Source organism: Carcharodon carcharias, chromosome 19 (assembly GCF_017639515.1).
Source record: "Carcharodon carcharias isolate sCarCar2 chromosome 19, sCarCar2.pri, whole genome shotgun sequence".
Classification (NCBI taxonomy): Eukaryota; Metazoa; Chordata; class Chondrichthyes; order Lamniformes; family Lamnidae; genus Carcharodon; species Carcharodon carcharias.
Window position 1 is genome coordinate 97504378 of NC_054485.1, and position 288358 is coordinate 97792735.

General features: G+C 42.5%; 1 protein-coding gene across 1 annotated transcript; it reads left to right on the top strand.

Moving 5' to 3' along the window:
* Nucleotides 1–159276: 159276 nt before the first annotated feature.
* LOC121291601 lies at nucleotides 159277–166300 on the top strand. Its single transcript, XM_041213032.1, has 2 exons — nucleotides 159277–159479; nucleotides 163892–166300. The coding sequence occupies exon 2, from the start codon at nucleotides 163901–163903 to the stop codon at nucleotides 165797–165799; it is 1899 nt and encodes a 632-aa protein (XP_041068966.1). The 5' UTR covers nucleotides 159277–159479; nucleotides 163892–163900; the 3' UTR covers nucleotides 165800–166300.
* The last annotated feature ends 122058 nt before the right edge of the window (nucleotides 166301–288358 follow it).

The window sequence follows — 288358 nt, forward strand, 5'->3', positions numbered from 1 at the left end:
TTTTGATACTGAACCAATTCCCCATTGAATGCCTCGTTTGAGCCTGCCTCCACCACACTCACAGGAATCACACTCTAGATCCTAACCACTTGCTGGGTGAAAAAGCATCTCTTCATGTCCCCATTGGTTCTTTAGCCAATTGCCTTCATTCTGTGCTCGATTGTTCCTAATTCTTCCACCGATGCGAACATTTCCCCCTATCTGCTCTGCCCAGACTCCTCATGATTTTTTATTCCTCTCTCAAATCTCCATTCAAACTTTTATTCTCCAAGAAAAACCCTCCCAACCTCTGCAATTAATTTACGTAACTGAAGTCCCTGGCCGTTAGAACCACGCTTGGGAATCTTCATTGCACTACCTCTAATGCCTTCACATCATTCCTAAAATGTGCCATTTGAGGACGAACCCAAAATTTATACAAGTTTAACATAACCTGCCTGTTCTTGCACTCTATGCCCCTATTATGTCTATCTCGGATAATGCTTTATATATTGACTGCTCTCTTAACCTGTCCTGCTACTTTCAATGACGTGCATATATGCAGTCAGGCCCCTCTGCTCTTGCAGCTACTTTGGAATGGTACCTTTTATTTTGAATTTTCGCTCCGTGTTCTTCCTCCCAAAATGAGTCACTTCACACTTCTCTATGTTGAATCTCAGCTGCCATTTTTCCGTCCATTCCACCAACCTCTTCGTGTCATTCTGAAATTTTACACTATCCCCCTCACAGTTCACAACGCTTCCAATTATCGTATCAATGTTAATTTTGAACATGTATCCTGTACATCAAGGTATATGTCATTAATATTTATTAGGAAAAGCATGAGGAGAAACACCCACCCCTGGGGAACCCCTCTACAAACCTCACACTGGTACAAAGAACATCCATTAACTACTCCTCTCTATTTCCCGTCATTTAATCTATTTCGTACTCATATTCCTAATGTTCTTTTGATACCATGAGCTGTTTGATTTCTCAGACGGCTATTGGGCGGCACTGTATCAAATGCTTTGTTGAAGTGCATGTAAACAACATCAAGAGCATTACCTTCATAACCCTCCCTCTTACCTCTTTAAAGGAATCCAGCAATTTAGCTGAACACAATTTGCCCCTATCAAATTCGTCCTGAATTCCTTTAATGAATCGGTGATTACCCGTTTAACTATTAATTTTGCCCCAAATTACCGTTTCTAGAAGCGTCCCCATCACTGAACTAAAACGTATTGCCCTGTAGTTGCTGGGCTTAACCTTATCTTGTTTTTTGAACGAGTGTGTAGCAATTGCAATTCTCCAAACCTGAGCCTAGTTAATACTGGAAAATTATGGTGGGTGCCAAATGCACAGATCACAGTGCCCTATGAGTGCACAATGAACTTGCACAAACAGTAAATGGTGATAAAGGAATACTAACTTTTATAACACCAACTCGCATTTATGTACTTATTCTAATATAGTAAAACATTCCAAAGCCCTTCAGAGGTGCGCCCTCAAATGAAATTTGTCACTCAGCTATGTAAGTGGATGTTGGGGCAGTTATCCAAACTCTAGTTCATAGACATAACTGTCAGAACGATATATAATGTTGATGGAATTCGTTGTAAAATTGACGTATCGGAGTCTATATGTGTGTGTGTGTGTGTGGGTGTGAGGCTTAATTGGATTAACTATAGCTGGTCTGTAGGCTTTGATGTAAATATGGGAATCATGGGGGAAGTTTCGAATGAAAGACGTAAAAGGTCATTTGCATTTCTTTAAAAAAATTTAGAATAGATTGTTCACAAAAGAGGGAGAAAAATATTACACCTAGCCTGGTGAAGTTAAGAAAGAGTGTTTTTATTTTTTCCACAAAGATTACTGGTAAAAATAGAATTAGGACAGTTATTTTATGAGGTAAAGTCTGAAGATGTAGTGATACAATTTGGTATTGGCATTCAAAGGAGGAAATACGTATAAAGGAACAAAGGCTGTGGTTCAGGGTAGGCATTTTAATGAGCTAACTGGTGTTCAACATATATGCCTCAAGCTTCTGTTTTCAAAGAGGTGAATTTAAGAAACTCATTTTGAATTAGCATGATGCAGGGCATTGTGTCTCACTTTGCCTCGGGCTTTTAACATATATGTGTCTCACTGTTTCCTTAACAAAATCATAACTGGGAGTTAGATTGATTTGGGGATTTAGAAGATTTTATAGTACTAATTTGTAGATATATATATGCGCTTAAAATCACTTTATTATTAATAAATGTTTAAGCTAGTTTGTGAAAAAAACTATAAAACTTAGATTTTTACTACTTTATTCAAGACATCCATCTCGAAGTTTGTACAATTGTAAAACAAGTACTGGCAGCTGTTTCAAATTTCCATTTGTAATTTCAACAACTCCACATTGACCATCGATTGTGCCATAACAATAGGTTTAAGGGAGTGTGCTAAAGGAGGGAAGGGAGGAAGAGAAGCACTGAGATTTAGGCGACTGAAGGCATGGCCACCAACAGTTCAACCATGAAAATTAGGAATGTAGAAGAGGCTAGAATTAGAGGAGCACAGGTATCTTGGAAGGTTGTATTGTGGCAGGAGGGTTAAAAATAGGGATGAGCGAGAGCAAGGTAGGAGTTGAAAGTAGTGAAGGGGATTTTAAAATTTTTAAACTAAGTGCTGTCTCACCAGGAGAAGATATATGATTGAAAGCAACAGAGTGTTGGGCAAATGCAACTTGGTGAGAGTTAAGGCAAGAGCAGCAAACTTACAGAGGGTAGCATGTGACAGGCCATCCAGGAGGTCATTGGAACAATCAAGTGTAGAAGTTCCAAGGCATGGATGAGGCTTTTCATAGCTGAAAAGCTGAGCCAGAAGTGGAGTCAGGGATTTTACAGCGGCACATACAAGTGGTCATAATGATATTAGACGTATATCACTGGAAGTCGATCACAGAGTGGAGCGGGACACCAACTTCACAAACAATCTGACTCAAATTCAGGCATTTGCCAAGAAAAAGATGTCGTCAGGAGCTATGATTCGTTGGATGTTGTTTGAAGGGTAAATATTGCTGATCAAATCCCCTGCCATAATCTCCACATCCCCAAAAAACCCTTGAGCACTCTATGCCTACAGACTACTAACCATCTCCAGCATCTCGACCTTTTCCAATATCGTTGAAGTGTTGCCACCTCCAAAATGAGTGCTCATCTCCCCTGCAGTTTCATGTTTGAATCCCTCCAAACAGAGCGCCCCCTTCTGGCACAAGACTACAACGTCCCATTTCAAAGACACAAATAATATTTTGTGCAAATATGACCGTGGTAAGCAGTTCCTCTTCACAATTCGAAACCTGTTAGTAATCTCTGACATAGTGAAACAAAACCTCCTTCTCCACTGGGCAGCTTTATTGGGAGGACCTCATCTAGATCTTTTCTGACCTGTCCAGCCTTCGGTGGAACATCACTTGCAATGGCTTCTCTTTTCATTCATACATGGTTGAGTCCCCTAGGTATATGTACATTCCCTCCTCTTAGTTCGAAATTCTCCTCAGTGACATTAACGGCTACAGCAGCTTCCAGTCCCAAAAGTATGCCGATGGCAGCTAACCTCTGCCTCACCACTCCCTCTCTAATCCCCGCTACTGCTGTTGCTTTACCACACTTCAGTCCAACATTGCATCAGTTGATATTTCCCCCTGCGAATATTTGGAAGTTGCACGCCAGTGTCTATCCTCAACACTCCAATTACTTTCTCTGTCCACTGCCTCTGTCACTTTCCTTGTTTACTGTCTGTGGCCAAATCAAAGCAATTGTACACTTGTTTTTTAGTGAGTACGACCTCCGCTTCAAAATCCATATCCACTTAACTCCAAAGGCCACCATGTTCTACTTGGAATCGTAGAATGGTTATAACACAGAAACGGCTACTTGGCCCATTGTGCCTTCGGCAGATCCCTTCAAAAGCCACTCAGCTAGTTCCAATGCCCATTGCTTTCCTATCATTCTATAACGTAATTTTCTAGAGAGGTTTATCCAACACTCTCTTGAAAAACTCAATATTATTGATCTCTGACAGTCTCTCAAGTAGCGCACTACAGAGCCTAACCATTCTGTTCATTAACAGTTTCTCTTCAAGTCACATCAGTTTGGTATCTTCTCATAACTCTCTCAAGATAACACATTCAAGGTAGTGAAAAATGATCAATCTTTAATAAATCCCTGTTAGTTATCCCTAATTAACCGATGCTTGGTTAATTATTGCATTTATGATTGCTAACTTGAACTTAATTTCTTTGCTCTGAATGTTGCTGGTCCACTGAAGTGAAAGTGACTAGCTTGTAGTTGCCAGTTTCATTCGTACGATCCTTTGTCATTTAATCTGTAGCATTTAGAATTCCCCAGTCCTCGGCACCAACCCCGTATATATGGAGAATTAGGAGATTATGGCCAGTACCCCAGTAATTCCCAATCTTACATCCCTCAGCATCCTTGAATGAAAATGGCCCAGTCCTGGTGGATTATTAGTTTTAAGAACAGCCAGTCTTCCAATATCTCCTTCAGATGGATTTTTAGCCCATTCCAGCTGAGCACTTTTAGTTTAGATCGCTACTTGTTTTTTTTCAACATGAACTAAACCTTATACTACTGTGATCATTATTTCCTCAAATCTGGCTGACATTTGATTGAGTTACTCAATGATTTTCTCAGCCGCAAATGCAATGATTCTTCAGAAACTTTTTCAACTCTATCCTTTTTCTGTATTATCCAAAAATGTATTGGCATACCTGAGGTGCCCTATTATCACTATTTTATACAAATGCACCTCATTTTAACTATATTGCAGGTTTCTTCATTTAGATCCTCTAGTTGGTGGCCAATAGAATAAACCCAAACATATGATGATACATCTATATTTTATTCAATTTAACCAAATATATTATGTCCTTAACTCTTCAAGGACATCATCTCCCACTCAAGCACTCTCCTATACTGCTTACTGTTCACTGTCATCTCGTCTCATTTGCTTCGTTCCCTGTCTTGGCCTGTACTCACGAAGATTCACAGGCAGTCCTTCCCCTTACTGTGCAAGTTCTCCATCTTCCCCATAACAGCATCTTACCATCTCGTTACTTGAACCTGATCAACATCCTGATTTCCCACACTTTCTAATTCACAAGCTTGCATTGTAAATCTTGCCTAGACATTATTTCTTTACCTCTTCGCCTGACTCTAGGCAATAGTTACTATTTCCTGCTAGAGGCATCTGCTTCTCCCAATTGTTCGAGAACTTTATAACCCTACCTGATAATCCTGAAATCGATCCAAAGCCAAGTTAGTTTTTTATTTCCCTAGTCGCATGAACAAGCTGCACCTCGAGGGTAATGCCTCCACCTCTGTTTCGGTGCAATTCATGTGGCCTGTATCAATCCTGCTTATCGCAGGAAAGCTCCTATCGTGCAAGGAATGTAAATAACGCCACACAGCATCATCTTCCCAGCCATGCATTCACCTGCTCTATCCTCAGATTTCTAGACTTACTTATGTGGCACAAGGAGTTATGCAGGGCGAGACGCAGTTGAAGCTTGTCTACTAGTCTCTTTCCTAATTTTCTAAATTGTGCCCACAGGAGAACATATCTCTTTTTTCCTATGTTGTTGCTGCTGATGAGAAGCACAACTTTTGGTTATTCATGGTTCCTCCGTCAGAGTGTGCTGTGATAACTCATAGATAAGCCTAACCCTGGGTTCCAGGGTGTAAGACAATAACCTGGATTCATGTCAGTTGGCACAGAACCATGTATCCATTCCACTAAGTATTGAATACCCTTCACCTGCTGCTTTTCGAATCTGTCTCCTACCCACGCACGACCACTCCTCTTCTCTGCCGTACAGCTAAACCAGCTGTAGTGCCCTGGACTAGGCTCTGGCGGCTCACCTCAAATCAACCATCTCTTTCACCAGTGTTTATAACTGCCATCCTATATTACCTTTAAACTAAGCACATTCAATCTGAAGTGTTCTGCAGAATATAAAAGGGAAATAGAGAGGAAAACTGGAATTTTATGACAACTGAAACCCCACGGCATTGGGGTAACGTCAATTTGCACCTGCCCAATATTACCCTCCACTGACGTTAAAAGAAAGTAATAAGGGACAGGGTGTGTATAGAACCTTGCACATCATTCCATCAGATTCCCATTGGAAGAGGGTAATGGGTGTTCCAGGTTCATCAGTCAGGTGGTGCAGGAATTTTATGAACGCAAATTGCTCTCCAGCCAATATTGTGCTCTGCACATTCATCTGCAAAACTATATTAACGTGTCAGATCATCAGGATCATCAGATGGGTGGATCAGGACAAATTTACCCCAACATGTTACCATTCTATTGTTATTGGCCACCAACCAATTTCAGGAAGGCATGAATAAACTGGCAGGATGATTGACATATGAAGCTGAACACAGATACCTTGGAGTTAGTACATTTGGAGAAAGAATCGGGAAGGTCAGTTGTTATCCGTTGGGAGTCTTGTTGGGGTAGAGGAACAAAGTGGTATCGGAATACAAATATATCAATGGCGGCACTTTTTGCCACGGGTTAGCAAGGCCATGAATAATAACAACTTAAGCATGAATCTTTTTTGCTAAAGGGGATGAATTGAAAAGATGGGGTGTCACAATAAACGTGTACGTAACCACGCTTGGCACTGCATGAGATTCCAGTCACCTCATGAAGCATTTTAAGGGAAGCAAGGCAAGCATATAAACGTGGTGGAAATAGGTGCTTTCGGTGAAAGGTATAGATGGGGAAAGATAGGATGAGGTTTGAGTGGAGCATGAACGAAACATGATTGGTCAGAAACCATACATCCTATGTAACACTTTAGTTGAGGGTGTAGTTGTTACATAATGTATCCATTATGATTCATGCAAACATTAAATCAACAATAAGCTTGGACAACTGTAGGTCTCAGCATTCCTCTATTGGAGTGCCATTTCAGAACAAACATTTCTCTTCGCATAGAAAACATTTTTGAGTTTAGTAAATTGCTCAGTCCGCTCATGGATTAAGAAAGAAGAGCACACTGGTGAAGGGATGGGAATGGAGGGAGGGAATGGTCCAGTTAAATTTAGACATGAAGTTTAGCCTGAGTGTGGCTTTAATTTCATTAATTTAGGAATCCGTGTTATCAGATAGTTGATGGCATTCTTCACTTCGTTTCTGAACTTGCTTTGTGTCAATCCATAAATACAGGTATTCATGCAGGAGCTCAAGTACATGAGAAAGAGCCCGACCTCATCGGCGGTGTACGTGGGGCTTGTGTGATTCTGGTCCAAGGGGGTGGCTGTTATCCGGGTGCACAAAAAAGTTACCGTTTATGTCATCCACAATAATATATAAGTGCCGGACACAGTGAAGAGTAAGGCAATGGATTTTTGCCGATTCTCCATCTCACTATCGCTCTGGTTCTGTCCACTGCCCAGTCCTTTCAGGGCCTTGCGGACCTTACTGGCCACTAGGACGTGCCTGACGGTAAGACCATTGAGCAGCAGGATGAGGAAAAATGGGAGCAGTGAGAAGGAGATACTGCAAATCCAGGAGAAAGTCACCCACGCTGCAGAAATAAAAAAGATTGCTTTAGTACGGCAGCCCCAATGTACGTTGTCGATAATAAAGCTGGGCTCACACATGAAGTGGAAGGGGATGTATTTTAAACAGCTCAACAAACACATGGGCATAATAACCACAGCTGCAATTTTCTCTGTGCGGAACCTGAGTCTCAATTTCTGACAGCAGATGTTGATGAATCGGTCAAAGGTAAATGTCACTGTTAACCAGACCGAGTAATCCAGAGTAACGATCCTGAGGTAGGCATAAGAAGGGCAGATTGCAGTTTGGGACAGGAATGAATAGGGGAAGTAGTAAGTAAAAATGTGGTTCAGCAGCACGTGAAAGATGAGGACAAGGAGATCTGAGATTGCCATCGCCACCATATAACAGGTGATTCCCCCGGAGAGACCACACTTTCCGTGGGATAGGATCACAGCCGTCATCAAGTTTGCTGTAGGACACAAACAACAGGAAAAGTATCCATTAAATCGAGCCAACAAAAAATATTGTAGACAAATTACTAAGTAAATGAAAAGAATCAGGTAAAGAGATATGCTATGTAACACGGGTCACCTTTAATTCGTTAACTACTATATTAAATGTATCAGCAAAGCCACATTGACTGCCAACTGTGCACTGAAAGGTAAACTCGGGTCATTAAATCCTGAAAATGAATTGAAATGCAGAAAAAACAAAAGCAAGGAAGACTGCAAAAGATTGAAATACAAAGGATAGTAACCTGCATTTACATAGTGCCTTCCATTAAGTTAGGATGCCCCATGTCGTCTGAGAGGTCGTTTTTTTAAGCTAGTAGCTGTTTGAATATAGAAAAAAATTGGACAGTCTGTGCAAGGCAAACACACACAACCACTAAAAAATGTTCAGCAAATAATCACAACAACTCATTTATTTAATCAAAACAAAATATGCTGCAAATACTGAGCAGGTCCATCAGCATCTGTAGAGTTGCAGCGGCACTGTTTCAGGTGGCGGTGGTGTAGTGGTATTGTTACTAGACAATTACTCTACATGCTCAGGGTAATTCTCTGGGGAACAAGGTTTTGAATCACACGAAGTCAAAAGGTTCAATTATATCTCGAGTTAAAAATCTAATGAAGCCCATAAAGCAACTGCCATTTTTTGTAAAAGCTTATCTGTTTCACTCATGTATGCTATCCTTGCATGGTCTGGTCTGGATGTGGTTCCACGACAATGTGATTGACTCTTAAATCCTCTCTGAAACAGCATCACAAACCATTCAGTTCTTAAGGACTAATAGAGATGGGCAATAAACGTTGGTCCAGCCACTGACGCTCATTTCCATGAATGAAATTTATAAAGGTTGATGACTTTTCATTAGAAAGATCTGTTCTGATGCTGATGAAGTGGGTGGATAGGACTGTTAGGTTGTTGAGGGCCATATATTGTAATTCTTCGGTCGTTCAATGAATTGTGCCATGTGAACGTTTTCATCCAGCCTTGATGGTAGGCAAGGCCTTGGATTGTCATTTCATCTAAAAGGACGAACATGTTCACAAAGCAGCACTCCCTCTCTACTTCATTGAAGAGTCAGCCTAGGTTATTTCACAAAATATAGAAGAGTAAGCTTGGGTTATATCTCAAAGTATTGAAGAATCAGCCTGGCTTGCACCTCAAAAATTTAAAGAGTCAGCCTGTGTTCTATCCCAAACAGGTGTACCACCTGCCGATATTATATTTCAAAGTATTGAAGAGTCAGCCTAGGTTATGTCTCAAAGTATTGAAATTTCAAAGTAGGTTATATATCAAAGTATTGAAGCGTTGGCCTAGTTTATGTCACAAAGTATAGAAGAGTCAGCCTGGGCTACATGCTCAAAGTCTCGGGACAGAAGACCCAAACCTACAAACTTCTGACTAAATTAGGGTATTATCACTAAACCAAGGTTTTTAGATTCACTTCTCAATAAAGAATACACGATGTACATCACTGCTAAGATTCGGGCGATGTACATCTTCAGAATACCTCTTAGATGGATTAAAACCAAATCTAAAGGGCTACAAATTCCTTTCACATGTTGGGTGGAGGGTGCCGTGGGGGCAGGGGTTGAGACATCCATAACCACCCGTATCAAATATCCACGCTGGATTCAGATCACTTCTTGTGGTCACCAGTTGTTCTGCAACCTGAAGTGAGACTCCAAGCTGATCTTTCTTACTCAGTGCATTATATCCGGACACGAGACTCTGCCTGGATGCCGACGCAGTAGTTGTGGATCATATTCTAGACTCCAAAACAAAAACAGAATTACCTGGAAAAACTCAGCAGGTCTGGCAGCATCAGCGGAGAAGAAAAGAGTTGACGTTTCGAGTCCTCATGACCCTTCGACAGAACTTGAGTTTGAGTCCAAGAAAGAGTTGAAATATAAGCTGGCTTAAGGTGTGTGTGTGGGGGGCAGAGAGAGAGAGAGAGGTGGAGGGGGGGTGGTGTGGTTGTAGGGACAAACAAGCAGTGATAAAAGCAGATCATCAAAAGATGTCAACGACAATAGTACAATAGAACACATAGGTGTTAAAGTTAAAGTTGGTGATATTATCTAAACGAATGTGCTAATTAAGAATGGATGGTAGGGCACTCAAGGTATAGCTCTAGTGGGTTTTTTTTATATTGGAAATAGGTGGGAAAAGGAAAATCTTTATAATTTATTGGAAAAAAAAGGAATGGGGAAACAGAAAAGGGGTGGGGATGGGGGAGGGAGCTCACGACCTAAAGTTGTTGAATTCAATATTCAGTCCAGAAGGCTGTAAATTTCCTAGTCGGAAGATGAGGTGTTGTTCCTCCAGTTTGCGTTGGGCTTCACTGGAACAATGCAGCAAGCCAAGGACAGACATGTGGGCAAGAGAGTAGGGTTAAAATGGCAAGCGACAAGGAGGTTTGGGTCATTCTTGCGGACAGACCACAGGTGTTCTGCAAAGCGGTCGCCCAGTTTACGTTTGGTCTCTCCAATGTAGAGGAGACCACATTGGGAGCAACGAATGCAGTAGACTAAGTTGGGGAAAATGCAAGTGAAATGCTGCTTCACTTGAAAGGAGTGTTTGGGTCCTTGGATGGTGAGGAGAGAGGAAGTGAAGGGGCAGGTGGTGCATCTTTTGCGTGGGCATGGGGTGGTGCCATAGGAGGGGGTTGAGGAGTAGGGGGTGATGGAGGAGTGGACCAGGGTGTCGCGGAGGGAGCGATCCCTACAGAATGCCGATAAGGGGGTTGAAGGGAAGATGTGTTTGGTGGTGGCATCATGCTGGAGTTGGCGGAAATGGCAGAGGATGATCCTTTGAATGCGGAGGCTGGTGGGGTGATAAGTGAGGACAAGGGGGACCCTACCATGTTTCTGGGAGGGAGGAGAAGGCGTGAGGGCGGATGCGCGGGAGATGGGCCGGACACGGTTGAGGGCCCTGTCAACGACCGTGGGTGGAAAACCTCGGTTAAGGAAGAAGGAGGACATGTCAGAGGAACAGTTTTTGAATGTAGCATCATCGGAACAGATGCGACGGAGGTGAAGGAACTGAGAGAATGGGATGGAGTCCTTACAGGAAGCGGGGTGTGAGGAGCTGTAGTCGAGATAGCTGTGGGAGTCAGTGGGTTTGTAATGGATATTGGTGGACAGTCTATCACCAGATATTGAGACAGAGAGGTAAAGGAAGGGAAGGGAAGTGTCAGAGATGGACCACGTGAAAATGATGGAGGGGTGGAGATTGGAAGCAAAATTAATAAATTTTTCCAAGTCCTGACGAGAGCATGAAGCGGCACCGAAGTAATCATCGATGTACCGGAGAAAGAGTTGTGGAAGGGGGCCGGAGTAGGACTGCAACAAGGAATGTTCCACATACCCCATAAAGAGACAGGCATAGCTGGGGCCCATGCGGGTATCCATAGCCACACCTTTTATTTGGAGGAAGTGAGAGGAGTTGAAGGAGAAATTGTTCAGCGTGAGAACAAGTTCAGCCAGACGGAGGAGAGTAGTGGTGGATGGGATTGTTCGGGCCTCTGTTCGAGGAAGAAGCTAAGGGCCCTCAGACCATCCTGGTGGGGGATGGAGGTGTAGAGGGATTGGACGTCCATGGTGAAGAGGAAGTGGTTGGGGCCAGGGAACTGGAAATTGTTGATGTGACGTAAGGTGTCAGAGGAATCACGGATGTAGGTGGGAAGGGACTGGACAAGGGGAGACAGAAGGGAGTCAAGATAACGAGAAATGAGTTCTGTGGGGCAGGAGCAAGCTGAGACGATCGGTCTACCGGGGCAGTTCTGTTTGTGGATTTTGGGTAGGAGATAGAAGCGGGCTGTCCGAGGTTGGGCGACTATCAGGTTGGAAGCTGTGGGAGGGAGATCCCCAGAGGAGATGAGGTCAGTGACAGTCCTGGAAACAATGGCTTGATGTTCAGTGGTGGGGTCATGGTCCAGGGAGATGTAGGAGGAAGTGTCTGTGAGTTGACCCTCAACCTCCGCGTGGTAGAGGTCAGTGCGCCAGAGAACTACAGCACCACCCTTGTCAGCGGGTTTGATGACACTGTCAGGGTTGGACCTGAGAGAATGGAGTGCAGTAAGTTCAGAGAGAGACAGGTTAGAATGGGTGAGAGGAGCAGAGAAATTGAGACGACTAATGTCGCGCCGACAGTTCTCAATGAAAAGATCGAGAGAAGGTAAGAATCCAGAGGGAGGGGTCCAGGTGGAGGGAGAATATTGGAGATGGGTAAAAGGATCCATTGAACTGGGAGACGACTCCTGCGCAAAGAAGTGAGCCCGGAGACGAAGACGGTGGAAAAAGAGTTCAGTATCATGCCGAGCCCGAAATTCATTGAGGTGAGGGCGTAACGGTATGAAACTAAGTCCTTTGCTGAGCACTGAACGTTCAGCATCGGAGGGGGAAGGTCAGGGGGTATAGTGAATACACGGCTGGGGTTAGGATTGGAAGAAAGGATGGGGACGGAGGGACAGGCAGGGGTGGAGGGTCCTAGATGGGTGTTGGTGTCGATGTCGATATTCTAGACTCCGTTTGCCTGGGTGGTGTGAGACGCTGATTATTTAACCACTGTTCCGCAGGTGGATCTGACCCTGCTTCACGGAAGGCTTGTTATTCAATAGAGGTGGGAGAACACCAAATGAAACATTGTTAAGAGAAGATAGCGCAATACAAGGGGCACAGATCGCGATTAAGTCGTTCATGAAACCGATATCAGAAAACATGCAGCAGGGCACGCAATGTACCCTGATAAACCCGCTTCATTTCAACACACTGGGCAAAAACACTAACGCAAATAAATACAAATAACCTAATTAATAAGGAATTAAAAGTGATTCACCAGGCACGCCGAAAATTGTCATAATCGGGTAGCCGATTTCTTTCAGGTAGAGAATTGCAGCCCGTCCCATTTTCGGAGAGAGGCAATACCTATATGAACATCATGCCCAGTGCTCCGACTGGCAAACACTAAGGTTAGAAGTGTATCTCTAATCCTTATAAACACCTGAGGACAATCCTCCCAATGTGGCAGGAGGAGTTATATCACTACTGATGTTAGTTACAGGCTTTTAAACAAACACATTTCAACGTTGTTTTCTGCCCCTGCCTGCCGAACTCAGCGGTGGACTGCACTATGCAGTGGATAGGAGAATTGTCAGGCTCGTTGAAGTTGCCACCCCTCAATCGGTTGCCATATTCCGGCTGCATGCAAAACAGTTCTGGCTGGATTCCTCCCCTTGCCAAGCCCTCTTGATAGTGCAAACAAGAAGTGGATGCGGGGGAATAATGTGTCACTTGAGGCCAGTTCTGCTGCAGGGGGCATTGGTTCAAAATAGAATTATTGCATCCTAACAGGCCTAGGGCCATTGTCCTCGGATGGAGGTTAACTCCTGTGGCTTTGTAGAATTTGCATTTAATTGCAAGCGAGATGGGAATAAACATACCAGTAGAATAGTGGAATAGTGTAGACAAAGTGATTTTATGATGATATTGGGGGTTGAACTGCTGCCAGGTTAGATAGGAGGAGACTAAAAAGGGCCACGGGAAATATAAAGACAGATTTACAATACACGTATATTTACACACCATGTGTGCTGAATAAGGTTGGTGAAGTGCCAGCAAATATAGCCGGGACAGGGGAGGGGAGGGGGAGGATGGTAGTAATATGATGCAGTGACCCTAGTTGAAATGTTGTTTTGAAAAAGGGTGAAAAAAGAGATTAGGAGACATTGTCGTGTCAGAAAGGGAGAATGCCTTGGAGGGACAAAGACAGAACCCATTTAGTTGCAGCTGAGAAGCTAAAATGGAATGATTTCACTACTGGAGTTTTTCTGTAGTCTTCCAAATTGTGTGTCAGAGAGAGAGGGGGGAAGAAGGAGATGGGTGTTGGGTGGGGGTGGGTTGTGGGTGGGGAGGGGCGGGGTTGGTGTTGGTGTGTAGGGGCGGGGAGCATATCTGCACAGATAGCACTCAGCTGTGCAAGAACAATCGAGCAGTAATATCGAGGGAATTTACTGACCCAAATTGCAATTGGGATGGTGTTTGAATAAAGGTAAAGACGGGGAGGAATTCCCAACATATGTTCAAGAGTCATGGATGTTCTTGGTCTATCTCGGAAGAAGGCGTTGCTGAAACTTTTGTTCGGAACGAAGTGGGCCAAGTGGACTTAGTGCCTTTGGGAACTACTTAGGTAGAATGATCATTGTATAACGAAGATGGGGTTGCAAAGGAGAAGAGCGAGGAACAATCTGCAATAGAACTTCTAACCTGGGAGATGGTTAACTTCAAGGAGATAAGAGTGGATCTGACCTGGATAAAACAGAAGCAAAGATTGACTGTTAAAATGGTCATAGAAAAACAGATGATTTTTTAAGGAAGCAATGATTCAAGTACAGGCCCGGTGCATTTCAACAAGAATGAAAGGTGCGGGAACCAGAGCCAGGGCTTCTCAGATGACAAGGGGGATAAGAGAATATGTGAAACATGAGACAGAAACTGAGAGAGTATGATGCATGTCAGTTAAATCCTTCCATCAGGAGCCGTTTAAATACAATATCTTGAGTGGGGAAGTGATGAGGCAACCACAACTGAAAAAGAGACAATATGATTACAAAAAGGCAGTTAATACAAAAGGGAATCCGAGATCTTCCATCAGGAGGTAAATAGTAAGCAGATATTAACGAGCAATGTGGGGCATATTTAGGGCAAAGTTGGCCATATGTGCTTAGAGGCAGGGAACAAAGGTTAAATATTTAACAAGTACTTTCTATTGATGTTTCCTTTGGAAGAGGCTTCTGACAAAATATCATTAGGTTGGAGATGGTAGACAATGGATGGGGAGAAAATTGGATCGGGTAGGCTGCACCGGAAGTAGTGGCAATGCATAAAGTGGCTTAGCTGCCTGGTCTGGATGACTTGCATTAAAAATAGAAAGTGCTTGGAAAAATCAGCAGGTCCGGCGCTGACCACGGAAAGAGAAACAAAGTTAAAGTTACAAGTCCAATATGACCCTCTTTCAGAACTTCCATCCCAGTTTGTTAAAGAAAGTAGGAGTGCACATAACAGAAGGGATGCCATAATCTTCCAATCTTCCCTTGACATAGGGCAGGTGCCAGAGGATTGGAGATCGGCAAACATAACACCTTTATTCAAGATAGCGCGTATGATCATTTGGAGTAACAGCAGGCCATGAGTTCAACATCAGTGGTCAGTACTGTTTTAGAACAATAATCAGATAAAAGATTAACAGGCACTTGTAGGGCTTTGAGTTAGTTCAGGAAAGTCAGTATGGATATGTAAAAGGAAGATCGTGCTTGGCTAACCTATCGATTTTTAAGAGCAACAGAAAAGGTTGATGAAGGAAATGTAATTGAAGTTGTCTATTATGATTTCAAAAATGCCTTTAACAAAGCACCATGGAAAAGGCTGCATAACAAAGTTGAGGCTCATGGAAAAGGAGGGCCACCATCCGCATGGATGCAACTTGACTTAAAGACAGACACGAGTGATTTGTGGCTGTTTGTCAGGCTGCAGGATGCCAGTGTTAACAAAGGTCAATGCTCAGAATGGTGCCTTGTCGGATGGATATATAGATCATTGGTATTGAAATAGAGCGATAAGCTGAAACTGTCTAAAGCTCTGTTTAGGCCCCAACTTTAGTTTTGAGACCAGTCCTGTTCAACACACTTTAGGAAGGATGTGCGCGTCTTAGCAAGGGTGCAATGGAGATTTAGAAAAATGGTTCCCGGAATGAGGGATGTTAGCTAGAAGGTTAGTTTGGAGGAAATGGGTTTGTTCTGTTCGTAACAAAAGCGTTTAAGTGGACTTTCAATAGAAGTGTGCAAGATTACGGAAGCTCAATTTAAGTTAGATTTTAAAAATTTCTTCCCATTAGTTGACAATGTTTGGAGTAGGGGAATAGATTTAGGGTCTTGGGAAATGTGCAGGGTGGGATGGGGTGGTGGAATGTGAGGAACAACGATTTTACACAGTGAGTGCTAATGACCTGGACCTTGCTTCCTAACAGAGTGGTGGAAGTGGAGGCAGTGAATGATTTCAAAAGGAAATTGTATGGCCACTTGAGCAAAATGTACTCATAAGACTATGGGGAAAGAGTGGGGGAATGGGACTGGTAGCATTGTTCATAGAGAGCTGGCATGAATTCGATGGGAGAATGGCCTCCTTCTGTGTCGTGATAATCCTATGACAAACTCCTGAAGGTACAGAACTTTCATTTAAACCTGCTCAATGGAAATCCTTAACTGCATTTTTTCCTAATAGTCAGCAATGCCATATAAAGGATCTACATTAATCCTTTTCATTCCCCTTAAGTATTGGCGCGGATTTCACAGTCAGCCACGAAGCGACGATAATCTCTGTGGCGTGGATTTCCCATTTCCCAATGTCACTTTGAATCAGTTGCCAAATCTGGGGATCTTCCGGCTTCCAACAATAATGATGCCATAAAGCAGGGGAAGCAGGTAATCGCTTTTAAGTATTCTCATAGAGAGCAAAGCTGGAAGTGAAATGCACGGAATTGTACACTTTTCATTAAACTATTGCGGAGCATAATAAATGCCTGGGACATACATATGGGATTAAGCTAACACCTGAAATACCACAAAAAAAAACCTTACCAAGCATTATTTTAGAACATGTGGATTTTTGTCATGACGAAGAAATCTCAAGCTCCTCAATTATGTATTTAGTTTTGCGGAAGTAACGTGGCTGTTCAGCAGCAACTGTGAAATTAGAAAACAATTAAAAGCACAGCTGCAACTTGTTCAACCAGCAGTATGTATTTTTCAAAGAGTTTACGGTGAGAATAATCACGGGAGTTCTTGACAGTTTGGCAGTTGGGGAACAGAAAGTCACTGGAAGCAACTTCTGGAAGTCCATGTTAAACTGTACGTGCGTGACAACAAATTGACATGAAGTTGTCAAAGGTCAAGTACCTTGTGATCCAAACAGGGTGTTGATACCTATCCCTTGTATGAGGGCACTTATACCACATGAAAAAGTGAGTGCAAGAATGAATCTGGGAGAAAATATTTAATGATTTGGCCCACAATAACGCTTAGTATGTGGACCATTATGTCTCCCAACTCCTTGGCTGTCTACAGTGAGGGATCCCATTGCAAAGTCCATGTTTTCCTTGGAAAAGAAACAGAACTGACATTAGGCTCACTGGAAGAATTGCAAGAACTTGAAATATAACAAAAATTCAGCAGAGCAGTGCAAAGAGAGCTCCCTGGAATTCAGGGGTTAGGATGCACGAGACAGACAGGCTCTTGTTTGGTAAGGGGATCAAAGGTTACGGGGAGAAGGCGGGAGAATTGGGTTGAAAAACTTATCAGGCATGACTGAATGGCGGAGCAGAGTCGATGGGCCGAATGGCCTAGTTTCTGTTCCTCTGCCTTAAGGTCTCTTATGATAGGGATTTTGATAAGGAGGCAGATTTCAACCTTGGTCGACGTTTAAGTGCATGTTCCGGGAGCCAAACACTTATCATCTGACACATCCAATTTCCTTTTCCACCGAAATGAATAGAAGGGGACAGCTGGTGCTGTGTATAATGAATGGTCAATTCGATATCAGCCATTTTACACCTGAACAATTGGTTAACACATTAACGTGGGATTTCCAGTTCACTCCCAATGTCACTGCATCAAGCAAATTGGGAAAGTGTTTAACTTATTGGGGGTAATGTTAACTTTCGATGGTAGTGTAATTTGCGTGATGTCTGACCACCATGATTTTCCATTCCATTGGCTTCAGGGTGAGTTGATTTCAGCAGAATTGAATAATCAGAGGTTAAGTTAATATCCAATGTTACATGGACCCAATTGTAACTTATTCAAATCCTTTTCACTTCCACAGGGTTAACATCAGCCCCAGTCTGTCGCCAAATGATAAAATTGCCATTATTTCCAGGAAGGTTATTGTTTTGCAGGGCCATGAACGTGAGTTAACTAATCGGTCCCCACATCTACAGCTCTCCCCATTAATGCCATCGTAAAGTTTAAACTTACCTCCGCCATGCGAAAACAACTTGATTTATTTCAAATAAAATCTGTGACAATTGCAAATGTCAGATGGACTCAGTTATACATTTGAATTGAGACATTGGCATCCATTAAATATGTTAACGTCCCATTCAAAACATACGCCTCATGCCCCCCAAACGCCAACCCCACTACACCCAATCCTGCGGTACCTCCTCAGCCCTGCCTCTAAGTTTCAGCTCCCTGAAGTGGGACATGTAACCAACGTTTTCTGACTCAATGGTGTCAGTCAATGGAGAACCACTGAATACAACTATGTAAAAATAAAATATAAAAATAAAGTATTCCATCACACTTCTGACTTGTTCCTCATAGGTGATGAATAGGTTTCGGAGAGTTCGAAGGTGAGTTACTCGTCGCAGAATTCCCAGCCTCACCTACACTTTTAGTTACAGAGTACAGTATAAAATGGCTGATATCTGGTGTTAAGCTTGTCGAAGTGAAAAGGATTTGAATGATTTAAAATTGGGCCCAAATAACATTGGATATTAAATTAATCTCTGCTTATTCAACTCTCTCTGAACTTAACCCCTCCTGAAGCCAATGGAACGGAAATCAGGGCGGTCAGATATCGCCCATTTTGAACGTCACTCTGTCACAAAAAGAACAGGTGAGACCGGGAAATCTGCGACGAGTAACTCACCTTCTAACTCTCCGTGCTATATTTATCATCTATTAGGAACAGGTCAGGAGTGATCACTCAGTTTTATTTCCTTGCCAGTTTCGATGTTCTGCCTCGAGTGGTCAATGCGACTTATTCGAACACTCTTAGAGTTTTTGCTGATATCTTGGACAATTTGTGCTGCACTAACGGATGGATTCAGGTTTCATTCACCCCATTTCCCCCCTGGATTACATGTTTCGATATAATAGCTGAAGTGCTGGGTCCTTCGCATAACTAAGGCCAAGACCAAACACAAGCTGCCTCAGGAGCGTAATGACAGAATCAGGGCGGGGAATCTGTTGGATACAAAGAAAATACCGCGGATGCTGGAAATCTGAAACAAAAAGAGTAAATGCTGTAAAAACTCAGCAGGTCTAACAGCATCTGTGGAGAGAGAAACAGAGTTAACGTTTTGAGACCGAACGGCCCTTCTTCTGAGTCTGTTGGTCCGAGTGCCCAATGCCGCTGTGGTTTCTGCATTGCTCTATCAGGTAATCGTGCAACATATTTTCAAAAGTATTTTGCAAAAGAAAAGGGTTCTAATTTGTTTGTTTGAAGACTCATAGCTATTGCACGCCCTTGTGAAAGAGCTCAGCCTCCCCAGGGATGCGTTTGTGTGTGAAAGAGCAACTGTTACGAAGTGTCTTGGTATCAAAGCCTGACTGAGTTCGGCCTCACCAACACCTTGCACAGTTGTAACAAGACTTCCGTATTTTTGAATCCCCTAACTCCCTAGCAACACCGGTCATCATTCCATTCACCTTCTCCATTAACTGCTGTATCTGCATGCTTTTTTGTGTTTTATACACAAGAAAATCAAAATCCCTCTGTTCTGCCCTTTCTTGAAGTTTCTCTCTATTTAAATAATAGCCTGTCTTTTGGTTCTTCCTATCAAAGTGCTTGACCTCACAGTTTACTACATGAAACTCCATCTGCCAAATTCCTGTGCACTCACTCAAGCTGCCTGTATCCCCTTGCAGATTCCTTCTGTCCTCAGCACCTCATGGCCTCCCGCCTGATTTTGTATCATCAGCAAATGTGGATACATTACACCCTGGCCCCTCCTCAGTCATTAATAGAGATGGTAAATATTTGAAGACCTAAGAAAGTGATCCTTGTGGCACTCCACTAATTGAGTCTTTGCAACCCGAAAATGACCCATTAATCCCGACGTTCTGTCTTCTCTGTGTTAACCAACTCTCAATCAATTATGATACATTAGACCCCATACCGTGATCTATTCGATCCAAAGTTTGAAATGACAGCATTTGAGACAGAATTTGAAAGAAAGGTGTGGTCAACTGACTGCTCTCGCTCACTGTGTCCCTGACCTTAACAGAATGTGAAAGCTTCTCAGCAGTAAAGCGTCCCTCAAATGCTTGTTAAACAATCTTTAATTTGTCACAGTAATTTACACTCATTAAACTAGAGGACAACCTCCAGTAATTTTAATCACACATATAGTTTACTTTTCTCGGTTGGGGTTAGCAAAGTCATCAGCAAAGAGGGTGCGAGCTTGGCACCATCTTGCGTATGCTGACTATCTACATCACCCAAGGACAGATGAGGGAAAGAGTCTCAATAACAGTTCTCCGGTCTCCTAATTCAGAACTATGCTATTTCAAGCAGGTGTGATTTTGGATTGCTGAACTATTTCTTCGTATTTCTCCTGTTATTCATGTGCGTTTATTTACATTGAATTTGATGTAATTTGTGCTCTTGACCCAGGGAAATTGTGGTCGCTCTGAAGGAATCACGTGTGAAATGGTGGCCATGGCATTTGCAGATCGAATGGTGTTTACCCTTAATGTAGCTGTTGAAGGCATTTTAAGTATCATTTCCACCAAAAATTACTGAGTTACCCACACGCATGTCATTTCACTGCCTTTCTGTAGGTAGTTAGAGCCCAACTCTCTGTCTGGTTCACAATATTATTTGCCTATGACAGTTTCATAGCCATTTGTTGCCAGGATCTGAAAAGAAATGCTGCACAGAAAGCATTGTCATTGTGATCATCGTTGCAGAGTGTGTACTCAGGTTTTTCATTAATATACCGGTTTATTTCCACTAATAGACACACATTATTGCTGACGGTAGGCAGTTTGGCTGCTGCACAGTAACATGATATTCAGCTTCACCGGAATGGACAGCTTACAAATAAATTTGAAATTTCTTCACTCCAATAATTCCATTCCCATTGACGTTGCTGTTGAATTAACTCACACTCAGGCATATCATAATGGCCAGTTCAGCTTGCAAAGCCCTGAAGAGCTGCAGAACTGGGGAGGCCAGGCGTGATCCCGAGATGAAGGACAGAATAACATTCTTCATTCTGCTCTTCACCATCTCTTGAAGTTGCACTGTGTTGTCGGCACCCATCACAATACTACACATCTGCACCGGTGTCGCGAAGATAAATGTATTGCAAGGCTCGAATTCACTTTATCTGGTGATTAGAATCACACTTCCATTGAATTATTTGAGCTCCTGCACAAACAAACGCATTTACGCATTGACCCAGTGAAGATTTCAGGAGGGATGACGAATATTGTGAAATGTCCACTTGTTCTCATCCTTAGATTATTTACTCAATGAACATAAGTAAATTTAAAATAAACCTATGTTCGGGTTGTCTAGCATGGTGCCATTTGACTGGCTTGACTGAGGCAGGGGCTTGTATTCTTTCATACCCTTGCATAACACCAGATCTTCCACTTTCCTGTTTGTCATGACGTTGTAATAATGCTGTTGTAGGGCACACCATGTTGACTTCAAAACATATTTTAATTCCCCATTTAGATGCAAATGGGTAGCGGATCAAGATCCCCATTGGTGCTTGACATAATAGAGAAACATATATTTTGGTGCATGTAGGTACAGGTATCAGAAGTACAATGCAAAGTTTCCATCTCGTTGTTGTAGAGAAGTCATTGGGAATAATTCATCTGCAGTCTGTAAGGAATTCAGGGTGGCATCTTTATGGTTTTGGTTATTAATTCAGGGAATGTGGACTTCTCTGGCTAGGCCATCATCTATTTCATATCCCTCCGTGTCGTTGGGAAGGCTATGGTGAGCTGCCTTCTTCAACCATTGGATTCCATGTGGTGTAGGCATTTCCACAGTGCCATTAGGAAGGGGGTTCCAGGGATTTGGCCCAATGACAGTGAAGGAACGGCAACATATTTCCAAGTCAGGATGGTGACTGATGTGCAGGAAACTTCCTGGTGGTGATGTTCCCACGTATCTGCTGCCCTTGTCCATCTAGTCGGTAATGGTGGTGGACTTGGAAGGTGCTGTCGAAGGAGCCTTGGTGAATTCCTGCATTGCATCCTGTAGATGTTATGCATTGCTGTTATTGTCAGTCGATGGTGGAGAGAGTGAATGTTTGTGGGTTTGCTGCCAATCAAGCGGTCTGCTTTGTGCTGGGCGGTGTCAGGCTGATTCAATGCTGTGGGAGCTGCACTCACCCAGGCATGTGAGCAGTATTACATCAAACTCCTGACTTGGTCCTTGTAGATGGTGGACACTTTTTTTCGGGAGTCCGGAGGCGGATTTCTCATTGCAGGTTCTCGGGCCTCTGACCTGCTCTTTTAGCGACAGTATTTATATGTATAGTCCAGCTCAGCTTCTGGTCAATGTAACCCACAGGATGTTGATAATGGGTGATTTGATGATGGTAATGCCATTGAATATCAAGGAGTGATGGTTGGATTCTCTCTTTTTGGAGATCGTCATTGCCTGGCAATTGTGTGGTGCAAATGTCATTTGCCAGTCAAATCTTGGATATTGTCCAGGTCTTGCTGAATTTGAACATGGACTGATTGATTATCTGAGGAGTCGTGAATGGTGCTGAACATCTTGCAATCATCCGTGAGCATTCCCACTTCTGACGATATGATGGAAAGAATGTCATTGTTGAAGGAGCTAAAGAGTAGTTGGGCCTGGGCACTACCCTGAAGAGCATCTGCAATGATGTCCTGGAGCTGAGGTGACTGATCTCCAACTGAGCTGCAACAACCATGCCAATTTGCTTTTTCCAAGGTACGACTCCAACCAGGGAGTGTCTATCCCCATCAGATGCAGTGAGCTATTTAAATCTCCCATTTAGTTCGGTGGAACCGTAACATCTTGCTGGGTGGGACGTTCCATAAAATCCTGCCCTCTACTTTTTTATAACAAACTTTAGTGTCATCTACAAATTTAGCTGCCATGCCTTCACTCCCCTCATCTAACTCATTGATATCAGATGTAAAAATTATGGCTGGAGCACAGACCTCTGTGGTGCTCCACGAGACACATACTGCCATGGAAACAAAGACCCATTTTAAAAAATGCACTATCAGGATGTGAGCATCTTTGGCCAGGGAAGCATTTATCTCACATCCCCAATTGTCTTTTGAGGTGGTGGCGATGAGCTGCTTTCTTGAACCACGGCAGCCCATGTGCAGTTAGGGAGGGAGTTCTAGGATTTTGACCCATTAACAGTGAATGAATAACAATATATTGACCAGTCAGGGTGATGAGTGGCTTGGAGGAGAACTTGGGGAGAGAATATTCTTCTGCATCATCTCTGTTTTCTGACAGCCAGCTAACATACTATCCAGGCTAATGTGTTACCCCTACACCATGAACATTTATTTTGCACCATACTTTTTCATATGCCAACTTATCTAACGCCTTCTCGAAATCCAAGTACACTACCTCTACACGCTCCCCTTGATCTACAGCGCATGTTAATCATTCAAAGATCAATAAATTTGTTAAACATGAGTTCTCTTTCACAAAACCATACTGACTCTTCCCAATTATTTTGAGTTTTTCTAAGTGTCCAGCTATAACCTCATGAATAAACAACTCCAGCACGTTCCCCACGACAAACACCAAGCTAGCTGGCCTATAGTTTCCTGCTTTCTCCCTCCTTCCCTTCTTGAATAGAGGGGCCATATGTGCTACTTCCCAGTCTGATGGAACCGTCCAGAATCTTGGTGATGTTTGAAAATTAGCACCAACGGATCTACTACCTCATTAGCCACCTCTTTTAAGAGCCTAGGATGAGGTCCGTCTGGGCACATAGACTTGTCAGCCAGCACCTCCATCAGTTTGCTCATTGCTGCTTCGTGAGCAACTGTAATTTCATTAAGTTCCTCTCTCCTCTCGACATCCTGATTTACAGCTATTACTGGAAGTATTTTTCTATCATCTATAGTGAAGGCAGAAGCAAAATACTTGTTCACTCCATCCACCATTTCTTTATTATCTGCTATTAACTCCCCATTCTCACCCTTTCAGGGAACAACAATCATTTTACCTGCTGTTTTCATTTAAATACCTTAACAATTGTTTTCTGTTTTTATCTTTCTTGCTAGATTCCTCTCATACTCTAATTTATTTCTCCTGATTAATATTTCACCCTTTCTCTGCAATTAATTATATTCTGGACAATCATCTGACCTGCCACTCATTTTTGTGCATTTACAGTATTTCCTTAAGTTTGATGCTTTCCCGAACTTCTGTAGTTAACCACGGATGCGGGGTTCTCCCTGTACATTTTTTTCTTCATAGCAGGAGTATAATTATTCTGATTAATCTCAGATATACACTGAAATAAATGCCACTGCTCCTTTCTTGAACTATCCCCAGCCTAGTACCCTGGTTCACTTCAGCTAGCTCAGCTTTCACGTCCACATAGTGGCCCTTAATTGAATTAAAATTACTCGTCTTCGACTCACTTCTCCCTTTCAAACTGGATGTAAAATTCAATCATATTGTGGTCGCTGCTACCTAGGGGTGCCGTAACTCTGAGGCCATTAATTAAGGCTGTCACTTTGCACAATGTCAAATGTATTACAACGTGCTCTCTGGTTGATTCCAGAATGTGTTGTTCGAAGAAACTATCTCAAAAACATTTTATGAAATCCTCATTTGGGCTCCTACCACAAATTTGATTTTTACAGTTTATGACTAGATGAAAATCAGCCATGATATTGCAGCTCCATTATCATAATCACACGATATTTTCTCTTGAATACTTTTTCCTACACTGTGGCTGCTGTTAAGAGGCCTGTAGGCCACCCTCGCTCATGATTTTTCCCTCTACTATTTCTCAGCTCCACCCAAAGCGATTTTCCATTTTGATGTCCTGAACCAAGATCATATCTAACTATTGCACCATTGCCACCGTTGATTAACAGTGATATTCCTCCACTTTTACTTTGCTTCCTATTCTTCTTGAATGTCATTTACCCTTCAATATCCTGGACCAAATTATTCTCCTCCTGCAGCCACGTCTCGGTAATGGCTATCAGATCATATTTATTTACTTTAATGTGTGCTATCAATTTGTTTACTTTGTTATGATTGCTACACAAAATCAGATTCAGTGCCTTTACTTTTGACTTTTTGTTTCCTGTGTTATTTCTAGGCCTGAATTTCCTGGCCCCATTGGCACTAGGCATCATATCAGGCAGTGGCAGTGGGGTGGTGGGGGAAGGGGAAACAATGTTTTGTGGAGTTAAAAAATCATTTTCAAGTTGTTGTGAGGACAGTTTGCGATCGTGCACCTGACCTGTCGATGGCGCTGGGCAGTGATTCCCACCACCGCACGGCGGAAGCCTTGGGCTGTGTCCTAACATAGTTGGGGATTCTTTGCGGGATATATTTGAAATTGTTTGATTTACTTTTTGAAGTTGATGAATCTTAACGCTACGGGTACGAGAAGCACTATGAATTCGTGAGTTGGTGTGAGGCTTTTTGTAGTGGCGAGACTGCAATATGGTTCTGCCAGTTGTTCAGACTTGTTTGGGAGTTGAAGTTATAACTTTGGCCATTTTACAAACGTAACTAAAGTTAAGTCGCTGTAATTGTCCAATAGTTTACATTTGGGGTTCCCTGCAGCGGCTAAGAAAGCAGACATAATTGAAGTTGTAGCACAGCACTTAAAGTTGGACATGACAGCTGACACGGGTGAGAGAACTGGAGGTGGCGAGACTTCAGTTAGAAATGAAGGACCTTGAATTTGAACAGGCAATTGAACTCAAAAAAAGATTGAGACAGAGACAGGAGGAAAGGAAAGGGCATTTCAAGGGGAGAAAGTTGAATTCAGGAGAAAGAAAGGGAGGTGGACAGGAATTGCAGGAAAGAGCAAAAGATGTAGAAAGAGAGGCAATGGACAGAGAGAAGGACTGAGAAAGGGCACACCAGATTAAAAGGCTGGAAGTTAAAAAAGGGATCTCAGATTCTGAGAATAGTTCTGATGATGGAAAAACCTTTGACTTAAAACCCAGTGGGAGATGTTTAACTTTGTACGAACTTTTCCATTATTTGAGGAAAAAGATGTTGAAGCATTCTCTACTTCCTTTGAGAAGATATCTAAACAGATGAAATGACCACAGGAAAAATGGAGGCTGTTGTTACAATCCAGTTTGTTGGGTGCAGCACATGAGGTTTATGCTTCACTGTCAGAAGAAATGTTAGTGAATTATGATGTAGCTAAAATAAGGATATTTTGACTGCCTAAATTTGGTTCCTGAGGCAGGAATTTAGGAGTATAAGGAAACAGCCTGGGCAAACTTTCATTACGTTTGAAAGAGTAAAAGAAAGTAATTTTGACTGGTGGTATGGACATTAAAATTTGAGACAGCAACTGCTGTACTTACAGAAGTATCTCACTTGGAAGAATTTAAAGATTAAATTCCATCAGTAGTGAGAGCTCATGTGGTGGAAAAGCGGCTTCAAACGGTAAGACAAGCAGCAGAGATAAATGATGATTACGAGTTAGTACATTGAGCTAAACCTCTTTCTTGTCATCCTTTTACATTAGAAAAAGATAAAAGTCGGGAGGCGAAATGAAGGTCGATAGTCAGGGAAGAGAAGGTGTAAGTGGAAATTCACTGGAACTTTTTCTCAGAGTAAAAAGGAAGGTGCTGATGGTAGCTGTGACCTTTGAAAATTGGAGGCGTTTTCATTGTAATAAAGTTGGTCACATAATGTCAGTGTGCTGGGCATTGCAGTGAAAATCTGATATCATTGTCGTGGTTCAGGAAAATACACACAGTAAGATTATTCTGGGCCCTGAGGTTCAGGCACAGGGGTAAAAAAAACTGTTCTTTGCGTTAAGGTAAAAGTGCAGGAATCAGTGACAGGGAGAGAACTGGAAATGTGCTCACAATTTACCCAAGAGAATTTGGAGAAACACGTTGCAGAATTGTTTAGAGATTTTGTGTGTGATGTGTTACTCTTTTCATGTGTATAGGGTGATGTAGGTAAACACGTTAATATTTGAAGAGACACGGGGCTCCTCAATCTTCAATCATGGGATGGAGATATCTAATATTCAGAGAGAACATTGTAGGAACACGTGATGGGAAATTATTTGGGCTTATGGAAATGCTAAACTTATTCCATTGATGGAAGTAGATTTAAAGTGGGGAATAGGAGAAGTAAGTGTTGGAACAGCGGAATAATTGTCCTTTGCAAGGGTTAAATTTATCCTGGGTAACAATATAGCTGGTTCACAAATGTGGGTAATGCCTATGACAGTTGAGCAGCCTGGATTTCAAAATCTTGTTCCTGTCGTTGTGTTGCCTGCACTTCCTAATTTTCTTGTTTCAAGCTATGACCATCTGATCTCATTATTACAAAATTTGGAAACAATCCAGGACCCTCATACTGTAACACTTCTATTGAAGACACCTTTGGAAAGATGAGATCAGAGTCTAAAAACTATGATCAGGGCATGCATTTCGGATTATCCATAGGGTTGTGTTGGAGGTATTCCATTCTTGCTCTTTGTTATTAAGTACTCTTTTAGTGCATCAACTTTTTTTTTTAGCTCTTTCGATCTAGTTTGTGGTCATGGGGTAAGGGGACCACTGAAATTGTTTTATGAGACATTGCTGCCTCAAAATTCAGAAACTACTCACAGAGTGACACGACAGAGCATGTGATTTTTCTACTTAGTTCTGTCGAAGTGTCATGAGGACTCGAAATGTCAACTCTTTTCTTCTCCGCCGAGGCTGCCAGACCTGCTGAGTTTTTCCAGGTAATTTTGTTTTTGTTTTGGATATCCAGCATCCACAGTTTTTTGTTTTTATCAAGAGCATGTGATTTGTTTAGGAAGCGTTTAAAAGTATTACAGCAAGTGATGCAAATGAAAGAAGGTAGGAAATCTACAGCTTGGAATTTTGTTGCTGCAGTGAAAGTGCTAATTCTGTTACTAGTACTGGATGCCTCATTAATGGCAAGATTTAATGGGTCTTACAGGATTGAAAAGAAACTGAATGAGGTCAATTATTGATTAAATACTCCAGATCAAGTAAAGAAGCAGGGGGTGTGTCATGTAAACATGCTTAATGTCATGTTGTCAGGGAAGAGGACCCAAATGAGGTGTTAGTGGTTGCGGATAAAAGGAAAGAAGTAGAAATTAAGAGTTCAGAAATTGATTTTCCTCCAATCAAGTTGGATAATGAGAGAGTGCTTGAAAACTTAAATATAACATCGAGTTACCTTTCAGACAACTGTCAAAGTGATTTGGAAAAGCTATTGCAGTCACACAAAGGAATTTGTGGAAATTAGTTGTGTTTGGACAGATTTAGCGATGGATGATAGGTCCGTAGATGTTGCTTCTTCAGTGTGGCAACCTCAGTGTAGATTAACTCTAGCAAATTCATCACAATTACAGAAATAAATTGAATTCATGCCTCACAATGATATCATTTATTCTCTTTGCGGTAACTGGCTTCGGCCTTTGGTGCTGATGCTGAAACCGGATTGGAAACAACGATTGCGTGTAATTTGCCAGAAAGTAAATCCGCATCATTCGAACCAATATTGTAGGTCTTGTCTCAGGTTGTAAGAAGACTTATTTATTCTTATATTTCAATTCCCTTGCAATGAATGCCAACGTACCACTGTACCTGATCACCATCTTTTTTGTGTTCCTTGTCCAATTACACCCAGGTTTTTCTGAATATCATCATTTACAATTTTAATGTCTTTTTTTGGCTGAGTTCGAGTGCTTCAGTTAGAGCTTGGTGACTGAGGGAGTTTATGGGGTAAATTAAGGCTTAAATTCTATCTAAAGTCTAGTCTCTCTTTTATTTCGCAATTAACTAAAATTTGCTGTTAGTGTTGGAAGAGGAATTTTAGGCCAGGCTTAAAACAGTACTCATGTAGGCTCTGCTTGCAGTTGCAACTGACTAATGAGATCATTGGATAATCAGGTTTTAAGCACTGAGGTTGAGATTTTATCAAAGTCGGCCACCTTTTAGTGCTGACTTCGTCTGCACTGCATTGCTGTTTGGGTCTGCAGTTGGGTGCTTCGTTTGGAGCATGGTGACTGAGGGAGTGAGGTGAGGTGGTGCTGCTATCTTTTTATACCATTCCTCAGAAAGAAGAGCCGTGGTCTTAGTAAGTAGGAGCTGGTGAGTAAATTAGATCAGTGTACTATTTTTTAACCAAATGGATATACGCATGCTTAATTGAGAAGCATCATGAATAGGATAAACTTATGGCAATTAAAATAAATTAATATCAATTATCCAAATTGGAATAAAGTTAACGTAAGGAAAGTAGATTTCAGACTTGGCAGGGAAGTTCAGTTGTGTGGAATGCATGTCCTGTAACTTGTGCAAAGTCATGGATGCTACCAATGTTCTAGATGGCCACATGTGCTGGAAAAGCAGCCAGCTGTCAGAATTGGACCTCTGGGTTTCAGAGCTCAAGTGACAGCATCGCATCCATGAGGCAGAGAGCTACACAGTTAGCACGCTTAGAGATGTGGTCATACCACAGTTTATTACCTGGAGACAGAGGGGGAATGTGAGACCAGCAGCAGTTAAAGAGAAGTAGGTAGGTAGTACAGGAGTCCCATGTGGCACCCCTCACAAAAGGGTATTCCGTTTTGTAAGCTAGTGAGATTATTGGTTCTTCAGAGCCAAGTGTGTGGCACCAAAATGGCTCGGCTGTACAGGAGGGGAAGAAGATGAAAGGAAGATATAGTGAAAGGGGATTCATTGATTAGGGGAATGGACAGGCGCAAATATGACCATAGACATCCCTCCGGGACGGTATGTTGCCTCCCTTGTGCCAGGGTCAAGGATGTCACAGAACGGCTGCAGGACATTCTCCCAGGGGTGGGTGATAAGCCAGACGTATTTGTCCAAATTGGCACCAAGTACTGCGGAACAGGGATGTAGTCCTGCGCTTAGAAGTTAGGGAGCTCTTTCGAAAATAAGCAAGCAGGACAGAAAATGTAATTACCTCCAGTTTACCCCCAGTAACATGTGCCATGAGTACAGAAGTAAGAGGATAAGGCACGTGAATGTGTGGATGGAAAGATGATGGAATTATCATTGATTTCTACTCCAGTAATTTAAAAACATACGCGACAGCAACTGTTTAATATGCTGCTAGCTCTACGGTCGGAGTATTCACCATTATGCAAAATGGAAAATCAGATAACGAGTGCAATTGACTCGCAGACTTCTGCACTACCTGCACTGGTTCTCTTAGACTGCCTGGCAGTCACCCATTCCCTGCTTGCCCGCACCCTTCTAACCTACAGTGTGCCCACCTCCCTAAATGTGCAAGCAATATAGATCTCTGCATCGTGGATGCACCACAGTGAATCCAGGAGTGGATTGGAGACAGACTGAATTTGTCCTGTGTACGAATGTTTGAATTGTCCTAATACGGCTGTAGCTTTAATTGTATTGATGCCACATACCAGAGAATGGTGACAGATATAAACGAAGTTCTGTCTGCCCGACCACAAAAATGGAACTTCTCTCAGTTAAGCAACTGGTGACTCCTGTTGTGTCGCGACTCTTCATTTGCTTCTCACCGACAGAAGTTTGGCTGATTTGTTATTACTATAGAAACTTGGCTGAGACAGTCATAGAGAAAATAAATTCCGTGAGGTGTAATATAGATTATCCATTTTCAATCACCGATTCTTCACCTAGCCCAGAACGTAAATTTACAGCAATATCAACCTGATATGTTCCTGTGTAAACAAAGTTCGGGTGCTTTTGCTGAGGCCTTTTCAGTGTAATGAAAAAACTTGTATTTGTTTTATAGATCTGACTTGCAGACCAAACCTATACTAAAGACTCCCAAACTGAATCTAGGGGAGTTCAAATTGCCTCTGCAGTGCCTCATTGCAGTTAGTGCAAGTCTGCTGCTTGCAAACTGGCTGCCATAATTTCTACATTACAACAGCGAGCGTTCTTCAGAACTACGTCATTGGCTATAAAGTGTTTCTAACGCGCTTTAGGACATCCTATGCTAATGAAAGCTGCTATATGAATGCAGCTCCTCCTTCTTCTTTACAAGTCGCCATGCTCTGCGTGTGGGACTGGTAACAAAATCCAATCCCTGGGGAATCTGTCTTGCTCAACCTTCTCGGTCTAGCAATCCCTAACTTTCCACGGGCAGCATTTTCTATTTGGGTTCAGCACTGCAACATTAAATCCATGACCCAGGCCCACATCGTGCCACGAACAGCAAACTGGCAGTGATTGTTTTTAATAGTTGTGCCAATGAGTGCCAAAAGTTGCTCTCCTCATTTGATTAATTAAATAAATTATTGTTTCACGTGGTGTTGGCGTTTCTGGCTCGGCCAGCATGTATTGCCCATCCTTAAATACGTTTGTTTCGAGGGTATTTAAGTGTCAACCAGATTATTGTGAATATGGAGTCACATATCGGCCAGACGAGGTAGTGATCGTGAGCGGGTTCACAAAGCCGAAGAGCCAATAGCAGTCTTTGCATCGCTGAAGGAGCTGTAGCCTGCAGTTGCAGGTAAGGGCGAGAGGGGGCCTTTACATCTTGCAGCGCCCTCTCAGCCATTCCAAAATAGTAGAAATTAAATATGGTCCTGCCTTCTCGGGAGGGAATTGGCTATAAATATGGCCTCGTAGGTTGTGGGGTTTGCAGAGTAATCCTGAACAGCTGCCTCCCGCTTCCTCCCAGCCTGTTTGCATGGCCAGAGTGCATCTCCGGCCATCTTTCTTGTACCCAGTCAACGCTCCCAAAGCATAATTCATAACTTTATTTAATCTTTTGCTTGACAGCAACAAACTAAAAGAGGCTTGTAAAGAGTTGACATTTGTTGCCCAACTTGACCTCAAGGAAACTGCCTGGGAGTCAGGACTGAGGCAGGGAACCAGCATTCTGGCCAGCATCGAGAAATTCCATGCCTTTCCGCCTCTGTTCCTGCCCAAATACTTGGGGGCAAAGTCCAGCCCTCCGGCTAAACCACTGATAGTGCGTGTAGGACTGCTGACCTTTGAGGTTGGTCAGTTGGCTAAATGGCTCGAGAGGGCCAACAGTGAGGGTTAAACCCCTATACTGGCTCAGCTGGCTCTTGGAACCATGCCCCGTAGTGACACCCCACAGACAATGAAGAGGCTACCTGCAGATTGATGCTTACAGCATCCAGCACACTAACAGGCAGTTCAAGTCAATGGTATTGCTGTCAGCATTGGGGGCGCAGTTTCATTTTAACTTTAGTCAATATCGGAGCACTATGGCGCCTAATTGTCCCTTCTATTGACTGTAGAGGTAAGTGGGGTCAGTGCTCCAACATGGCCAGCTTCATGACGCATTTTAAAATTAGCACTCGGCCCCGCAGTACCTGCACAACAATCGAATTGGATGGGCTGATGCTCCTTCACATAGCCTGATACCACGTTCCTAAAAAGCCTTCAGATTTCGTTCTAAATATCCTGATGAAATCTGGACATCTTATTCAGTTAACCAGTGCAATGATCAGTGTAAAGGGGTATTTCGCCAAGCTCAGAATGTCCTCTCGGAATCTCCTCTGGGTCAATGCATAAATATACGATTTTGTCCAGGAGCCTGAATGCATTAACACAGGTGTGAACTAATTGCCAATTAAAAGTCGTTTGAACTTTTGAAAGCACATTTTCCGCGACCTCAAAGTAGATGTGAAGTATGTGGATTGTGGGAGCTTGGATTTTAGTAAAATAAGGCAGGATCTGACCAAGGTAGACTGGGATCGGTTACTTGCGGGGAAATACAGAGGGACAGTGGGGGGTGTTCAAAAACGAAATCGGGAGGGTACAAGTTCAACAAGTTCGCTCTAGGGTGATCGGAAGGAGAAACAAGCCCAGAGAACCATGGATGACCATAGATTTTCAGGTTACAATGAGAAGGAAAATAAATGTTTTTAACAGTTGCAAGGGAAGCAAATTAGCAGAGGCATTAGTGGAGCACAGAAAGTGCAGGGTGGAGCTTAAGAAAGCAATTAGGAGAGGAAGGAGGGGATATGAGAAGGGTCTGACTGGTAAGTGTAGGGAAAATCCGAAGATATTCTGTAAGTATATCAATGAAAAGAGGTTAACCATGGAAAAAGTGAAGTCCATAAGGGACAAAGGGGGAATCTATGGCTGGAGCCAGAGTACATTGTTAGATTGTTGAATGAATACTTCACATTGTCTTCACACAAGAGAATAAGGATAAAGTTAACAAACTTAGGGAGGGAGACTGCGAGATTCTTAAGCAAATGGATATAGGGAGTGACAAGTTATTGGAGGTGTTGGCAGGTTTAAAAGTGGACAGATCCCCAGGTCCAGATGATTTGTGACTCAGGCTGCTGAGGGAGGCTAGGGAGGAGATTGTAGCGGCTCCAGACCCAAATTTTTAATTCCTCTCTGGCCATGGGAGAGGACTGGAGAAGAGCTAATGTGGTTCCACTATTTAAGAAAGGTTGTAGAGATAAGCCAGAGAACTACAGACCAGTGAGTCTCACGTCAGTGGTAGGGAAAATATGACAGAAATTTCTGAAGGAGAGGATCTATCTCCACTTGGAGATGCAAGGTTTTATCAGGAATGGGCAGCTTTGGCTTTGTCAAAGGGAGGTCATGCCTACCAAATTTGATTGAATGTTTTGAAGAGATGACCAGCTGTGTAGATGGGGGTAGTGCAGTTCATGTAGTTTATATGGATTTCAGCAAAGCCTTTGTCAAGGGTCCCATGGGAGAATTATAATGAGGGCAAATGCAAATGGGATGCAGGGTAATTTGATGAGGTGAATTAAAAATTGGCTAAGTTGTACAAGGCAGAGTGTGATGACTGAATGATGCTTTAGTGACTGGAAGCCAGTGTCCAGTGGCGTACAATAGGGATCTGTGCTTGGTCCCTTATTATTTGTCATTAATATAAATGACATAGATGACTATATGGGGGTTAGGATTAGAAAGTTTGTGGATGACACCAAGATTGGACGGATGGTTAACAGTGATGTTGAGTGTCCTGAGCTACAGGAAGATATAGATGGGATGGTCAAATGGGCAGATAAGTGGCAGATGGAATTTAACCCTGAAAAGTGTGAGGTGATACACTTTGAAAGGAGTAATCTGGCAAGGATGTATTCATTGAACGGCACTATGAATTTCTGAGGAACATAGGGACCTTGGTGTGTATGTCCATAGATCTCTGAAGGCAGAGGGCATGTTAGTGGGGTGGCAACTAGGATATATGGGACACATGAATTTTCAATCGAGGCATAGATTACAAAAGTAGGGTGGTCATGTTGAAATTGAATAGAGCCTTAGTGAGGCCACAACTGTAGTACTGTGTGCAGTTGTGGTCGCCACATTATAGGAAGGATGTGATTGGACTGGACGGGGTGCAGAGGAGAATCACCAGGGTGTTGCCTGGAATGAAACATTTAAGTTATGAACAGAGGTAGGATAGATTTATTTTTTTCGTTGGAGCAGAGAAGACTGTGGGTCGACCTGATCGAGGTGTACAAGATTACGAGTGGCATGGACAGGGTGGATAGAGAGCAGCTGTTTCCTGTATTTGAAGGCTCAGTCACAAGCGGACATATGTTCAAGGTGAGAGGCAGGTGATTTAAGGGGGATGTGATGAAAAACCTTTTTTACCGAGAGGGTGGTGACCATCTGGAATGCACTGCCTGGGAGGGCGGTGGAGGCGGGTTTCCTCACATCCTTCAAAAAGAACCTGGATGAGTACTTTACAAGTCATAACTTTTTAGGCTATGGGCCAAGTGCTGGTAAAGGATATTCGGTAGGTAGGTCATTTGTTTCACAGGTGTCAGTGCAGAGTCAATGGGCCAAAGTGCCCCTTCTGCAATGTGACTCTGTGATTCTTTTGAGGCCCATCTTTCACCTGAGATCAGACTGACAGTCTGACAAAAGTAAATTGCTGTGGGAGTCAATGAGGCAGTGGTGGGGAGGCAAAATTGGGCATTGTCAAAAAAACAGTTGGAAAACCAACCCAGTCCTACTACTATTATTAATTCAATTACTTCACTTGGAATGAAGTTACATGCAATTTCTGGAGCAGCAAGCCAAATAATGGAATTACGACTCCTGTTCCGGTTTCCTTATGTTCTGCTTTTCCTTAACATGGATAGAAAATAAAGTTCAGTTCATGATATACGTATTAATACACCTGATAGAACTGAAATGGGCCTGTTGAGAGTAAGCGTGATAAGTTATCAACTGTGCGGAAATCCCCATAAGTGCGCTTGGGCAGGTTGGAAAGTGTTATAAAAGTCATAGTTCTCTGCACAACTGCAGGCAGCAAAACAAACAACACAACTCAATTTGAAGCACAGTTTCAACCCAAAAGTTATGTTGTAGTTTTGGAGACCTGGCAGATGTTCGACATGACCTTAACATGCCACCATATGGTCTTGGACAGGACATGGCAAGAGGAAAAGGAGGCAGAGAAGTCAAGTTCCCAAAAGCCAATATTACCGTAGTTGAAGGGGATGATGTCACTAAAGAATGAACAAACAGTGCAAGAACAGGCAAAAGGAATGCAGTTAGAAAGGGAGACAAAGAGTTAGGAGAAAGAGTGTGTGCCCAAATTGGTGGGTTATGATAAGTATCGTTGTTTAGGGACATGCTCTGGGAATTCTACTTTTTACAGTGTTTATTAATGACTTGGTAGAAGGAATAGGGTTGAATTCCCAAAGTTGCAGGTTACAGTAGGTTATGAGGGGCTGTAAATAATACAGAGGGAAAAAGGTATTTGCAAAGGGACAGAGACAAATTAAATGAGTGAGCATACTTATGGACATAGGCGTTCACTGGAGGCGAGTACAAAGTGATCAAATTGGGCCCAACTAAGAAAAATTAGAGATAAAAACAAAAAACTGCAGATGATGGAAATCCAAAACAAAACGGAATTACCTGGAAAAACTCAGCAGGCCTGGCTGCATCGGCGGGGAAGATAAAATTCATGTTTCGATGACTCATGACCCTTCAACAGAACTGAGTGCATATTAGGAGAGGGGTGAAATATAAGCTGGTTTAAGGTGTGTGGGGGAGGGGGGAGAGAACTGGGGGGTGGGTGGTTGTAGGGACAAGCAAGCAGTGATAGGAAAAGATAATCAAAATATGTCACAGACAGAACAACAAAGGGGTGTTGAAGGTGCTGATGTTATCTAAATGAATGCGCTAATTAAGAATGGATGGCAGGGCACTCAAGTACAACTCTAGTGGGGGTGACGTGGAAAGGCTAATAGGGCATAAAAGATATAGATTTTAAAATAATGGAAATAGGTGGGAAAAAAAATCTATATAAATTATTGGAAAAAACAAAAGGAAGGGAGAAGAAACAGAAAGAGGATAGGGATGGAGGAGTGTATTCAAGATTTAAAGTTGTTGATTTTAATATACAGTCCAGAAGGCTGTAAAGTGCCTAGTTGGAAGAGGAGGTGCTGTTCCTCCAGTTTGCGTTGGGTTTCACTGGGACAACGCAGCAAGCCAAGGACAAACATGTGGGCAAGACAGCAGGGTGGAGTGTTAAAATTGCAAGCAACAGGGAGGTTTGGGTCTTTCTTGTGGACAGACCGCAGTTATTCTGCAAAGCGGTCGCCCAGTTTATGTTTGGTCTCTCCAATGTAGAGGACACTGCATTGGGAGCAAGAAATGCAGTAGACTAAGTTAGGGGAAATGCAAGTGAAATGCCGCTTCACTTGAAAGGAGTATTTGGGCCATTGGACGGTGAGGAGAGAGGAAGTGAAGGGGCAGGTGTTGCATCTTTTGCGCGGTAATGGGCAGGTGCCATAGGTGGGGGTTGAGGAGTATGGGGTGATGAAGGAGTGAACCCGGGTGTCCCGGAGGGAACAATCCTTATGGAATGGCGCCGGGGTGAGGGAGGGAGCGGTGAAGGGAAGATGTGTTTGGTGATGGCATCATGCTGGGGTTGGCATAAATGGTGGAGGATGATCGTTTGAATGCGGAGGCTGGTGGGATGATAAGTGAGGACAAGAAAAATTAGAGCTTATCCCAATGTTGAGAGAGTAGGAGCAGTAATAGAGCAATTGCATTTGAGAAGGCACAACGCACCAATCCTCCTTAGGTGCGGATGTGGTGCCAGCGCAATAGAGGATTGCAAATGTCACACATTTGTTGGTAAAAGGGGAGAATGATAAGTCTGGTAATAACATGCCAGTCACTTTAATGACAGTGCTGGGGAAACGTTCAAAAGCAATAATCTGGGAGAAAGTGGGCTAGGCATGGACTATTAAAAAGGGCAGGTACGATTTATTAAGGGAAGTAACATTTAATTAACTTGATTGAGTTTTGTGATGTGGTAACTGAGGGCATGGAAATAGCGTGCAATGAATATTTAAAGTTTGGTAAACTGCCACATATAAGCTTTGCAAGTAAAATTGAAGCCCAGGGGGTAAGCGGGCAGTAATAGTATGGATGTAAAGTTAGCTAAGGGACGGAAAACATAGAGCTGAGAAAAACAGCTGCTTTTGATTGGAAAGGGTTAGACAGTGGCGATCCCCCAAGGAGCAGCACTGTTATCACTGCTGTTTCTCATACACATTAATGCCTTGGACTGGGGGATATGCTGTCCAATTTTGAAATAAGCAGATGACATGAAACTCGGAAGTCTAGTATGTTGTGAGGAAAACAGTAATGCATTTCCAAAGGGAATAATAAGGCTGGTAAAATGGGTGTACACTACAGATGAAAATCAACATAGAAATGTGCCTGGTGATACATTTTTGTACAACGAATGATGAAAGACAACAAAGAGAATGACAAGCAAATACAAGTTAAATGGAACAATGTTCAGGGCTTTGAAAGAGCAGGGAGGCCTGGGTATGCTTATCCACAAAGTTTTGAAGGTGTCAGGACCGGTTGGTAGATTTGGGCAAATGGTGGCATAATTGTAATGTTGTTGTACTGGTAATCCAGGGGCAAAGCTAATCATTTGGGAACATGGGCTCAAATCCCATTCCGTTGTGGAATTTGAATCTATCATTGATTGCCATAAAATAACGCATCTGGTTCACTAATGTTCTTCAGGAAGGAAATCTGCCATCCTTACTTGGTCTGGCCTGTATGTGGCTGCCATGAACATGTAATAATTCTATTGTGATTTATGTAAAGGTAGGTTAATAGTAGGGTTGGGCTTATTTTATCTGTGCTGATGGGAGTGTGTTCGAGGGCGGGGGGGGGGGGGGCGCGGTCTTAATTGAATTAGAGACAGCTAGCCCTGGGCTTTTAAGTGACCAAAAGGGAACCTAGGCTTGATGCTAAATACGCAAACATGGCTGAATTTTAGACCATGAGGTGTGAAGAACATTTTCACTTTAGATAGACTACAGTAGTTGGAATTTCCAAGACATATTGAGATGTTACAACGAGCCATATGAATCTAAGTCAAACAGTGTGTTTATTTTTCCCAATGGCTACTGATAAAATGATTACCATGAAAGATTCATAGTGACCATGCTCACATCAGCCTTAGTGATTGAGGAGAAGATGATATCTCCCCGCAGCATATGTTGGTATATGTTTAGTAGGCATTTGAGTAGTGTGGAGGCAAAATACAGTAGAGGCAGCTAGGCACATACTCAGAACGCTAACACATGTCTTATTGATGGTGATGAGATGGTGGAAGGGGAGACACAAGGTCTCCTGACCAAGAGCCATCTGCTGGCCTCGGCGCTGCACCTAGTTGTGCCTCCTTGCCATGGGCGCTAAGACACGCGTGTTATTCAAAGGGATGAACGCAGAATGTGTCCAAGGTGGCCGTTAGAGGAGGGGTGTTGAAGCATCTGTTCTATCTTCTGGTGACTGATCAGCAGTAGTGTGGACAGGAGCTGCTGGAGACCTCTGATGTGCCACTCTGGTTGGGGTGCAGCGTGCGTGTGCAGAGTACATGAGCAATCAGCCCCATTAAATGCTCTTCTCTGCCCTGCAGGCAAATAAAGAGAACAATAGCTGGGAGTGTGTGCGGACTGGTGGTGTGCACGCCATGCTGCAGCACCTCACCACTTATGAGGAGCAGGCCATGGAGCTGGGGAGGAGGCATACGGCCAGATTGGCAGCTGTTGACGAGGCTGGAGTGCAGCAGCCAGGTACTTGAGGGCCACAAATCCATCCACTCTGTCTTCCCATCATCCAAAGCACTGATGATTACTGCAATCGTTCATGCAGCAACACTGCTCATTGACAGACTGATACAGTCAGAGGTGTGGGTCATACGCAAAGGTCTCTTGGCTCCTTGAGGATGTGCCTCTCTAGCATCTTCCAAAGTCACCTTATCCCATTTGTGACCACTATCCCAATGGCCTAACATGCCATGGCATTGCTGCTGCACATCCAAAGACTTAGATCATCTTAGGAGGTTTGGTACCTCCACCACCCTTCCAGCCAGCGTGCTCCACATTACTCTGTCCAAAAGGTCCTCAGCACCTCACCTGTCAACATCATGGCACTCAACTTAAATAAATGCCACCACGTTGGTCAGCCCTGCACCAAGGGGAAATGTTGCCTTCTGTCCTTCTGTCGCATAACAGTATGAAGGTGTTTAAGGTGATCTGTGAATCTACTGTCCTTGTTTATTTCAGCATCACCACTGCATGGCGGCCACCAACAAGTCCAGAGTCACCAATGTCCCACACCTGAAGGCCAACACTTGTAACTTGTGTCACATCATTTCAGTAAGCCAGGCACCAGCGCAGTGACAAACACATCAGTGGGGATTATGACATCGGCTAGTCTCCCATGGCACAGTGGAGAGAGCACTTCACAATCACTGGAGGAGATCGAATGGACAGAGATTGCCAATGGTGCCAGCAGCCAGAGGACATAACATGAACAACAGTGCCGCCTATTCCGCTACAGGTACAGGGAACGAGGCCTATGCGGAACACACGCTGCACTCTGCTTATTAGCCAAAAGGTGAGTGAGACACATCTGGGCCCTTTAAACATTGATATAAATCGGCTGCACTTTCTGCAGTCTTGCATTGGAATTGTAATTGGGTGGCTTTTTGATTCCATGAATTGGTTCTTCCTTTTCTTCTTCGTAAGGTTCCAGCTCCGAGAGGTGGTGGTGCCATGCTTCTGAGCGAGTTCTTGGATCGCTGTTCCTGTTTGTGCGCGCATGCTTTTTTTTTATTTTCCTTGTTCCTGAACTGCTTCTGTTGCTCAGAATCGTAGCTTGCGCAGTGTTGGTGCCTGCTTTCTCATCCTCAGGTCCTCTCCATGCACAAATGGGTCTTTTCCTTCCACTGCCTACCTGTCTAGGAGGGAGAGGAGAGGGCAAGCAGGAATTGTATGTTTCACAGACATATCATGAGGGTTGAATGGAGCTTGATGTGTCCGTACTAAGCCCTTAGTTGCAGCTGATGAGTTGGAGGATGTAGCACATAAGTGCTACGTGTGGAAGTGCCAGTCAATGCTGGTCCTGCAGATCCATGTGTGTGGAGCTAGCTGAACGTTCATTGGATTAAAGTGTCCCAGATTTCCCTGCCTGGTGTAGTAGCGGGTCAACTGCAGCCCCACTTTCCACTGCAAGATTGTGCAGAGTGCAGCATGCTACCACTATCACAGAGAAGTGGTCTGGGATGGGGGTGGGGGCGGTGTTGGTGGGGGGCAGGTTCGGGGGGGGTGGTGGATGGGGGCGGGGGTTGATGGTACAGGAGTGCACTCCCTCAGCGGTCCAGGCAATGGAAGTGCATCTTGAGAAGACCAATGGCTCTCTCCACAGCCCTTGTGGTGCCATGGCTCATATTATAGCTTCTTTACTTGAATGGCGGAAAGGCGTCATGAACCACCTTCTAAGGGGATAGCCCTCGTCACCCACCAGCCAACCATCCAGGCGAGCAGGAGCACTGAAGAGCGCTGGCACCAGGGACTGTCTGAGGATATATGTGTCGTGGCAGCTGCCTGGGTACCTTGCACAAACTTGCAGAAACTGCATCCTGTGATCATACACTATCAGCATTTTCATGGAGTGGAAGCACTTCCTGTTGATGATGGCTCACTTGCCAGTGCCATGATGGCCACATGTGTGCAGTCGATTGCACCCAGGACACGGAGGAAGCCAGCAATGGCCGCGAAGCCTCTGGCTCGCTGTGCCTGACTTGCCTGGGCGCATCAGAAAGTGGATGAAGGTCAATGCCCTTGTCAACAGAGCGTCTGTAAGCTGCTTGACACAAGTGTCGACAGCTGATTGGGAGACACCAGAAAGATCAGCCACCGAGCCCTGGAAATAGCCAAGTGCATAGAAGTGCAGGGCATCTGTGACCTTCAAAGCCTCTGGCACGGGGTGTCCACCCACATAGGAGAGATCTCAGGGCCAATCATCTGACAGATATAGTTCACTGTCCCACATGACAGTCAGAGCCTCCTTCGGCACTGCACCTCAGTCATATTAAGGTGGCTGTGTTGCTGCCTGTATACCCTGGCAGAAGTATTGTGGTGTCTTCTGCAGCCCCTTGGACCTTGGGCAACCACTTTTCCCTGCGCACCTTGTGCCTGTGCCCGGCCTCCCAAATGTGACTCTCCTGGAGGCTAATAGTCCACCCGTGGCCTCCACCTTATTCTATCCCTCCCTTCCTCCACAGAGGAGCTGCCTCCAGTGGAGATGCCAGAACCCAAACCCAGGGTAAATGGAAGCCTCCGGAAAGCTGCAGGCCCCATAAAGTTTACTATCTGCAGACTGGTGAGCTGAAGCTTCAAAGCACAGAGAAAGCTATTGGAAATCTATCTAAACTGCTAACAATCAGACAGGAAAATTTAAAACAATTCCTGCATTAAAAATTGAAGTTAAAACATGAACAAACCCTCTGAACGCACATAACCCGCCGGTGGATGAGGTTTGTTAAAAAAGCAGTTACCCGCCTGCTCATTGGGCCCGCCACCAAGTCGAAGATTGCACAGACTGCTCAAAATCAGCTTGAGTTGCCGAGTTAACGGCCGTAACAATGTCTTTTATTAAAGGTGTACGTGCGTTGGCTGGACGTCAGCGCGCGACATTTTAAGCGCTGACATGCGGGCTCCTCCACGCGCGTCATACATAAAATTCGTCTGAGTGTGAGCACCAATGGTGTTTCCAAGACTGAGAATAATGGATTTTTGTTATAAAAGGTTATCAAGGGACATGGGACAAAGCAGGGGTATATGCAAATTAGGTATAGATCATTCAACATCTAACAATTGGCAGAACAGACTCGAGGGACTGAATGGCCTACTCTTGTTCGTAAGGGTGCCCTACTCTTAGAATCATTGTGCGTGTCATTCGCTAATGTTCATCAGCTGCTGCGACATATGAGGAATTTTGAAAGAGACGAGGTGAGCGTTATTACAGAATCATAGGACTGTGTTTTATTTAGAAAGTCGAATCTTGGCAGTCACTTTGGAAATATTGAAGAACAGGAAAACTACTTATCAAAGAGCGACGGGTAGGATTGTGCATGGCCCGAACCAAATCATTGGGCCCATTAGTACAACAGCAGCACCGGTACCGAGAATCATGATCAGGGTTTGAAGGAGGCATTCCCTTTGGCTGAATAATTTAAGTTAAAAAAAAAACGTTGCACGGGGAAAAAACAGATACGGTGTACTGGATTATGGCATTTAACTAATGAGGCAGCAACTGCCACTGCCAAAGGGATCACGTCGTTCACGCTCTTTTTTCTCAGTAGGAGACAAGTAAGAGCAACAGAGGTTTCAGAACCATTGAAGAAGAAGCCTATGCTTAAAGGAATTAATTATCAAAACCATGAGTTACAAAAGTTAGTATGCAGGTGCAGCAAATAAGTAAGAAAGCTAATGGGATGCTACCCTTTTTTTCAAGAGGGATTAACATTCAAGTCAGGATGTTATGCTTCAGTTATAAATGGCATTGGTGGGACCGTACTTGGAATATTGTGTGCAGTTTTGGTCTCCTTATTTAAGAAAGGGTGTAAATATGGTGGAGGTGGTTCAGAGGAGGTTTACTAGATTGATACCTGGAATGAGCGGGTTGTTTTATGAGGAAGAGTTGGACAAACTGGGTTTGATTCCACTGGAGTTTAGAAGAGTAAGGGGTGATTTGACTGAAATATACAATTCTCTCAATGGCCTTGACAATGTGGACATCGAAAGGATAATTCGCCTTGTGGGTGAGTCCAGAACTAGGGGACACTTTTAAAATTAGGAGTCGCCATTTTAGGAGAGGGATGAGGAGAATTATTCTCTCTCAGAGGGTTGTGCAAACTCTCTGCCTCAGAAGGTGATGGAGGCGAGGTTATTGAATAGTTTTAAGGCAGAGTAAGACAGATTCTTGTTAGGCATGTGAATCAAAGTTATCGAGGGTAGATGGGAATGTGGAAATCAAAACACAAGGAGATCAGCCATGATCTTATTGAATGGTGGAGCAGGCTCGAAGGGCCAAAGAGTCGTCTCCTGTTGCTATTTCTTATGTTCTTATGTTTATAGTATAGGTAGTAGCAATTCAGAGCCAATGCACTCTCCATTATGATCTTGGCAATATTGTATGTAGCAATGGGGCAAATCTGTCAGGCACATTGTGGAGCTTAACGAAGTGGTTGAAGTTTTTATATTTGAAATCTATGAAAGGAGGTTTCTTCTGTTGAACCGGATTTAAAAGCAGTGAACGATGCATTGTATTTCTCCACGTTTGCCCCTTCACAACTTAGGCCTGTTCAATGGATTAGCTCATGTTTTTGATGCTAGCACTAGAATGAAAGGCTCCTTATTTTTCCCCCTTAGTTTATCGTTAAAACATCATTAAATGTTGAGTGATACTATTTGCACTTCTTACCCTTTGAATTTTACCCATTTTATTTCAGAGTTCCATTTAACTGGGCAATTTCTTTTTATCATATAAGATCCAATAAGGATACAATGATTACTTTCCATTCGCTCAGCAAATCACAAAATAAGCCATAAAAGCAGCATGTGGTTGGATTTGATTTATATTTCTAGTTTGAGTTTGAGAAAATCTTTTGATATGGATCGTCAAGTTTATTTTGAAATAATCGTTTGGTAGTACAGAACTTGAGCGTTGCTTGAAAAAGACATTTTGTCAAAGCTTTTAATCTTGAACTGATCAGGACTATCGCAAGATAGCTCCACCCAAATGCGTCAGCCTTCCACCTGACTACATCGTTAAAATTAGCCTAAACACAGGCCACAAACACAGCTTAATGAAGAGTAAATTCAAAATCAACATTGTGCCGAAATCCATCAGATCCCGAACCCGTGTATTACATTAAAATTGGCCCAAAATGGAATGAGATTACGGAAGGATTGCAGCGCACAATTCAGCTGTTTCAATATGGCAGACTGTCAAGTCCAGCCATGTTGCACGTTCCGCCTTGTGCTTTAGTCCCAATAATGGACGATCATGAAAAGTGTTGATACTCCTTTTATTAGAAGACAAACCGTCGGTAACGTGGTTAATTTATCAAGCTGGTATGGTGACGTTCAGAACAGCAGTATGAGTACAACCTCCTCCGGTTAACGTGAAAAAAACGGAGGCTAATTATGTGAAAAGTTGAGAGGCGCTTCACAGAAAGACTTGCCTTATTCTACGGGCCGGTTGGTGAGGGCCAGAGACGGTACTGACCAATAACTAAGACTTATTTTTTCATTATTTAAGCAATTTATACAAGAGAGTAAATGGATATTTCACCATTTTCTGAATCTCCTTACGGAATCGCCTTTGGGTCAATGCATAAATGCACGTGTTTGTACAGGCGGTGGAATACATCAACAGAAGCGTGATTCTCATTGTCAAATAAAATGTTATTTTATCTTTCACGATCGTCGTCTCAGTAAGGTTAAAACAGATGTGAAGTATCAAAATTGGTGTCCACAGCACAATACAACTCCCTGAGATAGCGAAGAGCAGAATGATGGATGTTCTTCGGTTCTTCAGCTCCAGGTCATTATTGGTCTCTCCTGTGAGGCGATTCCTCAGAGCCCTGCGAGATCTACTGGCCACTAAGATGTGCCTGACAGTGAGAGAATTCAACAGCAACAACGTAGGAAATGGTAATAATGGGACCGAGAGGTTAGCGACCCACTTGTAAGCTATCCATGCCGGTGAAGAAGCATATCCTGTTACTGTGCGGCATCCCCACTGTACTTCGGCAACAGTATAGAAGGGCTCGTAACGGAAATAAACTGGAATATTTATTAAAAAGCTGAGTGCAGACGCAATCATTAGAACAAAATTGGCATTTCTTTTGGTGCAATATTTTAATTTGAGTTTCGGACAACAAATGGCTACGAAACGATCGAAAGTGAATAGTGTTGTCGACCAGACAGATAATTGGATGAAGGATACTTGTATAAAGGCAATGAGACGGCACACATTGGTGTAGGACAAAAATGAATCCCGGAAATGGTAGATAAATATGCTTCCCAATGTTACATTGAAAATGCAAACCATGAGATCTGCTATTGCCATGGTTATCATATAACGAGTGATTCCTTTGGAGAGACTGCACTTTCCTCGGGATAGGATCACAACTGTGATCAGGTTTGCTGTAAGAAATTGGAAAGTATTACAAAAGAAATAGATCAGCCATATGAAATGACACCTATTGCTGATACTCTCAGGTTAAATGAGTTTGGTCCGAGGTAAAGTAAAATGGGAAGCCATTCATTGTGCACTGAATTAGCTGATCGCAGTCGAGTGAATCCATGCAGCACTCGAACTGAGGAAGTTTCCCCCTGTCCTTGCCATATTTTATTCACTCGAACATTACTGTGTGACATTTTTCTCTTTCAATTCTGACCACTCGTGCGCCCCTGAATTTGATTACTCTACCATTTTTGGCTGCTCCTTAAGTTGCTGAGGTCTTAACCTCTGGAAATAACCCATCCCTACGGAACTGTTTCTCCACCTTTAATTCTCATTTTATAAGCAACATAAAACCAAAGTATGTGATCAAGCTTTTTGGTCAGCTGATCTAATGTCTCCTCGTATGACTTAGTGACTAATTTTGTGTGATAACCATCCTGGAAGTTTCATCATTGCTAAGGGGCTTTATGAATGGAAGATTTGTTTTTGAGCAGATCTCATAAATATTCTTTTGGGAGCACCATTGCTAATAAGAATGACTCCCCTCCCATTTAACCCTTGGTTAAATAGATTTCATTCAAAGTTTGGTTAGGGGATGTTAATGTTGCCAGCATTTCCAGCATTTATGGACCATCCCGAATCTCTCCTGAGAGGGTGTTTCTCAGTACTTTCTTCAACGACTGCAGGCAGTGTGGTGTGGTGATGGCGCTCACACTGTGCTATTCGCAAGGGAGTTCCAGGATTTTGACCCAGTGATGGTGAAGTGTTGACCAGAGTGTTCCAAATCAGGAAGGTAATGAGTTGGAAGGAAATTTAAGGCAGTGGTGTTCCATGCACTTGTTAACATTGCTTTTGCAGGCACTAGATGTTGAAACTGTGAATGCCTCACTGACTTTCTAATGTGTATCTTTAACTAGTTCACATTGAGCTACAATGTTATGATGATGACGGAAATTAATGTTTATGTTTCTAAAGGGGTTACCGATGCAGCAGCGATCTTCAGCAAAAAATAGCATCAATTCTCATTTCTGAAACATCTTTTAATACACATTGTGCTTGGATGTGTTTCTTAATTTCTCTCCTGAAAGATCTCCTCTATTTTTGGACTCTGCCCCATTGACGTAGACTCCCCAACCAGCAGAAATAGTTTATTTCTTTCCACCCTTTCTTTCACACTCAATGACTTGAAAAACATCAATCAATTCGCCTCATTACCTTGTAATTTCTACAGAATACCTGCACAGTTTGTGTCATCTTTCCTTTTTCTTCAATCTACAGAGTTCAGGTATCTTTCCTGCAAACCAATGCTGCATTCCTCCAAGGCCAATATATCCTTCTTAAAGTTTGGTGCCCAGAGCTGAACACCTTATTCCAAGTTTGGTTTAAGCTGGATTTTGTACAGCTGAATTCTGACTAACACTCCCTTGTATTCTAGCCCTTTAAATATTAAGGCCAACATTCTATTAGCCTTTGTGTTATTTATTGCAATTTTCCATGCCATTTTAATGATCTATGTACCTGGACACTGAAGTCTTGTTGGAAAACCACTGTTTCCAGATTTTCATCATTTTGAAAGTGTCCTGTTCTACCCTTTTATTGCACAAAGGATCTCAGATTTGCCCAATTTTTAATCTATTTGCCACTAGCTTTGCCTATTCAACCAATCTAGCAATAACTTAACTATTGCTCAAAAAAGAGACATGCTTTCAATGCTTTTCATTTTGCACTCATCAAGTTAGCTGGCAAGACACCAACAACCGATGGGGGAACAACAATTTATACTGCATGACAAGAGACTGCTGATTGGTTGGAAAATGGACTCTGATTGGTAGAGATGCTGCCACACAGAATGCACCATAAAACATATAACTGCCCAACTGTTCTAACACCACTTTCCTGCCTATGAACCCCTTCCCCTCTTCCCGCAGAAATGTCAAGAATCTAAGATTTAAGACTCCTTGACTTTCACAACATCAGACTCTTGCCCGCCATGGGGCATCTCTCCCAGTTTTGGTACAAGTCCCCAAGTGTTAGTGAGCAGCATTCGGTTATGAATCTTGATGCAAACACTGCTTCCTTTTTGGAATATAGCCCAAGCCAAGGTCACAGCACCATGAGAGGCTCAGCCCTGCATGGCTAAGTGAGGGGGTTCAGGAATAAAATCAAGAAAGCAGCAATGTTAGGTGATTGAAAAGTTAGGTCAATGGATAGGCATTTCTGCAAATACAAACAGATGGTATGTTGCTTCAATGGTGACAGGGTCAAAGATTTTACTGAGCAGGTTCAAAACACTCTGAGGTCAAGCCGGCGGGGGCGGCGATTGGAGGTGGTTGGGGTGGAGGGCAGAGTGGTGAGTTAATAGTCAGAATTCATGGCCCGTATCGGTAGAAAGGGATGGGGTCTTGCAGGCAGATTTCAGGGAGTTAGGAAATAAATTTATAAGTAGGACCTCAAAGAAAACAATCACCAGATTACCCCAGCTGCGATCAGCAAATTGAGTACAGAATTGAAGGACAGTGCAAGTGAACGCGTGGCTGGAAAGATGGGTCAAGAGAGAAAGAGATGGCCTAAGGCTATTGAGGCAGATGGGTTGCACCTCAGCAAGGCCATGACCCAGGGTGAGACCAGGATATGCCGGGGAGGTTGGCTGCTGCTTTTGGGGAGGGTTTACGTGAACATGGCAAGAGGATGGAAACCTGAACATCGATACAGAAGGGCAAATTCAAAGCTGTAAATAGACAGCGGCAAAATAATAAGTGAGTCGAGAAGGCCGGTGTAGTAAAGGCAAGAAAATAGACAGCAAAGAACCATTCAGTTATTGGAACAGAATAAACAGCAGCTGGGCCATTGGGTCCTCCGAGCCTACTTCAACATTTTAAAAGATCATAGTAGATCTTCTACCTCAACTCCCCACTTGTTACATTAACTCCTTATCCCTTCATTCCCACGGAACCCAAAAAGCTATCAACCCTCTGCCGCCTGTGCTGCAGAATTCAAAAGACTCACAACCTTTTGGGGGAAGATAACTCTTCTCATCTCAGCACTAACTGTCCGACCCCCTAGTCTGAGTCCATGAGACGGTGTTCCAAATTCAATAGGCTGGGGAAAGCATTTCTTAGCAGCTGCACTGTCAAATGCCTTAATAATATTCCATGTTTCAATTGGGCAATGCCTCATTCTTCTAAATTCAAGGGAATGTAGGCCTCATCAACTCAGTGTCTCCTCATAGGACAATGCCCTCATTAGTTAAACTACTCCAGTGCGACTCCTGTGGGTTTCCTCTAGGGCAAATGAGTCCTTTCTTAGTTAATAAACACAGACATTACACACAGTACTCCAGGTGCCACCTCAGCAATGGCCTGTATTATTGTAGAAAACTTCTTTATTCATGTAGTCAGATCCCTTTGCAACAGAAACCATCATAAGACATTCTTTCCAAATTACAAGTTGCCATTCTGTGACTCAAGTACAAGGGCCCAAATTCCCTCTGAACACAAATATTTTCTAATGTCACAGCACTGAAAATGTTCTGCTTTTGTTTTTGATTCATTCTTCCTTCCAAAGAGGACAAGTTCGAAATGTTACACACCATAATTCATCTGAATTGTTCATGCCCACTCACCCAATCACTCCTTTCTCCTCTGCAACCTCTTTGCTCCACAACAAATATTTTATCATCGGCCAACTTGGATGCATTATAATTAGTTCAGCCATTTATGTCACTAATGTGGATCACAAGTAAATGAGGCCCAAGAACTCATCCTTCCACTACCACACAGGTTACAGCCTGCTTCCGCAAAAATGACCCATTTATTCGTGTGATAATTTTGTATCTTTTAACCATTCCTCAATCCATGCTAATGTATTATTGCCAATCCCATGATTCAGAATTTAGTGTAATAGGCTGTGAGGCACCTTATCCAATTTTTTTAAAAATTCACATAGCCTATGTGAATACATATATATCCTAATGATCCCTTTAGTTACATCCTCAAAAAATGTAACATGATCCCGTTTCATAAATCCATGTGGACTCTGCTCAATCATATTATTGTGCTTTTCTAATAGCTGTGCTTTCACATGCCAACATTTTGCTTACTAATTTTGTTAGGTTAACTGGCCAACTTACCCATATTTTCACTTCCCTTTTCCCTAAATAATGGTATTATGTTTGCTACCTTCTTACCATTGGCGACTGCCTTATTACCAAAGGAACATTGAATGATCAAAACTTATTGCTAAAAAAAATGACTTTCTGTTGACAGGGTTCATCTTGCACTCATCAGGACAGATTCACAGGGACACCAATTTTAAAGGGAACAACGATTCATACTGCACGAGAAGATAGTGTTGATTGTTTTGCAAGTGGATTCTAATTGTTAGAAACATTTCCATGGAGAGTGAGCCAGGGAATGGTTAAATGTCAAGCTTTTGTTTAAATTCAAACCAGGGCGGTCAATTCTGATTGGTCAAGGCACATCATGGGGAATTAACCAGGCAACGGCTGTCCCCCAAGCTCTTGTTTAGTAGAAAGATGCACAATGCATGGACAGGCACCATCTATTCAAAAGGGTAGGGGTTCCTTTGTGTGAATATATGTAGCTTCTAGCATGCATATGTGAGCCACACCGCGATCCTGACTGATAATCTTAAATTGGATGTCGGTGTAATTCTGTGCACAATCAGGATTGTATAGCAAGTGATGTCCAATCATTGAATCACAGCTAATGTTGTACGCTATGTTTTCAGTAAATTGACACCACCCTGTGCTCAAATTCACCTTAAAAATGGAGAAGTCAAATTAGTTCCCTTTCCTTGATGAGCTGGTTGAAAATCTCTGAAAGTTTTCTCTCCAACTGTCTACTGCAAGCCCCCCTTCAATGGTCAATATATGCATTGAGATTCCTACATTGCATGCACTATAAGATTGGTAATATTTTCAATCTCAGAAATAGGGCCTGAGCCATTTGCTTCATGCAAGCTTGATGCTGAAATATGGCTATTCTGACCGGATCAATGCTCTCTGTATATCACCAAACTAAAGGTAGGCCTAAGGCCTTTTGCCAAAACAAAAGGAGAGGTATTCTCCAAAACAAAATGCTATCATCAAGCCAAAATGACATCCTGCCAGTCACGCAAATGATTAACGTAGAATATCAATTTCAGTGTTGTACTTATGCTAGGATCTAGGCTGTCCATCACAATGCCAGCAGATTGTATCAAACAGTAAGTCCCTGCAATACAGGAAATATATTGACCATACCCATCAGGCCTATATTTGCAAAACTCAAAACAAAGTGGCTAGTATTAGCTGTGATTCCATGATCTGACAGCACTTGTTAAACAATCCTGATTATGCTAAGAATTACACTGGCTACCAATTTAAGATCATCAGGAAGGCTTGCAGTGTGGCTCATTTACACATGATAGAAACTACATATCTTCAGACACAGGACCCTGTCTTCTGCAAACAGAAAGAGCATGTCCATGCATTATGCCTTTTTGACCTAAACAAAATCTTGGGCGCAGTTTTTCCTTGGTTCATTCCCCATGGCAGTGCCCTGACCAATCTGAGCCCCTACAGGTTTTGAAATTAAACAAAAGTTTGGAATTAATTCTTCCTTGGTGGAATCTCCATGACAACTCCTCTACCAATCTGAATCCAATTGTGAATCAGCAGTCTTTTCTAATGCAGTATAAACTTTTATTCTTGCCAAGCTCTCCTGGTGAGTGCAATGTTCAAGTTCTGTTGAACCAAATGACCATCAAAACTAATGCATCCACTGTCTCTGCAGGTCCCTGTTTCAAACGCCGAGCATGAAAGCCATTACCTCCAGAGGATATGTCGCCACATAGTACCATTGATTTTTCCAGGGTGATTTCTTTAGCTATACAAATTGCTAACTACATTATTGGCTCCTCAGTAGTGTTAAACACATCAATGCAAGGAGTCAGGTGAATTAAACAAACGAACTGAGGGCACGGACAAAGGATTGGTAATATGGTATCGTAGCTATTACTAAAACATGGCTTAAAGAAGGGCAAAAATGGCAGATCAACATTCCTGGTTAAAGTTCTTTTATATAAGATAGAGAGGTACATAAAATATAGGGTGGATGGTCGCAATACTGGTGATAGAAGAATTTCAAGCTGTGAGAAGAGATGATAATGCCACAAAGGACTCTAATGAGTTCATATAGATTCAACTGAGCAACAACATGAAAGAATGACTTTGCTGTGAGTGTACTATGAAAACTGATAGAATCCCTGGTTACAAAGCCTGTTTTTCTTTCGTCTGAGACTCTAATTGAAAGGGGAAGCAAACATTCCAGTTTCTAGGAAACTAAAATTAAAGCTAAAAGTGAAACACAAATCAGATACAAAACAGAGCGCAGATGACCAAGTGTTGCAGCGCAATGAGACTGAAGAAAATGAAGGCTGGATCCAAGAGCTAGCGATAGATAAATACCGGGGTTTTTGCTGCTCTTTTTGTTGCTTAAACACAATTATTGACCGGACTCATCCATACAATGCATCGGGTGTTCCCACGCCATTGAGACTGTTGTGATCAGAGCAGAGGAGGTTCTGCAGAAGTATTTCATTTTGTTCAAGACCGTGGAACTCGGGTTGACTAGGAAAAGCTGTCAGGTGAAAATCAATGGATGCATCCTTGAGGAAAAGGAGCTACAATCTTAGGAGAAAGTTCACAGCTTTGAAGGGCTTTGGAGCCAAAATTGGTGCCGTAAGTGGACTGCTTCAGTAAACCCATGAGATCTATATTTGTTGTACCAGTTATTTAAAATGTAATTATAGTTTATATCCACTGCAATCTATCTAATACGTTATGATTAGTTTATATTGATTTTTGTTTCATTGTTAAAATTAAAGCTATAAAAGTGAAATCTTGTCCACTTGTTTTCTCACAGGGGCTGGTTCAGAAAACTTGGTTCTTTTGGTGTGTTGGTCTCCATGAGGATTTTAACAGTTCCCAAACAGTCAGATGAAAAGAAAAGAGATAGAATGGACAGGCTGCTGAAAGTTGCCGAGACAATCAGAAATAAATAGTAAGGGGTTTAACCGCTTTCAATGTTTTGGCCGGAGGCAGAAGATTGGCAAAATGGTTAAAAATCAGGAGAAGTGTGAGGTGATGCATGTGGAGAGGATGAACAAGACAAAGAAACAAACAGGAAATTGTATTATTCTGTGAAACCGATGGACCTTGGATTGTATATCCCTGAATGCAGCAGGACGGGTGGATAGCTATTAAAACAATATTTATACATGACAGTCCCCTTTGTTAGCCAAGGCATGTAGAGTAAGTACAGGGATGTTATGCCACTAGTTAGATTACATCGTGCATCCTGCTTACAGTTCAGGTCAGCACATCAGGAAGATGCGATCACACCAGAGAGGATAGAAAGGAGATTTCAAAAATGGAGATTTATTGTTTTAAGAAATTATTGAATACACAGTATTTCTTTACCTTAGAACAATGGAAGCTGAGATGGGATTTAATTGAGGGATATCAGCTTAAGTGGAAATTCAGTAGAATGGATAGGAAGGACCTGTTTCCTTTAGCATAGAGACCAATAACCAGTGAACCAAAAGAAACTATTACTATAGTACTTTCAATGTCACTGAAGGGATTTTTCCCAACGGACACTAATTAATAACTACAAGAAAGCAGTTGAATGGATTGAAGGATTAGAGGGGAGTTTCTGAGTTATATTTTATTCCAGAAGGTGGTGGGTGGTACAGAACCTCCTGACTAAATGGCGCTAGAGGCAAAAACCCTCATCTTATTTGAAAAGGAACTTGGATATGATCTACAAATGGGGTAGAATTGACCTGGGTAACTCTTTGTCTGCCAGGACGGGCACGATGGGTTGAATGGACTTTTTCCTGTGCCATAAATATTGCTAACTTTCTGGGAATTTGAAGGGTGTAATGAGCTGTGTCTGCCGTTGACCTCTCCGTTGTCCAGTTTGAAGCCAGGTACATCCAGTTTTCATGCTAAGTATAGCTTATTCTTGCTTCATACATCTGAAAGGTTCCCTACGTCTTTTCAGTAGGCAGCCAAGAATAACTCACATCGCTGTGCGTCTGGAGCCACATGCAGCCAAGACCAGGTTAAGTTCGCAGATTTTCTTCCCTGAAGGATATTAATGAATCAATTGTATTTTTTTAAGAAGCTGATCGTATCGTAACCATTACTGGTGGTTGATTTTGTTTTTAAATTGCAAGATTTGATTAATGTAATGAATTATTTGATTTCCACAGCGTTCAAGTGGGGATTTGAATTTAAATCTCTGTATTCGAGCAATATGACCACTCCACAACCGTTTCTATGCACTTCCTCAAAAGATTGAAATCAACAAATCAGGGAAATTCAGTGGCAAATTGCATCAGAAAAAGATCTGCTATCGCCAAGAAGGGGAAAAGTGGCTGACCCGCAGGTTAACGTCAATAAGGAGAAGTGCGATACGCCTATTGACCAAACTGTCAGCAGAAACCGGAGAAGCAATGGCCAAAGTGGAATCAACAGCAAACAACAGCGAAAAAAAAAAACACATTGAGAGAACGGCTTTCAAAAATCAATAGTTGTTATTACTTACCAGGAATACCGATAATTGCAAGAATCGGATAACCAATCACTGTGCCGTCTATCAATTCTGTTCGTCCCATTTTACGCAGGAATGTGCAAGACTTGTTGGAAGTAAACCTCCATCTGGCACACTGTAAACATGCATTGAAAGCTGCATAGATTTATATATGAACCAATTCTCCGAGGACTTAGCGAAGCTTCATAACAACTGTTAGTAACAACACAGAGAATCCAACAGCCATTATTCATTAAATTCTTTTCAGATTAACGATGAATTTCATCACCGAGGACTCTAACGAGGGCACGTCCAGTTTCACTATTCCCCAAGCTTTGAGCTTGCTGCTCGTCAAAACCTCTTGACCTCATCAGTGTGTTCCTGCGAATTATGGACGAATTGAATGCGTTTTTCCACCTACTCAATGGATTTTGTCTAGGACAGATATTGACCTTACTCCCTCGGTAGGCACGGTCTGTCTTTCTAGGCCCGGTCAGTCACTGGACAACTCATTCATGCCTTATCTACGTCCAGACTCATTTGTCTTATGATCCCAGTTAGGCTCCAGTAACCTTTTATTTAAAGTAGACAAAGTTTGAAATCCCAGTTACCCACTGGGAGAATAACACCACAAGATTCCACAGGTTCTAAGGAAACAAACAAAAAAAAAAAATCCTTACTATACAAAGCCTGCAAAGTAAAATTATCTACAATTTCTATCTTACACTGCTGGGAATTATCAAGAGGTAAAGCTGAATTAACAGGCAAACTGTGGTCAACCGCATCACACAGTACATTAAATGGCAGATGCGACCAACACAGATTACATGGATTTCTCAGCAATTCTCCCAGATGTCAGTGACCTCTGTGAGTCACCAAATCTCTTTAAAGTCTGTCTCTCCCAGGAGCGATTTCCATTCTTTACTTTTGATGACCTAGCCTATGAATTCCCGCAAAAGCCACTTTCATTCAGGCTGTCTCAGCCTCCCAATCGTTCAATTGCTTCTCCTGAGACTCTGTTCAAAGGGATCCACAAATCTCTCACCTCTCATTACAGGCAAAATTCCAGCTCTAACACAAGTCACTGCATTCATTCTACTGGCACTCTGAAATCCAGTCTCCCGGCTGTACTAAGCGCTAGATGGCACCCAGGGCTTTCCTCTGGGCTGCAAACGACATGAATTACAAACTGTAGCCAACCACTTTCCCAGCAAACGCATAGGTAAAATAAATCAGAAAAGCTTCTTACACTCCACCCATCTCCATGACTGCATAAATTTCATTGATTGCTTTTAAAGTAGTTTAGCTCTAACAACAAAAATGAACATCTCTCTGGATTGCATTTCTTTTCAAACAGTGTAGACACCATGTCTCCAATTCTCCAGTTAAGTGAGCCCACCTGCTGTTTTAGGGTCTTAACTTTAAAGCTGTTAACGCCTTAATTCAACATGATCCAACTTTCAAAGTGTGATAGACGTGAAGGTAGTTTTATTTACGCTACTTACTACAGTTAAACTTTAATCTTCACAGAACTTAAACATTACCAATGAAACATTAAAATGAAACATGAACTTGATAGTCTTAACAATTTCCCCAATACTTTCAGGGCTAGCCTTACATCCAGAATGTTCCATAAATGTCGTATCATCAAAAACAGCTCCTTGCTTATTCCACATCAAGTCTCTGCTGCCATTATTCTGCTCTTCAACAACCTACATTTGGTCATGGTGCCTCAATACATCAAGCCTTATATTCATATGGAATTCCTTCTGTGCTTTCAAGCCCGCCCACCCCAGTAACCTCCCCTTGGCTTACAACCTCCAACCCCCAAAATTTAGGTTTCTCTGACTCTGCTCTCTTGACTGTCCCCTCTTATTTCTCATCTTTGCCAGCCATACCTTCACTCATGTGAAATCCCTTTCTAAATCACTCTGCCTTTTATCTTTGCTTCCTCTTTAAGGTCATGTTGAAGCCCATGTTTTTCTATGCAGATTTTGCTATACTAATGATGGGTATTGTAATGAATCCACAAGTGGTCTAGTTCAAAGTTAGTCGGGGGAGATGGCAAATGTTCTAACTGTGTTTGTGGCAATAGATGGATTTTGGCTAAAGTGCTGCCTCTGAGTCAACATCTCAAATTTCTCATTGTTCCTCTTTTTTCTATTATTGTTTAAGCCCCTCATTTGCAGAAGTGAACATTTTACTGTTAGATAATCACTATTTCAGTTTTACCATTGGTTTTAATGGGCTTCAGTAGTGGCAGATTTTGCAGAGCAAGGGGCTCAATACATTACTGCAAATCTCCCAATGCCTTGCTCAAAGGAGATTGAATAATATTTTTATTTCTTGAGTGTAATAGGAGCGTGCAAATATATAAGACCATAAGAGATATGAGTAAGAATAGTAATGTTGGCCCATCCAACCTGTTCTGACATTTAACATGATCATGGCTCATTCTCTACCTCAAACCCACTTCCTAACTCATTCCCCATATCCTTTGGTTCCATGAAATACCGGTTATCTGTCTGTTGCCTTCTTGAATACACTGAATGATGGAACATCCTGAACTTAATTGACCTGGGCACAGTGGTACAGGAAATTATTCAAGCAGGGGGAGATAATCGGAATGTAGCGGTAGCAGAAAGCCATATAGTCAGAGGGATAGACACAGCTCTGTGCAATCAAAAACAAGAGTCCAAAGGGCTGTTTTGCCTGCCCAATACCTGGATTCGGGACATCTGCTCTGGGCTGGAGGGAAACTTGCAGGGGGAGGAGGAGGATCTATACTGAAGGCAGTTAGAACCAAGGACATTAGTAGGACTAGGAAAGACATTCTTCATTGGGAGTATGGGCAGCTCTGGGCTAAATTAAAAAGCAGAACCTCAAAGGTAATAATCTCAGGATTATTACCTGAGCATGGAGCAAAAAAGAGTGTTTACTGTATGGCTCAAAGCCTGGTGTTGGAGAAATGGATTTTGATTCATTGGGCATTGGCAGCATTGAAAGTGAAAACTGTTGCATTGGGATGGTCTTCACCTATACCGTGATGGGAGCAGAGCTCTGGTGAGTCATATAAATTGGGTGGCAGAGAAGGCTGTAATCTAAATGGTGGGATGTGCAATCATGCAAGGAAATGCATGATATATTGAAGAGGGAAGGCAAGGCAATACCCCTAGGTAGCAGTTAGGGGAATGATAATCAGAGCATAGCCAGAAGAGGCTGAGCATGCAAATTAAAGAGTGCAACAGCAAATAAGGCTAGAGGTTGTGAAACTAGTAGAAAGACAGATCTGAATGCATGTAGCCTTCAGAACAAAATGCACAAATTGAGATCTGAATTAGAAATAAATATGTATAATCTGATATTCATTACAGAGACATGACAATAGCTGTGGCCTGAATATTCAAGGGTACATTGACATTTCAGAAGGACATCAAACTAGGAAAATGTGGAGAGGTTGCTTGGTTAATTAAGGATGGCATTGGTACATTAGCGAATATGACCTTAGTTCTAAACATAAAATGTAGAAGCAATTTGAATAGAAATAAGAAGTGGTAATGGTAGGAAGTCACTTGTAGGAGCACCTTATAGGCCCCCTAACAGTAACCACACTGTAGGACAAGCTAACAGGAAAAAATAATAAAAACAAAAATAGAATTACCTGGAAAAACTCAGCAGGTCTGGCAGCATTGGCGGAGAAGAAAAGAGTTGACGTTTCAAGTCCTCATGACCCTTCCACAGAACCCAGCTTGTGACAATGGTATGGTGATAGTCATGGGTGATTTTGATTGACATTTCAATTGGATGCATCAGACTTGTAAATGTAGCCTGGAAGATGAGCTCATTGATTGTTTTTCTTGATTTTCAGAAAGTGTTAGAAATAGTGTTTGCAATGGAAAACGCTGTAAGGAATTAAAATGTGATTCAAGCTGTGTAAAATGGCACTGTTTTCCTGTTTGAGAAAGAAATGTCAGCTGAAAGGGGCATGATAAACCATGATTCCACTGCGAAGCAGGAAACAGACCGTGCTAACTGAAAGTTTGGAGGAAAAAGCTTAGCAGCAAAATCGAATTCTAATTTTTATAGGCCTGGAAACAATCATACTCCTAACAATTGGCAATTTGAAAATGTGGAGCATTATTTTTGTTGACAAAAGTGGGCACATATTGAAACATTGTAAAGTGAGATTAAAACATACATCCAGGCAAAAAACACAGTCCAATGAAGTATATAGTGTGGAAAAGCCAGAAACAATCAATTCTGACATTTATTCCTTATTCACCATGAAAGGTCAGAAGACAGAGCCAATTAAAGTCACATTGGAAGTGAACGGTAAACCCTTAAAAATGGAAGTAGACACTGGTGCTTCTATCAATGTAGTCAATGAATGCACTTTCAGATTTTTAAACAAAATTGTTCAACAGTTAAATTTGGAACAAATCTCTGCAAATTTGAAAACATATACAGGTGAAGAAATGCAGGTTAAAGACATCACCTGTGTAACAGTTCATTATAGACACCACCAACCGTGATGGTATTAGAAGGCAGAGGACCAAGCTACTTAGGTCGAAATTGATTGAGGGAAATTAATCTTGATTGGCTCTTGAGATTTCAGAAGGAAGCAGGTAGAGCTCCTGAGTTGGAAATGGAACAAGGCAATGTACTTCAGAAAGAGCCAGGAGGTCACATGGACCACATGTGGATGAAAAATGGGTGTTTAGCCATTCAGCAACATGAAGAACTGAAGACTGTCTTAAACAACGATATTGGAAGAACAGCAGAAGCAACCCAAGAGGACTCTGATGAATTACAGAATTCAAGATGAAGTGAGCGGGTTTGGCAAAGAAAAGGAAAACCTATTGAAAGATCTTCACACCTAAAAAGGATCCCTCAAGTCAAAGTTTGTACCTCAGGAAAATTATGAAGAGAAATAAAAATAATTTAATGCCATTCTGGACAAGCTGAAGAACCAGTTGGCTGGAAAGATAAAATAATGTTCAAGGTTCCAGGAGGAAGTCAACAGATACAAGAAGGGGACAGAAGAGCTGAATATTAAGCTGAATGACACTAAAGAGGCTTTGAAAGCAAAAGTCATGAAAGATACCAAGATGTGAGTAGATAATTAAGTCATGGGTAATTCAACTACTGAACTAGGTCAAGTTGAGGTTTCACCTGAGAGAAGTGTGGCCGAGAGTGAAGTCAAAAATAATGTTGAGGCTAAGCTCTGTGGTAGAAAGAAGAAGACATGTAGGAAGAGGATGCAGAGCTACTGATGAGGTGCCATCTTCAAACAACTCTAAGCCGGATACTTGCCAATTTGGAGCGGAAGGTGGAGAAAACTTAAGGGAACCAAAAAGCGAATCATGGTTTGCATTGTTGTGAGTGGCAATTTACTGTTGGAGAAGCAGTATGTATAAGATTTTCAGTGGAGGACTGAAGTGGTCAACTGGTAAAGTGAAATCTGTGACCAGTCCATTGTCATTCACATGGAAGTGGAGGGCTGGATCACCCGTAAGCATGTGGATCATTTAGGGAGAAGGGAGATGCACCAGAAAAGTTATATTTCCCCTGTAATGATTGCTGAACTTGTGGCTCCTCTTGAAGTTGCGCAATGTAGGATAGACATTTCTGATGTTCTTCTTGAACCTCCTGAAAGACTGAACAACTGAACGTGTACTTTCATGAGCTGTATACATATTGTAATGTCATGAGAGAAATATCCTTGTAAATACACAACGTACAGAAAAGTTAAAGCTGTGGTGGGGGTTGGGGGGTTGGGGGGTAGTGGTGGTGCGGGGTGTAGGCTGTGGGTAGGTTGGGATGGTGGGGGCTCAGATATGGTAAATATAGTTTTGATCAATGTAAGAGTGTAGCGTTAAAAATAATCATGTGTTGTAACGTCGCATGATCTGTGTAAATCAAGCAGTTATCAGTACAGAGACCTCGAGGAGAGAGTTCTTCTTTCGTTGTAGTGTTAGATGCACACAGTTAGTTGCTGCTGCTGTCTTGTCAATTAAGTTCAATGTTTCCACCAAGATACATTACCTGGAAACCTAATGCAATAACTATACCAAATTGAAAGAAAAAACATAAAATTTGGACAAGATTAGTCGCAGGCCATGAGATTTGAAAAATTATAAAGACAACAGCAAAGGATAACTAAAATAATAACAGGGAGGGATTAATTGAAGCATGAGTTAATGCGAGGTAGAAATATAAAAATAGATAGTAAGAGTAAAAGGTATTTTAAAGGGAAACGAGTATCTAAGGTGAAAGTTGGTCCTTTAGAGACTGAGTGATACAAATGAATCCCGGAAATAAGCAAATGTTGGATAAATTTATCTTTTTGTTTGCATTTGCCTTCAGTATTGAGGATACAAATAACATCCCAAAATAATTCTGAGGAAAGAGATGAAAGGGAGGGAGCAACTTACAGCAATTACAATCTCCAGTGAAAGGTTACTGAAAAAATGATTAGAATCAAAAGCTGACAAGTCCACAAGTGCTGCTGGGTTTCATTCTCACATCTTAAAATAAGTGGCTGCTGAAAGAGCAGATGCATTTGTTTTGATTTTGCAAAATTCCCCAGATTCTGGAAAGGACCTTTTAGATTGGAAAGTAGCAAATGTAATTCCTCTAATCAAGTAAGGAGGGAGACAAAAAAGCAAGAAACTACATGCCAATTAGCTTAACATCTGTCCCAACATCTTACCATCTGAAAAATGCTGGAATCTATTATCAAAGAGGTTATAGTGGGGCAATTAGAAAATCTCAAATACAATCCAGCCTAGCAAACACACTTTTGTGAAAGGAGAATCAGGTTTGATTGATTTATGAGAGTACTTTGTGGAATTAACATGTAATGCCGATACAGGGGAACATGTGGATACTGTGTACTAAGAGCTCCAGAAGGCATTTAACAAGGTGACACATCAAAGGTCACTGCACAAAATAGGAGCTCGAGTTGTAGAGTGTAGGATATTAGCGTGGATGGAGGACTGGCTAGTCAACAGAAAACAGAGAGTAGAGATAAATGGATAATTTTTGCATTGGCAAAATGTAGCAAGTGGAGTGCCACAGGGATCAGTTCTGAGACATCTACTATTTACCAACTGTATCAATGGTTCGAATGAAGCGACCTTATATCTGTTTGCTATATTTGCTGATGACAAGAAGATTGATAGGGAGGTAAGCTGTAAAGAGGCATCAGAAATCTAATAAGGGAAATAGACTGGTTCAGTGAGGAGGTGAAACTTTGTTAGGTGGAGTATAATGTGGGAAAATGTAAACTTGTGCACTTTGGCAGCAAGTATGGAGCAGCAGCACAGTATCTAAATGGAGAGAGATTGGCAGAACTGTGAGGTACAGAGGGATCTGCGTGTCCTGGTTCATGAATCACAAAATGTGAGTATCCAGCTATACCACTGATCAGGAAGACAAAATGAATATAGTTGTTTACTGCAAAGTGAATAGAGGTGTTCAAAATCATGATGGGCCTGGAAACTCTAGGTAGAGAGAAACAGTTCCCTTTGCTGGAAAGATCCAGGACAGAGATGCAGAGATTTTAGAAAAAGCAATTGGAAAATAAGATTTGAGGAAGAAGCTCTTTTACACAGCGAGTGGTCAGGATCTAGAGTGCAATACCTGAGAATGCGATTGAGACTGGCTCAATTGAGGCAATCGAAAGGGAATTAAGTTATGATCTGAAAGGGGATATTCTTAACAACTTCAGGAAGAAGAAGGGGAAATATACTAGGGAATTGCTCCTTTAGGGAATGACAATACACACGAAAAGCTGAATGGCCTCCATCTCTGCTGTAGGCATTTGGAGATTCCAATGTTCTATGAAATTCCATCAAATTATTCCTTGGCCTTAAAGATTCCAGGGAAAACAACCATAGTTTGTGTAATCACTTATCTTAATTCAATAGATAGAATTAAAGAATGGCTGCATCACCAAAGGGTGTCATTCAGCCCACTGTGTCTTTGCTAGTACTCTTCCAGCACAAGTCACTCTCTCTTTTCTTTCCCATATTCCTGAATTCTCTTCCCCCAAACAGAGCAGAGGCTGCATTGTTTAATTTATTTAAGGCTGATTTAGACAGAAGTTTCATTGGCAATGGAGTTCAGGGTTATGGGGCTTAGAGAGAAAAGTGGAGTTGAGACCACAATTGGATCAGCCATGATCTTATTGAGTGGAAGAGCAGGTTTGAAGGGCTGATGGCCTACTTCTGCTCCAAAGCCCTATGTTCCTAGCTCTCTAGCACAGCAAGCCGCGCTCTCTGCTCTTTCTCATAATCCTGTCAATTCTTTCTCTCCATGTGTTCATCCAGTTCCTCTTTGAAAGCCGTGATTTAATCTGTTTTCATCACACAACCAGGGAGCATCTTGTACATTCCAGCACTTGTTGCACAAACAAAAATTTCCTCAAATCCTGTTTGGTTCTTTTCAGTTCACCTTAATTAGACTTCCCTTATAAGTTGAAGATATTGAGTTTTTTTTTCCAGACAGAAGGTGGCCAGTTAATGGAATTCCCTTCTGGAGAGATGACTGGAGAATGGGTCATTGAATTTATAACAGGCTAAGTTAGATTTTTCATTGACAAATGAGTCAAGGGTCATGGGGTTTAGATGGCGAAATGGACTCAAAACCACAATCAGGTTAATCATGATCTTATTGAATGCCAGAGAACGAGTGTAGGGCCGAATGGCCTATTCCTGTTCCGAAGTTCTATGTACCTATGTTCTCTGTCATTCAAGTCTTCGACCAATGGGAATTGTCTTTCCCCATCTACTCGATAGTCCCCGTCATGAATTTGAACATTTCTATCAAATCTCCTTTCAACCTTCTCTTCTCTAAGGCAAACAGACCCCGCTTCTCCAATCTATCCTCATCCCTGGATCCATTCTCATGCTTCCTAAAATGTGGTGCCCAGAGCTGTAATCCTAAACTGTAGTTGAGCCCGAATTAATGCTTTTAGAAATATTCACAATAACCTCTAAAATAAATAAATAAAATAAAAATAAAAATAATGCGGATGATGGAAAAACTCAGCAGGTCTGGGCGCATCTGTGGAGAGAGAAAAAGTGTTAACGTTTCGAGTCCGTATGACCGTTAGGAGCTGGTTAATTATAGAAGAACTGCAATAGGGATAGATACGTCATATCTGGTATACATATCAACAAATGGCAGATTTGTTTAGAATTCAAAAAAATAAACAATTTCCTTTTGTAACCTATGCCTCAATTTATAAAGCACCCAGAGCCTGCAAGCCTTATTACCCGCTTTCTCATCCTGCCTCGTCAGCTTCATGAGTTGTGAACATATGCTCGCAGTTCCCTCTGATACCGCACCGCTTTTAGAAATAACTGCTTCATTTTTTATGTCATCTTCTTCCTCTCCCTCCCAAGATGCATCACTCTGCACGTTCCAGCATTATCTCTCATCTACACAAGTTAGTCCATCTCACCAGCTTGTTCTGTGTGCCTGAAGTACCCTCCTCACACTTCTTAAGACTTCCAAGCCATCTGCAAATTTTTGAAGAAAATCAGGCCACAACACCAACCCCCTGGGGAAATCTCACTCGACATTGTCCTCCAGTCTGAAAAATCACCATTCAACATGACAATCTGTCTCCAGTCACCCGGACAGCTTCGTATTCACGCTGCCAATGCTCATTTCATTGGCTCAGCTCTCACTTTCCTGACAAGCCTGTTCCGGGGCACAAAGAAGTACAAATTGTGAGTGGACTCGCCGTGCGGATCCAGATCAGTCACCCTCGCCAGCATTCAGGTCCAGTTCTCTGACCGCCTCTTAGGACGAGCAGTCCAGCTTTGGACCCACATCCGAACACTCTGACTCAAAAGGTGCATGTACTTACAGCCCATTCAGCCATGGTTCATCCGCTGGATGCCAATGTTAAAATGGATGCCACCACTTAGTCACGACTTGCCTGGATAGCCCAAGTGCGAAAGCGACCCACTTACTTACTGGCTCAAAGTTGCGCTTCAACGAAGGCACGCCCCTTATTAGAACATCAACACAAATGTCACAGAGACAGAGAAAAGCCATGAGCAAATGTCCCTGGCCCTAATTACAAATTTGCCGGTAAGACCAATCTTATCGTGTGTGGAACTTTACCAATCCACACGCCTATATTGACCAGTGAAGGTGGGCTTATGGTAGACCGTGGTAGATTTCTCAACGAGTGCATCAAGGAAGTCGAATTCATTTGACTGCTACATTTCCAAGGTGAATTTGAGTGCAGGATGGAGCAAATTATGGCTTGTAAGGAAATTATTACATTAAGCTGTGGATTTAAATATAACAAACGTATCATCCACATATTGGATCCACATTTCTTGTGAAGTATCCTGATGAGTGCAAGACGAGAAGCTTCGACAAGCCTCTTTTCTGATCAATACTCATTTAGATCATGGCTGGACAGTATCCTACCATCTACCTATCTTGGTTTCTTGACCCTTGATACCATTGTTCTACAAAAAACTATCAATTTCAGTTTTCAGTTTTGAATTCACATCTTTTCGAGCGAGAGAGTTCCCGACTTACACCCTGTTGTTTGAAGAAGTGGTTTCCAACATTGCCACTTCAGGGCTTAGCTCCATTCTAAATTTAGCACCCTACACAATATCTAAGGAAATGGTGACCATGGGGCCTATCACACTGCTTTTGACCAGAGAATAATTCAGTCTTTTCGGAACGTTGGTGTCATACTTGATCCTGAGGTAATCTAGCCTTCTCATGTTCGTATACTCAGTGTTTGCCCTACCCTGCACATGACCTGCAGTGGTTCAAGGGGGCAACTCACCACCACCTCGGGCAACAAGTGATGGTCAATAAATGCTGCATTAGCCAACAATGGCACAAGGTGACGGCTTTCCGAACTGATTAAACTTGACTTCCACCCCCACCCCCGCTTTTTATTCCAGTCCTCTTGTGATAAAGACCAACACTTTATTAGTTTTTAAATACGTTTCTGTATATGCCCAGTTGCTTTTAGTGACTTCTGAACGTAGGCCCTAAATGTCCCGGCCCATCCACATTTTTTGGTTTCCCATCATTTAGAAAATACATTGACCTACATTTGTAATATCCAAACTGATGAGCTCACAGTTTTGCTATCTGTGCCACAGTTCTGCCCACCAATTTATTCTATTATTGCCTGTTTCCCTCTTACAGCATTAACCTATACTCTTTACTTTGCCATCTAACTTAGTTTCATGAGCATTCTTACACACACAGCTCCCTATTGCTTCATTCAATTTCCTTGTAACTTGTGACCCTAGCACAGATCCACAACAAATCATGAACTGCCACTGTCATTATGATATTTTCATTTCCCGGTTACTATCTCCTTCTCTGCTGTTTATTCGGTCCCAAGACAGCTGCTTCAATTTAAACCTGTCGCTGACAGTGTTTTGTGGTAATTGAAACTTTACAATGCTTCACAATTGTTCCTTTTTCAGACTATAACACAGCGCATGAAGATTCCTGAAAGTGCTTGAGAAAGCACGAATTTCTGCTTTCCCTACCAGTGAAGCTGTCAGGTCCACAACGAGAAGACATTCTTTCATTCCCAAGAATGAAGTTACCAGACAAAACTGGAAACGCTCCTTGTAAGTCCCTATGTCTGGAGACTACGACACATTTTAAGATTCCCCTTTTCTTGGCGAGTGACGAGATTGTTCACAGAGTCACAGGGTAGTTACAGCCCAGAAAGAGGCCTTCCGGTTCCATATGTCAGCAATGGCTTACCAAATGAGCAATGCAACTAGTGTCCTTCTTGCACCTTCTCTCGGAACCCTACAATTCTTCCTTTTAAGATACTGACCCAATTCCCCATTGAATGCCTCGTTTGAGCCTGCCTCCAACACACTCACAGATAGTACACTCTAGATCCTAACCACTTGCTGGGTGAAAAAGCTTCTCCTCATGTCCCCATTGGTTCTTTAGCCAATTACCTTCATTCTGTGCTCTATTGTTCCTGATTCTTCCACCGATGCGAACAGTTCCCCCTATCAGCTCTGCCCAGATGCCTCATGTTTTTTTATTCCTCTCTCAAATCTCCATTCAAACTTTTATTCTCCAGGAAAAACCCTCCCACCCTCTCCAATTAATTTACATAACTGAAGTTCCTGACCATTAGAGCCACTCTTGGTAGTGTTCATTGCAATCCCTCTAATGCCTTCACATCATTCCTAAAATGTGGTGCCCGGAACTGGACGCAATATGCCATTTGAGGACAAACCAGAAATTTATACAAGTTTAACATAACCTGCCTGTTCTTTCATTCTGTGCCCCCTTTATATCTATCTCAGATAATGCTTTATATATTGATTGCTCTCTCAACCTGGCCTGCTACTTTCAATGACGTGTGCATATGCAGTCAGGCCCCTCTGCTCTTGCAGCTACTTTGGAATGGTCCCTTTTATTTTGAATTTTCTCTCTTTGTTCTTCCTCCCAAAATGAATCACGTCACACTTCACTGTGTTGAATCTCAGCTGCCATTTTTCCGTCCATTCCACCAACTTCTTCATGTCATTCTGAAATTTTACACTATCCCCCTCACAGTTCACAATGCTTCCAATTATTGTATCAATGCTAATTTTGAACATGTGTCCTGTACATCAAGGATTATGTCATTAATATTTATTAGGAAAAGCATGAGGACAAACACCCACCCCTGGGGAACCCCTCTACAACCCTCACACTGGTCCAAAGAATGTCCATTAACCTCTCCTCTCTATTTCCCGTCATTCAATCTATTTCCTACTCATATTCCTAATGTCCTTTTGATACCATGAGCTGGATGTTTTCTCAGAAGGCTGTTGGGCGGCACTGTATCAAATGCTTTGTTGAAGTGCATAGAAAAAACATCAAGAGCATTACCTTCATAACCTCTCTCTTATCTTTTTAAAGGAATCCAGCAATTTAGCTGAACACAATTTGTCCCTATCAAATTCGTCTTGAATTCCATTAATGAATTGGTGATTACCCGTTTAACTATTAATTTTGCCCCAAATTACCTTTTCTAGATGCATCTTCAGCACTGAAGGTAAACGTATTGCCCTGTATTTGCTGGGCCTATCCTTATCTTGTTTTTTGAACTAGTGTGTAGCAATTGTAATTCTCCAAACCTGAGTCTAGGTAACAATGGAAAATTATACTGGGTGCCAAAAGCACGGATCACAGTGCCCTATGAGTGCACAGTGAACTCACATGAAGAGTAAATGGTGATAAAGAAATATTAACTTTTATAACCACAACTCGCATTTATGTCCTTATTTTAATATTGTAAAACATTTCAAAGACCTTCAAGAGGTGCGTCCTCAAATAAAATTTGTCACACAACTATGTAAGTGGATGTTGGGGCAGTTATCCAAACTCTAGTTCATAGACGTAACTGTCAGAACGATATAATAATGTTGATGGAATTCATTGTAAAATAGATGTATCGGTGTGTGTGTGTGTGTGTGTGTGTGTGTGTGTGTGTGTGTGTGTGTGTGTGTGTGTGTGTGTGTGTGTGTGTGTGAGGCTTAATTTGATTATCTGTAGCTGGTCTGAAGACTTTGATGTAAATAAGAGAATCATGGTGGAAGTTTAGATTGGAAGCTATAAAAGGTCATATGCATTTCTTTAAAAAAAATAGAATATATTGTTCACAAAAGAGAGAGAAAAATATTAAACCATTGCCTGGTGAAGCTAAGAAAGTGTGCTTTTATTTTTTCCCAAAGATTACTGGTAAAAATAGCTTTAGGACAGTTATTTTATGAGGTAATGTCCGAAGATGCAGTGATGCAATTTGGCATTGACATTCAAAGGAGGAAATAGGTATAAAGGAGCAAAGGCTTTGTTTAAGGTTAGGTATTTTAATGGCCTAACTGGTGTTCAACATCTCTGCCTCAAGCTTCAGTTTTCAAAGAGGTGAATTTAAGAAACTCATTTTGAATTAGCATGATGCAGGGCATTGTGTCTCACTTTGCCTCAGGCTTTTAACATATATGTGACTCACTGTTGCCTTAACAAAATCGTAACTGGGAGTTAGATTGATTTGGGGATTTAGAAGATTTTATATTACTAATTTGTAGGTATATATGTGCGCTTAAAATCACTTTATTATTGATAAATGTTTAATCTAGTTTGTGAAAAAATCTATAAAACTTGGTCTTTTTACTACTGAATTCAAGACATGCATCTCGAAGTTTGTACAATTGTAAAACAAGTTGTGACAGCTGTTTCAAACTTCTCTCTGGGATTTCAACAACTCCACATTGATCATCGATTGTGCAATAACAGTAGGTTTAAGGGAGTGTCCTAAAGGCGAGAGGGGAGGAAGAGAAGCTCTGAGATTTGGGCAACTGAAGGCATGGCCACCAACAGTTCAACATGAAAATTGGGAATGTAGGAGAGGCTAGAATTAGAGGAGCACAGGTACCTTGGAAGGTTGTATAGTTGCAGGAGGGTTAAAAGATAGGTATGGGCGAGAGCAAGGTAGGAGTTGAAAGTAGTGAAGGGGATTTTAAAATTTTTAAACTAAGTGCTGCCTCACCAGGAGAAGATATATGATTGAAAGCAACAGAGTGTTGGGCAAATGCAACTTGATGGGAGTTAAGACATGAGCAGCAAACTTACAGAGGGTAGCATGTGACAGGCCATCCAGGAGGTCATTGGAACAATCAAGTGTAGAAGTTCCAAGGCATGGATGAGGCTTTCCACAGCTGACAAGCTGAGCCAGAAGTGGAGTCAGGGATTTTACAGCGGCACATGCAAATGGTCATAGTGATCTTAGACGTATATCACTGGAAGTTCATGACAGAGTGGCGCAGGACACCAAGTTCACAAACAATCTGACTCAAAATCAAGCATTTGCCAAGAAAAGAGATTTTGTCAGGAGCTATGATTCGTTGGATGTTGTTTGAAGGGTAAATATTGCTGATCAACTCCCCTGCCATAATCACCACATCCCCAAAAAACACTTGAGCACTCTATGCCTACAGAGCACTAACCATCTCCAGCTTCTCGATCTTTTCCAATATCACTGGAAGTGTTGCCACCTCCAAAATGAGTGCTCATCTCCCCTGCAGTTTCATGTTTGAACCCCTCCAAACAGAGTTCCCCTTTCTGGCACAAGACTACAATGTCCCATTTCAAAGACACACATATGATTTTGTGCAAATATGACCGTGGTAAGCAGTTCCTCTTCACAATTCGTAACCTGTTAGTAATCTCTGACATAGTGAAACAAAATCTCCTTCTTCACTGGGCAGCTTTATTGGGAGGACCTCATCTAGATCTTTTCCGACCTGTCCAACCTTCGGTGGAGGATCACTTGCAATGATTTCTCTTTTCATTCATACATGGTTGAGTCCTCTAGGTATCTGTACATTCCCTCCTCTTAGTTCAAAATTCTCCTCAGTAACATTAATGGCTAAAGCTGCCATCACTCCCAAAAGTATGCCGATGGCAGCTAACCTCTGCCTCACCACTCCCTCTCTAATCCCCGCTACTGCTGTTGCTTTAACACTTCAGTCCAACATTACATCAGTTGTTATTTCCCCCTGCGAATACTTGGAAGTTGAACGCCAGTATCTATTGTCAACACTCCAATTACTTTCTCTGTCCACTGCCTCTGTCACTTTCCTTGTTTACTGTCAGTGGCCAAATCAAAGCAATTGTACACTTGTTTTTTAGCGAGTACGACCTCCGCTTCAAAATCCATATCCACTTAACTCCAAAGGCCACCATGTTCTACTTGGAATTGTAAAACGGTTAAAACACAGAAGCGGCTACTTGGCCCATTGTGCCTTTGGCAGATCCCTTCAAAAGCCACTCAGCTAGTTCCAATGCCCCTTGCTTTCCCATCATCCTGCAATGTAATTCTCTAGAGAGGTTTATCCAACACACTCTTGAAAACCTCAATATTATTGATCTCTGACAGTCTCTCAAGTAGTGCACTACAGAGCCTAACCATTCTGTTCATTAACAGTTTCTCTTCAAGTCACATCAGTTTGGTATCTTCTCATAACTCTCTCAAGATAACACATTCAAGGTAGTGAAACACGATTAATCTTTAATGAATCTCTGGTAGTTATCCCTAATTAACCGATGCCTGGTTAATTATTACATTTATGATTGCTAAACTGAACATCATTTCTTAGCTCTGAAAGTTGTTGGCCCGCTGAGGTGACCGTGACTAGCTTGTAGTTGCCAGTTTCACTCATACTCTCCTTTGTTATTAAATCTGTAGCAATTAGAATTGCCCAGTCCTTTGGCACCAACCCCGTATCTATGAAAAATTGGGAGATTATGGCCAGTATCCCAGTAATTACCAATCATACATCCCTCAGCATCCTTGAATGCATATGACCCAGTCCTAGTGGATTATTAGTTTTAAGAAGAGCCAGTCTTCCAATACCTCCATCAGATGGATTTTTAGCCCATTCCAATTGAGCACTTTTAGTTTAGATTGCCACTTGTTTTTTTTCAACATGAACCAAACCTTATAATACTATGATCACTATTTCCTCAAATCTGACTGACATTTGATTGAGTTACTCAATGATTTTCTCAGCCTCAAATGCAATGATTCTTCAGAAACTTTTTCAACTCTCTATCCTTTTGCTGTATTTTCCAAAAATGTATTAGTATACCTGAGGTGCCCTATTATCACTATTTTACACAATTGCACTTCAAATTAACTATATTGCAGGTTTCTTCATTTAGATCCACTAGTTGGTGGCCGATGGAGTAAACCCAAACATATGATGATACATCTATATTTTATTCAATTTATCCAAATATATTATGTCCTTAACCCTTCAAGGACATCATCTCCCTCTCAAGCACTCTCCTATACTGCTTACTGTTCACTGTCATCTCTTCTCCTTTGCTTCGTTCCCTGTCTTGGCCTGTACTCACGAATATTCACAGGCAGTCCTTCCCCTTACTGTGCAAGTTCTGCAGCATCCCCATAATAGCATCTTACCATCTCGTTATTTGAACCTGATCAACATCCTGATTTCCCACACTTTCAATTTCACAAGCTTGCATTGTAAATCTTGCCTAGACATTATTGCTTTACCTCTTCGTCTGACTCTAGGCAATGCTTACTATTTCCTGCTAGAGGCATCTGCTTCTCCCAATCATTTGAGAACTTTATAACCCTTCGTGATACTCCTGAAACCGATCCGAACCCAAGTTAGTTTTTCATTTCCCTAGTCGCACGAACAAACTGCACCTCGAGGATATTGCCTCCACCTCTGTTTCAGTGCAATTGATGCGGCCTGTATCAGTCCTGCTTATCGCAGGAAAGTTCCTAGCATGCAGGGAATGTAAATAAAGCCACACTGCATCATCTTCCCAGCCATGCATTCATCTGCTCTATCCTCAGATTTCTAGACTTACTTATGAGGCACAATGAGTTAGGCAGGGTGAGAAGCAATTGAAGCTTGTCTACTAGCCCCTTTACCAGTTTTCAAAATTGTGCCCACAGGAGTACATACCTCTTATTTCCTATTTTGTTGCTGCTGATGAGGAGCACAACTTTTGGTTATTCATGGTTCCCCCGTCAGAGTGTGCTGTGATAACTCATTGATAAGCCTAACCCTGGGATCCAAGGTGTAAGAAAATAACCTGGATTCACGTCAGTTGGCACAGAATCATGTATCCATTCCACTAAGTATTGAATCCACTTCACATGCTGCTTTTCGAATCTGTCTCCTACCTACGCATGAACCCTCCTCTTCTCTGCCGTACAGCTAAACCAGCTGTATTGCCCTGGGCTAGGCTCTGGTGGCTCACCTCAAATCAACCATCTCTTTCAGCAGTGTTTATAACTGCAATCCAATATTATCTTTAAAGTAAGCACATTGAATCTGAAGCGTTCTGCAGAATATAAATGGGAAATAGAGAGGAAAACTGGAACTTTATGGCTACTGCAACCCCAGGGGATTGGGGTAATGTCACTTTGCACTTGCCCAATATTAACCTCCACTGATGTTAAAAGAAAGTAATAAGGGAAGGGGTTTTTAAAGAACCTTGCACATAATTCCATCAGATTCCCATTTGAAGAGGGTAAAGGGTGTTCCAGGATCAGCAGTCAGATGGTTCAGGAATTTTATGACCACAAATGGCTCTCCAGCCCATATTGTGCTCTGAATATTCATCTGCAAAATTGTACTAACGTGTCAGATCATCAGGATAATCAGATTCCCGATGGAAAGATCTGGATAAATTTACCACCAACATGTTACCATTCTATTGTTATTGGCCACCAACCAATTTCAGGAGGGCATGAATAAACTGGAAGGATGATTGACATATGAAGCTGAACGCAGATACCTTGGAGTTAGTATATTTGAAGGATGAATCGGGAGGTCAGTTGTTATCCGTTGGAAGTCTTGTTGGGGTAGAGGAACAAAGTGGTATCGGAATACAAATACACCAAAGGTGGCACTTTTTGCCACGGGTTTGCAAGGCCATGAATAATAATAACTTAAGCGTGAAGCTTTATTGCTAAAGGGGATGAATTGAAAAGATGGGGTGTCACAATAAACGTGTACGTAACCACGTTTGGCACTGCACGAGATTCCAGTCACCGCATGAAGCATTTTAAGGGAAGCAAGACAAGCATATAAACGTGGTGGAAAGAGGTGCTTTCGCTGAAAGGTATAGATGGGGAAAGATAGGATGAGGCTTGAGGTGAGCATGAACGAAACATGATTGGTCAGAATGACCTGTTTCTGTACCATACATCCTATGTAACACTTTAATTGAGGGTGTAGTTGTTGCATAATGTATCCATTATGATTCATGCAAACAATAAATCAGCAGTAAGCTTGGACAACTGTCGGTCTCAGCATTCCTCTATAGGAGTGTCATTTCAGCACAAACTTTGCTCTTCGCATAGAAAACATGTTTGAGTTTAGTAAATTGTTCAGTCCGCTCTTGGATTAAGAAAGAAGATCCCACTGGTGAAGAGAGGGGAATGGAGGGAGGGAATGGTCCAGTTAAATTTAGACATGAAGTTTAGCCTGAGTGTGGCTTTAATTCCATTAATTTAGCAATCCGGGTTATCAGATAGTTGATGGCATTCTTCACTTCGTTTCTGAACTTGCTTTGGGTCAATCCATAAATACAAGTGTTCATGCAGGAGCTCAAGTACATGAGAAAGAGTCCAACCTCATTGGCGATGTACGTGGGGCTTGTGTGATTCTGGTCTAAGGGGGTGTCGGTTATGCGGATGCACATAAAAGTTACCGTTTCTGTCATCCATAATAATATATAAGTGGCGGACACAGCGAAGGGTAAGGCAATGGATTTTTGCCAATTCTCCATCTCACTATCACTCTGGTTCTGCCCACTGCCCAGTCCATTCAGGGCCTTGTGGACCCTACTGGCCACTAGGATGTGCCTGACCGTAAGACCATTGAGCAGCAGGATGAGGAAAAATGGGAGCAGTGAGAGAGAGAAACTGCAAATCCAGGAGAAAGTCAACCACGCTGCAAAAATTAAAAACGGTTGCTTTAGTACGGCAGCCCCAATGTACATTGTCGATAATAAAGCTGGGCTCATACATGAAGTGGAAGGGGATTTATTTTACATAGCTCAACACACACATGGACATAATAACCACAGCTGCAATTTTCTCTGTGCAGAACCTGAGTCTCAATTTCTGACAGCAGTTGTTGCTAAATCGGTTAAAGGGAAATGCCACTGTTAGCCAGACTGAGTAATTCAGTGTAACAATGCTCAGGTAGGCATAAGAAGGGCAGATTGCAGTTTGGGACAGGAATGAACAGGGGAAGTAGTAAGTAAAGATTTGGTTCAGCAGCACGGGAAAGATGAGGACAAGGAGATCTGAGATTGCCATCGCCAGCATATAACGAGTGATTCCCCTGGAGAGACCACACTTTCCCTGGGATAGGATCACAGCCGTCATCAAGTTTGCTGTAGGACACAAACAACAGGCAAAGTATCCATTAAATCGAGCCAGCAAAAAATATTGGAGACAAATTACTGAAGTAAATGAAAAGAATCAGGTAAAGAGATAAGCTATGTTTTACGGGTCACCTTTAATTCGTTAGCTACTATATTAAATGTATCAGCAAAGCCACATTGACTGCCAACTGTGCACTGAAAGGTAAACTCGGGTCATTAAATCCTGAAAATGAATTGAGATGCAGAAAAAAAACAAAAGAAAGGAAGACTGCAAAAGATTGAATTACAAAGGATAGTAACCTGCATTTACATAGTGCCTTCCATTAAGTTAGGATGCCCCATGTCGTCTGTGAGGTAGTTTTTTTAAGCTAGTAGCTGTTTGAATATAGAAAAAAATTGGACGGTCTGTGCAAGGCAAACACACACAACCACTAAAAAACGTTGAGCAAATAATCACAACAACTCATTTATTTAATCAAAACAGAATATGCTGCAAATACTGAGCAGGTACATCAGCACCTGTAGAGATGCAGTGGCACTGTTTCAGGTGGTGGTGGTGTAGTGGTATCATTACTAGAACAGTACTCTAGATGCTCAGGGTAATTCTCTAGGGAACGAGGTTTTGAATCGCACAAAGTCAAAAGGTGAAGTTATATCTCGATTTTAAAATCTAATGAAGCCCATAAATCAACTGCAATTTTTTGTAAAAACTTAACTATTTCACTCATGTATGCTATCCGTGCATGTCTGGTCTAGATATGGTTCCACGGCAATGTGGTTGACTCTTAAATCCTCTCTGAAACGGCCTCACAAACCATTCAGTTCTCAAGGACTAATAGAGATGGGCAATATATGTTAGTCCAGCCACTGACGGTCACTTCCATGAATGAAATTTATAAGGGTTGATGAATTTTCATTAGAAAGATCTGTTCTGATGCAGATGAAGTGTGTGGTTAGGACTGTTAGGTTGTTGAGGGCCATATATTGTAATTCTTCGGTCGTTCAATGAATTGGGCAATGGGAACTTTTTGATCCAGCCTTGATGGTAGGCAAGGCCTTGGATTATTATTTCATCTGAAAGGCCGCACATGTTCACAAAGCAGCACTCCCTCTCTACTTCATTGAAGAGTCAGCCTAGGTTATTTCACAAAATATAGAAGAGTAAGCCTGGGTTATATCTCAAAGTATTGAAGAATCAGCCTGGCTTGTACTTCAAATATTTAAAGAGTTAGCCTAGGTTCTATCCCAAACTGGTGTACTACCTGCCGATATTATATCTCAAAGTATTGAAGAGTCTGCCTAGGTTATGTCTCAAAGTGTTGCAATTTCAAAGTAGGTTATATATCAAAGTATCGAAGCGTTGGCCTAGTTTATATCACAATGTATAGAAGAGTCAGCCTGGGCTACATGCTCAAAGTCTCGGGACAGAAGCCCAAACCTACAAACTTCTGACTGAATTAGGGTATTATCACTAAACCAAGGTTTTTAGATTCACTTCTCAATGAAGAATACACGATGTACATTACTGCTAAGATTCGGGCGATGTACATCTTCGGAATACCTCTTAGATTGATTAAAACCAAATCTAAAGAGCTACAAATTCCCTTCACATATTGGGTGGAGGATGCCGTGGGGGCAGGGGTTGAGACATCCATAACCACCCGTATCAAATATCCACGCTGGATTCAGATCACTTCCTGTGGTCACCACTTGTTATGCAACCTGGAGTGAGACTCCAAGCTGATCTTTCTTACTCAGTGCACTATATCCGAACACGAGACTCTGCCTGGATGCCAATGCAGTAGTTACGGATGATATTCTACACTCCCTTTGCCTGGGCAGTGTGAGACTCTGACTATTTAATTACTGTTTCGCTGATGGATCAGCCCCTGCTTCACGGAAGGCTTGTTCTTCAATAGAGGTAGGAGAACACTAAATGAAACATTGTTAAGAGAAGATAGCGCAATACGAGGGGCACAGATCTCGATTAAGTCGTTCATGAAACCGATATCAGAAAACATGCAGCAGGGCACACAATGTACCCTGATAAACCCGCTTCATTTCAACACATTGGGCAAAAACACTAAAGCAAATAATTACAAATAAACTAAGTAATAAGGAATTAAAAGTGATTTAACAGGCACGCTGAATATTGTCATAATCGGGTAGCCGATTTCTTTCAGGTACAGAATTGCAGTCCGTCCCAATTTCTGGGAGAGGCAATGCCTATACGAATAGCATGCCCAGGGCTCCGCCTGGGCAACACTAAGGTAAGAAGCGGATCTCTGATCCTTATAAACACCTGAGGGCAATCCTCCCAATGGGGCAGGAGGAGTTACAATACTAGTGATGTTAGTTACAGACTTTTAATCAAACAGATTTCAACCTTGTTTTCTACACCTGCCGGCTGAACTCAGCGGTGGACTGCACTATGCAGTGGATAGGAGAATTGTCAGGCTTGTTGAAGTCTCCACCCCTCAGTCGGTTGCCATATTCCGGCTGCGTGCGAAACAGTACTGGCTGGATTCCTCCCCTTGCCAAGCACTATTGTGAGTGCAAATAGGAAGTGGGTGTGGGGGAATAACGTGTTGCTTGGGGCCAGTTTTGCTGCAGGGGGCAATGGTTCAAAATGGAATTATTGCATCCTAACAGGCCGAGGGCCATTGTCCTGGCATGGAGATTAACTCCTGTGGTTTTGTAGAATTTGCATTTAATTGCAAGCGAGACGGGAATGAACATACCAGTAGAATAGTGGAATAGTGTAGACAAAGTGTGTTTATGATATTGGGGTTGAACTGCTGCCAGGTTAAATCGGAGGAGACTAAAAATGGCCACGAGAAATATAAAGACAGATTTACAATACATGTATATTTACACACCATGTGTGCTGAATAAGGATGGTGAAGTGCCATCAAAAATAGCCTGGCCAGGGGTGGGGAGGGGAAGGTGGTGTTGATATGATGTAGTGACCCTAGTTGAAATGTTGTTTTGAAAAAGGATGGAAAAAGAGATTAGGAGACCTTGTCGTGTCAGAAAGGGTGAATGCCCTGCAGGGACAAAGACAGAACCCGTTTAGTTGCAGCTGAAAAGCTAAAATGGAATGATTTCACTACTGGAGGTTTTCTGTAGTCTTCCAAATTGTGTGCCAGAGAGTGAGGGGGGAAGAAGGAGATGGGTGAGGTAGGGGGAGGGGGGGGGTGGTGGGGTGGATTGCGGGTGGGGAGGGGCGGGGTTGGTGTTGGTGGGTAGGAACCAGAAGCATATCTGCACAGATATCACTCAGCTGCGCAAGAACAATCGAGCAGTAATATGGAGGAAATTTACTGACCCAAATTGCAATTGGGATGGTGTTTGATAAAGATAAAGATGTGGAGGAATTCCCAACATATCTTCAAGAGACATGTATGTTCTTGGTCTAGCTCGGATGAAGGCGTTGCTGAAATGTTTGTTGGGTACGTAGTGGGCCAAGTGGACTTAGTGCCTTTGGGAACTACTTAGGTAAGAATTATCATTGTATATCGAGGATAGTGTTGCAAAGGAGAAGAACTAGGAACAATCTGCAATAGAACTTCTAAACTGGGAGATGGCTAACTTCAAGGAGATAAGATTGGATCTGACCAGGATAAAATAGAAGCAAAGATTGACTGTTAAAATGGTCATAGAAAAACATATTATTTTAAGGAAGCAATGATTCAGGTACAGGCCTGGTGTATTTCAATACGAACAAGAGGTGCGGGAACCAGAGCCAGGGCTTCTCAGATGACAAGGGGGATAAGAGAATATGTGAAACATGAGACAGAAACTGAGAGAGTATGATGCATGTCAGTTGAATCCTTCCATCAGGAGCAAGTCAAATACAATATCTTGAGTGTGGAAGTGATGAGGAAACTCCAACTGATAAAGAGAGAATGTGATAACAAAATGGGAGTTAATACAAAAGAGAACCCGAGATCTTCCACCAGGAGGTAAATAGTAAGCAGATATTAACGAGCAATGTAGGGCTTATTTGGGGCAAAGATGGCCATATATGCTTAAAGGCGGGAAACGAAGGTTAAATAATTAACAAGTACTTTCTATTGGTAATTCCGTTGGTAGAGGCTTCTGATAAAATATCATTCGGTTGGAGATGGTAGAGACAAAGGATGGGGAGAAAATTGGATCGGGTAGGCTGCATCGGAAGTACTGGCAATGCATAGAGTGGCTTAGCCACTTGGTCTGGATGGCTTGCATTAAAACAAAAAGTGCTGGGAAAGATCAGCAGGTCCGGCGGTATCCACGGAAAGAGAAACAGAGTTAATGTTTCAAGTCCAGTTAAACCCTCTTTCAGAACTTTCATCCCAGTTTGTTAAAGAGAGTAGGAGTTCACATAACAGAAGAGCTTGCCGTACTCTTCCAATCTTCCCTTGACATAGGGCAGGTGCCGGAGGATTGGAGATCGGCAAACAAAGCACCATTATTCAAGTTGGCATGTACGATCATTCGGAGTAACGGCAGGCCATGAGTTCAACATCAGTGGTCAGTAGTTTTTTAGAACAATAATCAGATAAAAGATTAACAGGCACTTGTAGGGCTTTGAGTTAGTTCAGGAAAGTCAGTATGTATATGCAAAAAGGAAGATCATGCTTGGCTATCCTATCGATTTTTAAGAGCAACAGAAAAGTTTGATGAAGGAAATGTAATTTGCGTTGTCTATTAGGATTTCAAAGATGTCTTTAACAAAGCACCACGGAAAAGGCTGACTAACAAAGTTGATGCTCATGGAAAAGGAGGACCACCATCCGCATGGATGCAAATTGGCTTAAAGACAGACACGAGTGAATTGTGGCTGTTTATCAGGCTGCAGGATGCCAGTGTTAACAAAGGTCAATGCTCAGAACGGTGCCTTGTCTGATAGACATAAATCATTGATATTGAAATAGAGCGATAAGCTGAAACTGTCTAAAGCTCTGGTTAGGCCCCAACTTTAGTTTTGAGACCAGTCCTGTTCACGACACTTTAGGAAGGATGTGAGTATCTTTGCAAGGGTGCAATGCAGATTTAGAAGAATGGTTCCCAGAATGAGGGATGTTAGCTAGAAGATTAGTTTGGAGGAGATGGGTTTGTTTTGTTTGCAACAAAGGCGTTTAAGTGGACATTCAATAGAAGTGTGCAAGATAACGGAAGCTCTAGTTAAGTTACAGTTCAAAAATTTTTTCCCATTAGTTGACAATATTTGGAGTAGGGGCTTAGATTTAGGGTCTTGGGAAACGTGCAGGGTGGGATGGGGTAGTGGTAGAATGTGAGGAACAACGATTTTACACAGTGAGTGCTAATGACCTGGACCTTGCTTCCTAACAGAGTGTTGGAAGTGGAGGCAGTGAATGATTTCAAAAGGAAATTGTATGGGCACTTGAGCAAAATGAACTCATAGGACTATGGGGAAAGAGTGGGGGAATGGGACTGGTAGCATTGCTTATAGAGAGCTGGCATGAATTCGATGGGGGAATGGCCTCCTTCTGTGTCGTAATGATCCTATGACGAATTCCTGAAGGTACAGAACTGTCATTTAAACCAGCTCAATGGAAATCCTTAACTGTTTTGCTTTCTATTAGTCAGCAATGCCATATAAAGCATCTACATTAACCCTTTTCATTCCCCTTAAATATTGCCGCGGATTTCACAGTCCGCCACGAAGCGACTGTGGCGTGGATTTCCCATCAGTTTGAATCAGCTGCGAAATCTGGGGATCTCCCGGCTTCAAACAATAATGATGCCATAAAGCAGGGGAAGCAGGCAATCGCATAGAAGTTTTCTCATAGAGAGCAAAACTGGAAGTGAAATGCACGGAATTGTTCACTTTTCATTAAACTATTGCGGAGCATAATAAATGCCTGGGATATACATATGGGATTAAGCAAACACCTGAAATACCATAAAAAACCTTACAAAGCATTATTTTAGAACATGTGGATTTTTGTCATGACGAAGAAATCTCAAGCTCCTCAATTATGTATTTAGTTTTGCTGAAGTAACGTGGCTGTTCAGCAGCAACTGTGAAATTAGAAAACAATTAAAAGCCCAGTTGCAGCTTATTCAACAAGCGGTATGGATTTTTCAAACGGTTTACGGTGAGAGTAATCACGGGAGCTCTTGACAGTTTGGCAATTGGGGAACAGAAAGTCACTGGAAGCAACTTCTGGATGTCCATGTTAAACTGCACGTGCGTGACAACAAATTGACATGAAGTTGTCAAAGGTCAAGTACATTGTGATCCAAACAGGGTGTTGATGCCTATCCCTTGCATGAGGTCACTAAAACCACGTGAAAAAGTGAGTGCAAGAATGAATCTGAGAGAAAATATTTAAAGATTTGTCCCACAATAACGCTAAGTATGTGGACCATTATGTCTCCCACCTCCTTGGCTGTATATAGTGAGCGATCCCTTTGCAAAGTTTATGTTTTCCTTGGTAAAGAAACAGAATTGACATTAGTTTCACGGGAAGAATTGCAAGAACTTGAAATGTAACAAAAATTCAGCAGAGCAGTGCAAAGAGAGCTCCCTGGAATACAGGGGTTAGGATGCACGAGGCAGACAGGCTCTTGTTTGGTAAGGGGATCAAAGGTTACGGGGAGAAGGCGGGAGAATTGGTTGAAAAACTTATCAGGCATGACTGAATGGCGGAGCAGACTCGATGGGCCGAATGGCCTAATTTCTGATCCTCTGTCTTAAGGTCTCTTATGATAGGGATTTTGATAGGGAGGCAGATTTCAACCTTGGTCGACAGTTTAAGTGCACGTTCCGGGAGCCATCATCTTATCATCTGCCACACCCAATTTCCTTTTCCATCGAAATGAATGGAAGGGGACAGCTGGTGCTGTGTATAATGAATGGTCAATTCGATATCAGCCATTTTACACCTGAACAATTGGTTATCACATTAACGTGGGATTTCCAGTTCACCTGCAATGTCACTGTATCAAGCAAATTGGGAAAGTGTTTAACTTTTTGGTGGTAATGTTAACTTTCGGTGGTAGTGTAATTTGCGTGATGTCTCACCACCATGATTTTCCATTCCATGGGCTTCAGGGTGAGTTGATTTCAGCAGAATTGAATAATCAGAGGTTAATTTAATATCCAATGTTACATGGTCCCAATTGTAACTCATCCAAATCCATTTCACTTCGACAGGGTTAACATCCGCCCCAGTCTGTCGCCAAATGATAAAATTGCCATTATTTCCAGGAAGGTTATTTTTTTGCAGGTCAACGAACGAGGGTTAACGAATCGGTCCCCACATCTACAGCTCTCCCCATTAATGTCATCGTAAAGTTTAAACTTTCCTCCACGATGTGAAAACAACTTGATTTATTTCAAAATCTAATCTGTGACAATTGCAAATGTCAGATGGACTCAGTAAAACATTGAATTGAGACATTGTCATCCATTATATATGTTAACGTCCCATTCAAAACAGACGCCTCCTGTCCCCCAAATGTCAACCCCGCCAAACCCAATCCTGCAATACTTCCTCAGCCCTGCATAAGTTTCAGCTCCCTGAAGTGGGACATGTAACGAACGTCTTCTGTCTCAATGGTGTCAGTCAATAGAGAATCACCGCATACAACTATGTAAAAATAAAATATAAAAATAAAGTATTCCATCACACCTCTGACTTGTTCCTCATTGGTGATAAATAGGTTTCGGAGAGTTCGAAGGCGAGTTACTCGTCACAGAATTCCCAGCCTCACCTACACTTTTAGATGCAGAGTAAAGTATAAAGTGGGTGATATCTGGTGTTAACCTTGTCGAAGTGAAAAGGATTTGAATGAGTTAACATTGGGCCCATATAACATTGTATATTAAATTAATCTCTGACTTTCGATTCTGATGAACTCAACTCCTCCTGAAGCCAATTGAAGGGGAAATCAGGGCGGTCAGATATCGCCCATTTTCAACTTCACTCTGTCACTAAAAGAGCAGGTTAGACTGCGAAATCTGCGAAGAGTAACTCAGCTTCCAACTCTCTGTGGTATATTTATCATCTATGAGGAACAAGTCAGGAGTGATCACTCAGTTTTATTTCGCTACCAGTGTCGATGTTCTGCCTCGCGTGGTCAATGCGACTTATTGGAACACTCCTACAGTTTTTGCTGATATCTCGGACAATTTGTGCTGCACTAACGAATGGATTCAGGTTTTATTCACCCCCTTTTCCCCCTGGATTACACGTTTCGATATTATAGCTGAAGTGATAGTTCCTTCGCAGAACTAAGGGCAAGACCAAACACAAGCTGCCTCAGGAGCGTAATGACAGAATCAGGGCAGGGAATCTATTGGATAGAAACAAAATTCCGAGGATGCTGGAAATCTGAAACAAAAACAGAAAATGCTGGAAAACTCAGCAGGTTTAACCACATCTGTGGAGAGAGAAACAAAGTTAACGTTTCGAGGCCCTTCTTCTGAGTCTGTTGGCCTGGGTGCCCAATGCCGCTGTGGTTTCTGCATTGTTCCATCAGGTAATTGTGCAACATATTTTCAAAATTTCTTTGCAAAATAAAAGCTTTTTAACTTGTTTGTATGAAGACCCTTTTTGCTAATGTAAGCCCGTGTGAAACACCTCAGCCTCCCCAGGGATGCGTTTATTAGTCAAACAGCAACTCTTACTAAGAGTCTTTGTATCAAAGCCTGACTGAGTGCGGCCTCACCAACACCTTGCACAGTTGTAACAACAGTTCCCTAGTTTTGAATCCTGAAGCTCCCTACCACACAGGTCAATATTTCATTCCCTTCTTCATTAGTTGTTGTATCTGCATGCTTTTTTTGTGTGTTTTATGCACAAGAAAAGCAAAATTCCTCTGTTCTGCCCTTTTTTGAAGTTTCTTTCTATTTAATTAATAGCCTGTCTTTTGGTTCTTCCTATCAAAGTGCTTGACCTCACAGTTTACTACATTAAACTCCGTCTACGATCTTTTTGCCCACTCACTTAACATATCCCCTGGCACATTCCTTCTGTCCTCAGCACCTCATGGCCTCCCGCCTGTTTGTGTATCATCAGCGAATTTGGAAGCATTACACCCTGCCCCCTCCTCGGTCATTAGTATAGATAATAAATATTTGAAGCGCTAGGGGTGATCCTTGTGTCACTCCACTAGTTGCGCCTTTGCAACCTAAAAATGTCCCATTAATCCCGACGCTCTGTCTTCTGTGTGTTAACCAACCCTCAATCAATGACGATACATTACACGCAATACCGTGATCTATTCGATCCTAAGGTTGAAACGACACCTTTTGAGACAGAATTTGAATCAAAGGTGTGGTCATCTAACTGCTGTCGCTCACTGTGTCCTTTACCTTAAAAGAACGAAAAAGTTTCTCAGCAGTAATGTGTCCCGCAAATGCTTGCTAACAAATGCTTGAACTTGTCACAGTAGCATACACCTATGAAACTAGAGGACAATCTCCAGTAATTTTAATCACACATGTAGTTTACTTTTCTCGGTTGGGGTTAGCTGAATCATCAGACTAGAGGGCGCGAGCTTGGCAACATCTTGCGCATGCTGACTATGTACATCACCCAAGGGGATATCAGGGAAACAGTCTCAACAACAGTTCTCATGTGTCACAATTAAGAACTATGCTATTTCAAACAGGTGTGATTTTGGATTGCTGAACTATTTCCTCGGTACTTTTCCGGATTTGTGATCTTGACCCAGGCAAATTGTGGTCGCTCGGAAGGAATCACGTGTTACACGGTGGCCATGGCAGTTGCAGATCTAATGGTTTTTATCCTTTATGTAGCTGTGGAAGGCATTTTAAGTATCATTTCCACGATTGAGTTCCCCATACGCATGTCCTTTCACTGCCTTTCTGTAAGTAGTTGGAGCCCAACTCTCTGTCTAGTTCACAATATTATTTGCCTATGACAGTTTCATCGCCATTAGTTGCCAGGATCAGAAAAGAAATGCTGAACAGTAAGAATCGCCATTGTTATCGTCAATGCAGAGTGTGTACTCAGTTTTTTAATTAATATACCGGTTTATTTTCTTTACGAGACACACTTTATTGCTGACGGTAGACTGTTCAGCTGCTGCACGGTAACATGATATTCAGCTTGACCGGAATGGATAGCTTACAAATAGTTTTGAACTTTCTCCACTCCAGGAATTCCATTCCCATTGACGTTGCTGTTGAATTCACTCACAGGCAGGCATATCTTAATGGCCAGTACAGCTCGCAAAGCCCTGAAGAGCTGCAAAACTGGGGAGACCAGGAGTCATACCGAGATGAAGGACCGAAAAGCATCCTTCATTCTGCTCTTCACCATCTCTGGCATTTACACTGTGTTGTCGGCACCCATCACAATAGTACACTTCTGCACCGGCATCGCGAAAAAAATATATTGCAAGGCTCGAATTCGCTTTATTTGGTGATTAGAATCACACTTCTGTTGAATTATTTGAGCTCCTGCACAAACAAATGCATTTATGCGTTGACCCAGTGAAGATTCCGGGAAGAGATGATGAATATTGCAACACGTCCACTTGTTCTCATTCTCAGATTATTTAAGAATGAACATAAGCAAATTTAAAATAAACTTGTGTTCGAGTTGTCTAGCATGGTGCCATTTGACTGGCTTGACTGAGGCAGGGGCTTGTATTCTTTCTTCTCCTTCCACAACACAAGTTCTTCCACTTTCCTATTTGTCATGACATTGTAGTAATGCTATTGTAGGTCACACCATGGTGACTTCAAAACATATTTTAATTCCCCGTTTAGACGCAAATTTATAGCGGACCATATCCCCATTGGTGCTTAACATTATAGAAAAACATATATTTTGGTGCATGTAGGTACAGATTCCATAAATACAATGGAAAGCTTCCATCTCGTTGTTGTAAGAAAGTCATTGGGAATAGTTCTTCTGCAGTCTGTAAGGAATTCAGCGTGGTATCTTAATGTTTTTGTTTATTCATTCAGAGGATGTCGCCTTCTCTGGCTAGGCCAGCATCTATTTCCCATTCCTCGTTGTCATTGGGAAGGTGCTGGTGAGCTGCCTTCTTCAACCGCTGGATTACATGTGGTGTAGTCACATCCACAGTGCTGTTAGTAAGGGGATTCCAGAGTTTGGACCAACGACAGTGAAGGAACGGCAACATATTTCCAAGTCAGGATGGTGAGTGACATGCAGGAGACCTTCCAGGTGGTGAAGTTCCCATACATCTGCTGCCCTTGTCCCTCTAGTTGGTAATTGTCGTGGGTTTGGAAGGTGCTGTTGAAGGAGGCTTGGTGAATTCCTGCATTGCGTCCTGCTGATGTTATGCTTTTCTGCTACTGTCCGTCGATGGTGGAAAGAGTGAATGTTTGTGGGTGTGGTGCCAATAAAAAGTGCTGCTTTGTCTTGGGCGGTGTCAGGCTGATTAAGTGCTGTGGGAACTGCAGTCACCCAGGCTAGTGAGGAGTATTCCATCACATTCCTGACTTGGCCCTTGTAGATGCTGGACACACCTTTTGGAGACAAGAGGCGGATTTCCCATTGAGGTCCTCTGGCCTCTGACATGCTCTTGTAGCGACAGTATTTATATGTCTAGTCCAGCTCTCTTTCTGGTCAGTGTAATCCCCAGGATGTTGATAATGGGTGACTCGGTGATGGTTTTGCCATTGAACATCAAGGAGTGATGCTTGGATTTTCTCTTCTTGGCGACGTACTTGCCTGGCAATTGTGTGGTGCAAATGTCATTTGCCACTTCGCAGTCAAAGCCTGGATATTGTCCAGCTCTTGCTGAATTTCAACATGGACTGATTGATTATCTGAGTAATCGTGATTGCTGCTGAACGTCTTGCAACCATCAGCAAACATCCACACTTCTGGCCTAATGATGGAAGGAAAGTCATTGTTGAAGCAGCTGAAGAGTAGTTGGGCCTAGGGCAGTACCCTGAGGAGCTCCTGAAATGATCTCCTGGAGCTGAGGTGACTGATTTCCTATTGAACAGCAACAACCACATCAACGTCCTTTGTGCTAGGTACGACTCCAACCAGGGTGTGTCTATCCCCAACAGATGCAGTGAGCTATTTAAATCTCCATTCAATTCGGTGGAACCATAACATCTTGCCATGCAGGAGGTTCCATAAAATCCTGCCTTCTATTTTTTTTATAACAAATTTTAGTGTCAACCGCAAATTTAGCTGCCATATCCTCACTCCCATCATCTAAGTCATTGATATCAATTGTAGAAAAATAAGGCTGGAGCATAGAAACACTGTGGTGCTCCACGCGACATATACTGCCATGAGGGCAAAGAACCATTTTAAAAATTCACCTACAGGATGTGAGCAACTTTGGCCAGCCAAGCATTTATTCCCATTCCTAGTTGCCTTTGAGGTGGTGGCAGTGAGCTGCCTTCTTGAAACACGGCAACCCATGTGCTGTTAGGGAGGGAGTTCAAGGATTTTCACCCATCAAAAGTCACTCATTTCCTGCCTGCCCGCACCCTTCTAACCTACAGTGTGCCCTCCTCCCTAAATGTGCAACCGACGTAGATCTCCACATCGCGGATGCACCACAGTAAATCCAGGAGTGGATTGGAGACAGACTGAATTTGTCCTGTGTACGAATGTTCGAATGGTACAAATATGGCTGTAACTTTAATTGTATCGATGCCACAAGCCAGAGAATGGTGATAGGTATAAGCGAAGTTCTGTCTGCCCGAGAGCAAGAATGGAACTGCTCTCAGTAAACAACTCATGACTCCAGTTGTGTCACGACTCTTTACATTTGTTTCTCACTGACTGAAGTTTGGCTGATTTGTTATTACCATAGAAACTTGGCTGAGACAGTCATAGAGAAACTAAATTCAGTGAGGTGTAATATTGATTATCCGTTTTCAATCACCGATTCTACATCTGGCCCAGAAGGTAAATTTATCGCAATATCAATCTGCTATGTTCCTGTGTAACAATGTTTGACTGTTTTTGCTGAAGTGTGTTCAGTTTAATGAAACAACTTGTGCTTGCTTCACAGAACTGACTTGCAGACTAAACCTGTACTAAAAACTCCCAAACTGAATCTAGGGCAGTTCAAATTACCTCTGCACTACCTCATTGCAGCTAGTGCAAGTTTGATGTTTGTAAATTGGCTGCCAGATTTCCTACATTACAACAGCGAGCATTCTTCAGAACTACTTCATTGGCTATAAAGTGTTTCTAATGCGCTTTAGGGCATCTGGTGGTAACAAAAGATGCTATATGAATGCAGCTCCTCGTTCTTCTTTACAAGTCGCTGTGCTCTGCGTGTGGGGCTGGTATCAAAATGTAATCCCTGGGGAAAATTTCTTCCTTGCCCTTCTGGGTCTAGCAATCCCTAACTTTCCATGGGCAGCATTTTCTGTTTGGGTTCGGCACCCCAACGTTAAATCCATGACCCAGGCCCACATCGTGTCACAGGAAGTAAATCGCTAATGTTTTTTTTTTAATGGTTGTGTCAATGAGTGGCCAAAATGCGCTCCCATCATTTGATTTATTAAGTAAAATATTGTTTCACGTGTTGTAGGCGTTGTTGGCTCGGCCAGCATTTATTGCCCATTCTTAATTACCTTTGTTCAGAGGGTATTTAAGAGTCAAGCACATTATTGTGGATATGGAGTCACATGTAGGCCAGACCAGGTAATGATCGTAGGTGGGATCTCAAAGCCGAAGAGCCAATAGCAGTCTCTCGAGCTCTGAAGGAGCTAAAGCTTGCAGTTGGAGTTAAGGGTGAGAGGGGTCCTTAATTTTTGCAGGCCCCTCTCAGCCATTCCAAAATATTAGAAATTAAATATGGTCATGGCTTCTCGGGAGGGGATTGGCTATAGGTATGGCCTGGTAGGTTATAGGGTTGCGGCATGGATGGTGGGATCGGGGTGGTGTGTTGTGGGGTTTGCAGAGTAATCCTGAACAGCTGCCTTCCGCTTCCTCCCAGACGCTGTTCACTGACGGAGAGCATCTCCGGCCATCTTTCGTGTACCCAGTCATCGGCCTCAAATCATAATTCATAACTTCATTTAGTCTTTAGCTTGACAGCACCAAGCTAAAAGCGGCTTGTGGAGAGTTGATGTTTGTTGCCCAACTTGACCTCAAGGAAACAGTCTGGCAGTCAGTAATGAAACAGGGAACCAACATTCTGGCCAGCATCGAGAAATTCCATGCTTTACCACCTCCATTCCTGCCCAAATACTGGGGGCCAAAGTCCGTCCCTCAGGCCAAACCCCTGACAGTGCGTGTAGGATTGCTGATCTTTGGGGTTGGTCAGTTGGCTAGATGGCTCGAGAGTGCCAACAGTGTGGGTTAAACCCCTATACTGGCTCAGCTGGCTCTTGGGCCCATGCCCCATAGTGATATCCCACAGACAAAGAAGAGTCCACCTGCAGAGCGATGCTTACACCATCCAGCACCCTAACAGGCAGTTCAAGTCAATGATATTGGATTCAGCATTGGTGGCACAGTTTCATTTTAACTTTAGTCAATGGCGGAGCATTGTATATGGATTTGTCACCTATGGCGCCTACTCCTCCCTTCCATTGACTGTAGAGGTAAGTGGCGTCTGCGCTCCGTCATTGCCAGCTTCATGCCACATGTTAAAATTAGCACTCGACCCCGCAGTACCTGCACAGCAGCTGAAATGGATGGGCTGATACTCCTACACATGGCCTGATTACACGTTCCAAAAAAGCCTTTAGATTTTTTTCTATATATCCTGATGAAATCTGGACATCTTATTCAGTTAAACATTGCAATTAGGAGCTTAAAAGTATATTTTGCCAAGTTCAGAATGTCGTCCCGGAATCTTCTCAGGGTCAATGCATAAATAAACGTTTTTTGTCCAGGAGCCTGAATGCATTAATACAAGTATGATTCTAATTAAAAGTCGTTTGAACTTTTGAAAGCAGTACTTTCCGCGACCTCGAAGCAGGTGTGAAGTATGTTGATTGTGGGAGAGTGGATTCTAGTAAAATAAGGCAGGATCTGACCAAGGTAGGCTGGGAATGGTTACATATGCGGAACTACAGAGGGACAGTGTGCGTGTTCAAAAACGAAATGGGGAGGGTACAGGCTCAACATGTTTGCTCCATGGTGATAGGAAGGGTAAAAGCCTAGAGAACAATGGATGACCATAGATTTTCAGGTTACAATGAGAAGGAAAAGAGAGGCTTTTAGCAGGTACAAGGGAAGCAAATCAGCAGAGGCATTAGTGGAGCACAGAAAGTGCAGGGTGGAGCTTAAGAAAACACTTAGGAGAGCAAAGAGGGGATATGAGGAAGCTCAGGCTGGTAAAAGTGGGGAAAATCCCAAGATATTCTTTAAGTATATTATTGGAACAAGGATAACCAGGGAAACAATGGGGTCCATAAGGGACCTAGGAGGCAATCGATTGGTGGAGCCAGAGGACATCGCTAGACTGTTGAATGAATAGTTCACATCCGTCTTCACACAAGAAAATGAGGATAAGGTAACAAACTTGGGAAGAGAGACGGCGAGGTTCTTCAGCAAATTGATAGACGGACTTAAAAGGTATTGGACGTATTGGCAGGTTTAAAAGTGGACAAATCCTCAGGTCCAGATGAATGGTGACAAAGGCTGTTGAGGGAGGCAAGGGAGGAGATCGCAGCGGCTCTGACCCAAATTTTAATTCCTCTCTGGCCATGGGCGAGGTGCTAGAGGACTGGAGAAGAGCTAACGTAGTTCCACTATTTAAGAAGGGTTGTAGAGATAAGCAAGGGAACTACAATCATTGAGTCTCACATCAGTGGTATGGAAATTATTGGAGAAATTTACTGTAGGAGAGTATCTATCTCCAATTGGAGAGGGAAGGTTTGATCAGGGATTGACAGCATGGCTTTGTCAGAGTGAGGTCATGCCTAACAAATTTGATGAAGTTTTTGAAGAGTAGACCAGGTGTGTAGATGAGGGTAGTACAGTTGATGCAGTTTATATTGATTTCAGCAAAGCCTTTGACAAGTTTCCACATGGGAGACTGATAAAGTAGGCAAACGCAAATGGGATACAGGGTAATTTGGTGAGGTGGATTCAAAATTGGCTTAGTTGTAGGTGACAGAGGGTGATGACAGAAGGATGCTTTAGTGACTGTAAGCCAGTGTCCAATGGCATACAACATGGATCTGAGATCGGACGCCTATTATTTGTCATTAATGTAAACGACATAGATGACTATATGGGGGCTAGGATTAGAACGTTTTTGCATGAAACAAAAATTGGCTGGCTGGTTAAAAGTGATTTTGAGTGTCTTGAGCTACAGGAAGATACAGGTCAAATGGGCATATAAGTGGAAGATGGAATTTAACCCTGAAAAGTGTGAGGTGATACACTTTGGAAGGAATAATTTGACAAGGATGTATTCGATGAACAGCATTACACTAGGAATTTCTGAGGAACATACAAACTTTGGTGTGTGTGTCCTTAGATCTCTGAAGACAGAGGGGCATGTGAGGGGGCTGGGAAATACGATATATTGGACTCTTGACTTAATCAATCGAGGCATAGTTTACAAAAGTAGGGAGGTCATGTTGGAGTTGTATAGAGCCTTAGTGAGTCCACAGCTGGAGTACTGTGTTCAGTTCTGCTTGCCACATTATATGAAGGATGTGGTTGCACTGGAGGGGTTGCAGAGGAGAATCACCAGGGTGTTGCCTGGGATGAAACATTTGAGTTATGAAGAGGGGATTGATAGACTTGGGTTAATTTTGTTGGAGCAAAGAAGACTGAGGGGCAACCTGATCGAGGTGTATAAGATTCTGAGTGGCATGGACAGGGTGGATAGGGAGCAGCTGTTTCCTTTATTTGAAGGGTCATTCACAAGTGGGCATATGTTCAATGTGAGGGGCACGTGGTTTAGGGGGGATGTGAGGAAAAGATTTTTTCCCAGTGGGTGCTGACCATCTGGAATAAACTGCCTGGGAGGGTGATGTAGGCGGGTTCCCTCACATCCTTCAAAAAGTACCTTGATGAGCACTTGACACGTCATAACTTTTAAGGCTATGGGCCAAGTGCTGTAAAGGGGATTAGATAGGTAGGTCAGTTGTTTCACATGTGTCAGTGCAGTTTCAATGGGCCGGATGGACCCTTCTGCAATGTGAGTCTGTGATTCTGTTCTTTGGTTGTTCAGCTCAGGTTCACTGCTGTTCTCTCCAGTGCTTTGCTCCTTCAGGGCCCTGCGAAATCTGTTGGCCACTAAGATGTGACCGACAGTGATAGAATTCAACAGCAAAAACAATGTATATGGCAATAACGGGACTGAGATTTTAGTGACCCACTTGTAATCCATCCATGCCAGTTAACAAGCATATGCAGTGACTGTGCGGCAGACCTAATGTACATCAGCGCTAATATCATCTGGTTCACAACGGAAATAAGCTGCAATATTCATGAATAAGGTTAGTACACACACAATCATTAGAATCCCAGTGGCAGTTCTTCTAGCGCAATATTTTAAATTTATTTTCTGACAAGAAATTACTATGAATGGGTTAAAGATCAATAATATTGTGGACCAGAGAGAGAATTGAATGCTGGATACTTGTATAAAAGCCGAGACGTGGCACACATTGGTGTCGATCAAGAATGAATCTCGGAAATGATGGTTAAAGATGCTTCCCAAAATTACATTACAAATACAAGGAATTAGATCTGCCATTGCCATGGCTATCATGTACTGAGAGATGCCTTTGGAGAGACCACGTCTTTACTGGAACAAAGTCACAACTGCAGTCATGTTCGCTGCATGAAATTGGAATCCAACAAATTGCTATCCTAACTGGTCAACAGTATGAAGTGACACTTGACTGTAAATAAATGATTCGGAATTGCTTGCCAGGGGAGATTTGTGGCATGGTGCAATCAATGCAGCAGATCGTTCTCAGTCTTAATGGGTAGAGAACTAAGTAACTTTAGCAGAGCGCCCGGGACAGTGGCCACTGATGCGAATGAGCTCAGTGGGACTGGGAACTTTCAAACACAAGGAGTAACACTCAGTCCTTGCCATGTTTGATTCATGCTAACGACTTTTAGAACTGTTTTCGGAGGAAGTTGTTTGGAACAATACCAAAAACAACAAGATATCATGAGTTTAATACAATAAAAAGTCCCAATCGGCTTCACAGCAGCATTATAAGACAAAGTAGGACAGTGAGCCACAAAAGGAGACATGTGGTTAGATGACCAAAAGCTTGGTCAAAGAAGCATGTTTTAGGAAGTCATTTAAAAAGATGAAAGTGTGTCAGCGAAGTGGAAATGTAAATGTAATATTGCAGAGATTGAGGTCTAGTAACTGAAGGTATGGCTACTAATGGTGGAATAATTATGGGGATGCTCAAGAGGGATAAATTAGAGGATTGCAGATACATTGCACGGTTGTGGGCTGGAGGAAATTACAGAGATGGGGAGAGGCGAGGACTAGCAGAGGTTTGAAATCGAGCATGAGAATCTCAAAATCAAGTGGTTGCTATGACAGGAGCTGATGATGGGCAGCAAACACAGATGATGAATGTGCTGAGGAATTCCTGCAGTGAGGTCCTGGGACTGAGGTGATTGGAGTCCAATGCATAGAATCATCATACTGTGTGCTCGGTATGACTGCAACCAGTGGAGTCTTTCCCCCGTGATTGTTATGAATTTTAGTTTTACCTGATCTCCTTAATGCCACATAAAATCAAATGCTGCCTTGATGTCCAGGGCAGTCACTCTCACCTCACTGCTGGAATTCAGCTCTTTTGTCCATGCATGGATAAAGGATTGAAGTCTGTAGCTGAGTAGGCCTTAGGCCTGGCAGAACCCAAGTTAAGCATTGGTGAGCAGGGTGCTTGTGATTAAGCGCTGCTTGATAGAAGTGCCACTGATACCTTTCATTACTTTTCTGATAGTTGAGAGTAGATTGATGGACTGTGAACAGGTTAGACCAGAATTGTCCTGCTTTTTGTGGACAGGTCTATAATTTTACCCTTTGTTGGGTAGATGGTCTTGTTGTAGCTGTAATGAAGCATAGCTTGTTCTGGAGCACAAGTCTTTTGCAGACTAGTTGGTGCGGCCCATATTCTTTGCTGTCGACCATATGATCAGTTTCTGTTTCTTGATGTCACATGACATGAATCAAATAGGCTTAATATTTGTGACTTCAGAGAAGGGCCGATATGGATCACCAATATGAGCTTCTTGATGAAAGTGTTAGCAAACTTTCAGCTTTATCTGTTGTTTGATCCACTGGCTGTGCATTCATGATGGATTATCATTCTTTTTGTATCACTATGTTAGGCTGTTGTCTGACTTGTCTGTGGGTAAATTCTCTCAATTTTGGCTCAAGTCCCAAATAGTTAATAAGTGTCAACAGATCAGGAGGCTGAAGACGGATTGGGCACCCTAGGCACATTCGTATAGCCTGTCATTTAGGAGTTTGATAATCGTCTTATTGAGGCTCTGACCGACTCAAATGCATAAGGCTCTAGAAATTGGACAGTTCAGTTTGAAAGTCACTACTGGGGCAACATCATCTTCTGAGGTTATTTGTAAAAGTCTCAGGGTTCCAAGGAGTCGTAAGGGTATGTTTTCCACAAGAGTAAACAGCATGGATGTGTTTGTCAGCGGTTCACTGGCTACATTTGAGGCCCATCTTCACCTGAGATCAGGTTGATAGTCTGACAGAAGAGAATTGCTGTGGGAATCAATGAGGCAGTGGTAGAGAGGCAAAATTTGGCAGTGTCAACAAACAGATGGATAACCAAAAGAGGCCTGCTACTAATATCAATTCAATTACTTCATTTGGAGTGGAGTAACATGCAATCTCTGGTGAAGCTAGCCCAATAAAAGGAATTGTGACTCCTGTTCCGGTGTCCTTAAGTTCTGTTTTTCCTTAACACGGATCGAAAAAGCAAAATTCAGTTAATGGTATACGAATTAATACACCTGATAGAAATGAAATCAGCCTGATGAAAGCAAGTATTATAAGTTATCAACTGTGTGAAAATCCCCATAAGTGCACATGGGCAGGTTGGAAACTGTCATAAAAGTAAGACAAATAAGACTACACAACCGCAGGCAGCGAAACAAACAACACAACTCAATTTGAAGCACAAGTTCAACCCAAAAGGTATGTTGTAGTCATGCAGAAATGGCAGAAGTTGCAAATGAAGCAGGCCTTATGATGCCACCATATAGTCTTTAGACAGGACATGGCAAGAGGAAAAGGAGGAAGTGAAGCAAATTCCCAAAAGCCAGTTTTAACGTAGTTGAAGGGGAGGATGTCACTAAAGAATGAACAAACGGTGCAAGAACAGGCAAATGGAATGCAGTTAGAAAGGGAGACAAAGAGATAGGAGAAAGTGTGTGTGTCCAAATTGAAGGTATATGATAAGTAGCGTTGTTTAGGGACATGCTCTGGGTCTTCTACATTTTACAGTGTTTATTAATGACTTGGTGGAATGAATAGGGTTGCATTCCCAAAGAATCAGACAAAAAGTAGGTTGTGAGGGGCTGTAAGTAATGCAAAGGGAACCAGGTATTGCAAAGGGACAGAGACAAATGAAATCAGTGAACAAACTTATGGCCATAGGCATTCACTCGATGTGAATGCGAAATTATTCACACTGGATCCAACTAAGAAATATCAGAGCTTTTCGAAGAGTTGAGAGAAATAGAGCAGTAATGAAGCAATGGCATTTGATAAGGCACAATGCTCCAATCTTCCTGAGGTATGGACGTGGTGCCAACGTAACGGAGGATTGCAAATGTCATACATTTGTAGGTAAAAGGGGAGATGATAAATCTGTTAATAACATGCAAGTCACTTTAATGTCGGTGGTAAGGAAACGTTCAAAAGCAATACTCGGGGAGAAAGTGGGCCAGGAATGGACTATTAAAAAATGGCAGGTAGGATTTATTAAGGGAAATAGCATTTAATTAACTTGATTGAGTTTTGTGATGCGGTAACCGAGAGCGTGGAAATTGTGCGCAATGAATATTTAAAGTTTGATAAACTGCCACATATAAGGTTTAGTAGTAAGATTGAAACCCACGGGGTAAGTGGGCAGTAATAGTATGGATGTAAAGTTAGCTAAGGGATGGAAAACAGAGAGCTGTGAAAAATAGGTTTTTTTAGATTGGAAAGGGTTAGACAGTGGCGTTCCCCCAAGGAGCAGCACTGTTATCATTGCTGTTTCTCATACACATTAACGCCTTGGACCAGGAAATGCAGTCCAATTTTGAAATAAATGGATGACATGAAACTTGGAAGTCTAGTAGGCTGTGAGGAAAACAGTAATGAATTTCCAAAGGGAATAGAAAGGCTGATAAAATAGATGTACACAGCAGATGAAAATCAACATAGAAATGTGCCTGGTGATACATTTTGGTACAAGAATGACGAAAGGCAACAAAGAGAACGACAAGCAAATTGAAGTTAAATGGAAGAATGTTCGGGAACTTGTAAGAACAGGGAGGCCTGCAATGCTTATCATACAACGTTTGAAGATGTCAGGACTGGTTGGTAACTTTGGGCAGATGGTGACGTGCTGGTAATGTTGTTGGACCGGTAATCCTGGTGCTAATTCTTTGGGAGCATGGGCTCAAATCCAGTTCCATAGTGGAAGTTGAAGCCATCATTGATTGTCATAAAATAACCCATCTTGTTCACTAATATTCTTCAGGAAGGAAATCTGCCATCCTTAGCTGGTCTGGCCTATATGTGACTGCATGAAACTGTAATAATATTATTGTGATTTATTGTAAAGGTTGGTTAATAGTGGGCTTGGGATTAGTTTATCTATGTTGATGGGAGTGTGTTGGGGGGTGTGTTAATTGAGTTAGAGACAGCTAGCCTGGGGCTTTTAAGTGATCAAAAGAGAAGCTAGGCTTGGAATGCTAAATAGGTTATCATGGATGAAGCTTTAGACTGTGAGGTGTGCGGAACATTTGCATTTTAGATAAACTATAGTAGTTGGAATTTCAAAGAGATGGTGAGTTGTTACACCGAGCCATATGAATCTAAGTCAAACCGTGTTTTTATTTTTCCCAAGAGCTACTGATAAAATGAGTATCATGAAAGTTTTATAGTGACCATGCTTACATCAGCCTTAGTGGTTGTGGAGAAGATGGATTCTCCATGCAGCATGTGTTAGTATATGAGTAGTAGGCATTTGAGTAGTGTGAGGGCAAACTGCAGGAGAGGCAGCTAGGCACATAGTCAGAATTCCAACACATGTAGTATTGATGGTGATGAGATGGTGGAAGGGGGGGCTCAAGGTGTCGTGGCCAAGAGCCATCTGCTGGCCTCGTCGCCACTCCTAGTTGTGCCTGCTTGCCATGGGCACTAAGATCCGTGTGTTATTCAAAGGGATAAATGCAGAATGTGTCCAAGGTGACGGTTCGGGGAGGAATTTGGAAGCAGCTGTACCATCTTCTGGTGACTAATCACCAGTAGTGAGGACAGCAGTCTCTGGAGGCCTCAGATGTGCCACTGTGGTTGGGGTGCAGCGTGCGTGTGCAGAGTACATGACTTTTATGCCCTGCAGGCAAATACAGAGAACAATAGAGGGGATGCGTGTGCGGACTTGTGGTGGTCACACCATTCTGCAGCACCTCACTACTTATGAGGAGCAGGCCATGGAGCTGGGGATGAGGCATGTGGCCAGAACAGCAGTTGTTGCATGAGGCAGGGGTCTAGCAGCCAGGTACTTGAGGGCCACAGTTCCATCCACTCTCTCTTCTCACCATCATAAGCACTGATGATTACTGTAATCGTTAATGCAGCAACAGTGCTCATTCTTAGATTGATACAGTCAGATGTATGTGTGTCATACGCAAAGCTTTCTTGGCCCTTTGAGGATGCACATCTCTAGCATCTTCCAAAGTCACCTTAACCCATTTGTGACCACTGTCCCAATGGCTTAACATGCCATGGCATCACTGCTGCACATCCAAAGACTTATGTCATCTTAAGAGGTTTTGTGCCTCCACCAACTTTTCAGCCACTGCGTCCCACATTACTCAGTCCAAAAGGTCCTCAGCACCTTACCTGTGAATGTCATGGCACTCAACTTAAATAAATGCCACTTCGTTAGTCAGCCCTGCACCAAGGGGAAATGTTGCCTTCTGTCCTTCTGTCTCATAACGGTATGAAGGTCTTTAATGTGACCTGTCAATCTCCTGTCCTCCATGGCAAATGTTGCAAGTGTATTCAATGTTTCATCATAAGGCCAGCTGTTCAAACCAGCACGTATGCAGGTCAGGAACCTCTGCAGTCTCCCCATTCCAATGCCAATCCCGGCCATGAAGCAAAGGTAACAATTAAATGCAGAAGTGTAGATGTGGCCTCGAAAGCATTTTCTGCTTTCTTCACATGCAATACGTCCTCCCGTTTCCTACATTCTGTTCCTCATCTAATGAAGGCACGTCTAGCTTTGACATTATTAAACGCCTTATAGTCCCGTTCTGCTACATTAATGGGTCTGCTCAGCAAGGTCCCTGTAATTGACATGACTAGCTATGGCCCTACCATTGCTCATGTATTCCCGTACCTTGTTTGTCTTGCCCAATTGCTAAACTGCAGACTTATCAACATTGCAGTCCACGTAGCATTCCTAAGCCCATCTGACCAGCCTGTCTGTATGCACATGGAATGTTAGGCCTCCTTTTGACTATTTATGACCCCACCAATGTTCATCTCCTTAGGTTCTTGAAGGCTGAGTGCATTATGAGGCTCGGGGGAGGGAAAGGGATAAAAGGTATTACTGGCTGAATGATAACTGATGCGCTGACCTTGTTGTTAATTTCAGCATCACCACCACATGGCCACCACCAACAAGTCCAGAGTTACACCCCCCCACTCCCCCCACCCCTCACACCTGAGGGCCAACACTTGTAAATTGTGTCACATCTTTTCAGTGAGCCAGGCACCAGCGCAGCGACAAACACATCAGTGGGGATTATGATGTCGGCTAGTCTCCAGGCGCACAGTGGAAAGGTTACTTCATAATCACTGAAGGAGATGGAATGGACAGAGATTGCCGATGGTGCCAGGAGCTGGAGGACTGCAGGGGCCCAGGCACATGCTGAGTCGGGCAGTGATGATGTGCCTCCGGAGATGTCAGCCATGCAGCTGCTGCAGGACAAGCTTCAGGGTAACGGGAGCATCTGGCAGGGTTGCATGAGGCTGTGCTTCACTTGGTCTGTGTGGTGGAGGAATCCAGGCAGAGTGTCAGCGATTGCATGAACCTCAGGACAGAGCGTCATGAATCCTCCATTGAGAGATTGGTGACTCTCATGTAGAAGTGCTTCTAGCAGATTGACAATCCTCTGATTGGGTTACACTCTGACCTTCAAGCTCTCACAGCACTAATGGCCACAGGTGGTCATTCACAATGTGGGAGATGTTCTGGGCACGAAGTGTCGCAGCTCGGTGCCCATCCATCTGCGGTGAGTAGGGATGTCCAATGTGACCTCCCATCAACACAGCAGCTGCCTGTTTTTGCTGTGAGCTCCTCTCAGTGAGCTCCAGAAGAGGGCAGCAGCTCCTCCGTCCCTCTGCCAGAGAATGTTGCATCCAATGAGGCTGTGACAATTCGGGAGATGTCCGTTCTGGCAGCTACCTCCCGGGCGGGGCCATCACAGGCTCCACGGGCCAGAGGACACTCGCCAAGGTCATCAAGGCCAACAGGACAGCAGAGTCAGCAGGCTGTCTCACAAGCCACTCCGTGCCATCAGGCGGCACCTAGACATAGCACCAGCAAACGTAAGCAAAAGGCACATTAGGCTCTCCACGGGTTTGTCACTGGTGATTTTGTGTTGGCCCTATATTAGGGAATATACCATTAGGTGCGTCTGAGCCATGTTTGTGCTTTATTTTGGTGGCAATAAAGTCCATTTTTCTTTCCATGGCTGAGGGTGTATCCTTTGTGCTGCATTTGTATGTTTCACCGACATACCATCAGTCTTTGAATGGACATTGATGTTTCTGTACAAAGCCCTTCATTGCAGCTGATGAGGTGGAAGATGTGGCACCTGTCACGTGTGGAAGCGCCAGGCAATGCTGTTCCTGCAGTTCCAAATGTGTGGAGCTAGCTGAAGGTTCGTTGAATTAAAGTGTCCCGGGTGTTCCTACCTCCCTGGTGTAGTAGTGGGTCGGTGTGCTACCCCTCATCATTGCCCTGTGTTTCCTCATCCTCTGAGCCACTGCTGGATTCATCATGTGCAGCCTTATCCGCTGCATCAAGGTCCTCATCGTCAACTGCATCCCCCCTTCCCAGCTCAAGATTGTGCAGAGAGCAGCATGCTACCACTATCACAGAGACGTGGTCTGGGGGATACTGGAGTGCATCCCCTGAGTGGTCCAGGCAATTGAAGTGCATCTTGGGAAGACCAATGGCTCTCTCCACCACAGCTCTTGTGGTACCCTGGCTGCTATTATAGCCCTTCTCAGCTTCTGTACTTGGATGGCGGAAGCATCATGAACAACCTTGTGAGGGGATAGCCCTGTCACCCACCAGCAAACCATCCAGCCAAGCCTGAGCACTGAAGAGCGCCGTTACCTGATAGTGTCTGAGGATGTAGGTTTCGTGGGAGCTGCCTGCATACCTTGCACAAACTTGCAGAATCTGCATCCCGTGATCACACATTATCTGCATGTTAATGGATTGGAAGCCCTTCCTGTTGACGAAGGCACCGGGCTCACTTACTGTCGCCTTGATGGCCACATGTGTACAGTATATTTCACTGTGGACATGGGGGATGCCAGCAATGGCCGCGAAGCCTCTGGCTCGCTGTGCCCGACATGCCAAGTCGCAGCAGAAAGTGGAAGAAGGTCAATTCCCTTGTGAACAGACCATCTGTAAACTGCTTGACACAAGGGTGGGCAGCAGATTGGGAGATTGGGATAAATAATTTAAGTTTAAAAAACAAATTTGCAAGGGGAAACAATGATACGGTGTACTCGATTAGGCATTTAGCTAATGAGGCAGCAAATGCAACTGCCGAAGAGATCGCATTGTCCACACGCTGGCTTCTCAGTAAGAGGAGAAATAAGTGTAACAGAGGTTCCAGAAACACTGAGGCAGAAGCCTAGCTTAGAGGATTGAATCATCAAAACCGTGAGTTACAAAAACTATTATTCAGGTGCAGCAAGTAAGTAAGAAAGCTAATGGGATGCTACCCTTTATTAGAAGACGGATTGAACTTAAAAGACAGGATGTTATGCTTCAGTTATATATGGCATTGCTGAGACCGGATATCGAATACTGTGTGCAGTTTTGGTCTCATTTAAGAAAGGATGTAAATGCAGTGGAGGTGGTTCAGAGGAGGTATACTGGATTGATATCTGGAATAAGCGGGTTGTCTTATGAGGACAGGTTGGACAGACTGTTTTTGATTCCACTGGAGTTTAGAAGAGTGAGGGGTGACTTGATTGAAGTATACAAAACCCTGAATGGCCTTGACAATTTGGACATCGAAAGGATCATCCCCCGTGTGGGTGAGTCCAGAACTCAGGGACACTGTTTTAAAAATAGGAGTCATCCTTTTAGGACAGGGATGATGAGAAATATTCTCTCTCAGAGGGTTGTGCAAACTCTCTGCCTCAGAAGATGGTGGATGCAAGGTTATTGAATATTTTTAAGGCAGAGGTAGATAGATTCTTGTTAGGCAAGGGAATCAAAGTTATCGGGGGTAGATGGGAATGCGGTACTCAAAACACCAAGGATATCATCCATGATCTTATTGAATGGTGGAGCAGGCTCGAGCGGACAAAGAGTCACCTCCTGTTGCTATTCCCTATCTTCTTTTGTTCACAGTATAGGCAGCATCAATCACAGAGCCAAGGCAATCTCCATTTTGATCTTGGCAACATTGTATGTAGCAATGCGGCAAATCTGTCAGCCACTTTGTGGAGCTTCACCAAGTGGTTGAACTTTTCATAGCTGAAATTTATGAATGAGGGCTTCTTAAGTTGAAATGGTATTAAAAGCAGGGCACTTTGCATTGTATTTATCTACGGTTGACCCTTCACAAATCAGGCCTGTTCAATGGATTAGCTCGTGTTTCTGTTGCTAGCACTAGAATGAAAGGCTCCCTTGTTCCTCCAAAGTTTATCGTTAACACATCATTAAATATTGAATAATGCTATTTGCAAATCTGACTCTTTGAGTTTTATCCATTTCCCTTCAGATTACATTGAACTGGGCAATTCTTTGTATCATAAAAGTTCCAGTAAGGTTACAATGATTACATTCCATTCGATCATCAAATCACTAAATAAGCCATAAAAGCAGCATGTGGTTGGATTTGATTTACATTTGTAGTTTGAGTTTGAGAGACACTTTTGAGATGGATCATCAAGTTTATTTTGAAATAATCGTTTGGTAGTACAAATCTTGAGCGTTGTTTGAAAAATACATTTTGTCAAAGCTTTTCATCTTGAACACATCAGGACTATGGCAAGATAACTCCACCCAAATGCGTCAGCCTTCCAGCTGGCTACGTCGTTAAAATTAGCCTAAACACAGGCCACAAACACAGCTAATGAAGAGTAAATTCAAAATCAACATTGCGCCCAAATCCATCAGATCCCGAACCCGTATGTTAGATTATAATTGCCCGACAATGAAAAGAGATAACTGAAGGGTTGTCGGTAAACATTCAGTTGCTTCAATATTGCGGACTGTCCAGTCCAGCCGGATTGCATGTTCCGCCTTGTGTTTTAGTCCCAATAATGAACGATCGTGAAAAGTGGTGATGCTCCTTTTATTAGAAGACAAACGGTCAGCAACGTGGTTAGTTATTAAAGCTGGAACGGTGACGTTCAGACGAGCAGTATCAGTACATCATCCTCCGGTTAACGTGAAAAAAAAAACCCGGAGGCTAATTTTGTAAGCAGTTGAGAGGCGATTCACAGGAAGACGCCTTTATCTACTGGCCGGTTGGTGAGGGCCAGACGAGGTACTGACCAATAAACAGCACTTTTGTTTCATTATTTAAGCAATTTAAACACGAGAATAAATGGATATTTCACCATGTTCTGGATCTCCGTCCGGAAGCTCCTCTGGGTCAATACATAAATGCATGCGTTTGTACAGGCGCTGGAATACATCAGCAGAAGCGTGATTCTCATTGTCAACAAAAGTGAACTGGCACCTTTCAAGGTGGTCGTCTCGGTAACCTCAAAACAGATGTCAAGTATCACAATTGGTGTCCAGAGCACAATAAAACTCGCTGAGATAGCGAAGAGCAGAATGATAGATGTTCTTCGGTTCTTCAGCTCCAGGTCACTACTGGTCTCTGCACTGCTGCGATTCTTCAGAGCCCTGCGAGATCTATTGGCCACTAGAATGTGCCTGACAGTGAGAAAATTCAACAGCAACAACATAGGAAATGGTAATAATGGGACCGAGAGGTTAGCGACCCACTTGTAAGCTATCCATGCCGGTGAAGAAGCATATGCTGTTACCGTGCGGCATCCCCATTGTATGTCAGCAACAGTATAGTAGGGCTCGTAACGGAAATAAACTGGAATATTCATTAAAAAGCTGAGTGCAGACACAGTCATTAGAACCATGTTTGCAGTTCTTTTGGTGCAATATTTTATTTTGAGTTTTTGACAGCAAATGGCTACGAAACGATCGAAAGTGAATAATGTTGTCGACCAGACAGATAATTGAATGCTCGATACTTGTATAAAGATATTGACACGGCACACATTGGTGTAACTCAAGAACGAATCCCGGAAATGGTAGCTAAAGATGCTTCCCAGAGTTACATTGAAAATGCAAACCATGAGATCTGCTATTGCCATGGTTATCATATAACGAGTGGTTCCTTTAGATAGACTGCACTTTCCTCGGGATAAGATCACAATTGTGATCAGGTTTGCTGTAAGAAATTGGAAAGGATTACAAAAGAAATAGATCAGCCACGTGAACTGACACCTACTGTGATCCTCTCAGTTTAACTGAGTTTGGTACTGGGTCCAAACTAATGGGAAGTCCAAAGTTCATTGTATACTGATTTATCTGATCACAGTCCAGTGTATCCATGCAACACTCGAACTGAGGAAAGTTCACACTGTCCTTGCCATCTTTTATTCACTCGAACATTCCCCTGAGACATTTTCCTCTCCTTCAATTCTGAGCACTTGTGCGGCCTGAAATTTAATCACTCTCTCATTGTTGGCTATTCCTTAAGCTTCTGAGGTCATAACCTCTGGAAATAACCCACCCCCACTGAGCATCTCACGTTCTCACCCATTAATTCATCATTTGATAAGCAATGTAAAACTTAAGCATTTGATCAAAATTTTGGTCAGCTGATCCAATGTCTCTTTGTATGGCTTAGTGTCTAATTTTGTGTGATAACGCTCTTGGGAGTTTCATTATTGCTAAGGCGCTATATGAATGGAAGATTTGTTCTTGAGCAGATCTCATAAATATTCTTTTGGGGACAAAATTGCTGGTAAGAGTGACTCCACTGCTATTTAAGCCTTGTTTAAATAGATTTGATTCAGCATTTGGTCAATTGATGTTAATGATGCAAGCAAGACCAGCATTTATGGCCCATCTCGAATTGCTCCTGTGAAGGAGTTTCTCAGCATTTTCTTCAACTACTGCAGGCAGTGCGCTGTGGTGTTGGAACTCACATGGTGCTGTTCACAAGGGAGTTCCAGGCTTTTGACCCAGTGATGGTAAAGGGGTGGCAATAGTGTTCCAATCAGGAAGGTAATTATTTGGAAGGAACCTTAAGGTAGTCGTGTTCCATGCGCTTGTTAATTTTTTTCTTGCAGGCACTGGATGCTGCAGCTGAAGAAACCTCAGTGACGTTGTCCTGTGCATCTTTTGATGGTTCACATTCAGCTACAATGTGCTAATGATGACGGAACTTAGTGTTTATGTTTCTAAAGGGGTTGCCTATGCAGCTGTCTTCTGCTGCACAGATTAGCATCAATTCTCATTTCTGAAACAGACTTCAAATCTTATATTAATATTGTGCTTAGAAGTGTTTCTTAATTTCTCTCCTGAAAGATCTCCTCTAAGATTTGGACTCTGCCCCGTTGTCATAGACTTCCCAACCAACAGAAATAGTTTATTTTTTCCTACCCTTTCTTGCACACTCAATGAATTGAAAAACAGCAATCAATTCGCCTCACTATCTTCTAATTTCTAAGGATATCTGCTTAATCTGAGTTATCTTTCATTGCACTTCAATCTATGGACTTCAGGAATCTTTCTGGCAAACCAACGCTGCATTCCTCTAAGGCCAATACATCCTTCCAAAAGTTTGTTGCCCCGAACTGTACGCCATATTCCAAGTTTGGTTTAAGCAAGATTTTGTACAGCTGAATTATGACTAACACTCCCTTGTATTCTAGCCCTGTAAATATTTAGGCCAACATTCCATTAGCCTTTGGGTTTTTTTTTGCACTGTTCCATGCCATTTTAATGATCTGTGTACCTGAACACCCAAGTCTTGTTGGGCGACTACTGTTTCCAGCTTTTCAACATTTAGAAAGTGTCCTTTTCTATCCTTTCAAGATACAAAGGATCTCACATTTGCCATTGTTGTAACCCATTTGCCACAGCTTTACCTATTCAATTAATCTACCCATATCTTAAGTATTGCTGAAAAAGGAGACATGCTTTCAACGCATTTCATTTTGAACTCATCAGGATAGCTGGCAAGAAATCAGCAACTGATGGGGGAACAACAATTTTTACAGCATGATTGGTAGAATAATGGAATCTAATTGGTAGAGATGCTGCCACAGAGAATGCACCATAAAACAGTTCACTGCTTAGCTGTTCTAATACCACTTTCCTGCCTATGAATACCTTCCGCATAAATGTCAAAGATCTAAGATTTAGGATTCCTTGAGTTTCACAACCTTGAGTTGCTTGTCTAGTCCAGGGGGCATCTCTCCCAGCTTTGGTACAAGTCCACAATTGTTAGTGAGCAGCATTCCGCTATGAATATTGATGAGGACACTGCTTCCTTTGGGGAATACAGCCCTAGCCAATTGCACAGCACCATGTGAGACTCAGCTCTGCATGGGGTGGTGAGGGGTTTCAGGAAAAAGTTCAAAAAAGCAGCACTGTTAGGTGATTGAAAGGTTAGGTCAATGGATTGTCATTTCTGCGACTACAAACAGATGGTATGTTGCTTCTATGGTGACAGGGTCAAAGATGTCACTAAGCAGGTTCAGAACACTCTGAGGGCAAGGCGGTGCGGGACGCGGGTGGAGGTTGTTGGGTGGAGGGCGGAGTGGCGAGTTAACAGTCAGAATTCATGACCCGTATTGGTAGAAAGGGATGGGGTCTTGCAGGCAGATTTCAGGGAGTCAGGAAATAAATTTAAAAGTAGGGCCTCAAAGAAAGCAATAACTAGATTTCCCCAGCTGCTACAAGCAAAGCAAGTACAGAAATGAAGGACCGTGAGATTGGGCAACAGAGAAAGAGAGGGCCTTAGGCTCTTGAGGCAGTGGGGTCTCTATCGGTTGCACCTCAGTAAGGCCATGGCCAAGGAAGAGGCCAGGATACCCAGGGGAGGTTTTCTGCTGCTGTTCGGGAGGGTTTAAGTGAACTTGGCAAGAGGATGGAAACCTGAACATTGATTCAGACGGGACAAATCCAAAGCTAGAAATAGAGAGGAAGAAAACAATCAGTGAGTCGAGAAGTCTGGTGAAACAAAGGCAAGGAAATAGAGAGCAAAGAACGTTTTAGTGATTGGAACAGAAAAAATAGCTGCGGGAGGAGGCCATTTGTTCCTCCGAGCCTACATCACCATTTTAAAAGATCATACTAGATCTTCTACGTCAAATCCCCACTTCTTACATTAACGCCTTATCCCTTCATTCCCCCATAGAACCTAAAAAGCTATTGACCCTCTACCGCCTGTGCTGCAGAATTCAAAAGACTCACAACCTTTTGGGGGAAGGTAACTATTCTCATCTCAGCCCTAACTGTCCGACCCCTTATTCTGAATCCATGAGACGGTGATCCAAATTCAGCAGGCTAGGGAAAACAATTCTCAGCAGCTCCCCTGTCAAATGCCTTAACGATTTTCTATGTTTCAATTGGGCCATTCCTCATTCTTCTAAATTCAAGGGAATGTAGGATGTCCACTCAATTTCTCCTCATAGGAAAATATCCTGATTAGATGAATTAGTCCCGTGCAAATCTTGTGCATTTCCTCTAGGGCAAATGAATCTTTCCTGAGGTAAGAAACACAAATATTACACACAGTACTCCAGGTGCCACGTCAGAAATGGCCTAAATTATTGTGGAAGACTTCTTTATTCATATCGGCGGATCCCTTTGCAACAGCAGGTATCATAACACCTTCCTTCCAACTTACAATTTGGCTTTCTGTGACTCTGCTACAAGGGCCCAAATTACCTCTGAGAACAAATATTTCCCAATGTCACGGCACTGAAAATGTTTTGCTTTTGTTTTTGATACATTCTTCCTTCCAATGAGGGCAACATCACAATTTCATGCAATGTATTCCATCTGCTTTGTTCGTGCCCACGCACCCAATCAGTCCTTTCTACTCTGAAAGCTCTTTGCTCCACACCAAATATTTGATCATTGGACAACTTGGATGCATAACACTAATTTCAGCCATTTAAGTCACTAATGTGGATCACAAGTGTCTGAGGCCCAAGAACTCATCCTTCCACTACCACATGGGTTACAGCCTGCTTCCGCGAAAATGACCAATTTATTCCTGTGATCGTTTTTGTATCATTTAACCATTCCTCAATCCATGCTAATGTATTATTGCCAATCCCATAAGTCGGAATTTTGTGTAATAGGCTGTGAGGCCCCTTATTGAATGCTTTTTAAAATTCGCATGACCTATTTTAATACATACATATCCTAATGAGCCCATTAGTTACATCCTCAAAAAATGGAACATGATTCCCATTTCATAAATCCATGTGGACTCTGCTCAATCATATGATTATGCAATTGTAATAGCTGTGCTTCCACGTGCCAGCATTTTGCTTGCTAATTTTGTTAGGTTAAATGGCCTCCTTACCCATTTTTCTCTTCCTTCTTCCCTAAGTAATGTTGTTACGTTTGCTACCTTCTAACCATGAGTGACTGTCCTATTACCTAAGAAACATTGGAATATCAAAACTTATTGCTGAAAGAAATGACTTGCTGTTGACACATTTCATCTTGCACTCATCAGGACAGATTCACAGGAACACCAATTGTTAAGGGAACAATGATTCATACTGCATGAAAAGATGGTGTTGATTGTTTTGCATGTTGATTCTGATTGGTAGAGAACTTGCCATGGAAAATCCACAAAGGAAGAATTGATTCCAACCTTTTGTTTAATTTCAAAACTGGCAGCTGCTCAGATCGGTTTGGACACTGCCACGGGGAATGAACCAAGGAACAGCTGCTCCCCAATATTTTGTTTAGGTGAAAAAGGCACAATGTTGGACATGCTCTTTCTGTTTGGAAAAGACAGTGTCCTGTGTCTGAGCATGTGTAGCTTCTAGCATGTGTTAATGAGCCACACGGCAAGCCTTCCTGATGATCTTAAATTGGTAGCCAGTGTAACTCTTAGCATAATCAGGATTATGAAACAAGTGCTGTCAAATCATGGAAAAGCATCTAATATTACCAACTTTGTTTTGAGTTTTGCAAACACAGGCCAGTTGAGAATGGTCAGTACATTTCCTGTATTTCAGGGACTTAGATTTTGATACAATCTGCCAGGCATTGGGATGTACAGCCTAGATACCTGGCATAACTACAACACTGAAATTCATATGCCACATTAATTAATTGTGTGACAGGCAGGATGACTTTTTGTCTTGATTTCAGCTTTCTGTTAGTGGAGAATACCACTCATTTTGTTAGGGCAAAAGGTGACGGCCTTAGGTTTATCTTCAGTTGGGTGATATACAGAGAAAATTGATCTGGTCAGGGTAGCCATATTTTAGCATCAAGGTTACATGGAGCAAATGGCTCTGGCCCTATTTCTGAGGTTGAAAGTTTAACCAATCTTATAATGCTTACAATATTGACCATTGAATGTGGGCTTGCAGTAAAACGTTTCAGAGTACACCTTTGCAGATATTTCAATCAGCTTATCAAGGAAAGGGACCTAATTTGACTTCTCCATTTTGAAGGTCAATTTGAGCACAGAGTGGAGTTAACTTAGTGAAAACATAGTGTCCAACTTTAGATTTGATTCCATGATTGGACAGCACTTGCTAAACAATCCTGATTGTGCTGAAAATTACACTGACAACCAATTTAAGATAATCAGTCAGGATCGCAGTGTGGCTCACTAATGCATGCTAGAAGCTATAGATATTCACACACAGGGACACCTACCTTTTTGAACAGAGGGAGCATGTACATGCATAGTGCATTTTTCTACTAAACAAGAGCTTGGGAAACGTCCGTTCGCTGGTTAATCACCCATAAAGTGCCTTGACCAATCAGAGTTGACCTCCTTGGTTTGAATTTAAACAAAACCTTGACATTTTATCATTCCCTGGCTCATTCCCCATGGAGAATGACACTTCATTGCAGTAATTAAACCAGATGGATTTTGATAAACGTGTCTTGTCAGCAGTCCCTTCTAATGCAGTATAAATTTTTGTTCGCCTTGCCACTTGCATTCTTGCCAATCTTTCCTGACGAACAATTGACAGCACATCTCATTTCCCAGCAATACTCAAGTTCTGTGCAAACAAATGACTATCCAAACTAATGCATCCACTGTCTCTGCAGCTCCGCTTTCAAAATCCGAGCGTGAAAGCCATTACCTCCAGGGGATATGTCGCCACTTAGTGCCATTGATTTCTCCAGGATGATGTATTTATTTATCCTGATTTCCAACTACATTTTTGGCTCCCCAGTAGTGTTAAATACATCAATGCAAGGAGTCAAGTGAATAAAAGAAATGAACTGAGGGTACGGACACACGATTGGAAGAATGGTATGCTAGCAATTACTGTAACATGGCTTAAAGAAGGGTAAAATGGCAAATCAACATTCCTGTTTTAAGTTTTTCATGTAGGATAGAGAGGTAGATGAAAGATAGGGTGGACGGTCGCAATATTGGTGAAAGAAAAATGTCAAGCTGTGAGGAGAGATGATTAACCTACAAAGGGCTCTAATGATTTGATATAGATTCAACTGAGCAACAACATGAAACAATCACACTGCTGGGAGTGTGCTATAAAAACTGATAGAATGCCTGGTTCCAAAGACTGTTTTACTTTTCGGTGAAACGCTAATTGACAGGGAAAGCAAACATTCCAGTTTCTAGGGAAACGAAAACTAAAGCTAAAACTGAAACACAAATCAGATACAACGCACAGTACAGATGATCACGTGATACAGTGCAGCGAGACTGAAGAATATGAAGGCTGGAACGAGGAGCTAGCAATGGATAAGTACCGGGGTTTCTGCTGCTCTTTCTGTTGCTTAAACTCATTGATTGACCGGATTCAGCCATAGCGTGCACCGGTTGGTCTCACGCCATTGAGACTGTTGTGAGCAAAACAGAGGCGGTTATGCAGAAGTGTTTCATTTTTTTCAAGACCATCCCCGTGGAACTCTGGTTGACTGGGGAAAGCTGTCAGATGAAAATCAATGGATGCATCCTTGCGGAAAGTGAGTTGCAATCTTAGGAGGATGTTCAGAACTTTGAAGGGCTTTGGAGCCAAAATTGGTGCCGTACATGCAGATTGGACTGCTTAGTCAACCCATGAGATCTATATTTGCTGTATCTGCTATTTAATCTGTAATTTATAGTTTAAATCCACTGCAATATACTCAATAATTCATGTTCAGTTTATATTGATTTTTGTTTGATTCTTAAAATGAAAGCGATATCTTATCCATTTGTTTTCTCACTGGGGCTGGTTCAGGAAACTTGCTTCTTTTGGCCTGTTGGTCTCCATGGGGATTATAACACCTCCCAAACGATCAGATGGAAAGAGAAGAGATAGAGTGGACAGGCTGCTGAAAACTGCCGAGACAATCAGAAAGAAATAGTAAGCCATTTCACCGATATCAATGTTCTGGCCAGGCGGCAGAAGAGTGGTAAATGGGTTATAAACCTGGAGATGTATGAGTTGATGCATGTGGAGAGGATGAAGAAGGTAAAGGAACACACAACAAACGGTAGGATACTGAGAAACCGAGGGACATTGGATTGTACATCCCTGAATGCAGCAGGCTGGGTAGATAGGTATTAAAACAAAATATATACATGACAGTCCCCTTTGTTAGCCGAGGCATAGAGAGAAGGCGCAGGGACGTTATGCCACTAGTTAGATTAGATCTTGCACACTGCTTAGAGTTCTGGTCAGCACATTAGGAAGATCCGATCACATCAGAGAGGATCGAAAGGAGATTTCAAAAATGGAGATTTATTGGCTTAAGAAAATACTGAATACACAGTGTTTCTTTGCCTTAGAACAATGGAAGCTGAGATGGGATTTAACTGAGGGATATAAACTTACATGGAGATTCAATAGAATGGATAGGAAGGACCTAAATCCTTCCGCAGAGAGACCAATAACCAGCGAACCAAAAGAGAACTATTACTATATTCCTTTCCATGTCAATGAAGGGATTTATCTCAGCAAACAATAATTATCGATTACAAAGTAGTTGACTGGATTGACGGATTAATGGGCAGTTTCTGAGTAATATTTTCAGCCAGAGGGTGATGGGTGGTACACAACTTCCTGACTAAAAGGCGCTAGATGTATAAACCCTCACATTATTTGAAAAGAAACTTGGATATGTAGTTAAGGGGCCATGACATACAAGGGAGGTAGAATTGGCCTGGGTAACTCTTTGTCTGCCAGGACGGGGCACGATGGGTTGAATGGACATTTTCTGTGCCGTAAATATTGCTATCTTTCTGAGAATTTGAAGGGTCTACTGAGCTGTGTCTTCTGTTGACCCCTCCGTTGTCTATTTTGAAGCCAGGTTCATCCAGTCCTCATGCTAATTATAGTTTCTTGTTGCTTCTTACATCTGAAAGGTTCCCTGGTTCTTTTCAGTAGGCAGCCAAGAATAAATCACATCGCATGAACCTGGAGCTACATACAGCCAAGGCCATATTAAGTTGACAGATTTGCTTCCCTGAAGGATATTAATAAATCAATTGTTTGTTTTTTTAACAATCCGATGTTTCATGGTTACCATTTTGGTGGTTGATTTTGTTGTTAACTTGCAAGAATTGTTTAATGACGTGAACTATTTGATTTCCACAGCGTTCAAGGGGGGATTTGAATTTAAATCTCTGGATTGGAGTAACATGCCCATTATACAACAGTTTCTATGCACTTCCTCAAACCATTGAAATGAACAAATCAGGGAAATTCGGTGACAAATGGCTTCTGAAACAGATCTGTTATCGCCAAGAGGGGGAAAACAGGCTGACGTCAATAAGGAGAGATGCGATATGGCTATTGACTAAACTGTGAGCGGAAACTGGAGAAGCAATGGACAAAGTGGATTCAACAGCAATCAACAGCAAAAAAAGTGAAAGATCGGCTTTCAAAAATCATTAGTTGTTATTACTTACCAGGAATACCGATAATTGCAAGAATCGGATAACAAATCACTGTGCAGTCTACCAATTCTGTTCGTCCCATTTTACACAGAAATGAACAAGACTTGTCAGAAGTAAGCCTCCAACACTGCAACAATGCGTTGAAAGCAGCACAGATTTATATAAGAGCCAATTCTCCAAGGACTTAGTGAAGTTACATAACAACTGTCAGTAGCAACAGAGACAACCCAACAACCATTATTCATTAAATTCCTTTCAGATTAGCGATGAAACGAGGTCACTAACCAGGGCACTTCCATGTTCACTCTTCCCCGAGCTTTGAGCTTGCTGCTCGTCACAGTCTCTTGACCACATCAGTGTGCTCTTGGGAATTATAGGCGAATCGAATGCCCTTTTCCACCTACTCACTGTATTTCATCTAGGACAGATATTAACCTTACTCCCCCGGTAGGTACGGGCGAGGTACAGATTGATCTCTCATTCTTCACCCGGTCTGTCACTGAACAACTCATTCATCCCTTTTCTACGTACAGACTCATTTTTCTTATGATCCTGGTCTGGCTTCAGTAACCTTTCATTTAAAGTAGACAAAGTTTGAAAGCCCAGTTATCCACTAGGAGAATAAAGCCACAAGATTCCACCGGTTCTAAGCAAACAAAAAAAAATGCTTACAATAGAAAGCCTACAAAGTAAAACTTTCTACAACGTCTACCTTATACTTCAATGCTGGGCACTAACATGAGGTAAAGATGAATTAACAGGCAAACTGTGGTCAGCCGCATGACAGAGCACATTAAATGGCAGATGCGACCAAGATAGATTACATTGATTTCTCAGCAACACATCCAGATATCAGTGGCCGCTGTGAGTCACCACATCCTCTCCCCCGGGCGGGATTTAACATTCTTTACTTTTGATGATCTAGCCTATGAATTCCCTCAAAAGCCACTTTCATTCAGGCTGCCTCAGCTTCCCAATGGTTCAACTGCTTCTCCTGAGACTTCGTTCTGTGGGATCCACAAATCGCCCACCGGCACAATTCCAGCTCATTCACAAATCACTACCTTCATTCTGCTGGCACTCTGAAATCCAGTCTCCCAGCTGTACTGAGCTCTAAGTGACTCCCAGGGCTTTCCTTTGTGCTGCAAATGACATGAAGTCCAAACTTCAGCCAACCACTTTCCAAGCAAATGCATAAGTAAAAGAAATCAGAAAAGCTTTTTACCCTCCACCCTTCTCCATGTCTGCCTACATTTCGTTGATTGCTTTTAAAGTAATTTAGCTCTAACAACAAAAACGAACATCTCTCTGGATTGCATTTACTTTCACACAGTGTAGACACCATGTCTCCAATTCTCCAGCTAAGTAAACCCACCTGCTGTCTTAACGTAAAAGCTGTTAACTCCTTTAATCAACATGGCCCCAACTTTGATAGTGTGATAGAAGTGAAGCTAGTTGTATTTATCCTACTTTCTACAGTTAAACTTTAATCTCCACTGATGTGAAACATTACCAAGTCACGAAAGATTCCAAGATGCGTGTAGATAATGAAATCATGGGTATTTCAACTACTGAACTAAGACAAGATGTGATTTCTCCTGAGGGAAGTCTGGCTGACAGTGAAGTCAAAAAGAAGGCTGAGGCTAAGCTCTGTGTTAGAAAGAAGAAGACATGTAGGAAGAGGATGCAGAGCTACTGATGAGGTGCCATCTTCAAACAACACTAAGCCTGATACTTGCCAATTTGGAGTGGAAGGTGGAGAAAAGTTAAGGGAACCAGAAAGCGAATCATGATTTGCATAGTGGTGAGCAGCAATTTACCTTTGGAGAAGCATATATATAAGGAGTTTCAGTGGAGGGTTGAAGTGGTTACCTGGCAAAGTAAACTCTGTGACTGGTCCATTGTCATACCACATGGAAGTGGAGGGCCGGATCACACTTAAGCATATGGTTCATTTAAGGAGAAGGGAGATGCACCACCAAAATTATGTTTCCCCTGTAATGATTGCTGAACTTTTGGTTCCTCTTGAAGTTTCACAATGAAGCATAGACATTTCTGATGTCTTTGTCGGTGTGGACGACACTGACCTGCCTGTGCCTAATGAGGTTCCTGTCAAAGAGTCATAAATTGTGGAGCTACAACGTTCCAAATGAAAGACTGAACGACTGAATGTGTACTTTCATAACCTGTGTAAATATTGTAATGTCATGAGAGAAATATCCTTGTAAGTACACAACGTACAGAAAAGTTAAAGGTGGGGTGGGGGGGGGGGTTGTGCGGGGTGTGTGGGTGGTGGGTGGGTTGGGGGTGTGCGCAGAAATGGTAATTATAGTTTTGCTAAACGTAAGAGTGTCGCGTTTAAAATAATCCTGTGTTGTAACATCACATGATATGTGTAAACCAATGAGTTATCAGTACAGGGAGCCTCGAGGACAGAGTTCTTCTTTCATTGTAGAGTCATGTGCACACATGCAGTTGCTGCTGCTGTCTTGTAAATTAAATTCAATGTTTCCACCAAGATACGTTACCAGGAAACCTAATGCAATAACTATATCGAATTGGAAGATAAAACATAAAATTTGGACAAGATTAGTGACAGGCCAGGAGATTTGAAAAAAATATTAAAAAACCAGCAAAAGATAATTAAAAGAATAACAGGGAGGGATTAATTGAAGCATGAGTGAATGCGAGGTAGAAATATAAACATAGACAATAAGAGTAACAGGTATATTAAAGGGAAACGAGTATCTAAGGTGAATGTTAGTCCTTTAGAGACTGAGTGATACAAATTAATCACGGAACTAAGCAAATGCTGCATAAATCTATCTTATTGTTTGCATTTGCCTTCACTATTGAGGATACAAATAACATCCCAAAAATAATTCTGAGGAAAGAGTGAAAGGGAGGGAGCAACTTAAAGCAATTACAATCACCAGCGAAAGGTTACTGAAAAAAATGATTAGAATTAGAAGCTGACAAGTCCCCAAGTCCTGCTGGGTTTCATTCTCAGTTCTGTGAGTGGCTGTTGAAGGAGCAGATGCATTGGTTTTGATTTTGCAAAATTCCCTAGATTCTGGAAAGGTCCTTTTAGATTGGAAAGTAGCAAATACAGTTCCTCTCATCAAGTAAGGTGGGAGACAAAAAGCAGGAAACTACAGGCCAATTAGCTTAACATCTGTCCCAACATCTTAACATCTGAAAAATGCTGGAATCTATTATCAAGGAATTTATAGTGGGGCACTTAGAAAATCTCAAATAGAATCAAGCTGATTAAACACAGTTTTATGAAAGGAGAATCATGTTTGATTAATTTATGAGAGTATTTTGTGGCATTAACATGTAATGCCGATAAAGGGGAACATGTGGATACTGTGTACTTAGAGCTCCAGAAGGCATTTAACAAGGTGAGACATCAAAGGTTACTGCACAAAGTAGGAGCTCGAGTTGTAGGGTGTAAAATATTAACATGGATAGAGTACTGGCTATTCAACAGAAAACAGAGAGTATACCTAAATGGATAATTTTTGCATTGGTAAAAGGTAGCAAGTGGAGTGCCACAGGGATCAGTTCTGAGACATCTACTATTTACCATCTTTATCAATGATTCAAATGAAGCGACCTGATATATGTTTGCTACATTTGCTGATGACAAGAAGATTGATAGGGAAGTAAGCTGTAAAGAGGGCATCAGAAATCTAATAAGGGAAATAGACTGGTTCAGTGAGGAGGCAAAACTTTGTTAGGTGGATTGTATTGTGGAAAAATGTAAATTTGTGCACTTTGGTGTGAAGTAGAGAGCAGCAGCATTTTATCTAAATGGAGAGAGATTGGCAGACCTCTGAGGTACAAAGGGATCTGCTTGTCCCGGTTCATGAATCAGGAAATGTGAGTATTATGCTAAAGCAAATGATCAGGAAGACAAATTGAATATGGTTCTTAACTGCAAAGAGAATAGAATATATAATTAGGGATGTTTGACGGCAGCTGTACAAGGCATTTGCGAGACTACGCCTAGAGTACTATGCACCGTTTTGGTCTCCTTATTCATGAAAGGACACAATTGTACTGGAGACTGTTCAGAGAAGATTCACTTGACTGACTCCTGGGACAGGGTGGAGGGTTATCTTATGAGGAAAGGTTGGACAGTTTGGGCCTGTGTCCATTGGAGTTTAGAAGAAGAGAGGTGATTACAGTGAGAAGACTTGACAGAGTGGATGCTGAGTACTTTTCTCTTGTGAGAGAGGCAAGTAGTAAGGGATACAATTTTAAAATAAGGGGTCTCCCAAATAAGATGGAGATGAGGAGAAGTTTTATCACTCAGAGGATTGTGAGTCTGTGGAACACTCTTCCATAGAAAGTGGTAGAGGCCATGTCATTGAATATTTTTAATGCTGTTTTAGGTAGATTCTTGACCAATAAGGGAGTAAAAGAGAATGAGGGTTGGGAAGAACGTGGGGCTGAGGCCAAAAACAGATCACTCATGATTTTATAGAATGGCAGAGTGGGCTTGAGGGCTGAATGGCCTCCTCCTGCTCCTAATTTGTATGATTGGATGATTGTATGTACCTCTTTGGGTAAGACATTTTAGACAATTACAATCCTATGAGGAAAGAAATTTATCTTCCCCCGCGTTCTAAATGATCGACCACTTAATCTGAAATTGTGCTGCTCTGTTCTAGATTCCCCAACCAGAGGAAAAATCTCTCAGTATCTTTCCTGTCAGGCTACTTGTATATTTCCATAAGATCACCTCTCATACTTTTAAACTCCAGAGAGTATAGGCCCTTATGATAGGACAACCCTGTCAACCCAGTAACCAATCTAGTGAAGCTTCGTGACATTGACTCCAAGGCAAGTAAAGCCTCCCATAGGCATGGTGATCAAACATGCACAAAGTACTGTGGGTATAGTTTCACCATCGGCAAACCTCCCTCGAAGCCACACACCTGGTAGTATGTGACTCTTCCTTCACTATTGCTAGCTCACAATGCTGGAACTCCCTCCCAAGCAGCACTGTGGGTGCATCTACACCGAATGGATTGCAGCGGTTTTAAAAGGAGGCTCACAACCACTTATTGAAGTGCAATTATGGATGGGCAATAAATGTTGGCCTAGACAACAATACCCACATTCCATGATTGAAAGAAGAAACATAAGGTACCTTTGTCCTTTATACATACTCATAAGTGCTCGAATCATCTGTTTATCTGCTTCAAACAAATCTCTTAAATGTTTTGCCATGGAATGAACATTTTGAATTGCCTCCTTAAATGATTCAACTGGTTATCAACCATACCAATTAGTATCTTTACCAAATTAACTTTAGCCAGCTGCCCCATCATATCTATGCCATTGGCTTTGTGTAAATTTAATAATTTAGTTTTGGGCTCGAGTATGTCACTCTCAAATTTAACATGGAATTCAATTGTTTTATTATCACCTTTTCCTGAAAGGATCTTTAGCATGAGATTACTAATTAATCCTGCTTCATCGTGTAATACGAGATCTAAAGTCCCCTTATCCTTGGTTTCCTTCACACATATTGCACCAGGAAAACGTCATTAAAGCATTTTAGAAACTCATCTTCCACACTTGTCAATTTGATTTGACCAGTCTATCATAAAATTTACATCTTCTGCAATATTGCATTGCATTTCTACAAGAATAACGAATAATCTAATTGAGGTGTTTACATTGATCAAAGGAGTTTTTAGCCAAGCAATGGAGAAACCATTTCCTCTGGTGAGGGAGCGCAGAAAGATGGGGAATTATCTTAACTTTAGAGCTAGATGTTCAAGGGTAAAGGCAGGAAGCCCTTCTTGATGTAAAATCTGGAACAGCATTCCCTCAGAAATCTGTCCAGGATTGGACAATTGAAAATTTGCAACCTGAGAGTGATGAATCTTTGTTAAGCAAAGGGTAATAGGCGTCATGGAACCAAGGCAGTTAGATGGAGTTAAGATACAGAACATCAATGATCAAATGGAATGGCAGAACCAGTTCGAGGAACCAAATGGACTACCCTTGCTTTTATATTCACCTATTTATTCTGCACAGCCACACAAACAACAGCTTCTGAACTACTGTTAGCCATAATTCTGCTGATTACCCAGGTTTTAATTTTCTGTTGCAAGGGACAGGCTCAAGTAACCAATCAGGCCACGGAGGTGACTTCTTTCTGTGGCATGGAAAATGCTCCGCCGATGGGGCAGAATAGGAACTATTGATTTAGACATGGCCTTCACCTCCACAAGTGCAGCACATTCCTGGAGAAGTGTAAATGGCGATGGGCAGAAAATAAATCAGGGTCAGAGGTGAATGTCAGGCCATTACAGGGTGTTGCAGTTGCTTTAACGCCTGGCATCCTGAATGCAATGAACACAAAACTTCTTAGAATTTCGAATCAAGGACAGGAGAGTTTAACCATGTTCAACTTGCATTTATTGGCCATCCCTACTTGCTCTTGAGAAGGTGGTGGTGAGCTGCCTTCTTAAACCGCTGCCGTCCATGTGGTGTACATATACCCAGAGTGCTGTTATGAAGGGAGGTACAGGATTTTGACCGAGGGACAGTGTAGGAATGGCAATATATTTCCAAGTCAGCATGGTGGGTGAATTTGAAGAGAACTTCCAGGTGGTGGTGTTCCCATCAATCTGCTGCCCTTGTCCTTCTAGATGCTTGTGGTCCTGGGTATGGAAGGTGCTGTTGAAATAGTCTTGATGATTTCCTCCTGTGTGTCCTGTAGATGATATACAATGTTGCACCTGTGCGTCAGTGATGGAGGGAGTGAATGTTTGTTGATGTGGTGTCAATCAAGCAGGCTGCTTTGCTCTGGATGGTGTCAAGATTCTTGAGTGTTGTGGGCACTGCACTCATCCAGGTAAGCGAGGGGTATTCCATCACACTCCTGAGCGAGCCTTGCAGAATGTGGACAGGCTTTGGGGAGCCAGGAGGTGGATTGCGAGCCGCAGGATTCATAGCCTCTGAACTGCTGAATTAGCCACAGCATTTATATGGCTATACCAGTTCAGTTTCTGATCAATGGTAACCCCCAGAATGTTGATGGAGGGATTTTAAGAGATGGTAATTTAATTGAACATCAAGGTCTGATGTTGAATTCTCTCTTGCTGGATATGGTCACTGCCTGACACTTGTGTGGCATAATTATTATTGGCGATTTGTCAGCCCAAGAAATTATTTACATAATTGAATGTTGACTGAATACAGGTATATTCTTGATCTCCACTCGGAATCTCCTCTGGGCCAATGTTTAAATGCAAGTGTTCATGCACGAGCTGGTGTACATCAGCAGAAATGTAGCTCTGATTGCCAGATAAAGTGAGTTTGAACCTCGGAAATTGACTGTATTTGTGACACCGACACATATGTGGATTACAGTATGTGCACCGACAACACAATGAAACTGCCGGAGATAGTGAAAAGCAGAATGATGGATGTTCTCCTGTTCCTCAGCTCAGGGTCACTGCCAGTTTCCCCATTCCTGCCACTCTTCAGGGCTTTGCGAGCTCGGCTGGCAACCAAGATATGGCGAGCAGTAAGGAAATTCAGCAGCAGCAGCAGAGGAATTGGAAGCAATGTACTTGAGAGGTTGGTAATCCCTTGGTGAACAATCCATGCCAGCGAAGTACAATATTCGGTGACAGTGCGGCATCCCACTGGACATTGTTAAGAACATAATAGGGCTCATAGCGGAAAGGCATGCGGATATTGATCAAAATATTGACCACACACACGGTCATTATGACCACGATGGCAGTTCTTGCCTTGCAATACGTTGACTTCAGTTCTTGGCAACAAATTGCTATGAAGCGGTCAAAGGTGAATGACATTGTGAAAAAGATAGAGAGTTGGATGCTCATCCCTTGCATGAAGGCACTGAAATGACACACGGGAGTGTAGTTCAACAGTGAGTCTGGGAATTAATGCTTGATGATTACATTCATAATTACATTGAAGATAAGGACCATTAAGTCTCCCAATGCCATGGCTGCCATATAGCAAGTGATTCCTTTGGAAAGACCACATTTTCCTCGGTAGAGAACTGAAACTGTCATCAGGTTCGCTGGAAGAAATGCAGAATCAGGAAATTTGCCACACATTGAGCATAGATGCCCTTATTTAACTATTTCGAATTCATGAGTTAATCGTAAGGAAATTGTGAGCGATGGGCGGTGGGGTGGCAGCGGCAATTTTAACCTTGTGCGACAGTGTAAGTGTGTGATATCTAATTGGAACATGTTATCTATGACATGGAAATTATTGGAAGGGAATATCAGATGTAGTGTACAGTGGGGGACAATTCATTATCACCCAGTTTGACATGATAGCTGATAGTCAAACTCAAGTGTCATGTAGCAAAGTTCGCCATTTCCTTGCCACACACTTTTCACTGGGGTAACTTTACGGTTTCTTAATAGGAAGCACTCATTAGATACACATACTGAAACTTGCTGGGTGGGCAGCCCATGGGATGGGAGCGAATGCTGATTTAACACTGCACCCAATATTACTGGAAAGCTATTGGAAATATCAAAGGGAAAATGGATCATTATCTGTAAAGTTTTGCAGAGTTGGGGGGACAAGCTAGAGGAGTGGAAACAAATGAAGTCCTCTTGGAGGAAATCAGCAGGACACACGGGGACAAATGTCCTTTTTCTGCGTTAGAACAAATCTATGTCACGTTTTGCTCCCTCAAGGTTGCACCGAAGTGCAGTCTTGCAGCACGATCTCAACTCACTGAAATGGGATGCGAACTCCAGGTCTATCCTGGCTGAGAGGCGAGAGGGCTTCAAACTGAGCCACACAGCTCATGGCTCAAAGGGAACATGGAAGAGTCATTTTCATTCACCATCTGTCTTGTAATGTGGAGGGAATGACAGACGCCCAGAGAGATGGAGCCGGGCTAATTCCAATCACATTGAAATGAAATGAGGACGAACATTGGGCGAGCTCACCCATGCGCGCGGTTACATTTCATTCTTTTGCCACCTTGGCAATGGAGGCATAGATTATACCGATGCAAAGACACACAAAAAAGGAAAACACAAGAAAAATGCAATCATGGTTTGCAATTACTTACCAGGAACACCAATAATTACAAGAATGGAGCAGAAAATTTCTTCTGGAAGCTCTTGTCGTGCCATTTTCTGTTAAAATTAGGAAGCCTCGAAATGAGGCATTGCATTGAAACAATCTTGATTTATATGTGAGCAATTGCTCCAGTGAGACAGTGACATCACATAACAGGTTTCATTAGCCATACGCTCGTGAGCAAACAATTTAGTATCTCTCGTCATACATCAGCAATTAAGGGGAGCTCTCCAATCCCCACAGAATTGAATACTCTATCTCAGGCTAGGTAATTTCTCGCCTCTGAGACTGTTGGAACATTATTAACCTCAATGGCATCAGCTTGGCATTAACGGAACACTGAGTGTAAGTGGATCTAACAAGTGGTTGTAGACAACCAAGTTTCATCCCCATGATGTTACCCCCCTTCATCCCTATAAAAACTAATAATCTCTGGATTACTACCTCAGCCACAGGCTAATTGGCAGAGAGTCAATAATATTAAAGAGGTAACTGTGTGTCCCGAAGGTTAGTTTGGGAGAAAATGTTTCAAATTCATAGGACATTGGCACCAGCACTTGGGAAAGAGGGAGCTATTCCATACGTATGGGCTCCATTGGAATCATGCTGGGACCAGCGTGCTGGAAAATCACATTACTAGGGTTGCATATAGGATTTTAAAGTAAATAATTGGGGGTGAGGGCATTGCATGGAAATATAAAAAATCAAAGTTTAAAGAAAGGATAAGAGTGCTGGTTACTGATGAGGCTGAGTGTTACCAAACAGTGAAAGGAAGGGGCAGAGTGAATGCCATATTGCAACAAAGAATCTTATTAGAGTAGGAAATTTGACAGTAGGGTAAACCTAAAGGCTCTGTATCTGAATGCGAGTAGCATTCAGAATAAAAGTAATGAGTCAACAGTCCAAATAGGCACTGGAGAGCAAGACATAGAGTCACTCTGGGTAGGAATAGGAAACAGCAAGTGAAAGAAGTCCCTGGTGAGAGTAATTTATACGTCTCTAAAGAGTAGCTCAGCAGTAGGGCACACTATAAACCAGGAAACACTGGGAGCATGTAAGAAAGGCACGGCAATATTCATGGGCTATTTGAATATCCATATAGACCGGACTAATCAAATTGGCAAAGGTCGTCTCATAGAGTGTAATAGAGGTTGCTCTTGTCGAAATATGTTGTGGAACCAACTAGTGAGCAGGCAATTCTGTATTTGGTTTTGTGTAATGAGTTGGGATTAATTAATGACCTTGTAGAAATGGATCCTCAAGGTATCATAGAATGCTGGAATTTTGTGTTCAGTTTGAGAGCGAGAAACTTGAGTCCCACAGTAGTGTTCTGGTGTTAAACAAATATAACTACATAGGCATGTGGGCAGATTTGGCCCAAGTGGACTGGGTAGGAAGACTACAAGTTAAGACAGCTGATGAACAGTGGCAGATATTTAAGGAGATATTCAATTCCTCCTGAGTAAAATATATTCCAGAGGGAGAAAGATGGTAAGAGGGGGGAGAAAACATCCATGGCTAAGCAAGTAAGTTAAACATAACATAAAGGCAAATACGAAGGCACACCAAGTTGCAAAGGTCAATGGCAGGCTGGAAGATTGGGAAACTTTTAAAGATCAACAAAGTGCTAAGAAAAGTGTAATAAAAAGAGCAAAGGTAAACCTTAAAAGAAAATTAGTGCAAAATGTAAAAATCTGATAACAAAAGCTTCTACAATTATACAAAGGGAAAGAGAGTAGCTTAAGTGAATGTTGTTTCCTTAGAGCATGAGACTAGGGAATTAACAGTACGGAAGGCAAAAACAGAGACACTAAATCAATATTTTTCCTTAGGTTTCATGGTGGAGGACACTAGTACCACCCCAATAGTAATAGGTTGTGCATAGGGTGTAGAGATGGAGAAACTTTGAACAACCACCATCACTAGAGGAAAAATACTGATCAATATATTGGGACTAAAGTGTAACAAGTCCCCAGGACCTGATGGGCTACCTCCCAGGGTCTTAATGGAAGAGGCAGAGGAGTTAGTGGATGCATTGGGTATAATATTACAAAATTCCCTGGATTCTCGAAAGGTTTCAGTGGATTAGAAAAATGCTAATATAATACTGTAATTCAAAAAGGGGGGTTGGCGATGGGGGGTGGGGGTGGGTGGGTGTGGTGATGTGGGTATGGGGGTGGGGGTGTGGTGGTGTTGTGTGGTGGGCTGTGGGTCGGTGGAGGCTGAAAATTGGAAATTATTGACCAGTCAGTTTAACATCTGCCATTGGGAAATTGATGGAATCTATTACTAAGGAAGTAGTTATGGGGCATTTGGAAAGTCTAAATTCAACCCATCAGAGTCAGCATGGCTTCATGAAGAATAAATCATGTTTGCCTAATTTGCTAGACCTCTTTGAAGATGTGACACCAAAGTGGATAATGGGGATCCTGTAAACGTTGTATATCTGTACTTCCAGAAGGCCTTTGTTAAGGTGCTAAACAAAATAGTATTACACCAGATAAGGTCACACATATTTACCAATAATATACTAGCTTGGATAGAGCATTGGCTAACCTCCAGAAAGCAGAGAGTCGGGATAAATGGGCAAGCTGCATCTGATGAGGTGACACAGGATTTGGTCCTAAGTCCACAACTATTTACAATGTTTTTTTTAATGACTTGGATTCAGGGACAGAAGGTACTATAGCTAAATTTGGAGATGACATCAAAATAGGTGGGAAAGTAAGTTGCAATGAAGAAATAAGAAATTTACAAATGGATATGGACAGGGTAGGTGAATGGGACAAAATTCTGCAGGAGGAGTTTAACGTGGATAATTATGAGGTTATCCAGTTTGGTTGGAAGAATAAAATGATGACTTATTATATAAATGGAGAGAAAGTTCAGAATGCTTCAGTGCAGAGGGTACTGGGTGTCCTTGCGCATGATTCACTTAAAGCTCATATGCAGGTACAGCAGGTTAATAAGGAAGGCAAATGGAATTTCGGCATTTATTGCTAAAGAAGCAGAGTATAAAAATAGGGAAGTGTTGTTGCAACTGTACAAGGCATTGGTGAGACTGCACCTGGAGTACTGTGCACAGTTTTGATCTCCTTACTTGTGGAAGGATGTAATTGTATTGGAGGTGGTTCAGAGGAGGTTTAATAGATTGACTCCAGACTTGTGAGGCTTGTCTTATGAAGAGAGATTGAGCAGTTTAGGCCTATACCCTCGAGGGTTTAGAAGGATGAGAGGAGATCAAATTGAAGTGCATACGATGCTAAAGGGGATAGGCAAAGAAGATGTGGAGCAGATGTTTCCCCTTGTGGGCCATTCCAGAACAAGAAGCCTTAGTTTTGGCTAAGGGGTGGTGGATTTAAATCAGAGATGTGGATGAATTACTTTTCTGAAAGGGTCGTGAATCTGTGGAATTCACTGCCTCCCAGCGCAGTGGATGATGGGATGCTGAACAAATTTAAGGAGGAGATAGATTTTGAATTATTAACGGGTTGAAATGTCATGGGGAAAGGGCGGTGATCTGTAGCTGAAGACAAAATGAGATCAGGCATGATCGTATTGAATGGCGGGGCTGGCTTGAGGGGCTGTATTGCCTACTCCCGCTCATAGTTTTTATGTTCTTATGTTCTTTTGTCAGCGCATCAAATGCTGAAAACATCGGCCATGACTTTGATACGACCAGGGGCAATGAGCGCAATTCTGACATGGGTCAAAAGCTTACAACAGCTGATGTTGCCTAAGGGATCCTTGGAGCGCCTCAAAAATAAATTTGTTCGGGCACAGTCAATGTATATTCCACCAATGGGGAAAGGCAAACCAAACAAATCTAGAGCTACCTGGGTGGAAAAGGAGATAGAAATTAAGATAAAAAAGAAAAAGTGTGCTTATGACAGTTGTCAGGTAGAAAACACCATTGAGAAACAAAAGGAATACAGTTCTTTCAGAGGGTAGGTGAAATACAAATAAGTGAAGCAGGGAGGGATTATGAGAAAACACTGGCAGGTAACATAGAGGGGATTCACGAAGTCTTCTCTAGGTGTATAAATAGTTAAAAGGTGGTAGAAGGAGGAGTAGGGCTGATTTGGGATCTAAAAGCAAAGTTATGCATGGAGGAAGTGGCCATAGCTTCGGTATTAAATTAAAACTTTGCATCTGTCTTTACCATGGAGGTGGATGCTACCCAGGCCATGGTGAGTAAGCAGAGTCACTGGAAGGGTCCAAAATTGATCAAGAGGAAGCTTGAATAGGCTTTCAGTAATTAAATCTGATAAAGCACTGGGGCCGGATGAGTTGCACCCAAGGATATTGAAGGAAGTGAGAGTTGAAATTGCAGGGGCAATGGCCATATTTTGTCAGTCTTCCCTAGACTCAGGGAAGCTGCCAGAGGACTGGAGAATTGCAAACATTATGCCCTTGTTCAAAAAAGGTTGTAAGAATAAGTCCAGACCCATCCGGGGCTCTGACAAAATTTTTAATTCCTCTCTGGCCTTGGGGGATGCCCCAGAGGACTGGATAACAGCTAATGTAGTTCCAATATTTAGGAAGGGTTGCAGAGATAATCCATGGAACAACAGGCCAGTGAGCCTCACATCAGTGGTAGGGATGCTATTGGAGAAAATGCTGAAGGAGAGAATCTATCTCCACTTGGAGAAGCAAGGTTTGATCAGGGATAGTCAGTTTGGCTTTGTCAGAGGGAGATCATGCCTAACAAATTTGATTGAATTTTGTGAGGAGGTGACCAGTTTTGTAGATGAGGGTAGTGCATTTGATGTAGTTTATATGGATTTCAGCAAAGCCTTTGACAAGACCCCGCATGGAAGAGTTATACAGAAGGCAAATGCACATGGGATACAGGTCAATTTGACAAAGTGAATTCAAAATTGGCTTAGTTGTAGGAGGCAAAGGGTGATGACAGAAAGCTATTTTATGGACTGGAAGCCATCGTCCAGTCTGTGATCTGTGCTGGGTCCCCTATTATTCATCATTTATAAATATGACATAGATGACTATGTTGAGGGTAGAATTAGTAAGTTTGCAGATGACACAAAGATTGGCCGAGTGGTTAACAGTGCTGTTGAGTGTCCTGTGCTACAGGAAGAAATAGACAGGGTGGTCAAAAGGGCAGATAAGTGGCAGATGGAATTTAATCATGAAAAGTGTGAGGTGTTACACTTTGGAAGGAGTAATTTGACAATTATGTGTTCAATGAAAGACATGACGCTGTGAAGTTCTGAGGAACAAAGTGACTTGGCATCTGTGTACATAAATCTCTGAAGGTGGAGGGGCATGTTAGTGGTGTGGTGAAAAAGGCATATTGAACACGTGCGTTCATCCATCGAGGGAAGTTTCCAATATGCCTTTTATTCAAAGGCTCTACTTCCACTGCCTTTAGTGGTAGAGCTCCTAAGACTCACAACCCTCAGAGAGAATTTTTTCTTCACCTCTGTAATTAATGGGCAACCCCTTATTTTTAAACAGTGGCACCTAGTTTGAGATTCTCCCACCAGAGAGAACATCCTCTCCACATCGACCTTGTATACTTAAGAATATTCAAAGGACACAACCGTATATTTATTAACCTGTTTTTCTGAACTCTATCTTCCCTTATTGTTGATACTTGTGTGTCTGTATTTGTGTGTTATGTGTGTGCCTGAATCATTGCCTGATCGCCAAATGATTGCCATCGCCTTTTGATTATTTTTCTCGGTGGTTGATAAACTTGCTCTTTCTTTGCCTCAAAAAACCTTCATTTCATTGGCTCCTTATTTGCCCACAGGTTAAATCATTTAATACTTCCTGATCTGGAAAGCGCAGATCCTCGTGAAAAATAAATTTAAACCTTTGTAGTGACCAGCGAGGAGGGTGACTGGAGAGGAGACAAATCATTCCTTCGTACCTGGTCGTAACAGTCACAATGCTGAAGGCTGACAATCCATTCCAGTTCTGAGGGAGAGGCACACTGTTAAGAGTGCCGCCTGTCAAATGAAATATTAAACCGGAGTCCTGTCTGGCCTTTCCGGTGGCTGCAAATAATCCAATGGCAATATTTCAAAGTATAGGAGGTGAGTTGTCTCTGATTTCCTGGCCAATAGTTATCTCACAATCCATATCATAAAATCAGACCACCTGGATTCACCACAGTGGTGTGGTGAAAAAGGCATATTGAACACGTGCGTTCATCCATCGAGGGAAGTTTCCAATATGCCTTTTATTCAAAGGCTCTACTTCCACTGCCTTTAGTGGTAGAGCTCCTAAGACTCACAACCCTCAGAGAGAATTTTTTCTTCACCTCTGTAATTAATGGGCAACCCCTTATTTTTAAACAGTGGCACCTAGTTTGAGATTCTCCCACCAGACAGAACCTGCAGCAGACCATTGCTGTATCTGGGAGCTTGCTGTGCACAATTTGACCTCTGGCTTTCCATTACAACAGCTGGTAGTCTTCAAATGTACGTTATTGCCTGAAAAGTGCTTTTGGATGTTGAGTGTTCATGAAAGGCACTACGAAACTACAAGTGCTCTTTTGCCAACTTGTCATTGAAGCTCTCTTCAGTCCATTGGAACTTTGCCCGCGTTATATGACAGATGAGGAACTGAAGTTCCTCATCATTTGGTTGTAGGTGGCGATCAGAGTCAAAGTCCTGGAGCTCTTATCACCCAAAGCAGCAACAGTCAATATCGATGGCTCTCAGGTCCCATTCAGGACTAATTTTTCAGCCCATGTTTCTTAAACGCACATATGCTATTCACCTCAAGTACTGCTGAAGTGATAAAGATTTCTCATTATTCTGCAGGTAGAATCAAAGAATTGTGTGCTGAATCACAAGGAGCTAAATTCAGCCAGAGCAAGGATCGAACCCTCCGTTCATCTGGTCCACGTGTTAGCCGTCCAGCCTCTCGAGTTGATTGCCACAACTCACACCCATCTACCCCTTCTTAACTTTACCTGAAAGAAATTCAGAGAAAAAGATATAGTGTAATTTTCATTCATCTTCATACTGCAATCATATTTCTTAATTCTTTCATTGGATGTTGGCATCACTGGCTGGGCTGGCATTTATTCCCCTTCCCTAATTGCCCTTTCCAAGGTGGTAATGAGCTGCCTTCTTAACCTGCTGCAGTCCATGCTGTGTACGTACATCCAAAGTGCTGTTAGGGAAGGAGCTCCAGGAGTTTGATCCAGTGACAGTGAAGGAGCAGCGATATAGTTCCAAATCAGGATGGTGTGTGACTTGACACGGAACTTGCAGGTGCTGATGTTCCCATCTATCTGCTGCCCTTGTTCTTCTTGATGGTCGAAGTTGCAGGTTTGAAATGTGCTGTTGAAGGAGCCTTGGTGAATTCCTGCAGATGGTACGCACTGCTGCTACTGTGCATCGGTGGTGGAGGGAGTGAATGTTGATCGGTAGGGTTTCAAAAAACAGGGCTGCTTTACCCTGTATGGTGTCAACATTTTGCGTGCTGTTGGAGCTGCAATTGGTCAGGAAAATGGCAAGCATTCAATCAGTATTGGGTTTAAAATGAGCGTTTCAATTAATGCCTGATGGAAGGATCAACTGAAAATTGCCTGAATATGTTACAATTCAGCAAACTCCATGTACCCAATGGTATGACCACAACCAATATTGATTGTTGCGCAGGCGAATTTTAAGTACGGGCTAAGCACTTTAATCATATCAGCCTCATGAAATTCCACTGATCATTCTACCAGCACTTCATCTGCCAATTTTTTTCAAACTGAGTTTTAGTCAGAGGCTTCAGGTGCTCCACAGATACTTTTCAAATCTCAGAAAATCCGTTTCAATTGCCAAAGGCATTTTGCATTCTATCCACATAAAACAATCAGCAATGGCTTCATGGTCATCATCAGGCTTTTAATTCCAGATTTATGTTGGGTTCAAATTCCACAACCTGCCCTGGTGGTATTCAAACCCACCATAAAACTCCTGATTTCAGCGTTCTTCTTACACTCGTATCCACTGGATCCACAAACTGCTACTCAATCAAGGAATTTTAATAATCCCCCAAAGACCCCCCAAATCTGTTATTACCACAGTTTCTGTTAATTACCGTTCAAAGCAAATCCCAGAGGGAAACATAGCTTAAGGGCCATAAACTTGTTTATTGTGTTCTTAAGCGGAGCACAAGACAGACCAATCTCAGCAGTAAGAGGTCCACTAACAGTTTGGGGATTTTAAAAATTAAAGTACAAGTTTTATTAACAGAACATAGGGAGGTGGTGGCATAGTGGTATTCTCATTGGACTGGTATTCCAGAGACCCAGCGAAAAGCTCTGGGGACCTGGGTTTGAATACCACCAGGGCAGGTTGTGGAATTTGAACCCAACATAAATCTGGAATTAAAAGCCTGATGATGACCATGAAGCCATTGCTGATTGTTGTAAAACCCACCTGGTTCACTAATGTGTTCTGCCATTCTTACCTGGTCTGGCCTACAAATGGCGCCAAAAAAAACAGCAATGAGGTTGACACTTAAAATATCCCCTGGACGTGGGCAATAAATGCTGATCTAACCCATGAACAAAATAAAATACAATAATTAACAGAAATAATATAAAACCTAAGTGCACAAGATTGCAATTAAGGTTAGCCTTACAGAACTTTCTACCCCAAAACACTCCACTGGGTCAATGTCAAAGAAAAATACCTTCCAGGCAACACTCCAACGAAATCTAGTAAAATTTACACGAGGAAAACTGCTGCAGCTTCATTAAGGATGCTCATCATGACGCTTACCCTGTTCTAGTCTGCGGTGGAATGCACTTCAGAATAAAATTGCTTGCTGCAGTTCAAGACTGGCTTGACTGGATGGTTGATTCAAACAACATCGTCTCCCAGCCCAACATTTCAAACAGCTCCTGCCATCTCTTGTTCAACAGCTATATCCAGCTGTCTGCAAAAACCCTAATATACCATTTGTTCCACTTTCATCTCTGTTCCATTATCCTCACACCTCATTGAATCTCAGGAACTTCCAAATATAAGATCTTTAATGTTTTTATCTTTTCTTTGCTTTTACATATGGAACTCCTGAAAAATGCAAACATGTTTCTTTCTACCTCTGATTCTCCTTTGATATTCAGACAATCTTTCAACTTACCTAAAAATGCGAATGTTAGATCAAACCTTTTTTTTGTATCTCAAACGTAACATCTCTAACCTTTCTCATGTTTCAAATCCCCCAGCCAATCTGACAGCTATCAAACTCTGCCCAGCTGAATTAAATCACACACTCACGCACACACACACGCAACTACACACACACACAAACGCACGCACATACACAAACAAAGTCGTCCAGCTTTCTTAACAGAATATCACAATATTCCACAAAATATTTAATACATAGCATACATTCTCACACCACCTTGCCGAAATTTCTTGATAAGTTACCCTAACACAAGACAGTCAACTGTTGTGCTAAAATTACCCATTTAACCGTTGCAATGAAAAAAATGTTGCCGAGTGAAACTCTATTTTCTCTATTTGTTTAGACAATGCTCTCTCCTTCCAGTTTCCTTAATAAGGGCAATCTGTTTATCAACCTACCCTATTGGTTCCCATTCATATTTAGCAAATTTGATGCAACACCGCCCCTCCCCTAGACTCTTAATTAGATTCTAGGTCATATAAGCCAACTTTTTGTAATGTATCCTTTTTCTTTCTTTATTTCTTTTTCTCTTTCACACACCTCCATTTTCTGTTAACCTGTGTCAGGGAATGGGAAGTATTATGATCGAATGGGATTCACAGGTCCTGGACATAAAATTTTCCATGCCCCCGGCACAATAATATTGACTTTTCTGATAACGGCGGTGTTCAGGAAGCTTTCCTCTATGAGGATACAGTGGGACCAGTGTGCAGTTATTGTTGTTAGAAAATGTGTTTTTCATGCAAGTAATTTTAATCAATTAGTAACAGCCGACACCTGTCGGTGTCATTATTTCTTTACATCAGGGTTTGTTCTGCTTAAATATTACAGAGTAATGGTTCTATTTCAGCACAATGTGCAGTCCGGTCAATATTGAAGGAATACGATTTGGTTAGCATTGAAGGAGCAGGCACTGAAGTGAAGGTCCCGTTATTTTCTGGTGTGGGATCTAGGTGGTTGTAACTTCAGGTTAATTAATTCACTAACTGGCATTAACAAAGATTTAACTACTTTCTTTATATCTTCTCTGAATTTTCTCTGGGTTATTCCATAAACACAAGTGTTTACACAGGAGCTCAAGTGCGTGAGGAAGACTCCGACCTCATTGGCAATGTACGCAGGAATTGAGTAACTTTGAACAAAACTATAGTTCACGATTCAAGTACTGAGGAAAGTCATTGCTAATGTCATCCAGAATAGTATATAACTGCCAGGTACAGCAAAGAGTAAGACGATGGATTTTTGCTGATTGTCTATTTCATCATCATTCTGGTCCTGTCCATTGCTCCCTCCTTTCAGGGCTCAGCGGACCCGACTATCCACAAGGATGTTCCTGACTGTAAGCCCGTTGAGCAGCAAGATGAGGACGAAGGGGAGCAGTGCAGTAGAGAGACTGCCAAACTAGGTGAAAGCTACCCATCCCACTGAAGTAAAATTGGCAATTTTGTCCTTGCAACCCCACCATACATTGTCAATCATAAACTTGGGCTCAGACAAGAAGTGGCAGGGGAGGTACTTTATACTGCAGAGCACGCACACATGGACACAATTACAACAACTGCAATTCTCTCAGTGCAATATCTTTGTCTCAACTTCTGACAGCAAATGCTGCTGAAACAGTCAAAGGTGAATGATATTGTTAACCAGACAGAGTAATTCAGAGTAACGATTTTCAGGTAGGCATGAGAAGGGCAGATTGAAGATTGGGATACAAATGAATAGGGAAAATGATAAGCAAGGATTTCCTGTAGCAGCACATGGAAGATTATTATCAACTGGTTTGAAATCGCCATCACCACCACGTAAAGTGTGATTCCCTTGGAGAGACCGCACTTTCTCTGAGACAGGTACACAGCTGTCAGCAGGGTCGATGTAGGACAATGAACACCAGAAAATAATGAATTAAATGGAGAAAACATGAGAAAATAGGACGATGTGTAGAGTATTTAGCCCCTCATGACTATACCACCATTCAATGAGATCTGAGATGATCTGCAACTAAATCCATTTTTCTACCTTTCCACATTTGCTTTAGTAGATTTGGCAAGACAAATCAATTTCAGTTTTAAAATTGCCAGTTGTGGAAGAAAGGTCACAATGTCTAACATATTTTGCGCGAATAATTGTTTCACAATGACAAACCTAAGGAAGCTCCCTCAACTTTTGATACAATGCTCGCTCATCCAAAGCTCCTCAACTAGGGGAAGTAGTTTTTCGTAATCTACACTATCTATCACATTAAGATGCAGTTTTGAGGGAGCTATTAAAAATCATAATGAGCCTGGAAACTGTAGTTAGAGAGAAACTGTTCCCATTGCTGGAAGTATCCAGGACAGAGACGCAGAGACCTTCGGAAAAGCAATTGGAAAATAAGATTTGGGGAAAAAGCTGTTTTACACAGCGAGTTGTCAGGATCTAGAGTGCAATACCTGAGAATACGATTGAGACTGCCTCGACTGAGGCAGTCGAAAGTATTGAGTTATGATCTGAAAGGGGATATTCTTAACGACTTCAGGAAGAAGGAGGGGAAATACACTTGGGAATCGCTCCTTTATGGAATGGCCATACACATGAAAGGCTGAATGGCCTCCATCTCTGCTGTAGGCATTCGGAGATTCCATTATTCTATGAACTTAAAACAAATGATTCCTTGGCTTTAGAGATTCCAGGGAATAGAACCATAGTTTGTGTAATCACTTATCTTCATTCAAAAGATAGTATTAAAGAATGGCTGCATCACCAAAGGGGGTCATTCAGCCTACTGTGTCCTTGCTAGTTATCTTCCAGCACAAGTCTCTCTCTCTTCTCTTTCCCATAATCCTGAATTCTCTTCCCCCAAACAGAGCGGAGGCTGCATTGTTTAATTTATTTTAGGCTGATTTGACAGAATTGTCATTGACAATGGAGTTCAGGCTTACGGGGCTCAGTGGAGTTGAGACGACAATCAGATCAGCCATGATGTTATTGAATGGAAGAACAGGTTTTAAGGGCTGATTGACTAGTCCTGCACCTAAGCCCTATGTTCCTAGGTCTCTTGCACAGCAAGCTGCTCTCTCGGCTCCTTCTCATAATCCTACCAATTCACTCTCTCCAGGAGTTCACCCAATTCCTTTGAAAGCCATGATTGAATTTTACCTCATCACACCACCATGGAGCATCTTGTAGATTCCACCACTTGTTGCATAAACAAAAATTTCCTCAAATCCTCTTCGGTTCTTTTCAGTTCACCTTAATTAGACTTTCCATATACGATAAAAATATTAAGTTTGTTTTTTCTGATAGAAGGTCAATGGAATTTTGTTCCGGAGAGACCACTGAAGAATGGGTCATTAAATTTATACAAGGCTGAGTTAGATTTTTCTTTGACAAATGATTCAAGTGTCATGGGGTTTAGATGGGAAAATGGACTTGAGACCACAATCAGGTTAATCATGATATTAATTTATGGCAGAGAAGGACATTAGGGCCGAATGGTCTACTCCTGTTCCTAAGCCCTATGCTCCTAGCTCTCTTGCACAGCAAGCTGCTCTCTCTGCTCTTTCTCATAATCCTGCCAATTCTTTCTCTCCAGGAGTTCACCCAATTCCTCTTTGAAAGCTATGATTGAATTTGTCCTTCTCACACAACCATGGAGCATGTTGTAGATTCCAACCACTTGTTGCACAAACAAAAAAATCCTCAAATCCTCTTTGGTTCGTTTCAGTTCACCTTAATTAGACTTTCCTGATAAGATGAAGATATTGAGGTTTTTTTTCTGACAGAAGGTCAATGGAATTCTCTTCTGGAAGTCATTTGTCCCTATGTTCTCTGGCGTTCAACTCTTTGACCAATGGGAATTGTCTCTCCCTAGCTAATCGATACATCTCCATCATGAATTTGAACATTTCTATCAAATCTCCTTTCAAGCTTCTCTTCCCTAAGGCAAACAGACCCCGCTTCTCCAATCTATCCTCATCCCTGGATCCATTCTCATGCTTCCTAAAATGTGGTGCACAGAGCTGAAAACCTAAACTGTTGTTGAGGCCGAATTAATGCTTTTAGAAATATTCACAATAACCTCTAAAATAAAGATAAAAATAATGTGGATGATAGGAAAACTCAGCAGGTCTGGGCACATCTGTGGAGAGAGAAGCAGTATTAACATTTCGAGTCCATATGACCCTTTAGAGCTGGTTAATTATAGAAGAACTGCAATGGGGATAGATGCGTCATATCTGTTATAAATATCAACAAATGGCAGATTTGTTTAGAATTCAAAAAAGTAAACTATTTCCTTTTGTAACCTATGCCTCAATTTATAAAGCACCAAGGGCCTGTAAGCCTTATTACCCGCTTTCTCATCCTGCCTCGTGAGCTTCATGATTTGTAGACATATGCTGGCAGTTCTCTCTGATACTGCACCACTTTTAGAAATATCTGCTTCATTTTGTATGTCATCTTATTCCTCTCACTCCCAAAATGCATCACTCTGCACGTCCCAGCATTATCTTTCATCTGCACACGTTCGTCCATCTCACCAGCTTTGTTCTGTGTGCCTGAAGTACCCTCCTAACAGTTCTTAAGACTTCCAAGCTATCTGCAAATTTTTATTTTGTGCCCTGTGCACCCGGATCCAAGTTATGAACATGGATGAAGAAAATCAGGCATCAACAACAACCCCTGGGGAAATCTCACTCGACATTGTCCTCCAGTCTGAAAAGCCACCATTCAACATGACAATCTGTCTCTAGTCACCCAGAAACCTTTGTATTCACGCTGCCGATGCCTATTTCATTGGCTCAGCTTTCACCTTCCTGACAAGCCTGTTCTGAGGCACAAAGAAGTAAAAATTGTGAGTGGACTCGGCCGCCCAGATCCAAATCAGTCACTCCCACCAGCATTCAGGTCCAGTGCTCTGACCGCATCTTAGGACGAGCAGTCTAGAGTTGGACCCACATCCGAACACCATGACTCAAGAGGTGCATGTACTTACAGCCCATCCAGCCATGGTTCATCTGCTGGATGCCAATGTTAAAATGGAGGCCACCATTTAGTCACGACTTGCCTGGATAGACAGAGTGCGAAAGCGACCCACTTATTTACTGGCTCAAAGTTGCGCTTCAACAAAGGCTTGCCTCTTATTAGAAAGTCAATACAAATGTCACAGAGACAGAGAAAAGCTGTAAGGAAATGGCCCTGGCCTTATTTACACATTTACCGGTAAGACCAATCTTATATCGTGTGCAACTTTAACAATCCACATTCCTATATTGACTAGTGAAGGTGGGCTTATGGTAGACCGTGGTAGATTTCTCAACGAGTGCATCAAGTAAGTGGAGTTAATTTGAATGCTACATTTCCAAGGTGAATTTGAGTCCAGGATGGAGCCAATTATGGCTTGTAAGAACATTATTACATTAAGCTGTGGATTTAAATATAACAAACGTATCATCCACATATTGGATCCACATATCTTGTGAAGTATCCTGATAAGTGCAAGACGAGAAGCTTCGACAAGCCTCTATTCTCATCAATACTCATTTAAATCATGGCTGGACAGTATCCTACCATCTACCCATCTTGGTTTCCTGACCCTTGACACCATTGTTCTACAAAAAACTATCAATTTCAGTTTTCAGTGTTGAATTCACATCTTTTCGTGCGAGAGAGTTCCTGACTTGCACTGCCTGTTGTTTGAAGAAGTGGTTTCCAACATTGCCACTTTAGGGCTTAGCTCTATTCTAAAATTTGCATCCTACGCAATATCTAAGGAAATGGCGATCGTGGGGCCTATCACACTGCTTTTGACCTGAGAATAATTCAGTATTTTCGGAACCTTGGTGTCATATTTGATCCTGAGATAACCTAGCCTTCTCATGTTCGTATTCTCAGCGTTTGCCCTACCCTGCACATGACCTGCAGCGGCTCAAGGGGGCAGCTCACCACCACCTCGGGCAACAAGGGATGGTCACTAAATGCTCCATTAGCCAACAATGACCACATCCAATAAATTAATTTTTAATCATATTTTTCTGAACTCTTCCACCAGGTGCATCATTTTTCTCTCTCTCTAATCTATTGAATCATTTAAGCACCATAGTTCAAGGATCAATTTACCCTTCAATTAAAGGTATTGCACAACTATTCGGTCCTTATAATTTAATAATTTTAGCCTTGTTATTTTCGAACTGTCTATGTTGCATACAACTCCTCCCTCCCTCAATACACACTTCCTACTGTTTAGCGACATCCTGAACACACTTCAAAAGGTGACGGTTTTCTGTACTGATTTAGGTTGACTCCCACCCCCACCCCCGCTTTATATTCCAGTCCTCTTGCGATAATGACCAACACTTCATTAGTTTTTAAATACGTTTCTGCATATGCCCAGTCGCTTTTAGTGACTTCTGAACGTAGACCCTAAATGTCCCGGCCCATCCACATTTCTCGGTTTCCCATCATTTACAAAATACATTGACCTACATTTGTAATATCCAAATTGATGAGCTCACAGTTTCACTCTATGTGCCACATTTCTGCCCAATTTATTCTATCATTGCCTGTTTCCCTCTTACAGCGTTAACATATACTCTTTACTTTGCCATCTAACTTAGTTTCATGAGCATTCTTCCACACACAGCTCCCTATTGCTTCATTCAATTTCCTTGTAATTTGTGGCCCTAGCACAGATCCACAACGAATCATGAACTGCTACTGTCGTAATGATATTTTAATTTCCCGGTTACTATCTCCTCCTCTGCTAATATGGTCCCAAGACAGCCGCTTCAATTTAAACCTGTCGCTGACAGTGGTTTTGTGGTAACTGAAACTTTACAATGCTTCACAATTTTTCCTTTTTCAGACTATAACACAGCGCGTGAAGATTCCTAAAAGTGCTTGAGAAAGCACGAATTTCTGCTTTCCCTACGAGTGAAGCTATCAGGTACACAATGAGAAGACATTTTTTCTTTCCCAGGAATGAAGTTATCAGACAAAACTGGAAACACTCCTGGTAAGTCCCTATGACTGGAGACTACGACACATTTTAAGATTCCCCTTTTTATGGCGAGTGACGAGACTCTTCACAGAGTCACAGGATAGTTATAGCCCAGAAAGAGGCCTTTCGGTTCCATAAGTCAGCAATGGTTTACCGAATGAGCAATGCACCGAGTGCCCTTCTTCCACCTTCTCTCGGAAAACTACACATTCTTCCTTTTCTGATACTGAACCAATTCCCCATTGAATGCCTCGTTTGAGCCTGCCTCCACCACACTCACAGGAAGCACACTCTAGATCCTAACCACTTGCTGGGTGAAAAAGCATCTCTTCATGTCCCCATTGGTTCTTCAGCCAATTATCTTCATTCTGTGCTCGATTGTTCCTAATTCTTCCACCGATGCGAACATTTCCCCCTATCTGCTCTGCCCAGACTCCTCATGATTTTTTATTCCTCTCTCAAATCTCCATTCAATCTTTTATGCTCTAAGAAAAACCCTCCCAACCTCTCCAATTAATTTACGTAACTGAAGTTCCTGACCGTTAGAACCACGCTTGGGAATCTTCATTGCAGTCCCTCTAATGCCTTCACATCATTCCTAAAATGTGGCGCCCAGAACTGGACGCAATATGCCTTTTGAGGACGAACCCGAAATTTATACAAGTTTAACATAACCTGCCTGTTCTTGCACTCTATGCCCCCATTATGTCTATCTCGGATAATGCTTTATATATTCTCTTAACCTGTCCTGCTACTTTCAGTGTCGTGCATATATGCAGTCAGGCCCCTCTGCTTTTGCGGCTACTTTGGAATGGTACCTTTTATTTTGAATTTCCTCTCCTTGTTCTTCCTCCCAAAATGAATCACTTCACAATTATCTGTGTTGAATCTCAGCTGCCATTTTTCCGACAATTCCACCAACTTCTTCGTGTCATTCTGAAATTTTACACTATCCCCCTCACAGTTCACAACGCTTCCAATTATCGTATCAATGATAATTTTGAACATGAATCCTGTACATCAAGGTATATGTCATTAATATTTATTAGGAAAAGCATGAGGAGAAACACCCACCCCTGGGGAACCCCTCTACAAACCTCACACTTGTCCAAAGAAGATCCATTAAACACTCCTCTCTATTTCCCGTCATTCAATCTATTTCGTACTCATATTCCTAGTGTCCTTTTGATATCATGAGCTGAATGATTTCTCAGACGGCTGTTGGGCGGCACTGTATCAAATGCTTTGTTGAAGTGAATGTAAACAACATTAAGAGCATTACCTTCATAACCCTCTCTCTTACCTCTTTAAAGGAATCCAGCAATTTAGCTGAACACAATTTGCCCCTATCAAATTCGTCCTGAATTCCTTTAATGAATCGGTGATTACCCGTTTAACTATTAATGTTGCCCCAAATTACCGTTTCTACAAGCGTCCCCATCACTGAACATAAACGTAATGCCCTGTAGTTGCTGGGCTTATCCTTATCTTGTTTTTTGAACGAGTGTGTAGCAATTGCAATTCTCCAAACCTGAGTCTAGTTAATACTGGAAAATTATGGTGTGTGCCAAATGCACGGATCACAGTGCCCTATGAGTGCACAATGAACTTGCACAAACAGTAAATGGTGATAAAGGAATACGAACTTTTATAACACCAACTCGCATTTATGTACTTATTCTAATATAGTAAAACATTCCAAAGCCCTTCAGAGGTGCGCCCTCAAATAAAATTTGTCACACAGCTATGTAAGTGGATGTTGGGGCAGTTATTCAAACTCTAGTTCATAGACATAACTGTCAGAACGATATATAATGTTGATGGAATTCGTTGTAAAATTGACGGATCGGAGTCTATATGTGTGTGTGTGTGTGTGTGTGTGTGTATGTGTGTGTGTGTGAGGCTTAATTGGATTAACAATTGCTGGTCTGTAGGCTTTGATGTAAATATGGGAATCATGGGGGAAGTTTAGAATGAAAGCTGTAAAAGGTCATTTGCATTTCTTTAAAAAAAATTAGAATAGATTGTTCACAAAAGAGGAAGAAAAATATTACTCTAGCCTGGTGAAGTTAAGAAAGAGTGTTCTTATTTTTTCACAAAGATTACTGGTAAAAATAGCATTAGGACAGTTATTTTATGAGGTAAAGTCGGAAGATGTCGTGAAACAATTTGGTATTGGCATTCAAAGGAGGAAATACGTATAAAGGAGCAAAGGCTGTGGTTAAGGGTAGGCATTTTAATGAGCTAACTGGTGTTCAACATATATGCCTCAAGCTTCTGTTTTCAGAGGTGAATTTAAGCAACTCATTTTGAATTAGCATGATGCAGGCATTGTGTCTCACTTTGCCTCGGGCTTTTAACATATATGTGTCTCACTGTTGCCTTACCAAAATCGTAACTGGGAGTTAGATTGATTTGGGAATTTAGAAGATTTTATAGTACTAATTTGTAGATATATATGTGCGCTTAAAATCACTTTATTATTAATAAATGTTTAATCTAGTTTGTGAAAAACCTATAAAACTTAGATTTTTATTATTTTATTCAAGACATCCATCTCGAAGTTTGTACAATTGTAAAACAAGTTGTGGCAGCTGCTTCAAATTTCCCTTTGTAATTTCAACAATTCCACATTGACCATCGATTGTGCCATAACAGTAGGTTTAAGGGAGTGTCCTAAAGGAGGGAAGGGAGGAAGAGAAGCACTGAGATTTAGGCAACTGAAGGCATGGCCACCAACAGTTCAACCATGAAAATTAGGAATGTAGAATAAGCTAGAATTAGAGGTGCACAGGTATCTTGGAAGGTTGTATTGTGGCAGGAGGGTTAAAAAGTATGGATTAGCGAGAGCAAGGTAGGAGTTGAAAGTAGTGAAGGGGATTTTAAAATTTTTAAACTAAGTGCTGCCTCACCAGGAGAAGATATATGATTGAAAGCAACAGAGTGTTGGGCAAATGCAACTTGGTGGGAGTAAAGGCAAGAGCAGCAAACGTACAGAGGGTAGCATGTGACAGGCAATCCAGGAGCTCATTGGAACAATCAAGTGTAGAAGTTCCAAGGCATGGATGAGGCTTTGCACAGCTGACAAGCTGAGCCAGAAGTGGAGTCAGGGATTTTACAGCGGCACATGCATGTGCTCATAGTCATAGTCGATGTATATCACTGGAAGTCGATCACAGAGTGGAGCAGGACACCAACTTCACCAACAATCTGACTCAAATTCAGGCATTGGCCAAGAAAAGAGATGTCGTCAGGAGCTATGACTCGTTGGATGTTGTTTGACGGGTAAATATTGCTGATCAACTCCCCTGCCATAATCACCACATCCCCAAAAAACCCTTGAGCACTCTATCCCTACAGACTACTAACCATCTCCAGCATCTCGACCTTTTCCAATATCGTTGGAAGTGTTGCCACCTCCAAAATCGGTGCTCATCTCCCCTTCAGTTTCATGTTTGAATCCGTCCAAACAGAGCGCAAGACTACAACGTCGCATTTCAAAGACGCAAATAATATTTTGTCCAAATATGACAGTGGTAAGCAGTTCCTCTTCACAATCCGTAACCTGTTAGTAACCTCTGACATAGTGAAACAAAACCTCCTTCTCCACTGGGCAGCTTTTTTGGGAGGACCTCATCTAGATCTTTTATGACCTGTCCAGCCTTTGGTGGAAGATCACTTGCAATGGCTTCTCTTTTCATTCATACATGGCTGGGTCCCCTAGGTATCTGTACATTCCCTCCTCTTAGTTCGAAATTCTCCTCAGTGACATTAATGGATACAGCAGCTTCCAGTCCCAAAAATATGCTGATGGCAGCTAACCTCTGCCTCACCACTCCCTCTCTAATCCCCGCTACTGCTGTTGCTTTACCACACTTCAGTCCAACATTGCATCAGTTGATATTTCCCCCTGTGAATATTTGGAAGTTGCACGCCAGTGTCTATCCTCAACACTCCAATTACTTTCTCTGTCCACTGCCTCTGTCACTTTCCTTGTTTACTGTCTGTGGCCAAACCAAAACAATTGTACACTTGTTTTTTAGTGAGTACGACCTCCGCTTCAAAATCCATATCCACTTAAGTCCAAAGGCCACCGTGTTCTACTTGCAATCGTAGAATGGTTATAACACAGAAGCGGCTACCTGGCCCATTGTGCCTTCGGCAGATCCCTTCAAAAGCCATTCAGCTAGTTCCAATGCCCCTTGCTTTCCTATCATTCTGCAATGTAATTTTCTAGAGAGGTTTAACCAACACTCTCTTGAAAACCTCAATATTATTGATCTCTGACAGTCTCTCAAGTAGCGCACTACAGAGCCTAACTATTCTGTTCATTAATAGTTTCTCTTCAAGTCACATCAGTGTGGTATCTTCTCATAACTCTCTTAAGATAACACATTCAAGATAGTGAAACACGATTAATCTTTACTAAATCCCTGTTAGTTATCCCTAATTAACCGATGCTTGGTTAATTATTGCATTTATGATTGCTAACTTGAACTTAATTTCTTAGCTCTGAAAGTTGTTGGTCCACTGAAGTGAAAGTGACTAGCTTGTAGTTGCCAGTTTCATTCGTACGATCCTTTGTCATTAAATCTGTAGCATTTAGAATTCCCCAGTCCTCTGGCACCAACCCGGTATCTATGGAGAATTAGGAGATTATGGCCAGTACCCCAGTAATTCCCAAAGTTACATCCCTCAGCATCCTTGAATGCAAATGGCCCAGTCCTAGTGGATTATTAGTTTTAAGAACAGCCAGTCTTCCAATATCTCCTTCAGATGGATTTTTAGCCCATTCCAGCTGAGCACTTTTAGTTTAGATCGCTACTTGTTTTTTTTCAACATGCACTAATCCCTATACTACTGTGATCACTATTTCCTCAAATCTGGCTGACACTTGATTGAGTTACTCAATGATTTTCTCAGCCCCAAGTGCAATGAATTTTCAGAAACTTTTTCAACTCTCTATCCTTTTTCTGTATTATCTAAAAATGTATTAGTATACCTGAGGTGCCCTATCATCACTATTTTATAAAATTGAACCTCATTCTAACTACATTGCAGGTTTCTTCATTTAGATCCACTAGTTGGTGTCCGATAGAATAAACCCAAACATATGATACATCTATATTCTATTCAATTTTAACCAAATATATTATGTCCTTAACATTTCAAGGACATCATCTCCCTCTCAGGCACTCTCCTATACGGCTTAATGTTCACTGTCATCTCGTCTCCTTTGCTTTGTTCCCTGTCTTGGCCTGTACTCACGAAGATTCACAGGCAGTCCATCCCCTCTCTGTGCAAGATCTCCATCTTCCCCATAACAACATCTTACCATCTCGTTACTTGAACCTGATCAACATCCTGATTTCCCACACTTTCAAATTCACAAGCTTGCTTTGTAAAACTTGCCTAGACATTATTACTTTACCTCTTCGCCTGACTCTAGGCAATACTTACTATTTCCTGCTAGAGGCATCTGCTTCTCCCAATCATTCGAGAACTTTATAATCCTACCTGATACTCCTGAAACCGATCCAAAGCCAAATTAGTTTATCATTTCCCTACTCGCATGAACAAACTGCACCTCGAGGGTTATGCCTCCACCTCTGTTTCGGTGCAATTCATGCGGCCTGTATCAATCCTGCTTATCACAGGTAAGCTCCTAGCATGCAAGGAATGTAAATAACGCCACACAGCATCATCTTCCCAGCCATGCATTCATCTGCTCTATCCTCAGATTTCTAGACTTACTTATGTGGCACAAGGAGTTAGGCAGGGTGAGAAGCAATTGAGGCTTGTGTCCTCGTCCCTTTCCTAGTTTTCTAAATTGTGCCCACAGGAGAACATACCTGTTTTTTCCTATGTTGTTGCTGCTGATGAGAAGCACAACTTTTGGTTATTCATGGTTCCCCCGTCAGAGTGTGCTGTGATAACTCATTGATAAGCCTAACCCTGGGATCCAGGGTGGAAGACAATAACCTGGATTCACGTCAGTTGGCACAGAATCATGTATCCATTCCACTAAGTATTGAATCCTCTTCACCTGCTGCTTTTTGAATCTGTCTCCTAACCACGCACGACCCCTCCTCTTCTCTGCCGTACAGCTAAACCAGCTGTAGTGCCCTGGACTAGGCTCTGGCGGCTCACCTCAAATCAACCATCTCTTTCACCAGTGTTTATAACTCCATCCTATATTACCTTTAAACTAAGCACATTCAATCTGAAGTGTTCTGCAGAATATAAAAGGGAAATAGAGATGGAAACTGGAACTTTTTGGCAACTGCAACCCCACGGGATTGGGGTAATGTCACTTTGCACCTGCCCAATATTACCCTCCACTGACGTTAAAAGAAAGTAATAAGGGAAGGGGTGTGTATAGAACCTTGCACATAATTCCATCAGATTCCCATTGGAAGAGGGTAATGGGTGTTCCAGGTTCATCAGTCAGGTGGTGCAGGAATTTTATGAATGCAAATTGTTCTGCAGCCAATATTGTGCTCTGAATATTCATCTGCAAAACTGTTTTAACGTGTCAGATCATCAGGATCATCAGATGGGTGGATCAGGACAAATTTACCCCCAACTTGTTACCATTCTATTGTTATTGGCCACCAACCAATTTCAGGAAGGCATGAATAAACTGGCCGGATGATTGACATATGAAGCTGAACACACATACCTTGGAGTTAGTACATTTGGAGAAAGAATCGAGAAGGTCAGTTGTTAGTCGGTGGGAGTCTTGTTGGGGTAGAGGAACAAAGTGGTATCGGAATACAAATACATCAATGGCGGCACTTTTTGCCACGGGTTAGCAAGGCCATGAATAATAACAAATTAAGCATGAATCTTTATTGCTAAAGGGGATGAATTGAAAAGATGGGGTGTCAGACTAAACGTGTTCAGAACCACGCTTGGCACTGCACGAGATTCCAGTCACCGCATGAAGCATTTTAAGGGAAGCAAGACAAGCATATATGTGTGGTGGAAATAGGTGTTTTCGGTGAAAGGTATAGATGTGGAAAGATAGGATGAGGCTTGAGTGGAGCATGAACGAAACATGCTTGGTCAGAATGACCTGTTTCTGTATCATACATCCTATGTAACACTTTAGTTGAGGGTGTAGTTGTTACATAATGTATCCATTATGATTCATGCAAACATTAAATCAACAATAAGCTTGGACAACTGTAGGTCTCAGCATTCCTCTATTGGAGTGTCATTTCAGCACAAACGTTTCTCTTCGCATAGAAAACATTTTTGAGTTTAGTAAATTGCTCAGTCCGCTCATGGATTAAGAAAGAAGAGCACACTGGTGAAGAGATGGGAATGGAGGGAGGGAATGGTCCAGTTAAATTTAGACACGAAGTTTAGTCTGAGTGTGGCTTTAATTTCATTAATTTAGCAATCCGTGTTATCAGATAGTTGATGGCATTTTTCACTTCGTTTCTGAACTTGCTTTGGGTCAATCCATAAATACAGGTATTCATGCAGGAGCTCAAGTACATGAGAAAGAGCCCGACCTCATTGGCGGTGTACGTGGGGCTTTTGTGATTCTGCTCCAAGGGGGTGACTGTTATCCAGGTGCACAAAAAAGTTACCGTTTGTGTCATCCACAATAATATATAAGTGCCGGGCACAATGAAGAGTAAGGCAATGGATTTTTGCCGATTCTCCATCTCACTATCGCTCTGGTTCTGCCCACTGCCCAGTCCTTTCAAGGCCTTGCGGACTGTACTGGGCACTAGGATGTGCCTGACTGTAAGACCATTGAGCAGCAGGATGAGGAAAAATGGGAGCAGTGAGAGAGAGATACTGCAAATCCAGGAGCAAGTCACCCAAGCTGCAGAAATAAGAAAGATTGCTTTAGTACAGCAGCCCCAGTGTACATTGTCGATAATAAAGCTGGGCTCATACATGAAGTGGAAGGGGATGTATTTTACATAGCTCAACAAACACATGGACATAATAACCACAGCTGCAATTTTCTCTGTGCAGAACCTGAGTCTCAATTTCTGACAGCAGATGTTGATGAATCGGTCAAAGGTAAATGTCACTGTTAACCAGACTGAGTAATCCAGAGTAACGATCCTCAGGTAGGCATAGGAAGGGCAGATTGCAGTTTGGGACAGGAATGAATAGGGGAAGTAGTAAGTAAAGATTTGGTTCAGCAGCACGTGAAAGATGAGGACAAGTAGATCTGAGATTGCCATCGCCACCATATAACGAGTGATTCCCCTCGAGAGACCACACTTTCCCTGGGATAGGATCACAGTTGTCATCAAGTTTGCTGTAGGACACAAACAACAGGAAAAGTATCCATTAAATCGAGGCAACAAAAAATATTGGAGACAATTTACTGAAGTAAATGAAAAAAATCAGGTAAAGAGATATGCTATGTAATACGGGTCACCTTTAATTCGTTAACTACTATATTAAATGTATCAGCAAAGCCACATTGACTGCCAACTGTGCACTGAAAGTTAAACTCGGGTCATTAAATCCTGAAAATGAATTGAAATGCAGAAAAAACCAAAGCAAGGAAGACTGCAAAAGATTGAAATACAAAGGATAGTAACCTGCATTTACATAGTGCCTTCCATTAAGTTAGGATGCCAGATGTCATCTGAGAGGTAGTTTTTTTAAGTTAGTAGCTGTTTGAATATAGAAAAAAATTGGACAGTCTGTGCAAGGCAAACACACACAACCACTAAATTATGTTGAGAAAATAATCACATCAACTCATTTATTTAATCAAAAAAGAATATGCTGCAAATACTGAGCAGGTCCAACAGCAACTGTAGAGTTGCAGCGGCACTGTTTCAGGTGGCGGTGGTGTAGTGGTATTGTTACTAGACGAGTACTCTACACGCTCAGGGTAATTCTCTGGGGAACAAGGTTTTGAATCGCACGAAGTCAAAATGTTCAATTATATCTCGAGTTAAAAATCTAATGAAGCCCATAAAGCAACTGCCATTTTTTGTAAAAACTTATCTGTTTCACTCATGTATGCTATCCTTGCATGGTCTGGTCTGGATGTGGTTCCAAGGCAATGTGATTGACTCTTAAATCCTCTCTGAAACGGCATCACAAACCATTCAGTTCTTAAGGACTAATAGAGATGGACAATAAATGTTGGTCCAGCCACTGACGCTCACTTCCATGAATGAAATTTATTAAGGTTGATGACTTTTCAAAAGAAAGATCTGTTCTGATGCTGATGAAGTGGCTGGATAGGACTGTTAAGTTGTTGAGGGCCATATATTGTAATTCTTCGGTTGTTCAATGAATTGTGCCATGGGAACTGTTTCATCCAGCCTTGATGGTAGGCAAGGCATTGGATTTTCATTTCATCTAAAAGGACGCACATGTTCACAAAGCAGCCCTCCCTCTCTACTTCATTGAAGAGGCAGCCTAGGTTATTTCACAAAATATAGAAGAGTAAGCTTGGGTTATATCTCAAAGTATTGAAGAATCAGCCTGGCTTGTACCTCAAAAATTTAAACAGTCAGCCTATGTTCTACCCCAAACTGGTGTACTACCTGCCAATATTATATCGCAAAGTATTGAACAGTCATCCTAAGTTATGTCTCAAAGTATTGAAATTTCAAATTAAGTTATATATCAAAGTATTGAAGCGTTGGCCTAGTTTATATCACAATGTATAGAAGAGTCAGCCTGGGCTACATGCTCAACGTCTCTGGATAGAAGCCCAAAACTACAAACTTCTGACTAAATTAGGGTATTATCACTAAACCAAGGTTTTTAGATTCACTTCTCAATGAAGAATACACGATGTACATTACTGCTAAGATTCGGGCGATGTACATCTTCAGAATACCTCTTAGATGGATTAAAACCAAATCTAAAGGGCTACAAATTCCCTTCAAATGTTGGGTGGAGGTTGCCGTGGGGGCAGGGGTTGAGACATCCATAACCACCCGTATCAAATATCCACGCTGGATTCAGATCACTTCCTGTGGTCACCAGTTGTTATGCAACCTGGAGTGAGACTCCAAGCTGATCTTTCTTACTCAGTGCATTATATCCGGACACGAGACTCTGCCTGGATGCCAACGCAGTAGTTGCAGATCATATTCTAGACTCCGTTTGCCTGGGCGGTTTGAGACTCTGACTTTTTAACTACTGTTCCGCAGGTTGATCTGACCCTGCTTCACGGAAGGCTCGTTCTTCAATAGAAGTGGGAGAACACCAAATGAAACATTGTTAAGAGAAGATAGCGCAATACAAGGGGCACAGATCTCGATTAAATCGTTCATGAAACCGATGTCAGAAAAAATGCAGCAGCGCACGCAATGTACTCTGATAAATCCGCTTCATTTCAACACACTGGGCAAAAACACTAATGCAAATAATTACAAATAAACTAAGTAATAAGGAATTAAAAGTGATTCACCAGGCACGCCGAATATTGTCTAATCGGGTAGCCGATTTCTTTCAGGTAGAGAATTGCAGCCCGTCCCATTTTCGGTGAGAGGCAATACCTATATGAACATCATGCCCAGGGCTCTGACTGGCAAACACTAAGGTTAGAAGTGCATCTCTAATCCTTATAAACACCTGAGGACAATCCTCCCAATGGGGCAGGAGGAGTTACATCACTACTATGTTAGTTACAGACTTTTAAACAAAAACATTTCAACATAGTTTTCTGCCCCTGCCTGCCGAACTCAGCAGTGGACTGCACTATGCAGTGGATAGGAGAATTGTCAGGCTCATTGAAGGCGCCACCCCTCAATCGGTTGCCATATTCTGGCTGCGTGCGAAACAGTTCTGGCTGGATTCCTCCCCTTGCCAAGCCCTCTTGATAGTGCCAATAGGAAGTGGGTGCGGGGGAATAATGTGTCACTTGAGTCCAGTTCTGCTGCAGGGGGCATTGGTTCAAAATAGTATTATTGCATCCTAACAGGCCTATGGCCATTGTCCTCGGATGGAGGGTAACTCCTGTGGCTTTGTAGAATTTGCATTTAATTGCAAGCGAGATGGGAATAAACATACCAGTAGAATAGTGGAATAGTGTAGACAAAGTGAGTTTATGATGATATTGGGGGTTGAACTGCTGCCAGGTTAGATAGGGGGAGGCTAAAAAGGGCCACGGGAAATATAAAGACAGATTTACAATACACGTATAATTACACACCATGTGTGCTGAATGAAGTTGATGAAGTGCTAGCAAATATCGCAGAGACAGTTGAGGGGAGGGGGAGGGTGGTGGTGATATGATGCAGTGACTCTAGTTGAAATGTTGTTTTGGAAAAGGGTGGAAAAAGAGATTAGGAGACATTGTCATGTCAGAAAGGGAGAATGCCTTGGAGAGACAAAGACAGAACCCATTTAGTTGCAACTGAAAAGCTAAAATGGAATGATTTCACTACTGGAGGTTTTTTGTAGTCTTCCAAATTGTGTGTCAGAGAGAGAGGAGGGAAGAAGGAGATGGATGTGGGGTGGGGGTGGGTTGCGGGCGGTGAGGGGCTGGGTTGGTGTTGTTGGGTAGTGGCTGGGAGCATATCTGCACAGATAGCACTCAGCTGCGCAAGAACAATCGAGCAGTAATATCGAGGGAATTTACTGACCCAAATTGCAATTGAGATGGTGTTTGAATAAAGCTAAAGACGGGGAGGAATTCCCAACATATGTTCAAGAGACATGGATGTTTTTGGTCTAGCTCGGAAGAAGGCGTTGCTGAAACCTTTGTTCGGAACGAAGTGGGCCAAGTGGACTTAGTGCCTTTGGGAACTACTTAGGTAAGAATGATCATTGTATAACGAGGATAGGGTTGCAAAGGAGAAGAGTGAGGAACAATCTGCAATAGAACTTCTAAACTGGGAGATGGTGAACTTCAAGGAGATAAGAGTGGATCTGACCCGGATAAAAAAGAAGCAAAGATTGACTGTTAAAATGGTCATAGAAAAACAGATGATTTTTTAAGGAAGCAATGATTCAGGTACAGGCCCGGTGCATTTCAACAAGAACAAAAGGTGCAGGAACCAGAGCCAGGGCTTCTCAGTTGAAAGGGGGATAATAGAATATGTGAAACATGAGACAGAAACTGAGAGAGTATGATGCATGTCAGTTAAATCCTTCCATCAGGAGCCGTTTACATACAATATCTTGAGTGGGGAAGTGATGAGGCAACCCCAACTGATAAAGAGACAATATGATAACAAAACGGCAGTTAATACAAAAGGAAATCCTAGATCTTCCATCAGGAGGTAAATAGTAAGCAGATATTAACGAGCAATGTGGGGCATACTTAGGGCAAAGTTGGCCATATGTGCTTAGAGGCGGGGAACAAAGGTTAAATATTTAACAAGTACTTTCTATTGATGTTTCCTTTGGAAGAGGCTTCTGACAAAATATCATTAGGTTGGAGATGGTAGACAATGGATGGGGAGAAAATTGGATCGGGTAGGCTGCACCGGAAGTAGTGGCAATGCATGGAGTGGCTTAGCCGTCTGGTCTGGATGGCTTGCATTAAAAACAGAAAGTGCTTGGCAAAATCAGCAGGTCCGGCGCTGAGCACGGAAAGAGAAACAAAGTTAAAGTTTCAAGTTCAATATGACCCTCTTTCAGAACTTCTATCCCAGTTTGTTAAAGAAAGTGCGAGTGCACATAACAGAAGGGGGTGCCATAATCTTCCAATCTTCCCTTGACATAGGGCAGGTGCCAGAGGATTGGAGATCGGCAAACATAACACCATTATTCAAGATAGCGCGTATGATCATTTGGAGTAACGGCAGGCAATGAGTTCAACATCAGTCGTCAGTACTGTTTTAGAAAAATAATCAGATAAAAGATTAACAGGCACTTGTAGGGCTTTGAGTTAGTTCAGGAAAGTCAGTATATATATGTATAAGGAAGATGGTGCTTGGCTAATCTATCGATTTTTAAGAGCAACAGAAAAGTTTGATGAGGGAAATGTAATTGAAGTTGTCTATTATGATTTCAAAAATGCCTTTAACAAAGCACCATGGAAAAGGCTGCATAACAAAGTTGAGGCTCATGGAAAAGGAGGGCCACCATCCGCATGGATGCAACTTGACTTAAAGACAGACAGGAGTGAATTGTGGCTGTTTATCAATCTGCAGGATGCCAGTGTTAACAAAGGTCAATGCTCAGAATGGTGCTTTGTCTGATGGATATAAATCATTGATATTGAAATAGAGCGATAAGCTGAACCTGTCTAAAGCTCTGTTTAGGTCCCAACTTTAGTTTTGAGACCAGTCCTGTTCACCACACTTTAGGAAGGATGTGCGCGTCTTTGCAAGGGTGCAGTGGAGATTTAGAAAAATGGTTCCCGGAATGAGGGATGTTAGCTCGAAGGTTAGTTTGGAGGAGATGGGTTTGTTCTGTTTGCAACAAAGGCGTTTAAGTGGACATTCAATAGAAGTGTGCAAGATTCCGGAAGTTCAGGTTGTTAGATTTTAAAAAATTTCTTCCAATTAGTTGACAATATTTGGAGTAGGGGAATAGATTTAGTGTCTTGGGAAATGTGCAGGGTGGGATGGGGTGGTGGAATGTGAGGAACAACGATTTTACACAGAGAGTGCTAATGACCTGGACCTTGCTTCCTAACAGAGTGGTGGAAGTGGAGGCAGTGAATGATTTCAAAAGGAAATTGTATGGGCACTGATCGAAATGTACTCATAGGACTATGGGGAAAGAGTGGGGGAATGGGACTGGTAGCATTGCTCATAGAGAGCTGGCATGAATTCGATGGGGGAATGGCCTCCTTCTGTGTCGTAATAATCCAATGCAAATTCCTGAAGGTACAGAACTTTCATTTAAACCTGCTCAATGGAAATCCTTAACTGCTTTGTTTCCTAATAGTCAGCAATGCCATATAAAGGATCTACATTAACCCTTTTCATTCCCCTTAAGTATTGGCGCGGATTTCACAGTCAGCCACGAAGCGACGATAATCTCTGTGGCGTGGATTTCCCATTTCCCAATGTCACTTTGAATCAGTTGCCAAATCTGGGGATCTCCCGGCTTCCAACAATAATGATGCCATAAAGCAGGGGAAGCAGGTAATCGCTTTTAAGTGTTCTCATAGAGAGCAAAGCTGGAAGTGAAATGCACGGAATTGTACACTTTTCATTAAACTATTGCTGAGCATAATAAATGCCTGGGACATACATATGGGATTAAGCTAACACCTGAAATACCACAAAAAAAAAACCTTACCAAGCATTATTTTAGAACATGTGGATTTTTGTCATGACGAAGAAATCTCAAGCTCCTCAATTATGTATTTAGTTTTGCGGAAGTAACGTGGCTGTTCAGCAGCAACTGTGAAATTAGAAAACAATTAAAAGCACAGCTGCAACTTATTCAACCAGCAGTATGTATTTTTCAAAGGGTTTTCGGTGAGAATAATCACGGGAGTTCTTGACAGTTTGGCAATTGGGGAACAGAAAGTCACTGGAAGCAACTTCTGGATGTCCATGATAAACTGTACGTGCGTGACAACAAATTGACATGAAGTTGTCAAAGGTCAAGTACATTGTGATCCAAACAGGTTGTTGATATCTATCCCTTGTATGAGGGCACTAAAACCACATGAAAAAGTGAGTGCAAGAATGAATCTGGGAGAAAATATTTAATGATTTGGCCCACAATAACGCTTAGTATGTGGACCATTATGTCTCCCAATTCCTTGGCTGTCTACAGTGAGGGATCCCATTGCAAAGTCCATGTTTTCCTTGGAAAAGAAACAGAACTGACATTAGGCTCACTGGAAGAATTGCAAGAACTTGAAATATAACAAAAATTCAGCAGAGCAGTGCAAAGAGAGCTCCCTGGAATTCAGGGGTTAGGATGCACGAGACAGACAGGCTCTTGCTTGGTAAGGGGATCAGAGGTTACAGGGAGAAGGCGGTAGAATTGGGTTGAAAAACCTATCAGGCATGACTGAATGCCGGAGCAGTGTCGATGGGCCGAATGGCCTAGTTTCTGCTCCTCTGCCTTAAGGTCTCTTATGATAGGGATTTTGATAAGGAGGCAGATTTCAACCTTGGTCGACTTTTAAGTGCATGTTCCGGGAGCCATCCACTTATCATCTGACACATCCAGTTTCCTTTTCCATCGAAATGAATGGATGGGGACAGCTGGTGCTGTGTATAATGAATGGTCAAATCGATATCAGCCATTTTACACCAGAACAATTGGATAACACATTAACGTAGGATTTCCAGTTCACTCCCAATGTCACTGCATCAAGCAAATTGGGAAAGTGTTTAACTTATTGGGGGTAATATTAACTTTCGGTGGTAGTGTAATTTGCGTGATGTCTGACCACCATGATTTTCCATTCCACTGGCTTCATGGTGAGTTGATTTCAGCAGAATTGAATAATCAGAGGTTAATTTAATATCCAATGTTACATGGACCCAATTGTAACTTATTCAAATCCTTTTCACTTCCACAGGGTTAACATCAGCCCCAGTCTGTCGCCAAATGATAAAATTGCCATTATTTCCAGGAAGGTTATTCTCTTGCAGGGCAATGAACGTGAGTTAACGAATCGGTCTCCACATCTACAGCTTTCCCCATTAATGCCATCGTAAAGTTCAAACTTAGCTCCGCCATGCAAAAACAACTTGATTTATTTCAAATAAAATCTGTGACAATTGCAAATGTCAGATGGACTCAGTAACACAATTGAATTGAGACATTGGCATCCATTATATAAGTTAACGTCCCATTCAAAACATACGCCTCATGCCACCCAAACGCCAACCCCACCACACCCAATCCTGCGGTACCTCCTCAGCCCTGCCTCTAAGTTTCAGCTCCCTGAAGTGGGACATGTAACCAACGTTTTCTGACTCAATAGTGTCAGTCAGTGGAGAACCACTGAATACAACTATGTAAAAATACAGTATAAAAATAAAGTATTCCATCACACTTCTGACTTGTTCCTCATAGGTGATGAATAGGTTTCGGAGAGTTCGAAGGTGAGTTACTCGTCGCAGAATTCCCAGCCTCACCTACACTTTTAATTACAGAGTAAAGTATAAAATGGGTGATATCTGGTGTTAACCTTGTCGAAGTGAAAAGGATTTGAATGAGTTAAAACTTGGCCCATATAACATTGGATATTAAATTAATCTCTGCTTATTCAACTCTGCTGAACTTAACTCCTCCCGAAGCCAATGGAACGGAAAATCAGGGCGGTCAGATATCGCCCATTTTGAACGTCACTCTGTCACTAAAAGAACAGGTGAGACAGGGAAATCTGCGACGAGTAACTCACCTTCTAACTCTCCGTGCTCTATTTATAATCTATTAGCAACAGGTCAGGAGTGATCACTCAGTTTTATTTCCTTGCCAGTTTCGATGTTCTGCCTCGAGTGGTCAATGCGACTTATTGGAACACTATTAGAGTTTTTGCTGATATCTCGGACAATTTGTGCTGCACTAACGGATGGATTCAGGTTTCATTCACCCCATTTTCCCCCTGGATTACATGTTTCGATGCAATAGCTGAAGTGCTGGGTCCTTCGCAGAACTAAGGCCAAGACCAAACACCAGCTGTCTCAGGAGCGTAATGACAGAATCAGGGCGGGGAATCTGTTGGATACAAATAAAATACCGCGGATGCTGGAAATCTGAAACAAAAAGAGAAAATGCTGTAAAAACTCAGCAGGTCTAACAGCATCTGTGGAGAGAGAAACAGTTAACGTTTCGAGACCGAACGGCCCTTCTTCTGAGTCTGTTGGTCCGAGTTACCAATGCCGCTGTGGTTTCTGCATTGCTCTATCAGGTAATCGTGCAACATATTTTCAAAAGTATTTTGCAAAAGAAAAGAGTTCTAATTTGTTTGTTTGAAGACCTATAGCTAATGCACGACCTTGTGAAAGAGCTCAGCCTCCCCAGGGATGCGTTTGTGTGTGAAAGAGCAACTGTTACGAAGTGCCTTGGTATCAAAGCCTGACTGAGTTCGGCCTCACCAACACCTTGCACAGTTGTAACAAGACTTCCGTATTTTTGAATCCCCTAACTCCCTGGCAACACCGGTCATCATTCCATTCACCTTCTTCTTTAACTGCTGTATCTGCATGCTTTTTTGTGTTTTATACACAAGAAAATCAAAATCCCTCTGTTCTGCCCTTTCTTGAAGTTTCTCTCTATTTAAATAATAGCCTGTCTTTTGGTTCTTCCTATCAAAGTGCTTGACCTCACAGTTTACTACATGAAATTGCATCTGCCAAATTCTTGTGCACTCACTCAACCTGCCTGTATCCCCTTGCAGATTCCTTCTGTCCTCAGCACCTCATGGCCTCCCGCCTGATTTTGTATCATCAGCAAATGTGGATACATTACACCCTGGACCCTCCTCAGTCATTAATAGAGATGGTAAATATTTGAAGACCTAAGAAAGTGATCCTTGTGGCACTCCACTAATTGAGTCTTTGCAACCCGAAAATGACCCATTAATCCCGACGTTCTGCCTTCTCTGTGTTAACCAACTCTTAATCAATTATGATACATTAGACCCCATACCGTGATCTATTCGATCCAAAGTTTGAAATGACAGCATTTGAGACAGAATTTGAAAGAAAGATGTCCGTCAACTGACTGCTCTCGCTCACTGTGTCCCTGACCTTAACAGAATGTGAAAGCTTCTCAGCAGTAAAGTGTCCCTCAAATGCTTGTTAAACAATCTTTAATTTGTCACAGTAATTTACACTCATTAAACTAGAGGACAATCTCCAGTAATTTTAATCATACATATATTTTATTTTTCTCGGTTGGGGTTAGCAAAGTCATCAGCAAAGAGGGTGCGAGCTTTGCACCATCTTGCGCATGCTGACTATCTACATCACCCAAGGATATATGAGGGAAAGAGTCTCATTAACAGTTCTCTGGTCTCATAATTCAGAACTATGCTATTTCAAGCAGGTGTGATTTTGGATTGCTGAACTATTTCTTCGTAATTTTCCTGTTCTTCATGTGCGTTTTTTTACATTGAATTTGATGTAATTTGTGCTCTGGACCCAGTGAAATTGTGGTCGCTCTGAAGGAATCACGTGTGAAATGGTGGCCATGGCATTTGCAGATGGAATGGTGTTTACCCTTATTGTAGCTGTTTAAGTATCATTTTCACGACTCATTCCTGAGTTACCCACACGCATGTCATTTCACTGCCTTTCTGTAGGTAGTTAGAGCCCAACGCTCTGTCTGGTTTACAGTATTATTTGCCTATGACAGTTTCATAGCCATTTGTTGTCAGGATCTGAAAAGAAATGCTGCACAGAAAGCATTGTCATTGTGATCATCATTGCAGAGTGTGTACTCAGGTTTTTCATTAATATACCGGTTTATTTCCAGTAAGAGACACACATTATTGCTGACGGTAGGCAGTTTGGCTGCTGCACAGTAACATGGTATTCAGCTTCACCGGAATGGATAGCTTATAAATAAATTTGAAATTTCTCCACTCCAATAATTCCATTCCCATTGACGTTGCTGTTGAATTAACTCACGCTCAGGCATATCTTAATGGCCAGTTCAGTTTGCAAAGCCCTGAAGAGCTGCAAAACTGGGGAGGCCAGGCGTGATCCCGAGATGAAGGACCGAATAGCATTCTTCATTCTGCTCTTCACCATCTCCTGCAGTTGCACTGTGTTGTTGGCACCCATCACAATAATACACATCTGCACCGGTGTCACGAAGATAAATGTATTGCAAGGCTCGAATTCACTTTATTTGGTGATTAGAATCACACCTCTGTTGAATTATTTGAGCTCCGGCAAAAAAAAAACGCATTTACGCTTTGACCCAGTGAAGATTCCGGGAGCGATGACGAATATTGTGAAATGTCCAATTGTTCTCATCCTTACATTATTTAATGAATGAACATAAGTAAATTTAAAATAAACATATGTTCGTGTTGTCTAGCATGGTGCCATTTGACTGGCTTGACTGAGGCAGGGGCTTGTATTCTTTCTTATCCTTCCATAACACCAGATCTTCCTCTTTCCTGTTTGTCATGACATTGTAATAATGCTGTTGTAGGGCACACCATGGTGACTTCAAAACATATTTTAATTCCCCATTTAGATGCAAATGGGTTGCGGACCAAGATCCCCATTGGTGCTTGACATAATAGAGAAACATATATTTTGGTGCATGTAGGTACAGGTATCAGAAGTACAATGCAAAGTTTCCATCTCATTGTTGTAGAGAAGTCATTGGGAATAATTCTTCTGCAGTCTGTAAGGAATTCAGGGTGGCATCTTTATGGTTTTGGTTATTAATTCAGGGAATGTGGAATTCTCTGGCTAGGCCATCATCTAGTTCACATCACTCCGTGACGTTGGGAAGCCTATGGTGAGCTGCCTTCTTCAACCGTTGGATTCCATGTGGTGTAAGCATTTCCACAGTGCCGTTAGGAAGGGGGTTTCAGGGATTTAGCCCAACTACAGTGAAGGAACGGCAACATATTTCCAAGTTAGGATGGTGGCTGATGTGCAGGAAACTTCCTGATGGTGATGTTCCCATGTATCTGCTGCCCTTGTCCATCTAGTGGGTAATGGTGGTGGACTTGGAAGGTGCTGTCGAAGGAGCCTTGGTGAATTCCTGCATTGCATCCTGTAGATGTTATGCATTGCTGCTATTGTCAGTCGATGGTGGAGAGAGTGAATGTTTGTGGGTTTGGTGCCAATCAAGCGGGCTGCTTTGTGCTGGGCGGTGTCAGGCTGATTCAATGCTGTGGGAGCTGCAGTCACCCAGGCATGAGAGGAGTATTACATCACACTCCTGACTTGGTCCTTGTAGATGGTGGACACTTTTTTTTTCGGGAGCGAGGAGGCAGATTTCTCATTGCAGGATCCCGGGCCTCTGACCTACTCTTTTAGCGACAGTATTTATATGTCTAGTCCAGCTCAGCTTCTGGTCAATGTAACCCACAGGATGTTGATAATGGGTGATTCGGTGAAGGTAATGTCATTGAATATCAAGGAGTGATGGTTGGATTCTCTCTTTTTGGAGATCATCATTGCCTGGCAATTGTGTGGTGCAAATGTCATTTGTCAGTCAAATTCTGGATATTGTCGAGGTCTTGCTGAATTTGAACATGGACTGATTGATTATCTGAGGAGTCGTGAATGGTGCTGAACATCTTGCAATCATCCGTGAACATCCACACTTCTGACGATATGATGGAAGGAAAGTCATTGTTGAAGGAGCTGAAGAGTAGTTGGGCCTGGGCACTACCGTGAAGAGCATCTGCAATGATGTCTTGGAGCTGAGGTGACTGATGTCCAACTGAGCTGCAACAACCACGCCAATTTTCTTTTTCCAAGGTACGACTCCAACCAGGGAGTGTCTATCCCCATCAGATGCAGTGAGCTATTTAAATCTCCATTTAGTTCGGTGGAACCTTACCATCTTGCCGGGTGGGAGGTTCCATAAAATCATGGCCTCTACTGATTTATAACAAACTTTAGTGTCATCTACAAATTTAGCTGCCATGCCTTCACTCCCCCCACCTAAGTCATTGAAATCAGATGTAAAAATTATGGCTGGAGGACAGACCTCTGTGGTGCTCCACGAGACACATACTGCCATGGAAACAAAGACCCATTTTAAAAAATGCACTATCAGGATGCGAGCATCTTTGGCCAGGGAAGCATTTATTTCACAATCCTAATTGCCTTTTGAGGTGGTGGCGATTAGCTGCCTTCTTGAACCACGGCAGCCCATGTGCTGTTAGGGAGGGAGTTCTAGGATTTTGACCCATTAACAGTGAATGAATGGCAATATATTGAGCAGTCAGTGTGATGAGTGGCTTGGAGGAGAACTTGGAGAGAAAACATTCTTCTGCATCATCTCTGCTTTCTGACAGCCAGCTAATATACCATCCAGGCTAATGTGTTACCCCTACACCATGAACATTTATATTGCACCATACTTTTTCATATGCCAACTTATCTAACACCTTCTGGAAATCCAAGTACACTACCTCTACACGCTCCCCTTGCTCTACAGCACATGTTAATCGTTCAAAGATCAGTAAATTTGTTAAACATGATTTCTCTTTCACAAAACCATACTGACTCTTCCCAATTATTTTGAGCTTTTCTAAGTGCCCAGCTATAACTTCATGAATAAATAACTCCAGCACGTTCCACACGACAAACACCAAGCTAGCTGGCCTATAGTTTCCTGCTTTCTCCCTCCTTCCCTTCTTGAATAGAGGGGCCATATGTGCTACTTCCCAGTCTGATGGAACTTTCCAGAATCTAGGTGATCTTTGAAAATTAGCACCAACGGATCTACTACCTTATTAGCCACCTCTTTTAAGAGCCTACGATGAGGTCTGTCTGGGCACATAGACTTGTCAGCGAGCACCTCCATCAGTTTGCTCATTGCTGCTTCATGAGCAATTGTAATTTCATGAAGTTCCTCTCTCCTCTCGACATCCTGATTTACAGCTATTACTGGAAGTATTTTTCTATCATCTATAGTGAAGGCAGAAGCAAAATACTTGTTCACTCCATCCACCATTTCTTTATTATCTGCTATTAACTCCGCATTCTCACCCTCTCAGGGAACAACAATCATTTTACCCGCTGTTTTCGTTTAAATACCTTAAAAATTGTTTTCTGTTTTTATCTTTCTTGCTAGATTCCTCTCATACTCGAATTTATTTCTCCTGATTAATATTTCACTCATTCTCTGCAATTATTTATATTCTGGACAATCATCTGACCTGCCACTCATGTTTGTGCATTTACAGTATTTCCTTAAGTTTGATGCTTTCCTGAACTTCGGTACTTAACCACGGATGCGGGGTTCTCCCTGTACATTTTTCTCTTCATAGCAGGAGTATAATTTTTCTGATTAATCTCAGATATACACTGAAATAAATGCCACTGCTCCTTTCTTGAACTATCCCCAGCCTAGTACACTGGTTCACTTCAGCTAGCTCAGCTTTCACGTCCACATAGTGGCCCTTAATTGAATTAAAAATACTCATCTTCGACTCACTTCTCCCTTTCAAACTGGATGTAAAATTCAATCATATTGTGGTCGCTGCTACCTAGGGGTGCCTTAACTCTGAGGCCATTAATTATGGTTGTCACATGTAATATAAGGGGTTAACATGGTGTCCCAATACATGCAAGATTGGATCCAGGCACCAGTTGACCTTGAACACAAGACGTTGCTAAGAGACTTCCTGTTATCTACTGAAGGGAGTCGGAGCCGAAACCGCATGGGAACAATGTCCAGTACTAAACAATGTGTTGGACGAGTGCCCAACGCGGACTCAGTGAACTCGGCAAGTAGCGCATATATAAGCCTGGAAAGTCCCCAGTTCGGGGAGTCTGCTCCGGGTTGCATTAATCGCTGAGCGTGGGTCACAGGCAGCATCTCCACAGAACTGACGGCTCCCAGTTCCAGTAATCCGTGGAGTAAGTATATAGTCAATTATGCCAGACCCGTTGTGAGTATTGGATCTGGCTTCTATCCTATGTAAGCTAGGTAGGAAACAAGCAAAATAAAATAATATTATCCTAGCAAGCTAGTCTCCTGTTCTTTGTTTCCGCATCAAACTACCCGCCTGCGAACCTGATCCTCATAATTTCTTAAAACATTTTGGCGTAGTCGGCAGGATCAATCGCAATTGAGGAGGGATTTTGATGCGAAACAATGTTTGGGAAAAGGAATAAGAAACCAGAAGGGCAGGCCGAGGCGGTTGCGGTCCCAGGATGGCAAGGGCCGTGGCATAGTGTAGCGGCCTGTTTGCGGAAGGGTGGGGGGCGACCGGAAAACTGGGAGGCCGAAGGCGTAGGAACCACCCCAGGGTCGCTGCTGTCCACCCTTGAGAAAATCCCGGTCCCCTCAAGGAACCCCTTGCCAGGGATCCAGAGGCGGATGTGGGCTTGTGCGGCGGCTTGTAAGCAGCAGTCTGACAGGCGTCAGAAGTTGGAGGCTGAAATAGCAACCCTTAAGCATGAGCAGGGGCTCAGTAGCGGGGATGCCTCCGTGTTAAGACAAGAAATTATAAAACTAAAGGCAGAAATAGCAGCACTAACGGAATTAGCGGGGCGGGCGATCACACATTTGTCGTCTAGTAAGCGGAAGAGTGAGCGAAAGCGCCCGCGCTCCGTGAACCCCCACCCGACCACAGTGGGAGTCCTCCGAGGAGGAGGAAGGAGAGGTGACAACCCCTTACAGGGAATGTTGCAAGGTAGATCGGCGCACTCGCAATGCGAATAAGAAGGGGAAAAATAAGAGAGGAAGGGGTGCTAAGCGCCTGTACCCGGCGTTGTCAGAAGAGGACGAATGGGAGGACCAATAGGGATCGGGCCAAGCCCCGAAGATTTGCCCACAAATGAGCCAATGGTCAGCCGACGACATTAGACCGCATGTGGCAGTGACCATTTACTGGCGCAAATCTGTTCAGACGGTTATGGCTCTAGTGGACACAGGGGCGGAGGCCACCCTAATCCATGGAACTCCCCATAAGTTTAAAGGGACCCCAGTCACTTTAGTGGGATTGGGAGGAAATTTGATAGAGGGAAAAATGGTGCAATTGCCCCTGAGAATAGGGGCAATGCCGATTAGGACCCACTCTGTAATTATAACGCCGGTCCGTGAGTGGATCCTAGGAATGGACGTGCTGGCAGGGCTAACTCTATACCTGCGACACGGTAAATTTGAATTTGGAACCTTGATACACTGCCGTACGGTGTTGGTGGGAAAGGTGAAAATGGATCCCTTCCCCATCCCAATAGCCGAAAAAGTGATTAGCCTACGACAGTACAGAATTCCCGGCGGACACAAAGAGATCTCCGCCACCATTAAGGACTATTTAGAAGCGGGGGTGTTGAAAACGTGTACAACGGCCTGGAATAACCCGTTGTGGCCGGTCCATAAGGCTGATGGATCCTGGCGAATGACGGTGGATTATCGGCAGTTGAACCGCCATACCCCTGCCCTGACGGCGGCGGTGCCTGACGCCGTTACCATTATAGGACGAATACAACATCACCCCGGTACTTGGTACGGAGTGATTGATCTAGCCAATGCCTTCTTTACTATCCCAATTCCCGAGGATAGACAGGAACAGTTCGCCTTCACGTGGGAAGGTAGACAGTTCACGTTCACACGGTTGCCTCAAGGCTATCTGCATAGCCCCACCATATGTCATAGGATAGTGGCGGAACATTTGGCAAGGTTCGAAGTGCCGGACCATGTAATGATTTCCCACTATATTGACGATATAATGATACAAGGTAGTGGGCAGGCCCAGATACAAACACTGTTGGACGCATTAGTCCAACACATGAAGGGGTATGGATGGGAAATCAACCCGGCAAAGATACAAGGGCCTTCCCAGACCGTGAAGTTCCTGGGGATAATTTGGAATAAAGGGGAACGAGAAGTTACCGGGAAGGCCAGGGATAAGATTCAGGCCTTTGCAGTTCCTCACACGCAAAAGGACGTACAGCAATTTATCGGACTATTTGGCTTTTGGAGGCAACATATACCACATTTGGGACAGATACTGAGGCCATTATACCAAATTACCAGGAAGAAGGCAGAGTTTGAATGGACTAATAACCATCAACTCGCCTTCGAGATGGCCAAACAAGCGATACAGCAAGCAGTATCTTTGGGAAAAATACAGTCAGGACCGGTCGAATTGCAGGTTTCGGCACAGGGAGACTATGCAAATTGGAGTCTATGGCAAAAACAAGGACGCGTAAGAAAGCCGTTGGGGTTCTGGTCTCGGAAACTACCCCCGGCGGGGGGGAGGTACACCCCCTTTGAGAAACAACTGTTGTCCTGCTACTGGAGCTTGGTGGAAACCGAGGCCCTGACAGCGGGACACGAAGTGATTATGAGAACGGCCATACCCATTCTCCCGTGGGTAATGAGTGATCCCACTACACATAGGATAGGGACGGCCCAAGAAAGTAGTATCATCAAATGGAAATGGTATGTGTCAGAAAGAGTGAAGACTGGGCAGAAGGGGGTGTCAGTCTTACATGAGCAAGTGGCGGAGGCCCCCGAGGGAGGGGAAGTGAGGTTTGAGGTGATTGAATATACTGAATCACCTGTGAAACTTGGGAAAAGGTACGACGAGCTGACGTCGGAAGAGCAAGCCACCGCTTGGTTTGTGGACGGCTCGGCACAATGGAAGTCAGGACGGCGTAGGTGGAAGGCCGCTGCGTATAATCCCAAGCAAGGGATCACCTTGGAAGAATTGGGAGAGGGGAAGAGTAGTCAGTGGGCCGAGCTCAAGGCGGTGCATATGGTAATTATGCAGGCCGGAATTATTGGGGTACATCTATTTTCCGACTCCTGGTCAGTAGTTAATGGAATGACTCAGTGGATGCCTACATGGCAGACCAATCAGTGGATGATCCAAAGTCGGGAAGTATGGGGTAAGCCGCTGTGGGAGGAAATTTGGGAGAAAGCTCAACATTTGAGGATATTCATCACACATGTAGATGCCCATACGTCCCGAAACGACGCCGAGGCCCTTCACAACCGATATGTGGACGGCATAGTTCGAGCCATGGTAGTACAAAGGGACACCTCGGTGGATCTAGCCAGATGGGCACACCAAAAGGCTGGGCATTGGGGGGTACAAGGGACTCTACAATGGGCCCGGGATCGGGGCATAGACCTACTAGTAGATGATGTAAAAACGGCAGTGAATCAGTGTGAGCAATGCCAACACCAAAGACAGGGAGTGCCTCAGCATATGATGGGACACATTCACCGAGGAGAAAGCCCCGGCCAAAGCTGGCAGATGGACTTCGTGGGCCCATTGCCCACGTCCCAGGGATGTAGGCACATTTGCACAGCAGTGGACACCATGTCCGGGGTCCTGGTGACCCATCCTTGTCGCCATAATAATCAGCAGGCAACCCTGCGATGTTTAGATATGATAGAACAATTCTATGGGATGCCTATGCAGGTCCAGAGCGACAACGGTTCGCACTTTACAGGAGGGCGGATAAAGCAATGGTGCAACGATAACCATGTCGAATGGATATACCATGTGCCGTATCATCCGCAAGCAGCGGGACTGATTGAACGAATGAATGGGATCTTGAAGTCCTCCCTCCGGAAGGCGGGGGGGGCAAATGATTTGACAAATTGGAAAAAGAACCTCATCCGGGTGGTGAAACAAATTAACAATCGCCCATTGGGGAATGGGGTTACACCCTTAAATAGGATGATAAAGGTATGTGACACGCCCGAGGCGCGTCCCATTAAAATGTGGAAATTCGATGCAGAAGCGGAACTGCCAGTCCGAGCCACCCCGGCATCGGCGGGACTTGATTTGCGGGCCTTGACCACCCGAACGTTGGTGCCCCAAGTTCCCACGGCGGTTAAAACCGGCTTGGGATTAGTTTGCCCTTCCGGGACTTACGGACACATTCTCCCACGATCTGGGTTATCACTGAAAGGGATCGATGTTATGGGTGGAGTTATTGACGCAGACTATCAGGGAGAGATTGGGGTTATCCTAGTCAACATCACCACCGAGCCCTACGTAGTTAATAAGGGGGATAAGATCGCCCAACTGGTAATTAAACCCTGTGACATGTCCGCTGTGGAGGAGACGGGGGCCCCTACAAAAATAACCGAGCGGGGAACCGGGGGTTTCGGATCAACTGATGTAAAAGGGGCTAAAGTCTGGGTACGTCAGCCAAATGGCCCTCCAAAACCGGCAGAAATAATCGCCCAAGGGAAGGATAGTCTGGTGACAATAATGTATCCAGGGGACTCAGCCTGGCATAATGTGCCGGCAAACCAATGCTACCTCCGAGAAACATGAGCCCACGTCTTCTCGTCACCATAGATCCGGATCATGGCATGGTGGTGGGCCCTGAACGTGCTATGGACTGTTGGAATCCTGGGTCGGAGTATGTCAAGACCCGGGTCGAAAGTAAAGCACGAGGCCGGCGCTCTGGGGCAGATCGTCAGCTGGGAAACCAGTGACCAAGAGCGAAGGCAGGACAATTTTACATGCCCCTCCGGGCAACAATGTGACATTATGACTATCACCAGCAATTGCACGTTATATCAGTGCAAAGGCATTTTTGAAGACGCAAACACCACAGTGGCCCCGGGCTGTGTACTGACTATTCACACCTGGGTGAATATGTGTTCCCAAGGACAATGTCATGAGGGTGGTATTGAATGGACTACTATTATCACCAACCAAGAAATGAAGATTACCAATGGGACGCCAATTACTGGCAGAGGCCCAATGGACTGGTTGATCAGGAAAGAGTCTCGTATCCCGAAACATCAACCGCCTTCGACGACATCGTTATTTGACGTTAGAATATGTGTCGGTGACAGCACTAACTGTGGGGTATGCGATGTTGTAACAACTGTACCAAAGGTACACCACACGCACCTGGCCCCTATAGCGTCGACTTGTCAGACCATGGCCAGCACCGCCGCACAAACCAATGTACATTGGCAAGTCCGACTGCCAGTCATACCCGAATGTAACCCTAAACGGCGACGACGGGCGTGGTACGATACCTTGTTAGGAGGGGCAGGGACAGTAATGGGGATATCCAATGCCATAGACTCTGAAGTGACCCGTGCTAAATTATCCAGTACGGGGCAAGCAACTGCACAAGGCCTGTACACTATTGGCCGATGGATGCCGTCGGCCATGATGACGCAGGAAGAGACTGCACGAATTTTGCTGCATTCCTTAAAATGGGAATTGGACGTGTGGGATTCGACTCAACGGCTGTTCCAAAATTTTACTGTACAGATGAACTGGACAATTTGCGGTATCCAAATGCTGCATGCACATTTGCAAAAAGAACGATTTTTACGAATAGTCACTTCGCCTAATGTTCAGGCCTGGCGAGGGGTGTGGAACGTATCTGAGAAATTATGGATGAACACCTATCCGGACAAAACATGGTGTAATGCAACGCTGTGTAAAGGACATTTTGTAACCTTGAATGTAACTGATTTTGTGACGGTGTGCCGATATTACGTATTGCCGGTCATTACATCTGATGGATATTACTTTCTCAAAACAAAAGGGAATTGGTTCAGTCCGGACACCAATCTTACCTATGACTTGTCCGCGTGTGAGCAGGCGGATCAAGGAAAGGCCTGTCTGTTGATGGATCGATATCGAGACCCGTGCCTTACAGAAGACACGGCTTTGTGTGAATGGATGATTGAGGCACCCCGAGATATGATGTGGCAGATTGGTCCCCATACGCTCTGTGTGGCCACTAGTCATGCCCATGCCTTACTCCCGACGACCCCTTTTTCAGGTTGCCTTACTGGCATCTATCGATGGCGGTGGCAGAACCATACTTACCTATTGACCAATTACAGCGGAACGCAACACCTCACCACTATGCAGTGGCAGGTATGGCTGCACCCTTGGAGTATCTCGCTAGAGCGTTTTAAACAGGCCCTCGATCGCTCGGAAGAGCTAAAGCAGATATTGCGACAACATCAAATCAATGTTACCCGGGTGACTGTGTCCACCTTTATACATGGCCAAAAGGTAGTACACGCTGCTCATGTAGTAGAGGTGGAATCCGCCCATCACTGGTGGGATCTGTTCAATGGGCTGTCAACTACGGCACGACGTTCCCTATTTCCTCCGTTGTTCATTTTAATCGGAGTTTTAGTGATTCTGACCTGTTGTAATATACTGACCTGTACGTATGTTTGCCGTGTGCGGCAGCAACTGGAACAAAACATGTACATGTTATAACAATGTATTGCTTATTATTATGTATTTGTATAATCGTTACATGTATTGGGCCAATCAGTGGAATGTAATATAAGGGGTTAACATGGTGTCCCAATACATGCAAGATTGGATCCAGGCACCAGTTGACCTTGAACACAAGACGTTGCTAAGAGACTTCCTGTTATCTACTGAAGGGAGTCGGAGCCGAAACCGCATGGGAACAATGTCCAGTACTAAACAATGTGTTGGACGAGTGCCCAACGCGGACTCAGTGAACTCGGCAAGTAGCGCATATATAAGCCTGGAAAGTCCCCAGTTCGGGGAGTCTGCTCCGGGTTGCATTAATCGCTGAGCGTGGGTCACAGGCAGCATCTCCACAGAACTGACGGCTCCCAGTTCCAGTAATCCGTGGAGTAAGTATATAGTCAATTATGCCAGACCCGTTGTGAGTATTGGATCTGGCTTCTATCCTATGTAAGCTAGGTAGGAAACAAGCAAAATAAAATAATATTATCCTAGCAAGCTAGTCTCCTGTTCTTTGTTTCCGCATCAAACTACCCGCCTGCGAACCTGATCCTCATAATTTCTTAAAACATCACATTGCACAATGTCAAACGTATTGCAACGTGCTCTCTGGTTGGTTCCAGAATGTGTTGTTCGAAGAAACTATCTCAAAAACATTTTATGAAATCCCCATTTGGGCTCCTGCGGCCAATTTGATTTTTACAGTTTATGACTAGATGAAAATCAGCCATGTTATTGCAGCTCCATTATCATAATCACACGATATTTTCTCTTGAAAACTTTTTCCTACACTGTGGCTGCTGTTAAGAGGCCTGTAGGCCACCCTCGCTCATGATTTTTTCCTCTACTATTTCTCAGCTCCACCCAAACCGATTTTCCATCCTGATCTCCTGAACTAAGATCATATCTAACTATTGCACCATTGCCACCCTTGATTAACAGTGATATTCCTCCACGTTTACTTTGCTTCCTATTCTTCTTGAATGTCATTTACCCTTCAATATCCTGGACCAAATTCTTCTCCTCCTGCAGCCACATCTCGCTAATGGCTATCAGATCATATTTATTTATTTCAAAGTGTGCTATCAGTTTGTTTACTTTGTTATAAATGCTACACAAAATCAGATTCAGAACCTTTACTTTTGACTTTTTGTTACCTGTGTAATTTCTAGGTCTGAATTTCCTGGCCCCATTGGCACTAGGCATCATATCAGCCAGTGGCAGTGGGGTGGTGGGGGAAGGGGAAACAATGTGTTGTGGAGGCAAAGAATCATTTTCAAGTTGTTGTGATGACAGTTTACGATCATGCACCCGACCTGTCGATGACGCTGGGCAGTGATTCCCACCACCGCATGTCAGAATCCTTGGGCTGTGTCCTAACATAGTTGGGGATTCTTTGCGGGATGTATTTGAAATTGCTTTATTTACTTTTTGAAGTTGATGAATCTTAACGCTACGGGTACAAGAAGCACTTTGAATTCATGAGTTGGTGTGAGGCTTTTTGTAGTGGCGAGACTGCCAGTTGGCAGACTTGTTTGGGAGTTGAAGTTATAACTTTGGTCGTTTTACAAAAGTAACTAAAGTTAAGTCACTGTAATTGTCCAATAGTATACAATTGGGGTTCCCTGCAGCGGCTAAGAAAGCAGACATAATTGAAGTTGTAGCACAGCACTTAAAGTTGGACATGATAGATGTCACCAGTGAGAGAACTGGAGGTGGCGAGACTTCAGTTAGAAATGAAGGACCTTGAATTAGAACAAGCAATTTAACTCAAAATAAGATTGCGCCAGAGGCAGCAGGAAAGGAAAGGGCATTTCAAGGGGAGAAAGTGGAATTCAGGAGAAAGAAAGGGAGGTGGACAGGAATTGCAGAAAAGAGCAAAAGATGTAGAAAGAGAAGCAATGGACAGAGAGAAGGACCGAGAAAGGGCACACCAGATTAAAAGGCTGGAAGTTAAAAAAGGGATCTCAGATTCTGAGGATAGTTCTGATGATGGAAACACCTTTGACTTAAAACCCAGTGGGAGATGTTTAACTTTGTACAAACTTTTCCATTATTTGAGGAAAAAGATGTTGAAGCATTCTCTACTTCGTTTAAGAAGATATCTAAACAGATGAAATGGCCACATGAAAAATTGAAGCTGTTGTTACAATCCAGTGTGTTGGGTGCAGCACATGAGGTTTATGCTTACTGTCAGAAGAAATGTTAATGAATTATGATGTAGCTAAAATAAGGAAATTTTGAGTGCCTAAATTTGGTTCCTGAGGCAAGAATTTAGGAGTATAAGGAAACAGCCTGGGCAAACTTACATTATGTTTGAAAGAGTAAAAAAAAGTAATTTTGACTGGTGGTATGGACATTAAAATTTGAGACAGCAAATGCTGTACTTACAGAAGTATTTCACTTGGAAGAATTTAAAGATTAAGTTCCATCAGTATTGAGAGCTCATGTGGTGGAAAAGAGGCTTCAAACGGTAAGACAAGAGCAGAGATAAATGATGATTACGAGTTAGTACATTCAGCTAAACTTCTTTTTTGTCATCCTTTTACATCAGTAAAGATAAAACTCGGGAGGCGAAATGAAGGTCGATAGTCAGGTAAGAGAAGGTATAAGTGGAAATTCACTGGAACTTTTTCTCAGAGTAAAAAGGAAGGTGCTGATGGTAGATGTGACTTTTCAAAACTGGAGGCGTTTTCATTGTAATAAAGTTGGTCACATAGTGTCAGTGTGCTGGGCATTGCAGTGAAAATCTGATAGCATTGTCGTAGTTCAGGAAAATACACGCAGTAAGATTATTCTGGGCCCTGAGGTTCAGGCACAGGGGTTAAAAAAAAACTGTTCTTTGCGTTAAGGTAAAAGTGCAGGAATCAGTGACAGGGAGAGAACTGGACAAGTGCTCACAATTTACCCAAGAGAATTTGGAGAAACACGTTGCAGAATTGTTTAGAGATTTTGTGTGTGATGTGTTACTCTTTTCATGTGTACAGGATGATGTAGGTAAACATGTTAATATTTGAAGAGACACGGGGCTCCTCAATCTTCAATCATGGGATGGAGATATCTACTGTTCAGAGAGAACATTGTAGGAACACGTGATGGGTAATGATCTGGGCTCATGGAAATGCTAAACTTATTCCATTGTTGAAAGTAAATTTAAAGTGGAGAATAGGAGAAGTGAGTGTTGGAACGGCAGAATAATTGTCCTTTGCAAAGGTTAAATTTATCCTGGGTAACAATATAGCTGTGGGTAATGCCTATGACAGTTCAGCAGCCTGGATTTCAAAATCTTGTTCCTGTCGTTGTGTTGCCTGCACTTCCTAATTTTCTTGTTTCAAGCTATGACCATCTGATCTCATTATTACATAATTTGGAAACAATCCAGGACCCTCACAGTGTAACACTTCTATTGAAGACACCTTTGGAAAGATGACATCATAGTCCAAAAACTATGATCAGGGCGTGCATTTCAGATTATCCATTATCTCTTTGTTATTAAGGACTCTTTTAGTGCATCAACTTTTTTTAGCTCTTTCGATCTAGTTTGTGGTCATGGGGTAAGGTTACCACTGAAATTGTTTTATGAGACATTGCTGCCTCAAAATTCAGAAACTACTCAGAGAGTGACTCGACAGAGCATGTGATTTTTCTACTTAGTTCTGTCGAAGGGTCATGAGGACTCGAAATGTCAACTCTTTTCTTCTCCGCCGATGCTGCCAGACCTGCTGAGTTTTTCCAGGTAATTCTGTTTTTGTTTTGGATATCCAGCATCCGCAGTTTTTTGTTTTTATCTAGAGCATGTGATTTGTTTAGAAAGCATTTTAAAATATTACAGCAAGTGATGCAAGTGAAAGCAGGCAGGAAATCTACAGCTTGGAATTTTGTTGCTGCAGTGAAAGTGCTAATTCTGTTACTAGTACTGGATGCCTCATTAATGGCAAGATTTAGTGGGTCTTACTGGATTGAAAAGAAACTGAATGAAGTCAATTATTGATTAAATACTCCGGGTCAAGTAAAGAAGCAGTGGGTGTGTCATGTAATCATGCTTAATGTGATGTTGACAGGGAAGAGGACCCAAATGAGGTGTTAGTGGTAGCGGGTTAAAGGAAGAAAGTAGAAATTAAGAGCTCAGAAATTGATTTTCCTCCAATCAAATTGGATAATGAGAGAGTGATTGAAAACTTAAATATAACATTGAGTTACCTTTCAGACAACTGTCAAAGTGATTTGGAAAAGCTATTGCATTCACACAAAAGGAATTTGTGGAAATTAGTTGAGGTGGACAGATTTAGCGATGGATGATAGGTCTGTAGAAGTTGCATCTTCAGTGTGGCAACTTCAGTGTAGATTAACTCTAGCAAATTCATCACAGTTACAGAAATAAATTGAATTCATGCCTCACAATGATATCATTTATTCCCTTTGCGGTAACTGGCTTTGGCCTTTGGTGCTGATGCTGAAACCGGATTGGAAACAACAATTGCTTGTAAATTGCCAGAAACTAAATCCGCATTATTCGAACCAATATTGTAGGTCTTGTCTCAGGTTGTAAGAAGACTTATTTATTCTTATATTTCAATTCCCTTGCAATGAATGCCAACATACCACTGTACCTGATCACCATCTTTTTTGTGTTCCTTGTCCAATTACACCCAGGTCTTTCTGAATATCATCATTTACAATTTTAATGTCGTTTTTTGGCTGAGTTCGAGTGCTTCAGTTAGAGCTTGGTGACTGAGGGAGTTTATGGGGTAAATTAAGGCTTAAATTCTATCTAAAGTCTAGTCTCTCTTTTATTTCGCAATTAACTAAAATTTGCTGTTAGTGTTGGAAGAGGAATTTTAGGCCAGGCTTAAAACAGTACTCATGAAGGCTCTGCTTGCAGTTGCAACTGACTAATGAGATCATTGGATAATCAGGTTTTAAGCACTGAGGTTGAGATTTTATCAAAGTCGGCCACCTTTTAGTGCTGACTTCGTCTGCACTGCATTGCTGTTTGGGTCTGCAGTTGGGTGCTTCGTTTGGAGCATGGTGACTGAGGGAGTTAGGTGAGGTGGTGCTGCTATCTTTTTATACCATTCCTCAGAAAGAAGAGCCGTGGTCTTAGTAAGTAGGAGCTGGTGAGTAAATTAGATCAGTGTACTATTTTTTAACCAAATGGATATACGCATGCTTAATTGAGAAGCATCATGAATAGGATAAACTTATGGCAATTAAAATAAATTAATATCAATTATCCAAATTGGAATAAAGTTAACGTAAGGAAAGTAGATTTCAGACTTGGCAGGGAAGTTCAGTTGTGTGGAATGCATGTCCTGTAACTTGTGCAAAGTCATGGATGCTACCAATGTTCTAGATGGCCGCATCTGCTGGAAAAGCAGCCAGCTGTCAGAATTGGACCTCTGGGTTCAGAGCTCAAGTGACAGCACCGCATCCATGAGGCAGTGAGCTACACAGTTAGCACGCTTAGAGATGTGGTCACACCACAGCTTATTAGCCTGGAGACAGAGGGGGAATGTGAGACCAGCAGCAGTTAAAGAGAAGTAGGTAGGTAGTACAGGAGTCCCATGTGGCACCCCTCACAAAAGGGTATTCCGTTTTGTAAGCTAGTGAGGTTATTGGTTCTTCAGAGCCAAGTGTGTGGCACCAAAACGTCTCGGCTGTACAGGAGAGGAAGAAGATGAAAGGAAGATATAGTGAAAGGGGATTATTTGATTAGGGGAATGGACAGGCACTTCTATGACCATAGACATCCCTCTGGGATGGTATGTTGCCTCCCTTGTGCCAGGGTCAAGGATGTCACTGAACGGCTGCAGGACATTCTCCCGGGGGTGGGTGATAAGCCAGACATCTTTGTCCACATTGGCACCAAGTACTGCGGAACAGGGATGTAGTCCTACACTTAGAGGTTAGGGAGCTCTTTCGAAAATAAGCAAGCAGCTCAGAAAATGTAATTATCTCCAGTTTACCCCCAGTGACATGTGCCATGAGTACAGAAATAAGAGGATAACGCAAGTGAATGTGTGGATGGAAAGATGATGGAATTATCATTGATTTCTATTCCAGTAATTTAAAAACATACGCGATAGCAACTGTTTAATATGCTGCTAGCTCTACGGTGGGAGTATTCACCATTATGCAAAATGGAAAATCAGATAACGAGTGCAATTGACTCGCAGACTTCTGCACTACCTGCACTGGTTCTCTTAGATTTCCTGGCAGTCACCCATTCCCTGCTTGCCCGCACCCTTCTAACCTACAGTGTGCCCACCTCCCTAAATGTGCAAGCAACATAGATCTCTGCATCGTGGATGCACCACAGTAAATCCAGGAGTGGTTTGGAGACAGACTGAATTTGTCCTGTGTACGAATGTTTGAATTCTCCTAATACGGCTGTAGCTTTAATTGTATTAATGGCACATACCAGTGAATGGTGATAGGTATAAACGAAGTTCTGTCTGCACGACAACAAAAATGGAACTTCTCTCAGTTAAGCAACTGGTGACTCCTGTTGTGTCGGGACTCTTCATTTGCTTCTCACCGACAGAAGTTTGGCTGATTTGTTATTACTATAGAAACTTGGCTGAGACAGTCATAGAGAAAATAAATTCCGTGAGGTGTAATATAGATTATCCATTTTCAATCACCGATTCTTCACCTAGCCCAGAACGTAAATTTACAGCAATATCAACCTGATATGTTCCTGTGTAAACAAAGTTCGGCTGCTTTTGCTGAAGCCTGTTCAGTGTAATGAAAAAACTTGTATTTGTTTTATAGGTCTGACTTGCAGACCAAACCTATACTAAAGACGCCCAAACTGAATCTAGGGGAGTTCAAATTGCCTCTGCAGTGCCTCATTGCAGTTAGTGCAAGTTTGCTACTTGCAAACTGGCTGCCATAATTTCTACATTACAACAGCGAGCGTTCTTCAGAACTACGTCATTGGCTATAACGTGTTTCTAACGCGCTTTAGGACATCCTGTGGTAATGAAAGGTGCTATATGAATGCAGCTCCTCCTTCTTCTTTACAAGTCGCCATGCTCTTCGTGTGGGACTGGTATCAAAATCCAATCCCTGGGGAATCTGTCTTGCTCAACCTTCTCGGTCTAGCAATCCCTAGCTTTCCATGGGCAGCATTTTCTATTTGGGTTCAGCATTGCAACATTAAATCCATGACCCAGGCCCACATCGTGCCACGAACAGCAAACTGACAGTGATTGTTTTTAATAGTTGTGCCAATGAGTGCCAAAAGGTGCTCTCCTCATTTGATAAATCAAATAAATTATTGTTTCACGTGGTGTTGGCGTTGCTGGCTCGGCCAGCATTTATTGCCCATCCTTAAATACCTCTGTTTATTGGGTATTTAAGTGTCAACCAGATTATTGTGAATATGGAGTCACATATCGGTCAGACCAGGTAGTGATCGTGAGCGGGTTCGCAAAGCCGAAGAGCCAATGGCAGTCTTTCCATCGTTGAAGGAGCTGTAGCCTGCAGTTGCAGGTAAGGGCGAGAGGGGGCCTTTAAATCTTGCAGCGCCCTCTCAGCCATTCCAAAATAGTAGAAATAAAATATAGCCCGGCCTTCTCGGGAGGGAATTAGCTATAAATATGGCCTCGTAGGTCATAGAGTTGCGGCATGGATGTCAGGACGGTGGTGGTGGGTTGTGGGGTTTGCAGAGTAATCCTGAACAGCTGCCTCCCGCTTCCTCCCAGCCTGTTTGCATGGCCAGAGTGCATCTCCGGCCATCTTTCCTGTACCCAGTCAACGCTACCAAAGCATAATTCATAAAATTATTTAATCTTTTGCTTGACAGCAACAAACTAAAAGAGGCTTGTGAGGAGTTGACGTTTGTTGCCCAACTTGACCTCAAGGAAACTGCCTGGGAGTCAGGACTGAGGCAGGGAACCAGCATTCTGGCCAGCATCGAGAAATTCCATGCCTTCCGGCCTCTGTTCCTGCCCAAGTACTTGGGGGCAAAGTCCAGCCCTCCGGCCAAACCACTGATAGTGCGTGTAGGACTGCTGACCTTTGGTGTTGGTCAGTTGGCTAAATGGCTCGAGATGCCCAACAGTGTGGGTTAAACCCCTATACTGGCTCAGCTGGCTCTTGGAACCATGCCCCGTGGTGACACCCCACAGACAATGAAGAGGCTACCTGTAGATTGATGCTTACAGCATCCAGCACCCTAACAGGCATTTCAAGTCAATGGTATTGCTGTCAGCATTGGGGGCGCAGTTTCATTTTAACTTTAGCCAATGGCGGAGCACTATGGCGCCTAAGTCTCCCTTCTATTGACTGTAGAGGTAAGTGGGTTCAGTGCTCCAAGATGGCCAGCTTCATGCCGCATTTTAAAATTAGCACTTGGCCCCGCAGTACCTGCACAACAATGGAATTGGATGGGCTGATGCTCCTTCACAAAGCCTAATATAACGTTCCTAAAAAGCCTTCAGATTTCGTTCTAAATATCCGGATGAAATCTGGACATCTTATTCAGTTAAACAGTGCAATGATCAGTGTAAAGGGGTATTTCGCCAAGCTCAGAATGTCCTCCCGGAATCCCCTCTGGGTCAATGCATAAATATACGATTTTGTCCAGGAGCCTGAATGCATTAACACAGGTGTGATCTAATTGCCAATTAAAAGTCGTTTGAACTTTTGAAAGCACATTTTCCGCGACCTCGAAGATGTGAAGTATGTGGATTGTGGGAGCTTGGATTTTAGTAAAATAAGGCAGGATCTGACCAAGTTAGACTGGGATCGGTTACTTGTGGGAATAACAAGCCCAGAGAACCGTGGATGACGATATATTCTCAGGTTACAATGAGAAGGGAAATAATTGTTTTTAACAGTTGCAAGGGAAGCAAATTAGCAGAGGCATTAGTGGAGCACAGAAAGTGCAGAGTGGAGCTTAAGAAAGCAACTGGGAGAGCAAGGAGGGGATATGAGAAAGGTCTGACTGTTAAGTGTAGGGAAAATACGAAGATATTCTATAAGTATATCAATCAAAAGAGGTTAACCATGGAAAAAGTGAAGTCCATAAGGGACCAAGGGGGAATCTATGGGATGAGCCAGAGTACATTGTTGATTGTTGAATGAATACTTCACCGTGTCTTCACACAAGAGAATGAGGATAAAGTTAACAAACTTGGGGAGGGAGACTGCGAGATTCTTAAGCAAATGGATATAGGGAGTGACAAGTTATTGGAGGGGTTGGCAGGTTTAAAAGTGGACGGATCCCCAGGTCCAGATGATTTGTGACCCAGGCTGCTGAGGGAGGCTAGGGAGTAGATTGTAGCGGTTCCAGAACCGAATTTTTGATTCCTCTCTGGCCATGGGAGAGGACTGGAGAAGAGCTAATGTGGTTCCACTATTTAAGAAAGGTTGTAGAGATAAGCCAGGGAACTACAGACCAGTGAGTCTCACTTCAGTGGGAGGGAAAATATTACAGAAATTTCTGAAGGAGAGGATATGTCTCCACTTGGAGATGCAAGGTTTTATCAGGATTGGGCAGCTTTGGCTTTGTCAAAGGGAGGTCATGCCTACCAAATTTGATTGAATTTTTTGAAGAGATGACCAGCTGTGTAGATGGGGGTAGTGCAGTTCATGTAGTTTATATGGATTTCAGCAAAGCCTTTGTCAAGTTTCCCATGGGAGAATTATAATGAGGGCAAATGCAAATGGGATGCAGGGTAATTTGATGAGGAGAATTAAAAATTGGCTAAGTTGTACGATGCAGAGTGTGATGACTGAATGATGCTTTAGTGACTGGAAGCCAGTGTCCAGTGGCATACATAGGGATCTGTGCTAGGTCTCCTATTGTTTGTCATTAATATAAATGACATAGATGACTATATGGGGGTTAGGATTAGAAAGTTTGTGGATGACACCAAGATTGGCCGGATTGTTAACAGTGATGTTGAGTGTCTTGAGCTACAGGAAGATATAGATGGGATGTTCAAATGGGCATAAGTGGCAGATGGAATTTAACCCTGAAAAGTGTGAGGTGATACACTTTGAAAGGAGTAATCTGGCAAGGATGTATTCAATGAATGGCACTATGAATTTCTGAGGAACATAGGGACCTTGGTGTGTATGTCCATAGATCTCTGAAGGCAGAGGGCATGTTAGTGGGGTGGCAACTAGGATATATGGGAACTTGCCTTTTTCAATCGAGGCATGGATTACAATCGTAGGGAGGTCATGTTGAACTTGTATAGAGCCTTAATGAGGCCACAACTGTAGTACTGTGTGCAGTTGTGTTCGCCACATTATAGGAAGGATCTGATTGGACTGGATGGGGTGCAGAGGAGAATCACCAGGGTGTTGCCTGGAATACAACATTTAAGTTATGAACAGAGGTAGGATAGAATTGATTTTTTTTTTCATTGGAGCAGAGAAGACTGTGGATCGACCTGATCGAGGTGTACAAGATTACGAGTGGCATGGACAGGGTGGATAGGGAGCAGCTGTTTCCTGTATTTGAAGGCTCAGTCACAAGCGGACATATGTTCAAGGTGAGAGGCAGGTGATTTAAGGGGGATGTGAGGAAAAACTTTTTTTACCGAGAGGGTGGTGACCATCTGGAATGCACTGCCTGGGAGGGCTGTGGAGGCGGATTTCCTCACATCCTTCAAAAAGAACCTGGATGAGCACTTGACACGCCATAACTTTTAACTCTATGGGCCAACTGCTGGTAAAGGATATTCGGTAGGTAGGTCAGTTGTTTCACAGGTGTCAGTGCAGAGTCAATGGGCCAAAGGGCCCCTTCTGCAATGTGACTCTGTGATTCTTTTGAGGGCCATCTTTCACCTGAGATCAGACTGACAGTCTGACAAAAGTAAATTGCTGTGGGAGTCAATGAGGCAGTGGTGGAGAGGCAAAATTGGGCATTGTCAAAAAACAGTTGGAAAACCAACCCAGTCCTACTAATATCAATTCAATTACTTCACTTGGAATGAAGTTACATGCAATTTCTGGTGCAGCAAGCCAAATAATGGAATTACGACTCCTGTTCCAGTTTCCTTATGTTCTGCTTTTCCTTAACATGGATAGAAAATAAAGTTCAGTTAATGGTATACGTATTAATACACCTGATAGAACTGAAATGCGCCTGTTGAGAGTAAGCGTGATAAGTTATCAACTGTGCGGAAATCCCCATAAGTGCGCTTGGGCAGGTTGGAAAGTGTTATAAAAGTCATAGTTCTCTGCACAACTGCAGGCAGCAAAACAAACAACACAACTCAATTTGAAGCACAGTTTCAACCCAAAAGTTATGTTGTAGTCATGGAGACCTGGCAGATGTTCGACATGACCTTAACATGCCACCATACGGTCTTGGACAGGACATGGCAAGAGGAAAAGGAGGCAGAGAAGTCAAGTTCCCAAAAGCCAATATTACCGTAGTCGAAGGGGTTGATGTCACTAAAGAATGAACAAACAGTGCAAGAACAGGCAAAAGGAATGCAGTTAGAAAGGGAGACAAAGAGTTAGGAGAAAGAGTGTGTGCCCAAATTGGTGGGTTATGATAAGTAGCGTTGTTTAGGGACATGCTCTGGGAATTCTACTTTTTACAGTGTTTATTAATGACTTGGTGGAAGGAACAGGGTTACATTTCCAAAGTTGCAGGTTACAGTAGGTTATGAGGGGCTGTGAATAATGCAGAGGGACAAAGGTATTTGCAAAGGGATAGAGACAAATTAAATGAGTGAGCTTACTTATGGACATAGGCGTTCACTCGAGGCGAATACAAAGTGATCCACATTGGGCCCAACTAAGAAAAATTAGAGATATAAACAAAAAACTGCAGATGATGGAAATCCAAAACACAACGGAATTACCTGGAAAAATACAGCAGGCCTGGCTGCATCGGCGGGAAAGATAAAATTTCATGTTTCGATGCCTCATGACCCTTCAACAGATCTGAGTGCATATTAGGAGAGGGGTGAAATATAAGCTGGTTTAAGGTGTGTGTGGGAGGGCGGGGGGAGAACTGGGGGGTGGGTGGTTGTAGGGACAAGCAAGCAGTGATAGGAGCAGATAATCAAGCTATGTCAAAGACAGAACAACAAAGGGATGTTGAAGGTGCTGATATTATCTAAATGAATGCGCTAATTAAGAATGGATAGCAGGGCACTCAAGTACAACTCTAGTGGAAGCTTGGCCTAAATAGCAAAGTGGTTATGGTACTGTGCTTGTTACCCCAAGATCAAGAGTTCAAATCTCACAATGGCAAACTATGAAACAATGTAACTTCATCTGAATAGGAACAGATGGAAACGTGTTTGTACTCAAAAGAGTTACAAGTCTAGTGGGGGTGAAGTGGAAAAGCTAATAGGGCATAAAAGATACAGATTTTAAAATTATGGAAATAGGTGGGAAAAAAATAATCTATATAAATTATTGGAAAAAACAAAAGGAAGGGAGAAGAAACAGAAAGAAGGTGGGGATGGAGGAGTTTGTTCAAGATCTAAAGTTGTTGATTTCAATATACAGTCCAGAAGGCTGTAAAGTGCCTAGTTGGAGGATGAGGTGCTGTTCCTCCAGTTTGCGTTGGGTTTCACTGGGACAATGCAGCAAGCCAAGGACAGACATGTGGGCAAGACAGCAGGGTGGAGTGTTAAAATGGCAATCAACAGGGAGGTTTGGTTCTTTCTTGTGGATAGACCGCAGTTATTCTGCAAAGCGGTCGCCCAGTTTATGTTTGGTCTCTCCAATGTAGAGGACACTGCATTGGGAGCAACAAATGCAGTAGACTAAGTTAGGGGAAATGCAAGTGAAATGCTGCTTCACTTGAAAGCAGTATTTGGGCCATTCGACGGTGAGGAGAGAGGAAGTGAAGGGGCAAGTGTTACATCTTTTGTGTGGGAATGGGGAGGTGCCATAGGTGGGGGTTGAGGAGTAGGGGGTGATGGAGGAGTGAACCAGGGTGTCCAGGAGGGAACAATACTTACGGAATAGCACCGGGTTGGGGGAGGGACCAGTGAAGGGAAGATGTGTTTGGTGATGGCATCATGCTGGGGTTGGCATAAATGGTGGAGGATGATCCTTTGAATGCGGAGGCTGGTGGGTTGATAAGTGAGGACAAGAAAAATTAGAGCTTATCCCAATGTTGAGAGAATAGGAGCAGTAATAGAGCAATTGCATTTGAGAAGGCACAACGCACCATTCCTCCTTAGGTACGGATGTGCTGCCAACGCAATAGAGGATTGCAAATGTCACACATTAGTTGGTAAAAGGGGATAATGATAAATCTGGTAATAACATGCCAGTCACTTTAAGGTCGGTGGTGGGGAAATGTTCAAAAGCAATAATCTGGGAGAAAGTGGGCTAGGCATGGACTATTAAGAAAGGGCAGGTACAATTTATTAAGGGAAATAACATTTAATTAACTTGATTGAGTTTTGTGATGCGGTAACTGAGGGCGTGGAAATAGTGTGCAATGAATATTTAAAGTTTGATAAACTGCCACATATAAGCTTTGAAAGTAAAATTGAAGCCCAGGGGGTAAGCGGGCAGTAATAGTATGGATGTAAACTTAGCTAAGGGACGGAAAACATAGAGCTGCAAAAAACAGCTGCTTTTGTTTGGAAAGGGTTAGAAAGTGGTGATCTCCCAAGGAGCAGCACTGTTATCACTGCTGTTTCTCATACACATTAACGCCTTCGACTGGGAGATATGCTGTCCAATTTTCAAATAAGCAGATGACATGAAACTTAGAAGTCTAGCAGATTGTCAGGAAAACAGTAATGCATTTCCAAAGGGAATAATAAGGCTGATAAAATGGGTGTACACGACAGATGAAAATCAACATAGAAATGTGCCTGGTGATACATTTTTGTACAACGAATGATGAAAGACAACAAAGAGATTGACAAGCAAATACAAGTGAAATGGAACAATGTTCAGTGCTTTGCAAGAGCAGGGAGGCCTGAGTATGCTTATCCACAAAGTTTTGAAGGTGTCAGGACCGGTTGGTAGGTTTGGGCAAATGGTGGCATAATTGTAATGTTGTTGTACTGGTAATCCAGGGGCAAAGCTAATCATTTGGGAACATGGGTTCAAATCCCATTCCGTTGTGGAATTTGAATCTATCATTGATTGCCATAAAATAACGCATCTGGTTCACCTATGTTCTTCAGGAAGGAAATGTGCAATCCTTACCTGGTCTGGCCTGGATGTGGCTGCCATGAATATGTAATAATTCTATTGTGATTTTTTGTAAAGGTAGGTTAATAGTAGAGTTGGGGTTATTTTTTCTGTGTTGATGGGAGTGGGGGGCGGGCGGGGGGGGGCGGGGTTGTGGGGGCAGTGGTAATAATTGAATTAGAGACAGCTAGCCCTGGGCTTTTAAGTGACTAAAGGGGAAACTAGGCTTGCTGCTAAATAGGTAAACATGGCTGAGTTTTAGACCATGAGGTGTGAGGAACATTTTCACTTTAGATAGACTAGAGTAGGTGGAATTTCCAACACATATTGAGATGTTACCACGAGCCATATGAATCTAAGTCAAACAGTGTGTTTATTTTTCCCAATGGCTACTGATAAAATGAGTACCATGAAAGATTTATAGTGACTATGCTTACATCAGCCTTATTGGTTGAGGAGAAGATGGTATCTCCCTGCAGCATATGTTGGTATATGTTTAGTAGGCATTTGAGTAGTGTGGAGGCAAACTGCAGGAGAGGCAGCTAGGCACATACTCAGAACTCCAACACATGTCTTATTGATGGTGATGAGATGGTGGAAAGGGAGACTCAAGTTCTCGTGACCAAGAGCCATCTGCTGGCCTCGGCGCTGCACCTAGTTGTGCCTCCTTGCCATGGGCGCTAAGGCACGCGTGTTATTCAAAGGGATGAACGCAGAATGTTTCCAAGGTGGCCGTTGGAGGAGGGGTGTGGAAGCATCTGTTCTATCTTCTGGTGACTGATCAGCAGTAGTGTGGACAGCACCTGCTGTAGACCTCAGATGTGCCACTCTGGTTGGGGTGCAGCGTGCGTGTGCAGAGTACATGAGTAATCAGCCCCATTAAATGCTCTTCTCTGCCCTGCAGGCAAATAGAGAGAACAATAGCCGGGAGTGTGCGCGGACTGGTGGTGGGCACGCCGTGCTGCAGCACCTCACCACTTATGAAGAGCAGGCCATGGAGCTGGGGAGGAGGCAGACGGCCAGATTGGCAGGTGTTGGCGAGACTTGGTTGCAGCAGCCAGGTATTTGAGGGCCACAAATCCATCCACGCTGTCTTCCCATCATCCAAAGCACTGATGATTAATGCAATCGTTAATGCAGCAACACTGCTCATTGACAGACTGATACAGTCAGACATGTGGGTCATACACAAAGGTCTCTTGGCTCCTTGAGGATGTGCTTCTCTAGCATCTTCCAAAGTCACCTTATCCCATTTGTGACCACTATCCCAATGGCCTAACATGCCATGGCATCGCTGCTGCACATCCAAAGACTTAGATCATCTTAGGAGGTTAGGTACCTCCACCACCCTTCCAGCCAGTATGTCCCACATTACTCTGTCCAAAAGGTCCTCAGCACCTCACCTGTCAACATCATGGCACTGAACTTAAATAAATGCCACCATGTTGGTCAGCCCTGCACCAAGGGGAAATGTTGCCTTCTGTCCTTCTGTCGCATAACAGTATGAAGGTGTTTAATGTGATCTGTGAATCTCCTGTGCTCCATGGCAAATGTCGCAAGTGTATACACTGTTTCCTCATAATTCCAGCTGTTCAGGCCAGAATGTATCCATGTCAGGAACCGCTGCACGCTCCCCATTCCAATAACACCCCTGACATGAACTAAAATTCACAAATAAATGCAGAAGTGTAGATGTGGCCTCGACAGGGTTTCCTTCACATGCAACATGACCTCCCTTTTCCAACATTGTATTCCTCTTCTAATGAAGGCGCGTCTGGCTTTGACCTTGTTACATGCCTTATTTTCCTGTTCTGCTACCTTAACGGGTCTGCCCAGCAAGGTCCCTGTAATCGGCATGAATTCCCGTGGCCCTACCATTACTCATGTATTCCCAAACCTTGATTGTCTTTCCCAAGTCTTAACTGCTAACTTTGACAGATAGCATTCCATATGGCGTTCCTTAGGCCATCTGACCAGCCTGTCTGCATGCACGTGGAATGTTAGGGCCTCCTTTTGACTATTTACCAACCCACCAATGTTCATCTGCTTAGTTTCCTGAAAGCTGAATGCATTATGAGGCTGTGGGGTGTGCGGGTTGGGGGGGGGGGGGGGCAGGGCAAGGGATGAAAGGTTATCTGGCTGAACGGTAACTGATGCACTGTCCTTGTTAATTTCAGCATCACCACTGCATGGCGGCCACCAACAAGTCCAGAGTCGCCACTGTCCCACACCTGAAGGCCAACAGTTGTAACTTGTGTCACATCATTTCAGCAAGCCAGGCACCAGCGCAGCGACAAACAAATCGGTGGGGATTATGACATCGGCTAGTGGCCCATGGCACAGTGGAGGAAGCACTTCACAATCGCTGGAGGAGATGGAATGGACAGAGATTGCCGATGGTGCCAACAGCCAGAGGACTGCAGGGGGCCAGGCACATGCTCAGTATCGTAGTGTTGATGTGCCTCTGGAGATGTCAGTCATTCAGCAGCTGCAGGTCAAGCTGCAGGGTACGTGGGAGCATCTGGAAGGGTTGCATGAGGGTGTGCTTCACTTGGTCTCGGTGGTAGAGGGATCCAGGCAGTGTGTCAGTGATGGCATGAACCTCAGGACAGAGCTTCAGCCTTCCTCCATTGAGAGATTGGTGACTCTCATGGAGAGGGGCTTCTAGCAGATTGAGTATCTTATGATTGGCTTACTCTCTGACCTGCAAGTGCTCACAGCACTAATGGCCACAGGTCATCATTCACTATGTGGGAGTTGTTCTGGGCACCAAGAGTCACAGCTCAGTGCCCATCCATCTACGGTGAGAAAGGAGGTGCAAAATGACATCACGTCGACACAGCAGCTGCCTGTCATCGCGGCGAAGTCCTTTCACTGCACTCCAGAAGAGGGAAGCAGCTCTCCCGCCAGTCTGCCAGTGACTGTTGCAGCTGTTGAGCCTGTGAAAGCTTGGTATGTGCCAGTTCTGGAACTGGCAAATCCCTCCCAGCACAGGCTCCAAGGGCCAGAGGACGGCAGCCAAGGTCATCAAGGCAAACAAGACAGCAGATTGGGCAGGCTGTCTTACAAGCCACACTGAACAATAAGGTGGCACCTAGACATAGCACCCGCAAACATAAGCAAAAGGCACGTTAGGCACTCCACAGGTTTGTCACTTGTGATTTTCTGCTTGCCCTTGATTAGGAAAAATATCATTATGTCCGTCAGAGCGACATTTGCGCTTTATATTGGTGGCAATAAATTCTAACTTTCTGACCATGGCAGAGGGTGTTTCATTTGTGCTGCAATTGTATGTTTCACAGACATATCATGAGTGTTGAATGGACCTTGATGTGTCCGTACTAAGCCCTTAGTTGCACCTGATGAGTTAGAGGATGTAGCACATAAGTGCCACGTGTGGAAGTGCCCGGCAATGCTGGTCCTGCAGATCCATGTATCTGGAGCTATTTGAAGGTTCATTGGATTAAAGTGTCCCAGATCTCCCTCACTGCTGTAGTAGCGGGTCAACTGCAGCCCCACTTTCCACTGCAAGATTGTGCAGAATGCAGCATGCTACCACTATCACAGAGAAGTGGTCTGGGGTGGGGGTGGGGGGGGGTGGAGGTTGGGGGGGGTGGTGGGTGGGGGCGGGGTGTGATGCTACAGGAGTGCACCCCCTCAGCGGTCCAGGCAATGGAAGTGCATCTTGAGAAGACCAATGGCTCTCTCCACAGCCCTTGTGGTGCCATGGCTCATATTATAGCGCTCTTCAGCTTCTTTACTTGAATGGCGGAAAGGCGTCATGAACCACCTTCTAAGGGGATAGCCCTCGTCACCCACCAGCCAACCATCCAGGTGAGCAGGAGCACTGAAGAGCGCCGGCATCAGGGACTGTCTGAGGATATATGTGTCATGGCAGCTGCCTGGGTACCTTGCACAAACTTGCAGAGTCTGCATCCTGTGATCACACACTGTCAGCATTTTTATGGAATGGAAGCACTTCCTGTTGATGAAGGCTCACTTGCCAGTGCCATGATGGCCACATGTTTGCAGTCGATTGCACCCAGGACACGGAGGAAGCCAGCGATGGTCGCGAAGCCTCTGGCTCGCTGTGCCTGACTTGCCTGGGCACATCAGAAAGTGGATGAAGGTCAATGCCCTTGTCAACAGAGCGTCTGTAAGCTGCTTGACACAAGTGTCGACAGCTGATTGGGAGACACCAGAAAGATCAGCATCCGAGCCCTGGAAGTAGCCAGGTGCATAGAAGTGCAGGGCATCTGTTACCTTCAAAGCCGCTGGCACGGGGTGTCCACCCACATAGTTAGGAGAGATCTCAGGGCCAATCATCTGACAGATATAGTTCACTGTCCCACTTGACAGTCAGAGCCTCCTTCGGCACTGCACCTCAGTCATATTGAGGTAGCTGCGTTGCTGCCTGTATACCCTGGCAGCAGGGTAGTGGTATTTCCTGCAGCCCCTTGGACCTTGGGCAACCTCTTTTCCCTGCGCCCCTTGTGCCTGTGCCCGGCCTCCCAAATGTGACTCTCCTGGAGGCTGATAGTCCATCCTTGGCCTCCACCTTATTCTATCCCTCCCTTCCTCCACAGAGGAGCTGCCTCCAGTGGAGATGCCAGAACCCAAACCCAGGGTAAATGGAAGCCTCCGGAAAGCTGCAGGCCCCATAAAGTTTACTATCTGCAGACTGGTGAGCTGAAGCTTCAAAGCACAGAGAAAGCTATTGGAAATCGATCTGAACTGCTAACAATCACACAGGAAAATTTAAGACACTTCCTGCATTAAAAACTGATGTTAAAACATGAACAACCCCTCTGAACGCACATATCCCGCCCGTGGATGAGGTTTGTTAAAAAAACACTTACCCGCCAGCCCGTTGGGCCCATGCACCAAGTCGAATATTAGACAGACTGTTCAAAATCATCTTGAGTTACCGAGTTAACGGCCGTAACAACGTCTTTTATTAATGGTGGATGTGCGTCGCGCTTCATCGCGATGCCGGGCTCAAACGTCAGGACACTGGCTGGACGTCAACGCGCGACATTTTAAGCGCTGACATGCGGGCTCCTCCACGCGCGTCATACATAAAATTCGTCTGAGTGTGAGCACCAATGGTGTTTTCAAGACTGAGAATAATGGATTTGTGTTATAAAAGGGTATCAAGGGACATGGGACAAAGCAGGGGTTATATACAAATAAGGTATAGATCAGTCAACATCTAACAATTGGCAGAACAGACTCGAGGGACTGAATGGCCTTGTTCGTAAGGGTGCCCTACTCTTAGAATCATTGCGCGTCTCATTCGCTAATGTTCATCAGCTGCCGTGACATATGAGGAATTTTGAAAGAGACGAGGTGAGCGTTATTTACAGAATCATAGGACTGTGTTTTATTTAGAAAGGCAAATCTTGGCAGTCACTTTGGAAATATTGAAGAACAGGAACACTACTTAACAAAGAGAGACGGGGAGGATTGTGCATGGCCCGAACCAAATCATTGGGCCCATTAGTACAACAGCAGCACCGGTACCGAGAATCGTGATCAGGGTTTGAAGGAGGCATTCCCTTTGGATGAATAAGTTAAGTTAAAATAAAACGTTGCACGGGGAAAAAAAAAAACAGATACGGTGTATTGGATTATGGCATTTAACTAATGAGGCAGCAACTGCAACTGCCAAAGGGTTCACGCTCTTTTTTCTCAGTAGGAGAGAAGTAAGAGTAACAGAGGTTCCAGAAGCATTGAAGAAGAAGCCTATGCTTAGAGGAATGAATCATCAAAACCATGAGTTACAAAAGTTAGTATGCAGGTGCAGCAAATAAGTAAGAAAGCTAATGGGATGCTACCCTTTATTTCAAGAGGGATTAACATTCAAGTCAGGATGTTATGCTTCAGTGATAAATTGAATTGGTGGGACCGGACTTGGAATATTGTGTGCAGTTTTGGTCTCCTTATTTAAGAAAGGATGTAAATACGGTGGAGGTGGTTCAGAGGAGGTTTACTATATTGATACCTGGAATGAGCGGTTTGGCTTATGAGGAAGAGTTGGACAAACTGGATTTGATTCCACTGGAGTTTAGAAGAGTGAGGGGTGATTGGATTGAAATATACATGTCTCTCAATGGCCTTGACAATGTGGACATCAAAAGGACGATGTCCCTTGTGGGTGTGTTCAGAACTAGGGGACACTGTTTTAAAATTAGGAGTCGCCATTTTAGGAGAGAGATGAGGAGAATTATTCTCTCTCAGAGCGTTGTGCAAACTCTCTGCCTCAGAAGGTGGTGGAGGCGAGGTTATTGAATATTTTTAAGGCAGAGGCAGACAGATTCTTGTTAGGCATGTGAATCAAAGTTATCGGGGGTAGATGGGAATGTGGAAATCAAAACACAAGGAGATCAGCCATGATCTTATTGAATGGTGGAGCAGGCTCGAAGGGCCAAAGAGTCTCCTCCTGTTGCTATTTCTTATGTTCTGATGTTCACAGTATAGGTATTAGCAATTCAGAGCCAATGCACTCTCCATTATGATCTTGGCAATATTGTATGTAGCAATGGGGCAAATCTGTCAGCCACATTGTGGAGCTTAACGAAGTGGTTGAACTTTTCATATCTGAAATCTATAAAAGGAGTCTTCTTATGTTGAAACGGAATTAAAAGCAGTGCACGATGCATTGTATTTCGCCAAGTTTGCCCCTTCACAGCTTAGGCCTGTTCAATGGATTAGCTCATGTTTTTGATGCTAGCACTAGAATGAAAGGTTCATTTTTTTCCTCCTTAGTTTATCGTTAAAACATCATTAAATGTTGAATGATACTATTTGCACTTCTTACCCTTTGAAGTTTACCCATTTCCTTTCAGAGTTACATGCAACTGGGCAATTCTTTGTATCATATAAGATCCAATAAGGTTACAATGATTACATTCCATTCGCTCATCAAATCACAAAATAAGCCATAAAAGCAGCATGTGGTTGGATTTGATTTATATTTCTAGTTTGAGTTTGAGACAATCTTTTGATATGGATCGTCAAGTTTATTTTGAAAAAATCGTTTGGTAGTACAGAACTTGAGTGTTGCTTGACAAAGACATTTTGTCAAAGCTTTAAATCTTGAACTGATCAGGACTATCGCAAGATAGCTCCACCCAAATGCGTCAGCCTTCCACCTGACTACATCGTTAAAATACCCTAAACATAGGCCACAACCACAGCTTAATGAAGAGTAAATTCAAAATCAACATTGCGCCGAAATCCATCAGATCCCGAACCCGTGTATTAGATTAAAATTGGCCCAAAATGGAAAGAGATTACGGAAGGATTGCAGCACAAAATTCAGCTGTTTCAATATTGCGGACTGTCCAGTCCAGCCATGTTGCACGTTCCGCCTTGTGCTTTAGTCCCAATAATGAACGATCGTGAAAAGTGTTGAAACTCCTTTTATTAGAAGACAAACCGTCGGCAACGTTGTTAATTACTAAAACTGATACGCTGACGTTCAGAACAGCAGTATGAGTACAACTTCCTCTCGTTAACATGAAAAAGTACGGAGGCTAAGTATGTGAAAAGTTGAGAGGCGCTTCACAGAAAGACTTGCCTTATTCTACTGGCCGGTTGATGAGGGCCAGAGACGGTACTGACCAATAACTGGTGCTTATTGTTTCATTATTTAAGCAATTTATACACGAGAGTAAATGGATATTTCACCATGTTCTGAATCTCCGTACGGAATCGCCTTTGGGTCAATACATAAATGCACGTGTTTGTACAGGCGGTGGAATACATCAACAGAAGCGTGATTCTCATTGTCAAATAAAATGTCCTTGTACCTTTCAAGGTGGTCGTCTTGGTAAGGTCAAAACAGATGTGAAGTATCACAATTGGTGTCCACAGCACAATACAACTCCCTGAGATAGCGAAGAGCAGAATGATGGATGTTCTTCGGTTTTTCAGCTCCAGGTCATTACTGGTCTCTCCAGTGATGCGATTCTTCAGAGCCCTGCGAGATCTACTGGCCACTAAGATGTGCCTGACAGTGAGAGAATTCAACAGCAACAACGTAGGAAATGGTAATAATGGTACCGAGAGGTTAGCGACCCACTTGTAAACTATCCATGCCGGTGAAGAAGCATATCCTGTTACTGTGCGGCATCCCCACTGTACTTCGGCAACAGTATAGTAGGGCTCGTAACGGAAATAAGCTGGAATATTTATTGAAAAGCTGAGTGCAGACACAATCATTAGAACAAAATTGGCCGTTCTTTTCGTGCAATATTTTAATTTGAGTTTCGGACAACAAATGGCTACGAAACGATCGAAAGTAAATAATGTTGTCGACCAGACAGATAATTGGATGACAGATACTTGTATAAAGGCAATGAGACGGCACACATTGGTGTAGGACAAAAATGAATCCCGGAAATGGTAGATAAATATGCTTCCCAATGTTACATTGAAAATGCAAACCATGAGATCTGCTATTGCCATGGTTATCATATAACGAGTGATTCCTTTGGAGAGATTGCACTTTCCTCGGGATAGGATCACAACTGTGATCAGGTTTGCTGTAAGAAATTGGAAAGTATTACAAAAGAAATAGATCAGCCTTATGAAATGGCACCTATTTTTGATACTCTCAGGTTAAATGAGTTTGGTCCGAGGTAAAATAAAATGGGAAGCCAGAAGTTTATTGTGCACTGCATTAGCTAATCACAGTCGAGTGAATCCATGCAGCACTCGAACTGAGGAAGTTTCCCCCTGTTCTTGCCATATTTTATTCACTCGAACATTACTCTGTGACATTTTTCTATCCTTCAATTCTGACCACTCGTGCGCCCCTAAATTTGATCACTCTACCATTGTTGGCTGCTCCTTAAGTTGCTGAGGTCTTTACCTCTGGAAATAACCCATCCCTACGGAACAGTTTCTCCACCTATAATTCTCATTTTATAAGCAACATAAAACCAAAGTAAGTGATCAAACTTTTTGGTCAGCTGATCTAATGTCTCCTCGTATGGCTTAGTGACTAATTTTGTGTGATAACCATCCTGGAAGTTTCATTATTGCTAAGGGGCTTTATGAATGGAAGATTTGTTTTTGAGCAGATCTCATAAATATTCTTTTGGGAGCACCATTGCTACTAAGAATGTCTCCCCTCCTATTTAACCCTTGGTTAAATAGATTTCATTCAAAGTTTGGTTAGGGGATGTTAATGTTGCCAGCAGTTCCAGCATTTATGGCCCATCCCGAATTGCTCCTGAGAGGGTGTTTCTCAGCATTTTCTTCAACAACTGCAGGCAGTGTGGTGTCGTGTTGGTGCTCACAGTGCTATTCGCACGGGAGTTCCAGAATTTTGAGGCAGTGACGGTGAAGTGTTGAGCATAGTGTTCCAAATCAGGAAGGAAATGAGTTGGAAGGAAATTTAAGGCAGTGGTGTTCCATGCACTTGTTAACATTGCTCTTGCAGGCACTGGATGTTGCAGCTGAGAATGTCTCACCTACTTTCTATTGTGTATCTTTTACTAGTTCACATTGAGCTACAATGTGATGATGATGACGGAAATTAATGTTTATTTTTCTAAAGGGGTTACCGATGCAGCAGCGATCTTCAGCAAAAATTAGCATCAATTCTCATTTCTGAAACATCTTTTAATACACATTTTGCTTGGACGTGTTTCTTAATTTCTCTCCTGAAAGATCTCCTCTATTTTTGGACTCTGTCCCATTGTCATAGACTCCCCAACCAGCAGAAATAGTTTATTTATTTCCACCCTTTCTTTCACACTCAATGACTTGAAAAACATCAATCAATTCGCCTCATGACCTTGTAATTTCTACAGAATACCTGCACAGTTTGTGTCATCTTTCCTTGCTCTTCAATCTACAGAGTTCAGGTATCTTTCCTGCAAACCAATGCTGCATTCCTCCAAGGCCAATATATCCTTCTTAAAGTTTGGTGCCCAGAGCTGAACACCTTATTCCAAGTTTGGTTTAAGCCGGATTTTGTACAGCTGAATTCTGACTAACACTCCCTTGTATTCTAGCCCTTTAAATATTAAGGCCAACATTCTATTAGCCTTTGTGTTATTTATTGCAATTTTCCATGCCATTTTAATGATCTATGTACCTGGATACTGAAGTCTTGTTGGAAAACCACTGTTTCCAGATTTTCATCATTTTGAAAGTGTCCTGTTCTACCCTTTTATTGTACAAATGATCTCAGATTTGCCCAATTTTTAATCTATTTGCCACTAGGTTTGCCTATTCAACCAATCTAGCAATATCTTAATTATTGCTGAAAAAAGAGACATGCTTTCAATGCTTTTCATTTTGCACTCATCAAGTTAGCTGGCAAGACATCACCAACCGATGGGGGAAGAACAATTTATACTGCATGACAGGCGAGTGCTGATTGGATGGAAAATGGGCTCTGATTGGTAGAGATGCTGCCACACAGAATGCACCATAAAACATATAACTGCCCAAAGGTTCTAACACCACTTTCCTGCCTATGAATCCCTTCCCCTCTCCCCGCAGAAATGTCAAGAATCTAAGATTTAAGACTCCTTGACTTTCACAACATCAGACTCTTGCCCACCATGGGGCATCTCTCCCAGTTTTGGTTCAAGTCCTCAAGTGTTAGTGAGCAGCATTCAGTTATAAATATTGATGAAAACACTGCTTCCTTTGTGGAATGTAGCCCAAGCCAAGGTCACAGCACTATCAGAGGCTCAGCTCTGCATGGCAAAGTGAGAGGATTCAGGAATAAAATCAAGAAAGCAGCAATGTTAGGTGATTGAAAAGTTAAGTGAATGGATAGGCATTTCTGCGAAAACAAACAGATGGTATGTTGCTTCTATGGTGACAAGGTCAAAGATGTCACTGTGCAGGTTCGGAACACTCTGAGGTCAAGCCGGCGGGGGCGGCGATTGGAGGTGGTCGGGGTGGAGTGGAGAGTGGTGAGTTAAAAGGCAGAATTCATGGCCCGTATCGGTAGAAAGGGATGGGGTCTTGCAGGCAGATTTCAGGGAGTTAGGAAATAAGTTTATAAGTAGGACCTCAAAGAAAACAATCACCAGATTACCCCAGCTGCAATCAGCAAATTGAGTACAGAATTGAAGGCCAGTGCAAGTGAACGCGTGGCTGGAAATATGAGTCAAGAGAGAAAGAGATGGCCTAAGGCTATTGAGGCAGATGGGTTGCACCTGAGCAAGGCCATGACCCAGGGTGAGACCAGGATATGCTGGGTAGGTTTGCTGCTGCTTTTGGGGAGGGTTTACGTGAATATGGCAAGAGGATGGAAACCTGAACATCGATACAGATGGGCAAATCCAAAGCTGGAAATAGACAGCGGAAAAATAATAAGTGAGTTGGGAAGGCCGGTATAATAAAGGCAAGAAAATAGATAGCAAAGAACCATTCAGTCATTGGAACAGAATAAACAGCAGCTGGGCCATTGGGTCCTCCGAGCCTACTTCAACATTTTAAAAGATCATAGTAGATCTTCTAATTCAACTCCCCACTTGTTACATTAACTCTTTATCCCTTCACTCCCACAGAACCCAAAAATCTATCAACCCTTTGCCGCCTGTGCTGCAGAATTCAAAAGACTCACAACCTTTTGGGGGAAGATAACTCTTCTCATCTCAGCCCTAACTGTCCGACCTCCTAGTCTGAGTCCATGAGACAGTGTTCCAAATTCAAGAGGCTGGGGAAAGCATTTCTTAGCAGCTGCACTGTCAAATGCCTTAATAATTTTCCATGTTTCAATTGGGCAATGCCTCATTCTTCTAAATTCAAGGGAATGTAGGCCTCATCCACTCAATGTCTCCTCATAGGACAATGCCCTCATTAGTTGAACTACTCCAGTGCGACTCCTTTGCGTTTCCTCTAGGGCAAATGAGTCCTTCCTTAGTTAATAAACACAGACATTACTCACAGTACTCCAGGTGCCACCTTAGCAATGGCCTGTATTATTGTAGAAGACTTCTTTATTCATGTAGTCGGATCCCTTTGCAACAGAAACTATCATAAGACATTCTTTCCAAATTACAAGTTGCCATTCTGTGACTCAAGTACAGGGGCCCGAATTCACTCTGAACACAAATATTTCCTAATGTCACAGCACTGAAAATGTTCTGCTTTTGTTTTTGATTCATTCTTCCTTCCAAAGAAGACAAGTTCGCAATGTTACACACCATAATTCATCTGAATTGTTCATGCCCACTCACCCAATCACTCCTTTCTCCTCTGCAACCTCTTTGCTCCACAACAAATATTTTATCATTAGCCAACTTGGATGCATTATAATCAGTTCAGCCATTTAAGTCACTAATGTGGATCGCAAGTAAATGAGGCCCAAGAACTCATCCTTCCACTACCACACAGGTTACAGCTAGCTTCCGCGAAAATGACCCATTTATTTGTGTGATAATTTTGAATCTTATAACCATTCCTCAATCCATGCTATTGTATTATTGCCAATCCCATGAGTCAGAATTTAGTGTAATAGGCTGTGAGGCACCTTTTCCATTTTTTTTTAAATTCACATAGCCTATTTGAATACATATATATCCTAATGATCCCTTTAGTTACATTCTCAAAAAATGTAACTTGATCCCATTTCATAAATCCATGTGGACTCTGCTCAGTCATATTATTATGCTTTTCTAATAGCTGTGCTTCCACGTGCCAGCATTTTGCTTACTAATTTTGTTCAGTTAACTGTCCTACTTACCCATATTTTCACTTCCCTTTTCCCTAAATAATGTTGTTATGTTTGCTACCTTTTTACCATTGGTGACTGTCCTATTACCAAAGGAACATTGGACGATCAAAACTTATTGCTGAAAAAAATGATTTGCTGTTGACAGGTTTCAACTTGTACTCATAAGGACAGATTCACAGGGATACCAATTTTATAGGGAACAATGATTCATACTGCATGAGAAGATAGTGTTGATTGTTTGGCAAGTGGATTCTAATTGTTAGAGGCGTTTCCATGGAGAGTGAGCCAGGGAATGGTTAAATATCATGCTTTTGTTTAAATTCAAACCAGGGAGGTGAATTCTGATTGGTCAAGGCACATCATGTGGCATTAACCTGGCAACGGCTGTCCCCCAAGCTCTAGTCTAGTAGAAAGATGCACAATGCATGTACAGGGTCCATCTGTTCAAAAGGGTAGGGGTTCTTTTGTGTGAATATATGTAGCTTCTAGCATGCATAAGTGAGCCACACTGCGATCCTGACTGATAATCTTAAATTGGATGTCAGTGTAATTCTAAGCACAATCAGGATTGTATAGCAAGTGATGTCCAATCATTGAATCAAAGCTAATGTTGTACGCTATGTTTTCAGTAAATTGACACCACCAGGTGCTCAAATTCACCTTAAAAATGGAGAAGTCAAATTAGTTCCCTTTCCTTGATGAACTGTTTTTAAATCTCTGAAAGTTTTCTCTGCAACTGTTTACTGCAAGCCTACCTTCAATGGTCAATATATGCATTGAGATTCCAACAGTGCATGCTCTATAAGATTGGTTATATTTTCAACCTCAGAACTAGGGCCTGAGCCATTTGCTTCATGCAAGCTTGATGCTGAAATATGGCTTTCCTGACCAGATCAATGCTCTCTGTATATCACCAAACTAAAGATAGGCCTAAGGCCATAACCTTTTGCCGAAAAAAAAGGAGACGTATTCTCCAAAACAGAATGATATCATCAACCCAAAAAGACATCCTGCCAGTCACGCAAATGATTAATGTAGAATATCAATTTCAATGTTGTACTTATGCTAGGATCTAGGCTGTCCATCACAATGCCAGCAGATTGTATCAAACAGTAAGTCCCTGCAATAAGGGAAATGTGTTGACCATACCCATCAGGCCTAAATTTGCAAAACTCAAAACAAAGTGGCTAATATTAGCTGTGATTCCATGATTTGACAGCACTTGTTCAACAATCCTGATTATGCTAAGAATTACACTGGTTACCATATTAAGATCATTGGGAAGGCTTGCAGTGTGGCTCATTTACACATGCTAGAAGCTACATATGTTCAAACACAGGATCATTTCTTCTGCAAACAGAAAGAGCATGCCCATGCACTGTGCCTTTTTGGCCTAAATAAAATCTTGGGTGCAGTTTTTCCTTGGTTCATTCCCCATGGCAGTGCCCTGACCAATCTGAGCCCCTACAGGTTTTGAAATTAAACAAAGTTTGGAATTAATTCTTCCTTGGTGGATTCGCGATGGCAACTCCTCTACCAATCAGAATCCACTTGTGAATCAGCAGTCTTTTCTAATGCAGTATAAATTTTTATTCTTGCCTACCTGTCCTGGTGAGTGCAATGTTCAAGTTCTGTACAACGAACTGACGATAAAACGAATGCATCCACTGTCTCTGCAGGTCCCTGTTTCAAACCCCGAGCATGAAAGCCATTACCTCCAGGGGATATCTCGCCACATAGTACCATTGATTTTTCCAGGGTGATTTATTTAGCTATACTGATTGCTAACTACATTATTGGCTCCTCAGTAGTGTTAAACACAACAATGCAAGGAGTCAGGTGAATAAAACAAATGAAGTGAGGGCAGGGACAAAGGATTGGTAATATGGTATCGTAGCTATTACTAAAAATGGCTTAAAGAAGGGCAAGAATGGCAGATCAGCATTCCTGGTTCAAGTTCTTTTATATAGGATAGAGAGGTACATGAAATATAGGGTGGATGGTCGCAATATTGGTGATAGAAGAATATCAAGCTGTGCGAAGAGATGATAATGCCACAAAGCGCTCTAATGAGTTCATATAGATTCATCTGAGCAACAACGTGAAAGAATGACATTGCTGGGAGTGTACTATGAAAACTGATAGAATCCCTGGTTCCAAAGCCTGTTTTTCTTTCGGCTGAGATTGAAAGGGAAACCAAACATTCCAGTTTCTGGGGAAAATAAAACTAAAGCTAAAAGTGAAATACAAATCAGATACAAAACAGAGCTCAGATGCCCAAGTGATGCAGTGCAGCGAGACTGAAGAAAATGAAGGCTGAATCCAAGAGCTAGCGATTGATAAATACCGGGGTTTCTGCTGCTCTTCTTGTTGCTTAAACACAATTATTGACCGGACTCAGCCATTCAATGCATCGGGTGTTCCCACGCCATTGAGACTGTTGTGATCAGAGCAGAGGAGGTTCTGCAGAAGTGTTCCATTTTGTTCAAGGCCGTGGAACTCGGGTTGAATAGGAAAAGCTGTCAGATGAAAATCAATGGATGCATCCTTGAGGAAAAGGAGCTGCAATCTTAGGGGGAAGTTCAGAGCTTTGAAGGACTTTGGAGCCAAAATTGGTGCCGTAAGTGGACTGCCTCAGTAAACCCATGAGATCTATATTTGTTATACCTGTTATTTAAATTGTAATTATAGTTTATATCCACTGCAATCTATCGAATAATTCATGTTTAGTTTATTTAGATTTTTGTTTGATTGTTAAAATTAAAGGTATAAGAGTGACATCTTGTCCACTTGTTTTCTCAACGGGGCTGGTTCAGAAAACTTGATTCGTTTGGTCTGTTGGTCTCCATGGGGATTATAACATCTCCCAAACAGTCAGATGAAAAGAAAAGAGATAGAATGGACAGGCTGCTGAAAAGTGCCGGGAAATTCAGACATAATTAGTAAGGGGTTTCACCGCTATCAATGTTCTGGCCGGGGGCAGAAGATTGGAAAATTGGTTAAAAATCCGGAGAAGTGTGAGGTGATGCATGTGGAGAGGATGAACAAGGCAAAAGAACAAACAACAAATGGTATTATTCTGTGAAACCGATGGACCTTGGATTGTATTTCCCTGAATGCAGCAGGACGGGTAGATAGGTATTAAAACAATGTATATACATGACAGTCCTCTTTGTTATCCGAGGCATATAGAGTAAGTGCAGGGACGTTATGCCACTAGTTAGACTAGATCTTGCATCCTGCTTACAGTTCAGGTCAGCACATCAGGGAGATGCGATCACACCAGAGAGGATAGAAAGGAGATTTCAAAAATGGAGATTTATTGGTTTAAGAAAATACTGAATACAGTGTTTCTTTCCCTTAGAACAATGGAAGCTGAGATGGGATTTAATTGAGGGATATCAGCTTACGTGAAGATTCAGTATAATGGATAGGAAGGACCTATTTCCTTTAGCTTAGAGACCAATAACCAGTGAACCAAAAGAAAATATTACTATAGTACTTTCCATGTCACTGAACGGATTTTTCCCATCGAACGCTAATTACCGATTACAGAGAAAGTAGTTGAATGGATTGAAGGATTAGAGGGGAGCTTTTGAGTAATATTTTCACCCAGAGGGTGATGGGTGGTACAGAACTTCCTGACTAAAAGGCACTAGAGGCATAAACCCTCATCTTATTTGAAAAGGAATTTGGATATGTAGTTAAGGGGCCATGATCTACAAATGGGGTAGAATTGACTTGGGTAACTCTTTGTCTGCCAGGACGGGCACGGTGGGTTGAATGGACTTTTCCTGTGCCATAAATATTGCTATCTTTCTGGGAATTTGAAGGGTGTACTGAGCTGTGTCTGCCGTTGACCTCTCCGTTGTCCAGTTTAAAGCCAGGTTCATCCAGTTTTCATGCTAAGTATAGTTTATTGCTGCTTCATACATCTGAAATGTTCCCGAGATCTTTTCAGTAGGCATACAAGAATAACTCACATTGTTGTGCATCTAGAGCCACATACAGCCAAGGCCAGGTTAAGTTCGCAGATTTTCTTCCCTGAAGGATATTAATGAATCAATTGTTTTTTTTTAATCTGATCATTTCATGGTAAACATTACTGGTGGTTGAGTTTGTTTTTAAATTGCAAGATTTGATTAATGTAATGAATTATTTGATTTCCACAGCGTTCATGGGGGGATTTGAATTTAAATATCTGGATTGGAGCAATATGCCCCTTATACAACCGTTTCTATGCACTTCCTCAAAAGATTGAAATGAACAAATCAGGGAAATTCGGTGGCAAATTGCATCAGAAGAAAACATCTGTTATCGCCAAGAAGGGGAAAAGGGGCTGACCCTCAGGTAAACGTCAATAAGGAAAAGTGCGATACGCCTATTGACTAAACTGTCAGCAGAAACTGGAGAAGCAATGGACAAAGTGGTATTAACCGCAAAAAAAAACACATTGAATGAAAAGCTTTCAAAAATTAATAGTTGTTATTACTTACCAGGAATACCGATAATTGCAAGAATCGGATAACTAATCACTGTGCCGTCTATCAATTCTGTTCGTCCCATTTTACGCAGGAATGCACAAGACTCGTTGGAAGTAAACCTCCATCTGGCACACTGCAAAAATCATTGAAAGCTGCATAGATTTATATATGAACCAATTCTCCAAGGACTGAGTGAAGTTTCATAACAACTGTCAGTAACAACAAAGAGAATCCAACAGCCATTATTCATTAAATTCTTTTCCGATTAACGATGAATTTCATCACTGAGGACTCTAATGAGGGCACTTCCAGTTTCACTATTTCCCTAGCTTTGAGCTTGCTGCTTGTCACAGCCTCTTGACCCCATCAGTGTGCTCTTCTTAATTATAGACGAATTGAATGCCCTTTTCCAACTACTCAATGGATTTTGTCTAGGACAGATATTGACCTTACTCCCCTGGTAGGCATGGTCTGTCTTTCTAGGCGCGGTCAGTCACTGGACAATTCATTCATGCCTTTTCTACGTCCAGACTCATTTGTCTTATGATGCCAGTTAGGCTCCAGTAGACTTTTCTTAAAAGTAGACAAAGTTTGAAATCCCAGTTATCCACTAGGAGAATAAAGCCACAAGATTCCACAGGTTCTAAGGAAATAAAAAAAAAATCCTTACTATACAAAGCCTGCAAAGTAAAATTATCTATAATATCTATCTTACACTGCTGGGTATTAACATGAGGTAAACGTGAATTAACAGGCAAACTGTGGTCAAACGCATCATACAGTACATTAAATGGCAAATGCGACCAACACAGATTACATGGATTTCTCATCAATCCTCCCAGATGTCAGTAGCCTCTGTGAGTCACCAAATCTCGTTAAAATCTGTCTCCCCCAGGAGGGATTTCCATTCTTTACTTTTGATGATCTAGCCTATGAATTCCCGCAAAAGCCACTTTAATTCAGGCTGTCTCAGCCTCCCAAAAATTCAATTGCTTCTCCTGAGAGTCTGTTCACAAGGATCCACAAATCTCCCACCTCTCATCACAGGCAAAATTCCAGCTCTAACACAAGTCACTACCTTCATTCTACTGGCACTCTGAAATCCAATCTCCCGGCTGTACTGAGCTCTAGATGGCTCCCAGGGCTTTTCTGTGGGCTGCAAACGACATGAATTACAAACTGTAACCAACCACTTTCCCAGCAAAAACATAGATAAAAGAAATCAGAAACGCTCCTAACGCTCCACCCATCTCCATGACTGCATAAATTTCATTGTTTGCTCTTAAACTAATTTAGCTCTAACATCAAAAATGAACATCTCTCTGGATTGCATTTTCTTTTCAAACAGTGTAGGCACCATGTCTCCAATTCTCCAGCTAAGTCAGCCCACCTGCTGTTTTAGGGTTTTAACTTTAAAACTGTTAACTCCTTAATACAACATGGCTCCAACTTTCAAAGTGTGGTAGACGTGAAGGTAGTTTTATTTACCCTATTTTCTACAGTTAAACTTTAATCTTCACAGAACTGAAACATTACTAATGAAATATTAAAATGAAACATGAACTTGATATTCTTAACAATTTCCCCAATACTTTCAAGGCTGGCCTTACATCCAGAATGTTCCATAAACCTTGTATCATCAAAAGCTGCTCATTGCTTATTCTACATTAAGTCTCTGCTGCCATTATTCTGCTCTTCAACAACCTACTTTTGCTAATGGTGCCTCAATACATCAAGACTTATATTCACATGGAATTACTTCCGTGCTTTCAAGTTTGCATGCCCCAGTAACCTCCCCTGGCTTACAATCTCCAAGCCTCAGAATTTAGGTTCCTCTGACTCTGCTCTCTTGAGTGTCCCCTCTTATTTCTCATCTTTGTCAGCCATTCCTTCACTGATGGGAAATCCCTTTCTAATTCACTCTGCCTTTCACCTTTGCTTCCTCTCGTAAGATCATGCTGAAGCCCATATTTATCTATGCAAGCAGTGCTATACTAATGACAGGTACTGTAATGAATCCACAAGTGGGCTTGTTCAAAGTTAGTTGGAGGAGATGGCAAATGTTCTAACTCTATTTGTGGCATTAGGTGGATTTTGGCTGAAGTGCTGCCTCTGGGTCAACATCTCAAATTTCTCGTTGTTCCTTTTTCTTCTCTTGTTGTTCAAGCTCCTCATTTGGAGAAGTGAACATTTTACCGTTAGATAATCATTATTTCAGTGTTACCCATTGGTTGTAATGGGCTTCAGTAGTGACAGATTTTGCAGAGCAAGCAGCTCAATACATTACTGCAAATCTCCCAATGCCTTGCTCAAAGGAGATTGAATAATATTGTTATTTCTTGAGTGTAATAGGAGCTTGCAAACATAAAATAACATAAGAGATATGAGCAAGAATAGAAATGTTGGCCCATCCAGCGTGTTCTGACATTTAACATGTTCATGGCTCATTCCCTCCATCAAACCCACTTCCTAACGCATTCCCCATATCTTTTGGTTTCATGAAGGACCGAAAATCTGTCTGTTGCAGTCTTGAATACACTCAATGATGGAGCATCCAGAACTTAATTGGCCTTGGCACAGTGGTACAGGAAATTATTCAAGCAGGGGGAGAAAATCAGAATGTAGCGGTAGCAGGAATCCATCTAGTCAGAGGGATAGACACAGCTCTTTGCAGTCAAAAATGAGGGACGAATGGTCTGTTTTGCCTGCTGATGCCAGGATTTCGGACATCTGCTGTGGACTGGAGGGAAACTTGCAGGGGGAGGAGGAGGAACTATACTGAATGCAATTAAAACCAAGGACATTGGTAGTACTAGGAAAGACATTCTGCATTTCGAGTATGGGCAGCTCTGGGCTAAATTAAAAAGCAGAACCTCAAAGGTAATAATCTTGGGATTATTACCTGAGCAAAGAGCAAATTGTCATAGTTAAAAGAAGAGTGTTTACTGTATGGCTCAAAGACTGGGTTTTGATTCATTGGGCATTGGCAGCATTGAAAGTGAAAACTGTTCCGTTGGGATGGTCTTCACCTAAGCAGAGCTCTGGTGGGTCATATAAATTGGGTGGCAGAGAAGGCTTTAAACAAAAGGGTGGGATGTGCGATCACGGATGGAAATGTATGATATATTGAAGAGGTTAGGCAAGGCAATACACCTAGGTAGCAGTTAGGGGAATGATAATCAGAGCATGGCCAGAAGGAGCTGAGCATGCAAATTTAAGAGTGCATCAGCAGATAAGGCTAGAGGTTGTGAAACTAAAAGAAAGACAGATCTGAATGCATGTAGCCTTCAGAACAGAATGCACAAATTGAGAGCTGAAATAGAAATAAATATGTATAATCTGATAGTCATTACAGAGACATGACAATAGCTATGGCCTGAATATTCAAGGGTGCATTGAAGTTTCAGAAGGACATCAAACTAGGAAAATGTGGAGAGGTTGCTCGGTTAATTAAGTATGGCATTGGTATATTAGAGAATATGACCTTAGTTCTAAACATAAAATATAGAAGCAATTTAATAGAAATAAGAAGTGCTAATGGTAGGATTTCACTTGTGGGAGCACCTTATAGGCCCCCTAACAGTAACCACATTGTAGGACAAGCTAACAGGAAAAAATAATAAAAACAAAAACAGAATTACTTGGAAAAACTCAGCAGGTCTGCCAGCATCGGCGGAGAAGGAAAGAGTTGACGTTTCGAGTCCTCATGACCCTTCCACAGAACCAGGCTTGTGACAATGGTGTGGCGATAGTCATGGGTGATTTTGATCGACATTTCAATTAGATGCATCAGACTGGTAAATGTAGCGTGGAAGATGAGTTCATAGAGTGTTTTTCTTGATTTTCAGAAAGCGTTGGGAATAGTGTTTGCAATGGATAAGCTGTAACAAATTCAAGTGTGATTCAAGCTGCGTAAAATGGCACTGTTTTCCTGGTTGGGAAAGAAATGTCAGCTGAAAGTGGCACGATAAACCATGATTCCACTGCGTAGCAGGAAACAGACCCTGCTAACCAAAAATTTAGAGGAAACAGCTTAGCAGCAGAATCGATTTCTAATTTTTATTGACTGGAAACTATCATAATCCTAAGGATTGGCAATTTGAAAATTTGGAGCATTATTTTTGTAGACAAAAGTGGGCACATATTGAAACATTGTAAATCGAAATTAATACATACCTCCAGGCAGAAAACACAGTCCAATGAAGTATATAGTGTGGAACAGCCATAAACAATCAATTCTGACATTTATTCCTTATTCGACATGAAAGGTGGGAAGACAGTGCTGATTAATGTCACATTGCAAGTGAATGGTAAACCCTTAAAATGGAAGTACACATTCGTGCTTCTATTAATGTAGTCGATGAATGCACTTTCAGATTTTTAACCAAATTATTCAACAATTAAATTTGGAACAAACCTCTGCAAATTTGAAAACTTACACAGGCGAAGAAATGCAAGTTAAAGACATCACCTGTGTAACTGTTCATTATAGACACCACCACCCATGATGGTATTAGAAGGCAGAGGACCAAGCCACCTAGGTCGAAATTGATTGAGGGAAATTAACCTTGATTGGCTCGTGAGATTTCAGAAGGAAGCAGGAAGAGCTCATGAGTTGGAAATGGAACAAGGCAATGTACTTCGGAAAGATTCAGGAGGTCACATGGACCACATGTGGATGAAAAAGGGGTGTTTAGCAATTCAGCAACATGAAAAATTGAAGATTGTCTTAAAAAAAGATATTGAAGAACAGCAGAAGCAACCCAAGAGGACTCTGATGAATTACAGAATTCAAGATGAAGTGAGCGGGTTTGGCAAAGAAAAGGAAAACCTGTTGAAAGACCTTCACACCTGAAAAGGATCCTTCAGGTCAAAGTTTGTAGCTCTGGAAAATTATGAAGTGTAATAGGAAGAATTTAATGCCACTCTGAGCAAGCTGAAGAACTAGTTGGCAGGGATGATAAAGCAATATTGAAGGCTCCAGGAGGAAGCCAACAGACACAAGAAGGGGACAGAGGAGCTGAATATTCAGCTGAATGACACTAAAAAGGATTTGAAAGCAAAAGTCATGAAAGATACCAAGATGCGAGTAGATAATTAAATCATGGGTAATTCAACTACTGAAGTAGGAAAAGTTGAGATTTCACCAAAGAGAAATCTGGCTCAGTGAAGTCAAAAATAATGCTGAGGCTAAGCTCTGTGGTAGAAAGAAGAAGTCATGTAGGAAGAGGATGCAAAGTTACTGATGAGGTGCCATCTTCAAACAACTCTAAGCCGGATACTTGGCAATTTGGAGTGGAAGGTGGAGAAAACTTAAGGGATCCAAAAAGTGAATCATGAATTGCATAGTTGTAAGCGGCAATTTACTGTTGGAGAAGCTGTATATATAAGGATTATCAGTGGAGGACTGAAGTGGTTAACTGGTAATGTAAAATCTGTGACTGGTCCATTGTCACACCACATGGAAGTGCAGTGCCGACTCACCCGTAAGCATATGGATGATTTAGTGGAAGTGCAGGGCCTGCTCACCCGTAAGCATATGGATCATTTAGGGAGAAGGGAGATGCACCAACAAAATTATGTTTCCCCTGTAATGATTGCTGAACTTGTGGCTCCTCTTGAAGTTGCGCAACAAAGGATAGACATTTCTGATGTTCTTCTTGAACCACCTGAAAGACTGAATGACTGAACGTGTACTTTCATGACCTGTCTGTATACTGTAATGTCATGAGAGAAATATCCTTGTAAGTACACAAAGTACAGAAAAGATAAAGCTGGCGTGGGGGTGGGGGTGGGTGGTGGTGGTGCGTGGTGTGGGTTGGGGGTAGGTTGGGGGGCTGGGGGCGCGGTTGTGGTAATTATAGTTGTGATAACCGTAAGAGTGTAGCGTTAAAAATAATCCTGTGTTGTAATATCACATGATCTGTGCAAATCAAGGAGTTATCAGTACAGAGAACCTTGAGGAGAGAATTCTTCTTCAGTTGTAGAGCTAGATGCACACATGTAGTTGCTGCTGCTGTCTTGTAAATTAAGTTCAATGTTCCCACCAAGATACGTTACCTGGAAACCTATTGCAATAACAATATCAAATTGAAAGAAAAAACATAAAATTTAGACAAGATTAATGGCAGGCCTGGAGATTTGAAAAATTATTTAAAAAAGCAGGAAAGGATAACTAAAAGAATAACACGGAGGGATTAATTGAAGCATGAGTGAATGCTAGGTAGAAACATAAAAATAGATAGTAAGAGTAACAGGTATTTTAAAGGGAAACGACTATCTGAGGTGAACGTTGGTCCTTTAGAGACTGAGTGATACAAATTAATCACAGAAATAAGCACATGCTGGATAAACTTTTCTTTTTGTTTGGCATTGCCTTCACTATTGAGGATACAAATAACATCCCAAAATAATTCTGAGGAAAGAGGTGAAAGTGAGGGAGCAACCTAAAGCAATTACAATCACCAGCGAAAGGTTACTGACAAAATCATTAGAAATACAAGCTGAAAAGTCCCCAAGTCCTGCTGGGTTTCATTCTCAGGTCTTAAAATAAATGGCTTCTGAAGGAACAGATGCATTGGTTTTCATTTTCCAAATTTCCCTAGATTCTGGAAAGGTCCTTTTAGATTGGAAAGTAGCAAATGTAATTCCTCTAATCAAGTAAGGAGGGAGACAAAAAGCAGGAAACTACAGGCCAATTAGCTTAACATCTGTCCCAACATCTTAACATCTGAAAAATGCTGGAATCTATTATCAAGGAAGTTATAGTGGGGCACTTAGAAAATCTCAAATACGATCAAGCTGAGTAAACACAGTTTTGTGAAAGGAAAATCATGTTTGATTAATTTATGATAGTACCTTGTGGAATTAACATGTAATGCCGATAAAGGGCAACATGTGGATACTGTGTACTAAGAGCTCCAGAAGCCATTGAACAAGGTGACACATCAAAGGTTACTGCACAAAATAGGAGCTCGAGTTGTAGAGTGTAGGATATTAGCGTGGATGGAGGACTGTCGAGTCAACAGAAAAAAAAAATATTAAATGGACATTTTTTGCATTGGCAAAATGTAACAAGTGTAGTGCCACAGGGATCAGTTCTGAGACATCAACTATTTACCATCTGCATCAATGATTTGAATGAAGTGAACTAATATATGTGTGCTACATTTGCTGATGACAAGATTGATAGGGAAGTAAGCTGTAAAGAGGGCATCAGAGATCTAATAATGGAAATAGACTGGTTCAGTGAGGAGGTGAAACTTTGTTAGGTGGAAAAATGTAAACTTGTGCCCTTTGGCCGGAAGTAGAGAGCAGCAGCATTTCATCTAAATGGAGAGAGATTGGCAGAACTCTAAGGTACAGAAGGATCTGCGTGTTCCGGTTCATGAATCAGGAAATGTGAGTATTAAGCTATAGCAAATGATCAGGAAGACAACTTGAATATAGTTCTAAACTGCAAACGGTATAGAATATATAATTAGGGATGTTTGATGGCAGCTGTGCAAGGCATTGGCGAGACTATGGCTAGAGAACTATGCACAGTTTTGGTCTCCTTATTCATGAAAGGACACAAATGTATTAGAGACTGTTCAGAGAAGATTCACTTGACTGACTCCTGGGACAGGGTGGAGGGTTATCTTATGAGGAAAGGTTGGACAGGTTGGACTTGTGTCCATTGTAGTTTAGAAAACGAGAGGTGATTAAACTAAGTAGACTTGACAGATTCGATGCTGACAAGTAACCAATCAGGCCACGGAGGTGATTCTTTCTGGGGCATGGAAAATGCTCTGTCGATGGGGCAGAGTAGGAACCATTGATTTAGACATGACCTTCACCTGCACAAGTGGAGCATATCCCTGGCGAAGTGTAAATGGCGACAGAGGAAAAGAAATCAGGGTCACAGGTGAATTTCAGGCCATTACAGGGTATTGCTGTTGCTATAACGCCTGCCATCCTGAATGGAATGAGTACAACATTTCTTAGAATTTCGACTCAAGGACAAGAGAGTTTAACCGTGTTCATCTTGCCTTTATTTCCCATCCCTAGTTGAGCTTGAGAAGGTGGTGGTGAGCTGCCTTCTTGAACAGCTTCAGTCCATGTGGTGTACGTATACCCACATTGCTGTAATGAAGGGAGGTACAGGATGTTGATCGAAGGACAGTGTAGGAACGGCGATATATTTCCAAGTCAGGATGGTGGGTGAATTGGAAGAGAAATTCCAGGTGGTGGTGTTCCCATCTATCTGCTGCCCTTGTCCATCTAGATGCTAGTGGTCCTGGGTGTGGAAGGTGATGTTGAATGAGTCATGATGAATTCCTGCAGTGTGTCCTGTAATGATACACATTTTTGCAACTGTGCGTCAGTGTTGAAGGGAGTGAATGTTCATTGATGTGGCACCAATCAAGCAGGCTGCTATGTCTTGGATGGTGTCAAGCTTCGTGAGTGTTGTGGGCACTGCACTCATCCAGGTAAGCGAGAGGTATTCCATCACACTCCCGAACGAGGCTTGCAGATGATGGACAGGCTTTGGGGGTCCAGGAGGTGGATTGCTAACCACAGGATTCTGAGCCTCCGACCAGATGAATCAGCCACAATATTTATATGGCTATTCCAGTTCAGTTTCTGCTAAATGTTAACCCCCAGAATGTGGATGGAGGAGGTTTCAGTGATGGTAATTTAATTGAACATCAAGGGACAATTGTCGAATTCTCTCTTGTTGGATATGGTCATTGCCTGACACTTGTGTGGCATAATTATTGTTTGCCATTTGTCAGTCCAACCTGGATATTGTCCAGGTCATGCTGAATGTGGGCATGGAGCACTTAAGTATCTGAGGAGTCACGAATTGTGCTGAACATTGTGCAGTCATCCGAGGACATCCCCAATTCGGACCCTATGATGGAAGAAAGGTCGTTGATGAATCAGCTGAAGGTGGTTGGGCCCAGGATGATATTCCTAGGAAATGCTCTGGATGATTCTCTGGAGCTGGGATGACTGACAACCAGCAACTACAAGCAACTTCCTTTGTGCTAGTTATGACTTGAGCCAGCGGAGAGTCTTCTTTCTGATCCCCCCTTACCTTGGTTTTGCTACCGCCAAGAAGAAAATGTCTGGGGAAGGCCATTAGCACTGGAGTACCATCATAGGGAGAGCAGCAGTTAAAACTGATGGCTGAAAATCATATTGCCATTGCTGCAGATTATACACGAAGCCTGGCCAACACTGGAATGGAAATAAAATCACGCATCAGGCGAAGAAATGAACTTGGTAAAAATTGTACTACCGTAAGAGGTCATTTAGACAAATCAAGCTATGTCAGGGATTGTCTTCTGCATAATCGGTACTCTTAATCATACCATGGTCCCCCTAATCCAATATTATTTTATTCCTAATAAAAACATAAAGCGCTGGAAAATCTCAGCAGGTCTGGCAGCAGCTGCGGAAAGAGAAACAGAGTTAATGTTTCGAATCTGTATGACTCATTTTCATCTTGCATCAAACATCCCATCAAACATATTGTTAATGGTCCCTGTTACAATCAGTAACTCTGTCAATTCATCACACAGTTTCATATTCCAATGTGTCACAAAGTTTCTGCTGTTTATCCTTAACATCTTCCTCTTAATCGCTATCTATATCCACTATTTCTACATTCATAAAAACAACAACAAAAAAAATGCGGATGCTGGAAATCCAAAACAAAAACAGAATTACCTGGAAAAACACAGCAGGTCTGGCAGCATCGGCAGAGAATAAAAGAGTTGACGTTTCGAGTCCTCATGACCCTTCGACAGAACTTCAGTTCGAGTCCAAGATAGAGTTGAAAAATAAACTGGTTTAATGTGTGTGGGAGGGTGGTGGGGGGGTCGGGGGGGGGGTGGCAGGGTGGGGTGTGGTGGTGGGGGTTGGGGACGGAGGTGGGGGGCGGAGAGAGAAAGAGAGAGAGAAGTGGAAGGGGTTGTTGTGGTTGTAGGGACAAACAAGCAGTGATAGAAGCAGATCATCAAAAGATGTCACCAACAATAGAACAAAATAACACATTGGTGTTAAAGTTGGTGATTTTATCTAACTGAATGTGCTAATTAAGAATGGATGGTAGGGCACTCAAGGTATAGCTCTAGTGGGGGTGGGGAGAGCATAAAAGATTTAAAAATATTTAAAAATAATGGAAATAGGTGGGAAAAGAAAAATCTATATAATTTATTGGAAAAAAAACAAAATGAAGGGTGAAACAGAAAGAGGGTGGGGAAGGAGGAGGGAGCTCAAGACCTAAAGTTGTTGAATTCAATATTCAGTCCAGAAGGCTGTAAAGGGCCTAGTCAGAAGATGAGGTGTTGTTCATCCAGTTTGCATTGGGCTTCACTTGAACAATACAGCAAGCCAAGGACAGACATGTGGGCAAGAGAGCAGGGTGGAGTGTTAAAATGGCAAGCGACAGGGAGGTTTGGGTCATTCTTGCGGACAGACCGCAGGTGTTCTGCAAAACGGTCGCCCAGTTTACGTTTGGTTTCTCCAATGTAGAGGAGACCACATTGGGAGCAACTAATGCAGTAGACTAAGTTGGGGGAAATGCAAGAGAAATGCTGCTTCACTTGAAAGGAGTGTTTGGGCCCTTGGACGGTGAGGAGAGAGGAAGTGAAGGGGCAGGTGTTGCCTCTTTTGCGTGGGCATGGGGTTGTGCCATAGGAGGGGGTTGAGGAGTAGGGGGTGATGGAGGAGTGGACCAGGGTGTCCCGGAGGGTGCGATCCCTACGGAACACCAATAGGCGGGGGATGAAGGGAAGATGTGTTTGGTGGTGGCATCATGCTGGAGTTGGCGGAAATGGTGGAGGATGATGCTTTAAATGAGAAGGCTGGTGGGGTGATAAGTGAGGAAAAGGGGGACCCTATCATGTTTCTGGGAGGGAGGAGAAGGCATGAGGGCGGATGCGTGGGAGATGGGCCGGACACGGTTGAGGGCCCTGTCAGCGACCGTGGGTGGAAAACCTCGGTTAAGGAAGAAGGAGGACATGTCAGAGGAACCGTTTTTGAAGGTAGCATCATCGGAACAGATGCGATGGAAGCGAAGGAACTGAGTGAATGGGATGGAGTCCTTACAGGAAGCAGGGTGTGAGGAGCTGTAGTCGAGGTAGCTGTGGGAGTCGGTGGGTTTGTAATGGATATTGGTGGACAGTCTATCACCAGAGATTGAGACAGCGAGGTCAAGGAAGGGAAGGGAAGTGTCAGAGATGGACCACGTGAAAATGATGGAGGGGTGGAGATTGCAAGCAAAATTAATAAATTTTTCCAAGTCCTGACGAGAGCACAAAGCAGCACCGAAGTAATCATCGATGTACCGGAGAAAGAGTTGTGGAAGGGGGCCGGAGTAGGACTGGAACAAGGAATGTTCCACATACCCCATAAAGAGACAGGCATAGCTGGGGCCCATGCGGGTACCCATAGCCACACCTTTTACTTGGAGGAAGCGAGAGGAGTTGAAGGAGAAATTGTTCAGTGTGAGAACAAGTTCAGCCAGACGGAGGAGAGTAGTGGTTGATGGGGATTGTTCGGGCCTCTGTTCGAGGAAGAAGCTAAGGGCCTTCAGACCATCCTGGTGGGAGATGGAGGTGTAGAGGGATTGGCGTCCATCGCTCTACACCTCCATCCCCAACCAGGATGGTCTGAGGGCCCTTAGCTTCTTCCCCGAACAGAGGCCCGAACAATCCACATCCACCACTGCTCTCCTCTGTCTGGCTGAACTTGTTCTCACACTGAAGAATTGCTCCTTCAACTCCTCTCGCTTCCTCCAAATAAAAGGTGTGGCTATGGGTACCCGCATGTGCCCCAGCTATGCCTGTCTCTTTATGGTGTATGTGGAACATTCCTTGTTCCAGTCCTACTCCGGCCCCCTTCCACAACTCTTTCTCTGGTACATCGATGATTACTTCAGTGCTGCTTCGTGCTCTCGTCGGGACTTGGAAAAATTTATTAATTTTGCTTGCAATCTCCACCCCTCCATCATTTTCACATGGTCCATCTCTGACACTTCCCTTCCCTTCCTTGACCTCGTTTTTCTCAATCTCTGGTGATAGACTGTCCACCAATATCCATTACAAACCCACCGACTCCCACAGCTACCTCGACTACAGCTCCTCACACCCCGCTTCCTGTAAGGACTCCATCCCATTCTCTCAGTTCCTTCGCCTCCGTCGCATCTGTTCCGATGATGCTACATTCAAAAACAGTTCCTCTGATATGTCCTCCTTCCTCCTTAACCGAGGTTTTCCACCCACGGTCATTGACAGGACCCTCAACCATTTCCGGCCCATCTCCCGCGCATCCGCCCTCACGCCTTCTCCTCACTTCCAGAAACATGATAGGGTCCCCCTTGTCCTCACGTATCACCCCACCAGCCTCCGCATTCAAAGGATCATCCTCTGCCATTTCCGCCAACTCCAGCATGATGCCACCACCAAACACATCTTCCCTTCACCCCCCCTATCGGCATTCCGTAGGGATCGCTCCCTCCGGGACACCCTGTCCACTCCTGCATCACCCCCTACTCCTCAACCCCCTCCTATGGCACCACCCCATGCCCACGCCAAAGAGGCAACAACTGCCCCTTCACTTCCTCTCTCCTCACCGTCCAAGGGCCCAAACACTCCTTTCAAGTGAAGCAGCATTTCAGTTGCATTTCCCCTAACTTAGTCTACTGCATTCGTTGCTCCCAATGTGGTCTCCTCTACATTGGAGAGACCAAACATAAACTGGGCGACCGCTTTGCAGAACACCTGTGGTCTGTCCGCAAGAATGACCTAAACCTCCCTGTCGCTTGCCATTTTAACACTCCACCTTGCTCTCTTGCCCACATGTCTGTCCTTGTCTTGCTGCATTGTTCCAGTGAAGCCCAAAGCAAACTGGAGGAACAACACCTCATCTTCCGACTAGGCACTTTACAGCCTTCCAGACTGAATATTGAATTCAACAACTTTAGGTCTTGAGCTCCCTCCTCTATCCCCACCCCCTTTCTGTTTCCCTCTTCCTTTTGTTTTTTCCAATAAATTATATAGATTTTTCTTTTCCCACCTATTTCCATTATTTTTAAATATTTTTAAATCTTTTATGCTCTCCCCACCCCCACTAGAGCTATACCTTGAGTGCCCTACCATCCATTCTTAATTAGCACATTCGTTTAGATAATATCACCAACTTTAACACCTTTTGTTCTTTTGTTCTATTTTTGGTGACATCTTTTGATGATCTGCTTCTATCACTGCTTGTTTGTCCCTACAAGCACACCAACCCCCTCCACTTCTCTCTCTCTCTCTCCGCACCCCCCACCCCCCCCCCCCCCAAAACACACCTTAAACCAAGTGATATTTCAACTCTTTCTTGGACTCGAACTCAAGTTCTGTTGAAGGGTCATGAGGACTCGAAATGTCAACTCTTTTCTTCTCCGCCAATTCTGCCAGACCTGCTGAGCTTTTCCAGGAAATTCTGTTTTTATTTCTAAATTCATGTCTTGTTTTTTTTTTTACTTCTGTTCCAACCCTTCATAATTCTACATATATCTATCAATTCAGACTTGTAAATTCTTCTGATTGAAAACAAACCCAAATTTTCTGCTCCATATTTGTTTTCACTGAACTTTCTCCCAAAATTCTGCTTCATATTTGTTTTCACTGATATCTGATACATCCTGTCCAATCTACACCATACTTTCACTATTAGCCCAAACGTTTCCCTATAGAATGTATCCCATAGCATCACACAACAATGTCATTCTGACCTAACTAAGATCTGATGTAGATTGAACACAACATTCCTACATTGATATTCTCTACATATTCCCACAAATACCAGTATTCCTTTTCTTTCGAATGGGTGTGTGAGTCGTGAGGTACTGCTTCAAAGCTTTTCAGAGATCATTTGAGCCCGCCAAGTCACTCTCTTGCCCACCCCCCACATCATCACGCCTTTCTCAATTGAATGTGAGAGGGGATGAATAACCAGGTGAACAGCAGTTACCAAAGATTCATGACTTGGCGATTGTCCCCCTTCAACTTGCTCAAAGTCTTTTACAAAGTCAGAGCTCTTCCAAAGCACGAGCTGCACTGCGCCAAGAATTTAAAAAGGTATTGTACAAGGTTGCTGTGGAACACCAGTTAATTAATTTTGATTTATTTTCAGTTGCTGTTTTTGAAAAAGAAGTTATTTACATAATTGAACGATGATGGAATACGGGTATTTCACTGTATTCTTGATCTCCACTCAGAATCTGCTCTGGGTCAATGCGTAAATGCAAGTGTTCGTGCACGAGCTGGTGCACATCAGCAGAAATGTCGCTCTGATTGCCAGATAAAGTGAGTTTGAACCTTGGAAATTGACTGTACGTGTGACACCAACACATATGTGGATTACAGTAATGGGCACCGACAACACAATGAAACTGCCAGAGTTGGTGAAGAGCAGAATATTGGATGTTCTGCTGTTCTTCAGCTCAGGGTCACTGCCATTATCCCCATTGCTGCCACTCTTCAGGGCTTTGCGAGCTCGGCTGGCCACCAAGATATGCCTGGCAGTAAGAGAATTCAACAGCAGCAGCAGGGGAATTGGGAGCAATGTACTTGAAAAGTTGATAATCCATTGTTGAGCAGTCCATGCCAACAAAGTAAAATATACAATGACACTGGCGCAGACCCACTGGACATTCTTAAGCACATAATAGGGCTCATATCGGAAAGACATGGGAATATTGATCAAAATATTGACCACACACACGGTCGTTATGACATCTATGGCAGTTCTTGCCGTGCAATATGTTGACTTCAGTTCTTGGCAACAAATTGCTATGAAGCGGTCAAAGGTGAACGACATTGTGAACCAGATAGAGAGTTGGATGCTCATCCCTTGCATGAAGGCACTAAAATGACACACGGGATTGTAGTTCAACAGTGAGTCTGGGAAATAATGCTTGATGATTTCCTTCATAATTACATTGAAGATAAGGACCATTAGGTCTCCCACTGCCATGGCTGCCATATAGCAAGTGTTTCCTTCGGAAAGACCACATTTTCCTCTGTGCAGAACTGAAAGTGTCATCAGGTTCACTTGGAAGAAATGGAGAACCAGGAAACTTGTCACACATTGAGCATAGATGCCCTTTGATACCCCTTTGGAATTCAGGAGTTCAGAATCTGGAAATTGTGACAGATGGGCGGTGGGGTGGCAACGACAATTATAACCTTGTGCGACAGTGTAAGTGTGTGATATCTAATTGGAACATGTTATCTTTGACACGGAAATTATTGGAAGGGAATATTGGATGTAGTGTACAGTGGGGGACAATTCATTATCACATAGTTTGACACCATAGCTGATAGCCAAACTCAAGTGTCACGTAGCAAAGTTCGCCATTTCCTTGCCACAAATTTTTCACTGGGGTAACTTTATGGTTTCTTAATAGGAAGCACTTATTAGATACACACACTGGAACTTGCTGGGTAGGAAGCCCATTGGATGGGAATGAATGCTGATTTAACACTCCACCCTATATTGCTGGAAAGCAATTGAAAATATCAAAGGAAAAATGGGTCATTATCTGAAAAGTTTTGCGGAGTTGGGAGACAAGGCAGTGGAGTGGAAATAACTGAGGTCCTCTTGGAGGAAGTCAGCAGGACACACGGGGCCGAATGGCCTATTTCTGCGCTAGAACAATTCTATGTCACGCATTGCTCCCTCAAGGTTGCACTGAAGTGCTGTCTTGCAGCAGGATCTCAAGTCACTTAAATGGGACGCGAACTCCAGGTTTATCCTGGCTGAGAGGCGGGAGGGCTTCAATCTGAGCCACACAGCTCACAGCTAAAAGGACACATGGGAGAGTCATTTTCATTCACCATCTGCCTTGTAATGTGGAGGGAATGACTGACGCCCAGAGAGATGGAGCCGGGCTAATTCTAATCACAGTGAAATGAAATGAGGATGAACTAACCCATGGGCGAGGTTGCATTTCGTTCCTTTGCCACCTTGGCAATAGAGGCATAGATTATACCGACGCAAATACTCACAAAAAAGGAAAATGCAAGAAAAATGCAATCATGGTTTGCAATTACTTGCCAGGAACACCAATAATTACAAGAATGGAGCAGAAAATTTCTATTGGAAGCTCTTGTCATGCCATTTTCTGTTAAAATTAGGAAGCCTCGAAATGAGGCATTGCATTGAAACAATCTTGATTTATATGTGAGCAATTCCTCCAGTGAGACAGTGACATCACATAACAGGTTTCATTAGCCATACGCTCGCGAGCAAACAATTTAGTATCTCTCGTCATACATCAGCAATTAATGGGAGCTCTCCAATCCCCACAGAATTGAATATGCTATCTCAGGCTAGGTTATTTCTCACCTCTGAGACTGTTGGAACATTAATAACCTCCATGGTATCAGCTTGGCATTAATGATACACTGAGTGTAAGTGGAACTAACAAGTGGTTGTAGACAACCAAGTTTCATCCCCATGATGTTACCCACCTCCATCCCTAAAAAAACTAATAATCTCCGGATTACTACCTCAGCCACAAGCTAATTGGTGGAGGGTCAATAATATTAAAGAGGTAAATGTGTGTCTCAAAATTTGGTGTGGGAGAAATTGTTTCGAATTCATAGGACATTGGCACCAGCACTTGGGAAAGAGGGAACTATTCCATTCGGATGGTCTCCATTGGAATCATGCTGGGACCAGCGTGCTGTCGACTCATATAACTAGGGTTGCAAAGGGGTTTTAAACTAACTAATTGGGGGTTGAGGGTTTGCATGGAAATATAAAAAATCAAAGTTTAAAGAAAGGGTAAGAGTGCTGATTACTGATGAGGCTGCGTGTTACCAAACTGTAGAAGGAAGGGGCAGAGTGTGTGAATGCCATATTGCAACAAAGAATCATATAAGGGTAGGGAAATTTGACAGAAGGGCAAACTTAAAGGCTTTGTATCTGAATGTGCGTAGCATTCAGAATAAAGGTTAGGAGATAACAGCGCAACTAGAGATAAATAGGTCTGATTTGGGGACAATTACTGAGATGTGGAGAACAGATTTGAGAGTTGAATATCCAAGATTACTCTGTTTCGGAAGGATAGGCATGAAGGGAAAGGAGGTGGTGCAGCTTTATTGGTAAAGGGAGACATTGGTGCTATAGTGAGGAATGATTAAGACAGTGGAGAGCAAGACATAGAGTCACTCTAGATAGGAATAAGAAATAGCAGGTGAAAGAAGTCTCTGGTGAGAGTTATCTACAGGTCTCTAAAGTGTAGTTCAGCAGTAGGGCACAGTATAAGCCAGGAAATACTGGGAGCATGTAAGAAAGGCACGGCCATAATCATGGGTTATTTCAGTATGCATATAGACTGGACTAATCAAATTAGCAAATGTCGTCTCATAGAGTGTATTAGAGGTTGCTCTTTTTGCAATATGTTGTGGAATCAACCAGGGAGCAGGCTATTCTCTATTTGGTTTTGTGCAATGAGTTGTAATTAATTAATGACCTCATAGAAATGGATCCTCGAGAGAAGAGTAATCATAGAATGCTAGAATTTCATGTTCAGTTTGAAAGCGAGAAACCTGAGTCCCACACTAGTGTTCTGGAGTTAAACAAGGATAACTACAAAGGCATGTGGGCAGATATGGGCCAAGTGGACTGGGCAGGAAGACAACAAGTTAGGACAGCCAATGAACAGTGGCAGATATTTAAGGAGATATTCAATTCCTCCCGAGTAAAATATATTCCAGAGGGAGAAAGATGGTAAGAGGAGGGAAAAACATCCATGGCTAAGCAAGTAAGTTAAACATAACATAAAGGCAAATACTAAGGCATACCAATTTGCAAAGGTCAATGGCAGGCTGGAAGATTGGGAAACTTTTGAAGATCAACACAATGTTAATAAAAATGTAATAAAAAGAACAAAGGTAAACTATAAAAGAAAACTGGTGTAAAATGTAAAAACTGATAACAAAAGCTTCTACAATTATATAAAGGGAAAGAGAGTAGCTAAAATGAATGTTGCTGCCTTGGAGCATGAGATTAGGGAATTAATGGTGTGGAAGGCAAAAACGGCAGAGACACTAAATCAATATTTTGCCTTAGGTTTCATGGTGGAGGACACTAGTACCACTCCAATAGTAACAGGTGGTGCAGAGGGTGTAGAGAAGGAGGAACTTAAAACAACCACCATCACTAGAGAAAAAATACTGATCAAAATATTGGGATTAAAGGGTAACAAGTCTCCAGGACCTGATGGGCTACATCCCAGGGTCTAAATGGAAGAGGCAATGGAGATAGTGGATGCATTTGGTATAATATTACAAAATTCCCTGGATTCTCAAAAGGTTTCAGTGGATTAGTAAAATGCTAATATAATGCCGTAATTCTAAAAGGGGGGTTCGGGTGGGTGGGGGGGGGGGGGGGGTGGGGGGGGTGGTGGGGGGGGGCTGGAGGTGGTGGGGAGGGGAAGGGGTCTGTAGCTGGCGGCGGATGGCGGCGTGGGTTGTGTGGTGGGGTGTGGGAAGGGGGAGGCAGAAAATAGGAAACTATCAACCAGTCAGTTTAACTTCTGTCATTGGGAAATTGATGAAATCCATTAATAAGGAAGTAGTTATGGGGGGAAAAAAAACAAAAAAACTGTGGATGCTGGAAATTCAAAACAAAAACAGAATTACCTGGAAAAACTCAGCAGGTCTGGCAGCATCGGCGGAGAAGAAAAGAGTTGGCCTTTCCAATCCTCATGACCCTTGTCTGTGACATCTTTTGATGATCTACTTCTATCACTGTTTGTTGTCCCTACAACCACAACACCCCACTCTGCTTCTCTCCCCCAACTCAACCCCACCCCCCACACCGCCACCCCCCCCCCCACCCCCGCCACACACCTTAAACCAGCTTATATTTCACCCCTTCCTTGGATTGACCTAGTTCTGTTGAAGGGTCATGAGAACTCGAAACGTCAACTTTTTTCTTCTCCGCCGATGCTGCCAGACCCGCTGAGTTTTTCCAGGTCATTCTGTTTTTGTTTTAGTTATGGGGAATTTGGAAAGTCAAAATGCAAAACATCAGAGTCAGCATGGCTTTATGAAGAATAAATCATGTTTGACTATTGTGCTAGAGTTCTTTGAAGATGTGACACCAAAGTGCATAATGGGGATCCTGTAAATGTAGTATTTCTGGATTCCAGAAGGGCTTTGTTAAGGTCCCACACAAAATAGTAATACACAAGATAAGGTCACACAGATTTTGCGATAATATATTAGCTTCGATAGAGCATTGGCTAATCTCCAGAAAGCAGAGAATACGGATAAATGGGCCTCTTCCTGGGTGGCAAGCTGCAACCGGTGGGTGCCACAGGGTTTGGTACTTGGGCCACAACCATTTACAACTTTTTTTTAATGACTTGGATTCAGGAATAGAAGGTACTATAGCTAAATTTGGAGATGACATCAAAATAGTTGGGAATGTAATTTGGAATGAAGAAATAAGAAATTTACAATTGAATATGGACAGGGTAGGTGAATGGGCCAAAATTTGGCAGGTGGAGTTTAACGTGGATAATTGAGGTTATCCATTTTAGTCGGAAGAAAAAAAAGACGACTTATTATATAAATGGAGAGAAACTTCAAAATGCTTCACTGCAGAGGTGTTTTGGTGTCCTTGTGCAAGATTCACTTAAAGCTCGTATGCAGGTACAGCAGGTTAATAAGGAAGGCAAATGGATTTTTGGCATTCATTGTTAAAGAAACAGAGTATAAAAATCGGGAAGTGTTGTTGCAAATGTAGAAGGCATTGTTGAGACTGCACCTGGAGTACTGTGCAGTTTTGGTCTCCTTACTTGTGGAAGGATGTAGTTGCATTGGAGGTGTATCAGAGGAGGTTCAGTAGATTGACTCCAGAAATGAGGGGCTTGTCTTATGAGGAGAGACTGAACAGTTTCGGCCTCTACCCTCGAGGCTTTAGAAGGATGAGAGGAGATCAAACTGAAGTGCTTAAGATGCTAAAGGGGATAGGCAAAGAAGGGTGGAGCAGATGTTTCCCCTTGTTGGGCATTCTCGAACGAGAGGCCATAGTTTTATGCTAAGGCGTGGTAGAGTTAAATCAGAGATGTGGATGAATTACTTTTCTCAAAGGGTCGTGAATCTGTGGAATTCACTGCCTCAGAGCGCAGTGGATGACGGGATGTTGAACAAATTTGAGGAGGAGATGGATTTTGAATTAGTAACAGGTAGAAATGTCATGGGGAGAGGGCGGGACATTGTAGCTGAGGCCGAAATGAAATCAGGCATGATCGTATTGAATGGTGGGGCTGGCTTGATGGGCTCTGTTGCCTACTCCCACTCATAGATTTTATGTTCTTAACAGCTGATGTTATCTAAGGGATCCTTGGAGCACCTCAAAAATGAATTTGTTCGGGCTCTGTCAGTGCATATTGCACCAATGGGGAAAGGCAAACCTAACAAATCCAGAGCTACCTGGGTGGAAAAGGAGACATAAATTATGATAAAGAAGAAAAAGTGTGCTTATGACAGTTGTCAGGTAGAAAACACCATTGAGAAACAAAAGGAATACAGTTCTTTCTGAGGGGAGGTGAAAAACAAATAAGTGAAGCAGGGAGGAGTTACGAAAAAAGACTGGCAGGCAACATAAAGAGGTTTCACAAAGTCTTGTCGAGGCATGTACACAGTTAGAAGGTGGTAAAAGGAGGAGTAGGGCTGATTCAGGATCTAAAAGCAAAGTAATGCATGGAGGAAGCGGCCATAGCTTAGGTATTTAATGAAAACTTTGCATCTGTCTCTACCAAGGAGGTGGATGCTACCCAGGCCGTGGTAAGTAAGCTCAGTCACTGGAAGGGTCCAAAATTGATCAAGAGGAAGCATTGAATAGGCTTTCGGTAATTAAATCTGATAAGGCACTGGGGCCGGATGAGTTGCACCCAAGGGTATTGAAGGAAGTGAGAGTTGAAATTGCAGGGGCACTGGCCATATTTTTTCAATATTCCCTAGACTCAGGGTAACTGTCAGGACTGGAAAATTGCCCTTGTTCAAAAAAGGTTGTAAGAATAAGTCCAGACCCATCCAGGGCTCTGAATTTTTTTTTTAATTCCTCTCTGGCCTTGCGGGAGGCGCCAGAGGACTGGATAACAGCTAATGCAGTTCCAATATTTAGGAAGGGTTGTCGAGCTAAGCCATGGAACAACATGCCAGTGAGCCTCACATCAATGGAAGGGATGCTATTGGAGAAAATGTTGAAGGAGAGAATCTATCTCCATTTGGAGAGGCAAGGTTTGATCAGGGATAGTCAGTTTGGCCCTGTCAGGGGGAGATCATGCCTAACAAATTTGATTGAATTTTTTGAGGAGGTGACCAGGTGTGTAGATGAGGGGAGTGCAGTAAATGTAGTTTATATGGATTTCAGCAAAGCCTTTGACAAGAGCCCGCATGGGAGGCTTATAAAGAAGGCAAATGCACATGGGTTACAGGTCAATTGGCTTAGTTTTAGGAGGCAGAGGGTGCATGACAGAAGGATCTTTTGTGAATGGAAGCCAATGTCCAGTCTGTGATCTGTGCTGTGTCCCCTTTTATTCGTCATTTATATAAATGACATAGATGATTATGTTGGGGGTAAAATTAGTAAGTTTGCAAATGACACAAAGATTGGCCGGGTGGTTAACAGTGATGTTGAGTGTCTTGTGCTACAGGGAGAAATAGACAGGGTGGTCAAAAGGGCAGAAAAGTGGCAGATGGAATTTAACCCTGAAAAGTGTAAGGTGATACACACCGGAAGGAGTAATTTAACAAATATGTGTTCAGTGGAAGTTATGACGCTGGGACGCTCTGAGGAACAAAGGGACTTTGGCATCTGTGTACATAAATCTCTGAAGTTGGAGGACCATGTTAGTGGTGTGGTGAAAAAGACAAATTGAACACGTGCCTTTATCAACCGAAAGAAGTGTTTGCTATGCCTGTTGTTCGAAGTCTCTTCTTGCACTGCCTTTTGAGGAAGAGCTCCAAAGACTCACAAAGCTCAGAGAGATTTTTCTTCATCTCTGTATTTAATGGGCAACCCATTATTCTTAAACAGTGGTCCCGAGTTCTAGATTCTTCCACCAGACAGAACATCCTCTCCACATCGACCTTGTATACTTAAGAGTAATCAAATGACACGTAACCATATATATTTTTCACCTGATTTCGCTGGACTCTATCTCCCGTTATTTTTGATACATGTGTATGTGTGTGTGTGTGTGTCAATTTGTGTGCCTGAATCATTGCATTATCGCCAAATGATTGACATCGCCTTTTTTATTATTTTTCTCGGGTTTATTTGTTGATAAATTTGCTCTTTATTTGTCTCAAGAAATCCTCGTTTCATTGGCTCCTTATTTGCCCACAGGTTAAATCGTTTAATACTTGATCTGGAAAGCGCATATCCTCGTGAAAAATAAATTTAACCTTTGTAGTGACCAGCGCGGAAGGTGACTGGAGGGGAGACAGTTCAATCCTTCGCACCTCGTCGTAACAGTCAGAGTGCTTGTGGCTGACAATCCATTCCAGTTCTGAGGGAAAGGCGCACTGTTAAGAGTGCCGCCTGTCAAATAACATATTAAACCGGAGTCCTGTCTGGCATTTCAGGTGGCTGCAAATAATCCATTGGCAATATTTCAATATTTCAAAGTATAGGAGGTGAGTTATCCCTGATTTCCTGTCCAATAGTTATCCGACGATCCATATCATAAAATCAGATCACATTGCTATATCTGGGAGCTTGCTGTGCACAGTTTGACTTTTGCCTTTCCATTACAACAGCTGGTAGTCTTCAAACGTACTTTATTGCCTGAAAAGCGCTTTTGGATGTTGAGTGTTTATGAAAGGCACTACGTAACTACAAGTCCACTTTTGCCAACTTGTCATTGAAGCTCCCTTCAGTCCATCAGAGCTTTGTCCGCATTATATGACAGATGAAGAACTGAAGTTCCTCATCATTTGATTGTAGATGGCAATCAGAGTCGAAGTCCTCGACCTCATATCACCCAAAGCCACAATAGTCAATATCGATGGCTTTCAGGTCCCATGCAGGATTAATTTCTCAGCCCATTTTTCTTAAACGCAAATATGCTATTCACCTCCAGTACTGCTGAAGTGGTAAAGATTTGTCATTATTCTGCAGGTAGAATCAAAGAATCGTGTGCTGAATCACAAGGAGCTAAACTCAGCCAGAGCAAGGATCGAACCCTACATTTATCTTGTCCGTCCAGCCTCTCGAGTTGACCGCCACAACTCACACCCACCTTCCCCATCTTAACTTCATCTGAAAGAAATTCAGAGCAAAAGATATAGTATAATTTTCATTCATCTTCATACTGCAATCATTTTTCTTAATTCTTTCATTGGATGTGGGCATCGCTGGCAGGGCTGGCATTTATTGCCCATCCCTAATTGCCCGTTCCAAGTTGGTGGTGAGCTGCCTTCTTAACCTGCTGCAGTCCATTAGTGTACGTGCAACCAAAGTGCTGTTAGGGAAGGAGCTCCATAGTTTTATCCAGTGACAGTGAAGGAACAGCGATATTGTTCCAAATCAGGATGGTGTGTGAACTTGCAGGTGGTGATGTTTCCATCTATCTGCTGCCCTTGTTCTTCTTGATGGTCGAGGTTGCAGGTTTGAAACGTGCTGTCGAAGGAGCCTTGGTGAATTCCTGCAGATGCTACACACTGCTGCTACTGTGCATCGGTGGTGGAGAGAGTGTATGTTTGTGGGTAGGGTTTCAAAAAAGAGTGCTGCTTTGCTCTGTATAGCATCAGCATTTTGCGTGCTGTTGGAGCTGCACTCAATCAGGAAAATGGCGAGCATTCAATCATTATTGGGTTTTAATTGAGCGTTTCAAGTAATGCCTGATGGCAGGATCAACTGAAAATTGCCTGAATATGTTACAATTCAGCAAACTCCATGTACCCAATGGTATGACCACAACCGATATTGATTGCTGCGCAAGCGAATTTTAAGTACTGGCTAAGCACTTTAATCATATCAGCCTCATCAAATTCCATTGATCTTTCTACCGGCACTTCATCTGCCAATTTTTTTCAAACTAAGTTTTAGTCAGAGGTTTCAGATACTCCGCAGATACTTTTCCACTCCCAGAAAATACGTTTCAATTGCCAAAGGCATGTTGCAGTCTAACCACATATAAACCCCTCAACATAAAACTCCTGAGTTCAGCGTTCTTCTTATACTCGTAACCCCTGGATTCACAAACTCCTACCCAATCAAGGAATTTTAATAATCACCCAAAAACCCCCAAATTTGTTATTACCACAGCTGCTGTTAATTACTGTGCAAAGCAAATCCCAGAGGCAAACATAGCTTAAGGGCCATAAACTTGTTTTTTGTGTTGTTTAACGGAGCAGAAGACATACCAATCTCAGCAGTAAGATGTCCAGTAACAGCTTGGGGATTTTTAAAATTAAAGTACAAGTTGTATTAACAGAATATGGGGACGTGGTGGCATAGTGGTATTCTCACTGGAATCGTATTCCAGAGACCCAGTGGAATGCTCTGGGGACCTGCCTTTGAATACCACGAGGTCAAGTTGTGGAATTTGAACCCAACATAAATCTGGAATTAAAAGCCTGATGATGACCATGAAAACCATTGCTCATTGTTGTAAAACCCACCTGGTTCACTAATGTAATCTGCCATCCTTGCCTGTCTGGCTTACATATGGCACCAAACGCACAGCTATGAGGTTGTCACTTAAAATAACCCCTGGAGATTTGCAATAAATGCTGGCCTAGCCCATGAACTAAATAAAATACAATAATTAATAGAAATAAAATAAAACTTAAATGCACAAGATAGCAATTAAGGTTAGCCTTACAGACGTTCCACCCCAAAACACTCCACTGGGTCAATGCCATAGATAAACAGCTTCCAGGCAACACTCCAACGAAATCCAGTAAAAATTACAGGAGGAAAACTGCTGCAGCTTCATTAAAGATGCACATCACGACCATTACCCTTTTCTAGTCTGCGGTGGAATGCACTTCAGAATAAAATTGCTTGCTGCAGTTCAAGACTGGCTTGGCTGAATGGGTGATTCAAATGACATCGTCTCCCGGCCCAGCATTTCAAACATCTACTACCATGTCTTGTTCAACAGCTATATCCAGCTGTCTGGAAAAGTCCTAATATACCACTAGTTCCACTTTCATCTCTGTTCCATTATCCTCACACCTCTTTGAATCTCCGGAACGTCCAAAAATAAGATTTTTAATATTTTCATCTTTTCTTTGCTTTTGGGTCAGTAAAATATAGTACCCTCACGACTGTTTACAAATGGATCTCCTGAAAAATGCAAACATGTTTATTTCTACCTCTGATTCCCCTTTGATATTCAAACAATCTCTCAACTAATCTAAAAATACGAATGTTAGATCAAACCTATTAATTTGTACCTCAAACGTAACATCTCTATTTTATTTTTCTCTATCTTTCTCATGTCTCAAATCCCCCACGCAATCTGACACCTATCAAACTCTGCCCAGCTGATTTAAATCACACACACACACACACACACACACACACACACAAAGACACCCAGCTTTCTTTACAGAATAACACAATATTCTACAGAATAGATTTAAAAATAGCATCCATTGTCACACCACCTTGCATATATTCCTTGAAAAGTTTGCCTAACTCAAGTCAATCAATTGTTGTGCTAAAATTAACAATTTAACCGTTGCAATGAAAAAATGTAGCCGAGTGACCCTCTATTTTCTCTATTTGTTTACACAATGCCCTCTCCTCCCAATGTCCTCAATAAGGGCAATCTGTTTATCAGCCTATCCTATCGGTTCCCATTCATATTTAGCAAATTTCAAACAACACCGCCCCTCCCCCTCGACTCTTAATTTAGATTATAGGTCATATAAGTCAACTTTGTGTAATGTATCCTTTTTCTTTCTTTATTTCTTCTTCTCTTTCACCCACGTCCATTTCCCTTCCCCTCTCTGTTAACCTATGTCAGGGAATGGGAAATTATCCTGATCGAATGAGATTCACAGGTTCTGTCCACACAGTTGCATCCAACAACACAATTTTCAATGCCCCCTGGCTCAATAACCTTGACCTTTCTGATAACGGCGTTGTTCAGGAAGCTTTCCTCTGTGTGGATACTGTGGCAGCGATGTGCAGTTATTGTTCTTATAAAATGTGTTAGTCATGCAAGTATGCATTAAACAATTTGTAACAGGAGACACCTGTTGGCCTCATTATTCCTTTACATCAGGGTTTGTTCTACTTAAACATTACTGAGTAATGGCTCAATTTCAGCACAATGTGCATTTCCCTCTATATTTAAGGAATACAACCTGGTTAGCATCGAAGAAGCAGGCATTGAAGTGATAGTGCCATTCTTTTCAGGTGTGGGATCTACGCGGTTCTAACTTCAAGTTAATTAATTTACTAACTGGCGTTAACAAATATTTACTACTTTTTTCACCTTCTCTCTGAATTTTTTCTGGGTCATTCCATAAACACAAATGTTTACGCAGGAGTTCAAGTGCCTGAGGAAGACTCCAAACTCATTGGCGATGTATGCGGGACTTGATTAACTTTGAACAAAACTATTGTTCACGATTCGAGTACTGAGGAAGGTCACTGCTATTGTCATCCAGAATAGGATATAACTGCCAGGCACAGCGAAGAGTAAGATGATGGATTTTGCTGATTATCAATCTCATCATCATTCTGGCCGTGTCCACCTTGCAGTCCTTTCAGGGCTCGGTGGATGAGAGTAGCCACAAGGATGCAAGCCACTCTCTCTGCTCTTTCCCATAATCCTGCCAATTTCTTTCTCTCCAGGAGTTCATCCAATTCCTCTTTGAAAGCCATAATTGAATCTGTCTTCATCACACCACCAGGTAGATTCCAACCATTCGTTGCACAAACAAAACTTTCCTCAAATCCCCTTTGGTTCTTTTCAGTTCATCCTAATTAGACTTTCCTTATAAGATGAAGATATTGGTTCTTTTTCCTGACAGAAGGTGGCCAGTCAATGAAATTATATTCCAGAGAGACGAATGGAGAATGGGTCATTGAATTTATACAAGGCTGAGTTAGATTTTTCATTGACGAGGGCATCAAGGGTTATGGGACTTAGGTGGGAAAATGGACTTGAGACTACAATCAGTTTAATCATGATCTTATTGAATGGCAGAGAAAGATCGTGAGGCTGAATGGCCTACTCCTATTCCGAACTCTATGTCCCTATGTTCTTTGGTGTTCAGCTCTTCGACCAATCGGACTTGTCTCTCCCTATCTAATCGATACGTCCCCATCATGAATTTGAACATTTCTATCAAATCTCCTTTCAACCTTCCCTTCTGTAAGGCAAACAGACCCCGCTTCTCCAATCTATCCTCCTCCCTGGATCCATTCTCATGCTTCCTAAAATGTGGTGCCCAGAGCTGAAAACTTAAACTGCAGTTGAGGCCGAATTAATGCTTTTAGAAATACTTACAATAATCTCTAAAATAACGATAAAAATAATACGGATGATGGGGAAACTCACCAGGTCTGGGCGCATCTGTGGAGAGAGAAACAATGTTAACGTTTCGAGTCCGTATGACCCTTCTGAGCTGGTTAATTGTAGAAGAACTGCAATGGGGATAGATGCGTCATATCTGGTATAAATATCAACAAATGGCAGATTTGTTCAGAATTCAAAAAATAAACTATTTCCTTTTGTAGTCTATGCCTCAATTTATAAAGCACCCAGAGTCTGCAAGCCTTATTACCCGCTTTCTCATCCTGCCTCGTCAGCTCAATGAATTCTGCGCATATGCTGCCAGTTCGCTCTGATACGCTTTTAGAAATATCTGCTTCATTTTGTCATCTTCTTCCTTTCCTTCCCAAAATGTGTCACTCCGCACATCACAGCATTGTGTTTTGTCTGCGCACGTTCGTCCATCTCACCAGCTTGTTTTGTGGCCCTGAAATGCCCTCCTCACACTTCTTAAGATTTCCAAGCCATCTGCAATTTTTTGTTTTGTGCCCTCCGCACCCGGATCCAAATTACGAACATGAATGAAGAAAATCAGGCCCCAACGCCAACCCTCTGGGGAAATCTCACTCGACATTGTCCTCCGGTCTGAAAAATCACCATTGAACATGACAATCTGTCTCCAGTCACCCGGACAGCTTCGAATTCACGCTGCCAATGCCCATTTCATTGGCTCAGCTTTCACTTTCCTGACAAGCCTGTTCCGAGGCACAAAGAAGTACAAATTGTGAGTGGACGCGGCCGGGCGGATCCAGATCATTCACCCCCGCCAGCATTCAGGTCCATTGCTCTGACCGCCTCTTAGGACAAAAGTCTACCGTTGGACCCACATCCGAACACTCTGACTCAAGAGGTGCATGTACTCACAGCCCATCCAGCCATGGTTCATCCGCTTGATGCCAAAGTTAAAATGGAGGCCACCACTTAGTCACGACTTGCCTGGATAGCCAGAGTGCAAAAGCGACCCACGTACTTACAGGCTCAAAATGGCGCTTCAACGAAGGCTCGCCCTTATTAGAACGTCAACTCAAATGTCACAGAGACAGAGGAAAGCCGTACATGAATGTAATATCAGTTTACGGATAACTCGACAGCAAAGGCCAGCAGATGAAACCAGCTTATTTTCCAATACTTTGGATCTAAGGTACAATGCACAACATCAAGGCTTACTAGGGTCGCCGAATACTGTCATAATCAGATAGCCGATTTCCTTCACGGAGCTCGTCCCATTCTCACAGAGGAGCGATGCTCAAAGGAGCAGCAAACTGCAACATTCTGACTGACAAACGCTGAGGCTACGGGCGGCACTCCAGATCCTTATTAATACCTGTGGACTTGCCCCTGTGGGACAGCGGATTCACGTCACAACTGATATTCGTTACAGGCTTTTGAACAAACATATTACTTGCTGCATGACCTGTACGATCCCCGCCCTGCAATGCACTGTGCATCGTAGGGGGGACATTTCAGCTTCCCCCATCTCACAATCCGTTCCGAGGTGACAGCCTCTTGACCACACAAAATTACGATGAGTTTTTCTTATGAAATGAGCTATTTTAATTCCCCGGCCAAGAGATAATACCGATGTGGAAAAAAAATCAAAGCTTGAGTAAAATGTGATTCTATCCTAGTACAACACAGTCAACTTATCTGTAGTTCTCTAAGGCTTCAGAGGTCATGGGACCTATCACGCTGCTTTTGGCCTGAGATTGAGCCAGTCTGTTCACAATCATCCAGTCATATTTGATCCTGAGGTAACCTTCCCTTCCCATATTCGATTGGAGTTGTTGTTACATTAAAGGTGATATATGAATATTAGTTGTTGATTGTGTGGCTGTTATTTCCTAGGTCTGTATTTTAAACTCATATAAGGTATGCCCTCTTTCAACGTTATTTTCAAGTTACAATGCCACCTTAATGATTTTTGCACCTGAAAGGCAGGTTCTCTCCTCATGAATTGGACAAAGAAAATGCTTGAAAAATTCAGGTGTCCTGGCAGCATCTGTGGAGCGAGAAACAGTTAGCGTTTCGTGCCCAAATGACTCTTATTCACAGCTTGCTTGATTGAAACAGGCGCAATGTGTGTACATGATCTTTCCGTCTGCAAAGAACAGGGCCCCATGTATTAATATATGTAGCTTCCATGACATGCAAATGCTCCACACTTTGAGCCCGACTGACAATCTTAAATTGTTTGCCAGCGTAATTCTTATCACAATGAGGAGCATTCAGCAAATGTTGTCCAATTGCAGAATCACATCTAATATTGGAGATTGTGCTTTGAGTTTTGTAAGCACGGGCTTGTTATTTACAGTCTGTACCTGTCGGTGGCGAACAGTGACTTGGACATGCCGTTTGATATGATCCGCCAGTTTGGCATGTCCGGCCTACATACCTAGCATCACACTGGCACTGAAATTCATATACCACAATACTCATTTGTGTGATAGATAGAATGTCTTTTTGGAGTGACAGCAGCATCCTGTTAGTGGCGAATACCAGTTGTGTTGCGACTGTTATAGTAGAAGCGTTAAATAGCTAGCTTCACAGCTTCCAATAATTTTAAAGATACCTTACCCTCCCAGGATAATCTAAGACAGATCGGGCACTCTTCAGGGCCGAAAGTGAAGGCCATAGTCCCGTTCATGAGTTTGCCCGATATGCAGCACGAAATGATCTCATCAGGATAATCATTGTCCGGCAAGATGTCTTTGATACGTCCTGTTTCAGCATCAAGCCTGCGCAGTGAGCAAATGGCCCTGGCCCTATTTACAAGGTTGCCGATAAGACTAATCGTATAGCGTGTGGAACTTTAACAATCCCCAAGACCATATTGACCAGTGAAGGTCGGTTTGTACTACACCGTGTTAGATTTCTGAACGAATGCATCAAGGAAGTGGAGTTCATTTGACGGCTTCATTTCAAAGGTGAATTTGAGTGCAGGATGGATCCCATTAAGGCATGTAATGAAATTATGACATTAAACTGTGGATTTAAATTTAACAAACGTATCATCCAAATATCTTGTGAAGTATCCTGATAAGTGCAAGATGAGAAGCTTCGACAAACCTCTTTTCTCATCAATACTCATTTAGCTCATGGCTGGACAGTATCCTACCATCTACCCATCTTGGTTCCCTGACCTTTGATACCATTGCTCTACAAAAAACTATCAATTTCAGTTTTCAGTTTTGAATTCACATCTTTTCGTGCCAGAGAGTTCCCGACTTACACTGCATGTTGTTTGAAGAAGTGGTTTCCAACATTGCCACTTTAGGGCTTAGCTCTATTCTAAATGTTGCACCCTACACAATATCTAAGAAATGGCGATCATGGGGCCTAGCACACTGCTTTTGATCTGGGAACAATTCAGTCTTTTCGGAACCTTGGTGTCATATTTGATCCTGAGATAACCAAGCCTTCGCATGTTCGTATACTCAGCGTTTGCCCTACCCTGCACATGACCTGCAGCGGTTCAAGGGGGCAGCTCACCACCACCTCGGGCAATAAGGGATGGGCAATAAATGCTGCCATAGCCAACAATGGCCACATCCAATAAATTAATTGTTACACATATTGTTCCGAACTCTTCCATCTGATGCATTATTTTTCCCCTCTTTCTAATCTATTCAATCATTTAAGCACCACAGTTCAATCATACATTTACCCTCAAATTTAAGCTATTGCACAATTATTCGGTCCTTATAATTTAATAGTTTTAGCCCCGGTATTTTCGAACTATCTATGTTGCAGATGAACTCCCCCCTCCCTCAATAGGCACTTCCTACTGCGTGGCGACATCCCTGAACACACTTCAAAAGGTGACGGCTTTCTGTACTGATTAAACATGACTGTCACCCCCACCCCCTTTATATGCCAGTGCTCTTGCGATAAATACCAACATTTCATTCGTTTCTAAATTTGTTTCTGTATTTGCCCACTAGCTTTTTGTGTCTTCTTTACGTAGGCCCTAAATGTCCCGGTGCATCCACATTTTTCAATTTTCCGTCATTTAGAAAATACATTGAGCTACATTTGTAATGTCCATATTGATGAGCTCACAGTTTCGCTCTATGTGCCACAGTTCTGGCCACCCATTTACTCTATCAGTGCCTATTTCCCTCTTACAGCGCTAACCTATACTCTACAGTCTGCCACCTAACTTAGTTTCGTGAAAATTCTTACACAAACAACTTTCTATTGCGTCATTCAATTTACTTGTAACTTGTGGTACTAGCACAGATCTACAACGAGTCATGAACTGCCAATGTCGTTATTATCTTTTCATTCCTCGGTTACCGTCTCCTCCTCTGCTGATTATTCGGTCCCAGGACAGTTGCTTCAATTTAAACCTGTCGCTGACAGTGTGCTGTGGTAAATGAAACTTTGCAATGCATCACAATTGTTCCTTTATTTGACGATAACACAGCGTGTGAAGATTCCTAATGGTGCTTGATTAAGCGCGAATTCCTGCTTTCCCTACGAGTGAAGCTATCAGGCACACAACGAGAAGACTTTCTTTCATTCCCAAGAATTAAGTTACCAGACACAAACTGGAAAAGCTCCTTGTAAGTCCCTATGACTGGAGACTCTATTACTCGTTGGTAAGATTCCCCTTTTCTTGGCGAGTGACGACACTGTTCACAGAGTCACAGCGTTGTTGCAGCCTAGATAGAGGCCTTTCGGTTCCACATGTCACCAATGGTTTTCCGAATGAACAATGCATCTAGTGCCCTTCTCCCACCTTCTCTTGGAACTCTACACATTCTTCCTCTTCAGATACTGATCCAATTCCCCATTGAATGCGTCGTTTGAGCCTGCCTCCACCACAGTCACAGACAGCACATTCTAGATCCTAACCACTTGCTGGGTGAAAAAACTTCTCCTCATGTCCCCATTGGCTCTTTAGACAATTACCTTCATTCTGTGCCTATTGTTCTCGATTCTTCTACCGATGGGAACAGTTCCTCCCTATATACTCTGCCCAGACTCCTCATGATTTTTTATTCCTCTCTAAAATCTCCATTCAATCTTTTATTCTCCACGAAAAAGTATCCCAACATCTCCAATTAATCTACGTAACTGAAGGTCCTGAACCACTCTGGGGAATCTGCATTGCACTCCCTCTAATGCCTTCACATTATTCCTAAAATGTGGCGCCCAGTACTGGACGCAATACTCCACTTGAGGTTGAAACTGCAACGTATACAACTTGAACATAACCTGCCTGTTGTTGCATTCTATGCCCCCATTAAATCTATCTCGGATAATGCATTATATATTGACTGCTCTCTCAACCTGTCCTGCTACTTTCAATGACATGTGCACATGTGCAGTCAGGCCCCTCTGCTCTTGCAGCCACTTTGGAATGATTCCTTTTATTTTGTATTGTCGCTCCGTGTTCTTCCTACCAAAATGACTGACTTCCCAATTCTCCGTGTTGAATCTCAGCTGCCATTTTTCCGTCCATTCCAACAACATGTTTATGTCATTCTGGAATTTTACACTCTTCCCCGCTCACAGTTCACAATGCTTCCAATATCGTATCAACGATAATTTGGACTTGTGTCGTGTACATCATGGTGTACATCATTAATATTTGTCAGTAAAAGCGTGAGCCCAAACAACCACCCCTGGGGAACCCCTCTACAAACCTCACACCAGTCCAAAGGAGATCTATTAACCACTCCTCTCTATTTCACGTCGTTCAGTCTATTTCGTACACCGATTCCTAATGTCCTTTTTATTCCATGAGCTGAACGTTTTCTCAGAAGTCTGTTGAGCGTCACTGTATCAAATGTTCTGTTGAAGTGCATCTAAAAAAACAAGAGCATTATCTTCAAAACCCTCTCTCTTACTTCTTTAAAGAAATCCAGCAAGTTACTTGAACACAATTTGCTCCTAACAAATTCGTACTGAATTCCTTTAATGAACCTATGATTACCAGTGTAACTATTAATTTTGCCCCAAATTATGGTTTTATAAGCGTCTCCAGTGCTGAAGTTAAACTGATTGCCCGCTAATTGTTGGGCCTATCCTTAACTTGTTTTCTGAACATGTGTGTAGCAATTCCAATTCTCCAAACCTGAGTCTAGGTAATACTGGGAAATTATGGTGGGTGCCAAATGTACGGATCACAGTGCCCTAATTGTGCATAATTAGCTCGCACAAACAGTAAATTGTGATAATTCAATACTAACTTTTATAACCACAGTTCGTATTTATGTATTATTTTAAAGTAGTAAAACATTCCAAAGACCTTCAGAGGACTGCCGTCAATTAAAACTTGTCACACAGCCACATAATTGGATAGTTATGCAAACTGTAGTTCAAAGACATAAGTGTCAGGAATATATAATAATGTTATTGGAATTTGTCGTAAAATAGAGGTATCAGCATCTATATGTGTTTGTGTGAGGCTTAATTAGATTAATGGTCGCTGGTCTGAAGGCTTTGATGTAAATATGGGAAACGGGGGAAGTTTAGAATGTAAGCCTTTTTGCATTTCTTTTTAAAAACAGAATAGATTGTTGACAAAAGAGGGAGTAAACATTACACCTAGCCTGGTGAAGTTAAGAAATAGTGTGTTTACTTTTTTTTCCCCAAAGATTACTGGAAAAATTAACATTAGGACAATTATTTTATGAGGTTAAGTCCAAAGACGTAGTGATACAATTTGTTATTGACATTCAAAGGAGAAATACGTATAAAGGAGCAAAGGCTGTTTTTAAGGGTAGGCATTTTAATGACCTAACTGGTGTTGAAAGCCTTCAACATCTATGCCTCGAGCTTCTGTTTTCAAAGAGGTGAAGTTAAGCAACTCATTTCGAATTCGCTTGATTCGGGGCATTGTGTCTCACTTTGCCTCGGGCTTTTAACATATATCTGTCTCACTGTTGCCTTAACAAAATCGTAACTGGGAGTTAGATTGATTTGGGGATTTGGAAGATTTTACAGTGCTAATTTGTCGATATATATGTGCACTTAAAGTCACTTTATTGTTAATAAATGTTTAATGTAGTTTGTAAAAAAAACCTATAAACCTTGGTCTTTTTACTACTGAATTCAAGACATCCAACTCGAAGTTTGTACAATTGTAAAACAAGTTGTGGCAGCTGTTTCAAATTTCCCTTTGGGATTTCAACAACTCCATGTTGACCATCGATTGTGCCATAACAGTAGGTTTAAGGGAGTGTCCTAAAAGAGGGAAGGGAGAAAGAGAACCACTGAGTTTAAGGCAACTGAAGGCATGGCCACCAACAGATCAACCATGAAAATTGGCAAAGTAGAAGAGGCTAGAATTAGAGGAGCACAGGTCTCTTGGAAGGTTGGATTGTGGCAGTAGAGTTAAAAAATAGGAATGGGCGAAAGCAAGGTAGGAGTTGAAAGTAGCAAAGGGGATTTTAAAATTTCTAAACTAAGTGCTGCCTCACCAGGAGAAAATATGTGATTGAAAGCAACAGAGTGTTGGGCAAATGCAACTTGGTGGGAGTTGGTGGCCTATGGAATAAACACAAACGTGTGATGATACATCTATTATTATTCAATTTAACCAAATATAATATGTCCTTAAGACTTCAAGGGCATCACTGCCCTCTCAAACACTCTCATATTCTTCCTACTGTTCACTGCCATCTCGTTTCCTTGCCTTCATTCCCTGTCTTGGCCTGCATTCATGAACATTCACATGCAATCCATTTCTTTCCTGTGCATGTTCTCCATCATCCCCACAACAGCGTCTTACCATGTAGTTATTTGAACATGCAGCTCAACATCCTGATTTTCACCACTTTCAAATTTACAAGTTTGCATTGTAAATCTTGCCTAGACATTATCGCTTCAGGTCTTTGTCTGACTTCAGGCAATGCCTCCTATTTCCACCCAGAGTTACCAGCTTCTCCCAATCATGTGGGGACTTTGTTCACCCTTCCTGATGCTCTTGATACCGACCCGAAGCCAAGTTAGTTTTTTTATTTCCCCAGTAGGATAAACAAACTGCACCTCGAGGGTATTGCCTCCACCTCTGTTTTGGTGCAATTAATGCGGCGTCTATCAGTCCCACATATCCCAGGAAAGATCCTGGCATCCAAGGAATATAAACAACGCCCACCAGCATCATCTGCCCAGCCATGCTTTCATCTGTGCTATCCTCAGATTTCTAGACATACTTAGTTGGCACATGGAGTAAGGTAGGGGGAGCAGCAATTGAAGCTTGAGTACAAGTCCCTCTCCTAGTTTTCCAAAATGTGCCCACAGGATAACATACCACTTTCTACCTATGCTGTTGCTGCAGATGCGGACTACAAATTTTGGTTGTTCATGGTTCCCCCCCTCACAGGGTGCTGTGATAGCTCACTGATAAGCCTAACCATGGGACCACGTGTGTAAGACAATACCCTGGATTCACGTCATTGGGCACAGGATCGTGTGTCTGTTCCACTAAGAATTGAATCCCCGTCCAAATGCTGCTTTTCGAATCTTTCTCCTACCCACAGATGTCCCCTCCTCTTCTCTGCCGTACAGATAAACTAGCTGTAGTGCCCTGGACTCGGCTCTGGCTGCTCTGCTCACATCAACCATCTCTTTCACCACTGTTGATAACTGCCATCCTATATTATCTTTAAGCTAAGCACATTCAACCTGAAACTTTTCGCCAGAATATAAAAGGGAAATAGAGAGTAAAACTGGAACTTTACGGCAACCGCAACCCCACGTGATTGGGGAAACGTCACTCTGCACCTGCACAATATTACCCTCCAATGGCTTTAAAAGAAAGTAAAAGAGGGCGAGGGGTGTGTATAGAGCCTTGCACATAATTCTATCAGATTCCCACTGGAAGAGGGCAATGGGTTTTCCAGGATCAGCAGTCAGGTGGTGCAGTAATCTTATGACCGCAAATCGCTCTCCGGCCAGTATTCTGCTCTGAATATTCTTCCCACAAAAATGTACTAACTCGTCAGATCATCAGGATCATCAGATTCCCGATGGGTGGATCAGGACAAAGTTGCCACCAACATGTAGATAAAAACAAAAAACTGCGGATGCTGAAAATCCAAAACAATAACAGAATTACCTGGAAAAACTCAGCAGGAATATAAAATGAAACTGGGGGCAATCGCCAGTTCACCTAATTCTGTTGAAGGGTCATGAGGAGTCGAAACGTCAACTCTTTTCTTCTCCGCCGATGCTGCCAGACCTGCTGAGTTTTTCCAGGTAATTCTGTTTCTGTTTTGCCACCAACATGTTACCATTCTATTGTTATTGGCCACCAACCAATTTCAGGAGGGCATGAATAAACTGGCAGAATGATTGACATATGAAGCTGAACACAGATAACTTGGAGTTAGTACATTTGGAGGAAGAATCGGGAGGTCAGTTGCTTTCCGTTGCCAGTCTAGTTGGGGTAGAGGAACAAAGCGGTATCAGAGTACAAATACACAAATCACGAAACTTTGTGCCACGGGGGTAGCAAGACCATGAATAAAACTAAATTAAGCATGGAGCTTTATTTCTAAAGGAGTTGAATTGAAACGATGGGATGTCACACTAAATGTGTACGGAACCACGCTCAGATTACTGCACGAGATTCCAGTCACCACATGATGCATTTTGAGGGAAGCGAGGCAAGCATACAAGCGAGGTGGAAATAACTGTTTGCGCTGAAAGGTATAGATGGGGAAAGATAGGATGAGGCTTGAGTGGAGCATGAACGAACCATGATTGGCCAGAATGACTTGTTTCCGTGCCATACATCCTATGTAACACTTTAACTGAGGGGGTAATTTTTACGTAATATGTCCATTATGATTCATGCAAACATTAAATCAGCAGTAAGCTTGGACAACTGTCGCTCTCAGCATTCCTCTGTAGCAGTGTAATTTCATCAAAAACGTTTCTCTTCACATGGCAAACAATTTTGAGTTTAGTTAAATGCACAGTACGCTCCCAGTTTAAGAAATAAGATCCCACTGGTGAAGGGAGGGGAATGGAGGCAGGGAATGTTCCAGTTAAATTTAGAAACGAAGTCTAGCCTGACTGTGGCTTTAACTTCATTAATTTCGCAACCCGGGTTATCAGATGGTTAATGGCATTCTTCACTTCGTTTCTGAACTTGCTTTGGGTCAATCCATAAATACACGTATTCATGCAGGAGCTCAAGTGCATGAGAAAGAGCCCGACCTCATTGGCGATGTAAGTGGGGCTTGTGTGATTCTGGTCCAAGAGGGTGACTGTTATCCGGGTGCAAATAAAAGTTACCGTTTGTGTCATCCACATTAGTATATAAGTGCCCGACACAGCGAAGAGTAAGACAATTGATTTTTGCCGATTCCCCATCTCACTATCGCTCTGGTTCTGCCCACTGCCCAGTCCTTTCAGAGCTTTGCGGACCCTACTGGCCGCTTGGATGTGCCGGACTGTAAGACCATTGAGCAGCAGGATGAGGAAAAATGGGAGCAGTGAGAGAGAGATACTGCAAATCCAGGAGAAAGTCACCCACCCTGCAGAAATAAAAAAGATTCCTTTAGTATGGCAGCCCCAATGTACATTGTCGATAATAAAGCTTGGCTCATACATGAAGTGGAAGGGGATGTATTTTAAACAGCTGAACACACACATGGACACAATAACCGCAGCTGCAATTTTCTCCGTGCAGAACCTGAGTCTCCATTTCTGACAGCAGATGTTGATGAATCGGTCAAGGGTAAATGTCACTGTTAACCAGACTGAGTAATCCAGAGTAACGATCTTCAGGTAAGCATAAGAAGGGCAGATTGCAGTTTGGGCCAGGAATGAAAAGGGGAAGTAGTAAGTAAAAATTTCGTTCAGCAGCACGTGAAAGATCAGGACAAGGAGATCTGAGATTGCCATTGCCACCATATAATGCGTGATTCCCCTACAGAGACCACACTTTCCCTGGGATAGGATCACAACCGTTATCAAGTTTGCTGTAGGACACAAACAACAGAAAAATTAAATAGAGCCAGCAAAAAGTATTGGAGACAAATCAGTGAATGAAATGAAGAGAATCAGGTAAAGTGATAAGCCATGTAATAAGAGTCACCTATAATTAATTAACTACTATATTAAGAACATCAGCAGAGCCATATTGGCTGCCAATTGTGCACTGAAAGGTAGACTAGTGTCAAAAAAGTCCTGGAAATTAATTGAAAAGCAGAAAAAAAACAAAAGAAAGGAAGACTGCAAAAAATTGAAATACAAAAGATAGTAACCTCCATTTACGTAGTGCCTTCCATTAAGGTAGGATCCCCCAAGGTCATTAGAGAGGACGTTTTTTTAAGCTAATTGCTATTGGAATATACAAAAAAAATTGGACAGTCTGTGCAAGGCAAACAAACACAACCACCAAAAAATGTTGAACAAATAATCACAATAACTCATATTTATTTAATCAAAACAGAATATGCAGCAAATACTCAGCAGGCCCGGCATCATCTGCAGAGAAACAACGGTACTTTTTCACGTGGCGGTGGTGTAGTAGCATTGTTACTAGACGAGTACTCTGGATGCTCAGAGTAATTCTCTGGGGAACCAGGTTTTGAATCAGTGAAGTTAATCTCGAGATAAAAATCTAATGAAGCCCATAAAGCCATTGCCATTTGTTATAAAAACTCATCTGTTTCACTCATGTATGCTATCCTTGCATGGTCTTGTCTAAATGTGGTTCCACAGCAATGTGGTTGACTCTTAAATCCTCTCTGAAAAGGCTTAGCTAACCATTCAGTTCTTAAGGGCTATTAGAGATGGCAAATAATGCTGGGGACGCTCACTTCCATGAATGAAATTTAAAAAGGTTGATGACTTTTCATTAGAAAGATCTGTTCCAATGCCGATGAAGTGCATGGATAGGATGGTTAGGTTGGCTAAGGGCCATATATTGTAATTCATCTGTAGATCAATGAATTGTGCCATGGAAACGTTTTCATGCAGTCTTGATGGTAAGCAAAGTATTGCGTTATCATTTCATCTGAAAGGCCGTTCCTGCAAACAAAGCAGTACTCCTCTCTACTTCATTGAAGTGTCAGCCTAGATTATTTCTCAAAATATGGAAAAGTCAGCCTAGGATATATCTCAAAGTATTGAAGAGTCAGTCTGGCTTGTACTTCAAAAAATTAGTGTCAGCCTAGGTTATATCTCAAACTAGTGAAGTATCTGCCAATATTACATCTCAACGTATTCAAGAGTAAGTCTTGGTTATGTCTCAAAGTATTGAAGTTTCAGCCGAGGTTGTATATCAAAGTATTGAAGGGTCAGCCTAATTTAGGTCTCAAGGTATAGAGGAGGCAGCTTTGGTTACACCTCAAAGCATTGAAAAGTCAGGCTGGGTTATATCTCAAATATTAATGAGTCAGCCTGGGCTACATGCTGAAAGTCACCAGACAGAAACCCAAACCTACAAACTTCTGACTTAATTTGGGTATTATCACTAAACCAAGGTTTTTAGAGTCACTTTTCAATGAGGAATATACAATATACATTACTGCTGAAATCCGGGCGATGTACATCTTCAGAAGACCATTTAGATGGATTGAATCCAAGTCTAAAGAGCTGCAAATACAATTCACATGCTGGGTGGAGTGTGCCGTGGGGCAAAGGGTTGGGACATCCATAACTACCTGTAACAAGGACCCACGTTGGATTCAGATTACTTCCTGTGGTCACCACTTGCTATGCAGCCTGGAGTGAGAATCCAAGCTGATCTTTCTTACTCAGTGCACTATATCCGGACACGAGACTCTGCCTGGATGCCAATGCAGCAATTGCGGATTATATTCTAGTCTCCACTTGCCTGGGCAGAGTGAGACTCTGACTTTTTAACTACTGTTTCGCAAGTGGATCTGCCATGCTTAATGGAAGGCTTGTTCTTCAATAGAGGTGGTAGAACACCAAGTGAAACATTGTTAATAGAGGATAGCGCAATACAAAGTGCACAGATCTCGATTAGGTAATTCATGAAACCGATATCAGAAAACAAGCAGCAGGGCACCCAAGGTACCCTGATAAACCCGCTTCATTTCAACACACTGGACAAAAACACTAACGCAAAAAATTACAAATAATTAAGTAATAAGGAATTAAAAGTGATTTACCAGGCACGCCGAACATTGTCATAATCGGGTAGCCGATTTCTTTCAGGTACACAATTGCAGCCCTTCCCATTTTCGGAGAGAGGCAATGCCTATACGAGCAGCAGGACCAGGGCTCCGACTGGCCAACACTAAGGTTAGAAGCACGTTTCTGATCCTTATAAACACCTGAGGGCAATTTTCCCAATGGGGCAGGAGGAGTTACATCACTACTGATGTTAGTTACAGATATTTAAACAAACACATTTCAACATTGTTTTCTGCACCTGCCGGCCGAACTCAGCGGTGGACTGCACTGTGCAATGGATAGGAGAATTGTCAGCCTCGTTGAGGTCTCCACCCCTCAATCGGTTGCCAGATTCCAGCTTCGTGCAAGGCAGTACTGGTTGGATTCCTCCCCGTGCCAAGCCCTAATGAGAGTCCCAATGGGAAGTGGGTGCAAGGGATTAATGTGTTGCTTGAGGCATGGTGCAGGAAGGGATGATTTCAGGTTCCTGGGACACTGGGACCAGATCTGCTGCAGGAGGCATCTGTTCCGAAGGGAATTATTGCAGCTTAAGAGGCCTGGGACCACTCTCCTCGCATGGCGGTTAACCCATGGGGTTTTGGAGGATTGGCATTTAATTGCAAGCGGGACCGGAATGAACATCCCTGTAGAAGAGGGGAATAGGGTAGACAAAGTGAGTTTATGATTATATTGGGGGTTGAACTGCTGCCAGGTAAGATAGGAGGAGACTAAGAAGGGCCACTGGATATACAAAGACAGATTAACAATAAACATATGTTCAAACACAAAGGTTGCTGAATAAGGTTGGTGAAGTACCAGCAAAAATAGCCGAGGTGGGGACTTGGAGGGGCTAGGTGGTGATATGATGTAGTGACATTAGCTGAAATGTTGCTTAGAAAACGGTGGGGGTGTGGGGGGGGGGGGGGGGGGAGAGATTAGGAGGCAGCACTGGTTATGGGAGACATTGTCGTGTCAGAAAGGGGGAATGCCCTGGAGGGACAAAGACAGAACCCATTTAGTTACAACTGAAAATCTAAAATGGAATGATTTCACTACTGGAGGTTTCCTGCAGTCTTCCAAATTGTGTGTCAGAGAGAGAGAGGGGGGAAGTAGGAGATGGGTGGGGGGTGGGGGTGGGTTGCGGGTGGGGAGGGGCGGGGCTGGTGTTGGTGGATAGGAGCGGGGAGCATATCTGCACAGGTATCACTCAAATACGCAAGAACAATCGAGCAGTAATATCAAGGGAATTTACTGACCCAAATTGCAATTGGGATGTCGTTTGACTAAATGTAAAGACGGGGATGAATTCCCGAAATATGTTCAAGAGACATGTATGTTCTCGGTCTATCTCGGAAGAAGGCGTTGCTGAAACTTTTGTTGGGAATGAAGTGGGCCAAGTGGACTTAGTGCCTTTGGGAACTACTTAGGTAAGAATGATCATTGTATAACGAGGTTACGGTAGCAAAGAAGAAGAGCTAGGAGCAATCTGCAATAGAACTTCTAAGCTGGGAGATGGCTAACTTTAAGGAGATAAGAGTTGATCTGACCGGGATCAAATAGAAGCAAAGATTGACTGCAAAATGGTCATAGAAAAACAGATTATTTTTAAGGAAGCAATGATTCAGGTACAGGCCCGGTTTATTTCAACAAGAACAAAATGTGCGGGAACCAGAGCCAGGGCTTCTCAGATGACAAGGCGGATAAGAGAATATGTGAAACATGAGACAGAAACTGAGAGAGTATGATGCATGTCAGGTAAATCCTTCCATCAGCGAGTCGGTCAAATACAATCTCTTCAGAGCGGAAGTGATCAGGAAATACAACTGAGAAAGGTTAAATATGAAAACAAAATGGCAGTTAATACAAAAGGGAACCCATGATCTCCCACCAGGAGGTAAATATTAAGCAGATATTAATGGGTAATGTGAGCCTTATAGGGGCAAAGATTTGGGCAAAAGAAAAATTGCTTAGAGGCAGAAGACAAGCTTAAATACTTAACAAGTACTTTCTGTTGATTTTTCCTTAGGAAGAGGCTGCTGACAAAATATCATTAGGTTGGAGATGGTAGAGACAATGGATGGGGAGAAAATTGGATCGGGTAGGCTGCATCGGAAGGACGGTCAATGTATAGAGTGGCTTAGCCGCCTGGTCTGGATGGCTTGCATTAAAAACAGAAAGTGCTAGGAAAAATCAGCAGGTCCGGCGGTATCCATGAAAAGGGAAACAGAGTTAATGTTTCAAGTCGAATATTTCTTTCAGAAATTTTATCCCAGTTTGTTAAAGAAAGTAGGAGTTTACATAACAGAAGGGCGTGCCATAATCTTCCCATCTTCTCTTGACATAGGGCAGGTGACAAAGGATTGGAGATCGGCAAACATAACATCATTATTTAAGATAGCGCGTAAGGTCATTCGGAGTAACGGCAGGCCATGTGTTCTACATCAGTGCTCAGTATTGTTTTAGAAACAATAATCAGGTAAAAGATTAACAAGCAATTGGAGGGCTTTCAGTTCGTTCAGGAATGTCAGCAAGTATATGTAAAAGGAAGATCGTGCTTGACTAACCTATCGATTTTTAAGAGCAACAGAAAAATCTGATGAAGGAAATCTAATTGACGTTGTCTATTAGGATTTCAAAAATGTCTTTAACAAAGAATTACGGAAAAGGCTAGATAACAAAATTGAGGCTCATGGAAAAGGAGGGCCACCATTAACATGGATACAAATTGGCTCAAAGAAAGAGAGGAGCGAATTGTGGCTGTTTTTTTGAGCTGCAGGATGCTAGTGTTAGCAAAGGTCAGTGCTCAGAACGGTGCCTTATCTGATACATATAAATGACTTGATATTGATATAGAGCGATAAGCTGAAACTGTCTAAAGCTCTGGTTAGGCCCCAACTTTAGTTTTGAGACCAGTCCTGTTCACCACACTTTAGGAAGGATGTGAGCGTCTTTGCAAGATGCAATGGAGATTTAGAATAATGGTTTCCGGAATGAGGGATGTTAGCTAAAAGGTTAGTTTGGAGGATATGAGTTTGTTCTGTTTGCAGCAAACGCGTTTAGGTGAACATTCAATAGCAGCGTCCAAGATTACGGAAGCTCTAGTTCAGTTAGATTTTAAAAATTTCTTCCCATTAGTTGACAATATTTGGAGTAGGGGCATAGATTTAGGGTCTTGGGAAATGTGCAGGGTGGGATGGGCAGTGGTGGAATGTGAGGAACAACGATTTTACACAGTAAGTGCTAATAACCTAGACCTTGCTTCCTAACAGAGCGGTGGAAGTGGAGGCAGTGAATGATTTCAAAAGGAAATTGTATGGGCACTTGAGCAAAATGAACTCATAGGACTATGGGGAAAGAGTGGATAATGGGACTGGTAGCATTGCTCATAGAGAGCTGGCATGAAATCGATGGGGGAATGGCCTCTTTCTGTGTCTTAATGATCCTATGACAAATTCCTGAAGGTACAGAACTGTCATTTTAAACTGATCAATGGAAATCCTTAACTGCTGTGTTTTCTAATAGACAGCAATGCCATTTAAAGGATATACATTAACCCTTTTCATTCCCCTTAAGTATTGCCGCGGATTTCACAGTTAGCCAGGAAGCGACTATAATCTCTGTGGCCTGGATTTCCCATTTCCCAATGTCAGTTTGAATCAGCTGCGAAATCTGGGGATCTCCCAGCTTCCAACAATAATGATGCCTTAAAGCAGGTGAAGCAGGCAATCGCATAGAGCGCAAAGCTTGAAGTGAAATGCACGGAGTTGTTCACTTTTCATTAAACTATTGCGGAGCAAATTAAATGCCTGGGAAATACATGTAGTATTAAGCTAACACCTGAAATACCAGAAAAAACCTTATAAAGCATTATTTTTGAACATGTGGATTTTTGTCATGACGAAGAAATCTCAAGCTCCTCAATTATGTATTTAGTTTTGCAGAAGTAACGTGGCTGTTCAGCAGCAACTGTGAAATTAGAAAACAATTAAAAGCCCAGTTGCAACTTATTCAATAAGCGGTATGTATTTTTCAAAGGGTTTACGGTGAGAATAATCACGGGAGTTCTTGACGGTTCGGCAATTGGGGAACAGAAAGTCCCTGGAAGCAACTTCTGGATGTCCATGTTAAACTGCACGTGCGTGACAACAAATTGACATGAAGTTGTCAAAGGTCAACTACATTGTGATCCAAACAGGGTGTTGATGCCTATCCTTTGCATGAGGGCACTAACACCACATGAAAAAGTGAGTGCAAGAATGAATCTGGGAGAAAATATTTAATGATTTGGCCCACAATAACGCTAATCATGTGGACCATTATGTCTCCCATCTCCTTGGTTATCTATAGTGAGCGTTCCCATTGCAAAGTCTATGTTTTCATTGGAAAAGAAACAGAACTGACATTAGGTTCCCTGGAAGAATTGCAAGAACGGGAAATGTAACAAAAAGTGAGCAGAGCAGTGCAAAGAGAGCTCCTTGGAATTCAGGTGTTAGGATGCACGAGATAGACAGGCTCTTGTTTGGTAAGGGGATGAAAGGTTACAGGGAGAAGGCGGGAGAATTGGGTTGAAACACTCATGATTGAATGGCAGAGCAGATCGATGGGCCGAATTGCCTAATTTGTGCTCCTCTGTCTTATGGTCTCTTATGATACGTATTTTGATAGGGAAGCAGACTTTAACCTTGGTCGACAGTTTAAGTCCATGTTCCGGGAGCCATCCGCTTATCATCTACCACATCCAATTTCCTTTTCCATCGAAATGAATGGAAGTGGACAGCTGGTGCTGTGTATAATGAATGGTCAATTCGATATCAGCCATTTTACATCTGAACACATTAACATGGAATTTCCAGTTCATCCGCAATGTCACTGCATCAAGCAGATTGTGGAAGTGTTTAATTTATTGGGCGTAATGTTAACATTTGGTGGTAGTGTAATTTGCGTGATGTCTGACTACCATGATTTTCCATTTCATTGGCTTTAGGGTGAGCTGATTTCAGCAGAATTGAATAATCAGTGGTTAATTTAATATCCAATGTTACATGGACCCAACTGTAACTCATTCAAATCCTTTTCACTTCGACGGGGTTAACATCAGCCCCAGTCTGTCGCCAAATGATAAAATTGCGATTATTTCCAGGAAGGCTATTCTTTTGCAGGGCAATGAACACATTTACAGCTCTCTCCATTAATGTCATCGAAAAGTTTAAACTTACCTCCGCCATGTGAAAACAACTTGATTTATTTCAAATTCTAATCTGTGACAATTTCAAATGTCAGATGGAATCAGTAACACATTTGAGTTGAGACATTGGCATCCATTATATATGTTAACGCCCCATTCAAAACAAACGCCTCATGCCCCCCAAACGCCAACCCCACCAACCCTAATTCTGCGGTACTTCATCAACCCTGCATGTAAGTTCCAACTCCCTGAAGTGGGACATGTAACCAACGTCTTCTGACTAAATGGTGTCAGTCAATGGAGAACTAACGCATACAAGTATGTAAAAATAAAATATAAAAATAAAGTATTCCATCACACTTCTGACTTGTTCCTCATAGGTGATAAATAGGTTTCGGAAAGTTCGAAGGTGAGTTACTCCACGCAGAATTCCCAGCCTCAACTACACTTTTAGTTACGCAGCAAAGTATTAAATGGGTGATATCTGGTGTTAACCTTGTCGAAGTGAAAAGGATTTGAATGAGTTAAAATTGGACCCATGTAACTTTGGATAATATATTAATCTTTGATTATTCAACCCGGCTGAACTCAACTCCTCCTGAAGCCAACGGAACGGAAAATGAGGGCGGTCAGATATCGCCCATTTTGAACTTCACTCTGTCACTAAAAGAGCAGGTGAGACTGTGAAATCTGCGACAAGTAACTCACCTTCTAACTCTCCGTGCTCTATTTATCATCTATTGGGAACAGGTCAGGAGTGATCACTCAGTTTTATTTCCCTGCCACTTTCGATGTTCTGCCTCGAGTGGTCAATGCGACTTATTACAGCACTTACAGTTTTTGCTGCTATCTCGGACAATTTGTGCTGCACTAACGGATGGATTCGAGTTTAATTTACCCCTTTCCCCCCCTGGATTACACGTTTTGATATTATAGCTGAAGTGCTGGGTCCTTCGCAGAACTAAGGCCAAGACCAAAAATAAGCTGCCTCAGGAGCGTAATGACAGAATCAGGGCGGGGAATCTGTTGGATACAAATAAAATACCGCGGATGCTGGAAATCTGAAACAAAAACAGAAAATGCTGGAAAAACTCAGCAGGTCTAACAGCATCTGTGGCGAGAGAAAAAGAGTTAACGTTTGGAGTTCGAACGGCCCTTCATCTGAGTCTGTTGGCTGAGTGCCCAATGCCGCGGTGGTTTCTGCATTGCTCCATCAGGTAAGCGTGCAACATATTTTCAAGAGTTTTTTTGCAAAAGAAAAGTGTTCTAATTTGTTTGTTTGAAGACCCGTAGCTAATGCAAGCCCTTGTGAAAGACATCAGCCTCCCCAGGTATGCGTTTGTGTGTGAAACAGCAACTGTTACGAAGTGTCTTGGTATCAAAGCCTGACTGAGTGCAACCTCAACAACGCCTTGCACAGTTGTAACAAGACTTCCCTATTTTTGAATCCCCAAACTCCTTAGCAACACAGGTCATCATTCCATTCTCCTTCTTCATTAGTTGCTGTATCTGCATGTGTTTTTTGTGTTTTATGCACAAGAAAACCAAAATCCCTCTGTTCTGCCCTGTTTTGAAGTTTCTCTCTATTTAATTAATAGCGTTCGTTTGGTTCTTCCTATCAAAGTACTTGACCTTACAGGTTACTACATTAAAATCCATCTGCCAAATTTTTGTGCACTCACTCAACCTGCCTGTATCCCCTTGCAGATTCCTTCTGTCCTCAGCACCTCATGGCCTCCCGCCTGATTTTGTATCATCAGCAAATGTGGATACATTACACCCTGGCCCCTCCTCAGTCATTAATATAGATAGTAGATATTTGAAGCCCTAGGAGTGATCCTTGTGGCACTCCACTAATTGTGCCTTTGCAACCTGAAAATTACCCATTAATCCCGACGTTCTGTCTTCTGTGTGTTAACAAACACCCAATCAATGATGATACATTACAACAAATGCCATGATCTATTCGATCCAAAGATTGAAATGACACGTTTTGAGACAGAATTTAAATCAGAGATGTGGTCAACTGACTGCTGTCGCTCACTGTTTCCCCCTCCTTAACAGAACGTAAAAGCTTCTCAGAAGTAAAGTGCCCCTCGGACGCTTGTTAGAAAAATCTTGTTATAGTAACTTATACGCATTAAACTAGAGGACAATCTCCAGTACTTTTAATCACACATATAGTTTGCTTTTCTCAGTTGGGGTTAGCAAAATCATCAGAGAAGAGTGCGCAAGCTTGGCACCATCTTGCGCATGCTGACTATGTACATCACTCATGGAGAAATGAGGGAAACAGTCTCAATAACAGTTCTCCGTTCTCACAATTCAGAACTATGCTATTTCAAGCAGGTGTGATTTGGGATTGCTGAACTATTTCCTCGTTATTTTTTCTGTTTTTCATGTGCGTTTACTTGCATTGAATTCGATGTCATTTGTGATCTTGACCCAGGGAAATTGTGGTCGCTCTGAAGGAATCACTTATGAAATGGTGGCCATGGCATTTGTAGATCTAATAGTTTTTATCCTTAATGTAGCTGTTGAAGGCATTTAAAGTATCATTTCCACGACTCATTCCTGAGTTACCCACACACATGTCATTTCACTGCCTTTCTGTAAGTAGTTAGAGCCCAACTCTCTGTCTGGTTCACAATATTATTTGCCTATGACAGTTTCATAGCCATTTGTTGCCAGGACCTGAAATGAAATGCTGCACAGAAAGAATCGTCATTGTGATCATCATTGCAGAGAGTGTACTCAGCTTTTTTCATTAATATACTGGTTTATTTTCATTAAGAGCCACACAGTAATCCTGATGGCAGACAGGTCGTCTGCTGCACAGTGACATGATATTCAGCTTCACCAGAATGGATAGCTTACAAATAAATTTGTACTTTCTCCACTCCAATAATTCCATACCCATTGACGTTGCTGTTGAATTAACTCACAGTCAGGCAAATCTTAATGGCCAATTCAGCTCGCAACGACCTGAAGAACTGCAAAACTGGGGAGGCCAGAAGTGATCCAGAGATGAATGACCGAATATCATCCTTCATTCTGCTCTTCACCATTTCCGGCAGTTGCACTGTGTTGTCGGCACCCATCACAATAGTACACATCTGTACCAGTGTCGTGAAGATAAATGTATTGCAAGGTTCGAATTCACTTTATTTGGTGATTAGAATCAAACTTCTGTTGAATTATTTGAGCTCCTGCACAAACAAATGTATTTACACATTGGCCCATTGAAGATTCCGGGAAGAGATGATGAATATTGCGAAATGACCACTTATTCTCATTCTCAGATTATTTAACAAATGAACATAAATAAATTTAAAATAAACTTATTTTTGAGTTGTCTAGCATGGTGCCATTTGACTGGCTTGACTGACTGAGGGGCTTGTATTCTTTCTGTCCCTTCCATAAAACCAGTTCTTCCACTTTCCTTTTTGTCATGACATTGTAAAAATGCTGTTGTAGGGCACACCACGGTGACTTCAAAACATATTTTAATTCCCCATTTAGACGCAAATGTATAGTGTACCAAGATCCCCATTGGTGCTTGACATTATAGAAAAACATATATTTGGTGCATGTAGGCACAGATATCATAAATAGAATGGAAAGTTTCCATCTCGTTGTTGTAGAGAAGTCATTGGGAATAGTTCTTCTGCAGGCTGTAAGGAATTCAGCGTGGCATCTTTATGGTTTTGTTTATTCATTCAGTGAATGTGGGCTTCTCTGGCTAGGCCAGCATATATTTCCCATCCCTCTGTGTCGTTGGGAAGGTTGTGGGAGCTCTTTCTTCAAATGCTGGATTCCGTGTGGAGTAGGAACATCCACAGTGCTGTTAAGAAGGGGGTTCTAAGGATTTGGCCCAATGTCAGTGAAGGAATGGCGGCATATTTCTACGTCAGGATGGTGAGTGACGTGCAGGGAAACTTCCAGGTGGTGATGTTCCCATGTATCTGCTGCCCTTTTCCCTCCAGTCAGTAATGGTCGTCGGTTTGGAAGATGCTGCCAAAGGAGGCTTGGTGAACTCTTGCATTGCATCCTGTAGATGTTAGCCATTGCTGCTCTGGCCCGTCGATGGTGGAAAGAGTGAAGGTTTGTGGGTTTGGTGCCAGTCAAGTGGGCTGCTTTGTCCTGGACGGTGTCAGGATGATTCAGTGCTGTGCGAGCTGCAGCCACCCAGGCAAGTGAGGAGTATTACACCACTCTCCTGACTTGATCCTTGTAGATGTTGGACACGCTTTCGTGAGTCAGGAGACAGAGTTCTCATTGCATGATCTCTGGTCTCTGACTTGCTCTTTTAGCGACAGTATTTATATGTGTAGTTCAGCTTTGTTTCTGGTCAATGTAACCCCCATGATGCTGATAGTCGGTGATTCGGTGATGGTAATGCCATTGAAAATGAAGGAGTGATCGTTGGATTCTCTCTTGTGGGAGATCGTCATTGCCTGGCAATTATGTGGTGCAAATGTCATTTGTCACTTGTGAGTCAAATACTGGATATTGTCCAGGTCTTGCTGAAATTGAACATGTACCGATTGATCATCTGAGGGGTCATGAATGGTGCTGAACATCTGGCAATCATCAGCGAACATCCACACTTCTGATGATATGCTGGAAGGAACGTCATTGTTGAAGCAGCAGAAGACTTGTTGAGCCTGGTCCTACAATGATGTCCTGGAGCTGAGGTGACTGATCTCCAACTGAGCTGCAACAACCACACCAAATTCCTTTGTGCTAGGTACGACTCTAACCAGGGTGTGTCTATCCCCATCAGATGCAGTGAGCTATTTAATTCTCTATTCAGTTCGGTGGAACCATAACATCTTGATGGGTGGGAGGTTCCATAAAATCCTGGCATCTATTTGTTTATATCAACCTTTAGTGTCATCTGCAAATTTAGTTGCCATGCCTTCACTCTCCTGATCTAAGTGATTGATATCAATTGTAAAATTTTAAGGCTGGAGCACAGAGCCCTGTGGTGCTCCACGAGACAAAGACCCATTTTAAAAATTCACTTTCAAGATGTGATCATCTTTGGTTAGGCAAACACTTTTTTTCCCACCCCTAATTGCTTTTTTGATGGTGGTGTTGATCTGCCTTCTTGAACCCTGGCAGCCCATGAGCTGTTAGAGAGGGAGTTCTAGGATTTTGACCCATCAACAGTGAAGGAATGGCAATATATTCACAAGTCAGGGAGATGAGTAGCTTGGAGGGGAACTTGGGGAGAGAGTCTTCTTATGCAATATTTCTGTTTTCTGACAGCCAGCCAATCTACAATCCAGGGTAATGTGTTACCCCTACACCATGTGCATTGATATTGCACCATAATCTTTCATATGCCAACTAATCTCATACCTTCTGAAATGCAAGCACGGTACATTTAGAGGCTCCCCTTGATCTACAGTGCATGTTAATCGTTCAAAGCTCAATAAATTTTGTAAATATGATTTTTCTTTCTTAAAACCATACTGAATCTTCCCAATTACCTTGAGTTTTTCTAAGTGCCCAGCTATAACCTCATTAATAATCAACTCCAGCACGTTCCCCACGACAAACACCAAGCTAGCTGGCCTATAGTTTCCTGCTTTCTCCATCCTTCCCTTCTTGAATAGAGGGGCCATATTTGCTACTTCCCATTTTGATGGAAATTTCTAGAATCTAGGAGATCTTTGAAAATTATTACCAACGGATCAACTACCTCATTAGCCACCTCTTTTAAGAGCCTAGGATTAGGCCCGTCTGGGCACATAGACTTGTCAGCCAGCACCTCCATCAGTTTGCTCATTGCTGCTTCTTGGGCAACTGAATTTCACGAAGTTCCTCTCTCTTCTCGACCTCCTGATTTACAGCTATTACTGGAAGAATTTTTCTATCAGCTATAGTGAAGGCAGAAGCAAAATACTTGTTCAGTCCATCCGCCATTTCATTATTATCTGCTATTAACTCCCCATTCTCACCCTCTCTCGGAACAACATTCATTTACCCACTGTTTTCCAGTTTAAATAATTGTATTAACTCTTGGTCTCTGTTTTTATGTTTCTTGTTAGATTCCTCTCATACTGTAATTTATTTATCCTGATTAATATTTCATTCATTCTCTGCTAGTATTTATATTCTGGACAATCATCTGATCTGCCACTCATGATTGTGCATTTACAGTTGTTAGTTAAGTTTGATGTTTTCCAGAACTTCTTTATTTAACCACGGATGGTGGGTTCTCCCTCTCGATTTTTATCTTCATAGCAGGAGTATAAATATTCTGAGTATTCTCTGATATACATTTAAATAAATGCCACTGCTCCTCTCTTGAACTATCACCAGCCTAGTACTGTAGTTCACTTCAGCTAGCTCAGTTTTCATGCACACATAGTGGCCCTTTATTAAGTTTAAAATACTAGTCCTAGACCCACTCTTCTCCTTTTCAAACTGGATGTGCAATTCAATCATATTGTGTTCGCTGCTACCTAGGGTTGCCTTTACTCTGAAGCCATTAATTAATGCTGTCACATTGCACAATGCCAAATTAAATACAACGTGCTCTCTTGGTGGTTCCAGAATGTCTTGTTCGAAGAAACTATCTCAAAAACATTCTATGAAGTCCTCATCTGGGCTCGAACTGCCAATTTGATTTTTAGTTTATGTCTAGATGAAAATCAGCCATGATATTGCAGCTCCTTTATCATAATCACGCAATATTTTCTCTTGAATACTTTGTCCTACACTGTGGCTACTGTTAAGATGCCTGTAGACCGCTCTTGCTAGTGACTTTTTCTTCTACTATTTCTCATCTCCTCCCAAGCCAATTTTATATACTGAACTCCTGAACCAAGATCATATCTAACTATTGCACCATTGCCACCCTTGATTAACAATTAAATTCCTCCAGTTTTACTTAGCTTCCTATTCTTCTTGAATGTCATTTAGCCTTCAATATCCTGGACCAAATGCTTCTCCTCCTGCAGCCACTTGTTGCTAATGACTATTCGATCATACTTATTTACTTCATTGTTTGCTATCAATTCATTTACGTTGTTATGAATGCTACACAAATTCAGATTCAGAGCCTTTAGTTTTGACTTTTTGTTTCCTGTGTAATATCTAGGCCTGAATTTCCTGGCCCCGTTGGCACAATGTTTCATGGCAGGCAGTGGCAGCGGGGCGGTGGTGGAGGGGGAAACAATGTGTTGTAGAGGCCAAAAATCAATTTCACGCCATTGTGAGGACAGTTTGTGATCATGCAGTCCACTTGTTGATGACGCTGGGCAGTGATTCACACCACCGCATGTCAGAAATGTCGGTCTATGTCTTAACGTAGTTGGGGATTCTTTGCGGGATATATTTGAAATTGCTTGATTAATTTTTTGAAGTTGATGAATCTTAATGCTACAGGTAGGCGAAGCACTTTGAATTCATGAGTTGGTGTGACGATTTTTGTAGTGGTGAGACTGCAATATGGTTCTGCCAGTTGCTCAGACTTGTTTGGGAGTTGAAGCTATAACGTTGGCCGTTTTACAAAAGTAACTAAAGTTAAGTCGCTGTAATTGACCAAGAGTTTACGACTGGGGTTACCTGTAGCATCTAAGAAAGCAGATATAATTGAAGTTGTAGCTCAGCACTTAAAGTTGGACGTGATACCTGACACGACTCAGAAACGTGGAGGTGGCGAGATTTCAGTTAGAAACAAAAGACCTTGAATTTAAACAAGCAATGGAAGTCAAAAAATGCTTGAGCCAGAGGCAGCAGAAAAGGGAAGGGCATTTCAAGCGGAGAAAGTGGAAAGGCCGGAAAAGGAAAGGGAGGTGGAATAGGAATTCCAGGAAAGGGAGAAGGATGAATAAAGAGAGTCAAGGGAAAGAGAGAAGGACTGAGAATGGGCACATCAGTTTAAAAGGCTGGAAGTTATAAAAGGGATCTCAGATTCTGAGGAAAGTTCTGATGATGGAAAAACCTTTGGCTTTAAACCCAATGGGAGATGTTTAAATGTGTACAAACTTTCACAAAATTTGAGGAAAAAATGTTGAAGCATTCTCTACTTCCTTTGAGAAGATAACTAAACAGATCAAATGGCCACAGGAAAAATGGAGGCTGTTGTTACAATCTAGTTTGTTGGGTGGAGCACATGATGTTTATGCTTCGCTGTTAGAAGAAATGTTAGTGAATTATGGTGAAGCTAAAAGAAGTATATTTTTAGTGCCTAGAGTTGGTTCCTGAGGCTGGAATTTAGGAGTATAAGGAAACAGCCTGGGCAAACTTACATTGCATTCGAAAGAGTAACACAAAGTAATTTTGACGGGTGGTATGGACATTAGAATTTGAGACAGCATATGCTGCTGTTACAGAAGTAACTCACTTCGAAGCATTTAAAGATTAAATTCCATCAGGGGTGAGAGCTCATGTGGCGGAAAAGAGGATTCAAACAGTAAGACAAGCAGGAGAGATTACTGATGATTACGAGTTAGTACATTGAGCTAAACCTCTTTTTTGTCATCCTTTCCCATCAGAAAAGGATAAAAGTTGGGAGGCAAAATGAAGGTCGATAGTCAGGGAAGAGAAGGTGTAAGTGGAAGTTCACTGGAACTTTTTCTCAGAGTAAAAAGGAAGGTGCTGACGGTAGATGTAACTTTTGAAAACTGGAGGCGTTTTCATTGTAATAAAGTTGTTCACACAAAGTCAGTGTGCTGGGCATTGCAGGCAAAATCTGATAGCATTTTCGTGGTTCAGGAAAGTACACGAAGTAAGAGTATTCTGGGCCCTGAGGTTCAGGCACATGGATAAAAAAACAATTATTTGCCTTAAGGTAAAAGAGCAGGAATCATTGACAGGGAGAGAACTGGAAATGTGCTCACAATTTACCCAAGAGAATTTGGAGAAACACGTTGCAGAATTGTTTATAGATTTTGTGTGATGTGTTACTCTTTTCATGTGTACAGGGTGATGAAGGTAAACATGTTAGTATTTGAAGAGACACGGGGGTCCTCAATCTTCAATCATGGGATGGAGATATCTATTGTTCAGAGAGAACATTGTAGGAACACGTAATGGTTAATTATTGGTATTCATGGAAATGCTAAACTTATTCCATGGTTGAAAGTAAATTCAAAGTGGAGAATAGGAGAAGTGAGTGTTGGAATGGCGGACTTATTGTCCTTTGCAAGGGTTAAATTTATCCAGGGTAACAATATAGCTGGATCACAAATGTGGGTAATGCCTACGGCAGTTGAGCAGCCTGGATTTCAAAATCTTGTTCCTGCCGTTGTGTTGCTTGCACTTCCTAATTTTCTTGTTTCAAGCTATGACCATCTGATCTCATTATCACACAATTTGGAAACAATCCAGGACCCTCACACTGTAACATTTCTAATGAAGACACTTTTGGAAAGATGACATCAGAGTCTAATAACTATGATCAGGGCGTGCATTCTGGATTATCCACAAGGTTGTACTGGAGGAATTTCATTCTTGCTCTTTGTTATTAAGGAATCTTTTAGGGCATCAAACTTTTTTAGCTCTTTTGATCTAGTTTGTGGTCATGATGTAAGGGGACCACTGAAATTCTTTTATGAGACATTGCTACCTCAAAATTCAGAAACTACCCAGAGATTGGCTCGACAGACTAAATGATTTGTTTAGGAAGCATTTAAAAATATTACAGCAAGTGATGAAAATGAAAGCATGCAGGGAAGCTACAGCTTGGAATTTTGTTGCTGCAGCGAAAGTGCTAATTTTGTTACCACTAATGGATGCCTCATTAAAGGCAAGATTTAATGGGTCTTACAGGATTGAAAATAAACTGAATGAGGTCAATTATTGATTAAATACTCCAGATCAAGAAAAGAAGCATGGGGTGTGTCATGTAAACATGCTTAATGGCATTTTGACAGGGAAGAGGACCCAAATGAAGTGCTAGTGGTAGCGGATAAAAGGAAAGTTGTAGAAATTAAGAGTTCAGAAATTGATTTTCCTACAATCAAATTGGACAATGAGAGAGTGCTTGAAAACTTAAATATAACATTGAGTTACCTTTAAGACAACTGTTAAAGTGATTTGGAAAAGCTATTGCAGTCACACAAAGGAATTTGTGGAAATTAGTTGAGGTGGAAGGTTTAGCGATGTATGATGTGTCTGTAGAAGTTGCTTCTTCAGTGTGGCAACTTCAGTATAGATTAACTCTACAAATTTATCACAATTACAGAAATAATTTCAATTCATACCTCAAAATGATATCATTTATTCTCATTGCATTAACTGGATTTGGCCTTTGGTGCTGATGCTGAAACCGAATTGGAAACAACGATTGCGTACAGATTGCCAGAAAGTAAATCCGCATTATTCAGACCAATATTCTAGATCTTGTCTCAGGTTGTAATAAGAGTTCTTTATTCTTATATTTCAATTCCCTTTCAATAAATACCAACATACCACTGTACCTGATTAGTATCTTTTTTGTGTTCCTTGTCCAATTACACCCAAGTTTTTCTGAACATCATCATTTACAATTTTAATGCCTTTTTTTGGCTGCAGTCGAGTGCTTCAGTTAGAGGTTGGTGACTGATGGAGTTTATGGGGTAAAATCAGGCTTAAATTCTATCTAAAGTCTTGTCCCTCTTTTCTTTCGCAATTAACTAAAATTTGCTGTTAGTGTTGGAAGAGGAATTTTAGGCCAGGCTTAAAACAGTACTCATGTAGGCTCTGCTTGCAGCTGCAACTGACTAATTAGATCATTGGATAATCAGGTTTTAAGCTACGAGGTTGAGATTTTATCAAAGTCGGCCACCTTGTTGCACTGATTTTGTCTGCACTGGATTGCTGTTTGGGTCTCTAGTTGAGTGCTTCTTTTGGAGCATGGTGACTGAGGGAGTGAGGTGAGTTGGTGCTGCTATCCTTTTATACCATTCCTCAGAAAGAAGAGCCGTGGCCTTAGTAAGTAGGAACTGGTGAGTAAATTAGATCAGTGTACTCTTTTATTTAACCAAATTGATATACATGTGCTTAATTGAGAAACATCATGAATAGGAGAAATTTATGGCAATTAAAATAAATTAATATAAATTATACAAATTAGAATAAAGTTAATGTAAGGAAAGTAGATTTCAGACTTGGCAGGGAAGCTCAGTTGTGTGGAATGCATGTCCTGTAACTTGTGCGAAGTCATCGATGCTACCAATGTTCTAGATGGCCACATGTGATGGAAAAGCTGTCAGCTGTCAGAATTGGACCTCTGGGTTTCAGAGCTCAAGTGGCAGGTGGGATCACAGCACCGCATCCATGAGGCTGAGAGCTACACAGTTAGCACGCTCAGAGATGTGGTCACACCACAGCTTATTAGCCTGGAGACAGAGGGGGAATATGAGACCAGCAGCAGTTAAAGAGAAGTAGGTAGGTAGTACAGGAGTCCCATGTGGCACCCCTCACAAATCGGTATTCCATTTTGTAAGCTAGTGAGCTTATTGGTTCTTCAGAGGAGTCCAGTCAGAGCCAGCTTCGTGGTAGCACAAACAGCTCGGCTGTACAGGAGGGGAAGAAGAAGGAAGGAAGAAATAGTGAAAGGGGGTTCATTGATTAGGGGAATGCACAGGCACTTCTACGACCATAGAAATGCCTCCGGGATGGTACATTGCCTCCTTTGTGCCAGGGTCAAGGATGTCACAGAATGGCTGCAGGACATTCTGCCGAGGGAGAGTGATCAGCCAGATATCTTGGTGCACATTGGCACCAAGTACTGCGGAACAGGGATGTAGTCCTGCACTTAGAGGTTAGGGAGCTCGTTTGAAAATAAACAAGCAGGACAGCAAATGTAATTATCTCCGGTTTACCCCCAGTAACATGTGCCAGTGAGTACAGAAATAAGAGAATAAGGCAAGTGAATGTGTGGATGGAAAGATGATGGAATTTTCATTGATTTCTTCTCCATTAATTTAAAAAAATACTCGACGGCAACCGTTTAATATGCTGCTAGCTCTACGGTGGGAGTATTCACCATTATGCAAAATGGAAAACCAGATAATGAGTGCAATTGACTCGCAGACCTCTGCACTACCTGCACTGGTTCTCTTAGACTGCCTGGCAGTCACCCATTCCCTGCTTGCCCGCACCCTTCAAACCTACAGTGTGCCCACCTCCCTAAATGTGCAACCCACATAGATCTCCGCATCGTGGATGCACCACAGTAAATCCAGGAGTGGATTGGAGACAGACTGAATTTGTCCTGTGTACGAATCTTTGAATGGTACTAATACGAATGTAGTTTTAATTGCATAGTTGCCACATACCAGAAAATGGTGATAGATATAAACGAAGTTCTGTCTGCCCGACAGTTAAGCAATGGTGACTCCTGTTTTGTCATGACTCATTTCATTTGCTTCTCACCGACTGAACTTTGGCTGATTTGTTATTACTATAGAAAGTTGGTTGAGACAGTCATAGAGAAAATAAATTCAGTGAGGTAGAATATAGATTATCCATTTTCAATCACTGATTCTTCTCCTGGCCCAGAAGGTAAATTTACAGCAATAACAACCTGATATGTTCCTGTGTAAACAAAGTTCGGCTGCTTTTGTTGAGGCCTGTTCAGTTTAATGAAAAAAAAAAATTGTATTTGTTTTATGGATCTGACTTGCACCAAAACCTGTACTAAAGACGCCCGAACTGATTCTAGGGGAGTTCAAATTGCCTCTGCAGTGCCTCATTGAAGTTAGTGCAAGTTTCCTGTTTGCAAACTGGCTGCCATATTTCCTACATTGCTACAGCGAGCGTTCTTCAGAACTACTTCATTGACTATAAAGTGTTTCTAACGTGCTTTAGGACATCCTGTGGTAATGAAAGGTGCTATGTAAATGCAGATCCTCCTTCGTCTTTACAAGTCGCCATGCTCTGCGGGTGGGACTGGTATCAAAATCCAATCCCTGGGGAATCTGTCTTGCTTGCCCTTTTCGGTCTAGCAATCTCTAACTTTCCATGGGCAGCATTTTCTATTTGGGTTCAGCACTCCAAAATTAAATTCATGACCCAGGCCCATATCGTGTCACGAACAGCAAACTGGCAGTCATTGTTTTTAATAGTTGTGCCAATGAGTGCCAGAAGGTGCTCTCCACATTTGATTAATTAAAGAAAATATTGTTTCACGAAGTGTCGGCGTTGCTGGCTCGGCCAACATTTATTGCCCACCTTAATTACCTTTATTTAGAGTGTATTTAAGTGTCAACCAGATTACTGTGGATGTGGAGTCACATATAGGCCAGACCAGGTAGTGATCGTGGGCGGGTTCGCAAAGCCGAAGAGCCAACAGCAGTCTCTCCATCGCTGAAGGAGCTGTAGCCTGCAGTTGCAGGTAAAGGCAAGAGGGGGCCTTTACATCGTGCAGCGCCCTCTCAGCCATTCCAAAATAATAAACAATAAATATGGTCCTGCCTTCTCGGGAGGGAATTGACTATAAATATGGCCTCGTAGGTTATAGGGCTGCAGCATGGATGGTGGGTTGTGGGGTTTGCTGAGTAATCCTGAACAGCTGCCTCCCGCTTCCTCCCAGCCTGTTCGCATGGCCAGAGTGCATCTTTCTTGTACCCAGTCAACGCTCTCCAGGCATAATTCATAACTTTATTTAATCTTTTGCTTGACAGCACCAAGCTAAAAACGGCTTGTGGGGAGTTGACGTTTGTTGCCCAACTTGAACTGAAGGAAACTGCCTGGGAGTCAGGACTGAGGCAGGGAAACAGCATTCTGGCCAGCATCGAGAAATTGCATGCCTTCTCGCCTCCGTTCCTGCCCACATACTGGGGGCCAAAATCCAGCCCTCGGGCCAAACCCCTGTTATTGCGTATAGGACGGCTGAACTTTGGGTTTGGTCACTTGGCAAAATGGCTCGAGAGGGACAACAGTGTTGGTCAAACCCCTATACAGGCTCAGCTGGCTCTTGGAATCCCACAGACAACGAAGCGGCTACCTGCAGTTTGATGCTTACACCATCCAGCACGCTAACAGGCAGTTCAAGTCAATGGTATTCCTGTCAGCATTGGGGGCGCAGTTTCATTTTAACTTTAGTCAATGGCGGAACACTATATAGGAATTGGTCACCCATGGCGCATAATTCTCCCTTCTATTTACTGTAGAGGTAAGTGTGCTCAGCGCTCCCACATGGCCAGTTTCATGCCGCATTATAAAATTAGCACTTGGCCCCGCACTTCCAGCGATTTGGATGGGCTGATGCTCCTTCACATGGCCTGATTACACGTTCCAAAAAAGCCTTCAGGTTTCGTTCCAAATATCCTGATGAAATCTGGACATCTTATTCAGTAAAACAGTGCAATGATCAGGGTAAAGGGGTATTTCACCAAGTTCAGAATGTCCTCCCGGAGTCTCCTGTGTATCAATGCATAAATACACGATTTTGTCCAGAAGTCTGAATGCATTAACACAAGTGTGATCTAATTGCCAATTAAAAGTCGTTTGAACTTTGGAAAGTAGTACTTTCCGCGAGCTCAAAGCAGATGTGAAGTATGTGGATTGTGGGAGAGTGGATTTTAGTAAAATAAGGCAGGATCTGGCCAAGGAAGACTGGGATCGGTTACTTGTGGGGAAATACAGAGGGACAATGGGTTGTGTTCAAAAACGAAATCGAGAGGGTACAAGCTCAACAAGTTCGCTCTAGGGTGATAGGAAGGAGTAACAAGCCCAGAGAACCATGGATGACCATAGATTTTCAGGTCACAGTGAGAAGGAAAAGAAAGGCATTTAGCAGGTGCTAGGGAAGAAAATCAGTTGAGGCATTAGTGGAGCACAGAAAGTGCAGGGTGGAGCTTAAGAAAGCAATTACGAGAGCAAGGACGTGATATGAGAAAGGTCTGACTGGTAAAAGTAGGGAAAATCCCACAATATTCTATAAGTATATCAATGAAAATAGGTTAACCATGGAAAAAGTGGGGTCCATAAGGGACCAAGGGTGAATCTATGGGTGGAGCCAGGGTACATAGTTAGATTGTTGAATGAATACATCACATCATCTTCACACAAGAGAATGAGGATAAAGGTAACAAACTTGGGGAGAGAGACTGCGAGATTCTTAAGCAAATGGATATAGGGAGTAACAAGCTATTGGGGGGGTTGGCAGGTTTAAAAGTGGACAAATCCCCAGGTCCAGTTGATTTGTGACCCAGGTTACCGAGGAAGGCAAGGGAGTAGATTGCAGCGGCTCTGATCCAAATTTTTAATTCCTCTCTGGATAAGGAAGAGGTGCCAGAGGACTGGAGAAGAGCTAATGTGGTTCCACGATTTAAAAAGTGTTGTAGAGATAAGCCAGGGAACTACAGACCAGTGAGTCTCACGTCAGTGGTAGGGAAAATATTGGAGAAATTTCTGAAGGAGAGTATCTATCTCCACTTGGAGATGCAAGGTTTTATCAGGAATGGACAGCATGGCTTTGTCAGAGGGAGGTCATGCCTAACAAATTTGATTGAATTTTTTGAAGAGGTGACCAGCTGTGTAGATGGGGTTAGTGTAGTTGATGTAGTTTATATGGATTTCAGCAAAGCCTTTGTCAAGGTTCCCCATGGGAGAATTATAAAGAGAGCAAATGCAATTGGGATGCAGTGTAATTTGATGAGGTGGATTAAAAATTGGCTAAGTTGTACGAGGCAGAGAGTAATGACAGAATGATGCTTTAGCCACTGGAAGCCAGTGTCCAGTGGTGTACAATTGGGATCTGTGCTCGGTCCCCTATTATTTGTCATTAATATAAACGACATAGATGACTAGATGGAGGGTAGAATTAGAATGTTTGTGGATGACACCAAGATTGGCCGGATGATTAACAGTGATGTTGAGTGTCTTGAGCTACAGGAAGATATAGATTGGATGGTCAAATGGGAAGAAAGTGGCAGATGGAATTTAACCCTGAAAAGTGTGAGGTGATACACTTTGAAAGGAGTAATCTGGCAAGGATGTATTCAATGAACGGCACTAGGAATTTCAGAGGAACATAGGGACCTTGGTGTGTGTGTCCATAGATCTCTGAAGGCAGAGGGCATGTTAGTGGGGTGGCAAATAAGATATATGGGACACTTGTCTTTTTCAATCAAGGCAAAGATTACAAAAGTAGGGAGGTCATGTTGAAGTTGTATAGAGCCTGAGTGAGGCCACAACTGTAGTACTGTGTGCAGCTGTGGTCGCCACATTATAGGAAGGATGTGATTGGACTTGACCGGGTGCAGAGGAGAATCACCAGGGTGTTGCCTGGAATGAAACATTTAAGTTATGAACAGATTTAGGATAGACTTGTTTTTTTTTCGTTGGAGCAGAGAAGACTGTGAGTCGACCTGATTGAGGTGTACAAGATTACCAGGGCATGGACAGGGTGGATAGGGAGCAGATGTTTCCTGTATTTGAAGGCTCAGTCACAAGCGGACATATGTTCAAGGTGAGAGGCAGGTGATTTAGGGGGGATGTGATGAAAAACTTGTATTACCGAGAGTGTGGTGACCATCTGGAATGCACTGCCTGTGAGGGTGGTGGAGGCGGGTTGCCTCACATCCTTCAAAAAGAACCTGGATGAGCACTTGACACGTCATAACTTTTAAGGCTATGGGCCAACTGCTGGTAAAGGAGATTCGGTAGGTAGGTGAGTTGTTTCACAGGTGTCAGTGAAGATTCAATGGGCTGAAGGGCCCCTTCTGTAATGTGACTCTGTGATTCTGTTGAGGCCCATCTTTCACCTGAGATCAGATTGACAGTCTGACAAAAGAAAATTGCTGTGGGAGTCAATGAGGCAGTGGTAGAGAGGCAAAATTGGGCAGTGTCAAAAAACAGTTGGAAAACCATCCCAGTCCTACTACTAAAATCAATTCAATTACTTCACTTGGAATGAAGATACATGCAATTTCTAGTGCAGCAACCACAATAATGGAATTACGACTCCTGTTCCGGTTTCCTTATGTTCTGCTTTTCCTTAACATGGATAGAAAAATAAGTTCAGTTAATGGTATACATATTAATACTCCTGATAGAATTGAAATAAGCCTGTTGAAAGTAAGCATGATAAGTTACCAACTGTTCGGAATTCCCCATAAGTGTGCATGGGCAGGTTGGAAACTGTTATAAAAGTAAGAGTTCTCTGCACAACTGCAGGAAGCAAAACAAACAACACAACTCAGTTTGAAGCACAAGTTCAACCCAAAAGTCATGTTGTTGTCATGAATACCTGGCAGATGTTCGACATGAAGCAGACCTTAACATGCCACCATATAGTCTTTAGACAGGACATGGCAAGAGGAAAAGGAGGCAGTGAAGCCAAATTCCCAAAAGCCAACAGTAACGTAGTTGAAGGGGAGGATGTTACTAAAGAATGAACAAACAGTGCAAGAACAGGCAAAAGGTATGCAGTTAGAAAGGGAGACAAAGAGTTAGGAGAAAGAGTGTGTGCCTAAATTGGCGGGATATGATATGTAGCATTGTTTAGGGACATGCTCTGGGATTTCTACTTTTTACAGTGTTTATTAATAACTTGGTGGAAGGAATAGGGTTGCATTCCCAAAGTTGCAGGTTACAGTAGGTTATGAGGGGCTGTAAATAATGCAGAGGGAAACAAGCATTTGCAAAGGGACAGAGACAAATTAAATGAGTGAGCATACTTATGGACATATGCGTTCACTCCAGGCGAGTGCAAAGTGATCCACATTGGGCTCAACTAAGAAAGATTAGAGATAACAACAAAAAACTGCGGATGCTGGAAATCCAAAACAAAACAGAGTTACCTGGAAAAAGTCAGCAGGTCTGGCAGCATCGGCAGAGAAGGAAAGATTTCCCATTTCGAGCCCTCATGACCCTTCAACAGAACTGAGTGCATACTAGGAGAGGGATGAAATATAAGCTGCTTTAAGGTGTGTGTGTGTGTGTGGGGGGGGTGGGGGGGTTTGGGGGATAGAAGTGGGGGGTGAGTGGTTGTATGGACAGGCAAGCAGTGAGAGGAGCAGATAATCAAAAGATGTCACAGACAGAACAACAAAGGGGTGTTGAATGTGGTGATATTATCTAAACGAATGTGCTAATTAAGAATGAATGGCAGGGAACTCAAGTACAGCTCTAGTGCGGGTGGGGTGGAAACGCTAAAAGGGCATATAATATATAGATTTTAAAATAATGGAAATAGGTGGGAAAAATAATCTATATAAATTATTGGAAAAAACAAAAGGAAGGGAGAAGAAACAGAAAGGGGGTGGGGATGGAGGAGTGAGTTCAAGATCAAAAGTTGTTGATTTCAATATTCAGTCCAGAAAACTGTAAAGTGCATAGTCAAAAGATGAGGTGCTGTTCCTCCAGTTTGCGTTGGGCTTCACTGGGACAATGCAGCAAGCCAAGGACAGACATGTGGGCAAGAGAGCAGGGTGGAGTGCTAAAATGGCAAGCAACAGGGATGCTTAGGCCTTTCTTGTGGACAGACCGCAGTTGTTCTGCAAAGCGGTCGCCCAGTTTATGTTTGGTCTCTCCAATGTAGAGGAGACCGCATAGGGACCAACGAATGCAAAGACTAATTTAGAGGAAATGCAAGTGAAACGCTGCTTCACTTGAAAGGAATGTTTGGGCCATTGGATGTTGAGGAGAGAGGAACTGAAGGGGCAGGTGTTGCATCTTTTGCGTGGGCATGGGGAGGTGCAATAAGTGTGGGTTGAGGCACAGGGGATGATAGAGGAGTAGACCAGGGTTTCCCGGAGGGAACAATCCCTACTGAATGCCGCAGGAGTGGAGGAGGGAGCGGTGAAGGGAAGATGTGTTTGGTGATGGCATCATGCTGGAGTTGGCAGAAATGGTGGAGGATGATCCTTTGAATGCGGAGCTGGTGGGGTGATAAGTGAGGACAAGAAAAATTAGAGCTTCTCGCAATTTTGAGAGAATAGAAGCAGTAATAGAGCAATTGCATTTGAGAAGACACAACGCACCAATGCTCCTTAGTTATGGATGTGGTGCCAATGCAATAGAGGATTACAAATGTCACACATTTGTTGGTACAAGGGGAGAATAATAAATCTGGTAATAACATGCCAGTCACTTTAATGTCGGTGGTGGAGAAACGTTCAAAAGCAATAATCTGGGAGAAAATAGGCCAGACATGGACTATTAAAAAAGGGCAGGTAGCTTTATTAAGGGAAATAGCATTTAATTAACTTGATTGTGTTTTGTGATGCGGTAACAGAGAGCGTGGAAATTGTGTGCAATGAATATTTAAAGATTGATAAACTGCCACATATAAGCTTTGGAAATAAAATTTAAGCCCATGGGGTAAGCGGCAGTAATAGTATGGATGTAAAGTTAGCTAAGGGACGGAAAACAAAGAGCTGCAGAATATAACTACTTTTGATTGGAAAGGGTTAGACAGTGGCGATCCCCCAAGGAGCAGCACTGTTATCATTGCTGTTTCTCGTATACATTAATGCCTTAGACCGGGGGATATGCTGTCCAATTTTGAAATAAGTAGATGACATGAAACTTGGAAGTCTAGTAGGCTGTAAGGAAAACAGTAATGAATTTCCAAAATAAAGCTGATAAAAAGGATGTACACGGCAGATGAAAATCCACATAGAAACATGCCTGGTGATACATTTTTGTACAAAGAATGATGAAAGACAACAAAGAGAACGACAAGCAAATACAAGTTAAATGGAACAATGTTCAGGGCTTTGCGAGAACAGCGAGGCCTGGGTATGCTTATCCACAAAGTTTTGAATGTGTCAGGACTGGTTTGTAACTTTGGGCAGATGGTGGCGTACTGGTAATGTTGTGGGACTGGTAATCTAGGGGCAGGGCTAATCCTTTGGGAGCATGGTCTCAAATCCCATTCCATAGTGGAATTTGAATCTATCATTGATTGCCATTAAATAACGCATCTTGTACAGTAATGCTCTTCAGGATGGAAATCTGCCATCCTTACCTTGTCTAGCCTATATGTGACTGCCATGAAAATGTAATACTTTTATTGTGATTTATTGAAAAGGTAGGTTAATAGTGGGGTTGGGCTTATTTTATCTGTGTTGATGGGAGTGTGTTGGGGGGTGGGGGGCTGTGTTAATTGAATTAGAGACAGCTAGCCCTGGGCTTTTAAGTGATCAAAAGCGAAGCTAGGCTTCACGCTAATAGGTAAACATGGCTGAATTTTAGACCATGAGGTGCAAGGAACATTTTCATTTTAAATAAAGTAGAGCAGTTTGAATTTCAAAGAAATATTGAAATGTTACAATGAGCCATATGAATCTAAGTCAAACAGTGAGTTTATTTTTCCCAATGGCTACTGATAAAATGAGTACCATGAAAGATTTATAGTGACCATGCTTACATCAGCCTTAGTGTTTGAGGAGAAGATGGGTTCTCTCGGCAGCTTATGTTGGTATATGTTTAGTAGGCATTTGAGTAGTGTGGAAGCAAACTGCAGTAGAGGCAGCTAGGCACATACTCAGAACTCCAATAAGACACATGTCTTATTAATGGTGATGAGATGGTGGAAGGGGAGACTCAAGGTCTCGTGACCAACAGCCATCTGCTGGCCTCGACGCGGCACCTAGTTGTGCCTCCTTGCCATTGGCGCTAAGACACGCGTGTTATTCAAAGGGATGAATGCAGAATGTGTCCAAGGTGGCCGTTGGAGGAGGGGTTTGGAAGCAGCTGTACTATCTTCTGGTGACTGATCAGCAGTAGTGTGGACAGGAGCTGCTGGAGGTCTCAGATGTGCTACTGTGGTTGGGGTGCGGCGTGCGCATACAGAGTACATGAGCAATCAGCTCCATTAAATGCTCTTCTCTGCCCTGCAGGCAAATACAGAGAAGAATAGCTGGGAGTGTGTGCGGACTGGTGGTGGGCACGCCATGCTGCAGCACCTCACCACTTATGAGGAGCAGGCCATGGAGCTGGGGAGGAGGCAGACGGCCAGATTGGCAGGTGTTGGCGAGGCTGGGGTGTAGCAGCCAGGTATTTGAGGGGCCACAATTCCATCCAATCTGTCTTCCCATCATCCAAAGCACTGATGATTACTGCAATCGTTAATGCAGCAACACTGCTCATTGACAGACTGATCCAGTCAGACATGTGGGTCATACACAAAGGTTTCTTGGCTCCTTGAGGATTTGCATCTCTGGCATCTTCCAAAGTCACCTTACCCCATTTATGACCACCATCCCAATGGCCTAACATGCCATGTCATCTCTGCTGCACATCCAAAGACTTCGATGATCTTAGGAGGTTTTGTATCTCCACCACCCTTTCAGCCAGTGTGTACCACATTACTCTGTCCAAAAGGTCCTCTGCACCTCACTTGTCAACCTCATGGCACTCAACTTAAATAAATGCCACCACGTTGGTCAGCCCTGCACCAAGGGGAAATGTTGCCTTCTGTCCTTCTGTCGCATGACAGTATGAAGGTGTTTAATGTGATCTGTGAATCTCCTGTGCTCCACTGCAAATGTTGCAAGTGTATGCACTGTTTCCTCATAATTCCAGCTGTTCAGGCCAGCAGGTATCCATGTCAGGAACCGCTGCACGCTCCCCATTCCAATGCCATCCCTCCCATGAAGCAAAGGTCACAAATCAATCCTGAATTCTAGATGTGGCCTCGTCAGCGTTTTCATCATGTGCAACATGACCTCCCTTTCCTACGTCCTATTCCGCGTCTAATGCAGGCACGTCTGGCTTTGACCTTGTTAAATGCCTTATGTTCCTGTTCTGCTACCTTAACGGGTCTGCCCAGCAAGGTCCCTGTAATCGGCATGAATTCCCATGGGCCTACCATTACTCATGTATTCCCAAACCTTGATTGTCTTTCTGAAGTGTTTAACTGCACACTTATGCAGACAGCATTCCATATGGCGTTCCTTAGGCCATCTGACCAGACTGTCTGCATGCACGTGGAATTTTAGGGCCACCTCTTGACTATTTACCAACCCACCAATGTTTGTCTGCTTAGGTTCTAGAAGGCTGAGTGCATTATGAGTCTGGCTGGTGGTGGGGTGGGGTGGGGGCGGTGGCGGGGGAGGGGTGGGTGAAGGGACGAAAGTGGTTACTGGCTGAACGCTAACTGATGCACTGTCCTTGTTAATTTCAGCCTCACAACCGCATGGCGGCCACCAACAAGTCCAGAGTCCCCCCTGTCCTACACCTGAGGGCCAACACTTGTAACTTGTGTCAATCATTTCAGCAAGCCAGGCACCAGCGCAGCGACAAACACATCGGTGGGGATTATGACATCGGCTAGTGTCCCAGGGCACAGTGGAGAGAGCACCTCACAAGCGCTGGAGGAGATGGAATGGACAGAGTTTGCCAATGGTGCCAGCAGCCAGAGGACTGTAGGGGGCGAGGCACATGCTGAGTATGGTAGTGATGATGTGCCTCTGGAGATGTCAGCCATTCAGAAGCTGCAGGTCAAACTGCAGGGTGTGGGGGAGCATCTGGCAGGGTTGGAAGAGGGTTTGCTTCACTTGGTCTCTGTGGTGGAGGAATCCAGGCAGGTTGTCAGTGATGGCATGAACCTCAGGACAGAGCGACAGGCTTCCTCCATTGAGAGATTGGTGAGTCTCACGGAGAAGGGCTTCTAGCCGATTGAGAATCTTATGACTGGCTTACGCTCTAACCTGCAAGTGCTCACACCACCAATGGCCACAGGTGGTCATTTAGAAGGTGGGAGATGTTCTGGGCACCAAGTATCACAGCTCAGTGCCCATCCATCTACGGTGAGTAGGGAGGTCCAATATGACATCACGTCGATGCAGCAGCTGCCTGTAATCGCTGCGCGCTCCTCTCACTGCACTCCAGAAGAGGGCAGCAGCTCCCCCGCCATTCTGCCAGTGACCGTTGCATCTGTTGATGCTCTGACAACTGGGAATGTGCCAGTTTTGGAACTGGCAACTTGTTCCCAGCACAGGCTCCAAGGGCCAGAGGACGGCAGCCAAGGTCATCAGGGCCAACAGGACAGCAGTGTAGGCAGGCTGTGTTACAAGCCACACTGAACAATGGGGCGGCACCTAGACATTGCACATGCACACATAAGCAAAAGGCACGTTAGGCTCTCCATGGGTTTGTCACTGGTGATTTTCTGCTTACCCTGGATTAGGGAATATATCATTATGTGCATCAGAGCGACATTTATGCTTTATTTTGGTGGCAATAAAGTCTACTTTTCTGACCATGGCAGAGGGTGTTTCATTTGTGCTGAAATTGTATGTTTCACAGACATATCGTGTGTGTTTGAATGGACTTTGTTGTTTCCGTACTAAGCCCTTAGTTGCAGCTGATGAGTTGGAGGATGTAGCATATAAGTCCCACGTGTGGAAGTGCCAGGCAATGCTGGTCCTGCAGATCCATGTGTGTGGAGCTAGCTGAAGGTTCATTGGATTAATGTGTCCCAGATTTCCCTGCCTGGTGTAGTAGTGGGTCAGCGTATTTTCCCTCATCATTGCCCTGTGCTTCATCATCCTCTGAGCCACTGCTGGATACATCATGTGCATCCTCATCCACTTTGTCAAGATCTTCATCGTCAACTGCATCCCCACTTTCCAGCGCAAGATTGTGCAGAGCTCAGCATGCTACACCTATCACAGAGAAGTGGACTAGGGGGTAGAGGACTGAACCGCCTTAGCGGTCCAGGCAATGGAAGTGTATCTCGAGAAGACCAATGGCTCTCTCCACAGGCCTAGTGGTGACCTGGCTCTTTTTGTAGCGCTCCTCAGCTTCTGTACTTGGAAAGCGGAGAGGCATCATGAACCACCTTGTCACCCATCAGCCAAGCATCCAGCTGAGCCGGAGCGCTGAAGAGCGCCATCACCTGGGAGTGTCTGAGGATGTAGGCGTTGTGGCAGCTGCCTGGGTACCTTGCACAAACTTGCAGAATCTGCATCCTGTGATCACACACCATTGGCATTTTCATGCAGTTGAAGCACTTCCTGTTGACGAAGGCTCACTTGCTGATGCCTTGATGGCCACATGTGTGCAGGACATGGAGGACGCCAGCAATGGCCGTATAGTCTCTGGCTCGATGTGCCTCACTTGCCTGGGTGCAGCAGAAAGTGGAAGACGGTCAATGCCCATGTGAACAGAGCGTCTGTAAGTTACTTGACACAATTGTGGACAGCTGATTGGGAGAAACCACAAAGATCACCCACCGAGCCCTGGAAGTAGCCAGATGCAAAGAAGTGCAGGGCAAATTTGACCTTCAGAACCGCTGGTACGGGGTGTCCACCCATATAGTTAGGGGAGATCTCAGGGCCAATTCTCTGACACATATAGTTCACTGCCCCCCTTGACAGTCAGAGCCTCCTTCAGCACTGCACCTCAGTCATATTGAGGTAGCTGCGTAGCCGCCAGTATACCCTGGCAGCAGGGTAGTGGTGTCTTCTGCGGCCCCTTGGACCTTGGGCAACCTCTTGGCCCTGCGCCCCTTGTGCCTGTGCCTGGCCTCCCAAATCTGATTCCCCTGGAGGCTGATTGTCCACCCTTGGCCTCTTCCTTATTCTACCCCCCTTCCTCCAAAGAGGAGCTGCCTCCAGTGGAGATACCAGAACCCATATCCAGGATAAATGGAAGCCTCCAGAAATCTGCTGGCCGAATAATGATTACTGTCTGCAGACTGGTGAGCTGAAGGTTCAAATACAGAGAAATTGTTGGAAATCGATCTGAACTGCTAACAATCACACAAGCAATTTCAAAACACATTTTGCATTAAATACTTCAGTTGAAGCATGAAGAAGCCCTCTGAACCCACATATCCTGCCCGTGGATGAGGTTTGTTAAAAAAAATCAGTTACACGCCTGCCCGCTGGGTCCATGCACCAAGTGGAAGATTGCACAGACTGCTCAAAATCAGCTTGAGTTGCTGAGTAAACGGCCTTAACAAGGTCTTTTATTAATGGTGTACGTGTGTCACACTTCATAGCGATGCTGCGCACTAACGTCAGGAAACTAGCTGGACGTCAGCGCGCAACATTCTAAGAGCTGGCATGTGGGCTTCTCCACGTGCATCATACATAAACTTCGTACGAGTGTGAGCACCAATGGTGTTTTCAAGACCGAGAATAATTGTTTTTTTGTTATAAAAGGGTATCAAGGAACCTGGGACAAGTAGGGGTACATACAAATGAAGTACAGGTCAGTCAGCATCTAGCAATTGGCAGAACAGACTCGAGGGACTGAATAGCCTACCCTTGTTCGTAAGGGTGCCCTACTCTTAGAACCATTGTGTATGTCATTCGCTAATGTTCATCAGCTGCCGTGACATATGAGGAATTATGAATGAGACGAGGTGAGCGTTATTCCAGAATCCTAGGACTGTGTTTTATTTAGAAAGGCAAATCTTGACAGTCACTTTAGCAATATGGAAAAACAGGAAAACTACTTTAACAAAGAGCGACGAGTAGGATTGTGCATGGCCCGAAACAAATCAATGGACCCATCAGTACAACAACAGCACCGGTACCGAGAATCATGATCAGGGTTTGAAGGAGGCCTTCCCTATGGATGAATAATTTAAGTTAGAAAAAAAAACGTTTCACGGGGTAAAAACGGATATGGTGTACTGGATTAGGCATTTAGCTAATGAGGCAGCAAATTCAACTGCCAAATAGTTAGGGTCATTCACACTCTCGTTTCTCAGTAAGAGAGAGAAATAAGAGTAACAGAGGTTCCAGAACCATTCAAGAAGAAGCCTCTGCTTAGAGAAATGAATCAACAAAACCATGAGTTACAAAAGTTAGTATGCAGGTGCAGTATATAAGTAAGAAAGCTAATGGGATGCTACCCTTTATTTCAAGAGGGATTAAACAGTAAAGTCAGGATGTTAGGCTTCAGTTACACATAGCATTTGTAAGACCTTACTTCGAATACTGTGTGCAGTTTTAGTCTCCTTATTTAAGAAAGGATGTAAATGCGTTGGATGTGGTTCAGAGGAGGTTTACTAGATTGAGACCTGGAATGAGCGGGTTGTCTTATGACGAAGTGTTGGACAAACTTTGTTTGATTCCACTGGAGCTTCGAAGAGCGAGCGGTGATTTGATTGAAGTATACAAGTCCCTGAATGGCCTTGACAATGTGGACATTGAAAGGATAATTCGCCTTGTGGGTGAGTCCAGAACTAGGGGACACTGTTTTAAAATTAGTGTCGCCCTTTTAGGAGAAGGATGAGGAGAATTATTATCTCTCAGAGGGTTAGGCGAACTCTCTGCCTCAGAAAGTGGTGGAGGCGAGTTTGTTGAATATTTTTAAGGCACAGGTAGATAGATTCTTGTTGGGCAAGGGAATCAAAGTTATCAGGGGTAGATGGGAATGTGGAAATCAGAAAAAAAGGGGACGCCATGATCTTATTGAATGGCGGATCAGGCTCGAGAGGCAAAAGAGTCTCCTCCTGTTCCTATTTCTTATGTTCTTATGTTCACAGTATAGGTAGCAGCAATCCAGAGCCAGTGCGTTCTCCATTATGATCTTGGCAATGTTGTAAGTAGCAATGGGACAAGTCTGTCACCCACTTTGTGGAGCTTCAGTAAGTGGTTAAACTTTTCATATCTGAAGTATACGAATGACGGCTTCTTAGGTTGAACCGGAAATAAAAGCAGGGCACTTTGCATTGTATTTCTCTAGGTTTGTCCCTTCACAACTCAGGCCTGTTCAATGGATTAGCTGATGTTTCTGTTGCTAGCACTGGAATGAAAGGCTCACTTTTTCCTGCCAAATTTATCGTTAACACATCATTAAATGTTGAATGATGCTAGTTGCACATCTGACTCTTTGAGTTTTACCCATTTCCCTCGAGTTACATTCAACTGGGCAATTCTTTGTTTCATAAAAGATCCAATAAGGTTACAATGATTACATTCTATTCGCTCATCAAATCACAAAATAAGCCACGAAAGCAGCATTTGATTGGATTTGATTAATATTTCTAGTTTGAGTTTGAGACACACTTTTGAGATGGATCGTCAAGTTTATTTTGAAATTGTCGTTTGGTAGTACAGAACTCAAGTGTTGCCTGAAAAAGACATTTTGTCAAAGTTTTTCACCCTGAACTTATCAGGACTATCGCAAGATAGCTCAACCAATGGTGTTAGCCGTTCACCTGGATTCATCATTAAAATTAGCCTAATCACAGGCTACAAACACAGCTTAATGAAGAGTAAATTCAAAACGAACATTGCGCCTTAATCCATCAGATCCCGAACCCGTGTGTTAGATTAAAATTGTCCCACAATGGAAAGAGATTACGGAAGGGTTGAGCTAAAGATTCAGCTGCTTCAACATTTCGGACTGTCCAGTCCAGCCATGTTGCATGTTCCGCCTTGTGCTTTAGTCCCAATAATGAACGATCGTGAAAAGTGGTGATACTCCTTTTATTTGAAGACAAACAGTCAGCAACGTGGTTAATTATTAAAGCTGGTATGATAACGTTCAGAACAGCAGTATGAGTACAACCTCCTCCGGTTAACGTGAAAAAAAAACCGAGGCAAATTTTGTGAACAGTTGAGAGGCGATTCGCAGGCAGACTTGTCTTAATATACTGTTCGGTTTGTGAGGGCCAGACGGGGTACTGACCAATAAACAGTACTTTTTGATTCATTTCTTAAGCAATTTAAACACAAGAGTAAATGGATATTTCACCATGTTCTGAATCTCCATACGGAATCTCCTTTGGGTCAATACATAAATGCATGTGTTTGTACAGGCGCTGGAATACATCAACAGAAGCAGGAATCTCATTGTCGAATAAAGTGAACTTGTACCTTCCAAGTTGGTCGTCTCAGTAAGGTTAAAACAGATGTCAAGTATCACAATTGGTGTCCACATCACAATAAAACTCCCTGAGATGGCAAAGAGCAGAATGATGGATGTTCTTCGGTTCTTCAGCTCCAGGTCACTACTGGTCTCTCCAGTGATGCGATTCTTCAGAGCCCTGCGCGATCTACTGGCCACTAAGATGTGCCTGACAGTGAGAGAATTCAACAGCAACAACACAGGAAATGGTAATAATGGGACCGAGAGGTTAGCGACCCACTTGAAAGCTATCCATGCCGGTGAAGAAGCATATTCTGTTACTGTGCGGCATCCCCACTGTATTTCGGCAACACTATAATGGGGCTCGTAACGGAAATAAACTGGAATATTCATTATAAAGCTGAGTGCAGACACAATCATTAGAACCATATTGGCAGTTCTTTTGGTGCAATATTTTAATTTGAGTTTCTGACAGCAAATGGCTACGAAACGATCGAAAGTGAATAATGTTGTCGACCAAACAGAAAATTGAATGCTCGATACTTGTATAAAGATACCGACACGGCACACATTGGTGTAACTCAAGAACGATCCCCGGAAATGGTAGCTAAAAATTCTTCCCAGAGTTACATTGAAAATGCAAACCATGAGATCTGCTACTGCCATGGTTATCATATAACGAGTGATTCCTTTGGAGAGACCGCACTTTCCTCGGGATAAGATCACAATTGTGGTCAGGTTTGCTGTAAGAAATTGGAAAGGATTTCAAAAGAAATAGATCAGCAACGTGAACTCACATCTACTGGTGATCCTTTCAGTTTAATTGAGTTTGGTACTGGGTCAAATCAAATGGGAAATCGAAAGTTCACTGTACACTGATTTATCTGATCACAGTCGAGTGAATCCGTGCAACACTCGAACTGAGGAATGTTCGCTCGAACATTCCCCTGAGACATTTTTCTCTCCTTCAATTCTGACCACTCGTACGCCCCGGAATTTAATCACTCTACCATTGTTGGCTATTCCTTAAGCTGCTGAGGTGATAACCACTGGAAATAACTCACCACCACTGAGCATCTCAGTTTCTCTCCCTTTATTTAATCATTTCATAAGCGACATAAAACCTAAGCATTTGTTCAAACTTTTTAGTCATCTGAACTAAAGCCTCCTCATATGGCTTAATGTCTAATTTTGTGTGATAACCCTCCTGGGAATTTCATTATTGCTAAGGCGCTGTATGAATGGAATTTATTTTTGAGCAGAGCTCATAAATATTCTTTTGGGCGCAACATTGCTGGTAATAATGTCTCCACTCCTATTTTACCCTTGGTTAAATAGATTTTATTCAGTAATTGATTACTTGATGTTAATGTTGCCAACAAGTCCAGCATTTATCTCCCATCCCGAATTGCTCCGGAGAAGGTGTTTCTCAGCATTTTCTTCAACCACTTCAGGCAGTGCTCTGTGGTGTTGGCACTCACACGGTGCTGTGCACAAGGGAGTTCCAATATTTTGACCCAGTGATGGTAAAGGGCTGACAACAGTGTTCCAAATCAGGAAGGTACTGAGTTGGAAGGAACCTTAAGGTAGTGGTGTTCCATGCACTTGTTAACTTTATTCTTGAAGGCACTGAATGCTGTAGCTGAAGAAACCTCAGTGACTACTTCTACATTTTTCTCTTCCTTATTCCCTAAATAATGGTGTTATTTTTGCTACCTTCTTACCATTAGTGACTGTCCTATTACCTAAGGAACATTGGAAGATTTACACTTGTTGCTGAAAGAAATGACTTGCTGTTGACACATTTAATCTTGCACTCATCAGGACAGATTCATAGGAACACCAATTGTAAAGTGATCAATGATTCATACTACACGAGAAGATAGTGTTGATTGTTTTGCAGGTGGATTCCAATTGGTAGAGGCGTTTGTTTGGACAGTGAGTCAGGGAATATTAAATGTCAAGCTTTTGTTTAAATTCAAACCAAGGAGGTCAAGGCACTTCAAGGGAAATTAACCAGGGAATGGCTGTCCCTCAAGCTCTTGTTTAGTAGAAAAATGCACAATGCATGGACATGTTCCTTCTGTCCAAAAAGGTTGGGGTACCTGTGCCTCAATATATGTAGGTTCTGGCATGCATAAATGAGCCACACTGCGACACTGACTGATAATCTTATATTGAACGTCAGTGTAAATCTCAGCACAATCAGGATAGTTTAGCAAGTGCTGTCCAATCACGGAATTACATTTAAAGTTGGAAACTATGTTTTCAGTAAACTGACATCACCCTGTGCTCAAATGCACCTTGAAAATGGAGAAGTCAAATTAGTTCCCTTTCCTTTATGAGCTTTTTGAAAAATCTACGAAAGTGTTCTCTGCAACTATCTACTGCAAGCCCACATTCAATGGTCAATATATGCATGCACTATAAGATTAGTTATATTTTCAAACTGAGATAGGGCCTGAGCCATTTGCTCCATGCAAGCTTGATGCTGAAATATGACTACCCTGACCAGATCATTGGTCTTTGTATATCAACCAACAAATGATGGGCCTAAGGCCGTCACCTTTTGCAGTCACAAAACGTGTGGTATTCTCGACTAATATAATGCTTGCATCCAGCCAAAAAGACATCCTGCCTGTCACACAAATGATTAATGTAGCATATGAATTTCATTGTTGTACTTATGCCAGGTGTCTAGGTTGTACATCCCAATGCCTGGCAGATTGTATCAAACATTAAATCCCTGCAACACAGGAAGTGTACTGACCATAAACAACTGGCCTGTGTTTGCAAAACTCAAAACAATTTGGTTAATATTAGATGTGATTCCATGATTTGATAGCACTTGTTAAACAATCCTGATTATGCTAAGAATAACACGGGCTATCAGTTTAAGATCATCACGAAGGCATGCAGTGTGTCTCATTAACACATACTAGAAGCTACGCATGTTCAAACACAGGGCCCTGTCCTGTGCACGCAGAAGAAGCATGTACATGCATTGTGCCTTCTTCACCTAAACAAAATCTTGGGGCGCAGTCATTCCTTGGTGCATTCCCCATTGCAGTGCCCTGACCAATCTGAGCCACTATTGGTTTTGAAATTAAACAAAAGGTTGGAGTTAATTCTTCCTTGGTAGATTCTCCATGGCAACTCCTCTATCAATCAGAATCCACTTTTCAATCAGCAGTCTTTTCTAATGCAGTATAAATTTTTGTTCCCCTTGCAATTGGTACTCTTGCCAAACTGTCCTGATGAGTGCAAGACAAAGTTTGGACAGCACATCTCTTTTCTCAGCAACATGCAAGTTCTGTATGACCAAATGATGATCAAAGCTAATGTACCAACTGTCTCTGCAGCTCCCTGTTTCAAACCCCAAGCATGAAAGCCATTATCTCCAGGGGTTATGTCGCCACATAATGCCACTAATTTCTCCAGGAAAATTTCTTTAGCTATACTGATTTCTAACTACATTATCTGCTCCCCAGTAGTGTTACATACGTCAGTGCAACGAGTCAAGTGAATACAACAAACGAACGGAGGGCAAGGACACACGATTGGAAGTATGGTATCGTAGCTATTACTGGAATATGGATTAAAGAAGGGCAAAAATGGCAGATCCACATCCCTGTTTAAAGTTTTTCATGTAGGATATAGAGTTAGATAAAAGATGTGGTGGAAGGTCTCAATATTGGTGAAAGAAGGCTTTCAAGCTGTGAGGAGAGATGATTATTCTGCAATGGGTTCTCATGAGTTGATATAGATTGAACTGAGGAACAACATGTAACAATCACACTTCTGGGAATGTACTATAAAAATTGATGGAATCCCTGGTTCCAGAATCTGTTTTTCTTTTGGGTGAGATGCTAATTGAAAGGAAAACCAAACATTCCATTTTCTAGGAAAACTAAAATTGATGCTAAAATTGAAACACAAATCAGGTACAAAGCACAACGCAGATGACCAAGTGATACAGTACAGCGATATTGAAGAAAATGAAGCCTGGCTCCAGGAGCTAGCAACAGATAAATACTGGGGTTTCTGCTGCTCTTTCTGTTGCCTAAACCCATTAATTTACTGGTGTCAGCCATATAATGAACCGGGTGGTCCCACGGATTGAGACTGTTGTGATCAGAGCAGACGAGGTTCTTCAGAAGTGTTTCATTTTGATCAAAACCGTCCCTGTGAACTCGAGTTGACTGGGAAAAGCTGTCAGATGAAAATCAATGGATGCATCCCTGAAGAAAAGGAGCTGTATTCTTAGGAGGAAGTTTAGAGCTTTGAAGGGCTTTGGAGCCAATATTGGCGCTTTCTGTGCAGAGTAGACTGCTTAGCAAACTCATGAGATCCTTATTTGTTGTACCTGCTATTTAATGTGTAACTTATAGTTTATATCCACTGCAATCTACTAATAATTCATGTTTTGTTTACGTTGATTTTTGTTTGATTGTTAAAATTAAAGCTATAAAAGTGAAATCTTTACAAAACAAAAACAAACATACCTGGAAAAACTCAGCTGGTCTGGCAGCATCTTTGTAAAGGAGCACAGTTAACGTTTCGAGTCCGAATGACCCCTCAATAGAACTAAGTAAAAATAGAAAAGGGGTGAAATATAAGTTGATTTAAGGTTTGGTGGGGCGGGACAAGTAGAGCTGGATAGAGGGTCAGTGATACGTGGAGATAACCAAAAGATATCACCGACAGGAGGACAAAGAGGTGTTGAAGGTGGTGATATTATCTAAAGGAATGTGCTAATTAAGGGTGGAAATCAGGATGAGCAAGTTACAAATAGCCCTATTGAAGGTGAGGTGCGGGGAAGGGATCAAAATAGGCTGAATGGTAGAGATAAAACAATGAATGGAAATACACTTAAAAATAATGGAAGTAGGCTGGAAAAGAAAAATATAATTATAAATTATTGGAACATCAAAGTGGGGGGAGGGATCGGACAGTGCGTGAGGATGGCGGAGAGGGTTCATGATCTAACATTGTTGAACTCAATATTCAGTCTGGAAGGCTGTAAAGTGCCTAGTCGGAAGATAAGGTGCTGTTCCTCCAGTGAAATCCTGTCCATTTGTTTTCAAACCGTGGCTGGTTCAGTAAACTTGGTTGTTTTGCTTTGTTTGTTACTGTGGGGATAATAACAGCACCCATACAGTCAGAGAAAAAGAGAGGAGCGAATGTGGACACGATGCTGAAATGTGCCAAGACAATCAGAAATAAATAGTAAGCAGTATCACTGATATCAATGTACTGGCTGTGGGTGGGGGTGGTCAGAAGAATGGCAAAAGGGTTACGAGTCCTGAGAAGTGTGAGGCGATGCACGTGGAGAGGATGAACAAGGCAAAGGAATACAAAACAAATGGTAGGATTCTGAGAAACCGAGGGACCTTGGTTTGTACATCTCTGAGTGCAGCAGGGCGGGTAGATAGATATTAAAACAGCATGACAGTCTACTTTGTTAGTCGAGGCACAGAGAATAAGTGCAGGGACGTTATGCCACTAGTTAGATTAGATCTTGCATACTGCTTACAGTTCTGGTCAGCACATGAGGAAGATGCGATCACATCAGAGAGGATCGAAAGGAGATTTCAAAAAAAGGAGATTTATTGGTTTAAGAAAATACTGAATACATAGTGTTTCTATCCCTTCGAACAACGGAAGCTGAGATGGGATTTGTTTGCGGGATATAAACTTAAGTGCAGATTCAATAGAATATATAGGAATGCCCTATTTCATTTAATATAGAGACCAATAACCAGGGACCCAAAAGAAAATTATTACCATAGTCCTTTCCGTGTCAATGAAGGAAGTTATCTCAGCGAACGATTAACGATTACAGTGAAAATTGTTGCATGGATCGAAGGATTAGAGGGGAGTTTCTGAGTAATACTTTGAATCAAAGCGTGGTGTGTGCTGCAGAACTTGCTGACTAAAAGGCGCTAGAGACATAAACTCTCATCTTATTTTAAAAGAATCTTGGATATGCAGTTAAGGGGCCATGACCGACCAGCGAGGTAGAATTTGCCTCTTTGTCCGCCAGGACGGGCACGATGTGTTGAATGGCCTCTTTCTGTGCCATAAATATTTCTATATTTCTGGGAATTTGAAGGGTCTACTGTGCTGTGCCTGCCATTGTCCTCCCTGTTGTCTAGTTTGAAGCCAGGTTCATGCAGTTTTCATGCAAACTGTAGTTTTTTGTTGCTTCATACATCTGAGAGGTTACCTATGTCTCTTCAGTAGGCAACCAAGAATAAATCACATCGCTCTGAGTCTGGAGCCATATGCAGCCAAGGCCAGTTTAGGTTGGCAGATTCCTTTTCCTGAAGGATATTATGAATCAATTTATTGTTTTAAACAATTCGATCGTTTCATGGTCACCATTACTGGTGTTTCATTTTGTTTTTAAATTGCAAGATTTGTTTAATGAAGTGAATTATTTGATTTCCACAGCGATCAAGGGGGCATTTGAACTTATACCTCTGGAGGGAAACAGATGTGTTAACACCAAGAGAGGAAAAAGGAGCTGACCCGCAGGTTAACGTCAGCAAGGAGAAGTGCGATACGCCTATTGACTAAACTGTCACCAGAAACTGGAGAAGTAATGGACAACGTGGAGTCAACAGCAAACAACAACAAAAAACAACACGTTGAAATAATGGCTTTCAAAAATCAATAGTTGTTATTCCTTACCAGTAATACCGATAATTGCAAGAATCGGATAACAAATCACTGTGCCATCTCCCAATTCTGTTCGTTCCATTTTACAGATAAATGAACAAGACTTGTTGGAAGTAAGTCTCTAACTGGTACACTGCAACAATGCATTGAAAGCAGCACTGATTTATATGTGAATCAATTCTCCAAGGAGTTAGAGAAGTTACATAACAACTGTCAGTAGCAACATAGACAATCCAACAACAATTATTCATTAAATTCTGTTCAGATTAACCATGAACAGAGGACACTAACTAGGGCACTTCCAGGTTCACTATTCCCCTAGCTTGCAGCTTGCTGCTCGTCACAGCCTGTTGACCTGATCATGTGCTCTTGTGAATTATAGAGGATTCGAATGCCCTTTTCCACCTACTCAATGCATTTCGTCTAGGACAGATATTGATTTAACTCCCCCTGGTAGGTATGGGCGAGGTACAGATTGATCTTTCATTCTACGCCCGGTCTGTCACTGGACAACTCATTCATGCCTTTTCTACATCCAAGCTCATTTTTCTTATGAACCCAGTTAGGCTCCAGTGACCTTTTATTTATAGTGGACAAAGTTTAAAATCCTAGTTATCGACTAGGAGAATAATGCTACAAGATTCCACAGGTTGTAAGCAGACAAAATAAAAATCTTTATTATACAAAGTTTGCAAAATAAATCTATCTACAATATATAGCTGATATTTCAAAGCTGGGTACTACTCCGAGGTAAAGGTGAATTAACAGGCAAACAGTCATCAACAGCATCACCCAGCACATTAAATGGCAGTTACAACATAAACAGATTACTTGGATTTCTTAGAAACCCACCCAGATATCAGTGACCACTTTGAGTCACCAAATCTAGTTTAAATTTGTCTCCCCCAGGAGAGATTTCCATTCTTTACTTTTTATGATTTAGCCTATGAATTCCCACAAAAGCCACTCTCATTCAGGCTGCCTTAGCCTCCCAATCGTTCAATTGTTTCTCCAGAGACTGCGTTCTCCTCTAATCAAAGGCACAATTCCAGCTCTATCGCAAATCACTGTCTTCATTCTGCTGGCACTCTGAAATCCAGTCCCCATGGCATTACTGAGCTCTAAATGGCTCCCAGGGCTTTCCTGTTGGTTGCAAATTTCAAGAGGTCCAAACTATAGCCAACCACTTTCCCAGCAAATGCATAGGGAAATAAATCAGAAAAGCTTCTTATGTTGCACCCATCTCCATGACAGCATAGCATTTACTGATTGCTTTTAAACTTATTTAGCTCTAACAACAAAAATGAACACTTGTCTGGACTGCATTCCTTTTCAAACTGTGTAGTCACAATATCTCCAATTCTCCAGCTACGTAAGCCCATCTACTGTTTTAGGATCTTAACTTTAATGCTGTTAATTCAACATGGCACCAACATCCAAAGTGTGATAGATGTGAAGCCAATTGTACTTATCCTATTTTCTACTGTTAAACTTTAATCTTCACAGAACTGAAGCATTACCAAGGAAAGATTAACATATAGCATGAAATTGATATGTGGTTGCTTGCTCTTATTACTGCCAAGAAATAACAATATTATTCAGACTCCTTTGAGAAAGGCATTGGGAAATTTGCAGTAATGCACTGAGCCCCTTGCTCTGCTGACTCTGTCACTACTGAAGCCCATTAACCCAATGTGTAACACTGAAATAATGATTATGTAACAGCAAATTATTGTCTTCTATCAAGGACGTGCTACAACAATAATTTCAGGGCTGACCTTACATCAAAAATCTTCCATAAACTTAGGATTACCAAAAACGGCTCATTGCTTATTCCACATCAAGTCTCTGCTGCCAGTAACCTGTTCTTTATCAACCTACTTTTGATCTTAGTGCCTCAATACTTCAAACATTATTATGGAATTCCTTGTGTGGTTTCAAGCCTGCCCGCCCCAGTAATCTCTCCCTGGCCTCCAGCTTGCAAAATATGGTTTTCTCTGACTCTGCTGTTTTGAGTGTCGCCTCTTATTTCTCAATGTTGCCAGGCAGACCTTCACTCACGGGAAATACCTTCCTGAATCACTCTGCCTTTCACCTTTGCTTCATCCGTATGATGATCTTGAAACTCATATTTGTGTATGCCGGTAGTGCGATATTAATGACAGGTATTGTAATGAATTCATAAGTGGTCTTGCTCAAGTCGGAGGAGATGGCCAATATTCTAACTGTATTTGTGGTAATAGATGGATTTTGGCTAAAGTGATGCTATGGGTCAAGCATCTCAAATTTCTCTTTGTTGCTTTCTATTCAATTATTGTTTTAGCCCCTCCTTGATAGAAGACAATAATTTGCTATTACATAATCATTATTGAAGTGTTACACATTGGGTTTAATGGGCTTCTGTAGTGACAGAGTCAGCAGAGCAAGGGGCTCAGTGCATTACTGCAAATCTCCCAATGCCTTTCTCAAAGGAGTCTGAATAATATTGTTATTTCTTGGCAGTAATAGGATCAAGCAACCACATAAGATCCAAAGAAGTAGGAGCAGGAGTGTAAATTCGGGCCCATCCAGCCTGTTCTGCCATTTAATATGATCATGGATCATTCCCCATATCCTTTGGTTCCATGAAAGACCAAAAATCTGGCTGCCTCAGTCTTGAATACACTCAACAATGGAGCATCCAGAACTTAAATGACCATGGCATACTGGTAAAGGAAATTGTACAGTCAGGGGGAGATTATCGGAATGTAGTGGTAGCAGTGGACCATATAGACAGAGAGATAGACACAGCCCTGTGCAGTCAAAAATGAGAGACCAAAGGACTTTTTGCCTGCCCGATGCCAGGGCTTGGGACATCTGCTCTGGGCTGCAGGGGAACGGGCAGCAGGAGGAGGAGCATCTATACTGAGAGCAGTTAGATCCAAAGAAATTGGTAGGACTAGGAATGACATTCTGTTTTGGGAGTATGGGCAGTTCAGATCCTCAAAGGTAATAACCTCAGGATTATTACCTGAGCCAAGAGCAAATTGGCGTAGGTAAAAAAGTGTGTTTACTATGTAGCTCAAAGACTGGTGTAGGGGAAATAGGGTTTGATTCATGGGGCATTGGCATCATTATTGGGGAAACTGAGAGCTGTACCATTGGGATCGTCTTCATCTAAACCATGATGGGAGTAGTGCTCTGGTGAATCACGTAAAGAGGGTGGCAGTGAAGGCTTTAAACATTTAATGCCCATAAAGGGGAACGTGCAGATACCATGTGCTTAGAGTTCCAGAAGGCATTTAACAAAGTGACACATCAAACGTTACTACACAATATAGGAGCTCGGCTTGTAGGGTGTAAGATATTAGCGTGGATGGAGGACTGATTAGTCAACAGAAAACAGAGAGTAGACATAAATGGTTCATTTTTGTATTGGCAAAATGTAGCAAGTGGATTGCAACAAGGATCATTTCTGAGAGCTCTACTATTTACCATGTATATCAATGATTTGAATGAAGCGACTTAATATATGTTTGCTACATTTGCTGATGAGAAGAAGATTGATAGGGAAGTAGATTTTGAAGAGGGCTTATGAAATACAGTAAGGGACATAGACTGGTTCAGTGAGGGGGCAAAACCTTGTTAGTTGGATTATAATGTGGGAAAATGTAAACTTGTGCACTTTGTCAGTAAGTATAGCAGAGCACCATAGTATCTAAATGGAGAGAGATTGGCAGAGCTCTGAGGTACAGAGGGATCTGCGTGTCCAGGTTCATGAATCAGGAAATGTGGGTATGCAGCTACAGCAAATGATTAGGGAGACAATTTGAATCTAGTTTTTTATTGCACAGGGAATAGAATATCTAATTAGGGATGTTTTACAGCAGCTAGACAAGGGGTTGGTGAGACTACGTCTAGAGTACTGTGGACAGTTTCAGTCTCCTTATTCATGAAATGACATAAATGCATTAGAAATTGTTCAGAGGAAATTTACTTGACTGACTCCTGGGACAGGGTGGAGGGTTATCTTATGAGGAAAGGTTGGACAGTTTGGGCCTGTGTCCACTGGAGCTTAGAAGAATCAAAGGTGTTTATAGTGAGGAGACTTGACAGAGTGGATGCTGTGAAGATATTTTCCCTTGTGAGAGAGGAAAGTACTAGGCGATATGGTTTTAAAATAAGGGGTCTCCCAAATAAAATGAAGATGAGGAGAGGTTTTACCACTCAGAGGATTGTGAGTCTGTGGAACACTCTTTCCCAGAAAGTGGTACAGGCAGTGTCATTGAATATTTTTATTGCTGTGTTAGATATATTCTTGAACAATAAAGGAGTCAAAAGGAATGAGGGTAGGGGAAAAAAGTGGGGCTGAGGCCCAAAATCAGATCACTTATGATTTTATTGAATGGTGGACCAGGCTCGAGGGCTGAATGGCCTCATCCTCCTAATTTGTATGTTTGGATGTTTGTATGTATCTCTCTAGGGTAAGAAATCTTAGACATTCACAGTCCTATGAGGAAATAAATTTCTCTTCCCCCGAGTTCTAAATGATGATGCATTCACACTAAGTGTGTGCTGTTCTAGATTCACCAACCAGAGAAAAAAATCTCTCAGTATCTACCCTGTCAGGCCTCTTGTATGTTTCAATAAGATCACCTATCATACTTTTAAACTCCAGAGAGTATAGACAATTAGGATAGGATAACCCTGTCAACTCAGGAATCAATCTAGTGAAGCCTTGCTGCATTCACTCCAAGGCAAGTAGAGACTTCCTTAGGTATGGAGATCAAATATGCACAAAGTACTGTGGATATGATTTCACCATCTGCAAACACCCCTCTAGGCCACTCACCTGGAGCTTTGTCACTCTTCCTTCAATGTTGATTGGTCACAAAGCTGGAACTCTCTCCCAAACAGCTCTTTGGGTGCATCTACACTGAATGGACTGCAGCGGTTTAAAAAGTTGGCTCACAACCACCCATTGATGGGCAAATAGGGATGGACAATAAATGCTGGCCTAGCCAACGATGGCCACATCCTATGATTGAATGAAGAAACAGAAGGTACTTCTTTCCTTTTTATATACTCATAAATGCTCTCTTCGTCTGTTTTTCTGCTTCAAATTAATCTCTTTTTTTTTGTTTTGCCATGGAATGAACATTTTGAATTGCCTTCTTAAATCTTTTCAACTGGTAATCTACCAGACTAATTAGTATATTTACCAAATTAACTTTAGCCAGCTCGCCCATCATATCTATGTCACTGGCTTTGTATAACTTTAAGAATGTTGGTTTGGACTCGAGAATGTCACTCTCAAATTTAATATGGATTCAATTGTGTTCTTATCACCTTTTCCCGAAAGCATCATTTGTGTGAGATTACTAATTTACCCTGCTTCATCGTGTAATACTAGATCTAAAGCAGTTTTATCCTTAGTTTCTTTCACAAAATATTGCCCCAGGAAACTTTCAAGAAAGCATTGTACAAACTCAACTTCCACACTTGTCAATTTGATTTGACCAGTCTATCGTAAGATTTAAATCTCCTGCAGTATTGCATTGTCTTTGTAGAAGAGTAAGGAAGAGAGGTGTTTACATTTATCAAAGGAGTTTTAGCCAAGCAAAAGAGAATCAATTTCCTCTGGTGGGTGAGTGCAGAAGGATGGGGAATTATCTTTTGTTTATAGCTAGATGCTCAAGGGTAAAGGCAGAAAGCTCTTCTTGATGTAAAATGTGGAACCTCACTCCCTCAGAAATCTGTCCAGGATGGGACAATTGAAAATTTCCAACCTGAGAGTGATGAATCTTTGTTAGGCGACTTGTAACCAAGGAAATTAGATGGAGTTAAGATACAGAACATCAATGATCGAATGGAATAGCAGAACCGTTTCGAGGAGCCGAATGGACTACCCTTGTTTTTATATTCACTTATTTATTCTGCACGACAACACAATGTGCAGCTTCTGAACTGCTGTTAGCCATCGTTCTGCTGATTACCCAGGTTTTAATTTTCTGTTGCAAGGAATAGGCTTAAGTAACCAATCAGGCCACGGAGTCGACTTCTTTCTGTGGCATGGAAAATGCTATGTCGATAGGAGCAGAATAAGAACCATTGATTTAGACATGGCCTTCACCTCCACAAGTATAGCACATTTCTGGGGAAGTGTAAATGGCGATGCACGGAAAATAAATCAGGGTCATAGCTGAATTTCAGGCCATTACAGAGTGTGGCAGTTGCATTAATGCCTGGCACCTTGAACAGAATGAACACAACATTTCTTAGAATTCTGAATCAAGGATAGCAAAGCTTAACCTTGCTCAACTTGCATTTATTGCGCATCCCTAGTTGCCTTTGAGAAGGTGATGGCGAGCTGCCTGCTTGAACCGCTGCAGTCCATGTGGTGTATGGACACCCACAATTCTTTTGTGAACAGGTTTCCAGAATTTTGACCCAGGGGCGGTCTATGAACAGTGATATATTTCCAAGTCAGGATAATGGGTGACTTGGAGGAGAACTTCCAGGTGGTGGTGTTCCCATTTATGTGTTGCCCCATAGTGATCTTGGGTTTGGAAGGTGCTGTTGAGTGAGTCTTGGTGAATTCCTGCAGTGCATCTTGTAGATAGTACAGAGTGTTGCAAGTGTGCATCAGTGGTGGAGGAAGTGAAAGTTTGTTGATGTGGTGTTACTCAAGTGGGCTGCTTTTTCCTGGATGGTGTCACACTTCTTGAGTGTTTTGGGCACTGCACTCATCCAGGTAAGTGAGGGGTATTCCATCAGAACCCTGATTGAGCCTTGCAGATGGTGGACAGACTTTTGGGGGCCAGGAGGTGGATTGCTAGCCACAGGATTCTTAGTCTCTGACCTGCTGAATTAGCCACAGTATTTGTACGGCTATCCCAGTTCAGTTTCTGATCAATGGTAACCCCCTAGAATTTTGATAGTGGAGGTTTCAGTGATGGTTGCTTTCTCTCTTTTTGGATATGGTCATTGCCTGAGGCTTGTGTGGCATGAATATCATTTGCTATTTGTCAGCCCAAGCCTGGATATTGTGCAGGTCATGCTGAATTTGGGCATGAATTGCTTTAGTAACTGAGGAGACATGAATGGTGTTGAACATTGTGCAATCATCAGAGGACATCCCCAATGCTGACCTTATGGTGGAGGGAAGGGCGTAGATGACGCTGCTGAGATTGGTTGGGCCCAGGACACTATCCTGAGGAAAAGGTGCAGTGATTCCCTGGGGCTCAGATGACTGACCAGCAGCAACTACAACCATTTTCCTTTTGGTTAGTTATGACTCCAGCCAGCGGAGAGTTTTCTTCCTGATTCCCAGTTACTTCGGTTTTGCTACCGCCAAAAACAAAACGCCTGGGGGACACCATTGGGGATCACACTCCATTTTAGTTTGAAGGCATTCCACGTTCTTTCCTGGTTTCTATTTCTGTCTCGTGGGATCCCTTGCTAATATTAGCACTGGAGATACCATCACAGGGAGCACAGCCGTTAAACCTGATGGCTGACTATCATATTGCCCATGCTACAGACTATGCACGAAGCCTGGCCATTACTGGAACAGAAATAATATGGAGTATCACACGAAAAAATGAATGCTGTAAACATTGTAATAACATAACAAGTCATTTGGACAAATCAGGCTATGTCAGGGATGATCACCTGCATAATCAGTACTCTTGATCATACCTGGTCCTCCTAATCCAATCTTACATTTTTCATAATAAAAACAGGAAGTGATGGAAAACCCCAGCAGGTCTGACAGCATCTGTGGTGAGAGAAACAGAGTATGACTCATCTTCATCTTAAATCAAACATCCTATCAAAAGTATTCTTAATTGTTCCTACTTCAATAAGTAACTCTGTCAATTTGTTCCACAGTTTCTCATTCCTATATGTCACAAAGTTTTTCCTGTTTGTCCTAAAGCTCTTCTTTTTAATCGCTGTCAATATCCACTATTTCTACATTAATGTATCATTTTTTTAAAAATTTTGTTCCAACCCTTCATAATTCTAAATACATCTATCAATTCAGACTTGCATTATCTTCTGATTGAAAACCAACCCAATTATTCAATTCTGCTTCATATTTGTGTTCATTGATATCTGACACCATCCCAGCCAATCTACTCCATATCATCACTATTATCTCAAACATTTCCGTCCAGAATGTATCCCACAACCTTACACCACACTCTCATTCAGGCCTCACTAAGACCTGATGTCGATTTAATGCAAAATCCCTACATCTCTACCCTATACATATTCCCACAAATTCCAATATTCCTTGTCTTTCAAATAGTTGTGTGAGTCTTGAGGTACTGCTTCAAAGCTTTTGATCGTTTGATCCTGCCATGTCACTCTCTTGACCACCCCCCTTATCATCACCCCTTTCTCAACTGAATGTGAGAGGGGATGAATAGCCAAGTGAATAGCAGTTACCAAAGATTCAGGACTTGGCGATTCTCCCCCTTCAACTTGCTCAAATTCTTTTATAAAGTCAGAGCTCTTCCGAAGCACGGGCTGTGCTGCACCAAGAATTTAGAAAGGTTTTGTACAAGGTTGCTGTGGAAAACCAGTTAATTAATTTTCATTTATTTTCAGTTGCTGTTTTCAAAAAGAAGGTATTTACATAATTAAAAGATGACTGAATACAGGTATTTAGCCATATTTTTGATCTCCCTTCGGAATCTCCTCTGCGTCAATGCGTAACTGCAAGTGTTTGTTCATGAGCTGGTGCACATCAGCAGAAATGTAGCTCTGATTGCCAGATAAAGTGAGCTTGAACCTTGGAAATTGACTGTATGTATGACATGGACACATATGTGGGTTACAGTAATAGGCGCCAACAACACAATGAAACTGCCGGAGATAGTGAAGAGCAGAATGATGGATGTTCTCCTGTTCTTCAGCTCAGGGTCACTGCCAGTTTCCCCATTGCTGCCACTCTTCAGGGCTTTGAAAGATCGACTGGCCAGTAAGATATGGCAGGCAGTAAGAGAATTCAACAGCAAATGCAGGGGAATTGGAAGCAATGAGCTTGAGAGGTTGGTAATCTATTGGTGAGCAGTCAATGCCAGCGAATTAAAATATTCGGTGACAGTGCGGCTGCCCCACTGGACATTGTTAAGCACGTAATAGGGCTCATAGCGGAAAGACATGGGAATATTGATCAAAATATTGACCACACACATGGTCGATATGACCACGATGGCATAAGTTGCATTGCAATATGTTGACTTCAGTTCTTGGCAACAAATTGCTATGAAGCGGTCAAAAGTAAATGACATTGTGAACCAGATAAAGAGTTGGATGCTCTTCCCTTGTATGAATGCACTAAAACAACACACGGGAGTGTAGTTTAACAGTGAATCTGGGAAATAATGCTTGATGATTTTGTTCATAATTACATGAAGATAAGGATCATTAGCTCTCCCATAGCCATGGCTGACATATAAGTGATTCCTTTGGAAAGATCACAGTTTCCTCGATAAAGAACAGAACGTGTCATCAGGTTTGCTGGAAGAAATACAGAATCAGGAAATTTACCACACATTGAGCATAAATGCCCACTGACACCTCTTTGGAATTCAGGAGTTAAGAATCAGGAGATAGTGAGCGATGGGCACTGGGATGGTGGCAGCAATTTTGACCTTGCATGGCAGTGTAATTGGAACATGTTTTCTTTGACATGGAAGTTATTGAAAGAGAATATCGGATGTAGTGTCGAGTGGGGTCCAATTCATTATCACCTAATTTGACACCACAGCTGATAACTAAACTCAAACGTGTAGCAAAGTTTGCCATTTCGTTGCCAAGCATTTTGCACTGGGGTAATTTTATGGTATCTTAATAGGAAATGGTCAATGGATACACATACTGAAACTTGCAGGGTGGGAAACCCATGGGATGGGAGTGAATGCTGATTCAACACTCCTCCCAATTATTGCTGGAAAACAATTGAAAATATCAAAGGAAAAATGCATCATTATCTGAAAAGATTTGCAGAATTTGGAGATAAGCCAGAGGAGTGGAAATAACTGAGGTCCTCTTGGAGGGAGACAGCAGGGACACGGTGGGGTGGGGGGGGGGGAGTGGTGAGGGAGGGCTGATTGGCCTACTTCTGGGCTAGAACAATTCTATGTCATGCAGTGATCCCTCAAGGTTGCACCTAAGTGTCGTCCTGAAGCTGGATCTCAACTCTCTGATAAGGGACACGAACTCCAGGTTCATCCTGGTTGAGAGGCGAAAGGACTCCAAACTGAGCCACACAGCTCATGGCTAAAAGCAGATGTGGGAGAGTCGATTTTAATTGACCATCTGCCTTGTAACGTGGTGGGAATGACTGACGCCCAGAGAGAGGTGGCCGGATTAATTCCATTCACATCAAAACAAAAATTGGGCGAACTCAACCATGGGCGAGGTTCCATTTTGTAACTTTATCACCTTCATAATAGAGGCGTAGATTATACCACCGCAAAGACATACACAAAAAGAAAAGGCGAGAAAAATGCAATCATTGTTTGCAATTACTTACCAGGAACACAAATAATTACAAGAATGGATGGAGCTGAAAATTTATATTGGAAGCGCTTATCGTGCCATTTTCAATTAAATCAGGGACCTTCAAAATGAGGCACTGCATTGAAACAATCTTGATTCATACATGAGCAATTCCTACAGGGAGAGATTGAGACCGCATAACAGGCATTATTAGCCATACGCTCTACACCAAACAACTTAGTATTTCTGGTCGTACATGAGTAATTAAGGGCAGCACTCCAATCCCCGGAGAATTGAAAACTCTTTTTCAGGCTTGGTAAATTCTCGCCTCTGAGCATGTTGGAACATTAAGAATCTCATGTCATCAGTTTGGCGTTAATGGGCCACTGAGTGGAAGTTGATCTAACAAGTGGATGTAGACCATCAA

What these genes read in the sequence shown, in the direction of transcription:
- LOC121291601 (XM_041213032.1), top strand. Translation starts at nt 163,901, where the DNA reads ATGGCATGGTGGTGGGCCCTGAACGTGCTATGGACTGTTGGAATCCTG.